The sequence below is a fragment of the Mercenaria mercenaria genome, chromosome 4 (genome assembly GCF_021730395.1).
Source record: "Mercenaria mercenaria strain notata chromosome 4, MADL_Memer_1, whole genome shotgun sequence".
In the NCBI taxonomy this organism is placed as follows: domain Eukaryota; kingdom Metazoa; phylum Mollusca; class Bivalvia; order Venerida; family Veneridae; genus Mercenaria; species Mercenaria mercenaria.
In genome coordinates this window covers 96,631,782-96,920,139 of record NC_069364.1, presented here as the reverse complement: position 1 = coordinate 96,920,139, position 288,358 = coordinate 96,631,782, and the positions used below count along the sequence as shown (strand labels likewise).

Here is a 288,358-nt window from a genome sequence, read left to right as displayed (position 1 = left end):
TGTAAAGATGAAAAAATGATATTTTTACATATACATGTATTACATATAGATAATGTTGATATGCCGGAAAGTAAATCAGTTAATCGAAGTTGATTGATCTATTGATTTGTCAGTCAGTCTGTCAGGCATACAGTCATCCAGTCAATATATAAACTTACTGCGTGTGTAGAGGTGAAGCCACAATTTAATGTCATGTAGTAAAAGCCAATGGAAAGAAAAGTCTAGCTTGTGAAGTGGCGGGGAAATTACATATTAATGACCCCAGAGTTCCATTAGAAGGTTTCTAAGTACATATACATCAATTAAGTAACTATTCCGGTAAACACTGATTCTTGATGATGTCGTGTCTTTTCGAGACACTGGCAATAATTAATTATGTAAAAAAAAATGGACAGTTGACAATGGTACCACAGTGTTAACAAAATTATTTAAATCTAGTTAGCGGCTGAAACTGAATTGTAGTTCTAACCTTTTATCGGATTATGTACTAGTTATTTCTTAAAAACGAATGTATGCACCTTACATGTCAAGTTTTGTATTAGTTCTACTTAGATTAGCACTACTGGCCCTGGTAAGGAAACAAGCACAAGAGTAAGACAATATTATCTGCGTATTGTCTGAACACACTGAATTGATATTTAGCTTGAGTGCCTCCAAGAAATGCCAAACATGTATCCTAGAATAGCAAACAAGAACACCGTGGTTTAGGTAGCTTAAGGCTATCAATAAAATGATAAAGGTTTAATCAAATATTGTCTTTTACGCATTTGCGTTTTGTCTTGTGGAAATTTCATCAAGAATAACGTAATATTCTTGATGAAATATTTACTGTCGTGAAGTAATTTCAATAAAGTATCAACGGAGTGATTACATACTGGTAGTAGATAAAACTTGTGAATGGTTATAGACACTGAGATAAGTTCATTTTCCTACAGAATATCAGAATCTATTGAATACGTTTTTATTGACGTATGAACATTTGAGGTAATGCATGGAGTAATTGTGACCGTGTCTATAGCTTATAAGAATTGAAAAATCAGCACTGCACTTTATTGATAGATTTATGCTAGATGCTCGATTTTGAAAATATCTTCAAATCTGGTTGCCTTTGATCCCCTTGTCGGTTGCTTTAGATCCCATTGTACTTCTTAACTTCTAAAGAGACTATATAAACGTAGGTAAAACTAGCTCCAAATTGTTCTATCAAATGTCAATACATTCAAAGTAATGTTTACAAACATCTGTATTTCGTAAGATTATATAGAAGTATACAAAATTATGGGCCTAGTGGCTAAGATCGCTGCAATTAATCAATTGCCTCTCGCCGATGTGGTTCGAGCCTCGTTCGGGGCGTTGAATCCTTCGTGTGAAGAAGCCATCCAGCTAGCTTACGGAAGGTTCGTGGTTCTACCTAGGTGCCAGCCCGTGATGAAATAATGCATGATGGGGCACCTGTGGTCTTTCACCATCAAAAGCTTGAAAGTTACCATATGGCCTATAATTGTGTTGGTGTGACGTTTTACTAACATAAGGTATACAAAATCAATGAACATTTTAGGTACGCGTATACAACGGACGAAAATGCCGTTCTGTTTAAATGCCGAAGGTCAAAATGTCAACATTTGAGAAAAGATAAGATTATTTACGTTAAGATATACTAGCAAACTGCTAAATATACAATCTTCCAATGTATAGAGTATTTATGTAGATTTTGTAATTCATTCGGCTAGACTGTTGTGTTTTGTTTTGCGAGAGCTGTGAAGATATGCATATTTGTGATGGACTATTTCCCAAGAGAAAATTACACAAACAAGTTCCCAAACGTTTAACAGCATCAATTTGTAAACGCTGATGCTATTGACTTTTGTTCCTTAAATTATGATCATGTTTCCATATACATAAGTACAAGTTATTCTAGTGTCAAATCTTAGTTAGAATGGAAGCTACGCGTTAAAAACGGACAACAACGATAACAACATCGCATTGACTCGGAAATCAAGGCCTGAGGATGTTCATTGTTGTTGATGTCGTTAGTGTTATAGAAATATACATGTTTGTTGCATGATTGACAGAACATTAAATAATTGCAGAATCTATCAACTAGACATAATCTATTGTCGGGTGTATTCTTCTCTGATGAAATTATGCATAATGGTGAAGTAATTCCAAGAAGAAAATTACACAAAGTACTTTCCCGAATGGTTTATAGCTTATACTTAATGAACACTAATTGTTGTGTAGGCTCTAGTTTGTTAAAATGCTTATTTCGTAGAGCAATTATAATCTAGTCCAAGAAATTCAAACACGAGTGTCGAGTTGTTTATGCTTTGTCTAGAAAGCTTTAATTCTGCAAATGCACAGCGATTTTAACAATATAAACTGATCAGTATTAAAGTAGATTTTAAATTGAAAACAATAAATGCAAAACATATTTTTACATTCGAACACGAAAAAATAATTCAAGCTCTTTCTTTTGTTACATAAGAAGTAGATTGTTTCATGTAAGAATTTAATTTGACATTGATCCCTGTTTTAAAGTGTCATATATAAGTATAATCCTTCGCATTGTTATGAGATAGTTTAAAAATAACCATGAACATCTGTTAGAATGTAAGATTATTGTTAGAATGTTAGAATGTAAGATTATTTCTTGAATACATGTATAAGACTTATTATATTAGCATAGGAAAAGGTAGGCAATCGATAACATGATTTCAAACGGCTATTTTTCTTCTTAGTGATATTGTAAACTGCTTTACATATTCTTTAGGTGTGCACCCCGGTAAAGTTAAGACCTGTCCCTCTCTCTTACATGATCGATAATTTAGGCATTCAACACTAAAAGGGTCAATAAAAAATTTATACAAATACCTCCTTTCTTGGTTTTCTAGACCTAGATAATTGCTTACAATCGTCTATAATCGGCACTGTTTGCTATTTATTATTTTCGCGAAAGAAAATTGTCTGTATACACAATTTCCTTCCACTCCGACCAACAATTTGCAAATGTTTTGTTACAATCACTTTAGTTTTAGTTGAATTCCTAGGATGTGATAGTATTTCTTGAGTTTTAGTTGAATTCCTATAAGTTAAGTTGGCGTATACTACTTTACGAGGATTTCTTGATAACTGTCATCAATTTTTATTTTTTATCCTGTTTACTTTCTAGTATTTATGAACCTGATATCAAAATTTCTAAAGATTTTGTGTTACTCAAAATGGTTTGCATTAAAACAAAAAAGATTTATTTTAAAAAAAGTTATGACCCGACTTTTTCAGACATTACAGCCTTTTTACTGTTAGACATTATGTGTTCCTTTGTATCGAACGGAACAGGTGAAAGCCTCCATATGACCTTTTGTTCGTGAAAGTCTCCATATGACCTGTTGTTGTGTCGGTGTGGCGTCAAACCAAACAAAAACAATCCAACATAAAAACAAACAAAACCACGACATGTTTAAGCGTTTATCCTACCATTGATAACTTTGCCCTGTAACTTTAGAACATGATAGGGTAAAGAGTAATGGTATGTGGTAAATTAACCGGTTCACACTCCTCAATGATCTTCTGTCGTTGATTGTTCAAAGACGACGACCGCTGTATTCTATTATGTGTTCCTTTCGTCCTTGCTGTCATTTCGTTTGAATTTGTCTTTGTGTCACAAGGTTAATTGGTTTATTTGTGTTCTATGCATGAGAATGGCACTGGAAAAAAAAAATATCTTCATATATATATATATATATATATATATATATATATATATATATATATATATATTGAATGGCAATATATGTTTATTTCTGATACAATAACAATGGCGGCTGATGACATAACAAAGGCTTCATCACATGTATATGTCATCAGATGTGCTTTGAAACAACAGATCAGTTAAAAACCTCACATTCATGTAATTAACAATATATACTAGCAATTCAGAACATACCTGTAAATATATATGATAATATATTGAATGGCAATGTATGTTTATTGTTGATACAATAATAATCATGATATATGACATGGGTCAATGGAGATAATTAATATAACTCTTGATTAGTGTGTAAATGATACGAACTACAATACAGGACAGTAATGTTACGGCTTACAAACTGCTGACCACTAACTATGTGACAACAAATAGGTCTAAATACAATATGTTCCTGAAAGTATCAAATAGGCAATTAATAGCATAATAGACTCGTGTCGTGTTAATGATATTACTTGCGTCCTATGGCATTTAGGTTGTTATTAACATTTCTATCGTCCATTGTCACACCGCTGTAGAGCATTGTATTAATAGAGGAACGTGTCAATTTCTACTGGATTTTTGTTTTTGTTGATTGTCTTTTCATTTCTTTCCATGTTACCTTTTCTGATACTTTATTGACCATCTTTCATTTAAAAGATAATAGGTAAGGGTAGATTTCTCGGAAGCACAGAAGATCAAAAACACAGCCCCAGAGCCACGTATTTGCATAGTAGGACATCAACAAAAAGAAGCTGTAATTGAAAAATATTAGACAGGTTGCTTCAAACATCCAACAAGTACATATTAATTCATGCTAAATATTGATGGAGGGGAATGAAGTGGTAAAGGGCGAAATGGGGTGGGGGGGAGGGGTGAAGGAGCCCGAAGGGGAAAGTTGAACAAGGACGAATATACAAGGGAATGCCATGTTCTTTAAAAACAGTCGCACTACAAAGTAAACCACAATAGCGCAGACACTCATGTACCAAAGATAAACAAACAACTACGATCAACTGAATAACATAGAAAAACGAACAAGCAACACATAAGGAAACAGCAGGGCACCGTTACACACAAGCATACAAACGCACCCACACAAGTAGGAAAAAACAATCAAGTACCGTCTTAGGATTCGGCTGAAAAAACAAAGGGGAGCCACGAAAACGTACTAAAAGTAAAGGGGGAGGGGATGCAAAAAGTAGCGTAAATGCAAGGGAAAGGAGCGGGCAATAAGGGGAGTGAGGTGGAGGAAAAAACGCTTACAACAAACAAGAAAACATACGCAACAGACAATACAAGACAGACAAAACAACCAGTTGAAAATAGGGGCACCGCCTTGGAACGGTCAGTAACCTATATAAAGGAAACTGGGGGGTTTAAAGTCACACGTATCGGAATCGTAAGCCCGTCTACTGATTAGATTGATTGGAATTTGATTAGAATTTCATTCAGAAACTTTTTTATATGGCAAGTAAAAGATACGATGAAGATCAAGTTAAAACTGAGTTAAATATAAAAGAACTGAAAAAGCAGTTTGGTCGGCTGAGACGTTACAGACAAAATACATTTCAACGAAAGCCAGGTTGAAACAAGTAACGATACATGCGCTGGACATAGAATTTAAATAAATCAAACAAAGTCTGTTATTACCTCCATTGTCCCTGTTCAATACTCCCGAAGGACTTTACAATTTCTATTTATTTAATTTTGCGAACGGACAAAAGAAATTAGCGCCAAATGAACACTCTATTAAACAGTATTTTTAAACAAACTGTCAGACAATAGACTGATTATACATAATTTTGTATGGGTAGCATTTTTCTTTCTCCACAAAGAATCAGAGAATGAGACAAATAGTTCGTAGATAATTAGTAACTACAGTCAAAACATTATTAAATGTCAGAAAAGACTTTAGTATTTAAATAAAGGCTCACTCTTTTATACTGGAGATGTGCTCCAAATTCCGATTATTAAAATTAATGTTGAATATACAACTATAAATTTGGCAAAAACAAGACCAACGTGTTTATAAGCATTTGCCAACTCAAAATTTCTTTAATCAGGTACTACATAAATCAAAGTGCTCAAAGCGCTGATGGTGGCTGCTAATCAATGTTCAAAATATTACAAAGAAAGCGACAACTGAGGAATTGTTAATATAAACCATATGAACATTTTTTGCATTTTTTTAATATTCGGCTTTGGTTTCAAAATTCATCCTTTTTCACTGCCGGTCATTGTTTACATACACACTGATTCAGTCTTTAACGAACAGTTTTGATCCTGACGAAAACTACAACATAAATTGCATCGAAGATGTTTTACTATGAATAAATAATACAAGCTTTTTCTCCAAATCATTCAGCTTTTAAGATTTCTTTTTAAAGCTTTTGGGCAGTCTCTGTCATGAATTATTATACACACTGATTTAGTCCATATCAGATAGCTGTGGTTTTCATGAGACTTTTGTGAAAGAAAACAACACAAATATGCACCACAAATGCATCTCAGAACGTCAAGTCTGCAGCCAGTGTATTTTAGAGGTGCCTTAATTATCACTCCATCTGTTATACTCAAAAGTTCGCTAGACATAACAGGAGGCTTCGCAAAAATGCTAGACATTAAGTCAGACAAGGTTACAACATTAGTCAGACCGAGAAAAACGTCGAAAAATATGTAACGCGAAACGAATCCACGCAGTCTGGTCAGAATCCATGCTGTTAGCTTTCAAAGCCTATTGCAACTAGAGAAACCGTTAGCGAACAGCAAGGATCCTGGCCAGAGTGTTTGATCTGGGTACATGCTGGTCACAAATGCACTATGTTGTTTTTCCCATGGTGCGACTCGAATGAAATTCGCTGAAGTTAGCAGAATCTGTCTTGAAACAATTCAATTTTTAAGTTGGTCAGATCTGTTATCCGACGACTTGCTACAGTCTGACAGATTGCCGTTTCAAAAAGGCGAGTATTAGTATCATCGCTGCGCCCACTTTCACTTTAATGAAAACGTGATACAGTAGCACCACTTAGTCAAAGCGAGCTTGCAACATTTGTCAGCTTGGGCGACCTGTGGGTTTCCACGTTGATTATTCGTGTTTTGTCAGACGAAATTCTACCGAATACATGTGTATGTATGCATACATATAGTATTTTATATTGTACATTTGCTGAAGGAAGATTATCCGTGAGCTGGGAATATTATTTAGAAAACATACATGTCTTTGATTCTCACGGCATTTCACATTGCATACAATATCGAATGAATTTTATCTGAATGTTCTTTTATTTTTGTTCGATCTCGTATTGCTAAGCATGTTTTAGTATATTATTTTGTTCTTGATATAACGATGAACTGTACATGTTCAAGTTATATCCATATATTACTGTCCTGTTCATAAATCATATCACTAAATTTGCGGTAATTAGTTTTAATTGGCAGTATCAACGCCTGAAGAAATCCATATCACTGCTGATTATCGATTTTCTATAAATAGCCTAATTAACATGTGGTCATATTTTTGCGGGCTTGAAACGAAAACGAGACAATGCAGTCGAAAATTCAGTAACATTCTTAGATCACTAGGGTAGCATTAATATAACATCTTACAACTTGATAGCTATGACGAACATTTAAGTTTGTTCTGACATATTTGAAAAGTGTTACAATTTGCTGGAAAAGCTGTCTATGAACCGGAAATGTTTGGAAACTTTTCCGTTGAAATTCCGTTTCTATTTTTAGCCGCGGATTATTGCTGGCAGAAGTCATTGTTCTTTATCAAATAAAGCCTTAAATTTCGGGAGATATACATGTGACACTACGGTTAGGAAACATTTTTGAATTGTCAGTCTGGATTCCTAGGCTAGGTTTCTATATATATAAGCTACCTTTTCTACGTTATAAGCTACGTGACCTCTGGGGCAGTACTATGCAATAGCTAATCAATATCATCGCTCCAGTTCAGGTGATATGAGGTCATCGTTTATTCACGTGACCATAAATTTGCATATTTGTATTCATACACGTGGTTGTTTTAATTAAAACGTTGACTTCAGTTTATATTGATTTTAGTCTCCGAATTTACATTAAAAATGGTATTAACGCATATATTGTAGCTTTGCATATTCAGCACGTTGTGTAGATAGTTGTTTACCTGGAAAGCTTGGAACTATTTTTGGTTGTGTTGTTAGGATGGTCTTAAGAACTGACAAGATTTCTCAAACTGAGTATTCTTTTCAACACTGGTGGCAGCAGCCACCAAAAACTGTTATCGAAGTTGTATAGCACGGTTAGGTTTCATAAATACTATGATCACTGGACAAGCGTCCATTGATGACGCTAGCCGGAGCTGTTTTCCGATACTGCTTGCATTTCAGAAGCAACGATGTTAGTACACCGTATAGGATTAAAGGAAACGAAAACATGCTATGGCATCTTACCGTCATTTATATACGTATAATATGGAATACTTTTAATACAGCGATTGTACGGATGTAAAAGGCAAACAAATGTGATAGTTAAATGGTAAATATATTTCATAATTGTATATATCATTATTCGGGCAAAGGAGTTTAAACTTAGTCATATTTGATATATATTGATTTTATTCATGTAAATATGAATTTTGTCAGTCACTGTACTGTCTTAAGCGTGTTATCTTTCTTTTCTTTCTTTTCCAGAGTCATTAAAGAAAGACTTACAATCAGCTGTGTGCCTGTCTAAACAGACATCCTGACATAAGAATCTCGAAAGACTTTAGCTAATCTTTTAGACGTTATTCAAGCTTTTGAAAACACAGGATGAAACTCCAATTATGCTTGCCAAAACATGTTCAAAAGAAAAGATGTCATTCGGACATTATATCTGTTGGCAGTAATTCTAGTTATAATGGTAACACTATCACAGATTTTGGTAGTTCATCGCCGGAATCACAACAGCAACAGATATCGAGATACACACAAAGCCCATGAAATGTTGGCGATGCTGCAACATTTAGAAAAGGGTATTGAGACAATGATGAAGAAAGAATACTTGCCAACAAGAACGCACAAGGAGCAATTACTGGCGTTAATTTATGTTGAGAGAATAAAACAGTACATTTTAAAGCTTAACATTGTTGACCAAATATCCAAAGAACAAAGGCATAGAAGATTTGGTGATAATACTTATACTGCATTCCATGAAAGAAAACTAAGATTTTTAGAAGTAACAGAAAACGAATTGACGCCAACATCAAGTATTGAAAATGAAGTGAATAAAAAGGAAGTGTTTATGCATGAAATAAATTACAAAACAAATGAAAATATAGAAACTAGTATCAAATTAAATGATGATGCTGGTACTGTGCTGAATTCAAAATACTCTGTAAATATAAAGGAAAATAAAAGTATCAATAATGAAAAGCTGATGCAGAACTTTAAACCTGTTCAAAAGAGGATGATACTGAATAAATATGTATATGATCAAAATTATAGCATTAGCCACGCTCACAATCAAACAAATACAGGAACCAGTAAATATCATACACAAACTATGGGTGTATTAAAAGACAACCCCGCTGAAAAGTGTCCTGATATTCCAAGTAACTTGGGTAAGAAAAGAAATCTATTTAAACTAAAATGATAACAATATTTCTTAAAAATAATGAAACAATACTATATACACATTATTACAATGGCACTGTTGTTATGATATTCTAATATGCTTGTCTCTGTTAAAACACTCTTACGCTAGAATGACGTCACGTTAGCGTGCGGTGACGTCAAAGTTTTTGTTGCGACCAAAACAGAGCGCTTTTATATTTTATCTAATGTTTTAGATTAAGGACTTACTAGAATCGAAATGATTTATAGCACAAGCGTGTTTTAGTACTTATTATACCCTCGTGTGGTAATACGTCATTCAAATAATTTATTCAAGTTATCTTTAGTTGTTTCCATTTAAGAAATAATTTATAGCAAAAGAGTGTTTTAACACTATTTATGCACGATGGGCGGTTATAAGTCGGTCGTAATAATTTCACGAGGACGTATTATCGCCCGAGTGTATAAATAGTGTTAAAACACGGTGACGTCATTCTAGCGTAAGAGTGGATTACCAGAGCCACGCATATTAGAATAATAGATAAATATGTGTGTGCCTGTATAAAAATTAGCAAATGTAAATTTCGAAAACTATTGCAGAATCATATACATTTATACCATACTGCTTGATGTCCTCATAGTGCCCGGCCACAGAGCCTCAAAATATTTTGTAGCAAATTGTTTTCATGCAATTAGTGAAACATTAACGGAAGTTTTGTAAACATTTTCAGAAGAAAAAAGACAGCATGCATCTTTTGTCTTAATTTATATGCAAGCAAATTGCTTGAAGGAATCTTCAAGAATCAAGTTTCTCATAAACTTTTGTGGTGTTCCTTATAGAAATTACTAGGACGAAACTCTTAAATAATTACAAATTAAGGAAGACTTTTCATACTTTTTTTATACTTTTCGATTTACCATCATGATATAAATACTCGAGGTTTGTCCATAAAAGTTCTCTATCTAAGAGAATAGATGATATGTTTTAAATTATTTTAGAAGGAAAAACTGTTATTTCGTCAAGGGTCCCAGACCATCTTTCAGATGAATTGAGATTTTCTGACATTCAACTGGGCGGGTTTTGGAAACCCATCACATGCGTTGCGAGACAACGGACAGCAATTATTATTCCCTACCGGAACAGAGAGACACACCTGCACACGTTACTACATTACCTGATTCCAGTATTGAAGAGACAGCTTCTCGAATTTAGGATATTTGTTTTTGAACAGGTAATTAAACGAAGAATTAGTATTCCTTGTTTATATGTTCTGATAGTCAACACTTTCTCTCTACTTTTGAACTTTATTCAACTGTAGCAAGGACTCAGTTGCTCTGAAGAAATAGAAATGTAGTTATTTTTCATAATTCTATCCAAATCCGGTATTTATGTATTGAAAAATGGGATGTGACAGTATCTTAAACCTAAATATTGAAATTCCATTAATACTGGCAGATGTCTAGAAACTAATGGTCAGTTTTTATCTGTAGAATGTGTTGTTATTCAGTCTGCACAATTTAACAAATGATTAAGATTTCCATTTATATCAACCAAAAAGGAGTTAAACACATAACAGTGGTATTTAGAACAGAACAAAATGTGACATATTTTGATAAACATAAAGAATTCTTTGTGTTTGGTTATTTACACCCAGTATGCTATATTTGTAGGTAAGAGTCCGAAAGGAAACTAGAGTGAAATTTTTGACGGTCAAAACAAGTGCCTTCAGACCACATTTTTTATGCAAATGGACAACGACTGCACATTTTATAACTACACTTTTTATTGCAATGCGCGACCTATCGTATCTTTAACATGAATTTACCAGCTTACGACTTGAATTCACAAAGCCACAATGCGGAATACTACTTACATTTCCAAAAGCTGATGATTTGAGTTGTACATGTATAAATGTTTAATATCTTAGTACACCATATATCATCGTGTAACCTTACATACTTTAGTAACTAACTTTAATGTGATTGTTTTCCTTTTCTTCAGTTTGGAAATATGACCTTCAATAAAGGTCGAGTGATGAACGCCGGATTTATGGAGGCCTGGAAGCTTTGGACATTCGACTGTGTTATATTTCACGATGTGGATTTACTGCCGGAAAATGATAAAAATATGTACACGTGTGGTCAGTTTCCACGTCATATGTCAATTTCTGTCGACAAATTTAGTTATAGGTAAGTTACTTTAAGTAGTATGAATATAATGTATAGTTAAAGGTGGCGCATGGGCCACCATAACACAACAGACAGGATCAAAATGCTACACTTTATACACGATTGATTCATATGTATGACTTTTTGATTTTAGGCCAGGAAGAACGTGAACGCATATCATTTTTATCTTAAACGCTCTACCAGCAAAAGGTTACTATGCTTGCACATAGTGAATAATCAAATACTTATTTTCAGTCTTGAAGTTATAACTTTCTCATTAACCAGTACTTCGCAAAACTAAAGCCTTCATGAAATTTGGTGCTGTATAAATCAGTTCATAAACATGAGCTATGTCTTAATCAAAAATACAACAATATCATATTTAGATTAATGCCAAAAATACATTCATTTTCAAATTTATATAGATGATCATCAAACGTTTTATTGATATCTGTACAACATAGAAACTGTATGTATTTGTGGTACATATTATATATACGGAAAAAAATGGCGACGTAATATTTGAATATTGAACATATGAATATTTGTAAGTGTGTTTTAGTGTACTTGAAATTTTACTCGGACGGCAGGTAAATACATCACTGTGTACGAGTTTAAAATGTTCCAGTAAAATCACTTTCATTTCAGATGTTACCTCCTTGTTTATTTAGTTTAGAGTCTATTCGGCTAAGTCACGCTATATGCTTCACAATAGCAATAAATATTTCTATAAATGAGAAACTGTCAGCTTCATTGATGTAATATATCCCAGGGGCACTTAAGAAAAATGTGAGAATACTAATTAAGTTCTCAAGATAAATTTCTGAGTATGTTTTCAAAATTTATATCCAGAGCAATTCATCTTCTAAACACCTTTTAAATTTCTAATTTCTAAAACAACCGCCCTTGCATGTTATAATTTTAAATTTGAAAATAACCACCTTTGTAGTTAGATTTCTAGATCAGTAAAACTTGGCTTGTTTGGGATGCTTTTTGATATCCTTGGGACGACGGGAACATTTTTACACACTCTCGCAAGACATTCTTTGTTTTTGAGACACAAAATAAACGACGCCAGGCGAACTTCAGTTATGAAAACGGAAGTCGCATTTTTATTGGTCAACGTCCAGGGTTCACGAGCAGCGGCCATTCTTTCTAAAATCATGAACCCGAATTTCCTTCACTTTTTGCTAATGAAGTGTCCATTTTTAACCCTGTCTTACGATTTTAAAATATCTGAGGTTGAGCATGACATTTCAGCTTTTTATCTAATATGTAAAAATATTAACCGGTGGAAAAGACACATATTTCATAAGGCTTTGGTGTTTCTTCATTTTAGAGTTTCTGACATGTCAACTCACTGTTACTAAATTAGTAAAGCAGTGTCTTTTCGCCATAGATGGCACCAACATGTTTAAAATTTAAGAAATGACTCCAACTGACATCTCGAGTTGGATAGGCCTTAATTACAAAGTATGATCATTAATCAATAGATTCAAATACTAAAAAATAGTCGCCGTGTTATACTGCTGCAAATGTTAGGAGGACAATTGATTCCTATCAGAGTCACTGCTGAAATAAACATATATGAGATTAAGAAAATTACCCGTCAACACAGATGACGTTTTATCAATAAGATAATATTCCCAAACCGCCTCTTGCAAATAAGAACTAATAATATCTGAATAGGGTGTCCGACAGGGCGGAAAGTGATGAAGTTTATAACTGATAGCGGATGTTGAAGGAAAACTTGCGGAAAACCCGTGCTGATTAATGATCATTAGAGTTAGTATGACAAATGATGATTATTTTACAAATAAAATATATTTTACACAGGAAATGGTAACTACAGTTTTACTGCCAAGTAGAAATTTATTCCATTGATATATACATAAAAATTAAAATCAAAGACATAAAACACGCAAATAACGAAGTGGGTATACTTGTCCTTTAGTCGAAACATAAACATTTCCTACATGTTTTTCAATGAATGGTTGAAATATAACAATGAAAAAAAATCAGATATATTAGTCGCAGGTAGAGTAAAACTTGGTTACAATCTTTGAAAATAATTGAATGAAAATATAATATGTTTGTTTCCTATGTAAAATCAAAATATCTTACACTCGTGAACACCATATCCTTCGTTTTCTACACAAGCTACTCCAGTCGAGTAAACTTTTGCATCAGAGGTTCACTTGGCGGAAGATATTGCACGGAAGCAAACATTATAATTATCTTCTACATATTCAACGAAAATAAGCATGTACCTACACTATAAAGACAGATTTAGAATAGTTGACAGCAATGTGTGTAATATAATAAATGATAAAATGCAACGCCCATTTTCACTCTACTGTTTTTAACAAGAAGTTAAATTAGTAATTTTTCAAAGTTAGCTTATTGTAATACACGTGTTTATCTCAATGATGATATGATACGGACGGCAAATCATTATAAGATCAGTTAGCATACACAACCACTTGATTTTCAAGTGTCAGCCGACTGAAATTATTATAAACCAATTTTAAGATATCTGCACATTGTCTTTTCAGACTGCCTTACTGGACGTTAGTAGGTGGTGTTTTTAGCATAAAACGTGAGCAGTTTCTAAGAGTTAACGGATACTCTAATTTGTATTGGGGATGGGGAGCCGAAGATGACGACATGGCTCAAAGGTATATAGATACTTTAATTTGTATTGGGGGTGGGGAGCCGAAGATGACGACATGGCTCAAAGGTATATAGATACTCTAATTTGTACTGGGGATGGGGAGCCGAATATGACGACATGGCTCAAAGGTATATAGATACTCTAATTTGTATTGGGGATGGGGAGCCGAAGATGACGACATGACTCAAAGGTATATAGAGTGAAGCTGTAACTAAACTACTGTAGATTATGCAATGTTCGCGGTGGTTTTATTTTCGCTAATATTCGCAATTAATGCCACTCGAGAATTCAAATTACTCGTTAATATTAGTAAGAATAATTTCTTTAGCACAGACACACACGTTCCATGAACTCCTTAACACCACGGAAGAGGCTACCAACAATAAAATTTCTACATAAAGCTAACGTGAAAATTACCTAATCAACAGTATGTTGGACTGCATTAGTCTGCATCCTTCTAGTATGATCATTCTAATCTATTTCATTATGTTGTCGCACAATTGCAAACTAATCAGATCTAGTATAATATCCTTTCGAAACATTAAACGCAACCACGCAAAATATAACAGACCTGTTCCATTGAGTCTGTTGATGAGAGGTAACAGCACCATCATGCCTCGCCTCGTCAAGGGTGTAAACTTGAATATTGTTTTAATCTAAGGTCATCAAAAAACAAAAACAAAATAGACAGATGTAGACTGAAATGTATTTAACAACTTGGCTCATTCCAAAAAGGAAAACTTGAATATTCGTTTAATCTAAGGTCATCGAAAACAAACATATTTGACTGACCTTCATGTCATGATAACATTCGTTGCAGTATGTCACTTCATATTTAACATTTACGTTTCTTCTTTGCAAAGTTATCGCTCTTTGAACGTATCAGTGGTACATCGAAGTGTATTAAAACGTTAACGCAGAAATTCCAGTCTTAACATCAACCAAAGGTGCATAATGTAATTGCCACGTGAAGGTCGCGAAACACCGCCGCGCTATTGATCTCAGTGTTGTTATTTCTTTATTTGTTTAACGAGCATTTTATACTTATAACTTCAGCTTCAACCGGTGTAAGGGACACTCGGGAGTGTTGCATTTTTCATTATCTCTCATTTACAGACTCAATCAAACGGAGCCTGCCATCATTCTGCTTGGATGCGTCTTATGTTTCACAAAAGGTCTTCTTATAGATTTGTATAAAGACAACATGTAATTGTCATTGTAAAAACATATTTAAAACAATAAATAATGACAAATATCCATCAGGAATAGCTCCAGATGTTTAAAAAGTATCAATCATTTTTAGCAAAAACAGATTATCCGAATTATAGATTTTCATCCATAATGTTGATTTGTTAAATGCAATAATAACGTCTGCCACTGGAGAAAGGCTCAATGTATTTCCTTTCAAAATAATGCAAGGATAAACCTGCGATAAGCGGTGTACTAGTTTTTAGTTGAAATGCACTCCACGACCTAACAACGAGAGCTTTTACAAACTTCGTCAAAAGTCAACATAGTATTATGTTTAACAATGCTAACTGTAAAAATGTTAAACAATGCTAATTGTAAAAAGAAGCTATTTAGATTATCTCATTTAAGAAATAATATACTTTTTGGTCAATTATGACTTTTTTTCTTCAAGACTGAAGTCCTCACACTTGAAGATTGAAAGACCACCGGCTAATATAGGGAGATACAAAATGATCAAACATGAGAACAGAGAGACCTCTCCCATGAAAATAAGGTAACATTATTTCAACTGAAGTACTATTTATGTGTTATTGTTTCCTTTGTGTTCTACAACGTATTTTTATATCTAAAACTAAAACATAAAACTGTCGAAAAATCTACAAAGGTGTACGCATTTATCATATCATAATATGGAACGAACCGTTTCCAGTATGAAAGCAGACAGATTAATTTTGTGCCAAAGTTGTTAATAGATATCTGCGAAAATTGCTTGTATACAAGAATTCGTAAAATGTTCGTAATAGTATACAATACTACTGTTTGCAGACAATAATTTATTTGATCAGCATTATGACAAGCAATAACTTATCCCTTCTTATTTCAGGGCATATTTATTGAAAACTGTAAAAAATCGATACCGGCGAGATGGGCTTAACACGCTGGACTATAGCCTTGTGTTTGTTTACAATACTAAACTTTATACTCATGTTATGGTTGATATAGGACAACCACCAGTGGAAGCAACAGACATAGCGAAACTGTTAATCTAATGTATAAATGCCGACTTCTAATTTATTTGCCATGTTGTTTACATTTTGCTTGGTGTTATAAAGTAAATTACAACTTTTTTCATACATGCGACAAGCAACAACAAAATGGTTCCAAATGAGATTTTTATGGAAATGAATTTTTCGATGAATCTTCAACATAGTTTGTATAACGATAACATTTGCTAATCAAAGTCTATAATAAGTCAATTTGTTTTACTTAATGATGTTAAACTAAAATAAACTAAGATATTATATATTGTTTATATTTGGAGAGCCACCTAGTTATTACTTTTCTATTTCTTTTTCGAAACGAACTTTTATTCACGTTACTATGACAATTTGCAAGAAATGCTAAACTTTCAAAGGATACAGAATGGGAAAAATGAAAAGGTGTCAGAGGCCTCTATTCAAATTGTGCATGAATATGCGCTTTCTTAATGTAGTTGCCAGATAGCTCTAACACATTTTTTGTATACAGTGCCCGAGTACGGTCTGGGCCGGTCTACGGGGCGATAGCCTAAATCCGGATTCCCTTGGAGCGTGCAGCGCGGAAAGAGCGAGAGAATATTTGGCTATGGTCTAAATCTACATCATGAAAAGATAATGTATTTGATTTCACAGGAATGTGTAATTTCAAGTTAATAGGACGGACCGTGTGAATTTCTTAACACCTAGGATGAAGGTAAATGACTAAAACAACTGTTTCACCCAAACACGACGGTTCAGACAGTTGACACCTTCACACTGTTACGTATTTCTGTTGGTTTTTTGTCACTTTTATCAGTAAATAATTCGATTTAAAACTCCTCTTATGAAATATCAATTTTATTGGACTACAATACCCGTATGTTATTAGCGCAGACTAAGTTACCTTGCGCGATTAACAAATGTAAGTAAGGTTGCGCTTATAGCAAACTGGTTATGTGTGCACAACAGAAATCCATGTAGCTGGCGCTGTAGTTTCCCTTGGTCGAAGTTTATGGATCCTAAGGGTATTTGTTTTAAATATTAAAGAAATTATTATTATCTGACTTTGGTGTTGTTATTCTTTTTATTTTCATCAAAGATGAGGTAAGTGTTCCTAATAACTTTACTTACTACCTTTGATCAGCTGGGAACTTGACCCTTGTCCGTGTTATGCCGTTGAAAGTTAAGGTCAATTTGATTTTACCCAGAATAAATTATGACCACGTCGCGATAGTGATGATGAGACTGAGCCCAGTTCTTTGTCACATGTTAAGGCCGGAGATACCCAGGGTGACTCGCCAGTCATGTTAACCCCTAGACCCAGTATACGTGCTGTGTCTTCTGGTATGCACAAGCCAGTCTTAAAAACTTTTGCTGAATTTCTGCCAACAACGCCATTTGGCAAGAGTAAAGTATCGTTGCCAAGAACGAAATTAAGGTTCGACCTTGAGGATACTTGCACTCCTTATGACGATGATGATATGGCCACTGCAAGTAGGTCTTCATCCTGTGAAAGAGTGGAGCCGATACAGTCAGCTGGCAAGGAGATCGTTGAGTTTGATGGCAGGGGTAGCTTGGAAGCTTCTGATTTAATATTTACCAAGATATGCCGAGGCCTACTTATTGTCCGATGCTAAAACGTTTTATGACTTGTGCTGGTCTCTTACCAGCAAAGCTATGGACTATTATCTATTTCGTGATAGTGGTGAGGTGAACTCCTACAATAGTTTACATGGTAAGCTTGAGGCGCGCTTTGGCGAACACGAGCAGCGACCCAAGCGTAATTTCAATAGGCTTGCCGAGGGTGGGTGAGTCGTTGGATGATTTTGCAGACGGGCTTTTGACACTTGCGAGAAGAGCATTCAGAGGCCAGCCAGAGTCGTTTATGACTAATCAAGTAATAAGTCGTTTCTGCCAGGGCTTGTTGGATAAGGATGCTGGACACCATGTGTTTATGTATGGCCGTTCAAATATCCAACAGGCTAAGCTAAAGAGAGTCAGTGGGGCAGTGGTTAGCAGGTTGGACTACAACGCCAGCGGTCCGTGCTCGATTCCCGGTCGCGGCTGATATCCCGACAAGTGTTCAGTGCTGGGTGATTTACTTAAATCCGATACTGTTTCCAGCAGTATCGGCCTAGACTGGATGCTGGGGAGGTAAATATGAAGCCTGCCATGGGCTCGGCTGGAAATAAGTTGTTTCATCCATTCCAGGTGAGGATTTTCGTCGACTACCCACGTTAAACAAGAAACTTTACCTTTACTTTAAGCAGGTAGTGCGTAAATATCCCCATGTGCAAAAGGTCAAGTATGGAAAACAAAAGCGCGAAACGGAGCGACGCGAAAAGTAAACACTAAATGCTGTTCGGATCTGAGATTCTTTGTTATAAAAGTCAAACGATTTTAGACATGGTTAGGGGTATAATGATCTTTGACGGTATGCACATATCTCTTGATGTTGATAGCATAAATGGTTTTCAACCAGTCTCTAGAGTTACAGTGGCTAAAGGCAGGATTATTCCGACCTAAACTGTGACCCGTGTAGAGTGTAAGATGAATACAGAGTGGACAGCCATTGCACCATTTCCCTAGTCTAAGGTATGGAAGCAAAGGGTGGTCAGGGAAGGGTTCACTGATCTAGTTGCATGTGTCGTTAATTCCACATACCAGTATAAATTGATTTCTAAAGGATCTGGGATAGTGAGAGCTTATCCGGTGTCCCAATGTAGGGGAGGAGGACGAGGAGTATAGCATTTAGCAGGAGAGGAGGATGAGGGGTATAGCATTCAGCAGGGGAGGAGGATGAGAAGTATAGCATTCAGCAGGGAAGGAGGATGAGGAGTATAGCATGCAGCAGGGGAGGAGGATGAAGAGTATAGCATTCAGCAGGGGAGGAGGATGAGGAGTATAGCATTCAGCAGGGGAGGAGTATGAGGAGTATAGCATACAGTAGGGGAGGAGGATGAGGAGTATAGCATTCAGCAGGGGAGGAGGATGAGGAGTATAGCATTCAGCAGGGAAAGAGGATGAGGAGTATAGCACTCAGCAGGGAAGGAGGATGAGGAGTATAGCATACAGCAGGGGAGGAGGATGAGGAGTATAGCATGCAGCAGGGGAGGAGGATGAAGAGTATAGCATTCAGCAGGGGAGGAGGATGAGGAGTATAGCATTCAGCAGGGGAGGAGGATGAGGAGTATAGCATTCAGCAGGGGAGGAGGATGAGGAGTATAGCATTCAGCAGGGGAGGAGGATGAGGAGTATAGCATTCAGCAGGGGAGGAGGATGAGGAGTATAGCATTCAGCAGGGGAGGAGCATGAGGAGTATAGCATTCAGCAGGAGAGGAGGATGAGGAAAATAGCAGTCAGCAGGGGAGGAGGATGAGGAGTATAGCAGTCAGCAGGGGAGAAGGATGTGGGGTATAGCATTCAGCAGGGGAGGAGGATGAGGAGTATAACAGTCAGCAGGGGAGGAGGACGAGGAGTATAGCATTCAGCAGGGGAGGAGGAGGAGTAAAGCATTCAGCAGGGGAGGAGGATGAGGAGTATAGCATTCAGCAGGGGAGGAGCATGAGGAGTATAGCATTCAGCAGGGGAGGAGGAAGAGGAGTATAGCATTCAGAAGGGGAGGAGGATGAGGAGTATAGCATTCAGCAGGGGAGGAGGATGAGGAGTATAGCATTCAGCATGGAAGGAGGATGAGGAGTATAGCATGCAGCAGGGGAGGAGGATGAAGAGTATGGCATTCAGCAGGGGAGGAGGATGAGGAGTATAGCATTCAGCAGGGGAGGAGCATGAGGAGTATAGCATTCAGCAAGGGAGGAGGATAAGGAGTATAGCATTCAACAGGGGAGGAGGATGCGGAGTATAGCATTCAGCAGGGGAGGAGGATGAGGAATATAGCAGTCAGCAGGGGAGGAGGATGAGGAGTATAGCAGTCAGCAGGGGAGGAGGATGAGGAGTATAGCATGCAGCAGGGGAGGAGAATGAGGAGTGTAGCAGTCAGCAGGGGAGAAGAATGAGGAGCATAGCATTCAACAGGGGAGGAGAATGAGGAGTATAGCATTCAGCAGGGGAGGAGGATGAGGAATATAGCAGTCAGCAGGGGAGGAGGATGAGGAGTATAGCAGTCAGCAGGGGAGGAGAATGAGGAGTATAGCATGCAGCAGGGGAGGAGGATGAAGAGTATAGCATTCAGTAGGGGAAGAGGATGAGGAGTATAGCATTCAGCAGGAGAGGAGGCTGAGGAGTAAAGCATTCAGCAGGGGAGGAGGATGAGGAGTATAGCATTCAGCTGGGGAGGAGGATGAGGAGTATAGCATTCAGCAGGGGAGGAGAATGAGGAGAAAAGCATTCAGCAAGGGAGGAGGATGAGGAGTATAGCATTCAGCAGGGGAGGAGCATGAAGAGTATAGCATTCAGCAGGGGAAGAGCATGAGGAGTATAGCAGTCAGCAGGGGAGAAGAATGAGGAGTATATCATTCAGCAGGGGAGGAGAATGAGGAGTATAGCAGTCACCAGGGGAGAAGAATGAGGAGTATAGCATTCAGCAGGGGAGGAGAATAAGGAGAATGAGAAGTATATCATTCAGCAGGGGAGGAGAATGAGGAGTATAGCATTCAGCAGGGAAGGAGGATGAGGAGTATAGCATTCAGAAGGGGAGGAGGATGAGGAGTATATCATTCAGCAGGGGAGGATGATGAGGAGTATAGCATTCAGCAGGGGAGGAGGATGAGGAGTATAGCATTCAGCAGGGGAGGAGGATGAGGAGTATAGCAGTCAACAGGGGAGGAGGATGAGGAGTATATCATTCAGCAGTTGAGGAGGATGAGGAGTATATCATTCAGCAGGGGAGGAGGATGAGGAGTATAGCATTCAGCAGTTGAGGAGGATGAGGAGTATATCATTCATCAGGGGAGGAGAATGAGGAGTATAGCATTCAGCAGGGGAGGAGAATGAGGAGGATAGCAGTCAGCTGGGGAGGAGGATGAGTAGTATATCATTCAGCAGGGGAGGAGAATGAGGAGTATAGCATTCAGCAGGGGAGTAGGAGGAGTAGGATAGCATTCAGCAGGGGAGGAGGATGACGAAGATAGCAGTCAGCAGGTGAGGAGGATGAGGGGTATATCATTCAGCAGGGGAGGAGGATGAGGAATATAGCAGTCAGCAGGGGAGGAGGAAGAGGAGAGGAGAATGAGGAGTATAGCATTCAGCAGGGGAAGAGGACGAGGAGTATAGCATTCAGCAGGGGAGGAGGACGAGAAGTATAGCATTCAGCAGGGGAGGAGCATGAGGAGTATATCATTCAGCAGGAGAGGAGGATGAGGAGTATAGCATTCTGCAGGGGAGGAGGATGAGGAGTATAGCATTCAGCAGGGGAGAAGGATGAGGAGTATAGCATTCAACAGGGGAGGAGAATGAGGAGTATATCATTCAGCAGGGGAGGAGGATGAGGAGTTTAGCATTCAGCAGGGGAGGAGGATGAGGAGTATAGCATTCAGCAGGGGAGGACCATGAGGGTTATAGCATTCAACAGGGGAGGAGCATGAGGAGTATAGCATTCAGCAGGGGAGGAGGATGAGGAGTATAGCATGCAGCACGGGAGGAGCATGAGGAGTATAGCATTCAGCAGGGGAGGAGCATGAGGAGTATAGCATTCAGCAGGGGAGGAGCATGAGGAGTATAGCATTCAGCAGTGAAGGAGGATGAGAAGTATAGCATTCAGCAGGGGAGGAGGATGAGGAGTATAGCAGTCAGCAGGGGAGGACGATGAGGGGTATAGCAGTCAGCAGGTGAGGAGGATGAGGGGTATATCATTCAGCAGGGGAGGAGGATGAGGAGTATAGCATTCAGCAGGGGAGTAGAATGAGGAGGATAGCAGTCAGCTGGGGAGGAGGATGAGTAGTATATCATTCAGCAGGGGAAGAGAATGAGGAGTACAGCATTCAGCAGGGGAGTAGGAGGAGTAGGATAGCATTCAGCAGGGGAGGAGGATGAGGGGTATATCATTCAGCAGGAAAGGAGGATGAGGAGTATAGCATTCTGCAGGGGAGGAGGATGAGGAGTATAGCATTCAGCAGGGGAGGAGGATGAGGAGTATAGCATTCAACAGGGGAGAAGAATGAGGAGTATATCATTCAGCAGGGGAGGAGGATGAGGAGTTTAGCATTCAGCAGGGGAGGAGGATGAGGAGTATAGCATTTAGCAGGGGAGGACCATGAGGGTTATAGCGTTCAACAGGGGAGGAGCATGAGGAGTATAGCATTCAGCAGGGGAGGAGGATGAGGAGTTTAGCATTCAGCAGGGGAGGAGGATGAGGAGTATAGCATTTAGCAGGGGAGGACCATGAGGGTTATAGCGTTCAACAGGGGAGGAGCATGAGGAGTATAGCATTCAGCAGGGGAGGAGGATGAGGAGTATAGCATGCAGCAGGGGAGGAGCATGAGGAGTATAGCATTCAGCAGGGGAGGAGCATGAGGAGTATAGCATTCAGCAGGGGAGGAGCATGAGGAGTATAGCATTCAGCAGTGAAGGAGGATGAGGAGTATAGCATTCAGCAGGGGAGGAGGATGAGGAGTATAGCAGTCAGCAGGGGAGGACGATGAGGGGTATAGCAGTCAGCAGGTGAGGAGGATGAGGGGTATATCATTCAGCAGGGGAGGAGGATGAGGAATATAGCTGTCAGCAGGGGAGGAGGAAGAGGAGAGGAGAATGAGGAGTATAGCATTCAGCAGGGGAAGAGGACGAGGAGTATAGCATTCAGCAGGGGAGGAGGACGAGAAGTATAGCATTCAGCAGGGGAGGAGCATGAGGAGTATAGCAGTCAGCAGGGGAGGAGAATGAGGGGTATAGCAGTCAGCAGGGGAGAAGGATGAGGGGTATATCATTCAGCAGGGGAGGAGGATGAGGAGTATAGCATTCAGCAGGGGAGGAGGATGAGGAATATAGCAGTCAGCAGGGGAGGAGGTAAAGGAGAGGAGAATGAGGAGTATAGCATTCAGCAGGGGAAGAGGACGAGGAGTATAGCATTCAGCAGGGGAGGAGGACGAGAAGTATAGCATTCAGCAGGGGAGGAGGATTAGGAATATAGCAGTCAGCAGGGGAGAAGAATGAGGAGTAAAGCATCAGGGGAGAAGAATGAGGAGTATAGCATTCAGCAGGGGAGGAGGAGGAGTAGGATAGCATTCAGCAGGGGAGGAGGATGAGTAGTTAGCTTTCAACAGGGGAGGCAGATTAGGAGTATAGCATTCAGCAGGGGAGGAGAATGAGGAGTATTGCATTCAGCAGGGGAGGAGGAGGAGGGGGAGTAAAGCATTCAGCAGGGGAGGAGGATATAGCATTCAGCCAATTTCTGACCAAGGGTGGCAAGAAGACACTGTTCCTACGTCGGAGGGTGATAATGCTCTCCCGCCCTACTTTCAACAATTTTACTCAAAGTATTGTAAACATCTTAATTAATGAGGAGCAACATTTGCAATTCGCTCAGGTGCTGAATGAATATCAAGATGTATTTGTTCAGGATGAGTTTGATCTCGGCAATATCACATTGTTTGAGCATGTTTTTGACACGGGTAGTGCCATGTCATGGTAGCTCCTCTAACCATCTCACATTCTGGCAGACTTTAAGCAACTTTCATAACCTAGATGATTGAAAATTTATATTCTTTACAATTGCCATCAGTATTTTTATATACGGATGTACTGTACTTTCCGTAACAACCATCATAGACAAGCTGTAGATTTCCAGCTAGACATAAACACTAGTATGTGAAATATTTTCCTTTATCTAGAATTTCTGCGTGAAGAACAGACTTAATGAATAGTACAAAAAAGCCTTTAATTCATTTTGACGTAGTTTGCATGCCAGAGGATAATAACGCTTTCCAGTGAAAATCTCAGAAGTACACAGAACTCATAATAACACTAATTACAAGGAAATCAAACGGTGCTTACTCGGAAGCAGTATCTTGGAGATAATTCAATATATCCATCATCAGAATCTCGCTTGACAGCCGCCGACAATTACCGGTATACAATTCCCCTTAATGTCAAGACATTCAACTTGCAATGCTTTATACAAACAGTAATTGGGTCTCACCATATCAAGCAGTGCAAATCATAGCAGGAATCAGAAGATACCGTTCATTCACTAACTGTAAAATAAAATGTAGTAATAAATTCAAATTTTCTTAGTTTTTATTTGATATCGTCGATGTTACAAACGATTGATTTTATGTTCATTCCACTTACATTTTACTAAGATATTTTGTTTCATTATTTGTCAATAGCAAGTCAATCAAACGTTTTTCTTGAAATACGGTTCTATACGATGATGACGATGCAATTCGTTTTCTTCGTTAACAACATGGAGCTGGGTATTGTACTGGCAGAACATGTCTCTTTGTCTGACGAATATTTTTTTACGAATAGCCATTAAATCTATTGATGATCCTATTTTAATGAAAGGAGCTCACCAATGTTTCGAGTTGGCTTACTTCAGCTAATATAAATGTTATATAAAATACAGAAATTGTTTTGCTCATATTTAAATTAAATGTTCTTGATAATACAACCATTTAAAATGATATTTCTTTTTTAAACCACGAGATCTTACAATTGATGATAACCGTATGCTTGACATATTTTATAAATATCAATAGGTGTTCACATGGCCGCAATGGAAGTATTACAACTAGGTTTTGTTCTGCTCAACACGTAACTGAGTGGTTTACAATAAAATTGCATTAGAGGTAAACCAATTTATAAAAAAAAAGAAAATCCTTTTTTGCAGCAAAGAACGTGAACGAGTAAAATAATAATAGACTGAGTTCGATTAATTCTGTTCATGAGAGGTAATTAAAGTTGCAACCTAACATGGGCTTAATCAAAAGACTAGTATGCTAAAACATTGCACAGACTCAAGAATTCCGAAGGTCCAGCAAACTTTTAAACAGCTTAAGTACATGGTGGCAATGTACGACAGTCCAACAGTACACAAGAACTGTAACTGCTTTTTTGTGATAGTTTTCACTGGATAGAGAGCCGATATAATATATATGTTGAAATACACAAGAAGCACACACTTATAAAACTCATGATTTTTGCAGCTTTGTGTATATCATGAAAGAAAGATTAACCAAACGTCCTCGATGTTCTTATACATATTCAGACAATGTAATGTGTGACAAAAACTAAAAACATTTTTTTATCTTACTGCATTTTTTCATTGATTTTTTTTTCTTCCTTTTATCAAAACTAATGTGAATAAAGTTTTTGATAAGAAAATATGAAACTATGCCGTTCTTCTTATTAGAAAACGTTAGGGGTTGATCCGCCGGAAGAACAGAGCACCGTAAACACATATTGTGCTATACATCGCCAAATGGAACCGTAGTGGATTGATATCATAGACGGTTAACTTAAAAATCCATCAACAAAATATATATGAAAAATATATGATTTTCTTGTCTGGTTTATATTTGATGAATTGTAATTGTAAAATATTAGATGAAATATTAAAACTGAAATAAATATTATCTGTTTGGAGAAGAAAGAAAAAAAATATTACAGGTAGAAAACAAATGGGGAAAGCTTGTTTGCGCGTGATATACCATGGAAAATTGTATGGGGTCAAACTTCAGGTTGTTTTTTTTTCTTCAAAAGTAGCAAAACAGTTTCAATGGAATTTTTTACACAACGCTATATTCACAGAGCATATATTAAGTCTTATGAAATTATCAATGTCTTTTTGCCCAAAATTTGGACTATTTTAAATACGAACTTGAACGACTCGTTTAAATATGTCAACGTCTGTGATTATGCCTTTAAATTTGCTTTTTGTTCCGGATATCATGATGACAGGCAAGTGAACAAACTGATTGATACGATTATATATGAAACAAAATGGGAAATTTATAAATATAGAAATAACTGTAAGTTCAATAACAACTATCAGTCATTAAGAAGCTTTTATAAACGAAAGACTAGTATGCTGAAACATTGCACAGACTCAAGAATTCCAAAGGTCCAGCAAAAATTTAAACAGCTAAAGTACAAGGCGGCTATGTACGACAGTCACACAGTACACAAGAACTGTTACTGCTTTTGTGATAGTTTTCACTTGATTGAAAGCCGATATAATCTAAATGTTGAAGGACACATGAAGCGGACAATTATAAAGGTGGTGTATTTTGAAGCTTTGTGTATATCATAAAAGTAAGATAAACCAAACGGCCTCAATATTTTCATACATTATGCATTTAGACAATGTAATGTGTGACACGCTTTATAGTATAGTACTTATTTTGTTGGTTTCTGAAATAATCGTCACAATGTACAAAAACCTCGCACGAGGATCGAACACACGACCTCGCCAGCCGTAGATCTGCGCTCTCCCTTCTGAGCGAAGCGGGCGGGATTCAAAATATAAGGAGAGTAAATTTTAGAATTTGAACATTTCAAAGGACATTATCTTCGTAATAATATATGAGCCATGTCATGAGAAAACCAACATAGGCGCATCCGCGCAGTCTGGTCAGGATCCATGCTGTTCGCTTTCAAAGCCTATTGGAATTAGAGAAACTGTTCCCGAATAGCATGGATCCTGACCAGACTTCGCAGGCTGGTCTGGATCCATGCTGGTCGCAAAGCCACTATGTTGTTTTTTTTTCATTGCGCGGCTCATATACTCATTAAAACTAAATGTTTGTTCTACCTGAATAATCATGTCTAGTATTTCACAGATATTGCTTTTTTCTGAATGTTTGAGATTATGACTGGACTATAAATGATAAAACCCTTTTTCTTTGAAATTCTCAAAATTTATAATAATAAAACAAAAATATTTTATTATTGTCATTTAAAGCATACGCTTTCATATTTTGCATTGTATATACAACTTCTGTTATATTGTCTATATTACATAAATGCTTAAAATAGAAAGAAATAATTTAATTTTTCTTTTTATTTACGTGCAATTATGAACAAGAGCACCGCCGTGCGGGCGCAGATGCTCATCTGATTTTGATTGTCTCTTTTTAACAGAAATATTGTCCTACCCATAATTTTCTATGTCAAAAAGGGGCCATAATTCTTGCAAAAAGCCATGTAGAGACACGGTAACTTGATGTGCAGAGTCAGCTACTGCTCCATGTTTTAAAGCAATATTTTTGAGCGTTTAGGAGAAAAGTTGACCTAAACGCAAAACTTAGCCAAGAAATCTGATATTTTCTAAGACCAAAAGGGGCCATAATTCTTGCAAAAAGCAGGATGAAGTTATATATCTAGCTGTACAGGGTCAGCTTTTGATGGTGAACAAGTGCTGCAAGTTTAAAGCAATAGCTTTGATTGTTTAGGAGAAAGCTGATCTAAACACAAAACTTAACCAAGAAATCTGATATTCTAAGTCCAAATGGGGCCATAATTCTTGCAAAAATCAGGATGGAGATATGTTTCTTGCTGCATAGAGTCAGCTATTGATTGTGAAGACGTGTTGCGAATTTGAAGCAATAGCATTAATAGTTTAGGTGAAAAACTGATCTAAACACAAAACTCAACCAAGAAATTTGATGTTTTTTAAGTTCAAAACGGGCCATAATTCTTGCATAAACCAGGATTGGGTTATGTTTCTTGCCGTACAGAATCAGTTATTGATGGTGAATAAGTGTTGCAAGTTTTAAGGCAATAGCATTGATAGTTCAGGAGAAAAACTGACCTAAAGATGTTATTTGACCAGGCAACGCCAACGCCGATCAAGTGATGACAATAGCTCATTATCGAAAAATCTGATTAGGTAAAAACAACTAAGAATTGAAGGAAACAAGAGGGTATATTTAATGTTTCTAATATATAGTAAATTTAATATAAAGCTTTTACAGTTTAATAATTCTGAATACTTTGAATATAAACAAATTGTAAGGGTAGATAATAACATGTGATTCATTTTATTTAATAACAAATTCATCGCAAACCATAACAAAGAAGATACAGAAAATTAATTATTGTATTAAGCTTTATCTTAAAAAGGACAATTAAACAGTTTGCCACATTTCAAAGCATATAAAGCACAGTACACATATACACATATACATAGAGTCTGCAAGACTTGTCTTGATAACATTCAAACAGCAGTTTTATAATTATCCTGATTTAATATTTTATCTAAATGTAATATAAAAAAACAGACTTAAAAGAAATAAGACTGAAATATTCAGATAAGGCACATTAGAAGAATAAATTACTCGATCAATTTACAGAATGCTGTAAACGGAAATCGACATTTATGTAACCAGTATTACTATTCATTACATGAAAAGATCTCCGAAGGTTATGAGCAGTGAAAAGACATTTCATTTTGCGATATAATATTAGGCCTGGGATATAACTCTCTAAAACGCACTTAATTAAATAAGCTAACTGTAAGGTAACAAAACAGTTTCGAAGATATTTTGTGGTATTGCTTGATGTGACCTAGTGTTCGCAATAAAACGTTCCATCAGCATCGATAGTCACACGCAACGGTCGAACTTGTCACAATACCCCAGTCACACATAGGGCACGGATAGCTACTTCCAGCCATGGATAGAAACGAAGTAATCCGTGACGATCCGTACCTGAATCGTACCTCAAGATAGTGATCCGTATCAATCTGTACCAATCCGTACAACTGAGGTACGGATCGATACGGATTACAACGTTTCTATCAGTGGCTAGACGTAGCTATCCGCGTCCTATGTGTGACTGGGGTATAAAGTCATGCTCAAATGGCTACGGATCGCTCAAACTTTTGGGATTGTGCAAAAGTTTGAGAAACTTGCAAGTCTGGAATAAGTCATGAATACGTTTTGACCAGGTATTGGTACGGATTGATACGGTTTACAATTTTGAGGTACGGCTCAGGTACGGATCGATACGGATTACTACGTTTCTATCCGTGGCTAGACGTAGCTATCTGCGCCGTATATGTGTCTGGGGTATATCCGTTCAGACACGACTGCTCCGTTCAATGCGTTTTGCAGTACAATCGATCATCCTTCATAAATCGGACACTACCGCTTTGCATTACAATAGAACCTTCGGATTAACACAACCGCTATCAGAAAATTTGATCAGAATTGGTCACATTGACTACAATATTTACTGAACTGCTTTTTCACTAACATATTCAATGGACACCGCTCGTACCTGCAGGAAGTGTACACTCAAGAACGAGTGCTTTAAGGAGCACAATTTAATCAGATTTTCAGATTAATGCAAAGGCAATCTTCTTTCTTTAAGATGTTTTTTGGCAAAATTGCTGCGACAAAATAGGCAGACTTACCTTTCATATATGGATAATAAAAGAATAATGAAATACACAAAAGCCATTATACTTTTTCTACCTGATTAAGCAGAACTTATAATAAACAAGAGCACTGCCTACGAGTGCAATCGCTCGTCTGCAAGTGCTGGACAATATGTAAGAAAATAGTTAGTTAAGACATTTTAGTACAAGAAGGGCCATAATTTTGACATAATGCATAGCAGAGATATGGTTTTGACACATAAATTCAACTAATAATTATGAATAAGTGTGTAAAGTTTCAAAGCTGTACCTCTTATAGCTGTTGATAAAAGGTGACATAAGAAACAAAAATATAGCAAAAAAAACCCTCAAAGTTTTTAAGTACCAAAAGGGCCATAATTCTAACAAAATTCATATCAGAAATATTGTCCTTGGCCTGCACAATTAACTAATGATGATAAACAAGTGTACAAAGTTTCTAAGCCGTACCTTTTACAGCTTTTAAGAAAAGGTAGACCTAGACAAAAAATTTATCGAAGGAACTGCAATTTTCTAAATTAAAAAAAAGTGCCATAATTCTGACAAAATGCTTAACAAAGTTATGATTCTTAATTTACACAGTGAACTAATAATGATAAATGAATGTACAAAGTTTCAAAGTTGCAGCTCTTACAGTTTTTGAGAAAAGGGGGACCTAAACAAAACATTTATCTGAGACTCCAATTTTCAAAGTAAAAAAGGGCCATAATTCTACAAAAATGAATATCAGAGTTATTATTCTTGGCCTACACAGTCTACTAATGATGATTAATGAGTGTACAAAGTTTCAAAGCTGTAACTTTTACAGCCTTTAAGAAAAGGTGGACCTAAACGAAATTTTACCCAAGAAACTCCAATTTTATATATACAAAAGGGTCCATTATTCTGACCAAATGTATACCAGAGTTATGGTTCTTAGCCTACACAGTCAACTGATAATGATTAACATGTGTGCAAAGTATCAAAGCTTCAGCTCTTGTAATTTTGGGGAAAAGGTGGATCTTAACAAAAAATTTAGCCGATGCCGACGATTAAGTTACGACAGTACCTCGTAGATATTTTTCAAAATTCAGACGAGCTAATATCAAAAAGTAAGGGTAGATCTTGAAAGTAGAAAGTAAGAGAACACCTCAAACACAGCCAGAGAGCCATGCATTGCAATAAAAAGAAATTATGTTGGAAAACCATAGCAGACGGGTTGCTTCAAAAATCCAAAAACAAGTACATTTTAATTATATACAAAATACGAAGTAAGGTAAGGATTAGATAAAAGGGTGGGGTGTTGGGAAAGTTTAAAACATCAAGGATGAGTAATCAACAGGGAAAATCACACTCAAAACCACAAAATTGTCTCTTCACCGCAAAAGACACCAGCGCAAACACCCACGTGCACAAGACAAACACATGCACATACATGCACGCGCATACATGCGCACGCACGCAGACAAGCACACACACAGACAAACGAAAAAGCAACATAGTGAAAATACATTAAAGAAAAATATACTATTGTAGACCTGAAGGTTGTTGGAGGTTGTTGTAGGTATGAAAGATTGCTTATTTCTCAAAGAGAACACGTAGGTATCCCGATATGTGTCTCATAGACTATCTGTTTATTAATGGTTATCTAGAGAAACCGATCATCATGAAAATGAAAAATATTGACAGAAAACATAATGTAAGTCTAGACAATCTGAGATTGTGTTGTACAATCATATACGTGTATTCACAGTAATAGGTAATTTAAGATAAACAATAGTAGAGAAGTATTACTGAACATGCATGAATTGAATGTTAATCTTCCGTGCAAATGATATTGCTTTATATCTATAGTTAACATAAATTTTCATGAAAGCAATTATAATGAACTTGTGAAATATTCGAGACTAACATTATGTTTGAAGCTTTTTGGTATAATGTGTTGGGGTTTTTTTGCCTGAGGATTCTGCAAGCATTTCTTGTAAAGTGTGATAGAAGAAGTAAAACGCCTGAGACTTTGGAAGTCATTAGCAAAGATAGCAATCAACATAATGTTTATAACCTTTACCCTGTTACATTATTGAAATGGATTGGGCCATCATTCAATTTGGGCAGTACCACTAATTTTTCAAAGGGGTTTTCACTGAAAATTGACAGACTGAAAAGCGAACAGTGCAGACAATGACTTAAGTCTGCACTGATTGCAAAGACAAAATAACGTGCTGCAGCAGGCTAAAGATTACATAATTTAATGCCAGTTTACGCTTTTCAAGCTTTTTTACAGGAATTTCAATTAAAACTCTGTGTTGAAATAATTTATTCATGTCTAACTAATTGCGAGTGAACACTCCTAATTGTTTAGTTTTTTTATCTGATTCTAGCCATTATTAAACACTGTACAAAATTTAGATTTTTTAATGATTGTGTTTGTGTCAAGTTTTTGGGTTAACTATAATGGTGACAATATCTGAGGTATCTTCCAAGCAGTATACACGATGAAGGTTTCCTAGATATACTTGACTTGCTGTCCCCCTAGACTTGCTTCGCTTCTTAGACTTGCTTCGCTTCTTAGACGTGCTTCACTTCCTGGACTTGCTTCACGTCTTAGATTTGCTTCGCTTCTTAGACTTGCTTCGCTTCTTAGACTTGCTCCTCTGATTTAAATTGCTCCTCTCACTAGACTTGCTGCGCAACCTGGACTTGCTGCACTTGGAAGACTTACTCCTCCGAATTAGACTTGCTCCTTTTACTGGACTTGCTGCGCAACCTGGACTTGCTGCAGTTGGAAGACTTACTCCTCCGAATTGGACTTGCTCCTGTTACTGGACTAGCTGCACAACCTGGACTTGCTGCACTTGGAAGACTTACTCTTCCAAATTGGACTTGCTCCTTTTACTGGACTTGCTGCGCAACCTGGACTTGCTGCACTTGGAAGACTTACTCTTCCGAATTGGACTTGCTCCTCTTACTGGACTTGTTGCGCAACCTGGACTTGCTGCACTTGGAAGACTTACTCTTCCGAATTAGACTTACTCCTCTTACTGGACTTGCTGCGCAATCTGGACTTGATGCTCTTGGAATACTTACTCTTCCGAATTGGACTTGCATCGCAACCTGGACTTGCTGCACTTGGAAGACTAACTCTTCCGAATTGGACTTACACCTTTTACTGGACTTGCTGGGCAACCTGGACTTGCTGCACTTGGAAGACTTACTCTTCCGAATTGGACTTGCTGCGCAACTTGGACTTGCTGCCCCTTTGGAGCCCTTTACCCCCTCTAACTAAAAAACTCTTAATTTTCGTTAGTGAAATACTGGAGGTTTCTTTCAAAACCTTATTTTTTTTTTTTTTCTTTTTTTTTTTTAATTTCTATTCCTTTTTCAAGTATAAATACAAAAGCGCGAACCGGTGGGGGGAAAACGCCATTGTGAGGGAAACGCGAACAAAAATGCATACCAAAAGGGACGGAAAAATTGTGTTTTTTTTTTTACAAATTTTAAAATTTTGATATTTTTGACAACACCCCCCTTTTAAGAAATTTTCCATATTTCAAAATCAGGGCCCAAAATATTTTTGTTTTATTCTTTTTTGAATTCCTCTGTTGAAAATTGTAATGTGGGGACTGTCTTCTTTTTTCATCTTGTTGCTCAGATAATCTCCCAAAGTGTTGTTTTGATCCTTTTATTGCCCCCAACCCCGGGGTTTTATATGACTGCAAAAATAATGCCCATCTAAACTAATTTTTCCATTATCGGGTTTGTGGATTTCTGGATATTTTGTTTAAAAATTTGTGGTTGTTTGTTTTGCCCTTTCCCCTTCCCAAAAGTTTATTAGGGAAATTTTTTTTTTTTCCGAATACTATGGCAAGGGGCACTCTCTTTTTTAAAAACTGAGTTTCTTCTCACGATCGGCGCTTCTTGTGGAAAAGGGCAACTGGAAAAAAAAACCTTTCAAAACTGCTGCGAAAACGCCGCTCCGACCCCGGGCCCCCTTGCCCCCCTCACACTTTTAAAAATAAATTTGTTTAAAAAAAATTGGTGTCGAAAAAATGGCCGTTGGTGATTTGATCCTTAAGGGTTTTTTTAAAGCACTATTTGCCTTCCCTTCCCATTTGACAAAATTTCGGCTGCCCCCTTTTTCGTCAGTCTTTTAAGGGGTTTGGGCTATTTGGGCCCAAATGAATTTATGAATTTTCTGAAAATTCCCCCGTTTAATCCTAAAATCCCCTAACTTGTTTTTGGTTTTTGGAACTGTGTTCCGTATGCGATTAAGTTTCCCCTCTTCATTGAAACTATTCCTTTTCCAAACCCATATGTCCTGTAAAACCCAAATATTCCCCAACCCAAAAAAAACTTTTTGAGGGTTTAACTGTAAGACATGCTTTTTTTAAGTCTTTGGAAGAGGTCTCGTAGCATAACAAGATGTTCACCCCCAAGTTGGGTTTGTCCTATCATATCGTCGATATAATAATCAACCTTGTTACACCCTGCTAGCAGCTTTCTTTCATAGGGTTTTGAAGGTCGCCCCAGAGTTGACCATTCCAAATGGCATTTTCAAAAAATGGTAACCCCTTGTCTGTAAAAAAATGCTGTTCATTCTTCGGAACTTTCGGGCAACGGGAAAATCTCCCCAGAAACCCCCTTTTCCCAAAAGGGTCGATCTTTTTTTAAAAAAATTTAATCTTTTCATTTCTTGCCAAAATATCATCCACACTAGCCATAGGTTCGGTATCAAATTGGTCAAAATTTTAAGGCGTCAAAAAAGTCAATGCAGAATCTATTGCTTCCGTCTTTTTCTTTAAAAGGGGGGGGGGGTCCCCCCCCCCCGGATAGGGCATTGTACTCGGATACAGATTTTTTCTATAACATCAGCTTCCAGATCTTTTTAAATTTTTCCTTACATTTGACGCTTGGGCTTTTATGGTATTGGGTATGTTTCACCCCGGATAGGTTTCTGGTCAATCATTTTGGGACGTGGTGCTGTATGAGAGGATTTGTTCCGGTTGTCCGGGGAACACCCCCACTAAATTTTGAAGAAGATCTAAGATTGCTTTCTCTTTTTTCCAAAGGGTAAGTCTTTCGAAGATTTGCCCTAAAAAAATTGTTTCCCACTTGTGTTTCCGGGAAAACTCTAGAAAAAACTTTCATCATTACCGCTCCCCCCTTGAATATGGTTTTTATCTTCTTTTAATTCCCACTTGTTTGCAATCGAAACTTTGCGTTCTTTTTTCTTTAGCAAATTGATGTGTTTATGTTCTCGTTCTTCCCCAACATTTTTTTTAGTCAACCCCGGGTTGTTAACCCCCAACAAATTCATTGGTCCTTTCCATTTTTCCCCTCTTCTTATTCTTTCTGTGGGAAAGCAGGGTAGTACTTTGTCCCCAAGTTTTAATACTTTTTGCGAGTTTCTTATCGTAATGATTGTTTGTTGTCTTCTGAGCTCTATTTGGGACTTTCTCTTGCAAATCTTGCACTTTTCCCTTCCAACCGCTGTTTTAAAAATTCAAATAATATTGTTTATGTTTTTGTGGTCTCGGGTTTTTTCCCGCGGTCCAAAATTTTCTTTCAACATTGCATTGGTCCCCGCCCCTTTTCCCTTCCTATAAAAGTTCAAAGGGGGGGAAAACCCTGTATTTGGGTTTTTGGTTTAATTCTTATGGGAAAAATTTTAATACTGCAAAAAGGTATCTATCCCAACTTTGGGTCTTCGGGGGAAAATCTTTTTTAAACATGTTTTTTTGGTTTTCCATTCTTGCTAAAAAATTCCATTGCACTTCGGGTTTTAGGGGTTTTGTGGGAAGAGTTGCTTCATGATTTTAAGGGACGACTTACTTCTTTAAATCAGGTCAGAAGTAAATTGGCTCCCTCTGTCATTTAAACTTCCTTGGGGGGCCCTTTCTCGAAAAGATGTCAAAAAGTCCCTTCGCTTCCCCTTTCTGTGTAAATTTCGGGGTTTAATGTTTTCCGCTTCTGGATATCGCGTGGAATAAAACCACTTTTAATTTATATATCTGTTTCCACTTTTGGGACCGGGTGCAATAGGTCCTTTTAAAAATTCTTTTGGCTATTTTTGTGGAAGGGTTCTTTCAATCCGGGCAGGTCTCCAAAAGGGAAACCCTTCTTAACTGGGCCCTTTTCGGAAGGGTTTCTTTTGGCTTTGTCAAAGGTGGGGAAAAATTCGCCCCAACTTCACTTGATCCCGGGCCTTTTAAAATTTTTGGACGGGGCCCTTTTCCTCAGTTTTCTTTGCTGAAAGATGTCCTGGGCGATCGTTCGGGAGAAAGTTCCATCACTCCCCTTTTCGTTTTCTCCCCTGGGACGACAATCTGTTTTTGGGCTCGTAGTCATATGCCCCCTTTTTTTTGAGATAAACTTAAAACGCCCCTCCCTTTCTTATTGCAAATTTTTTATTTTGCAAAACACTTGCGTTTCGAGCATGTTTCTGTTTTTTGCCCAAATCCCAAAAGCTTTTGCAAAGCTTTATCTTCCTTCTGTGATGCCTTTAAGGGCTCCACATTAAACCCTTTTTTTTTCACAAAGGGAAAGGGGTTTTGGCCCCATTTAGTGGGGTTTTTGTTGGTTTGCTCTGTTTTTACTCTGTGATCTTTTTTAACCCCAAACTACGATGTACAGCAATTTCTTTTTTCCCTTCGGATCAGGGCTTTTTTAAATACACCGGGGAAAATTCCCCAAAGATAAGTCACCCAAAACAAAGACCTTTGGGACCATTGCCAATTTTTCCCAAAGTTTAAAACGGGTTTTTCAAACCCCTTTCTTCCCATAGGTTTCAACTTTGGCCCTCCCCCTCTATTTTGTCATCACTATTTCTTTGGGCCCAGAAAATTTTCTTCTTTGACCCAAAATCTCCTTTTTAAAAGAGCGGATTCGCCTTTCCCGGGCCCTTTTCCCCTTTCACTTCTTCTGTTCCAAAGAATCCTCTCTTTTACCCTTTAAGTTCCCCCCCCTTTTTTAAACTTTTCAATGGTACAAACTTTCCTTTCAAGGGAAATTTGGGGTGACTCCCCCTTGCCAAATTTAATTTTCCGTCTTTTGTATTGTTTTTCAAGGACTGTTTTCTACCCTTTCCCTTTGAACCACATGCTGCTAACTTCTGGTATTCTTTGGTGGAGCTGATCTCATCTGCTTCCCAAATTTTTGGCCCAAAATGTTCCCGCTTTTTTACGATTTAAAACCCCCTCTTTGGGTGTTTTCTCCTGCTGTTTTTCTACCCGTCACGCGCTAAAAAGGACCCTGCATTTAAATTTCATATAAAAGGGGAGGTTTTTTCCCCAACCCTTCTTCCTTCGTCTTTCGATGGACTGCCCCATTTACTGGGGGAGTTTTGCTTCCTTTGAGGCGCAAACATTTTTCCGGGGCAAAATTGGGAAAGGGGTCCCCCTTTTGTGCTTCGAGGTTTTTGCTCTGCAAGAAATGTTATCAGTCCTTTGACTTTTGGGGTTCTTTTTCAGAAAAAACCGGTAAATTTGTCCGAACAACCTTCAATAAACTGCCCCTCTTTTAATTTTTAAAACACATAAGGATTCATACGTCTTTTCTTTTCCCCGCCGTTCGTCCAACGACTGAAGTATCTCCCTTTTTTTTTGGGCCAAAAAATTTTGGGAAAACCGACTCTCCTTGGTTGGGGTTTTCTTTTTTCGAAATTTAGTTTTTTGAAACCCCCTTTTAGTCAACTGATACCTCCTTAGGATCGCTTTCTTGAGGAAACGTAATTACAGGCCCTTCCCTTTTGGGATGCTTGTGTTCACCCCCAGTCCCCCTTCGTTAAAAGTGAGCTAAGAAATTTGGCCCCGGGTCCCTCTTCCCACTTTTGACTTTTTTAGCCTTCTCTCCAAAACCCTTTCCCCCTTGCGTCAATGTTATTTGTGCTCTTCATCAAACTTTGGAATTTTTAGGTCTGGACGCCTTTAAAATAACAGTTTTGTTCTCTTTGGGCCCTTTAAAAGCCTCAATTTAAGTCTCTTTCCTTTTTGCGTTCAAAATTTCCCCCAAACTTTTCTTTCCTTTTTTCATCACGTTTGTTGGGCTTTTTTCTCTTCCCTTGTATAATTCCCCTTTTCCCATCTTTGGGTGGGAAAAAAATTTGTTCCCCGGACCCCCCCCCCCCCCAAGTTTTCTCGCCAAAATTCTCCATTTATTTGTATTTCATCCTGGGTTGTTTTTGATTTGCTGCAATATTTTTATATAAAACCCCGGAAAGAGCCCCCCTTTTTTCAAGTTTTTGGGTTAACTTAAGGGGGACAATAAACTGGTATCTTCCAAGCAGTATCAGGGGTGGGTTTCCTTAAAATTTTAAATTGACTTGCTGTACCCCCCAAAACTTGTTTTGCTTTTTAGATTGCTTCGCTTCTTGAAAGTGCTTCCTTCCCGGACTTGCTTCCGGGCTTAGATTTGCTTTTGCTTTTTTAGACTTGCTTCGCCCTTTTTAGGGCTTGTCCCCTGATTTAAATTGCTCCTCTCATAGACTTGGGTGCGCCCTGGACTTGCGCCCCCCTTTGGAAAAAACTTCTCCTTTCCCAAATTTTGACTTGCTCCCTTTTTTGGGGCTTGCTGCGCAAACCCGGGGCTTGTGCAGTTTTGGAAGGGCTTAATCCCCCCAATTGGACTTGGCTCCTGTTACTGGACTAGCTGCACAAATGGACTTGCTGCAATTGGAAGACTACTCTTCCAAAATTTGGGCCCTTTTCCTTTTATGGACTTGCTGGCAACCTGGCTTGCTGCCCCTTTGGGAAAACTTTTCTCTTCCGGGAAAGGGGGCTTGCCCTTTCCCCTTTCCCCTTTCCCGGACTTGTTGCGCACCTGGACTTTCTGCAATTGGAAGGGTTACTCTTCCAAATTAGGGCTTTTCCTCTTACTGGATTGCTGGGGAATCTGGACCCTTTTTGGGTTTTTGGAAAACTTTTTTCCGAATTGGACTTGCCCTCGCAAACCTGGACTTGCTGACCTTTAAGATTTCCTTCCCAATTGGACTTTCCCCTTTTTTTGGACTTTTCTGGGAACCCGGGGTTTCTGCACTTGGAAGAATTTCTCTCCGAATTGGGCTTTCCCGCGCAATTTTGGGCTTGGGTGCGCTTTGGAGCGTTCTCCCCTAATTTAAACTTTTTAAATTTCGGGTTTTTTGGGGCTAAAACTGGGGGTTTTTTCTAAACCTTATTTTTTTTTCTCTCTTTTTTTTTATTTCTTTTTCCTTTTAAGGGTTTTTTACAAAAAGCGCGAACCGGTTTGAGGACGCCATTGTGGGCGTCACCCAACAAAAATAGCATACACAAAAGGCGGGTTTTTTGTTTGTTTTTTTTCAAAAAAATTTTATATTTTTTTACCCCGTTTGAATGGCTTTTTTTAGGCCACTTCTTTTAGTTTTTTAAAACTGCCCCGACTGTTGGGGCCCTTTTCTGATTTTTTTTTTTTTCCTTTGAATTTTAAACCCCTTTCCCTTTTTAAGCGACAATTTTTTTTTAAGTGTCCGTTACATTATAAATTTCCCCGGGGGGTTTTTGTTTGGTGGAAAACCCCCTTAAAAAGCCCCCCCCCCCCGGAATTTCTTTCGTTTTTAGTGAAATTTGGACATGTTTATTTTATTTGGGGATATCTTAGAAATCTGAACCACCCCATTCTTTTGCTGTATAAGCCATGCTTACAATAACAGTTTTACAAAGGAAGTGCTGATAAAAAGTTAATAAAAGGGTCTATTGCAAAAAACTCTAAAATGCGGTTTTTTTTAATGTTGGGCATAAAAATTTTTTTGGCAACTAGGTGAGAAGCTTTAAAACAAAAAGCACAGTAAGATTTATTTTAAATATAGCAGTGGAGTCGATTACATGACGAAAATTTTCTTTTAAAAAAACCCTTTAAACTCGGGAAAGTGGTTGACTTAAAAACCCAATAGGCGAAATTGTTCTTAATTTTATTGTTTTCCTTAAACAAGAAAAAAATTCTTGGGCAGCTTCTTTTGAAGGATAGGTAAGGGATCTTTTATAAATATTGGGGAAAAGTAATTTAAAAAAAAATCTAAGGGGTTTTTTTTCGTGCGCACATAAACTTGTCTTCATGTACATGATACCAATGTTTTTCGGCGAATGCCGTTATAAGAACGAATTGATGACCTTGACCGACCATGCCACGTGGCTTCAGTTTGCAAATCAAACTACTTGATAACGCATTCTAGATAATTTATCAAAATGAAAGATTTATGCAACAATCTGCCTGATTGAACGAGAGTGTCAATTAGTTTCACTCTGCTGATTGTGCTACGCTGAGTGAAATGTAGACAGTTCACAGTTTTAAAGCTAACTTTCGCTCAGTATATGTGACAGGAAAGGCCGTACCGGCGACAGTAACCGTCAGAACAAATTAACACCCTTTACAATATTTACAAATTTATTTACATAAGATGATTATTAACAATGAATAAATGATATGAAAAAAAAATGATTATAAGAAAGAAAAAAAAAAGTTCAGTATCACCAGATACAAAGTTCGTATAGTTTCATTTTAAAGTGACGTGACACAGTTCTTTAAATTAATTGCGAACTTTAAGTAGCACAAACAATATATAAACGTATCTTTAAATCAAGTCCCTTTAAACCGTGAATACGTTGATTCCGTTTTGGCTCCCTATGGTGGTAGGTGATTGCATCCCTGAGCTGACTTCAGAGGATAACAAAAATCAGCGTCTTTGCGGTTTACGGCACAACATGGGACGAAGCTTTGCGCTGGGAATATCATATCCAGGCGAGTGAAGACAAGTGAACCTCGGGCATTGTACTTCCGGGTTATGACATCACCAGGTAAAATCGTCTGGCGGAAGAAGCTAAAATATATAGCATATGGTAAGCACCATAGCCAAAAAAAAAAGTCAGGGCATAAAACTGCTCCTTTGGGTACACCATACCTCCGTAGGCTCCCATAAATAATACGTGCTACTTATACAAAATATATGTGCTACTAAGTTCATACGTCACTTGATTAAAATACGTCACTAATTACTTCCATTATTACAAAAATTACTTACTTAAAAGACTAACATTGTATGAAAAAGATATGAAAAGTTTATGATGAAACATTATAGATACGGAAATGATAAACTGCAGCTATTATTTACAACTGCAAATTAACAAAATTCAATGTAAATCAAACGTTATATCATAGTTGGCATCCATATAGCATTTAATGCCATACAACAAAACGGACATTGTATGTATATGCTATAGACTGGCATATCTCAAATTACAATAATATATTACATACACAGTACTAGACTTGCCATATAGATTTATATATTACAGTGCAATACAATATCGGCGTTTCATAACAACGAAATGTTTGACATAAGTTCTTAAAACAGATTACTTTATAAATATCATGCTACAAATTTCAGTACAAATTTTACATCTTATATAAACGAAACATTTTAGATTCCTCTTTCGAAATAATTTACAAAAGTCTGAAAAATTTAATAAATTATGCTGACATACCGAAACTAGCTAAAATCATATGCCGAAAAGTAAATGTTACAGAATTCTGTAGAATGAACAAAAATTTACCAAATAAAAATCGTAATACAAAAATCATACAAAAATCTAAGAAATAAATTTTTTACCTCGCTCGAGCATAAATTTCTAGCAAGAAAAATTAATCAGACATAGATTCGTCTATAATGTCGGAAGATGGTGTGCGCAAGGCATATCTAGTCTAGTCTATTTAATGTCTAATGTCCCGCCAAATACTAAATTTCATGGGATTCACGGCTAAGCCGTGGACTCCGACTATTTGTATTTCCACGGGATTCACGATATAGCTGGGAAAACTGACTACTTTGGCGCGGATTGAAATTGACAATTTGATGCCTACACTCTTCTCAAATAATCTGCGCCTACATTTTGTCTACCAGGAATTGCTCTAAAACTGATCCTATATGGCTGTAATGCCAATGCCCATCTCATTAGCCTGGAATTGCTAAGTTTCGCCTTATTCAAATAAGTGAGCGGCTGATGATCTGTCTCTAATACAAAGTCCTTACTGAACAAATACCGGTGAAACTTAGCTACTGACCATACTATTGCTTAACACTCCTTCTCTATCACTCAGTACTTTTGCTCCCTAGGTAGCAAATTTCTACTAGCATACGCTACAGGTAATTTCTCTCCATCACTTTCCTGAAGCAATACTGAGCCTAAACCTACATCTGAAGCATCTACTCTCAATATTAAAGTCTTATCTAAATCTGGCAACTTCAAAATAGGCGGACCCATTAAGGCCTAACTAAACTAAAGGAACCAGCGTGGGAGCCATCTGGTCTAGTCGCCGTAATGGCTGCCAGGTATTGAACAACTAATTTTTCACTTGGCATGCAACAGAGGTCTAAATTGAGGTTAGTTTATTGTTTAAATTTCATTGTGGATGTATTGTTGACATTTTGGTAGGAAAAATGGGAGAGCGTTGTATTTGGTGAAGTCAAGCTCAATTTAAGTATGAGTGTAACTTCCAGATCACAAAGCAGTGTGATTTTGATGTCAGTTACAGTAAGTAATGTGACCAGAGAAATCTCTCTTAGAAGATACATGACCCTACTTTTCTCTTCTTTTAAATCAGTTTTATCATAACTCTTTAAAAATGAGGTAAGGATTTGTTTCTGAAAAGGGTCTAGTATGTTTGGTAGCTCTTTGAAAAGGTCAGTTTTATATAGAATAATAAGGGAAAAAACTATTTAGGTTTATTGTTGACCTATAAGAAAATGTGGGCAAAAAAATTGAGATTTGTCCAATATTGATATAAATGAACTAGTTTGTTTAGATTTTGGTATACAATGAGCATTTATATGAAATTTTTGCTGCAAAAAATTGATTTAAAACCCAAAATAAATTCACCAATTTTCACTGTTTTGGGGTATTTTTTTTCTAAAAATGCAAATTTGCACTCTAAATTAAATGCCCATCTAACCTTTCATTGGGGACAATTTGATATATTTCAAAGTGTATAATTTTAATTTGCTTGCAAATAGGGGAAATTTATGAAAAAAGGGCAAAATCAGCTCTGGCTAGAAGAATGGTTAAAAATTATTCGCGACATCAGTTCGAAGGAAAATTGCGAAAGGACCCGCGTTACTGAAATGCCATAAACCTGGAAAACGATTAAAATCAAGCTGAAACTGGATTTTTCAATGCAGATGTGTTACGGGAAATAAACAAATGAAATTGAGACTATTACAGAAAACATTTTTCTTATGGGCCCTAACTAAACAAAAGGGAACCAGCGTGGGAGCCTTCTGGTCTATCGCGTAAGGGCTGCCAGGTATTTAACACTAATTTTTCACTTGGCATGGCAACAGAGGTCTAAATTGAGGTTAGTTTTTGTTAAATTTCATTGTGATGTATTGTTGACATTTTGGTGGGAAAAAATGGGAGAGCAGGTTGTATTTGGTGAAGTAGTCAATTTAAGTATGAGTAGTACTTCCAATCACAGCAGTGTGTTTTTGGAGTCAGTTTACAGTAAGTAAATGTGCCCAAAGAGAAATCTCTCTTAGAAGATACATGACCCCTACTTTTCTCTTCATTTTATATCAGTTTTATCATACTCTTTAAAATGAGGTAAGGATTTGTTCTCTGAAAAGGGTTACTATGTTTGGTACTCTTTGAAAAAGGTCATTTTTTATATAGAATATATAGGAAAACTATTTGGTTATTGTGACCTATAAGAAAATGGGGGCAAAAATTGAGATTTGCCAGATTTTTGATATAAATGAACTAGTTTGGTCAGATTTTGGTAAACAATGAGCATTTTATTGAAATTTTGCTGCAAAAATTGATTAAAAACCCAAAAAATCACATTTTCACTGTTTTGGGGGTATTTTTTCTAAAAAATGCAAATTTGCACTCTAAATTATGCCCATCTATACCTTTCAGTGGGGACATTTGATATATTTCAAAGTGTTAATGTGTAATTTGCTTGCAAATTATGGTGAAAATTTATGAAATAGGGCAAAAATCAGCTCTGGCTAGAAGAACTGGTTAAAAATTATGTCGCGACATCAGTTTCGAAGGAAAATTGGCGCAAGGACCCGCGTTACTGAAAATGCCATAAAACCTGGAAAACCGATTTAATCAAGCTGAAACTTGGTATTTTTCATGCAGATGTGTTACTGGTACTAAACAAATGAAATTGAGACTATTACAGAAAAACAGTTTTTCTTATAGGCCTAACTAAACTAAAGGAACCAGCGTGGGAGCCTTCTGGTCTAGTCGCGTAATGGCTGCCAGGTATTTGAACACTAATTTTTCACTTGGCATGGCAACAGAGGTCTAAATTGAGGTTAGTTTTTGTTTAAATTTCATTGTGGATGTATTGTTGACATTTTGGTAGGAAAAATGGGAGAGCAGGTTGTATTTGGTGAAGTCAAGCTCAATTTAAGTATGAGTAGTACTTCCAGATCACAGCAGTGTGATTTTGATGTCAGTTTACAGTAAGTAAATGTGACCAGAGAAATCTCTCTTAGAAGATACATGACCCCTACTTTTCTCTTCATTTTATATCAGTTTTATCATAACTCTTTAAAATGAGGTAAGGATTTGTTCTCTGAAAAGGGTCTAGCTATGTTTGGTAGCTCTTTGAAAAAGGTCAGTTTTATATAGAATATATAGGAAAAACTATTTAGGCTATTGTGACCTTAAGCTAGCCTTCAAAGTCTGGAAAGCCTTTTCTTGACTTTCACCCCACTCTACAAGATTTGGCTGACCCTTTTTCGTCAAATCTGTGAGTGGAACTGCAATGGCGGCAAAATTTGGGATATACTTTCTGTAAAATCCGATTACACCTAAGAATGAACGTATTGCCTTCTTGGATTTCGGTCTCTCAGCATTCTGTATGGCCTGTATCTTATTGGGAACTGGTTCAAGGGTCTGGACATCTCCTATCATGTGCCCTAAACATTCTAACTTCTGAAACCCTATAAAACACTTAGTGTTCTGGCCATGTGATTGTATACACCAGGATATCATCAATGATATCATCAATGAAGCTATCCGAGTGCCCAAGGTCCTTCAAAACCTTCGACATCAGTCTACAAAACGTTGCAGGTGCGTTAACTAATGCAAAGGGCATCTTACGGAATTGAAACAAACCTTTCGGGGTTTCAAAAGCAGTCATGGGTTTAGCCTTTTCAGACAAAGGAACCTGCCAGTAGCCTTTGCTCAAGTCTAGTTTAGAAAAAAATCTATACCTAGATAGCTTTGAAAACACCTCCTCCATGTTTGGCATAGGTTCAGCATCGAAAACCGTCAGTTTGTTAACCTGGCGAAAATCTATACAGAACCTAATACTGTTATCTTTTTTCCTTATGAGGACAATAGGGGAGGAAAATGGAGCATTTGATGGTTCGATTACTCCCGACTCCAACATTTTATCTACATCCTCTTTCACTACTGGTTGCGATTGAAAAGGAATAGGATAACCCTTTACTCTTATCGGATCTGTAGTTGACAACTGAATATCATGTTCAACTAAGTTAGTATTCCAAGGAATATCTGTCAGTACATCTGAGAAATTTTCTAACAAATCTACTACTTCCTGTTTACATGCTACTGGTAACTCTGGATTTACCTCTACATCTTTGTACGTTTCTGTACCCTGCTTTATAGGACACAAAACTATATCCTTTTCTACTCTACTGGAAAACTCATCACTACTTTCATTCGGATCTAATCTATCATAATCTCTGATCCTCCTCTACAACAGCTACTCCAACCTTACTTAAAATACCCTTATCTGGTATAGACTTACTATCATCCTTCCTTTCACAGTACTGTTTCAGCATGTTTGCATGAAAAGTTTTCAACTTTCCGTCTACATTTATCCTGTAATCTAGTCTATTTACTACCTCTACTACTACGTAAGAACCCTTCCAATGTAACAACAACTTATTATGTTTCGTAGGTAACAATACAAGTACTTTACTACCTGCCTGAAACCTCCCATCTCTAGCCTTCCTATTGTAATACTTCTTGTATCTAGCACTACTTTTTGCTAACTGTTGCTGAGCTATCTTACACGTATCCTCCAACTTTTCTTGCAAATCCATAACATACTGGTAAGTGGTTTTAACCTCATCATTCTCCGTCTTACCAGCCCATAACTCTCTTAGCACAGTTTATCGGTCCACGGATTGTTCTACCATAAAGTAACTCAAAGGGAGAAAATCCCAAACTTTCTTGCGGAACTTCACGGTAAGCAAACAACATAGCATTCAAATACCTATCCCGATCTCTAGGTCTCTCACTACACATACGCTTCAACATTTGCTTCAAACTACCTTTAAACTTCTCTACTAAACCATTACACATAGGGTGATACGGTGTTGTAGTTAACTGCCTTAATGACAATAACCTACTAACTTCTGCCATAAGTTCTGACGTAAACTGCGATCCACAATCGGTTAGCATTTCCTCTGGCACTCCTAATCTACTATACATATCTACTAATGCCTCTGCTACTCTCTCAGTTTCAATACTAGGTAGTGCTATGGCTTCCGGATATCTAGTAGCATAATCTACCATAGTCAAAATTTATCTGTTTTTCCTATCAGTCATAGGTTTGATCGGACCAACAATGTCGACGGCAACTCTCTTAAACGGAGTATCAATCAAAGGCATTTTTCCTAACGGAACTTTACTTACTCTACCCTTAGCTATAGTGCGTTGACAAATACTACACGACTGACAGTACCTCCTAACCTCTGCCATTACTCCTGGCCAGTAAAATTCGCCTAATACCCTATCACTAGTTATCCTTACACCTAAATGGCCTGACAGTAACGAATCATGTGCAACTTTCATCACAGTTTCTCTAATACATTTAGGAACAATCAACTGTCTACTTTTGTCTAAATTCTGGGCGGTATACTCTCTATATAACAATCTATTCCTAATCTCAAACCTAATTGAACCTTTACCTCTACACTGCTTAATCGTACCTTCCTCAGCCTTCTTTCTACACAAATCTAAAGTGCTATCTTTCTGTTGCTTTTCTAAGAAGTCCTCTCTAGAAACATCTAAAATCTGAGACGGAACTTTAAGCTTTACTTGCTTCTTAACTTTAGTTTGCGCCCTAGTTTCTACTGCTGACGCTAAACTACTAAACTGAGGTTCTACAGCTCCTTCTACATTACCAATTATAACATCATTGGTAGGATTATCTACAACCAACGCCTCTACTGTACCTTTGAAATACGGACAATCAATATCTATTCTAGCTACATCTAGCCTATGCTCACTCCCATCTATGTACTTACATCTACGTGTTTTCTCTGAAAACTGACTTGCTTCTACTAAGTCCCGTTTCACTATCACACATGTACAACCTGTATCACGCATAGCGATTACATCTCTACCATTACAATTACCGGGTTTTGTAGGACATGTACTAACACTAAGCATACCTAACTCCTCAACATCACTGAGTTCTATAATACTATTTCCACTCTCTGACCTACTTGACTTACTCCTATCTCTATCTCTATTTCTTCCTCTACCTCTACTCCTAGATCGGTCACGGCCTCTACCTCTATTTCTATTTTCCTTACTATTTCTATTCTCCCCTTTACTACTTTCCTGTTCTACCTCTACCTCTGCTGCTGCATTAGCACTGTTACCGTACCTTCCGCTCCTACAGTAATATGAACTATGCCCTATACGACCACAATTCGTACACTTCAGTACACCAAAGGGTTGATAACCTCTACCTCTATTAGCAGCATTTCTACTACCTCTATTACTAGTGCCTACATTACGACTACTAGGATACTGTCTCTGAGGTATTTCATATGGTTTATGGCTCCGGTCCTTATTGGTTCGATTCACGACATACTTGGGCCCTCCACGAGTCTTTGCAAACAAATCTGCATCTTCTGCTAAATCCCTAGCTTTAACTAACCTCTTACTACTCAAATTCTGGTATAGTTCTCTATTACATACATCTAAAAATTGGTCCCTAAGTATAAAATCTAATAATCCTTCGTACGTTTTCTCTACCTTACTCAGTCTAAGCCAACCATCTAAATATCCACTTATTCTGTCTAGAAACATCACAAAGGTCTCATTATCACGAGACCTTTCAGTTCTAAACTTTTTCTTATAGCCATCGTCAGTGAGTTCGAACTGACGTAGCAAAGCGGCTTTCAGTTTATCATAATCCTTCCTGTCTTCCAACGGAAGCCTATCAAAAACCTCTCTTGCCGTACCCTTTAGAAGAAACGGTAAGTTTAGTGACCATATCTCTTTATCCCAATCCTGCGCAACAGCGTACGTTTCGTACACATTTAAGTACGCATCCATGGAATCAATTTTCTCATCAAAGGGAGACATCTTAACCTTACCTTTTTTTACTCATCTTTTCTAAGTCTGTCTTAAACTTATGCTCTGTTCTAATTCCTACTTTCTGCTTCCTCCTTCTCTGTTTCAACTTCCTAGCTAACTTACTTCTCCTTTTCCATTTCTAACTTATCCTGTTCTAACTTACGTCCGTATTCTAGCTTATCTAATTCTAACTTATGTTCATACTCTATCTTTTCCTTCTGCAATCTAGCCTCTAACTCTAACCTTACTTTCTCTGCTTCTAATCTTTCCTTCTCTGCTTCTAAACTACTTTGTTTTTCATGTTCTATCTTTTCCTTCTGTAACCTAGCTTCTAATCTTTCCTTCTCTGCTTCTAACCTATCTTTCTCTGCCTCTGCTCTTAATTTCTCTGCCTCTAACCTATCTTTCTCTGCCTCTAATCTACTATGTCTTTCCTCAAGTTCCCTAGCCTGCTCTTCCTTAACAAAGTTACGTAACTCCTTTCCTTCGTTAACTCTACTACACTAGTCATGTTTGATTACACAACGTTAACACTATATAACTCTACAGTACAACAGCAACTATAACAACCTGAGACACTAGTTAACAAATCGTGAGGGAATACTAGACTACACTAGTTTACACTAAAGCTCTACAGTTACCACTGAAGCCAAAACAAAATACTATACTCTACGTATCCTCACTAAAATAATAATACACTAAGTTGCGCAACAGTACTATGTGTCAATCAAGGTTGCATAGGCAACAATCAACAATGTACAGTGACAGTAGGCTGTAATAATACCCTAGCCTTATTAAATAACAATCAACCGTAACTGGTGTTAACACTTTAGTGTAACAAATAAAACAAAAATAAACCAAAGTGCTTTATCCTAAGATAAAGTACAGGTATAACACAACCGTGTAGCACTAAAACATAAGAGTAGGTTAAACGTATATGCAAGTAAACAAGCTTGCTAACACACACAAATTAAAATAATACTGTATCTAGTAAGTATACAGTACACTAATACATAATAGGATCACTGGGAGAAGTAGGGCAACGCAACGTAAGAGTGAGTGGATAACTCTCCTTGTCAAGGGCGGTCACTCTCCGCCAGTATTTGTGACTTAATCACGAGTGACACAAATAAACTAAAAAGAAAAATAAAGGAACGAACTCACCCCAGATCCAAGTTTTGTTTGCAACTGTCTATCAGTCTGTGACCACTAAAGCTGGTTAGCTGAGCTATGGATAGTCTTGTCTTGTCTGAGGTAAACGCACTCTGAAAAATGAATAAAACTATTATATGTGTAACAATAGAACAAAACAAGGAAATCTTTACAAATTATGGCTGCAGTTAAATGGGTTGTTAATATGTTCGAATAGCTACTGTGTCTGTCGACTAATCCCACTTCTGACACCATTGTGACAGGAAGGCCGTACCGGCGCAGTAAACATCAGAACAATCAACACCCTTTACAATATTTACAAATTTATTTACATAAGATGATTATTAACAATGAATAGATGATATGAAAAAAAAATGATTATAAGAAAGAAAAAAAAAGAAAAGTTCAGTATCACCAGATACAAAGTTCGTATTATAATAGTTCCATTTTAAAGTGACGTGACACAGTTCTTTAATTTAATTGCGAACTTAAGTAGCACAAACAATATATAAACGTATCTTTAAATCAAGTCCCTTTAAACCGTGAATTTGTTGATTCCGTTTTGGCTCCGTATGGTGGTAGGTGATTGTATCCCTGAGCTGACTTCAGAGGATAACAAAAATCAGCGTCTTTGCGGTTTACGGTACAACCATGGGACGAAAGCTCTGCGCTGGGAATATCACATCCAGGCGAGTAAAGACAAGTGAACCTCGGGCATTGTACTTCCGGGTTATGACATCACCAGGTAAAATCGTCTGGCGGAAGAAGCTAAAATATATAACATATGGTAAGCACCATAGCAAAACAAAAAAGTCAGGGCATCAAACTGCTCCTTTGGGTACACCATACCTCCGAAGGCTCCCATAAATAATACGTGCTACTTATACAATATATGTGCTACTAAGTTCATACGTCACTTGATTAAAATACGTCACTAATTACTTCCATTATTACGAAAATTACTTACTTAAAAGACTAACATTGTATGAAAAAGCATTAAATGCCATACAACAAAACGGACATTGTATGTATATGCTATAGACTGGCATAATATCTCAAATTACAATAATATATTACATACACAGTACTAGACTTGCCGTATAGATTTATACATTACAGTGCAATACAATATCGGCGTTCCATAACAACGAAATGTTTGACATAAGTTCTTAAAACAGAGTACTTTATAAATATCATGTTATAAATTTCAGTACAAATTTTACATCTTATATAAACGAAACATTTGAGATTCCTCTTTCGAAATAATTTACAAAAGTCTGAAAAATTTAATAAATTATCCTGACATACCGAAACTAGCTAAAATCTATGCCGAAAAGTAAATGTTACAGATTCGTAGAATGAACAAAAATTTACCAAATAAAAATCGTAATACAAAAAATCATACAAAAATCTAACAATAAATTTTTTACCTCGATCGAGCATAAATTTCTAGCAAGAAAAATTAATCAGACATAGATTCGTCTATAATGTCGGAAGGTGGCGTGCGCAAGGCATATCTAGTCCAGTCTATTTAATGTCTAATGTCCCGCCAAATAGGCATTTCTAACCTATCCCGATGCTGATTTGTATGTCGCATGCTGATTAGATATTGGGGGTTTTCTCAAATGCACGGGTATAGATTACAGGGCTGTAGCTAGCGGTACTTTATTTCCAATAAGCATTAACCATTGATTAAGAAAATAAATCAAATATATTATGTTACTATAACTTATTGAAAATATAGCATTTTTTTACTTCTTTTCATCGTTCGTATCTGCAAACAATTAAGAGACATACGTACGCTCACTGTTTGTAGGGTGCCTCAACGTATGTTTAAAGTTCGGTGCTTTCCATTACTTTTGCACATATATTGTTTGCATTTATATGTATAATAGAACAAATGTATGTTTAAATGACTTCAGCTGTTGTTGCTATTTTCAAAATTTTAGGATTTATATATTAATAATTCGAAAAAACGTGAAATGAAATATGGTGGCTGATTTGTGATATTTCGTTATTTCGATCTACCGCAGAGATACAACGATAAACAATTGTTATGGCGACCTGACGAACGTCGTCACGCATAATGTCGCCCTGCCGAAAGTCGTTATGGGGCCCCGCCGAACGTCGCCCTGCAAAATGACGCCCCTCCGAACGCCGTTACGGTACCCTGCCAAACGTCGCCCCACTGAATGTCTCTACAAATGTTAATCCCGCCAAAGGTCAGCCCGTCAAATGTCGTCCAGTCAAACGTCGTTTCCGCCTACCGAATGTCATGAAAGTAATCAATTTAATTCGAGATAAAAGATTGTAAGATTTTAATTTTGGTGAATATCTGAATATCTGTATATCATTTATGAAGTGTTATCAGAGATATTGCACAATCTCACGACCATTCCCTCCCAACTTTCCCACCCCACGATCTTAAATTACACGTGCGCGCGTTTGTCTGTCGACCGTCTATCTTTGTCCTGATTTAAAACTTGTCTAACATTGGATGAGCACCTTATGCTTACCTCAGCGAGATGAAGTTTCGTGCGAGCACTAGATCCCTTTTCGAAATATCAATGTTTCACTTGAGTGAGTGGGTTTGGCAAAGATTATGGAAAGCGTTATGCGAGTTTAACACTCGTAGAGAATTTTTTTACGACTAGTGCTATGCAAAACACAGTCCCTGAAGTCAGGCGGGGCGACGTTTAGTGAGACATTCGGCGGGGTGACAGTAACTGTTGACGAGGCGATAAAACGACGTTAGGCAGGGCGACGTTTGGTGGGGAAACATTCAGCGGAGCACATTTTGCGGGACGAGATGTTTGGAGAGGCGACATTTCATTAAGGGCCATAACGGTGGTGGACGGCATTTTGCATGGCGACATAAATACGTTTGTTGTTATGTCTCTGTGACAGAGTAACTACCATACAAAAAGAATGGCAGAAAATACAGTGATATATAGTGATTTCGCTTTCTTATTTGCGAATCCGAAAATGATAGTACGATCGGGGCATGATACGAAAAATTTAACATGGGTTGGAGCTATATAACTAGCGTAGGCCCGCCAAGTTCTTAAAAAGAAAGTACAGAAAGTCTGGTGATCAGCCATATGGGAAGTTTTCAAATACAAACTATGACCAAAGTATCGGACGGTCACCATATAGCTACAAAATAAGTGGCATTTTGCGCGGAAAGAGCGAATCTAGAGATGGAAGTTGCATGGTCTGTTATCGCAATCCAGTTATTGTTTAGATGAAATCTCGAGATACTAAGTTGAAATTTTTAGTACTTGATATTAGAAAATCCAATATTCATGTTATTTAATTCAAAATGCCGAAGCAGTGAGATGAAATTTCGAGTAAGGTATATCAAACTTTTCAAAATATAGAGTTAGAAAGGTACGTAACTCGAAATTAATTAAGAATAACATACTTTATTAAATAACACGTAACTGGCATCAATGCTTTTCGTGTAATGTAGCCAAAATTTATTTATTCTAGTACGTTTATCCATCATTTTACATTTATTTTTTATTTTTCTACCTTTACTTTTGTTGAAAGTATAGATACAAAAGTCTAAAATCAAAACGATCTCCTGTTGAAATTTGGTATTACTAAAATGCTCGGGAAATCATATACGTGTGCAACTTCACTCTAAAACGTTCAAAAACTTAGCGATGACATATCTAGAATAAAATATTACCCACTAGATTGGTAAGAAATAAATGAATAAAGTCGTGGCATTATTGATGCTACTTTTACACTACGTTATATCACCTGAATATTTTGAGATGTCCCCTTACACAGGTAAACAGGTAAATACGTCCGTAATCCGGTATACAACTCATCATCGGGATAGACTAAAAATGCCTAATACTAAATTTCATGGGATTCACGGCTAAGCCGTGGTCTCCGACTATTTGTATTTCCACGGGATTCACGATATAGCCGGGAAAACTGACTACTTTGGCGCGGATTGAAATTGACAATTTGAGGCCCATTTAGTGGTTTGGGGATAAAAACATAAATTACTGAAGTTTATAAATCAACTTTCTTATTTCTGAACCGAATTTAATAAAATTTACATGGAAATTTAAGGTTATGAAATACAGAAAACATGAGAGGTATTTTTATGCGTGAAATCTGACATTTACCTCAATAACTCCAAAATTTACAAAAAGATGATGCAATACCTGCATTTACACTACAGATGAAATAAGGCCCGTATGTCAATTTGTGGCAGTATATTTAGCAAGAATATTGATATACGTCAAAATGATAAGCAAGTTTAATAAATATGATAAAAACCTGTTCAAATACCAACATATATCAAATTAAAGAAAGTGCTGAATACGGTCTGCGTATCACATGAATATAGGTTTGATAACAGTCTTCTATGTAGAGAAGTGCTTTTTCAAAGATTTTCCTTGTTACAATTGTCGTCTGTATATGAAAAGGTTCCTTACTTTTGTGACTTATTCAGATTGCATATTAAAACAAGAGCACCGCCTTGCGGGTGCTGACGCTCATCTGATTTTTTTTGTGTAATAGAAATATTGTCCTACCCATGATTTTCTAAATCTAAAAAGGGTCATCATTCTTGCAAAAAGCAGGATAGAGTTATGTTTCTTGATGTACAGTGTCCACTTATGATGGTGAACAAGTGTTGCAAGTTTTAAAGCAATAGCTTTGATAGTTTAGGATAAAAGCTGACCTAAAAATAAAACTTAACCAAGAAAACTGATTTTCTAAGTCCAAAAGGGGCAATAATTCTTGCAAAAAGCAAGATGGAGTTATGTTTCTTGATGTACAGGGTCTGCTTATGATGGTGAACAAGTATTCCAAGTTTCAAAGCAATAGCTTTAATAGTTTAGGAGAAAAGTTGATCTAAACATAAAACTTAACCAAGAAATCTGATATTTTCTAAGTACAAAAGGGGCCATAAATCTTGCAAAAAGCAAGATGGAGTTATGTTTCTTGCTATACAGGGTCAGCTTATGATGATGAACAAGTATTCCAAGTTTCAAAGCAATAGCTTTGATAGTTTAGGAGAAAAGCTGACCTAAACATAAAACTTAACCAGGCAACGCCGACGCCGACGCCGACAACCGCTCAAGTGATGACAATAACTGATCATTTTTTTTCAAAAAATCAGATGAGCTAATGAGTACTTGTTTGCTTTGGTATATTTGTTATAAATTAATTAACTGATTTATTATATATGAATATTTTCTTCAGTATGGTATTCAAATATTAAACTCAGATGAAATCTGTTTTATTATGTATATGCTATATAATGACTGAATCTCATTACATGGAAATAAAGGTACGCTGCATACAGTTTATCTACGTGATATGACTACGGTCAAACTTTGCATATGAAACAGAAATATATAAATAATTACAGTTGTATGCATCCCTTGACCTTCATATTTTTATAGATGTGACGTCATTGTCCAAAGATTCATGAATAGCGAGTATGCATTTGTTAAAGCGGGATCAGTTGGCCTATTTTAGGGGCCGCTAAAGCTAAAAATAAAAAATCCTTTAATTGATTTTTTCTCATGTATTCTCATCAAACTTGATTTGTAGCATCTTTATTAGGCCCGCAGCCAACTTTGTTCAGTTGGGACATTTGACCCCTTTTAGGGGCTGCTAGAGCTAAAACTAGAAATGCCTTTAGACAGCGTCTCATGAACAGCTTGATGGATCTTTGTCATACTTGGTCTGGAGCATCATTATAAGGTCCTCTTCCAAATTTATTTATATAGGAACTTTGGTCCCTAATAGGGACCACTATAGCTAAAAGTAGATATGCCTTTCTTCGCATTAACCACTAAAATGTAATGGATTTTTATCAAATTTGGTGTGTGACAATATCGTAAGGTCTCCTGCTATTTTGTTACAAATGGGGATAGGGAGCAATTTAGCTAAAAATATAAACACTTTTAATGACCTCTTCTCATGAACCACTTGATAAACGAAACAAAATTGCAACCCTACGAAACCTTTGTGAAAAATTAAAAGAGAACCATTTAAATTGTTAAAGTGCGGTGTTTAGTTTTGCAGTTTGAAAAATGTTAGATGAAAGATGAATGTTAGATGAAAATTTCATAAACTTCTTTCCTTATTACAATTCGCCGACCATCTTTTCTAAAGATATTTCTTGTTGTTACTAAAATTGTAATATGTTCGGTATTGAAGCGAAATGATACCTTTAAAATGTTATTGCTTTATCGAGAAATTTAGCTACATAATTATTTATGTAAGAAAATAGACATCTTTAACTTCAGCGACGTTTTTTTCCGTTTTATTTCCCAGTTACCATGGTTTTGAAAGTCGAAATCACAATGATGAAAACTCAAAACTACGATGATGAAAGTTGATCTTACGAAACCAACACATGTTTTCGCTTTTTCGACATGGTGGCTTACTGTTTTCATTGATTTTGGTTTTAATTTTGATCTTCGTACAACTGTAATTTTGACTTTTGACTTTCACTATCATAGTTTTGTGTTTTAAATTTCTTCATTGTACTTTCGACATTCACAATCACGGCTTCGACTTTTGTTTTCCGGCTGTGCACGATCTAACATGTTTTATCAAATATATTTTGGTAGTTAAATATGGATGCCAAAATTGCAAGTTAAGCTGAAATGTTGTCGTAAGCCTGTTTTCTTCTTTGAAATTAAATATTGATTTAAGCTGGCATTTTATGTGGATAATGCCTGTGAAAATTAAAATGAATAAACATTGAAATTATATGTGTAAATGATGAATGATGTTGCTTCGTATGTTTATGCACGCGTGCTAGAAAATGTAGCCATCCGCAAGTATTTCGTATGGCACTTGCAGGCAGCGTAATTATTGACTGAAATCTTACTCATTTACTTTCTGTTACAGGTCACTTTACAGTTATGCGGGCGGAACATATTGATTTCACGCTATCGTGATTTTGACTTACATCATTCTTGTGTCGCACAGTATGGTTTTGGAGGTGAATTCCGAAGATCTAATGGAACATGATACATTATACACACCTACATTATGTTAATTTATCCTATCAAAAAGACTTGTTTCTATTCTGTGAATCGCACCCACCCATGACGTTCCTCCCCGCCTCTTTCTCTTCCACTCCCCCCCCCCCTCCCCTCCCCTCTTCAACTTGAGGAAGTATTTTGCTTTGACGTAAACCTTTTTTATGAACCCAGCAATACAAGTAATGTTAGCTGAATGGAGCGGAATTCATATAAGTTTTAAGTAGCTTGTTTTCCAATCCTTTCGATTAAACATTTCTTTGTTTGTTTGTACTATTTGGATTGATATATGTCTTTTTATCAAACTTTGTTAATTTAAATATAGTACTCATGTTTGTATATACAATTTGTGGAAATAAATACAATTTAAACCAATGTTAGCTGACCGCCGTAAATGCCTAATGACTTTAACTACGAATTTTAATCAGCTAATAGAACCAGTCAGTTGTAAGCTGATTAATTAAAAACAAAAGCGAAATAACATTTTATCTTTTATTTGTTTTCAAGTATTTTTCATAATGTATGTATGATACATGCAGGTGTAACATATACATCATTAATGCATTGGTTCAAATAATCGCAGCGACGTCTCAGTTAACTCTAAAACGAACAGAAGTCCGTTCCACCATATGTGTTTATAGTACAGCTTCCTGTGCATAAGACTTTTGGCCAGCAGTAGGTTATTTGTCCTGGGATAATGCTGAAATATACATCATAGAACATGTTTAGTTGCATGTATGTTTTATTTTAAGTATGTTAACGAAGTTAATATAGATGTCACAGTCCCGTCACGTCAAAGTTTATTGTGCGTATTTATGTATGGAAACCACCAATGCAGTTTGTTGGGAACGATTTTGGTACATGTACATATGAATGTCTTTGTAAAGATAACAGGTCTTATAATGAATTTATGTTGACATTAAAGCATAACATTTCTCGCTGATATTTATGAACGTATGTTTTGTGTTTTGCTTCTGTCATTTCAGTGTCATCGGCTGACACCGGTGTCGAGGTAAAAATATCCTCGCACTTTTTCACATCATATTTTCAAAGATTTTAGTCTCTAATTTAAAATTATGAGTTACATTTAACCCATTTGACGTTTCTTTATGTATATTTATTTGTAATCGATTGGAGTTTGACCAGTATTTTATGATTATTTTGGATTTGTAATGGTTTTTATTTTTCGGCATGAAGATCACAAACCAGTATCATAAAGGGGTAATATTTCAAAATGGAAATGTGGAAAATCTAATTCGGTGACCACCCTTTTTCTTTTTTATATTTTAAAAGTAAACATTATATTCTGCTATACTTACAAGTTTAATCAAATTCCTTTATGTAGATTTTGAAATATTAATTGATGAAAGAAATATACAATATTTCATAATTATGATGCTTTTTGACTTGGAAAACAACAACAACACACAAGTGTGATGCAATTATTTTTTTAATTGCATTAAAATTTCTTTTTGTTTTGAAGGGAAAAAATCATGTCTTATGAGATTTGACTATCAGTTATACTTAATGAATCATTTATTTGATTCCTTCCTATATGCTATGGCAGACACGCTCTATATTTCAGGTTATACTTGTACCCTGGTCATGCATTATGATCTGAAATAAAATGAAAACGAAGTCGGTGACCCCCATATTTCTTTTTTATTTTTAAGTTACTTATAGAATGAACTAACAATATATAAAATATTAACAAAATCTGTTTTTGGAAAAAATGGTGAAATTCTAGCCTACGCAATCTGTTCCCTTAGACCAAGACTCAAATATTTAAAATTTCGCACATTTGTTTTAATTCATCCAAACATATTTTTTTATAATATTTGCATTAATTTGAATTTGGATTCTTAAAACAATAATCTCCTATGAAATAAAGAGTTTTTTTTCGCAAAAACATGAAATAGATCTTTCATTCACAAACTTCTCTTCCCAGCATATTGAAAACTCGAAGCGTTTGAGAGCAATACTTACAGTTTACAGTAACCCGTCCCACAGTTAAAACATCCCACAGTGAAGTAACAAACAGAATCGAGGCATCCAGTTTCACAGGCTGTAAAACAAAATGATATAAATTACTACTTAAAAATATATGAAATGTGCAGCAATGTTGTATGATATTTAAGTATCTGGATATAAGGAGTAAAAACAATTATGCTTTAAACATGCTTAGTGATGTTAGAAATCAACTTACTGATGCTTTAAAGGCATAACCCCCCTTGTTCATATTCATTTTATGACACAAAATAATTTCTGAAAGTCTCCGTTAATAAAAAAAAAATCGAAAAAGAAAATCCGACCTACTTTCCCTAATTTTTTTGAAACAAAGATTATTTTAGACAATTTTATGGTTAAAATAAGCTCCCAATTGAAATTTTCTGTTGAAGCGATCTTGTGCTATGGAAGGAATGCTTTTGAAACTGTGTCACCAGTTACTTTGTACGCGAAGCGAAATACGAAACAATCTAGAAATACTTCGTCAAAAGAAGACCGGGATATCTATATTTTCTAACAAGTTTTATCTAAGATAGGGATGCAAGACGTCGGTATTTAAGATTTTCAATTACATGTTAAATATCTAAATACGAAGGGAGTGATTGTAACTGAGAGATGATTTAGATACCATCCTTTCGTAACCTTTAGCTTGCTGGTGGCAAGTGGTTTTGCCTTTGCGACCAGTGAAGACCAAGATCCGCTTGCCGGACGTTTGAATAATTCTGATAGGTCATCACAATTGTAAAATTTAGTGGACATTAAACAGTTTTGAAACTGAAAAAGAAAAATAAACGTCTTCTGTAAAAATTATTGAAAATATCTTCAAATGTCATGAATCCCTAATGCAACACCTGAAGTTCTGTAGAGAAGAAGTCTAACAGTTGTTTCCTGTAAGAGTTAAATAGAATAAAATAAATAAAACTCTCTGATATAATGAAATTCATATACTCACTGCGTGTGAGAGATGCCATTGTTTCAATCACAGATAAGCCGACAATAACTAAAATAAGTTTGCGGAACATTTTTCTAACAAATGATTTCTAAACCAGCCTTAAAACGTTTTAAAATTTCATCTTCGGGTATTCATCCTTTTACATAGCCTGTCAATGTCACGTATGTCACGTCAAGGTGACTTTGAAGTCACGTTCACGGTAAAATGATTTTGTCAAAATTATTTTGGAAAAAAAATCCTTTGAAATATGGATGTAAAATGATAGTTTACCTTAGATAGTTGAATTTTGTAATTTAAATATGTGTATATAACTTTAAGTGCAACACAATTTAGAAATGGGGGTTTCAATATCTTAATAACCACTTTTCTATTGCAAAAAATAAGTGGAAACCATATATGTTTGAAATCGCAAGTTTGACAAAATATGATGTTGGATTTTAGAAAATGTTATTTTAGTTAACATACAGTTGTATTATGGCTTTCTTACATCTTGAAAAAAAAAATGATAACATTAAACACGATTCAAGCATAAATCTGCTGTTCTTGTCACTTTTCAGGAGTATTTGAACAGAAGAGAAAGATTCTCGCGCTCACGTGCTGTTAAACGCCTTTTTATATAACGCATGTTCCGTCGCAAATTGTGCAAGCATTACGGCCCTCAAAAGGATATGACTTTTAAGAAAAAAGAAAGAAAGAACAAGAGCTGTCACAGGAGACAATGCGCTCGACTATTTCGATGCTGGATAGGGAAACTGTTCACATCTGAGTGAACTGGGGTCACTGGAGTGTTTAATGACTCTAATGGTGTATGAAGATATTGCACAATAGCTTGAGTCTGTGTCAAAACTATTAAGTAATAAGAGAGGTAAAGATAAAGTGTATCAAAATACCATGTAAGTATAATTGTAAAGGGGCATAATTCATATAGTATTTGTGCAAGAGCTATGCACCTTGTGTCATATAATGTGGGTGATGATGTGGAACAACTACTTCAAGTCTGAACATTAGTCTAAATTAAATCCATTTCCTAATAACTGAGATATGGTGACAATGCATCAAAATTGATATAAGATTCTAAGTAAAAAGGGAGCATAATCAATGAAAAATTGGTCCAGAGTTATGCACCTTGTGTCATATGATGTGGGTGGTAAGGTAGAACAACTATTTTAAGTTTGAACAAAATCCATTTAGTAATAAATAAATTTAGTAATAAGTTAGATATTTAGTGAAAGTGCGCCAAATTAACCTGAAATTATAAGTATAAAGGGGGGGAGGTAATTCATGAAATATTGGTGCCAGAGTTGTGACCCTTGTGCAATATGATGCGGGTGATTTTAAGTTTGAAGCAAATCCATCAAGTAATAACAGAGATAAAGTGGAAGAGCACCAACACTTAACCTGAAATTTTAAGTACAAAAGCGCGGGGGTGTGTTGAGGGGGGAGGGGGTGTAAATCATAAAATACAGGTGTCACAGTTATGCCCCTTGTGTCAAATGATGCAGGTGGTGATGATGAACAATTATTTTGTTTGAATCAAATCCCTTGTGAAATAACACATATACAATGAAAATGCATCAAAAGTAACATAAAATTCTAGGTAACAAGGGGACATAATTCATGAAAAATTGGTGCCAGAGTTATGCACCTTGTGTCATAGGATGTGGGTGATGATGTGGAACAAGTATTTAAAGTTTGTATCAAATCCATTAAGTAATAACTGAGATAAAGTTAAAGTGCACCAAAACTTTAACCTGAAATTCTAAGTAAAAAGGGGGGATAATTCATGAAAAATTGGTGCAAGAGTTTTGCACCTTGTGTCATATGATGTGGGTGATGAAGTGGAACAGATATTTTCTAAGTTTGAATCAAATCCATTAAGTAATAAATGAGATAAAGTGAAGGTACACCAAAACTTTAACCTGAAATTCTGAGTAAAAGGGGGGATAATTCATTGACCCTTGTGCCATATGATGTGGGTGATGATAAGGAACAACTATTTCAAGTTTGAAGCAAATCCATCAAGTTATAACAAAGATAATGAGAAAGTGCATCAAAACTTTAACCAAAGTGCGGACGCGAAAGGACGCCGACACCGACGCCGACACCGGGTCGAGTAGGATAGCTGTCCGTACTTCATATAGTCGAGCTAAAAAAGAACGCAAACATTCCTCCGCGCATTTCGTGGAAATCTGGGGCCAGTGGTCATCTCCTGGCCATCACTGTGTAATTATACTTGATTTTTTCTAGATAAGGCATGAAGAGCATCTTCATGTGACGCTTTAATTAAAAAATTATTTATGACAAAAGATTTATACACAATGGGCGGTTATACGTCGGGCGTAATAATTTCGCGAGGGCACAGCCCGAGAGAAATTATTTGTACGACGTATTACTGGCCGAGTGTATAAATAGTGTTAACACACGGTTTTGCTAGACATTGTTTCAATTCTAATATGCCTTTAATCTAAGACAGTAGATAAAATATAGTAGCGCTCTTTCTTGGTCGCAACAAACTTTGACGGCTGCGCAATCTTCTTTTCTTAACATTGCAACTACATGCCCTTTATTTTGATATATAAACATATTAATTATAGTTCCAAGGTCAAGGTCAAATTCAAGGTAAAACATAATTTTGGGGAAAATATGCGATTGTGATCTTTATGCGAAAACTACCATGCTAAATGGGAGAAAATTTACACTGAAATGTAGTCTAAGGTATACAGTTTTTATCAAGATATCCTAGATGGCGGACTTCATGTCTGTAGCGAAAAATAACCACATATTATACCAATTGTTTAGAAGGAAGCCCTTGAGTAAAACCATCTTAGTATTTATTATAAATTTTATGTTTTCATTTTGTAAGAAATAAAAGATTTTTTATACAGTGACAGCTAATCGAAAACCGAAAAGTGCGTTTGTTAAAAAAAGAAAGCCTTGATTGGTTTAAGTTGAATTTGAGGACCTTAGCCCAGATGAAGACTAGGTATATATGGCCGGAACGAAGAAAAAATGTATAATCAGAGACCTAATTAGGTAACTCAGGACCTTATAAGTTGTTTTTACTAGAATGGATACTAATATTTTATGTGTTGGTAATATATACTTGTTCACAGTTTCATGACACTTTTATGTAATCGGCTACTGTTAACTGGTGATAATGCGGCAGTCACGTAACGAAATATTCACTTATTTACCTGTTTAATAGTAAAATTTGGGTAATAAAACAGTCTGTATATCCACTGTATTGCATATTCATGTCATACAATGTATATCCAGCATGTTCTTTTACCTAAATCTAGCATTAAAATTTTGTCAAAATGAGAATTTAATGAATGACGTAACTGTCACATTATCTTCAATGAAATGTACTATTTTTACTGGGCATAAGAACTTGTAAGTTTATGATCAAGTTCAAGGCTGCCTCATATGTGGTGTAAGAGTAGGCCAAATTGTTCGGCCAGTAACGATAATAACTTTAGAGTTGGTAAATTATTCCGCGGATATATATGAAATAGTTGCGAGACAGTCCATTTCTGATTAAATTCTGCGCGGTTACATAGAGAATGTGATTTTGATAAAACTACAGAAAGTTTGTATTGATATGTAAATTGTCTATTAAAAATATGATCATTAAATGTTTTCAGGTCAGTTACAATTACCTTTTTTCACCATTGTTTGTTCTTACAAAATACTGTCGCTAATGTTCAGTCTAACGTCTTAAAATACACTTTATGAAATTAATCTGGAAATCAATGTTTTAGATATGTATACATCAATGTATGTAACAAATGATATGCACAATATTTCTGAGTAACTAACACATGAAAAGAACAATGGTAATTAAATGAGTTCTTAGTTAATTTGCTAACTAAAATAGTCACATGTAAAGCGCCATTTATCATCATGTACCCTTAATACAAATTTAGTGGTGTGTAACCTTCTAGCTAATAATTAAAATCTTAAAGATATGTTTTATGCTTGTATTTCGAATAATTATTAATAAGTATACAACCTCGGCATATTTCAGTTTTGTAGGTGTATTAGCTGTTGTTTGTGGCAGTGACATAAAGTAAACGTATCTAATTAACGTACATGTTGTTTTTCGTGACCTCGCAGGTTGGTGGATACCACTTCGAATTTACCGTATCTGTATCCTCCTACCAGCATTGGACAGCCTTATTGATGTTTAACATTGATATAAAATATTTTTTCAATCAAAAGCTTTTATAGGGTGAAAAATCGAATAAAGAGGATATAATTGAAGATATTACACGCTTTTAATAATATTTTTGACATAAAGGTGACCTTTGACCTTGAAATTGACATTGACCTTGAATATTTTTGTTATGTATGGATATGATACTCAAGTGATTTTGGTAAAGTTTTGTATGTAAAGATATTGGTTCTCCAGAGCTATTACGTGGATTTTGATATCACTGTTATGTTAAATTTAGACCTATATCTAGTGTTGTACATTATTTCGATTTTTGGTTTTCCAAACATTACATAATGACCTTTTCATAAACAGAAGACTGAAACAAAAATTTCGTTTTTGGTATTTATTTTAACATTCGTAAACGTGCAAATAAACTTAACAGATATTCATTCAGTGCGGACCGAAGTTTCTCACGTGATGAGATAAATAAATAAAAGCTCATTGGTTAAGCTTGTTTACATTAACAATCGGGGGAAATTTTATGATCATGTGTGATTAAGACTTTTGCAATGATATTTTAAGAGATTACGACAAGCGACAAAAAACGGCTTATATGTTTATAGCTCTAGGGTGACAACTTGACATTTGTTTGCTCAACTAAGTGACTAGTACTCATACAGGAAAGTTATCCCGTAGTTTACCAGTCTCAACCCAATAATGAATATAATAATGATCAGAATTGCCTAACAGCTGTCAGGAATTTATAAAGACTTTCTAAGTTAATTTAGGTAACAAATTGTCCTATTATATCTATAATTGTATGACAAAATTACGAGGTAAATTACGAGGCATCCGCGCAGTCTAGTCAGGATCCATGCTGTTCGCTAACGGTTAAGCTTTGAAAGCGAACAGAATGGCTCCAGACCAGACTGCGCGGATGGTCGCAAACGCACCATGCTGGTTTTCTCATGGTGCGGCTCATTTTGTAATTAGACATGTTAATAACATAGTTACTGACTTCTATGGTTTTGTGTACTTAACCCGCATTTGCTGCTTAATGCGTCATGGCAGTTGTGGTCTTTTATATGAAATAAAGGGAGATAAACCAGTATCATGAACTCTCGGCCTCGGTCTGAAACCCCTGCTCTTCTTCCCACCAAGTCAGTTCATAACTGGGTAATCCGTGAATACTCCGATCATAGATCCGGAAGATATCAAGGTGGTTAAGGGAAATAATTTAAGTTTAATATGTCTTCACTTGTTATGGATTTCTGTAGTCTAATATATATTATACGAATGGTTGTGCCTGAAATGCAAACATAAATCAAGGAATTAAAGGTCTTGAAACAAAAACTTTATATGACTCTTATATCTAAATATATACAGTTGAATTATTCTTGATCCGTATTGAAGAGAATTATACTTGCGATAAGATGTTTTTCTGCATGGTTTCACAATATCATTATTTAGAGATAATATCAAAGACAAAATCCTATTTATTGAATTTACGTACGAACGAAACCACCCCAATCATATCAAATATGTTGTAATGTATTAGAGATGTGTGTTATAGAGTATTCAAAAACAGTTACAATCAAACGTTACGAAATAGTAAGAAAAATACAAGAGGAGCGAAGCTAAAACCCTCACAAAATTAAGTAAATCGCAACCACGTAAATTTTGGAAAAAAAATTAAAAAGCAGTAAGCTAAAAATCCCGTAAAAGCTAATGAATTAAATAATTCTGAGTTATTTACCCATTTTAAAAACTTATATAGCTCTGAAACGAATGACAGGGAACAAATAACTAACCAACCTTTGATTACAGATGACGATTTAGATGGAGCTATAATTATCGCAGAAATTAAAGATGCAGTTTTCTCACAAAACAATAATAAAAGCGCAGGTATCGATACTATTACTTCGGAAATATATAAGCATTCTTTTGACGTTATTTCGCCCTTTTTATTGGCAATTTATAATAGAATTTTTGAAAAGGGGGATTATCCAAAGAAATGGGGAGAAGGTATTATTGTCCCAATTTTTAAAGGAGGAAACGTTGAAGAGTCTAAGAACTATAAAGGAATTACTTTGATAAACGTTATTGCAAAAATTTATTCCCAAATATTGCTTAACCGTCTGACCAAATGGTATGTTAAGCATAGCAAAATTATTGACAATCAGTTTGGCTTTCAGAAAAGAAAATCTACGATAGACTGCATATTTTTGCTACACTCAATAATCGCTAAGTCACTGTCACAGGGTCAGATGGTTTACTGCTGTTTTCTAGATTTCGAGAAATGTTTCGACAAACTAGATCGGTCTTTTATTTTTCAAAAGTTGTCTACAGAAAACGTCAGCTCAAAATTTATAATAGCGCTACAAAGCATGTATGCATCACTTAAAGTGGCATTATGCGCATCTTACTGCACGTAGTGTGTTTTTGGTGAATGTTTTATAAAAGCAATTTTCGGTTGCTGTGCATTTAAATGTGTTAGATTAACGATAATGCCACATAAGTATTTGAAGTTGATGCTTTAGAAATTAAGAAATCGGACTAATAAAATAATTGTTCTTTTCTTCAGTCTTCTACGCAGTGATTTCCCTTACCTATAGGTTGATTTCTGAAGATGAAGGGAAGCAACTCCTGCATGCTGTTTTACCTATCTTAAAATGACTGCCCTAGTCAAAATAAGATAAGTCGTATTTGTAAGGTTATTATTTCATACTGGTAACAGGAAGAGTTTGGTATATTGGGTTAAAAGCTATAATTTCCTCCATCCTTTTTACAGACACATCTATTTCAGCTGGAATTTCACTTGAAAAATGCGCATAATTCCACTTTAAAGCAGCTGTAAGATATAACAACACAGTTTCGCCGTTCTTTGATTCAAATATTGGGGCAAAACAAGGCGACCCCAGCTCCACTTTACTATTTTATTCTTTGTAAATGACATATTACAAAATATAAATTCCAATATAGACTGTCTTTTTACAATTGATGACGTCAAAATATTTATTTTGCTATTCGCTGATGACGCAGTTTTATTTGCGCATACGCCTACAACACTTGAGTCTATGTTAAATGATTTACACGCATATTGCCAAAGATGGGGACTTAAAGTAAATACCAATAAAACAAAAATTATGATTTTTGAAAACGGCCGACATACTCAACACAATTTTATATATAATGATATAGGGTTGGAAAATGTGAAAATATTTAAATATCTTGGTCAGTGGTACCGAACACAAAAGAAATTAGCTCAACATTCCCTGTTTTCATTACACAATTTATTTACAGTATTTAACCAGTTAGAATTATCTATAACTGACAAATTTAAACTTTTTGATAGCATTGTTGGTTCAGTTTTAAACTACGGTGCTGAAATGTTTGGTTATCATGAAGGGAAAAATATAGAAATGATACATTGTAAATTTCTTAGAAAAATCTTATGCGTAAAAAAGACAACAAATCTTGATGGACATATGGTGAAACGGGGAGACATCCCATGCGAATACAACGAAAATTAATTATGATAAAATATTGGTTGAAAATACTCTCTTTAGGCAATGCCTGCTTGCTGAAACGAATGTATAACGTCTTAAAACTTGATGCAGAAAATGGTCTTTCTTATGGTGGAAATAATTGGGCATTTCAAATAAAACAAAATTTAAATGAAATTGGAATGATAAATCTGTGGATTAATCAAGAACATTTAACAGTAAATTTTCTGCAAATAAAAAGTAGAATACTCGACATTTATAAGCAAGAATGGTACGGTAGCGTTAATAATTCTAGTAGATTATCAACATACAGTCTTTATAAACATTCTTTTGAAATAGAAGAATATCTTTAAAAAGTTAACATTAACAAATTTCGAATTTCAGTTACAAAATTTAGATTATCGTCACATAATTTAGCAATAGAAACCGGACGATACGAGAATGTTACACATGAAAACAGACTTTGTATAAAATGCAATTTAAATGTAGTAGAAAATGAATTCCACTTTTTGTTAGTTTGCCCAAAGTATTACAATCTACGTCGCAAATATTTGAAACCATATTACTGTCGTTGGCCAACAGTACAAAAGTTTCAAAATTTAATGTCTGCATCAAATACTCAGATATTGAACAATTTGTCTAAATTTTTGTATTTTGCATTTAAAGAACGAAACAATGATTAAAAGCATTTTTACGCTCATCATCTACATTACTTTACGTAATTATTTTATCAGTAGAACATTATTACTTTGTAAACTGTGAATACGTAAATACTTTCTCTGTAAAACACTATCACTTAGTAAGCTGTGAGTCATATGTTCTTACATTACATGATTGTTGTAATTGTATTGGCTATAAATGTGTATTTGTCATTTTATGCCAAATAAAGTATATGTTATGTTATGTTATGTTATGTTATGTTATGTTATGTTATGTTATCATCGTAGCATTGTAATATGCTGTGTTGGTCAGTCGTCGCAATACTTCAAACATGTCGAAAAAGTTGATATTAGCGACCCAATCTGAAAAAGTCTAAAATTGTTGTCAATGGATTCCAGTGATTGTTATACTATAAGCTATGCTGTTACTAGAATATTTAACGTAATTAATGCTAGATACCACAACACGCGCAACATAATCGTGTGTACACGGCTTACAAAGATTTTGACCGAGAGGTTTTGAGACTCGAGATATACACTGAGATGACAGTTATAATACTGCCGTTCTGAAGGTTTGATTCATAGATTCTGGTGCTTATAATGCACCTTTAGATGAAAATATTTTGAAAAAAATATCTGTTAATAGCCTCCTTTAGATGGAATATATTTGTAATAACCTGCGTGTAGCTACTTTATTTGAAAAACATAAAACAATCTGCACATTTGAGCAACCTGCAGTTAATGAACGATTCATTACTTATGTACTTTTGTTTTTCCTTGTACAACTGGTAAATCAGATAGCGTTATTTATAATTTGACATTTAAAGTATGTACAGTGTACATAGATACACAAACAAAACCGGGTTTACTGCAAAAATACTGAACAATATATGACGGTATATAATAGTGTGGGTTTTTTTTCACTACAGTAAAACATATATAAGTATTTTCCTTTACAAGAATGAGATAAAGAAAACTAAACTAATGGTAGATTTCCCGAAAGCACAGAGCCTGAGATCTAAACGATGGCAAATCAATATGGCTATTGGCCGGAATCCTGAAGTGGATACTTCAAAATGAACGTCAGTGGGCGGTGCATTTTCAGCTGTATTTGTAACATGGCAGAATTCACTTGCAGTTGCCGTTAAGACAGCTAACAATATCAGAGCATCAACAACATTTCTCCAGGACTTCCCTTTTGTCAAGTCATGATGTTTTCGCTTTTTTGACTGACTTATTGATGGTTCTGCTAGGGTTTTCTTACGCTTCCTGATTTTGTTAACCAAGAATACCTCTCTATCACTTAGAATTTGTACCTCAAATTTAGTACACCTGAAACTTTTTGTAAATGTAAATGAATGCAAGTCTAACTGTATATCATCAGAATATAGTCATAAAGATAATGACAAGCTTCGAAAGACAGTACACAACTCAAATAGAGTAGGAACAAGCTCTCGAACACACTTTCCATCAGGTCAGCTCATGCCTTGTCTATTACGAGATAGAATTGAACACCATCATAACTAACACCTATTGAAACACCATTACCACTATAATGACATTGTTTTAACAGCACATGCTTTTAAAAAAGCACCTTCAAGGGTATGATAAGTCTGCCCATCTGCAAGTAGATTTTCTTTAAATACAAGAGCTGTCGACGGACAGCAACGCTCGACTATTCAACAGCTTTGCCAGATGAATGAAAATAAAAGTTGAAAAAGGGGAATAATTTTGTAAAATTGCAAAACAGGGTATGGAACCTGTAAAATGCATATCAGTTCATGACAATGGATAATTGTGTGAAGTTTCAATCCATTCCAATTAGTGGGTACTGAGATACCAGCTTACATACAAAAACTTAACCAAAAATTGCTAAGTCGAAAAAGAGGCATAAGTTTGTAAAAATGCAAAGTAGAGTTATGGAACATGTGCATTGCATGTCAGATCATGAAAGTGAACAAGTGTGTGAAGTTTCAATACATTCCCATCAGTGGGTACTGAGATACCAGCTTACATACAACAACTTGACTTAAAACTGCTAAGTCCTTAAAGCGGCATAATTTTGTAAAAGAGCGAAATAGAGTTATGGAACCTTTGTGAATCAGTGTGTGAAGTTTCAATTCATTCACATGAGTGGTTACTGAGATACAAGCTCACATACAAAAACTTAATCAAATCGGGACGCCGACGCAGACGCAGACGCCGGCGCATGAGTGAGTCCAAAAGCTCTACCTATTCTTTGAATAGTCGAGTGAAAAAACAACAGAATATTATTCTTTGTGCCTAATAAACACTCTTGTATCTTCGTCACAGTGTATAGACTCTCTGTATGCTCAAATGGAAGCCGCCAAATCTAGGCGTTCACTTTCGTTGGCTAATAAAAATAAAACGCGAATACGGGAAATTCGTAAAAAAAATGTTTTCCTAACATTTCTGATAAATTTAATGTGAATTCGGCTGAAATCCTTCTCGTTGAAATAAGATGATATCGCTGGATACATTTTTTTTTTTCGATAATGAGTAATCCCTTAAGATTAAGACTTAAGATTAAGACTACAAGAGTGCTCACTGGTAACACGTGCAGATTGGCTATCCAAGGCATTGCCACTTTACCATGGGATATTCCAGTCCACACCATTTGTCTTGCTTATATCTATTCAAAACATTAATGGAAGAAAATATTATAAAACGCTTTCTTTAAGCATTGTTTTCTGAAGAAGGGAATGAATTCAAGCATTCATTAGTAAGACTTTCTGGCCCGTCCGCATTGCTCAGTCGTGACAGAGCAGATTTATGGATCACGGGACAGGTTAATAGTGCTCACTAGACATATTAATTGCGCACGTTTACATAACTGCAATACCGCTGAACCCAAAACAAACGAGAAACAAATACATTCGTTTCGATTAAAGACAGCAAGTAATTTTGTGAACGAATTTATTTCAAAGAAAGGAATTGATAAAAAAAATCTCTTATTAATGATAAAAAACTTTTTGATTCAAATGTATGTTTCATGTGTTAAAAGTTTAAAGCATGTAATTAATAAGCGCTATTGTCCGGATATTTGTGTCCAGTGGCACTTTCTTTAACTCACAGGCACACATATGTTGAACAAACCAGCATCTTTGATCTCACAACCATTTCCACAAAATATTTCTGGCATGCAAGACACCATCGATCCATCTTTTGGAAAGCTGAAATACAAATGTAGGTTTAATTTTAAACACGAGTGTATTAGCAATAATAATGGATGTCTTCATAAAAACACCCATAACCTATTTTGTACGTCATGCACCCCTAAAACTAATGGACTTAGGTCGGGCAAATATGAAGGGCGCGGCAATTGCTTAAATGCTGCTCCTGTAAATATTACCTTGATATTGCTCTTGTGTGCCGGTGCATTATCAGAAATATGGCAGATGCCCCGTAAACCAAACTAGTTTGTGGCCGACGTTTAACGTAATGTTTTCTTAATGATTTTAGAACCTTGTCTCTGCAAAACTTTCCAGTAATAGATCTGCCGGGAGCACTGGATATCTGCACAACAGGATCTTTGGAATTGAAGAAAATTGTGGACACTCGATTTTGCCTTATCAAATGTCCTTTCCTATCTACAAACAGTGGCTTCGGATGGGGCAGAAACACAAATTCTGCTTTGCTGATATATTCAGTAAAAATATCTTTATGGACCTAATTACCTTCCTACCCGGAGCCTCCACGATTGTGATAAAATAAGACTAGTGTATAAGAGTGTGATGTGTTAAAACTTTAGAAACTCAGCTATAATTCGACCAACTGTGTTGAAAATGCCGCTGTACATGGCTAAAGAAACCTCCTAGAAGGCCACGAAAATAAGTCGTGTTTATATCTGTGTTAGTTTCTATAGAGGCGCGTTGTTCTCAAAATGTTCTAAATTCCCCTCGTTTTATAAGCTATTCTACACTGTTCTGATAAAAAGGCTCAAATGTCATTTGAAAGAAATACTTACTATAAACAGTAACCAGGTTCGCATTCAGCACATTGTATACCGAAAAAACACTTGAAAGCACGACATCCAAGTTCGCAGGCTGCAAATTTGTAAATGGAATACATTTAAACTTGAAATATAATTGAAAGCAGTTGATGTTTATGTTGAACTAAGAAAAATATTTTCAAATAAATCTTTCTTTTTCGAAAAATAAATACACGTTGTATGAATGTTATACAACATTATTAAAATAATTAACTTTATCAAATGTACAGTTTAGGCAATGCATTTTGTATAATTACACTGACAGAGATAGATCTGAGCCTGATGCTCATTCAAACACGATCCGATTATTTTTATCGAACAATAACAGAGAAGACTAACACTGACGTTACTGTAAGGATAACGTATGCTTATTTCGTGTTCTAATATGCTTGCCTCTGTTAAAACACTCTTACGCTATAATGACGCCACATTAACGTGCAGTGACGTCAAAGTTTTCGTTGAGACCAAGAAAGAGTGCTTCTATATTTTATCTACTGTTTTAGATTAAGGGCATATTAGAATCGAAATAATTTATAGCACAAGCGTGTTTTAACACTATTTATACACTCGGGTGGTGATACGTCGTTCAATTCGCCCTCTTGAAATTATTACGCCCGATGTATTACCACCCATCGTGCATAAATAGTGTTAAAGCACTCTTTTGCTATTAATTATTTCTTAATTATAACATCTGTATGAATCCAAGGGATTGGTTGGTACTCGAGTCCGGTAAAGCGAGGGAGTTGGTAGTTGTTATAATGAACATGCGTTAACGCTTTCTTGCAAAAAACGCGTTAAGATATGATAAACGAATAAATCGTCCATCAAGGTCATTAAATTTCCATAAAACGAGCGGGAATATCACGTTTTTTTATTGGTTTTTTTGTTGTTGTTGTTCTCTGTTGTTGTTTTACCTTTTTCACGTTGACGTCATTTCCTTTTAAATTATCCGTGTTTGGCCGTAATGCGTTTACGCTTTGTCATAGAACGCGCATATATTAAAAAGGTGTTTAAACAGCACGTGAGCGCGAGAATCTCCCTGTTAAAATAGAAAAGTGCTAACTTCACATGTCGCTCAACATCACAAAAACGAAAATGTTGCAGACTCGGTTTGATTGAGCCTGTTCATGGTAGGCTTTCTTCTTTCATACCAAAATACTTCAGAAAAGTGACAAGAACTGCAGTTTTATGCTAGAATATGCCAAAGTAAATCACTGGTTAAACGTCACAATTATTACGTCACAGCGTCAAACGTAATGTTGGCGGATTGGAAAAGAAGACTGTGACTGAAATAACAATCAATTCATTTGTATTGAATAAAACCACCGTTGGTCGTCCTATACATCTCAGCTCTGAGCATTGATTTTATTCAACGATTATATCACTGTTTTGTATATTGTATCTTTCTTTCAATATAACAATTTGAAACAGAAGGTATTGTCTATAAAATATCAATATTTATAACTTATTAGTCTGTCAAACAGATCACAAAACTGATTGTATTAACAGATACATCTTGGTACTCTGCTGCCAGTTCTTATATATACATATAATGATAAACTAAAAAAATTCAACGTAACTCACTTTTTATTTTCTAGGAAGTATATATTAAAACAAAACGAATTAAAAATGACAAAATTCACCAGTTTTTAAATGCACTGGCCTCCAGATCGTTCGAGAACAAAAAAAGATTTTTGTTAAATGTATGGAAGTGTTCACAAGCTATTCCTTTGATTTGACCGGGTGACCTAGTTTTTGACCCCATATGGCCTGGATTCGAAATCGACCTAGAGGTCATCAAGACAAACATTCTGACCACGTTTCATTAGGACTGAGTCACAACTGTGGCCTCTAGAGTGTTCACAAGCTTTTCCTTTTATTTAACCGGGTGACCTAGTTTTTGACTCCACATAACCCAGATTCAAACTTGACCTTGAAATCATCAGGAGAAACATTCTGACCAAGTCATTAACTGTGGACTCTAAGTGTTCACAAGCTTTTCCTATGATCTGGCCTACTGACCTAGTTTTTTGGTCCTGCATAAATCAGTTTCAAACTTGGCCTAGAGATTATCAAGACAAACATTCCGACCAAGTTTTATAACGATTGGGTCACAACTGTGGTCTCTAGAGTGTTCACAAGGCAAATGTTGAAGCACGACGGACGACGGACGCCGACGGAAGCTAGACAACAACAGGTCACAATACCTCACCTTGAGCTAAAAAAAATCTATTCTCGAAAATATTATCAAAATTGTGTTTTTCCCATATAATAGACCCTCGTTATGAAAACTTGTGTTAGGTCAAACGTAGCAAATAATGAAAAACACGGCCCTATCTCGTGTATTTGTCAAATTTTCTGAGCATAATCTGAAGTTTTGACAAATCAGAGTTTAATAGAATTCTACATTGTAGAAAAAGTTGATCCGACCATGCAGAACTACCTTAACAGTTGTAAACAGATTTTTTATATGATATATAATAAAAGGTTGATAATGTCATATTACAAATTTTTGTCAACACTTCTTAAAGCCCTGTATTATTCACTGTTCTCTTTAAGTTTGTACTAAATGTTTTTCTTACTGGTGACAAATGACAGCATCTCTTTTAACCATTGTAAATAAATAAATGTCAGAAAAAGCACTCACGGCGTTCTAAAATCCACGTCGTTTCCACCAGGCATACGATGGCAATAAGAAAAATAAGTTTACGAAACATTTTGTCTTTCGCTGTTTTGTTCTTCGGCTTTTTACATCTATTGAATTTCTTTCTCCGGTAATTGTACATTTATACACTTACTCCAAGGCTAGATGAAACGATATTGTCAGTAAAATATGTGATGAAAAGGTAAACAATATGTTTGCGAGATGGTCGTACTCAGTCATACCTAAGCAAAGAAGCTAGTCATAGTCAAAGGGGCTGTTTAACGCGGAACTTCTTTCCATTTTCCTTCATTCTTTTGTAAAATTTGTAAAATGTTGTGATTTTGGTAGTATTTTACGTCTGAAAGAGGTATCTCACCATTATTTAATCTCGCATTCACTACAGTATTTATAACATGCCTATGCTCTTTGGAAACGAAAACTAAAATGATCATCAGGACATTGGTACACAAAGTCCGTTATAAATTGCCGGTGATGTTTTCCTCCGAAGCGGGACATATTCTCCGCATGTTCTGTATCCAGAAGTCACGTTGGCTGGCCACGCTGTAATAGTAAGCATTTGGTACGAGAGATTTTCATGAATACGATGTGTAGGTGTTTATGGACATCAATCAACTGGATATTTATGATTGTTTTCATTGGGTTTCGACTATACTCAAATATATATACGCTAGCCAATAGTTGATGGAATTAATATATCTTTTGAGCAATTCTGGTGGCCATAATATAGAAGCAAGGGTACAAACTAGACGGCATTTATATAGTCAAACTTGACAAAAACGACAGGTCATTTGAAATTTTGTCCCAAAAATTCAACTTCTAGCAAATGCAATGACGTATCACGAAAAAAAGGGCATCTTTTTTGTTTTGTTGTTGTTGTCGTTGTTGTTTTCTTTTCAGTACGACAAAAACACTTAAAGCAGTTAATGCTTATGAACATTGATTGTCGATAGAACAATGAAACAGTAGGCTAGTACATTAAAAGGCAGATCCAAGGGGCGGTGGCGCAGCAGGCCGTCGCCCCAACCCCCGAATATCCGGGTAGTATTTTTAGTAGTCTAAAGTAGAAATACAAGCTATATCTATCAAAATTTTCGTTTTGCTTCGCTCACAGAAGTTTATATCAGTAATAATTATTATTGCTGAAGATACTGGAATGAAGTAAGACAAGTTCAAATCCAATACACTTTTCGAAATTACTTCTCTGAAAATTTAGAGACTTGAGTGAAATATTCATACTCAAACTATATCAAATGTACGTTAGATTGCACCAATATATCATAAATTATACTTGGCATACATGCAGTCCTTCCTCACACCCCGTCTAAAATAACCCTCCCCCCCCCCCCCCCCCCCCCCCCCCCACACACACACACACAAAACGAAGAAACAATTCTTGATCCACCCCTTTCCCAAATACGAATATCCAAGTTAAAATGTAGAACTATTTACCTTGTCTATTTTGTTTCTAAAGTCACAGTTACAACAAAATAAGGAAAATAATATTTTCTATCTATTGCGTTTTGTTATATAATCTGTTACGGTAAAACATTGATGAAAGAATTTCTATAGCAATGACTTTCAGAGTGAGATCGTTGTTCGTAAAAGAAGAGGCAAGTATCTCAGGTAATTTCTTAAATGTGGGTATGAGTAATTATTATTTCATTATCTTATTGCGTGTCTCTTTTTCAGCGTTGAAAATTTTATTAACTTTACATGCAGACTTGCAAATTCAGTTGTAGTTTATGCATTTACGAAAAAGAAATTTTCGACTAACATTGCAAGAAAGCATTGTCTTAAAAACAAAGAAAAATATCAAACAGGGAGTGCCACGCACCAAAAGCGCAGCCTCCTCGAAACGAACTCTCCAGCACGCAAACGCGTGCACCACACACACACTCAAAGCTTACACATCAGGACAAAACGAACAACACACACCCACACACACACACACACACACACACACACACACTCAAAGCCAACACATAAGGACAAGACGAACAATAAGCATACACACACGCGCGCACACAAAGTCAACACACAAGGACAAAACGAACAAACAAAGGAACACAGTGGGGCACCGCCTTGGAACGGTCAGTGGCAAAAACACCACTGGGGAGCTTAAACCGGTTTATGGTGCGCACCCAACCTCACTCTTATCCCCACCATGTTCCAAAGACATGGGACAGTGTAAATAAAAGTAATCCCCTCCAGGTGAATCTCTAACACACGTAATGGAAACAAAAAGGCATGGCATGTAAAACACAAAAATGCTCGTGTATAAATATATAAAAAGCAAACCTTAAGAACCAAAAACGTATGTACTCAATGCCTTTTCAGAAGACAGAGCAACAAGAGAAACACCCTTAAGGGCCCGACGAAACAGGCCAGAAGACAAATATCAAAACAGTTCAGTCCTGGTAGGATTTAAAAACTGCTCATCATAGAGTCCTCCCCCTCTTCCGTCAGACGCAATCAAAGAGGGAAGCGTAGTGTTCAACTGTAAACGGGTTGAACACTAAACATGCGGTATGTCTCAAACAGTTGGGTCGTAACCTCTTTTAATTAAACGTTTGATAATCTTTTCAAATACATTTGGAAAATTACCATGACCCAAGATCTTACGAAGTTTGTAAACCACATCCCCATAAAAAACGGGTTTAAGCTCCCCAGTGGTGTTTTTGCCACTGACCGTTCCAAGGCGGTGCCCCACTGTGTTCCTTTGTTTGTTCGTTTTGTCTTTGTGTGTTGACTTTGTGTGCGCGCGTGTGTGTATGCTTATTGTTCGTCTTGTCCTTATGTGTTGGCTTTGAGTGTGTGTGTGTGTTGTTCGTTTTGTCCTGATGTGTAAGCTTTGAGTGTGTGTGTGGTGCACGCGTTTGCGTGCTAGGGGGTTCGTTTTTGAGGAGGCTGTGCTTTTGGTGCGTGGCACTCCCTGTTTGATATTTGTCTTTGTTTTTTTTTTTTAGAAATACCTTCTCGCAGAAGTGTCTTTAAATTACTATTGAATTTTAAAACTAAATCAGAATTACGATAATAAAATTTAGTAAAATATTTACGCAATTTGTAATAACGGTAGCCTTGCTGAAGAAGTTTACTTGTAATATATTGATAACGTTCATTGAAATGCTTGACTGACTACACGCTCTGGCAAACCGAATTAATTGAGAAATATATACCCCATAAGATGTAGCCTGAGGTACATCCCCATCCAAACGGGGAAAATTTACAATACTAAAATTAAAATCATCCCTCGTCATAAATTTTGGTATGTATAATATTGTCATAAATAGAGAGATGTAAATCTAAAAATGAAGCATCAGTATCCGAATTGTTAGTTTTAATTAACTGAAGCTCCCTAGGATAAATAGTACCCACCAAATGACCAAAAAACGGATTATCCATATTAAGAATATCATCCAGATAGCGTGATGTATTATTAAATGCAGTTATAATATCTGCTTGCGTATCTGGAGAAAGGCTCAGCATAAAGTCTCTTTCATAACAATATAAAAACAAATCTGCGACAAGGGGTGCACAATTTGTTCCCATGGGAATACCAACAACTTGTCTAAAAACTGCATTCCCAAACCTGATGTAAATGTTGTTCAATTAAGGCGTACCGTCGTAAAAAGTCTTACTGCACTTTGGTTCAGTTTCTGCGTTATGCGCAGTTGTGGTCTTTTATATGAAATGAATCAGTATCATGTACTCCCAGCCTCGTTCTGAAACCCCTACTCTTCGTCCGTAACAGGGTAATCCGTAAATATTCCGATCATAGATCCGGAAGATATCAAGGTGGTGAAGGGAAATACTTTAAGTTTAATATGTCTTCATTTGTCACGGATTTCTATAGTCTGATATATAATACGAATGGTTGTGTTTACAAATCAAAGATAAATCAAGGAAAGATCTTGACACAAAACTTTATATGACTCTGACATCTAAATATATACAGTTGAATTATTCTTGATCCGTATTGAAAAAAACTATACTTTGTAATAACAGTTGTAGTGTTTTTCTGCATAGTTTCACAATGTCACAATTTATTTAGAGATAATATCAAAGACATAATCCTATTTATTGAATTTATCTGCGAGTAGATGATTTATATAAAGAAAAATATTTTAAAACTATTTGCACATTGGAGCAACCTGCAGTATACAAAATATGTCTTTAGCCACTACTTATGTACTTTTGTTTTCCTTGTACAACTGGTAAATCAGATAGCATTATTTATAATTTGACATTTAAAGTATGTACAATGTACATAGACGGGTTAACTGCAAAACATGTTATGAAATATTGACGAAATATAATACAAATGTAGTTATTATTTTTCGTTGCAGTACAACATATAAAAGTATTATCAGGTAAAAATCGTATCTTTGAACACTGACTTTGTTACCTTTACAAGAAATAAAATCATCTGAATAATGAGATAAAAAAACTAATGTAATGGTAGAGTTCCTGAAAGCACAGACGCAGGCAAATGGTTATAGCTATCAGCCAGAATTTCGTTAAAAAAGGGTAATTTAAGAGCAGTTTATAGTATTAAGCATACACCTATATCTATATTTGAACCGCGCCCTGAGAAAACCTACATAGTGCGTTTGCGACCAGCATGGGTCCAGACAAGTCTGCGCATCCACGCAGTCTGGTCAGGATTCATGTTGTTCGCTTTTAAAGCCTATTGTAATAAAAGAAACTTAGCGAACAACATGGATCCTGACCAGACTGCGCGGATGCGCAGGCCGGTCTGGCTGTATACTGGTCGCAAATGCACTATTTTGGTTTTCTCATGGCGCGGCTCATTTATGAGTAAATAAACGAAACTGGTTGGTAAATATTAAATAACCAATGTAATATTTTATTTTTTCTTTATAACTTACCTGCTCCGGCACAGACAGTCGTTTCTCCGCAGCGAAGAGAGAACCCATTTGACTTCTTAATAGCTTATATAAAATTACTTATTACCTAAAATCCGTGAAACAGTAAACTATTATTTAAAAAAAACAACTGTTGCAAACATTATTTTTTAAATGTTTTGCCATTTTTGCTCAAGGAGAATGTCGTTACAACGTTCGTACAATTATGCTGTTAAAACACCACCGTAGCGTTTATTTTACAATAAATTGTCAACACGAAGTTTGGATTTTTTCCTAATGACGTCCAGCTTCATTGTTAATGGGATCCCCGTTTCCTTTAAAAAGGTAATTTTATTTATCTTTCACTTTAAAAATCCGTTTGGTAGCAGTGAAAACAAAAACAGCGTTGTATACAATATGGAACACGACTATTTTATTTGATATTTTTTCATAAACACAAATAAAGAGCTACAACACTATTGGAAAAACATGATATTCGCATATGTTAATGGTATTGCACATATGAAACAAATACATTTCAACAACACAATAATCTGTTGAAATTAAGTGGGTGAGGTAAGGTATATTTTGATTATGTCACATCATTTAATTGTTTTTCTTCTTCAATATTGTTACTACGTTGGCAAAAATATTCTAGAATAAAAAAATGAGATAATGATTTTAGATTGTACTATGTAACTTAACTTAATTTTACGATACGCAAAGTTGGCCTCCATTTTGATGATGTCATAGCTTGATCCATTCGCAGAATTCGGACTGGCGGCATGTTTTTTTTTGTTTTTTTTTGTGATCTTCAGACATTGTCTACAAGTTTGGTATATGTCGCTATTAATCTTTTTTTTAACTCGGTATTTTCAACCAGGTGTACTTAGAAAGAAATTGGATCCGAATGAAGGTTCATGCTTTTCTCGCAACGAAAACTTCTGGTTTATGACAAATAAAGTTCTGATAGGGTATAAAATCATCCATTTGGAGAAGAAAAGTATTGCGTAGTAATTCTGTATGCTGCAGTTAATTAGTTATACATGTACGCTTGCAAAATTTGGTGTAAACAATGTAATTTATGGCTAACGAATAGAAAACGCGAATATGGGAATTTCGTAAAAACATTTGTTTTCCTAACATTTCGAGTAAATTTCAAATTAATTTGGCTGAAATCCGTCTCGTTAAAATGAGATGATATCGCTTGATACATATGTTAACGATAATAGAATTTAAGGATCAAAATAGGAGATACTGAGTAAGCACTCAAGATTAAGACTATAAGGATTTTCACTGGTTACACGTGCAGATCGGAATTCAAGGCATTGCCACGTTACCATATAAACAGTTACTGGAATACCTTAACCTTATTCCTTGCTTATATTTATTCTAAATAATAATCGAAAAATTATAAACAAAAACACTTTCTTTAAGCATTGAGTTCTAAAGAAGTGAATGAATTCAAGCATTTATTAGTAAGAATTTCTAGCCCGTCCGCATAGCTCGGTAGTGACAGAGCAGATTTATGGATCACGGGTTGTGAGCTCGAGCCCCATGCGAAGCATATGTCTAAAACCATTCTCTACCTCTGATCCATGTGGAAAAGCTCACACTTACTGGTGGAGAACAGGTTAATAATGATCACTGGACATATAATGTTAATTGCCCACCTTTACATAACTACAATACCGATGAAAAACGGCACTAGACCCAAAACAAACGAGAAAAAATACATTCATTTCGATTAAAGACAGCAAGTAAGGTTGTGAACGAATTTATTTCAAAGAAAGGAATTGATAAAACAAGAGCTGTCTCCATAGGATGACACATGCCCCCAATGGCACTCTGAATGAATAGTTATGGCCGATGTTAGAGTTTAGGACCTTTGACCTACGGACCTGGGTCTTGAGCGCGACACGTCGTCTTACTGTGGTACACATTCATGCCCAATAATTTTAAAATCCATGCATGAATGACAAAGGTATGGACCGGACACGCCCATCAATGCACTATCATGAAGTATGACCTTTAACGTCTAAGTGTGACCTTGACCTTTGAGCTACGGACCTGGGTCTTGTGCGCGACACGTCGTCTTACTGTGGTACACATTCATGCCAAGTTATTTGAAAATCCATCCATGGATGACAAAGATATGGACCGGACACGAATGCACTATCATGAAAAATGACCTTAAACGTCTAAGTGTGACCTTGACCTTTGAGCTACGGACCTGGGTCTTGCGCGCGACACGTCGTCTTACTGTGGTACACATTCATGCCAAGTTATTTGAAACTCCATCCATGGATGACAAAGATATTGACCGGACACGAATGCACTATCATGAAAAATGACCTTTAACGTCTAAGTGTGACCTTGACCTTTGAGCTACGGACCTGGGTCTTGCACACGACACGTCGTCTTACTGTGGTACACATTCATGCCAAGTTATTTGAAAATCCATCTATCGATGACAAATATATGGACCGGACACGAAAATTGCGGACAGACAGACTGACAGACTGACAGACTGACAGACGGTTCAAAAACTATATGCCTCCCTTCGGGGGCATAAAAAAATCTCATATTAGTGATATAAAGCATTTTGATGTTTCATGTGTTAAAAGTTTAAAGCATGTAATTAATAAGCGCTATTGTCCGAATTGTTGTTTCCAGTAGCACATTCTTTAACTCGCAGGCACACATATGTTTTAATTTTAAACACGATGTTATTAGTAATAACAATTGATATCTTCATAAAAACACCTCATAACGTATTTTGTACGTCATGCACCCCTAAAACAAATGGACTTAGGTCGGGTGAATATTGAGGGTGCGGCAGTTGCTTGAAATGCTACTCCTGTAAATAATGCCTTACAATATTGTGCATTGTCATGAATAAGGCAGATGCCCCAAACCAGTTTGTGGGCGACGTTTAACGATGTTTTCTTGATGATTTTAGAACCACCGGGAGCACTAGATATCTGCGCAACAGGGTCTTTGGAATTAAAGAAAATTGTGTAAAGAACTGGTTTACAACTTTGCGCTGTTGCGATTATGCTGATCGTCCCTGCCCTTTCCGAAGCCACTGTTTGCTGTTTGTCCGCCTTTGAGGTTTGAAATAATTTACCCATGTCCCATCCCCTGTGAGAAGTTCATTAAACCTCCTTTCGTTTGCATTTTTATAGATTTTTAGAAGTTTTTTGTTTGCAATACTGTACACTTCGGTGTATTGCTATTTGGTCAAAGATGGGGTATCAACCTTCCACACACCTTTAATCATTTTAAGTGACTAGTCAGAATTTCTTGGATACTTTCCGATGAATGCCCAGTGATGCAGCTATTTCGGAAACTGTTTATCTCGAGTCTTCTGCTACGAGCTACAGTGCTCTGAGAGGAAGCTGACGTTTAAGGGCGCCCTATCCGAAGTAAATCTTGGACACTCGATTCTGCCTTATCAAATGCCCTTTCCTATCTACAAACAGTGGCTTCGGATGGGGCAGAAACACCGCACATCAGTTACAAATTCTGCTATGCTGATATATTCAGTAAATAATATCTTTATAGACCTAATTTCCTTCCTACCCGGAGCCTCCACGATTGTGATAAAATAAGACTATAAGAGTGTGAGGTGTTAAAACTTTAGACGTTATAATTTGACCAATTGTGTTGAAAATGCTACTGTACATGGCTAATGGCAAATGAAACCCCCTAGAAAGCCATGGAAAAAAATCGTGCTTGTATCTGTGATAGCTTCTATGGAAGCGCGCTAGTCTCAAAATGTTCTGAATTCCCCTCGTTTTGTAAGCTATTCTGCACTGTTCTGATAAAAAGTCTCAAGTATCATTTGAAAGAAATACTTACTATAAACAGTAACCAGGTTCGCATTCCAAACATGGCACATTGTAATAACACTTGGAAGCACGACACCCAGGTTCGCAACCTGCAAATTTGTAAATGGAATGCATTTAAACTTGAAATGTAATTGAAAGCAGTTGATGTTTATGGGAGTCTGAAGATGTTATAACAGGAAATGAACATGCGCTAACGCTATTGTAGCATAAAACGCGTACAAATATGATAAATGAATAAATATTCCACCAACGTCGTTAAATTTCCATGAAACGCGCGGGAAGGTCTGCGTTTTTTTTTTCATGTTGACGTTATTTCCTTTTAAAATTATCCGTTTTTTCGGCCGTAATGCGTTTACGCTTTGCTACAGAACGCGCATATATTAAAAGGTGTTTTAACAGCACGTAAGCTCGAGTGTCTCCCTGTTAACACACGTTTTCTTTCATGTCAAAACACTCCTGAAAAGTGACAAGAACAGCAGTTTTATGCTAGAATATACCAAAAAAATCACTTGTCCAGTAAACGTCACAATTATTACGTCACAGCGTCAAACGTAGTGTTGGCGGATTGGAAAAGAAGACTATGACTGAAATAATACATTTCTATTAAATAAAATCACTGTTGGTCGTCGTTCAGATTCGTAATTCCGTTCATCTCAGCTCTGAACTTTTATTTATTCAACGGTAATATCACTGTTTTGAATATTTTTTTCTTTCTTTCAAAATATCAAACAATTTGAAACAGAAGGTATTGTCTATAAAATATCAAAATTTATAACTGATTAGTCTGACGGCTTTTCTACAGACAGATCACGAAACTGATTGTATTAACAGATACAGCTTGGTACTTTGCTGCTAGTTCTTATATATATATATATAATCAACATTGCACTTTGTATTATCTAGGAAGTATAAATAAAAACAAAACGAATTAAAAATGCCAAAATTCACCAGTTTTTAAAGTTTTATTCTAAATATATATCTTTGATGCACAATGGCCAATTTTCTTTTCATTTCCATTTTGAATCATTCTTGTGTGTCATTAAAATGGCAAAATATTGTTGAAATCTTAACAGCAGATTTTTTTATATTTAAATACGTTTTTCCATTGAAAAAAAGTGGGTGGGGTAATTATGTCAACGTGTAAAAATGAAAGAAATTTATTAGTAACATTTATGCTTATAATATACTGATATAACCATGTATCCATAGTCACCTGTATTATCTTAAATCCCTGTAACATTAAGTGGAATATTATATGTTTTATAAAGTACCCCGATTTTTTCAATTTTACTTAATTCTTAAAGAATGGATGAAGAAAACGCCCTGTAAAATAAAGACGAGTGCGGTGACCTGTGCTTTTTAGCTCTTATTTGTCTTAGAAACTATTGTTCTACGAGCTCACAAAGTATGAAAAAATTCTTGTCTGTATAAAAACTTTGATCCTACATCCCGTTTGATAACCGGAAGTACTGGAATCAGTGTGCGGAAATGAAAGCCACTTTATGAAATAATGGCAACCGGGGAGTTAATTTATTACGTTCCTATCTTTTCTAAATTAAAATATAATATTAAAATATCTGACATGTTAAATAGTTCTAAAAATGTCTTGAATTCAGGTTGATACGCGAGGATATCTTTAATAAAAAAAAACCCAGATGATTCTATACAATTTATTTCACCATATTGTTATAAGCCATATGTTTATTTACGACTGTGAAAAGTCTCATTCAAAGCTACAGCGTAAAAAAATCTATTCTCGAAAATATTATCATAATTGTACTTTTCCCATATAATAGACCCTCTTTATGAAAACTTATGTTAAGTCAAACGTAGCAAACAATCGAGCACACGACCCTATTTCTTTTATTTGTCGAATTTTCTGAGTATTATCTGAAGTTCTGACAAATCAGAGTTTAATAGAATTCAAGTATAATAAATTGACTCGACCGTGCAGAATTAGTTTAAAAGTTGTAAACAGATTTTAAAACTGTTTTATGTGATATATAATGAAAGGTTGATATTAATATCATATTACAAAATTTTGTTTAACTTCTTTAAGCCCTGTATTACCCAATGTTCTCTTTTAGTTTGTAATAAATGTTTCTGTCACTGATGACAAATGGCAGCGTCTATTAACCATTGTAAATAAATTAATGTCAGAAATAAGCACTCAATGCGTTCTAAACTCCACGTCGTTTCCACCAGGCATACGACAGCAATAAGTAAAATAAGTTTACGAAACATTTTGTCTTTTGCTGTTTTGTTCTTCGGTTTTTAACATCTATTGAATTACTTTCTCCGGTAACTGTACATTTATACACTTACATCAAGGCTAGATGAAACGATATTGTCAGTAAAACATGTGATGAAAAAGTAAACAATATGTTTACGAGTTGGTCGTACTCAATCAAACCTAAGTAAAGTAGAAAAGCTAGTTAAAGTCAAAGGGGCTGTTTAACACGGATTTTAATTTTTCCAACTTCTTTCCATTTTCCTTCATTCTTTTATAAAATGTTGTAATTTGGTAATATTTTAAGTCTGAAGGAGGCACCTCACCACTTTTTAGTCTCGCATTCACTACAGTATTTAAACATGCATATTTACGTTTTCTGTGCTCTTTGGAAACGAAAACTAAAATGATCTCAAATCACTGTTCATCGGGACATTGGTGCACAAAGTCCATTATAAATTGCCGGTGTTTTTTTTTCCTCAATACACTTACACATCTGTTAATACTGGGTGGCCAAACCAGGTGACGTTTGGACACCGTACACACGGAGAAGACGTCTCGATTCAGGTAACATTTTGTCTGTATTTTCCTATAAAATGAAGAGCGTCGAAGACAACAAACTGAGTGCGTTCCTCTGCACAAAGCGTCCGCCGTCAGTTCTTTGTGCTTTTCTCAAACACTTCGCCCGGCTGCTTTTCGTTGACTGTTTAGATAACGTACACACTTTCCAAGTAGGGCGAAATGTTTCAGAAAATTACTGAAAACTGATTGCAGAAGTTTTGTGCGAAGGAAAGCACTAGTTTTGCTGTCTTCGACGCTTTTTATCCTATGAAAATCCGTCAAGTAATAAGAAAAATATAGGCAAAATGTCACTCACCTGAAGCGGGACATTTTCTCCGTGTGCACAGTATCCAAAAGTCCCCTGTAATATTGAGCTATTCATGAATAAAATGTGTAGATGTTTATGGACATCAATCAATTGGCTATTTATGATTGTTTTCATTCGGTTTCAGCGATTACTCAGTCATATACGCTAGCCAATGGTTAATGGAATTAGTCTGTACTGAGCAAATCTGGTGGCCATAATATAGAAGCAGTGGTACAACCTAGAGTGCATTTATATAGCCAAACTTGACAAAAACGTCATGCCATTTGAAATTTTGTCACAAAAATTCAACTTCTAGCACATGTAATGACGTTTCACGAAAAAGAGCATGTTTTTTGTTTTTTGTTGTTGTTTTTTTTTTTTTTGTTTTTTTGTTTTTTTTTGGGGGGGGGGGGGGGGGGGGAAGTGGGGGGGGGGGGGGTTGTTTTTTATCAAACGTTTCGTCTTGCTTCGCTCACAGAACTTCATATCAGTAATAACTATTATTGCTGAAGAGATTGGAAGGAGGTCAGACAAATTAAAAGCCAACGAACTGTTAGAGATTACTTCATTTTTGAAAATTTAGAGACTTGCGTGAAATATTCACACTCAAACTACAATTAAATTAATGTACGTCAGATTGCACCAATATATTATAAATTATACTTGGTATACATGCAGACCCTCCCCACTCCCCATCTAGAAACCCCTACCCCTCCCCCCACACCCACACACACACACCCAAACAAAGAAACAATTTTTGATACACCCCTGACATCTGCGTGTTTTCCCAAATAAGAATATCCAAGTTAAAATGTGGAACTATTTACTTTGTTTATTTCGTTTCTAAAGTCACGGTTACAACAAAATAAAGAAAATAATATTTTCTATCTTCATGATCATGATCATGAAGATAGAAAATATTATTTTCCTTATTTTGTTGTAACCGAACCCGACATGATCTCTCTATTCAACTATAATGTTTACGTAAATACAACACACTTAACTAGAACAGTTTCTTTTTTATACTCAAAACTATTGCAAGCAGTAACGGTGAAATATTGAAGAAAGACTTTCTACAGCAATGACTTTCACGGTGAGATCTTTGTTCGTAAAAGAAGAGGAACAATCTTTTTCATCTCAGATAATTTCTTAAATGTTGGGTATCAGTAATTATTTCATTATCTTATTGCGTGTCTCTTTTCCAGCGTTGAAAATTTTATTAACTTAACCTGCAGACTTACAAATTCAGTTATAGTTTATTCGATTAAAAAAAAAAATATTTTTACTAAATTGCAAGTCAGCATTGTCTTAAGGCGTACCGGACGTAAAAAGAATTATACTTTGCGATAGGAGTTGTAACGTTTTCTGCATAGTTTCATAATGTCATTATTTAGAGATAATATCAAAGACAAACTCCTATTTATTGAATTTATCTGCGAGTTGCTGATTTATTTATATAAAACAAGAGGATCATAATGACCCTGAATCGCTCACCTGAGTAATATGAGCCACATGTTTAAAATGCCAAACTGATGCTAAAATATTAGAAAGTAGGTCAGTAGGTCACATTCATGGTCACTGAAAGTCAGTTTTAAGATTGGTGTGCAAAACTGTACATGTCATCCAACTTTCAAGGCTGTATCTTAAAAAACAAGAAAGTAGGTCAGTAGGTCAAGGTCACGGTCAATGAAAGTCTCCCAGGGGCTGGGCCTCTTTTCACCACAGGGGCATAATTTGAAAAATTTTGGTAGAAGACCACAAGGTAATGCTACATACCAAATATCAAAGGCCTAGGTCTTGTGGTTTTAGACAAGAAGATTTTTAAAGATTTTTCCTGTATAAGTCTATGTAAAACTTGTGACCCCCGGGGAGGGGCCTCTTTTCAACCCAGGTGCATAATCTGAACAATCTTCATAGAGAACCATAAGATAATGTCACATGCCAAATATCAAGGCTCTATGCTTTGCGGTTTTGGACAAGACTTTTAAAGTGTTTCCTTTTGGTTGCCATGGCAACCAGAGTTGTGCATTGAATTCAATTTTTTGAACAATTTTGAAAGGGGGCCACCCAAGGATCATTCCTTTGAAGTTTGGTGTAATTCTGCTCAGTGGTTTTCAAGAAGAAGATTTTTTAGAAATTGTTGACGGACGCATGCCGCACGACGCACAACACACGACCCACGACGGACGACGGACATTGAGCGGTCACAAAAGCTCACCTTTGGCTCAGGTGAGCTAAAATATTTTTTTAAACTGCACATTGGAGCAACCTGCAGTTGACAAAATTTGTCTTTAGCCAGTACTTATGTACTTTTGTTTTCCTTGTACAACTGGTAAATCAGACAGCATTATTTATTTAATTTAAAGTATAAAACTGCAAAACATGTTTTAATATGAAATAGTGACGAAATATAATACAAATGTAGTTATTATTTTTTGCTGCAGTAAAACATATGTAAGTTTTATCACTGGTTTTCCGGTACTAAAATCGTACCTTTGAACACTGACTGTTATCTTTACAAGAAATAAAATCATCTGAATAATGAAATAAAAAGCTAATGTAAGGGTAGAGTTCCCGAAAGCACAGACGCAAGCAAATAATTAGGCTATCGGCCAGAATTTCGTTTAAAAAAAGTACTTTAAGGGCAGTCTACGGTATTAAGTATACACCTATATATATTTGAACCGCGCCATGAGAAAACCTACATAGTGTGTTTGCGACCAGCATGTCTGGTCAGGATCCATGCTGTTCGCTTTTAAAGCCTATTGCAATAAGAGAATATGTTAGCGAACAGCATGGATCCTGACCAGACTGCGCATGCGCGGGCGCAGTCTGGTCTGGATTTATGCTCGTCGCAAATGCACTATTTTGGTTTTCTTATGACGCGGCTCATTTATGAGTAAATAAACGAAACCGGTTGGCAAATATTAAGTAACCCATGTAATGTTATTTATTTTTTCTTTATAATTTACTTGCTCCGGCACAGACAGTCGTTTCTCCGTAGCGAAGAGAAAACGCCATTTGATTGCTTAATAGCTTATATAAAATTACTTATTACCTTAAAATCCGTGAAACAGTAAAGTATTATTATTAAAAACAAAAAACTGTTGCAAACATTGTTTTTTAAATGTTTTGCCATTTTTGCTCAAGGAGAATGTCGTTACAACGTTCGTACAATTATGCTGTTAAAACACTACCGTACCGTTTATTTTGCAATAAATGCTCAACACGAAGTCTGCTTTTTTCCTAATGACGTCTAGCTTCATTGTTAATGGGATCCCCGTTTCCTTTAAATAGGGTAATTTTAGTTATTTTTTCTTCTTCAATATTTTTATTACATTGGCAAAAATATTCTAGAATAAAAATTTCTACCCCTTCCTCATAGCTAAGTAGTGACAGAACAGATTTATGGATCACGGGTTGTGAGTTCGAGCCCCATGCGAAGCATATGTCTAAAATCATTCGTTCTCTACCCCTGATCAATGTGGAAAAGCTCACAGTTACTGGTGGAGGACAGGTCACTAATGCTCACTGGATATATAAAAGTGGGCAATTAATATGTCAAAACTGTTAAAATACATACCGTTGGTGTTGTTCTTACCCTATAGACGCATTGAAAATACTGACATAAAATAAAGATTAATGGCGACATGTACCAAACTTGTAGACAATGTCTGAAGATCACAGAAAAGCATGTCGCCAGTCCGAATTCTGCGAATGGATCAAGCTATGACATCATCAAAATGGAGGCCGACATAGTACAATCTAAAAATATCATTATCTCTGTTTTTTTATTCTAGAATATTTTTGCGAATGTAATAACAATATTGAAGAAGAAAAACAATTAAATGATGTGACATAATCAAAATATACCTTACCTCACCCACTTAATTTCAACAGAAATTTTTGTGTTGTTGAATATATTTGTTTCATTATGAGCAATACCATTAACATTTGCGAATATCATGTTTTTCCAATAGTGTTGTAGCTCTTTATTTGTGTTTATGAAAAATTATATCCGTAACCCAGATATCAAATAAAATAGCTGTGTTCCATATTGTATACAACGCTGTTTTTGTTTTCACTGCTACCAAACGGATTTTTTAAGTGAAAAATAGATAAAATTACCCTTTTTAAAGGAAACGGGGATCCCATTTACAATGAAACTTGACGTCATTAGGAAAAAACACAGACTTCGTGTTGACAATTTAATCAGTTTATAATAGATCTGATCTGTTATGATAATCGATTTTTTAAATCCATTGTTTTTTTTCTAGATACACATTAGTGATGTTTTGCTTTTCAGATTTTTAGAATCAGTGTTCTGTTTGATGGCATGTTTAGGTCATCAAAAGCCAAGATTAATGCCAGCTTCTCGGTTTTAATATAACATGTGATTCTGTTTCAATCTCCTTACAAAAAGGGCGTGTAAGGTTCTACACAGAACTGACTTTTAAAGGTACAGTAGGTTCTTAACTTATTCCTACCAACACCTGAACTACCAACCTGGCTATTGATACACTGTTGCCATTCTAGTATATAATTTTCCATTAACAGTTTAACAACAGCATCAACAAGAAAGTTCTTAGGTACATGCAAAGATATATAATTGTATTGTGACAAATCACAATTATCCAATTTACATTTAACTTGGAAGAACTAATTTCTGCAATTATGGATAGCTTTCTGAGCAGCCCACACAGAAATGCGTTTATTTTGACGACATGCACAGTCTGGCCCATAATAACAAGACTGACTTCCATTGTCTAATAAACAATGGTTGCCAAGCCATTTCACCCGACAAAGCTGCTACAGGAGTATATTTACCGACACCTAAGTAAAAGCGCATGGCCCGATTTTACACTGCATTAGTACATGAAAATGATTTATAGCACCAAATAGAGACACCATAACTAATAACTGGCCTTGCAATATCTAGTCATATAATTTTGTATACAAATCATATGTGACACCACCTACTGTTTTACATTTTGCAATAACAAGACCAAGTGCACGGCTTGCACTTTGCGCGACAACTTTAGTTATGTTAAAATCTGTTATGGATAGTGAAAGGGTAAACCTTTGACCTTGATCTATGGCATTGATCTTGAACTGACATGGCTGACGCATAAATTCTGCACATCATCTTGATGAGGTGATCATTTGACCCAAGTTTCATAAAAATCCTTCAAGGGGTTAGGAGATACAGAGCTCAAACCTTTGACCTTGAGTTGTGACCTTGACCTTTAACATGGCTGACTCATGAGTTCTATGAGGTGATCATTTGACCTAAGTTTGAAGAAAATCCTTCAAGGGGTTCCAGTGATACAGAGTTGACACAAAATGGAAGGCTCAAACTTTTGACCCTAAGTTTTGACCTTGACTCACATGTTCTGCACATTGTCTTGATGAGATGATCATTTGACCCAAGTTTTTTAAAATTCCTTCAAGGGTTTTAGGAGATATAGAGCGGACACAAAATGGAAGGCTAAAACCTTTGATCTTGAGTTGTTACCTTGACCTTGAGCCAGCATGGCTGACTCATGAGTTCTGCACATCGTCTTGGATAGGTGATTGTTTGACTCATATTTCATATGAATCCTTCAAGGGGTTTAGGAGATAAAGATCGGACACAAAATGGAAGGCTCAAACCTTTGACCCTGAGTATACTTCAGAAGAGACTTGACCATTAGGTAAAACAATTTCAAACGGAATTTTCTAACTCTGAGAAACCAACTCCAATCTTAACAATAGATTTCCAAAAAGCATTATTGTCAACATTACATTCTTTTAATAACTTATCTTGTAGAGAATACCAGTAAAAACGCTTTGCTCTTCGCACTTCTCTACCAAAAATTTTCCTACTGTCAACATAAACTGACTTTAAACGATTTTTTCGTTTCTGTTCAAGTATTTAAGCCACGTTCTTTATTACACATAATAGACCATAGCTTGGTAAGCCTTTCTGACCACCAAGCTTTACCAGCTCGATGTTTCTTTGGATTTGAAACATTATTAACAATTTTAAAAGGCAAGTTATTATGTATTTTTTTGTTTAACAATGTCACACCAGCTATTGTACCTGCAATCAATATCTTGCTGATTACGTAAACCATTCTCTAAGCTTCTAATTAAATCATTTTCAGCAGAAATAGTATCATGGTCACACAAAAACGAAGTTGGTACATTTGATACATGAAACTTTGTGTAACTAGATGTATTATAGTCAATAACATTAGTACTTTTATTATATGAAATATCCAATGACAAAATGGAATTTGTTTGTTTGATTTGGGTTTAACGCCGTTTTTCAACAGTATTTCAGTCATGTAACGGCAGGCAGTTAACCAGTGTTCCTGGATTCTGTACCAGTACAAACCTGTTTCCGCAAGTAACTGCCCACATGAATTATCAGAGGTGGAGGACTAATGATTTCAGACACAATGCCTTTTATCAAATCGTCACGGAGAACATACGCCCCGCTTCGGGATCGAACTCGCAACCACGCGATCCGTAGACTAACGCTCTCCCTACTGAGCTAAGCGGGCGGGCTGACAAAATGGAATGGTCAGGGATACCAGTTGGGATAATACGCCCAACATTACCAACTTTGTTAATGGCATCTGAAGTACGTGTAACCGAAAAAAAAAAATACAAAATTATCTAAAGCATCATGTTGCACAATACAGTAATATACTTCTGCGCACCCTTTATTAGATATTGAAGTAAAATCATTATTTTGGTTACTTCCATTGCGACCATTTAAGAAACACATGTTTGAATTAATAAGAAAATCCATAAAAAATTCTCTGTATGCATTACACTCTGGAAAATTGATTGCCCACTTTTACATAACTACAATACCCATGACAAACGGCGCTAGACCCAAACAAACGAGAAAAAATACATTCATTTCTATTACAGACAGCAAGTAAGCTTGTGAACCAATTTATTTGAAAGAAAGAAATTATTAACATTTTTTCTCTTATTAGTGATACAAAGCATGTTGATTGAAATGTCTGTTTCATGTATTAAAAGTTTAAAGCATGTAATTAGTAAGCGCTATTGTCCAAATTGTTGTTTCCAGTGGCACTTCTCTTTCTTTAACTCGAAGGCTCACATATGTCCAACCGGCCAACAGATTCGCTTTCACAACCACTTCCACAAGACACCTTGGACATGCAAGTCGCCATCGATTTATCACTTGGAAAGCTCAAATACAAGTGTAGGTCTAATTTTAAACACGATGGTATTAGTAATAACAATGGGTATCTTCATAAAACACCTCAAAACGTATTTTGTACGTCATGCACCCTTAAAAGAAATGGACTTAGGTTGGGTAAATGCAGAGGGTGCGGCAATTGCTTGAAATACTGCTCCTTTAAATAATATTGTACAATATTGCTCTTATGTGCAGGTGCATTATCATGAATAAGGCAGATGCCCCGTAAACCATTTCATGTGCGACGTTTAACGTAACGTTTTCTAAATGATTTCAGAACCTTGTCTCTGTAAAAATTTCCAATAATAGATCTGCCGGGAAGACTGGATATCTGCACAGCAGGGTCATTAGAATTGAAGAAAATTTTGTAAAGAACCAGTTTGCAACTTTGCACTGTTGCGATTATGCTGACCGTTCCTGTCCTTTCCTAAGCCAGATTATTAGAAGTTTTTGCAATACTGCACCTTTCGGTGTTTGCTGTTTTAAGGATTGGTTACTAACCTTGTACACTCCTTCTATAATTTGAAATGACTAGTCAGAATCCCGATGAATGCCCAGTGATGCAGCTATTTCGCAAACTGTTCATCTCGAGTCTTCTGCTAGGATGGCTGCTACAGCTACAATGTTCTGAGAGATAGCTGACGTTTTCGGGCGCCCTACCCGAAGTAAGTCTGGGACACTAGATTCTCCCTTATCAAAATGAACGTTCCTCTACAAACCTTGGCTTCGGATGGGGCAGAAACACCATACATCGGATATATAATCTGCTTTGCTGATATATTCAGTAAAAAAATCTTTAAGGACCTATTGGAGCCTCCATGATTGTGATAAATAAGACTTGTGCGTATTCGAGTGTGGGATGTTAAAACTGTCGAAACTCAGCTATAATTCGGCCAATTGTGTTGAAAATGTCACTGTACATGGCTAATGGCAAATGAAACCCCCTAGAAAGCCATGAAAAAAATCGTGTTTGTATTTATGATAGCTTCTATGGAAGCGCGTTGGTCTCAAAATGTTCTAAATTCCCCTCGTTTTGTAAGCTATTCTGCACTGTTCTGATAAAAAGGCTCAAGTATCATTCGAAAGAAATACTATAAACAGTAACCAGGTTCGCATTCCAAACATGGCCAACCGTAATAACACTTGGAAGCACGACACCCAGGTTCGCAGCCTGCAAATTTGTAAATGGAATGCATTTAAACTTGAAATGTAATTGAAAGCAGTTGATGTTTCTGTTGAACTAAGAAAATTATTTTTCAAATACATCTTTCTTTTTCGAAAAAAATACACGTTGTATGAATGTTATACAACATTATTCAAATCAAAAACTTAATCAAATGTACAGTGTAGGCAGTGCATTTTGTATAATTGCACTGACAGGGATTGATCTGATTACAAAAGGGTCGTGGCCCTAGATGCTCATTCAAACATGATCCGATTTGTTTTCTTATCGAACAAAAACAAAGAAGACTAAAACTCTGACGTTATTGTAGGGATAACGCATGTTTATTTCATGTTATAACATCTGCACAAATCCAAGGGATTGATTGGTGCCCGAGTACGGTAGGGCAAAGGTATCATCGCATTTCCTCGACGTCGACATATAGGTAGTGGATGTTGTCGAGTACTCCCGTTGAAGTTGAGGTTGAAGTATCCCGAGGGAGTCTGTTATAACACGAAATGAACATGCACTAACGCTTTTCTAGCATAAAACGGGTAAAAGTATGATAAACGAATAAATCATACACCAATGTCATTAAATTTCCATGAAATGCGCGGAAATGTCTACTTTGTTGTTGTTGTTGTTGTTTTTCACGTTGAGGCTTGTTATGTTCATGATGAGGATTGAGGACGAATTTCAAGAATAACTGAATATGCAATGTTTTTGATGTATTTATTTCGGACGTTATATTCTTACTATGACAACCGGTACATGTTTTTATGCGGATCATATAAAAGGTTAAGGTACACTAAAAGATAGGTACTACATCTCTCCCTAAATTGGATAGATTTTTCAAAGGATTAAAACAAAACTTTTAAAGAGTACCTTGAATGTTTCAACAATAAAAATAACAGATCAACCTTAAAATGACTCAACAATAAAAATAACAGATCAATCTTAAAATGACTCAACAATATAATGAAACTTATGAAACACTATATAAACACAAAGACTAGATTTTAGAATGACTAGAGTTTTAAACAACCTTCTTGAAATAATACTGATTACTATTTGCAATTGGCACTGTGCGGATACATTCGTTCAACATAACTTTCTATTAATCCTATGTTTTACTAATAACTGAGATGGAAGTACAATAAATGTTTATCAAAAGTTAACATTAGCACAATGTTTCATAATCAATGTTTTCATCAAAGTTAACATTATCACAATGTTTTCATCTTCATTTTTATATAATACAGCAACAGTTCTGTCAAATATTTCTTCGTCTTAGATTTACAAGTTTTAATGCTGTAATTAACATTCCTTCAAATATGTTTGAATTTCTCTTCCGGTTCTCACACTTATATTTTCTTATATTTTGGGGATTATTATGCCCCATCACTGAAATTAGAACACTGAAGTATTATTATTATCATTTTTTTTTTAAATATATATTGCAATTTGTGGCAAGTTGCTTATATGGGATTATTATGCCCAACACATTTTATTAATTAATGTTTTACGAAATCTTTCAGATATTTTGGTTCGCGTCTCATTCTCACAGGTCTTCGCGTTCCGCAGAATAATTTCTCTGTGGCGATTTTTGAATTTCAACAAGTGTTTCGGATTTTTCAGTTGGATTTTTGGTGATCGGTTTTTTCAGTAGGATTTTCATTGATCAGTTCATCTTCAGTTTTCATTGTCATTTTCAAACTGTAATTTAGTCCAGATCTGACCTTTTTAAACCGTGAACTATTCGTGTGACTTCATGGTTTTCATTTTCTGCTGTTATCATGTTTCCTTTTTTCCTTTAACCACATATGGAGATGGTATATACTTTGGTGATGTTTTTGTTTTGTTCTCATTTTCTAGAAGTACCTTATCTCCAACATTAAGATTGTATTTTACAGCGTTGTGTCTTCTGTCGCTGTAAGATTTGCTCTCTGACTTGGACTGTTCATCGCGTTGTCTTACAACTTCGTCAACTTTAGGCTCTGTATCCTTTCGAATATTTTAGGCAACTTTGTGTTCGGTTCTCGTTGGAACATTAGTCGATATGGTGTGAAACCAGAAACGGTGTGCGGAGTTGCCCTATATTGTCTAAGAAATTTGAACAGTTCTTGTTTCCAATTCTTGCCTTCCACATGTACTGCCCTAATGATTTTCATGAGTGGCTTATTGAATGCTTCAGCTTGCGAATTAGCTTTTGGCCACCGCGGAGTTATGCGTCGATGTGTGAATCCGCTGTATGCAGCAAACTGTCTGAATGAATCGGAATTGAACGGACTTCCATTGTCAGTTTTGATGGTCTTGACCATACCGAATTCGGATAATGTTTTGTCCAATATAGGTATGACACGGCTGGATGATACCGACTTCACTACTTCCACAATGGGGTACCTTGAGTATTCATCTGTTATCACAAATAGATATTCCCCGCTTGGTAATGATCTTAGAAATGCTTTTGTTCTGGTTGTTCCTTGATGACCTTCATGTGCGATGTGTATGGCTCTTTCACGGAGGGACTTTGGTAAAACAATTCTACTGTCACGTAAGAGGACTGTTTCAACCGTGCACAGTCAGCTCGTCTTTGATGCTTCTGAGCGAAGTAAGTTCTTCCCACTTATTTTGGGTCTTCTATTGCTTTCATATTGTGCCACTTGCCATACTTTGCATAGTCAATGGCTTGCATGAGTGTTTTGTCTTGGACTGTAGCTAACTTCACTTCATCAAGAGTCATAGCATTTAGCACTGAGCTTTCAGCTATAAAGTTAACATATTTCTCAGCAATGTTCAGCTTTTGTTTTCCGTTTTCAGAGTTTACCGGGTGTCGCGACATGTAGTCCGAAGGATTATCTTTTCCTGGTTTGTATTTTACTGACATTTTATACGGTTGTAAGCGCAAACCCCACCTTTCTATACGTAATGGAGGTTTTGGTTTCTGCCATATTTTCTCTAGCGGTTTTGTGGTCACTAAAAACTGTAAAATTGGAGCACCACGTAGATATATTTCGAAGTGTTCACATGCCCATACCACAGCTAACGCTTCTCGTTCTGTCTGGCTATAGCGACTTCCGTATCGGTTAAGCGCGGCTTGCGTATGCGACTATTTTGTCGTTTTGTGTCATAATAGCGGACAATCCAACAGGACTTGCATCCGTCATTATTTGAGTTTCTTCACTTGGATTGTAGTAACACATAACGGTTTCACTAGATAGTTCATTCTGGAGCATTTCAAAGGCACTTTGCTCACTTTTGTCCCATTGCCACTCTACATCTTTCTTTGTTAGTTTTCTAAGCGGTTCTGTAATACTGGCATAATCGCATATGAATCGCGAACAGTAACTGGTCATCCCAAGGAAGCTTTTCAGTTCAGTGACATTTTGCGGCGGTGTCATTTCCTGTATCGCTTTTACTTTCTTGGGATCGGCAGATTATACCTTCGCCACTAAAAACACACCGAAAAATGTGATTGATTTTCTGTTGTATTCACATTTCTTCTCGTTCAGTGTTAGGCCGTTTTCATGTATTCGCTGAATACCTTTTTCGAGCGCTTGGTCATGTTCAGTTTGAGTTTTGCCATATACTATGATGTCATCAGATATATTCTTCGCTCCATGTATGCCTTGTATGACGTTGCGGATTGTATCTTGGAAAATTTCAGACGCAGAACATATGCCAAAATTTAGACGTTTATATCTAAAAACTCCGACATGAGTGTTGAAGGCGGTTATGTATCTTGATCGGGGCAAGGACAAGCTGATGGTATCCGGCACGTAAATCAATTTTTACTGTAGACTGTCGAACCATTCAAATCGTTGATCAGCTCATCGATGTTGGAAGGAGATGGCGCTCACGTTCAAATGGCTTTGTTCGCTTCACGCATATCAATGCATAGTCTAATCTCATCTGTGTTTTTCTTTGGTGGTGTTACAATTGGAGAAATCCAAGGTGTTGGCTCTCCTTCAACTTTTTCGATAATGTCTTCTTTCAACAATTTATCTAACTCTTGCTCTACTTTAGCACGCAGATGAAATGGTGTTCTCCTTTGTCGTTGTGCGACAGGTTTCACAGATTTATCAATGTGTAGTTTTACCTCGCGATTCTTGAGTTTGCCTATTCCTGTAAATAGACCAGGATATTTGTTTTCTCTGTCTTTGACTGTGTTTACAACATGTATCACACCAAGTTTCTTTGCTGTGTCGAAACCTAATAAGGCACCATGATTCCCTTTTACATGTAAATGTGTCTAAAACAAAATTTGTCGCTCTTTTCAATTAACAGTTCGCATTTACCTTTCACTGGCAAGGGTTTACTACCACCGTACGGCATGAGATTTGGTAGATTTTTCTTTGATAATTTGACTTGACCCACTAACTTATGTGTATTTTCATCCAAAATATTTACAGAGGCACCTGTATCTACCATCATGGTTATTTTCTTCTTGTTTATTGTGACACTAGTTCTGGACTTTTATTTCCAACCTGGCCAATTATGCCATAACAATATTCTTCTTCATCAGAATCTGACTGTCCCCAACTGCCCCTTCATGAATTTCATTTACATTTTGGATTACGACACTTTTTCATGCACACTTTCATGAAATGATTTGGTTTCTTGCAATAGTTACATAGTTTTCCTTTTGCTGGACAGCTGTTTCTATGAGGATATTCACCTCCACAGTTGCGACACTTCTGACTTGATCTGTTAGTGTGCCATGAATGATTACTTTCACTGACGCTTTTCTGGGGTCTTTGTTTACCTTTTCCCGACTGGCTTGCTTCGTCCTCGATTAATAGCATTGACAGACTCCATCTCCTTCTCCATCACCTGGGCTTGTTCCTCGGACAATTCAAGTGAACGACCAAGAGCGAGTATTTCTGCTAGAGTTTTATCTGGTTCACGCAGTGCCCTTCTTCTTAGTCTATTAGATTTACAGTGCTGTATTAACTGCTGTAAAATTTCAGCATCACAATCTGTAAACTCACAGTTCTTTGCCAAAGTTCTGAGTTCTGTCACGTACTCATCTAATGTCTGACTGTTCGTTTGTTTATATGAACGAAATTTATAGATTTCCATCTGTACATTTTTCTTTGGTGCAAAGTAGTTCGTAAGCACCGTTTTTGTTGCTTCCATCGTTGGTGATTGCCATGCCAACTAGGAGGTTCTCCAGACGACCGACCCATTTTTCCCAGCGGGGCCCGGCATTTGATTTGTCTGCATCGTAGTCAAACGACGGAAATAACGGCAGACTCATGGTGAGAATTGACGATAATTCAGTGGAGAATGCTTATTTGTCTACCTCGTCGCCAAATGTTATGTTCATGATGAGGATTGAGGACGATATTTCAAGAATAACTGAATATGCAATGTTGTTGATGTATTTATTTCGGACGTTATATTCTTACTATGACACCGGTACATGTTTATTATGCGGATCATATAAAAGGTTAAGGTACACTAAAAGATAGGTCACTACAAGGCTGATCACTACCAAATAGCAGTCCAAATATAAATAGTACTAATCTTTTTTCCTTTCCTAGTGCCTTTTCTCAACAGCAACTTGTTTACTTTTACCCTATCGCGTTTCAGTATGTATCACTTTGCATTCTATCGAAATCGGCATGTTCCTACCGCATTCTATGTAAAAATGGCGGCGTAAGAATGTAATGTTTTGAAAAGAGAAATTGAAAGAAGCGAAAAGCAGTAAATTTAGCGGGTTGTATTTAGCGAACTGTAGTTTTCTTATATAAAAGTTAACACCCCCTTTTCTTTTGTTTTTCTAAAGCAGCAATATAGTTCTTTATGTGAATATAAGTCTCTGAAAATCTGATATGCTAGAAAATGTCGAAAGCCCGTTTTAAAGTGAGTGAATTTTATATAAAATAAAGAACAGCCGGATTTAGTGGTGTTCAGCCTTGATATCATTTCCTTTTAAATTATCCGCTTTCGGGCCGTAATGCGTATACGCTTTTGCCACAGAACGTGCATATATAAAAAGGTGTTTTAACAGCACGTGAGCGCGAGAATCCCTCTGTTAACACAGGCATGGCCGTAGCGATTACTGAGGCAACCGAGGCACTTGCCTCGGTCATTTTTTCTGCCTCAATTGCCTCGGTCGATAGTTTCTTTTTACTTCGGACATTATTTTTAGCCTCCGTCTTTCAGTTTGTCCCAGCTGTTTGACTTACCAGGCTTTACGGTAATGTATAAACTATGTAATAGACAACAGCGTAAATACATACAAGTATATACGACGTTACAACTGTGTGATGTTTGTGAGATATATTTCAGTATCATATATATTTCATACTTCAGTTGGTGCGCGCATTTCAAGTGGTCTCATATTATAGAGTTAGTACCTAAAATTTTAAATATGTAAAGCAATTAAGAAAATCATATTTGTTGCTTACATATAACATTTAAGACCAAATATAATACTTTAGTCTTGAACTGATCATTTTAAGCATTTTGTTTTTAAGATTTTTTATTTTCCATGTAGCCGCTCCTTCAGATAGTCCTACCTATCAAGCTACTGATAAATAATTAATCCCAATTATAACCTGATTATTGTGGGAAGATCTTATCTCAATGCAGGAAAATTGTAAGATACATGCATATTGTATGACATCAGAAAATGCTTTAAGTCTAATGAAATAAATTCAGATCCACTATTTAATCTGTTTAGATAAAATGTTATTTGTACCATATCATATATCATATATAGAAACAAGAAAAAACTATTCAGTATTTACCATGAAAATTAACACTACATTGAAATGACTTATCCACTATTCGGAGGATAGGGGTGCTTTTCTGCTCGCCCCGGCATCGGCGCTGGCGTGGTCTTTCTTGGTTAAGTTTTTTCGGCAACCTTTGTTTTTCTATCATATCTTTGTTACTTTTGCTTATATCTTACTGTAACTATAAATAAACATTGTCCAGCATACAAACAAAGTATGTGCATGGACTGGGCCCATTATACCCAAGGTCAAGGTCACCAAGGTGTTATACTTAGATTACTTTTAAGGTTGAAGTTTTGCGGCAACATTTGTTTTTATGTCATAGAGATACATTTGTTCATCCAATTTCCACTCACTTTGGATATAATTATACTTTTTAACTCTACTATTCGGAGAATAGGAGTGCTTTTCTGCACGCCCCGGCATCAGCGCCAGTGTGGGCTTTCTAGGTTAAGTTTTTTCGGCAACCTTTGTTTTTCTGTCATATATTTGTTACTTTTACTTATATCTTACTGTAACTTAATAAAAACATTGTCCAGCATACAAACAAAGTATGTACAGGGGCTGATAGGCACTTGATAACTCCGTTCGAATAAAAGAAACAGACAGAGCCTCATACTGTAAATGAAATGATTTAACGGAAGATGTAAAATGCAAAAGATTGCCGGAAGACAGGATCTTCTAGAAACGGGAAACACATTTAGCTTCTTTTATACATTTGTACCACGAAGAGAAGCGAAACGATTTTCCAATCAAAATTCTTCGATGAAAATTATAGACTTAAAATACTCAAATTTAAAACTCTTTCGATCAGAGATGTTGAGTCTAATTACACGCTTACACTTACCATTGCTACATTACATTATGTATTGTTCAAGATTGTAAGACTATTTTATACGAATACAAATTTGTAAATTTATTATTCTTGAAAAGTATATAGTGTATTGCACTTTTAGTTTTCATAGCTTTTAGTTTTCATAGCTTTATATATATCCATACTATTTGTGTCAAACAAATTAAGTAGTTCATTGTAGGTACAAAATTCAAACTTTGATCTTCCCAATTCATTTTCAAATAAGCTCCCCCATAGAAGTATCAATCAGAGCCAATGATGATAATTATTTAGATTGCATCTAGTTCAGTCTCCTAATTATGAGGACATGTTTGAAGAAATATCAGATCTCGACGTTTCAGTTGTTCAGTTAAGACGTTCCACTTTTTAATGTAATTTATTAGCTAGTTCAGTGATTGATAAAACATTTCTGTTGCATATGCATATCTGACACTCTGGGATACGGTCAAAATAAATGTACTTGAATATAGATTTTGAATTTGCCTAATGCAGATGTTGGTACACCTAGTCCTACAGTTTAGTAAATATTTTAGTTGCTTGGATCTCATTACTTGGTAATATGGGCATAAGTTGTAGTGTCATTGCATTTGTAAAACAAAATGAAAATAATATAAACATACAGAAACCATAATACTGTAAATGTAAGGCAATTCAAAAGATTGCAGGAAAAAAACAATGTCATATGCCAATGGGAGAGGCATTTTGCTACTTTTAATTCAAGAAGAGTGGCAGAATAAAGTTCCCGTCAAATTTAGAATTTGAACTAACAATAGCAAAGCTTTTTCAGTCAGATCTCTTGAACCTGATGATAACTTCTTGTTACACGTTTACATTACCATTGCTTCAAAATTGTACGAGTATTTTAAGACGACAATGTATATACACTTTTTAAAAAGATTGTATTGCGATTGAAGTATTTTCATTTTCTACGTTCTATTCCTTATTCGACTTTTGAAAAAGGAATAGGGAACCTTATTCCTTATTCGGTTTTTCAATCTAACTTACTCGTGTTATGGTCTAACGTGTTTATGTTATGCTGTGGAACGTTTTCAAGCGCGAGTACGGAAAATCGTCTCACTGCATGTACCATGTCTTCTCCGAATAGTCCAGTTCCTTATTCGAACTTTGTACCTCTATTTTGAGTCTTACTCTCTCATATCCGTGGAAAATACCACTTATATCCTTAAAACATTTTATGACGACAATGTATATACACTTTTTAAAAAAAGATTTTACTGAGATTAAAGTATTTTCTTTTTCTATGTTCTATTCCTTATTCGATTTTTGAAAAAGGAATAGGAAACCAGTTCCTTATTCCTTGTTCTTTTTTTCAATCTTACTCACTACTGTTTTGATCTAACGTGTTTATGTTATGCTGTGGAGCGTTTTTAACCGCGAGTATTGATTATTTTCTCACTCTACCATGTCGTCTTCGAAAAGACCAATTCCTTATTTGACTTTTCAAAAAGGAATTGGGAACCACATCCTTATTCCTTATTCGGTTTCTCGATCTTAATCACTCGTGCCATGATCTAGCGTGTTCATTTTATGCTGCTGAACCGAGTAAGGATTATTTTCTCACTGCTTTTACCTAGTGTTCTCCGAATAAGGAATAAGGGACTAGTTCCTTATTTTTTATTTGGAAAAGGAATAAGGAATAAGGAACCAGCCTACTCGTCATTAAAAACTCCAACAAGTTAGAACATTTATAGTGTAGAGCACTGAAAATTGTATTTGAGATTAAAACTCATCTTATGAATCTGCTAAGTAAAACAAATATGCAAACTACAAAGAAACAGACTGATGCAAAATCAGCGTTAGAAGTTTTCAAATGTTTACAAAAACATTACACATGTATGTGCAGAAACTGATAATTGTTAACTCTCCAAATTGCTCTTTCTGGAATGTGAATACATAAGAAGTCCCAATAGTTAGAACTTAAACATACCATAAGAAAAGCTTTCGGGTTGAAGTCACTCAGGTCTGGAATACAGGACAACAAGTGATTTCGGTGAATTCAGGTGACATACACAAACCAGCAAAGAAGCTTCAAATGCAAATGTTTCATGTGCCTTTAGTACTTTTTATTTGCCTTTGTATACTTTGCAGTTATTTCAGTTCTAGCATCCTTTATTTGCATGTTTATTTTACTTTCGTTAATTTTTCAGATATTTTCCCTGTTATTGCTACAGCATGTGTCTTTTGTTTTCTTTGTTTGCTTAACAGCTGTTGATAGTTTTGCCAATTTTTATTGTTACATTTGCTATATTTCTTATGTTAGCATCAGTATAGCGCATTCCTCACTGTATAAGTTACAGTATATAGGGTTTTTGTTATTATATTACTTGATATGATGGACCAGCTCAAGGTACTCAATGAAGTCATCATGATTAAATATTTATAATCTTTATCAACCTCTCCTTATGTCTATCTGAAGAAACATTGCTCATCAATTCACAACTACTATTAACCAGACACATTAACCAGCACACAGTTTTGTCTTTTGTTTTAATTACTTTTAACTATTGGTCGTGCTCATCTCTTAGCAAGTATTGTAAATAAGTATAACTTTTAAGTGCTCAGCTTAAAATTTCATCCTTTATGCATCTTATTATCCAGCATACTAGTATGTTGCTTGGATGATTGTGGCACGATAATCATGCTTAGTCGGAGTATAACTTGTATTATGCTAATGTTTTTTTAACTGACATTAAATAAAGAGTAACATATCCTGTATGTATTAATTGTTAAGCTTTTTCAATAAATATTTTGTATTGTTATTAGAGATTTTCTCTACATCAGCTATAGTTTTAGAAGAATTGCACAAAATGGTATGTGGTTTTATGTTTGGCGAAAATAATACAAATGATAAAATGGCATTATTAATATAGTATTTATATTAACTATACCGTATGATGACAATTCCACATTTTACTAGATTTTTGGATTTTTGAAATTTTGTTATTTTTGAACAAACAATTTTTAAATATTTCTAATATATTTGCAAAATAGCAAACGACGGGTTAGTCGTTTTCTTCAGTATATATGTTATGCATATATACGTTGTGATACTGTTGGCGTGCGTTGTAAAAGTATATATTGTGAGTCTTTGTTTGATACCGTACACATATTTTAGCCGGATGATTAAGATGATATTGGTGCGTCAACACTTATGCTTTTATCAGACTTTCAAATAACACTTTGACTGCCAAGAAATCATGAAATTTGACTATTCTCTACTGGCAGATAATATACATATGATATTCCTACTTCCGGCTTGACTTTTTTCTCGTTTGTTTAGCTTTATATATACAAAAGGAATAAATGTACGTCTTGTTTGTTCATCAGAAAGTTCACAGTTTCACGCAATCAAAGACAGCAAAAATCAATTAAACACCATCAGGTAAATTCCGAATCTATTCCGCGAATCATATCTGCCGCTTTTTCAGCCAGCATTACAGCCGGAGTATTCGTATTTCCAACAGTTACTTTAGGAAATGCCGATGCATCAACAACGCGTAAACCTTTTATTCCCTTCACACGCAATGTTGGATCTAAAACTGCGGTCGAATCATCATGAGCGCCCATTTTGCAAGTACACGATAGATGATACCCAGTTATGGCTAGATGGCGCAACATACATTCCCAGTATGCATCAGAACGCAACTTATGTTGTAAGCAAAATGATTTCTTCATATGAGATACTTCAGTCCCAAGTGCTTTCATTGTCGGTGTTTCAATATATTTTTCCCATATTCTAATAGCAGCAACAAAGTCGTCAACATCCTGTTGTTCCTGAAAATAACGGGGATTTAAAACAGAATAATCAAACGGGTCTTTGGATAGCAGTCTTAGTGTACCGCGGCTTTTTAGATGTGTATTTATAAGAGCAAGCGTAAAGCCATCGACGTTTTCGTTCCCATCTTCGTATTCTTTTTTAATTTCATTTTTGAAGTTAAGATGATCTAATGAAATCAATAAACTAACGAAAGCCATCTGAAAATCTGGATAAGTTTTACCACGTTTTTTGTCATCAATATAAACAAAAGCTGAGCCGTCAGTTCCAGCGATAGAAAGTGGTCCTGATCCAAATATTTTGTGCTGTATGGTAGTCCAAAGGCTACTCTTCACGTTTGGTGTTATACTTACTGGTTTGTTGATTCTAGAGAACAACAAAATAGCCTCATGATCTTGCAAATTGTTTCCAACTGGAAGATCGGCCACTACGGGTATACTCATTTCGTCTAGGTGATGCCGTGGTCCTATTCCAGAAAGCAACAATATCTTTGGTGTATTCATCGCTCCTGCCGACATAATAATTTCTTTTCTTGCCCGAACAAAATGTCTTCTGTTGTTCAAAATATAATATACACCAGTCGCAGTTGTTTCCGTAAAACCTTTTTTAGTTACAAAGGTGTTGACTGCAATATCAAGGTTTATCTTTTTACCTGCACGTCCCAGATAAGCAACGGCTGAAGACTCTCTGACTCCTTTTCGGGCGTTAACCTGTACTTTATTAAAACCCTCTTGCTCCTCGCTCCATTGTAGTCTGTAATGTTATATCCAAGTTCTCTTCTAGCTTTTAGATATATTTCTGCAAGCGAGTCACCTCACCTCCAGAAACAGCCATCGGTCCGCCAACATTATGATACTTGGAAGACTTGAATTCTTCGATCTGGATGTCCTCTGCCTTAAGGAAGTAAGGAAGAACGTCCTTGTAACTCCAACCTTTACATCCATTAGCTGCCCATTCGTCATAGTCATAACGGCTTCCACGCGTATATTGTGCTAAATTTATCATACCTGAGCCCCCAAGAACTCGACAACGGGGCCAATACTATCTAGCTTCTTTCATTCCAAAACACGAATATTTTTGTGGCTCTGTATAATACTCCCAGTCATATTGTGTTTTTTGAAGTTCTGGCCAAAGTGTCAGGGAATGAAGCTTCCAGTTCTCGTCATAAAATCCGCCTTCTTCAAGCAAAAGAACGTTGTTATCCTTATCTTCTGACAGTCTTGCCGCTACAACTGATCCTGCTGTACCGCCGCCGACAATGACAAATTCATATTCGTCATCTATGACGTCAGAGACTATCCTCCTATGGTCAGAAAACGTATTGTTGTCCAAGAACACTCTGAAGTATATGATAGCTGTGGCAAGGGTGATCAATGCTGTAGCTGTGTACCCCATTGTACCTGAAACAAAATGTAGAAAAAATTTCTGTGTAAAATATCACACATGGAAACGGCATCAAAACATAGCAAACAAAAATATCTTTTATGAGATCTCTTTATAAGAACACTTCAGTTGTCTTTGCTCTTAAACTCAAGTAGTTGGTGTTATTCGAACGTTCTTTACCCTTTGTATTTGAGGTAGAACAAATTTCTTCAAGGGTCGCGTGCTAGGGAAAACTGAATTGAACACAGTCTTGTTGACTGGTTTGTTTTTACCAGCCTTTTGTTCAATATAATCTGGAAAGTAGATCTCTCGGAAGAACTGAGAACAATGCAAACAGTGAAAATTGCAGACTCGGTTTGATTGAGTCTGTTCATGAGCAGTAATGGAAAATGCAACACTGCCCACGCCCCCTAGCACCGGCTTAAGCAGTATTCAATTTTCAAATCCAAATGAGTTGAAATCAATGCCTTTGATTGTCCGATAAAACTGACAGAATTCCGATGACAGCAAATCTACTTTGATATTCCGATGAAAGACAATTTAATTGGTTCCAGTCAAAAAGCAGTGTTAGGGTTAGTGTAATTTAAGCCATTCGCTACCTAACTTGAACATGGCATAGATTAATAGATCCAATTTCCAAAGTAGAAAAAGATTTTTAGTCGTGAAATATCGAGGGATAGTATTCAAGTCTTACCTTCAGTCTTATTTGTTAGGCTGATATGATAGACACATAAATAATGATAACCTATGGCCTATTTACATTATCAAGGACAAATAGAGTTTGTCTGTTTGTTTGCAGACCTATATAAATATACAAGTTCAATATGCAAGTTCAAAGACCGTGTACAAACCGTGCCATTCACCTACAGTAGGTTTTATATCACGAAGTTTAATGAACGAAGCATTGTTTCTTTTTTTTAATTAATTTTTTATTTCTCTATGTTCATAAAACAACTATTTCTTGCATACCAGACGAGGATTACCGGTATTTTTACCGGTGCTGGAAACCTCCATCTTACACCCCGGGGTGTAAGATGACTCTCGTGCTGTAAATGACGTATTACGAACTACATATATGTAGAAGATTTATGTAGTAATTTATATCTTATTTTAAAAAACGGAATAAAAATGCAATACCTTGAGAATTCCTATTAGTTCCTGACAGTATATTTCCCGATTCAATTCACGTTATTTTATCAAAAATTCATAACGTTACGCTGCAACTGATAAAACAAAACCGGAACTAAACATTATTGTTTGTTTTGAAACGTCATGACGTCCTTCCTGTTTACGGACGTTGTTTTCCCACGCTTTGTTTAAATACACTGCTATAAGAAATAGTTCTAAAAAGAAAGCCGTTCGGTTGATTTTATTTTTATTATTATTTCTTGAAATCGGTATGCAAGAAAAAGATTCTGTCACTGGTTATAGGTGCAGATGGAAATATCCGGCTCTCGGGTAACTGTTTAGGCGGTAACTCGGCAGGGAGCCTCGTTACCGCCTAAACAGTTACCCTCGAGGCCGGATACTCCCATCTGCACCTACAACCAGTGAAAGAATCTTATAGTTTACAAAGAAATATTGGTTCACGAGACTGCCATTTAGATAGGATGTATTTATATTTAGTTTAAAATCCGTATATGGTAATTTCAAATTAGATTCTGGTAATGAAGGCATATCTTTGCTGCAGCATCAGCATCCTCGTTTCCATCAGTACCAACATGACTTGGAATCCAACAAAATATCACTGACTTTTTGAAAGATAGTGCATGAACCCTGAGAAGAAAATTTTGAATGAAATGAGTTACGAAGTAAGTGAGTCGGAAAATATAACAAACTTTTCTTTACTATATTTTGATACGAAATCTAGACCTTAATCAATAGCTTTTGCCTCGGCTGAAAGTATTGTTGCGTTATGTGGTAAACGTAATTTTGATCCATGAAGGTCAGTGAGTGCAGCACATCCAACCTTTAAATCATCTTTCGAACCGTCTGTGTAAATCGGGAAATAATCCTTGTAAGTTGACTTAATTTCATTATATGAGTCACCAGATATTTAATGTTGATGAAACCGGCATAACAATCGTACAAAAGCAGGGTAATATAATTGCTGCAAAAGGTACCAAGCAGGTAAGTGCAATGACATGCGGTGAGATTGGGAATCTTGAAACGACCTGCCTATCGGTCAGGACAACTGGAAATATGGTTCCACCAAAGCTCATTTTTCCAGGTTTTTTTTTTTAAACCAGAGGCCAGTGAGCAAATCGGAACAGAAAATACATTGTATTTCTATGAAATTATGCAAATGGACTATTAATATTTTGATAAGACGTTGCATCTGCTTCAAATATATAAATTCATTTTAAATACTGAGTGAAAAGTTAACAAAATGTGTTAGCTCAAGGTATCAAACCGCGATGTTCCAATATGCCCCGTGGAGTTAATTGTCCAGAATAACACGAAACTACTTTAGATAAGTTCTGCATTGTACATAAATATGCTACTAACAGTACATGTATATATTTACATGCAAGGTGAATATGGATGATATACAATAGTCAAAACTAATTGATTGTGGAGACGGACGATTAAACGGACGGAAATGTGTAATACTTAAATGCCGTTTACCATTCGTCGAATGTTTGGGCATTAATACCGCATGTGTACATCAGATTAGCATCAAACTGGTATGGAAATGAAGGCATGCATTCAATACAATTGTCAGGAATTGATACGAAACAGAAAACCTTCATAACGATTTTAGTAACATCGAACAGACATTGTTAAAAAACACAAATAAATAAAAACAACAACACAAAAAAAAACGAAAACCAGAAAAAAACACAAGAAGTCGAATATTTTCAATACTAATTAAACGTTACAGAGTTCAACTGATTCATTTAGCACATTGTCAAGTGATATATCTTGTATGAAACTATGGAAGTGTTTAGTGGTTTTTAGTCTCCAGTGGACGTATTAAATCGGTATTGTCAGAGTAACAGTTTTAACATACAAACTTTGGACTCGAGTTGGCGCATTTTACCTATAACCACTTAGTAAACAATACACTGAATCCAACGTTATCCAGACCTACTGTTTGAGTATGGTTCCAAAGAAACTAAACAATAGCATTCCTCCTTTGTCATGTCAGAATCACTGTTAGGTGGTTTTTGCCTGTGGTTTTACAGTTGAAGAAAGTGGTCCGACTTTCCTTTTTTCCCGCAAATGGTGACCTTTCGTGACCTTTTAGTGCACAAGTTCAAACCGCATCTTTTCCGGTGTATTGCAGAGATTCATTTAGGTTTTCCATTTGTTTGCTTTCTTTCCCCGGCTCTAGGAAATATTTAGTAGTCTCACAGACATGGTGCAGATACCTTTTTCATTTGTACTTTTATGATGTCCTCTTCAGTATCGTTGGGATTCAGACCTTTCGTCAAAGTTTCAGAAGTTTTGTCATTTTGTACTATGGTTCTCCGTTGTCTCTGCTCGTTTTCATCATTATCATCATATTGCGTGTTTCGACCTTTTTCAACATTGTCTGTATTTTCGTTATATTCGGTTGTCTTCTGAATGTCCGATATATCCACCGCAGCTTCATAATGTTCTCCATGGTAGGCTAGCAGCAACTTTACACACCACATCCTACTTCAATGCTTATAACTCTATTTCCGTCAACCTGAACAACAGTTGTTTTCTGTTCTAGGGAACTGTTCATTGTTGACAGTACTAATTCTCCAGTATTGTTGCTGTATTCCTTATACATGTGTTATAGACCTTTGCAATGCCGTTTCAATACTTTGTCCATCAACTGCAAACTTGTTCTTAAACTGAGAACAGGTTTTGAATTCTTGTGCAAGTTTGTCACTTATTTCTTCAATGGGCAAGTTCCCAAAGTTTCTCTGCTTCATACTAGCCTGCACTGCATAAGTAACACAATGCCCATGTCAAGGGACGTCCTCTAGTTCAAATTTTTCCTTCTTCTCAAGGTGTTGTCTAATAAGATCCCATTCTGCCATTACTATATCAGTTATGCTGGTTCTGTTTGTATCAGGATAATTTTTTAGCCATGCATTTCTGTGTTGTTCACTCAGGGTGTCTTTGTATGGGGTTGCTGAGTTGTCTGTGACCACCTAATTCTCTGTACACTTCTTGTTTATTTTTGAAATGAGTCAGTTTCAAGACGATCTGTCAGATACGATGGTCCAAAGTCCACGTCTGTGAAATTATCTGAATCGAAGGGATAATGTTCAACGGTGTTGCATCCTTTGGTAGTGTTGTGCGCACGATACTAGGTATGTCATAAATTGTCCTTAGTTTTCCAAGGTTAAAATCCTCCATTTGCCTTATTCAGTTTGAGACTTTGATTTAATCAAGAGTAAAGTAGACTACCATATCATCCGCAAATAGTCGGACTTGTAAGCTGATAGAGGAAGCTCGTTTATTTAAACAAGAGGGCCATGAAGGCCCTGTATCGCTCACCTATCCTATTGACCTAAAGATCATCAAGATTAAAATTCTGACCAAGTTTCATTAAGATATGGTCATAAATGTGGCCCCTAGAGTGTTAACTAGTTTTTCATTTAATTTGATCTAGTTTTTGACCCCACATGACCAAGATTCGAACTTGACCTAAAGATCATAAAGATTAACACTCTGACCAAGTTTCACGAAGATACTGTCATTAATGTGGCTTCTAGATTGTTAACAAGCTTTACTTTTGTTTTGACCTGGTGACCTAGTTTTTGATCCCACCAGACCTAGATTGGAACTTAACCTTAAGATCATTAAGATTAACATTCTGACCAAGTTTCATAAAGATATGGTCCTAAATGTGGTAATTGGAGTGTTCACTAGCTTTTCCTTTGATTTTACCTGGTGACCTAGTTTTTGACCCCACATGATCCAGATTCAAACCTGACCTAGAGGTCATCAAGACAAACATTCTGATCAATTCCCATGAGTTTCAAACTTAAAATTAGGTCTCTAGAGTGTTAACAAGCTTTACCTTTGATTTGACCTGGTGACCTAGTTTTTGACCCCACCTGACCCAGATTGAAACTTAACCTTAAGATCTTCAAAATTAACATTCTTACCAAGTTTCATTAAGATATGGTCATAAATGTGGCCTCTAGAGTGTTAACTAGCTTTTCCTTTGATTTGACCTGGTGACCTAGTTTTTGACTCCACGTGACCCAGATTCGAACCTGACCTAAAGATCATCAAAGTTCACATTCTGACCCAGTTTCTTGAAGATATATCATAAATGTGGCCTCTATAGTGTTAACAAGCTTTTCTTTAGATTTGACCTGGTGACCTAGTTTTTGATCCAAGATGACCCAATATCGAACTCGTCCAAGATTTTATTGAGAATAACATTCTGACCGAGTTTCATTAAGATTGGACCAAAATTGTGACCTCTAGAGTGTTAACAAGCTTTTCCTCTGATTTGATCTGGTGACCTAGTTTTTGACCCGAGATGACCCAATATCGAGCTCAACCAAGATTTTATCGAGGGTAACATTCTGACCAAGTTTCATTAAGATTGGGCTAAGACTGTGACCTCTAGTGTTAACGTAATTGTTGACGACGGACGGATGGACGAAGACAGGCACAGGGCGATCACAAAAGCTCACCTTGAGCACTTTGTGCTCAATTGAGCTAATAAGAAAATATTGAATATGGACGACAGAGCCTTGTGTAACGCCAGATATTACAGGTACCTCTATGGAGATTAGAAATGCCTCAGACCATCTGAGGACCTGTGGACTTGTGTGCAAATTCCATACTCTTGAACTTTAAGAAGTTTGTGGCGATTTATTTGTTAAAAGCTTCACTGTTGTAAAGCAGAATTAAATATGTCTGTGACGAACTGGTGTTGATCATCTATTAATTCAATCAATTTTTGGTCTCACAAGATCTTTTGTCAGGAAAGCCATGTTGAAGGTCATAAAGAACTACATGTATATGTTCCAGGAGTTTGCTTAATATGCAGATTAAACATATAGGCCGATAACTTGCCAAGTTACTAGTTATTGTCTTCTTTTAAGAACAGTGCAGTCCCTATTGCTTACACAAGGTTTTTGTTTGACCTGACCTAGCGACCTAGTTTTTGACTCCGGATTATCCATATTCGAACTTGACCTAGATTTCATCAAGGCTGATTCTGATTAAATTTCATGAAGATCCTGTATAAAACAGACATGGGGTAATCGATTAAAGTAATCATAATGATTAACAAAGTCTGAAAGACAGCTAAATCCCCCGCCACTGCTATGGATAGTGAAAGGGTAAACCTTTGATTTTAGCTGTGACCTTGACCTTGAACTGACATGGTTGACTCATGAATTCTGCACAACGTCTTGATGAGGTGATCATTTGACCCAAGTTTCATGAAAATCCTTCAAGGGGTTTAGGAGATACAGAGCTAAAACCTTTGACCTTCGGTTGTGACCTTGACCTTCAGTTGACATGGCTGACTCATGAGTTCTTGATGAGGTGATCATTTGACCCAAGTTTGATGAAAATCCTTCAAGGGGTTTAGGAGATACAGAGTGGACACAAAATGGAAGGCTCAAACCTTCGACCCTTAGTTGTGACCTTGACTCATAATTTCTGCACATCGTTTTGATGAGGTAATCATTTTACCCAAGTTTTATAAAATTCCTTCAAGGGGTTTAGGAGATATATCGCGGACACGAAATGGAAGGCTCAAACCTTTGACCTTCAGTTGTGACCTTGACCTTGAGCCGACATGGCTGACTCATAAGTTCTGCACATCGCCTTGATGAGGTGATCGTTTGACCCAAGTTTGATGAAAATCCTTCAAGGAGTTTAGAAGATATAGAGGACACAAAATGGAAGGCTCAAAACCTTTGACCCTAAGTTGTGACCTTGACCTTGAGCTGGCATGGCTGACTCATGGGTTCTGCATATCGTCTTGATGAGGTGATCATTTGAACCAAGTTTTATAAAATTCGTTCAAGGGGTTTATAAGATATAGAGCGGACACAAAATGGCAGGCTCAAACCTTTAACCTCGAGTTGTGAATTTGATCTTGAACCGACAAGGCTGACTCATGGGTTCTGCACATCGTCTTGATGAGGTGATCATTTGACCCAAGTTTCATGAAAGTCCTTCAAGGGGTTTAGGAGATATGGACCGGACACGATTTTGTTACGGACGGAAGGGCGGATGGACGGAAGGACGGATGGACGCAGACCATTCCTATAATCCCTCCGCCATGGCGGGGGATTAATAATCGATTAATATTTTTCATTAATCATCATTTATCACTAATCATACTTTTTTCTGATTAATGATTAATAATTTAATCGATTAATGAAAAAATTAGGCTGTAATCATGATTATTTTACGATTAATATATGATTACTTGTTTATATACGAGGCTGATCATTACCTTATAATGTACAGCATTGTGGTCATACATGTCAAAAATGTGTGGCAATTAACAAGTATGCTTAGCAGATTACACTTTCAGGATATTGATTGACAATTATCGCCTAATTTAGGTGTACCCAATTTCATACAATCATCTTCCTGGACTTTGCCTCAGGGCGCAGTTTTAAATCACCATACAATAATTTGTATGGAGATTCAAAAGTTAGAAAAGTTAATATGGGGAAAAAGATATTTATTCAAGAAATATAAAAAGACTGAATTTCATAATGGCTCTAAGCTTATGACCATGATTTGGTAAGTTTAGTTAACACTATTCAAGGTACATTCTTGTATACTAATCTTCCTCAGATGTCAACATTGTTTAGGCCTTTGTTATTCTTTTGCCTGAAAATATATTTGTGCCATTTATAAAATAATTTGCACTCAGAGTAGTTCAGACTTGTTAGTATGGCTGCTAGGAAGCATTTCCAATTTCCGGATAATATACCTGCCGCAGGAACTGTAAAAGCAGAGTGCAAGCACTGTAAATCATTCATATCTAATGTTAGAATGTGTTGACATTGACCCGCTCAAATACTGGAAGGACAATGCTGACAAATATCCAACACTTGTATGTCTAGCCAGAAAATTCCTTGTTGTACCTGCCACCTCTGCCCCTGTTGAAAAGCTGTTCAGTATTGCTGGAAAGTTTTTTCGACCTGAACGCTGCAGGCTGAGTGATAAGACATTTCAACGCCTCATGATGATCAAATGCAACAAACGCATTAAATTTTGAACTATATATGCGTGAAGAACCATTTAACTCTAGCTGACTGCTTTGATGAATATACTTTGTCACTGTTATTTATATATATATATGTTTAGAGCTACCATATGTGATTTATGTTTCATTCTGTGCTTTTCAAAAATAATCATTAATCATGATTACTTTAGGTTATTGATGAATAATTTAATGGATTAATAGAAATTGGTCTGTTAATCAATTAATACTCGATTATTAAACAAGAGGACCATGATGGTCCTGAGTCGCTCACCTGTCCCCACACGACCCAGTTTTAAACCGAGTATGATGTCGTTTTTTTCTATTATTTGACCTTGTGACCTAGTTTTTGAGCCCATGTGACCCAGTGTTGAATCTGACCTAGATATCATCAAGATAAAAATTCTAACCAATTTTCATGAAGATCCATTGAAAAATATGGCCTCTAGAGAGGTCACAAGGTTTTTCTATTTTTAGACCTACTGACCTAGTTTTTGACTGCAGTTGACCCAGTTTCAAATTTGACCTAGATATCATCAAGTTGAACATTCAGACCAACTTTCATACAGATCCCATGAAAAATACGGCCTCTAGAGAGGTCACAAGGTTTTTATATTATTTGACCTACTGACCTAGTTATTGAAAACATGTGACCAAGTTTCGAACATGAACTAGATATCATCAAGGTGAACATTCTGACTTACTTTCATGCCGATCCATTGAAAAGTATGGCCTCTAGAGAGGTCAAAAGGTTTTTCTATTTTTAGACCTACTGACCTACTTTTTGACCGCAGTTGATCCAGTTTCGAACTTGACCTAGATATCATCAAGATAAAAATTCTGACCATTTTTCATACAGATCCCATGAAAAATATGGCCTCTAGAGAGGTCACAAGGTTTTTTTGTTATTTGACCTACTGACCTAGTTATTGATGGCATGTAACCCAGTTTCGAACCTGACCTGGATATCATCAAGGTGAACATTCTGAACAATTTTCATGAAGATCCATTCATAAGTATGGCCTCTTGAGAGGTCACAAGGTTTTTCTATTTTTAGACCTACTGACCTAGTTTTTGACCGCACGTGACCCAGTTTCAAACTTGGCCTAGATATCATCAAGATGAACATTCAGACCAACTTTCATACAGATTCCATGAAACATATGGCCTTTAGAGAGATCACAAGGTTTTTCTATTATTTGACCTACTGACCTAGTTTTTGATGGCACGTGACCCAGTTTCGAACTTGACCTAGATATAATCAAGGTGAACGTTCTGACCAATTTTCATGAAGATCTTATGAAATATATGGCCTCTAGAGAGGTCACAAGGTTTTTCTATTTTTAGACCTACTGACCTAGTTTTTGACGGCACGTGACCCAGTTTCAAACCTGACCTAGATATCATCAAGGTGAACATTCTGACCAATTTTCATGAAGATCTTGTGAAATATATGGCCTCTAGAGAGGTCACAAGGTTTTTCTATTTTTAGACATACTGACCTAGTTTTTGTGGGCACATGACCCAGTTTCGAACTTGACCTAGATATCATCAAGGTGAACATTCTGACCAACTTTCATAAAGATTCCATGAAAAATGTGACCTCTAGAGTGGTCACAAGCAAAAGTTTACGGACTGACGCACGCACGCACGGACAGACGGATGGACGACGAACACCGCGCGATCACAAAAGCTCACCATGTCACTTTGTGACAGGTGAGCTAAAAAACAGTTACTGAAATGTAAAAAAAATCTGCATTAAAACTAATATATATATTATTTAATACATTAAAATGAAGTCTTTAACAGAGTAACAAAGACTTTTTTTCAAAACAGACAATAACCAGCTTTCAGCCAGAATTATTTTCATTTTATCTGCTTACCCCTATCACTAGGTAGCCAATTTGCCTGTGACAATTACCTTGATGTGTGTACACAGAATATGTTAAACTGTTAATTTACTGTAAACAATTAGCCTCCTTTTTAAAAGAATATAGAAAAAATATTATCAATGGAGAATGTAGCGAAAAATTCAAAAACATAATGCCTATGTCAGGTCATTTAGTGGATTGATTAACACAGTAATATGTAAACTGCCAAATAATATAATGTTGACTGGACAGTTTTTGCTTAACTTTTATTCACAATTTTATTGACATTGAACATTTAGCACTGCTAAGACATTAAGCATGTAGGTGGTTGTACTTCTCACAGCCTTTTTATTCACCAATATAGGGAATTGGTTTGCAGTTTTATTGGTGAAAGTCAGCAAAATAAAATACTTACAAATATTACCCAGTCAACATTAACTATGTTGTCTTATTGCACTAGTCCCACTCTCATATATACAAGTCGCCATGGAATTATCGTTTACATTCAACCTTACCTTATTATATTATTTCAACCTTAAATATATCTTTTCAAGTATAGTTATTGCTTTATCAATAATCAATCAGACTTAGCACTAGTGTTTCAAAGAAGTGCCTACAAAATCAAAATGTCAAAGTTCATCAAAATAATTACAAATGGCAAAAGATTTTCTTTTCTCATAATCAACATGTTCTCCTTTCTTGGTTATTTTGTTATCCACTAGATGGACACTTCTTTCAATATGTAATTTGTTGCTATTTTTAGACTGATGGCTGTCAATCAAAATCATCACTGTCATCAGACTGGTTGTTACTGCTGTCACTGAAGTCATCATCATCATCATCATTGGCTCCGCTAGCTGGGGCAGGGGCATCTGGTGTACTGCAATGCAAATACAGGAACTTCTTTCATACAGAAAATTAACCACTGCAGCTTCTTACACTGAATACAATTTCAATACTATTAAACATTCTAACATGAAAAATTCATTTTAATCAATACTGCCCTAATGTCTGTCATGATATGAATACACTTAACTCCACCTACTTACTGCCACTCTTAATTATGCTATGTATATAAAACAATGTTCTCTCTGATACTACAGTTAGCCCACAAAATGTAGTTAAACACAGACATGTTTCTTGTTTACTGCCCACGACATCACAACGTGGAAATTTTACTTGTTGCCATACAGCCTTCAGGAAATAGGTCTACCACATTTGATCTACTGTCTTTTAAAAAAGCTGCTTCAGAATTGAAATGATACCATAGAAGAGTGTTACACTTAATTCACACATACTGTATGCAGAATAACTCACCTAAGTTATTCCACAGGAAGAGTTACTTTCCCTACTTGAATCCTGTTACAGAATAACTGATAAACCTTCCATCATAAAAGAGATACAGTTCAATACCTGACATAACAGCGCTATGCAAAATTAGACCTGGTATTAACCCTTTGAACAAAATTTAGTTGGAATTCAAATTCGATTTTACTGGGAATAAGTCTAGACAAAATTTTATGGCAGAAGGACACTACAGGTAAGAAAACTCCCTAGCCAGCTTCAAGACCTACATAAAGTTCGTACATACTCTTCTCCAAACATTGAGTAGAATTATGATAATGCACTTACTCCAGTAAGTCAGGGTTCAATCCTTCTGCTGACATCTTCATTTTCACTGCATGCTCAGGAACACCCTGATAGAAAGCAAATCAGATAAAGTTCACATTTATCATTTCATTTTTCATTTTACATGTTTCACTCACTTCTAAGAACTGATCAAATAAACCAATGCTTCAGTTAAAAAAGAATTTTCTTCCTTTTCTGAGTGTCTGATACCAGCTGACAGCTGAACAAACGGGTTACTGGTATTTCCTAAAATCACCTTAACAATAAAAGAATTATATACTGTTAAATTGTAAAACATTTCAAACAACTAAAAAGCCCAACAAGTGTTTTCTTTGTAATCTACAGGTGAGCCGTGCCATGAGAAAACCAACATAGTGGCTTTGCGACCAGCATGGATCCAGACCAGCCTGCGCATCCGTGCAGTCTGGTCAGGATCCATGCTGTTCGCTAACATTTTCTCCTATTCCAGTAGGCTTTAAAAGCAAACAGCATGGATCCAGACCAGACTGCACGGATGCGCAGGCTGGTCTGGATCCATGCTGGTCGCAAAGCCACTGTGTTGGTTTTCTCATGGCACGGCTCAGGTAAAACTCGGCATCTCGATTTCCAAGGGTTCAAGCAATTTACTTCCAGATATCTGAAATTAGACTTAACAACTACATTTTGGAGAAAATATGTTTGTGTCTTTCAATTTTGACAAAGCACTTCAAAAGGTATTGTTTGCAATTGTATATATGATTTCATGAGTTCTAAAGCAGTATTCATGCATAAAGTATACTTTTTGTAGTCTATTAAATTTGTAGAAAGTCATGTAAAGACATCAAATTAAACAGAAGAAACTTAAGCATATTCTATGTCATATTTACAGAATATCAACCTAACTAAAAGTGATTTGTTTATATGTTAAAGATGCTTTTATTTCAAAAAAAAAGTTTGATTTTATGACATATATCTGGAAGTGTGCACCTTTGAAACCCACATGTACTAGACTGTCAGTAATTTTCCTTATATTAATCTGCAAAATGTTTGTTACTGCATTTATTTAAACATTACTATTTTAATGGAAAAAAAATTCAACATACCACTTGCACCATTTTGAAATACTTCATATATCTGGGATCTTTTGATACTGGATTACTAGGTTTGGGTTCCTCAGCTGGAGGGGGTGGAGCCGCACTGTCTGCTGTTGGCTGAAAAGTGAATACAATCTCACATTAAGAGAATTTCTTTTTGTGTCTTGCCTCCCAATAATTTGACAAAAGATGGCAGCTTTGTTTGATTTTATGCCACAATAACACATGTTATATGGCAACTTTCCAGCGAATATGGAGGCCATTCAGACATTATCTGACACACTGGTAGGCTGAAACTGTAGGGCATCTACAGCAAGTGAGTAATGTACCTGCCAAGTTTGAGGATTTTAGGTCAAGCTGTTCTCAAGATATTTAGTGAAAATGTAACATCTGTACTTACAGTTACTCTGTGCAGAACTTTTGGCACTATGACATCAAAATCAAAAGGAATCGTTCAATGTCAATGGGTAATGCCTAATATGTCTGAGAAATACAGGTCTACAAATTTTCAAGATACTGAGTGGAAACTACTTTTAGTGTAACAGTCACTTTGACCTTGATTTTTGACCATGTTGACCTTTGATCTAAAAATCAAAAGGTGTCCTTCCTGCTCTAACAGTCACTTTGACATCCATCTTTAACTCACTGATGTCAAAGTCAATAGGAGTCATTCATTGTCCATGAGCAATGCGTCTGCTAAGTACATCAAGGCATTCTCAAAGTCCTGTACTGAAAGAGTTTTTGTATGATCAGTCCAGGAGTGGTTCACTGTCCATGACCATCTTAGGATTGTAAGTCATGGTATTCCTAAGATGCTGAGCAGTAACTAAACAGACAGATGGACAGACAGACAACCATGATCATCCAATAATATGTCCTTTCAAAGAGTGATATTTTACTAAAAAACTACACTTTGCTTTCAGGTGTTAACAGATGAGATTATGTATGAATCCCTATAAAATCGCCAGTCCACAGATTGTGCTATGCATGACCAGTTGATTTTTAACACGTTTTACTTAAAAGTCAAAACTTGGAAAAAAATCTGTGATTTTTTTTCTCATTTTATGGCTTACTGGTCAATACAGTTGTGTATACAGCTGGACAGATGATAATAATTAAGAAACAACTTCAAGACTTCTCCAGCTAACGCAGCTCCAAAATTTCAAAATTGAAAATTTGTATCATATATAAATGTCTGATCAATCAAGCATAAATTTCTGCATAAAAACAAGTGACTGGGAAACCCTTACCTGTTCTGCGGGTGCTTCTGTAGTAGGTGGGGCAGCTGGGGCAGCAGGTGGGGCAGGAGCTCCGCCTGCGTCAGAGGTAGATGTTTGAGGTGCACTGGTAGCCCCGCTGGCTGCTGTCACATTCTCTAACCCAGGTATAGATGAAATCTAGAAATATACCATATCAAAACAATAACATTCACAGCACTACTGTAATCTGCACTGTACAAGTATCTGTACAAGCAAGTAATCTATAAAGAATGTCAGATAGACTGGATGCATGTTATCTCAGTCTTAGGAAGAACTGAAAACTATATTAAAATTCCTTCATCAATAAATATTAAAGAAAACTAGACGCAACATTATCACACAAAATAATGATCTTTTTTTTATCATAGTCGACAAGTCTGCATTCATCAATACTAGGATCAATACTCATCCAGATTTTTTTCAGAACAAACAGTGCCTTTTTAACCTTTATGAAATGGGGCTGGTATCAGTCAGACTGGGAATATCTGAGTCACAAAAAATGTAAGGTTGGATAAAACAGTCACAATAACATACAAGCTGGGACTAGGGTGAATAACAGATCCTTAAAAAAGAAAAAAATCTAACAATATTCATAATCATTATCAATCAGTGAAGTGAAGTGAATATATTTTCAATAGCAAATTCTAAAGTAGCCTAGTTTAAAACAAAACATCTCAACTGAAAATGGTAAACATTACTGACACTGACTTCAGTTCTAACAAGATCTTAGTGAATTTAAACACGTATGATATGTTTTCTTGATATTTGTTTAAAAAATAACAACAAGGATAGAACTACCTTTATCCCTTAGCAGCCAAAAAATATAAGTAATTATATTATAATGTACCTTGGCTTCTAAAAGATTCATCGTGATTTCCAGCTGCTGCATTCTATGTGACAGCTGCTCAAGTTTTTCTTCACAGACACATGAGAACCTGTTGAGAAATCCTGCTGTGTGACTCACAAAATGGTTCAGAAATGCTACCAATCTCTTTTGGCTGATAGATTCAACCTGTAGAGTAGAAAGAAATGAGCATTCAACATAAAAACATACAATTATATACTGTTCTTAAAGACAGCTGCACATAAATTGTAAGTCTAAACAAGAACTGTCTCCATAGGATGACACATGCCCCCGATGGCACTTTGAATGAATAGTTATGGCCGATGTTAGAGTTTAGGACCTTTGACCTACGGAGCTGGGTCTTGCGCGCGACACGTCGTCTTACTGTGTCACACATTCATGCGTAGTTATTTTAAAATCCATGCATGAATGACAAAGATATGGACCGGACACGCCCATCAATGCACTATCATGAAAAATGACCTTTAACGTCTAAGTGTGACCTTGACCTTTGAGCTACGGACCTGGGTCTTGCGCACGACATGTCGTCTTACTGCGGTACACATTCATGCCAAGTTATTTGAAAATCCATCCATGGATGACAAAGATATGGACCGGACACGCCCATCAATGCACTATCCTTTAAAGTCTAAGTGTGACCTTGACCTTTGAGCTACGGACCTGGGTCTTGCGCGCGACACGTCGTCTTACTGTGGTACACATTCATGCCAAGTTATTTGAAAATCTATCCATCGATGACAAAGATATGGACCGGACACGCCCATCAATGCACTATCCTTTAATGTCTAAGTGTGACCTTGACCTTTGAGCTACGGACCTGGGTCTTGCGCGCTACACGTCGTCTTACTGTGGTACACATTCAGGCCAAGTTATTTGAAAATCCATCCATCGATGACAAAGATATGGACCGGACACGCCCATCAATGCACTATCCTTTAAAGTCTAAGTGTGAACTTGACCTTTGAGCTACGGACCTGGGTCTTGCGCGCGACACGTCGTCTTACTGTGGTACACATTCATGCCAAGTTATTTGAAAATCCATCCATCAATGACAAAGATATGGACCGGACACGAAAATTGCGGACAGACTGACAGACCGACAGACGGTTCAAAAACTATATGCCTCCCTTCGGGGGCATAAAAAACATTTAAAGTCTCAAGTATGCAGCCCCATTTTTTGAATTCTTCAGATATTTAATGGACATCATTTTTGTGTTTCCTACTGTTTGATCCAAGGGTTTCTCTTGAACATTGGTATCAGTGAATATTTGTGAACCTATTAAATTCAAATGGATCTGTACCCCTTGACACTTCCAAAAACATTCAGGGTGTTTTTCAGGCCAATTTGGGGCTGGAATTTGACCCCAATCCTGAAGGCAAACAGTATGCTTTTTTCTCAATTTCAAAGCTAAAATTCCCACACTTACCTTTTTGCAGCCAAGACAGTATCTATGAAACCATAAACATTTTGAAACACATGGCAACATGCTATATTAATGCATTTATGACCAATTATTTCTTAAATGTAACATTTTGATTTTTTTTTTTTTAACAATTCCCTATTTAGACTTTTATGACTTTTATGACTCATTTTCCCAAAGGTAAAGGCCCCCGCCCCATTCCCAAATCAGTGAGTAACTTTATAATGGAGCTGGACTGCAAGCAACCCTCACCTGAGGATGTTCAAGGATTTGCTATCTATAACTGTCTGAGGGAGAGTGGTCAACAAGCTGGTGTACTATACAGAAACCATTAGGGATGGTGGTCTGAGATGAGGTGGATACACAAACATTCATTCCATATTGAGGATGATGGCATGATTCAGTGTTCCCACAACATTTTTTCTCAGAGTGTTTTTGCACCCCCTGTGACTGACCAATTTCACATTCTGGTGGTTTTCTATGAAAACTGGGGGTTAAAGCATAAAATATGCTTGGACTCACAGAGTTTTCGTTTGGCTTCCTAGCATGTAAGGATATGTACATGTAGCACAGTGTGTCTAAATATCTACTTTTCAACTTCATTCCTTTACTATTTAACACAAAAAGGGGCCTCTGTGGCCGTGTGGTTAAGGTCGCTGACTTCAAATCACTTGCCCCTCATCGATGTGGGTTCGAGCCTCTCTCGGGGTGTTGAATTCTTCATGCAAGGAAGCCATCCAGCTGGCTTACGGATGGTCGGTGGTTCTACCCATGTGCCCGCTCGTGATGAAATAATGCACGGAGGGGCACCTGGGGTCTTCCTCCACCATTAAAAGCTGGAAAGTCGCCATATGACCTATCATGTGTCGGTGCGACGTTAAATCCAAAAAAAAAAAAAAAATTTAACACAAAAGCAAATAAAGAAAAAATAAATTGTCATTAATTAGTCTTAAAATGTGAACGAAACTCGTGAAAAACAGCGCAGAACAATATTACAAACAAGCCAGAGATAATGATCTGTTGTGATAATTCATTCAAAAGATCAATTAACACTGATTAATTATGAAGGAAATAACGTACAGATTCTTTGTCGCGGGCCAACGTCAATCATTCTTCACTGCATACTTTCAGTCTGCCCAATTTCATTGAAAGGCGAACACTGATTGGTAAAGTGGTTGGAAATATTTTTTCAGCCTACTGCAATTTAGACGTACGAGAGCAGGAGGTGACAAATCATTAACCATGATGATTGTTTATTGGTATATGTCGGCCACAGTGCATGTATGTAAGAGTAAGCGTACACTGAAAAAGCATGCATACCCCGGCCTCATTGATCGGCATTTGAAATTAAACACACATAAATTACGTCATTACTGGTTTATTTTTGTAGAAAGCTGATTGACCCGCTCGACTTTTTGTCAAGGTACCTAAAAAATAATGCAGTACATGCAAAATTCTGCGTGGGTGCAAAAACACTTACTTTTGTCAAAGAGCTATAAATATAAATAGATTCGCAACTTGAAAGGCATATAGAGCAAATCTCGCCAGCAGACATCCCAACTTTTTCTGAATGCCAAGTGGGAGTTTTTGCTTTCCAAAGTGGGAGATTGAGGTGTTCAAGTGGGAGATTTTATACCGCAGTAATTATGTTCATGATAACGAAGCTTTTAACAAATCTAATGATAATATAAACTTATTTGCCCTTATAAAATCACTAGTCTTAAAAAAAATTCACTTTTCTATATCTTATTATTCATGCATTTTTAATGTTTTGGAACAATAATACATGAAGCAAAATTAAATAGTTATGGCACTGTAAGCACTATGTCTAAATTCAAAACTCCACTGAGAATTAAACCTGCACTTTTATTTCTTTTGCTGGAAAGAAGACTCCCCAGGTGAATTTTACATGACAAACAGTGCAGCTGTTAGAACTGTAAAAACAAAATGTATATAGCTAAAAGTTCAAGCAATAGAAAATTTACTGTTTGATTCTCATCCTTGTCAACCAGTATTTAAAACCCCTAGCTCAAATACTTTTATTGATCAAAATCCTGTTATCCAAAATTGAATGTCCGGGTACTGTTACACTTTCGTAGACATTTGCCTAAATCTCCAGTTAAAAGGTTGTGTTTGACAAATTGTCATGATGCAAAGACAGTTTAACAGCATTTGATAGTAAGTGATATTAAAATTTACCATGACACTTCCTCTTATCAAAATGATTTTAAGAGAAATGTTTTTTAAAACCCAGCAGGTTGACTCGGCGACCATCTACTTTCGATTTCAAAAAGTTACAGAAAAAGGTAAAACCGGTATAATTTCTAATCTAAATTTGATTGAATTTAATTAGATATCTAATGTCTGGATTTTAATTTCAATTGTGACACATTAATCAACACCTGGCTTTGTTAAATCGTGTAATAAATAATAATCAGCAAGGGTAGAATAAGGTGCGAAAATATCTGAAAGCTGTTGTTTACAGACTCGTCAGTAGTGATACAGTATCAGATAGGCGCAAAGAAGAGGATTATTTCATTATTTTTTTTGTTTTTGTTGTTTTGTTGTTGTTGTTTTTTAATCGGGAGACTGAGACTTCTGATCGGGGTGATCGGATTTTACAACCAGAATCGGGAGAATCCTGATCGGATCGGGAGAGTTGGGATGTCTGCGCCAGCATCACATGGAAACTGAATGAGATCTCGTTTTACCTGTGTATGAAACAGACAGCAGAAGGATAAAAATTTGTGTCGTGAAAAACTTTCTATCACTAGTATCAGATTGTTTGTTTATTATGATAATGGCATTTTTTTTTAATGTTGCTAGTATTTTCTACACGAGAAAGGAATGAATTCATGACTGGAAGTCTGGGAAATCAAAAGTGGTCGTTTGAAAATTGGACCCGATTCAGTTTATTATGTAAAGGCCGTATCGCCAGTTAATACTTTAATAAGCGCCTGTTGATTTGATCACGCTTCAATAACATAACGCCGGTTAACGCGATGATACGTGCCTATTCGAGTTTATCTCCAGCTGCGATTCTGTGTATTTATACTTCTTTGGTTTTGTAGCCTGTACAATATGTTTTTTCTGTGTTTTGTGTGTTCCTGGTAGGTATGCCATCATAAATCATGTCATCATATGTAATTAAAAAAAACAATTTCTTTGTGCTTATATATTCTAGTTCTCAATATAACCAAAAAAAAAGCTATTTTTGTAAAGTCGGGTCGACATGAAACGAGAACGAATTTTCTCTGAACATAAAAAAAAAATGGGCGTGATAAAATCGGGAGATGGGTGAAAATACCTTCGTGTAGTCTACACCTGGACCAACAAGTGGCAGTCCATCAGCATCCATTTTAATTTAAAGATAGGGCCTACTACCCAATTTCTGTACAGAAAAGGGGTATTTTTCTCTCTGTTTCCTCAATTTGTGTTGTCTACTTTCTTTTTGTCGCAGGTCAAGGTCAGTCTCGCAATAAACGTTATTTAGCGAGTTTTGGCCACGTCCCTGGAAGGATCATCACCGAAATAGAAGGATTTTACGAATTTTATAGTGTCATCTATATCTGATTGGTAATTGTAGATTCCATTGTTTTTTCTCTTATACTAAAACACTGCTAAAACTTACTATTAGATACAAAATCTGTCCCATGTCACGAAAATTAACAAACCGGTGACATGTCAAAGTATTCGTCCTAAAAATATTCGTACCTCACCTATCTCGGAAGTGCTTATCGACACGACGGTCATGCAGATTATTATCCGCATCCACACGACGGGTGTATCAATAGCTTCTTCTTCTTCTTCCTTCTCTAGCGTTTCTGTTTGTAGCATAAGACCATGTTGTTAACGATTAATTTATTGGGAAGTCTCTGTCAGCATGACTGTTGGTCGTCCAGATTATTTCTAATGCAGACTGTCTTGTGCCAAGTTGTGGATTGGTAGATAGTAGATTTATAGGCCACTTCCAACAGTCATGCTGTTGGATTAACCCTTTAGCGACGTGGTTAGAGTGTCCGCCTACAGATCGCAAGGACAGGGGTTCGAGCCCCAGTGGAGACCTTGGTATTTTCTCTCTCAAGACTTGGGGTTTACTTTAGTATCCATATCCACATGAGGGATGTTTCAGTAGCATGCCTATTTAGGCTGTATGTGGCATAAAGTATATTGCAGCCATCATGTTTGTTTAGATATTAACAGATCTAGTATATTCCCCGATTGGTGCATCATGCACCGATCGGTGTATCATGCACCAATTGGTGTATTCAACAATACACCGATCAGTGTATTGGCTAAGAAAATTTATCAACTGACTGTTATTTCACATGTATTTGATATTTCCGCATCATGGGAAAAACTAAAGAACAACCTTCCGAGGTGAAGTTTTCAAATTATTTCATTATTTTTGAATTGTATTAGGTAACGTAATGATAAAACACATTCACATGTACTACTTACATATTATTTATTGTCGTACACAACAATTTCTAATGTTAAAAAGCATTTTTGTTTAAGATTTCTCAATGCCACTGCAGCATGTGTTCCGCCTTGCTGATATCCAGGTAATTTTGAGTGATTTCCCCTTGATTCGGCGCCTGAACGCTCGAAAAATCAGCATCTGTCAGAAAATTAGACTAAAGTATGGTGTCCAAAAAATGACATAAACCAAAATATAAAATTACCGCAAATAATGAATTTTTTTTTTTTTAAATATCTAAGCAAGTGTTGTATAAGCTACAAAATGAAATAATAAATGCACTCATGCCATTGTGATAATACATATTTTAACAGATTGTAAACTAGGGAAAGCAAGACAGAAAATGACACATGTCTTATGTCACTAAATCCATGCTAATCATCACAGGGGAGATAATATTGAAATTAAAGAAATTAAAGCTTTAGATAATTATTAACCAAACTCCTTGATCCACTCTTGATTTATATAACATAATGGCTTATATCATTAATAAACCAACATGTTACTAACTTTGATATCACTTCTTACTGATAATACAACTGTTAAATTAAGTTTGAACATTACGAGGTTTCAAAACTGACACTGTGAAAATTTATTTCATATTTTATTATGTCGCTACAGGTACACCATATATATTCAAGGTAATACACATGTCATTCAAATTTTGGGATGCTGGGAAAATTGTGTAGCTTTATAAGCGTAGATCCAAATCTAACATGGCTGCGATTGTTTAAGGCAAAGGTTATTGAAGGAAATTTGGGTAAAAATCACATTTGTTGGGGTATTTAAATGGTGTTTGTTTACCTGTCAATGAATTATAATTATGTGATAGTGCATTCAATGTAAAAAACGCTGGAAACGCAGCAGTCTGTCAGAAAAAGTGTTGTGGCGTCAGAAAATGGCCGATCTTATCAACAACATGTGAAGGTATCGGAATGCGTTTTTTTCCGGTTCTCGAAAAATCGGTTCTCGAAATAGCATCCTATGTGTTTATACACCGATCGGTGCATGATGCATCAATCGGGGAATATACTAGACCTGATTAAATCAATAGACATTAATTAGATTTTAAAACAACTCCGCAACGAATGATAATTATAAATATAACATAGCATTTTTAATTAATCAATTGTAGAACAGTTAAATCAAAAGAATGTGCAGAAAATTTACATCTGCATACCTTAATATTAGTTAATTATTATACCTTAGTGTCAAATTTCTATATTGTTTTTGATTCAGTAAATAGTACATAATGATGATAGGTATTGTAATGGTATGCTGTCACGGGTTGTTAACTTTACTTATTAAAAGATGCATGCTAAAAATTGTCAGAACTATGGGAATCTTATATGCAGGAAAAAACTTGTTTAGTTATATCGATAACAAAAATAATCAGAATAACCTTCCAAGCATGATTGTCTTAAAAATAATGAAAATTATCAACACAACAGTTGTGCGAATAAAGAAAATAATTGGTATGACCATGGTGTGGATGAAGAAAATTATCCACACGACCATTGTGCCAATAGTCTCGGCTGTTTTACTGGAAAGGTACAGATCAATTATAATTTAGATACAGTACAACAGGATTACAAATTTCCATCAGCAGTAGGTCAAGTATGACAAGGAAACAGTGAATTGTGACATCATTAAAAAATAACTTGGCCTTGTACACCAGATTAAAAAACTCTGACTTGATAAATTTCAATAATTGGCACATTTCTCCCATTTCTTCAACAAATAGAATCCAGTATTTTGCAGACAGTTCAAAGGTGCAGATGTTGCTGTTCTTACACAAGTTAACAGATCTATATAGTATTATGTTAATTTTTCACATGGAATGAATTTTATTACCGGTACTTACCATTTTAGAAGATAAGAAAATGGTATGTATGATTTAGTGATTGTGAATCTGGATACATGCCTAGAGTTCCTGTAGGAAATAAGCTTGCTCTGCTTTTATAAAAAACTTTCATCGATAATACATGGTGGAAAGATATATGAAAATTGGAAGTATAACCTGATTCACAGTTGCTATCCTGTTAGTGTAATATAAACATTTAATACATTCCGTTTTGTTTTTATATTATGTTTTATTTTCACATGTAACTTGGTCTGGGTCTGGAACAAGCAGTTATATCATATGAAACTGAGAACAATATTCAGATGAGATGTCATATTTATATAAAAAAAAAAGGACCTAGACCATATCATTTGAATTTGAAATTCCAAATTTTACAGGATCTGAAACTACTACATAATGTCACATTTATATCTGATGGAGGGTACATGTCTGGCAACTAGATGCTTATAGCCAATGTTTGATCTTTATATGGTATAACTTCAGTAAACACAGTTCAGCCTGCTTTAACTCCACCTGTATTAAGCATCCACTTGCCTTAAGCAGTCAGTCAACCCACTTCCCGAGTTGACTTTTTGTTTTAATTTTAACTTGTCTTAAGCAGCTACCTAGGTTAAGCAGCCAGATTGTGCTGCTCCCTTGGCTGACTGTTTAATACAGGTTTGGCAGTACTCCCAACTTGTAGCATCAGTTTTGGACAAAAATGTTTTGCAGGATGGTCCTTACAGGGGTTTTTATTACGACTGGGGGAAGAGGCCCCAGCCTGTCACTGGGGGAAGAAAATAGCGCGCGACGAGCAGTTTTGGGGAATTTTTTCACTCAGGGGGGAATTTACAATTATGCATAATAAACACTTTAAACTATGTTTTTATTACATATTCTTGCAACTTTTAGCAACTATACACACTGTCACTTAGCAATAGATGGACTTGCACTAATGTTCACTTATCATTGTAACAAGGTGGGTGGGGAGAGTTGAAATGCTCAAATCATTGAATATTTAAAGGTCACATGCTTTTATTCACAAAAAATGCTTTAAAATAAGAGTTGCTTTTGCAAGAGTCATCATATTATTATTAAATGCATACTTTTGTTGGCTTTTTATTTCAATTGTACTAGAAAATCTTGTAAGAAAGGATAAAAAAGTCCGAAAATCACGATCGCGAAAACGTGTGACAAATATGAAAAAACGAAAGCAAACATTAAAAATTCTTGATAAAATACCCGTTTTAAATTTCATCTTTTCACCAGAACTATTCCATACTTATAATATCTGATTACTTAAAACATTTATATTTTATTTTCCTCGGCAAAGATAATAAATTTGCGTAACGGCCGACCGGCTTATTTAATCGAATCAAGCACATAAAATAATTACTTTAAATTAACAACACATATTACACAATACAGCATAAGCTGTTACCGCTAATTAACAAGAGGTACAAACACAATAATCTGACGCTGCATTGTTTATCAATCATCTATATTACATACTGATGATAACCACGTGTCAGTCGGCGCGTGGCGTGATTGACATCTGTCAGTAGCTAATTAACATACGACGCTCCGCCTACTGTCATACTTACGCTGGTGTCGACAAACAGTATGAAATTCACTGGGATTTTGATTGACAAGGGGCAGAGCTTTCGAACTCGTTACGCATCAAAGAGTATTACCGCGAGACAAGCAGACGCCAACGGCATATTATGTGCGGGTCAGATACGAGTTTTTATCGATTTTCGCTGGTCAAAACCGGAACCTCGGGTCCACTGAACGCTCTTCAAACATTTTTCTACTATTTCTAAAGGTTTCCACACCCATTGAAAATTGTGAAAGACCGTCTGCAATTGTGAACGGGTCCGATATTCGGTCGGGAAAATCGCTGGGAGTAATCTCCATTGCTTTGTTTACGATTTTGGAGGGGGGAATTTCGGACATAGGGGAATTTCGACTGCGGTAGGGGAAATCCTTGGCTGTGGGGGAAATCCTCGGCTGGGGGACGAGGCCGATATTCGGCCTCTGCTATAGAATAAAAAAAAACCCTGTCCTTTTAAATGTGACACCACATAATTATATAAAGTTATTAAAAATGTATTATGAGGTGTAAGATTGTCTCAAATTTTGTAAAAAGTAGTTGCCTATATAGAAGCTGTTCATCACACTGTCAGAATTCTGTGATCATGTAATTTCCTCCATATTAAGGTTATTTCTTCTGTTCATTTGTTTTGATCCGCAGTATACATCAATGGTCAGGGTCTGGTTCATTTGGAATGGTACTTGTTATCGTTGATATGTCCACCTATAATCTGTTGTATTTTCTTTCCACATTACTCGTTCAGTTCTACCATTGCTTTTAAATGATCTTAATGTTCTCTTGTTGTTTTAACCTTTACCCTGCTAATTTCTAATATGGACTGGTCTTTCATTTAATTTGGACAGTACCGTTTATTACTCGAAGGGGTATTCATTGAAAATTTTAATACTGATTGAATAGCACTTAATCTGCACTGGTCTCAAAGGCAAAACCACTTGCCGCCAGCAGGCTAAAGGTTAAAGTCTAAACAGAGTTGCCATTTCTTTTCAGCAGTAATTTAGGTTTTATGTTTGAAAATATTATAGTAAAGTTTTAATCACTGGTAATTATGGTAAAATGATGTTGAAGTATAGAAACTGAAAGCTTTTTTCTGTAGCATTGTGCAGTGAGAAGGTTTTTTGCAAATTAATAGTTTAATACACCTTACTTGCTTAAATGCTTTTTTTATGCTGATGTGTTATCTATAAAAAAGTTGTTACAAGAAATGTAATGTGTTATTAATTCTAACATTAAATGTATTTTAGGAAAAGAAAGGAGACAAGATGTCGACGCTGGCAGAGCAGCCATGTTACACGTTGATAAACATTCCAACAGATGCGGAACCACCCACGGAGATGCAGCTCCGTACAGACTTAGGTTAGAAAATTTGAATTACTGAGCAGTTATTATAAGTACTGGGCCTGTGTCCTGTGGTTCTTGATTTTGCTTTTAAGCTAGTAAAACATTTCGATATTATTTAGAAAATATGTTATAATTTCTACAAAAAGTTTCCAGTTAAACTAAAACCCTGATGTTAATTCATGTCAGTACTGCTAAATTGTTTCAAGCGGTTGTTTAAATGAAAAGCTTAAGGATCTCTCTGTCAAATAGAAATTGGATAAATTATCATTGAGTTTTCAAAGTTCTTGTATATATTTTAGTGACAGTCAGGTTAAACAAAATGAGAAAATCTTAAGAAAAAATTGTTGTAAAAGTAATATTCTGCTATTTTATTTCCAAAAGTTTCTATATAAAATTAATCTGATGAAATGCATTCATTTTAAACTTTGTAGAGAAAGGAGATGTCAAGTCTAAAACTGAAGCCTTGAAGAAAACAATACAGATGATTCTGAATGGGGAGAAAATGCCATCTTTACTCATGACAATTATACGCTTCGTTATGCCAATGCAGGATCACATGATCAAGAAATTGCTACTGATATTCTGGGAGGTTGTGCCAAAATACACGCCTGACGGGAAAATGTTACATGAGTTCATCCTTGTCTGTGATGCTTACAGAAAGGTAAAAAACTGTGCAATGACTGAAGTAGTTTTTGTAGGATTTTGTGACATGGATCTGTTTTGTAATGTTATACTGTGCAACCACAAAAGAGAAACACCCCTTGGATGACTGAAACCTGCTTGTTGCACATGAGTTGTTCCTCATATTTTGTGATTTGATAAACAACAGACTTATTTCCATTGTGAAGAATTAATGCTTAATAATAGTTATGTTTACTTTGTCTGATATTTAGTAGATTATGTTTGTTTACTTTCAGGACTTGCAACATCCTAATGAGTTTATCCAGGGATCAACTCTAAGATTCCTATGTAAACTGAAGGAACCAGAACTGCTGGAACCGCTGATGCCAGCCATCAGACAGGGTTTGAAACACAGACATTCATATGTACGCAGGAATGCTGTATTGGCCATCTATACCATATACAGGTAGGTGTGACATAGAGTTTAATATTTCTTGCCCATTATCTGCATTAGCAAGCACTGGAATAATAGGATTAATATAAAATTTACATAATGCTATATTTTTTTTCAACAATCTTTCATGTCTATAGTGTTCTAAATCCATAATCAAGATATTCTTCTTTGATTTATTACTGATCATCAATGCAGCTTAAGCAATTACTTGTGTATTTTTCAGATTATTTATTTTTGACACTGGCAAGTGATTCTACCTTTGCGACCAGTGTAGATCATGATCAGCCTGCACATCCATGCAGTCTGATCATGATCTGCACTGTTCACTATTCAGCCAGTATCTTTTTGGTAAACACCCCTTTTAACAGTTAATGGACTGGTACTGGCCAAATTGAAAGATGGACAAGTTCATTATAGAAATTTAGCAGGGTAAAGATTAATAATTATTGTGATTTCAGGAACTTTGACTTCCTTATCCCTGATGCTCCTGAACTGATTGCTGAGTATTTAGAGGGGGAGCAGGACATGTCATGTAAAAGAAATGCTTTCATGATGCTTATACATGCTGATCAGGTATAGTACTCTCTCGTGTTCTGTCAGGTTGTTAGAGGTCCAGTAGCCCTTAGGTGTACATCTTTAGATGTATTCCAGGTATGTTTTGTATCACACTCCCCATTCGTTATCCAGTAGAAGCAGTTTAGTCAGTCACAGAATGATGATCACAGTGGCGGTATGTAAATATGCATAGAAAATGGAAGGTTTAGAAAAGGGCATGGTTTCTGTTGCAAACTGATAGTACTAGACTGATAGAATAGTTCTGTTAGCTGCAACTGGCAAAACCCGCAACCACCATACCCTTGTTACAAAAGTTTGTAGTTGTTATCAGAATTTTATAGTATCTTATAATAATTCTAATGAGATACTAGGGGGTATTATCAAAATATTGATGTGTGTATGGTGGGGGAGTGGGATAATTTGTACATAAGAGATATATGAGAGATAACCCTGAAATATGCCACAGTGACAATGGATAATGCATTGTTACTGCCAGGAAGGGTTTATAGTAACCTGGGTTAGGAAACAAGATGGCTGTATGTGCTTCTCTTGTGCTGACATCCCCAGAACATACTTAGCTTTCATCTTCATACTCTTGAGACTGACACTGGCCTTGGCAGGGCCTCCACTGGCCTCAGAAAGTTGTAACCACTCTTTAAGAGAAACTGCCAAATTCAAGCTGAATTGCTGAAATTTGGCCACATTTTTCAACAATCTGTAGCCAGTTCTTTGAATTTGTAGCATTTGGTTACATTGGGGAATGGCAGAGGAGGCCCTGCTTGGAATGTAACTTATCCAGTTCTCGGTTTGTCAGATGCAATAATTTCAAATTATTGTAATAATTATTTTGATTGAATGTATATAAATTGAAATTGCTTTCTTTATTTTCCAGGAGAGAGCTTTGAACTACTTGAGTAGTTGTATAGATCAAGTGACATCATTTGGAGATATCCTTCAACTGGTTATTGTTGAACTCATTTACAAGGTAATTATATGTTATATGTCTGTGTCTTACCTTGCATCACATACATACATCCTGAAAATTGTGTATGTCAGACTTTCTTATACATTTTAGGAAGGATTTGGGTCAAACTTACACAAATATTTATATGTGATATATATGGATGTACATAAAGAAAGGAATTTTTTGAAGGGTAATAATTCTGGTTGTTATGGTACTCTGTTATGAAAATGGATATTTTATGGACAGACATTAGAGAGCAAATGTGACCAAATTTATTTTTAGTGAATAACTACAGTGAACACTCAAAAAATTCAACTGTCAGTTTCTTTATGTTTGCAATGTTTTATTTCTCTCTGTTTGCTAGGTTTGCCATGCCAATCCGTCAGAGCGTGCACGGTTTATTCGATGTATCTACAACTTGCTGAACTCCTCCAGTCCAGCCGTGAGATACGAGGCTGCTGGTACGCTTGTCACACTATCAAGTGCACCCACAGCCATTAAGGTACGTAATTATTTAGTGACTACAGAGTTGGCCATATTTCTTATTCAAGTAACTGTGTGAAGTGTAAATTGGTGGTGTAAATTGGTGGTGTGTAGTAGGGAAAAAAGTGCAGTATATAGTCTTAAGAATATATCAGCAGAAAAATGAAAGAACTTTGTATGGATTTTATATAGAAGAGCAAGTTTCCAAAGGTCAAAGGTGTTTACCTATTCATTATTGTGAAGGTTCATAACTCAAGTTCTATAGTCAGATATTTGTTTATAAATAGCTGTACTCTCGTATGTTAGGAAGTAAGTAGATTGTAAAAGAATAAAATTGACAACAAAAATATTTACATTGCTGTTGATTGTATTACAGGCTGCTGCTAGTTGTTACATCGAGTTGGTGGTGAAGGAGAGTGATAACAATGTAAAACTGATTGTCCTCGATAGACTGGTTGCCTTGAAGGAGGTCCCAGCACATGAGAAAGTCATGCAGGTATGTGTAATTATTGTGGCGTTTTTAGAAGTGTTGCTAAGTTCACTTCAGAGTTCATGCACTTCACTAATATCAATATGTTTCATTGAGAGGAAACTATTTAATGACTTGTTGAATGTCATTGGGTCTACTACAGTTACCTGCCCAGAAAGAATATCTGTGTAGGACCTCTTTGGCCTCCCTTAAGCAGTCAAGTTGAAATGATCTCTTATGACCACCAATGTCGTACATGTGAATTTGAATGGAACAGTCAGAACAAGTTATTACTGTACTATCTGTGGTAGCTTTTTAACCAGGTTTTCGTAGAAAACCAGTTATTAGATTGGTGTATGTCGTCCGGCGGGCGGGCGGGCGTCAAACTTGGTTTCCGCACAATAACTTTAGATTGGAACAAGCTATAGACACCAAAGAGACATAATGTTTTTGTCTTGGTGAACAAATGCTTTTTAGCTCATCTGATTTTTTGAAAAAAAATGATGAGTTATTGTCATCACTTGAGCGGTTGTCGGCGTCGGCGTCTGCGTCGGCGTTGCCTGGTTAAGTTCTATGTTTAGGTCAGCTTTTCTCCTAAACTATCAAAGCTATTGCTTTGAAACTTGGAATACTTGTTCACCATCATAAGCTGACCCTGTATAGCAAGAAACATAACTCCATCTTGCTTTTTGCAAGATTTATGGCCCCTTTTGTACTTAGAAAATATCAGATTTCTTGGTTAAGTTTTATGTTTAGGTCAACTTTTCTCCTAAACTATCAAAGCTATTGCTTTGAAACTTGGAATACTTGTTCACCATCATAAGCAGACCCTGTACATCAAGAAATATAACTCCATCTTGCTTTTTGCAAGATTTATTGCCCCTTTTGGACTTAGAAAATCAGTTTTCTTGGTTAAGTTTTATGTTTAGGTCAGCTTTTATCCTAAACTATCAAAGCTATTGCTTTAAAACTTGCAACACTTGTTCACCATCATAAGTTGACCCTGTATAGCAAGAAACATAACTCCGTCCTGCTTTTTGCAAGATTTATGGCCCCTTTTGGACTTAGAAAATATCAGATTTCTTGGTTAAGTTTTATGTTTAGGTCAACTTTTTCTCTTAAACTATCAAAGCTATTGCTTTGAAACTTGCAACACTTGTTCACCATCATAAGCTGACCCTGTACAGCAAGCAACATAACTCCATCCTGCTTTTTTCAATAATTATTGCCCCTTTTGGACTTAGAAAATCATTTTCTTGGTTGAGTTTCTTGGTTGAGTATTATGTTTAAGTCAACTTTTCTCATAAACTATCAAAGCTATTGCTTTAAAACTTGCAACAGTTTGTCACCATCATAAGTGGACACTGTACATCAAGAAACATAACTCTATCCTGCTTTTTGCAAGAATGATGGCCCTTTTTAGACTTAGAAAATCATGGGTAGGACAATATTTCTATTACACAAAAAAAAATCAGATGAGCGTCAGCACCCGCAAGGCGGTGCTCTTGTTTTACATCTAATAAATGTGATGATAATTCACTTGTCATTTTACAGGAACTTGTGATGGACATTCTCCGAGTTTTGAACTCTCCAGATCAGGAAGTTAGAAAGAAGACATTGAACTTGGCACTTGATCTTGTCACATCTAGAAGTGTAGAAGAGGTAAAACAGTATTCCTTTCACATATATTCTGTTTGTAAATAATTTTACTGTATTTTAAGCTCGACTGTTCAAATAATAAGCAGAACTACTGCACTCACCCATTCGTCGGCGTCCCAAATTGGTTAAAATTTTATATGCAGGGATCACTTTTGGCAGATACTACTATGAGATTAATTCCCATTTGCCTTGAATCAATGAGATTTTTGACAAAATGAATGGGATTTTTTCTTTTTATAATGGGATTTTACATCGGCAGACAGCTTTTATTACACTGAAAACAAACATCTGTTTATTTGTAAGAACAATTATCTTGTAAATGAACAAAACATATCCTTTCAGAGACACCTTTTACAACTCTAAAATTCAGTGCCAGGAATTGCTGAATAGGTTGATGAAAGTTGTAACCAAGTCTTGGGTCCACATGCATTTTTCCCCTAATGCTTTTACTTCAAAGCTGCTTTGTCAAAGTTGAAGTTCAGTTATGTTTTAATCTTTCTGGACTTGATACACTTCCATTAGGTCAAAACAACTTTAAAGTCAAACTTATTTATGACCCTACCCTCAACCATTTCGTTTGGAAATTCGGGCGTTCAGCGTTTTTTATGAAGGGACTTCACCGGAGGTTTCTCCACCATCTTGTTATTCTCATCGCTATTCATCCGCGCGAATGGAGACAGAAAGCTAAGCCTTCCAAATGCTTAAATTTCTGTTTCAATGGTATTTTGAAACATCGCGAAAACAGATTATTTTTTCTGGTAGTCATAATCATCGGACGCTCTATGGAGATAAAAGGGAAATTCAAGCGCCTAAATGAACGTCATACAAAAATTAAGTAACGGCAAGACCGCATTTCAGCGAAAAGTTGCAATTTCGGCAAAAGATCTACGGCCACGCGGATGCCATTTTTAAGCGCATTTGAGCAAAATTTATGCGATTTTCACCAAAATAATGCGAGAATATCGCGAAATCGCGGCCAAAAGTGATCCCTGTATATGTTAGCTGGTATCTCGATACCAACTAATGAGAATGGATTGAAACTTCACACTCTTGTCCACGGTGATGAGCTTACATGCATTTTACAGGTTTCATAACTCTATTTTGTATGTTTACAAAATTATACCCCTTTTTTGATTCCTTTTATTATTGATAAACCGTTGAATAGTCAAGCATTGCTATCCTCCCAACATCTCTTGTTCATTATCCCAACCGGCAACAGTTATTTCGTGATACTGTCTATCCAGAATTCCACTTTTACTGGACTGAGGCAGTAGGTACATTGTATTTAATATCAAGCCCACATCTTTTCTGAAAAACCAGGAAGTCTGGACCATCCCCAATAAGAATACTTTCTGGTTTATATCTGAATTGTGTTTAAAATAAAGTACTGATGCTGTTGATGGTCTGAAGCAAAAGTTTTCCAACCATTGACCTCTCCACTGTATAACAATGTTTTGAAATTGTTCTCTGTATTTGTATCTGTTCTGATTACAGATGGTGTTAGTATTGAAGAAAGAAGTTGTGAAGACGAACAATGTAGAGCATGAAGATACAGGAAAGTACAGGCAGTTACTGGTCAGAACTCTACATCAGCTGTCCATCAAGTTCCCAGACATTGCTACAACTATTATACCAGTGGTAATACTTTCATTTAATATTATACCTTTTAATAAAACCTGCACAGGTAAGTTAAGAAATAATATGAGCCGCACCATGAGAAAATCAACATAGTGCGTTTGCTACCAGCATGGATCCAGACAAGCCTGCGCATCCGCGCAGTCTGGCCAGGATCCATCCTATTTGCTAACAGTTTCTCTAATTGCAGTAGGCTTTGAAAGCGAACAGCATGGATCCTGACCAGACTGTGTGGATGCTCAGGCCATGCTGGTCGCAAAGCCACTATGTTGGTTTTCTCATGGCGCGGCTCATATATCCCAAATAGTGATTTGTTATTGCATAAAATCATTGTTAGGAGTTCAGATGTGATGGAATTATATTAGGAGGAGGCTGCCCAAGTGACAAAATAATATGCATCTAAATGACGAGTTTATTGAAGGGCAAATCACTGTTTGAGGTAAATTGTTTCAATCACAGCACAATAGCAAGGATTATTATGTCCATCCTTGATGACATCCACAAAATGTTTGTGTGGTTTTCTTTTCCTTTGAGTGGCTATGATTTGAATACTGTGATTTTATTGCGTAATAATGCACAGCTTCTTCCAAATTCTTTGTAAAATAGGTCTAGAAAATTGGGTGTTGTTAGAAAAATTTATGAACTGAAACTTTGTTGCAATGTGTATTTGATGTGAAAAAGTGTATATTCGTATGTGTTATGACTAGTTTGTCCATATTTCAGTTGATAGAATTCCTGGGTGACAGTAACGAGGCGGCCGCTGCTGACGTTCTGGTGTTTGTTCGTGAGGCCATCCATAGGTTCGAGCCCTTGAGGAACCTTATCATCAGCAAACTGTTGGATGTGTTCTCTACAATAAAAGCTATGAAGTAAGTCATAGTTCCTGAGAAGTTATACTGTACTTCAGGAAGTAATGAAGATATGCATTTATAAATATGTCACTAGAAGAATTTATACAAAATTGGCAGCTGTTTACATAGAATATTCATCATGGTGGCACAACCTGATCTTCCCCTGGTCAAAAAATGTATATACATACTAAATATTTATAATTAAATAAACATATTAAAACATAGCAAGGAAAATGCTCAACCTTAATGATTTTTCGTATTTCATTAGGTACTTAAATGTAGTTGTTGCATGAAGTTTCATTAAATGATATGCAGACTGAAAATATAGATGAATTATAACAGCGTTTCTTTACTTCGAAAGTGAAACTAAAATGTTTTTGCCAGTTTAGGAAGGAATGACTCCAATAAAGTAAAAGTCGTATATGGATAATGTTTTAAAACCCATTAAAATATTTTATTAAACACTGGTTTCAGAAATACTGCAAAATTAATTAATTTCGTGGAATGAAATTTTGGTATAAATGGATGTTGGGACATGAGTTCCTGGATTTTAAAGATGCACTCAATATATGGGATTCTTACTTGTTCTTTGGGATTAAATTTCCTGGACAGACATGAACACAAAATCCACAAGAATTTGTCCCCTTTAATATTACTGATTTCACAGTATTGTGAAGATAGAATGTAGACCATGTATCACAGATTTATTGTTGATTTTGCAGGATTCAGCGAGCTGCCCTGTGGATTCTGGGAGAATACTGTACTACCTCGGAGGATATACAGGGTGTTATGACCCTAGTTAGACAATCTCTAGGAGAGGTACGTGTTTAAATCAATCAGTTAAATAACTTGCTCAGTTGTCTTGAATTTCACAGAAAATTATGGATTTGGTTTTCATCATTATATTAGTACTTGATAGCTTAAACCCTAAAATATATTTCTTAAGCAAATCAGTCTCTTACCAAACACAAGACACTTTATGGTCATGTTGACTTTTCTCCATTTTTAGATTCCTATTGTTGATGATGAACTGAAGAAAGCTGCTGGAGAAGTATCAGAAGATGGTAGGATTTTACTTTCCATTTTTACCTCAGTATGACCATGTATATGTATTGATCACAGATTAGCTTCAAAATCCCCTAAATTGAAAATTTCCTTTGAAAGCAAAAAATGCTTGTCTCCTCAAGTTTCTCTTTAAATTATATGCATTGCTTATGGTTTCTGGCAGAGAACTGACTGTATCTTTTATTAGCTGACCTGAGCACAAAGTGCTCAAAGGTGAGCTTTAGTGATCACCCTGTGTCCGGCGGCATCCGTCGTCCGTCCGTCGTCAACAATTTGACTGTTAACACTCTAGAGGTCACATTTTTGGCCCAATCTTAATGAAACTTAGTCAGAATGTTACCCTCGATAAAATCTTGGATGAATTCGATATTGGGTCATCTGGGGTCAAAAACTAGGTCACCAGGTCAAATCAAAGGAAAAGCTTGTTAACACTCTAGAAGTCACAATTTTGGCCCAATCTTAATGAAACTTGGTCAGAATGTTACCCTCAATAAAATCTTGGACGAGTTTGATATTGGGTCATCTGGGGTCAAAATCTAGGTCACCGGGTCAAATCAAAGAAAAAGCTTGTTAACACTCTAGAGGTCACAATTTTGGCCCAATCTTAATGAAACTTGGTCAGAGTGTTATCCTTAATAAAGTCTTGGACGAGTTTGATATTGGGTCATCTGGGGTTAAAAACTAGGTCACTAGGTCAAATCAAAGGAAAAGCTTTTTAACACTGTAGAGGCCGCATTTATGACTATATCTTCATGAAACATAGTCAGAATGTTAATATTGATGATCCTAAGGTCAAGTTTGAATCTGGGTCATGTAGGGTCAAAAACTAGGTCACCCTGTCAAATCAAAGGAAAAGCTAATTAACACTGTAGAGGCCACATTTATGACCTTACCTTAATGAAACTTGGTCAGAATGTTTATCTTGGTGATCTTTAGGTCAAGTTTAAATCTGGGTCAGCTGGGGTCAAAAACTAGGTCACTAGATCAAATCAAAGGAAAAGCTTGTTAACACTCTAGAGGCCACATTTATGACTGTATCTTCATGAAGCTTAGTCAGAATGTTAAACTTGATGATCTTTAGGTCAAGTTCGAATCTGGGTCATGTTGGATCAAAAACTAGGTCACTAGGTCAAATCAAAGGAAAAGCTAATTAACACTGTAGAGGCCACATTTATGACCATATCTTAATGAAACTTGGTCAGAATGTTTATCTTGGTGATCTTTAGTTCAAGTTTAAATCTGGGTCAGCTAGGGTCTGAAACTAGGTCACTAGGTCAAATCAAAGGAAAAGCTTGTTAACACTCTAGAGGCCACATTTATGACTGTATCTTCATGAAACTTAGTCAGGATGTTAAACTTGATGATCTTTAGGTCAAATTCGAATCTGGGTCATGTTGGGTCAAAAACTAGGTCACGGGGTCAAATCAAAGGAAAAGCTTGTTACTCTCTAGAGGCCACATTTATGACTGTATCTTCATGAAACTTAATCAGAATGTTAGAATTGATGATCTTTAGGTCAAGTTCGAATCTGGGTCATGTTGGATCAAAAACTAGGTCACAGGGTCAAATCAAAGGAAAAGCTTGTTAACACTCTAGAGGCCACATTTATGACTGTATCTTCATGAAACTTAATCAGAATGTTAAACTTGATGATCTTTAGGTCAAGTTCGAATCTGGGTCATGTTGGGTCAAAAACTAGGTCACGGGGTCAAATCAAAGGAAAAGCTTGTTAACTCTCTAGAGGCCACATTTATGACTGTATCTTCATGAAACTTAGTCAGAATGTTAAACTTGATGATCTTTAGGTCAAGTTCGAATCTGGGTCATGTTGGGTCAAAAACTAGGTCACGGGGTCAAATCAAAGGAAAAGCTAGTTAACACTTATTTATGACCATATCTTAATGAAACTTGGTCAGAATGTTAATCTTTATGATCTTTAGGTCAATAGGTCAGGTGAGCGATACAGGGCCTTCATGGCCCTCTTGTTGGTTGAAATGAGGACCATAATTAGATTTGTAGAGCACTGTCAAGTTGATCACTTTTTCAAAATCTGTTCTGTACAAAATGAGATGAGAAGATGCAGGAACAAGACAAATTAATTTAATCTTTTGCCAAAGTATTCCAGATTCATGGAAAGGATTTTGCTGCCAGTACTTAAAAGATACTCGCAGAAGTATCTCACATTGTCCAGATTTAAGTCTCTACACACAAATTTTTGTTTCCTATACATGTAAAGATGAATCTGATTTAAAGTTGTCACTCTTATTGCTGCATTTTGTATTATTTTAGTTTATACTTGTGTTGTCTGAAATTATAGATACAATGTCTGGAGGCAACATACAGAGGCTTGTTACAGCAGACGGCACATACGCTACCCAGAGTGCATTCAGTACAGTCTCCACGGCAAAGAAAGAGGAAAAGTAAGTAGAAAGTTTTCTCTTGAAAGAAAACATACAAGTTGCTACATCAAACATCACCAAAAATCCATAAAATGTTCATAAATTTCAACAAAATGTAAAGATGAAATATGCAAGAAGTTGATTATTGCAATCAAGTTGACAGTATTTTATCAAATAATATTTTGAAATTTTTCCAAGGTTCTTTTTAACACAATTTTTCCATTTTGTGCTATAAAAGCATCGCAGTGGTGAGCAGAGCAAGCATGGACACAAGTCAGTCTTGAAAACCTTTGAGATAGATCAGAAATTTTGGACTTCCTATATATATTGAACAATGTGCTTTAACTTATTTCAGATAGGATTATTCTAGTGGTTCTTTTTCTTATGTTTCAGTCCTCCAATGCGGCAATTCTTATTGGATGGTGAATTCTTTGTAGGCGCTGCCCTGGCAACGTCCCTCACCAAACTGGCCCTGAGATACATGACTCTTCACACTGATCCCAAAAGGCAAAATGTAACTGTTTATTCACATTTTGTTTTGAAACTGCTGACTTATATGATGTTTTTTACTTCAAATAATAAGTATGTTATTGAAAATTGTTAAGCAGCTTTGCATTAAGTAATAATGATGTTAGAATATCCTCGTTTTGAAACATTGATAGGGGCTTTCATACATTTTAAACTACATTGTGTTCTAAATATTTTTGTCAAGAACACATGTTGATAGATGTGTTATAAAGAATTGCTGGTGTTATACAGCATGGTCTATAAAGAACTGCTGGTGTTGCCAATTAATGTTCTCCAATATTTTATACAGCATGATATATAAAGAATATTTTATAAGAATGTTACTGTGCATCATTTCAGGCCTTTCTGGCAGAGTCTATGTTCATTATGGCAACAGTCTTACATCTGGGCAAATCTGGAATACCAACCAAGGTTTGTCAATTTATGTTAATACATATTGTATGGACAACAATATGAATAACATTCTAATACAAACTGTTTGAAGGTTAGCTGTGTCAGTAGTGTATTATGTTCTGTTTGCAGGTGTTAATTTGTGGTCCCTTTCTAACTTTAACCATATCATAAGTCTTTTGCATTGAACAAGTACCTAACTGATAAAAAAAAGTATTTACAAATGTACTTTCATATTAAGCTCTGAAATTCTGGTATGCAAATTGAATTTCAGTTCTGGATCATATTTAGGTATTATATTACCTCACTAGTTCGAATGCAAACCGTATTAGCATATTATTTTGTCTTTAAAACTTTGCTGAGTGTTTCTTGTGGTTTTTTGTTTGAATCAGTTTGTAAAGGATGTGTTTGTACTCACTGTTGATCTTATTTCAGCCAATAACAGATGACGATGTAGATCGTATTGCCACATGTTTACGTGTGTTATCTGAGCAGAGTCCATTAATGACAGAGATATTTAACACAGCTTCTCGTAACTCTCTCTCCCTTATGTTGCAAGCAAAAATGGCTGAAGAAAAGGAGGCACAGCAGGTTTGTAGATAGGGTTATATTGATATTTTGGTGAAATACCTAGCTCAGTGTTATTATATAATTTCTGATGTAGTTAAACTTCATTTTGGGGACCTAGTCAGGTAACTTGTCTATATCCTTTTGACATAATACAAATATGTGCATGCCATGTGATTTTCTCTACTGCATACAGGAGAAAACAAACAGTTTTCAGTTCTTTACAAGTAAGATACTGACAAAAAAAATTAAGTTTAAAAACGAAACCATTTAAAAGAAATCTGTATGAAATATTAAGTTCAAAATAGTCTGCATTATAAAGAACTATTATTTTCATAAAGAATCTTTCTTAGAAAGATTTTGATATACCTTGCTTTATTTCTTAAATTCGTAGAATTTGTAGTTTTAATTTTGTATATGACCTTGACCTTGTATGTTACAGGCAGCAGCGAAGAAGGTGGTTAAAGTACAAGCGGATGACCCTATAGCATTTGCACAGCTAATCAACAAGAATGAGCTTGGAGCTACCGAGGTAGGAATCAAAATAACACAAGGAATAGGAAAGGAAAAAAAACATTTGCGTTATAAAATTTAGAGAAATGTTACTAATACCTTTTGGTATTACATAACTTATCAATTTTCCCATTCATAACTACCTATAATTACAAATTTTTTATCACAATAATTTTACAAGCATTAGCACTGACTTTGTAGTAAAAATGGTTAAGCCAAACTATCACTGAAAGTGGCACAGGTATGAGCAATTTGCTCATGTTGTCCAGGGTTTCCAGCATTCCAAACATAGGAAATATAAAGGAAACAACCAAGAACCAGAGTTATTCTCAAGTCAGCCCTGATACTGGAGTCATCGATGTTCGAGGGACCGGTGTTACACTGTATCTTATTAAACATTATGTTTTATCTTTGGTTTCAGAATATGTTTGAACTGACACTGTCCCAGGCTTTAGGAATGACAAACAAAAAAGAGAACGATCCTATGGGTGCCTCAAAGCTAAATAAGGTATGTTAATTGCTTTATAACTGCATGCATTGTAGATGTTAGGATAGGAAATTTTTTTGTTCATTTCTTGTTAAATTTTATTGTAACAGTACTTCTTATGATATTCACAAGTCAACAGTTTTTGCTACATTGCTTACATGAAGCTGCAAGCCATTCTGTAAGGGCATACTTCTGTGGAATCATTTGATTTTGTTGACATGAAATTTCATGGTTCTTACCAAAATGGCTGTTTCTTGGGGATGTAAATTTTCGGATTTCAAGTTTTGAAGATAAAATGAAAGAAAATTTTACATGTTCATTGGAATTTAATTTCATGGATGGATGCAAGTACTAAATCCGCAAAAAATTAGTCCTTCGCGAATACTAATGATTTCACAGTATGTAACATGAAACATCTTGTTTCTGTATTTAGATTAAAGCCTTCTGACTTTAAATGTAAATGTTGTTAAACACAATTTCAAACATTTTAGTTAATTCAAAGCCTTCTTTAATAAAGATGCTTAGATTGTTAGGGGGTGGGGGAGGTTACTGCAGGAATTCTGCAATTATTAGACCCTTTGAAAAGTTTTTGTTTATTTATATTTATTTCAGTGTGTATTTTCTACTGCTTGACATAATATCTTTAATTTTTCAAACATTTGTGATGAAGTCAAGCCAGGGCAAATGATTTATCCTCGTTTTATGATCATTAAACTGTACATGTTTGTGTTATAAATGTAGAATTTGAGAAAACCTATTACAAGCGCTCTAACTGTCTCAATGAAATATTTTACAGGTGACCCAGTTGACAGGTTTCTCTGACCCAGTGTATGCAGAGGCGTATGTTAATGTTAACCAGTTTGATATAGTACTGGATGTTCTAGTTGTTAACCAAACTTCTGATACCCTGCAGAATCTTACACTGGAACTTGCAACTCTTGGTAAATATTTCTATACTGTTGTGTTCAGATTTGTGGAAACAAAAGACCTTAACCCATCTTACAGAGACGTTTCTTGTAAAAACCACTCTTTATGTTTGTATCATTTTTCATGTTAAATAATTGATGACAAAACATTTTTGTAAATTGTTTTATTGCTCTCCCAATAAGTACTCCTGTTAAATCTGTGTCATTCATTGAACTTGTATATTAAGTTAGCTTTAAGCATAATTATATAATACTTTTTAGACTGCATAAACTATCGTTTTGTATTGTATTATTGTACATAAAGTTGAATACAGCAGTTTTAAAATATTAATTTCTACTTGTAACCGCCAGGTACAGGTTAAGTGTTATTGGGTGGGGTCTGTTAAATCGTAATATTAACAATTAAATTTAATACATACCGTTGATGTGACAACTGAATGTGAAATAGAACAGATTTGAACGAAGTGGAGCAATTCTATTGGCAGAGCAACTTGGGCAAACTGTAAATTTAGTTGAAAGATAAATCAAGACATGTTAATTCTGATATTTGATTGAAAAGTTTAAGAGATGCAAGTTTTAAGTGAGTATTTTTTGTGCTGCTTAAGAACATTGAAGGGTCAAAGGTCAAGGCACTCATAATGTGGCTTATAAATGATAACTTAGAATAGAAACCAATATAGTAGGTAACAAAATTGAAAGCACTTCTGAGTTATGTAGTATATGAAGTGATTATTGTTGTCAATATTACAGGTGATCTAAAGCTGGTTGAGAAGCCCCAGCCTCTAACAATGGCACCACATGATTTCTGTAACATCAAGGCCAATGTCAAGGTTGCATCTACAGAAAATGGAATTATTTTTGGAAATATTGGTAAGTGCTAGGTTTTATACTTGCCTTTAATTAATTTTATTCGTTTTAGTTTGTATTAATGTCATGTTTAAGAGATTTGTGTGTGAAGATTATAATTATTTGCAGAATATTATCATGCATTACATTATTTCCAAACTGATCATGATCTTGGTTTGTTTTCCAAAAGATTTTTTTCTTTTTAAATTTGAATTTAAGTAATCTTTCGTTGGAACTTTGAAGAAATTTTTGTGTGTGCTAAAATATTCACTATCCTTAAAGATAGACTCATATTTGTAAATATAAAGAAAGTAGAACATTTCGTATCATTTAACTTGCGTCAAATAAATTGATCTATTGCATGGATCACAGTGTAGGTTTTCTGTATATCTTCTTATCTATGGAGGAGTTGTTGTTAACTTGGTTGCTCAGTTAAGGTCATATTGTTCTTATCCTGCAGCAATTGGTACACAGTATGAGGCTGTGACTGAATCATTTTATCACACCTTCACATGGTGCAGGATATTGAACTTTTATTATTTGTCTCAGATTGTATTTAGTGTGGGTTTGAAACCTCACTCTTCATGTGAGGAAGCTAATCCGGTGGCTGAAAGAAGGTCAGTTGTACTCCGTAGCCTGATGCCTTTCAGAGGTGTTCGTCCAGTCAGAAAGCTTGAAAAGTTGCCATATGACATAAATTGTGTCAATGTGATTCTAAACCCAACCAAACAAAGAAATGACTAAAAATATCAACTATGTTTTTCAGTGTATGATGTTACTGGAGCTGCCAGTGATAGAAATGTAGTTGTTCTTAACGACATTCATATTGACATCATGGACTATATTGTACCTGCGTCCTGTAACGACTCAGAGTTCAGACAGATGTGGGCAGAATTTGAGTGGGAGAACAAGGTGGCAGTGAACACAAATATTCACGATCTACGAAAGTTCCTTGAACACGTTATCAAGTGTACAAATATGAAATGTCTTACTCCAGAAAAGGTGGGCTTGTTTTCATAGCATATTAACATACATGTACCATTTGTTAAATTATATTTTCACCGTTTTTTGGAGGATTTTTTTTAATACTTTGTTGAAAATTGAATATTTCATTTAACTAAAGTATGAATGAAAATAGACTAGTGTTGTTTGAATGACAGTATAAGCAAATATTGTCTTCTCAGAACTTATTGGAACCAGGTTTGGTGCAATAGAATTAACACATGTATAGGCATATGTCATTCTATTAAATATAAGTCTCTAGTGACATTAAAGTCTGTTAAAAAGAGTCAGCAAAGTATTGTTGTACGTAGATGAAGCATTTTCTAAGTTTGGGGCTTTCTTTAACGTATTACATGCACATTCTTTATGTTACAGGCTCTACAGGGAGATTGTGGGTTCATGGCTGCTAACCTTTATGCCAAGTCTATATTTGGAGAAGATGTGTTAGCCAATCTGAGCATAGAAAAACCTGCCCATCTGGCTGCAGATACACCTGTACAAGGTCACATCAGGATTAGAGCCAAAAGCCAGGTAAAGCACATTCAAGATTTATGGTGTTCTAACAAACTGTATGTAACTCGCAATTTAATTGGCTGTTGAGATAATATTTGCGACAGTATAATTATTAATACATGTGATTCAGTCGCTGTTAAAATAATCTGCAATCGTTAAATAATCACTCGATAAACTGTCAGAAACTCCAAACTTACAGTAAACATAACCCTATATTGTGGGCCTGAATGTGTGGCTTTCAACACATTGAATTGACATGGTCAATCCATTACCAGGTGACATACAAATGCATGGTTTTGCGAAGTAAAATTTTTAAAGGAAAGTTTTAAAAACACAGCTACAAAAAGCAGTTAAATTTCTAGTAGTTTATACTGTTAACTTTGTTTCCAGGGTATGGCATTGAGTATGGGAGACAAGATCAACCTGTCACAGAAAGCCAACAAAGCTGCACAGCCTGAACAATAAACAATTGGAATCTATATATAGACATTACATGTATATAGAAACAGGGAACGTATATACCTGTTGTCCAGACACTGCTTCACTTTCAGAACAATCAAGAAATACAAGAAAAACACCAGAATGAGAAAAAAATGTCAAATCATAAATTTATATTTGATTTTAATGAAGTAGTATTTGTCGGGTTATGTTTAAAAATTCTAATTTTATGCATATAACAGTTTTCTGGTATTAATGCATGCGTCTTAGTTGAATTCATGTAGGTTATTGTCACAGACTTTTGATACTTTGTTACTTCATTATTACATGATGTACTACTTGAAAAAAATACATTATTTATCATGTTAAATTAAATTTTAGAAGTGTGCAATTACATTGCTTATTTGTTGGGCTATTGTCAAAACTGCGATTGCTTTTTCTGGCGTACATTGGGAAATAAAATAATTTAGAAAAAGAATTTTTTTTATTATTTACAGCTCACCTGAGCATGAAATGCTTATGTTGAGCTATTGTAATCATGCAGGGTCCATTGTACAGCTGTACGTTAACAATTTCCTTTAACAACATATCTCCAAACCCACTGAATGGATTTTGATGAAACTTGTCCTGGATGTTCCTTTTGTGGTCCTCTACCAAAGTTGTTCAAACGCTTCCGCTTGGTTGCACATAGAAGCTAGAGCTAAAAATAAAAATAGAAAAATCTTCAACTTCAACTCCTAAATCGCATATCCGATTTTGAAACAATTTCACACAAATGGTTCTTAGGTAACCATCTACCAAAATTGTTCAAATTATTTCAATTTGTCAAAAAACATATCTGCCAGGGGCATGGTCACTTTTCACTGTAAGTGTATTATGGAAACTTTAAAAATCATCTTGTGTGAAACTGCTGGCCCGATTTTAAAATAATTTTACACAAATGATCCTTGTGTGACTCTACCAAGATTTTTCAAATTATTCTGATTCATTTAAAAACATGGCCGCTTCCCCTATTTGTATATAGAGGAAACTTTAAATTTTGTTTGAAATTTTAAAATAATTTCACACAAATTGCCCTTTTGTGACCTTCTACCAAGATTGTTCAAATTATTTTGATCCAACAAAAAACCTGGCCACATTTTTTACTGTATGCATGTTGTAGAAAATCTTGTAAAATTGTATCACACGAATTGTCCTTCTGTGACCTGCAAAGACTGTTCAAATTATTCTGATTTGTTTAAAAAACATGGCCACCAGAGGGCGTGGTCACTTTTCTCTATATGTATATAGTGGAAACTTAAAAAAAAATTCTTGTATAAAACTGCTGCATCAAATCACGCAAATAGTCCTTGTTTAACCTTCTTCCAAATTATTTTGATTTGTCATAAAACATGGTCACCTAAATGTATATATTGGAAACTTTGAAAAGGTTCTTGTCAGAAACAGCAGGCCCACTTTTAAATCAATTTCACACAAATGTTTCCTTGATATTTGGTGTGTGATATCGCGGTTTGACTGCTGTCTTCCGTTACTGTTCAAAGGTTAAAAAATTGCCATGCCCATGTTAGTGTCGTGTATTTAATATATGGTAAAACAAACTTGCTTATGATATGCACAACTAGGTTTGGCAATGACTTCTTTTGTGAAGTTTGGTGTAATTCCTCCTGGAGGTATTGGAGCAGTTGCTGGGACAAGGTAAAATACGACAAATCAAGGACCAAAAATCATCAAACTGGAACATTCCTGTGCGGTTTGGTGCAAATCCATCCAATATTATAAGGGAAATAGCCAAAACATTATAAAACTTGATGAATCATGGGCTATAACTTCGCTGAAAATTATCAAACTGGAGAACGCCGATGATTTACACAACTATGTTTGGCAGTTATCACTCCTGTGAAGTTTGGTGTAAAACTGCCTAGTGGTGTCGAAGAAGTTGCATGAACAGACTTTGTTATAGACGCATGGACAGACAGACGGACAGCACTAAATCATTGTCTCCCAAATGCAGTTTAATTATCTCATTTACCAGCTAGTTGAAGCCTAAAGGCCAATTCATTTTTGTTAAATAAAAACAAAAAGTGTTGTAATTGATAAATAAATACATTCTGCATTATCCATGTGAATTAAAATATCACACAGTATAATTGTATAGTTCTTGATAACATAACTATCTGTACTGTCGTGTATGCTAAGATTTGAATTGTGTTTTTGCTAATAGTGTGCTGACGGAACAGGACAATGAATATAGATCTAGGAGCCTTCTTTTCGCAACCTCGTCTTTCACAACTGCAGAACTGAAAATAAACAGTGAAAAAGTCACTGACACATAATTTTTGACATTGCACATAACAATCCTAGTACTTCTTCAAATGAAACCATTACTGTCTTGAATGATTGAGGTCAAAGAAATATGATATCAATTTTTACATGACTTGTATAAACTTTGCCAGTAACACTATAATCTTATAATATCTTCTGTCTGTTCTCTACCCTTTGTTTACCACAAGAGTTATCAGAATCACTTCATCAATATGAGGTCATTTCCATTTAGTGAATGTAATCATTTCAATATGGGCTTACAAAGAATATGGTTATGTACAGACAGAGGAGGATTGTGTACTTCACAGTCATAGAATATGGTTATGTACAGACAGAGTAGGATTGTGTACTTCACAGTCATAGAACATGGTTGTGTACAGACAGAGTAGGATCGTGTACTTCACAGTCATAGAATATGAATATGGTTGTGTACAGACAGAGGAGGATCGTGTACTTCACAGTCATAGAATATGGTTGTGTACAGACAGAAGAGGATTGTGTACTTCACAGTCATAGGATATGGTTATGTATAGACAGAGTAGGATCGTGTACTTCACAGTCAAAGAATATGGTTATGTACAGACAGAGGAGGATTGTGTACTTCACAGTCATAGGATATGGTTGTGTACAGACAGAGGAGGATCGTGTACTTCACAGTCATAGGATATGGTTGTGTACAGACAGAGTAGGATCGTGTACTTCACAGTCATAGAATATGGTTGTGTACAGACAGAGGAGGATCGTGTACTTCACTCATAGAATATGGTTATGTACAGACAGAGGAGGATCGTGTACTTCACAGTCATAGGATATGGTTGTGTACAGACAGAGGAGGATCGTGTACTTCACAGTCATAGAATATGGTTGTGTACAGACAGAGGAGGATCGTGTACTTCACAGTCATAGGATATGGTTGTGTACAGACAGAGGAATAATGTGTACTTCACAGTCTTAGGATATGGTTGTGTACAGACAGAGGAATAATGTGTACTTCACAGTCTTAGGATATGGTTGTGTACAGACAGAGTAGGATCGTGTACTTCACAGTCATAGGATATGCTTGTGTACAGACAGAGTAGGATCGTGTACTTCACAGTCATAGAATATGGTTGTGTACAGACTGAGTAGGATCGTGTACTTCACAGTCATAGAATATGGTTATGTACAGACAGAGGAGGATCGTGTACTTCACAGTCATAGAATATGGTTATGTACAGACAGAGGAGGATCGTGTACTTCACAGTCATAGAATATGGTTATGTACAGACAGAGGAGGATTGTGTACTTCACAGTCCCAGGATATGCTTGTGTACAGACAGAGGAGGATTGTGTACTTCACAGTCGTAGGATATGCTTGTGTACAGACAGAGGAGGATTGTGTACTTCACAGTCAAAGGATATGCTTGTGTACAGACAGAGTAATAATGTGTACTTCACAGTCTTAGGATATGGTTGAGTACAGATATAGCATGTGTATATTTACACTGAACTGTTTAATTACCTTAATCCTACTTATTTAACAACACACTGCTTAAAATACAATATTTCCTTGAAAGAGGTAGTTTAGATTTTCATTGTCAAAAGTCCCCCAAGTTTCAGAAATTTCAAAAGTTACTTCCAACAAGTAAACTTAGTTCCTTTCATTATATTGAAGTATAATGTAATAAATACTGTCACATAAAGCAAACATTTATATTAGTTACAGTTACCTCAGTGAATTCCAAATATTGTTACCTTATAGAGATTTTTGCTGTTTTGTGTATAAAAGCAAAAAATCTGCTTTATCTGCAAAATTTGTTTTGAGAACCGTAAGTCAAATGTTTTTCTGTCAGCCATAGGCTGAAAATCAGTCTTTTTAAAAACGAAAGAAGTTTTTATGATAGATGGTTCCTTTTAAATGACATTAAAGATGGAAGTCCAATTTTTGTGGAGGAGTGGCAAGTTTCACACAAAATGGCGAAAATGTCTATACTTGTGCTAGTTGAAAAACAGTTTGTGCAATTTTCATGCTTTTGTATGTGATATTTTTCATTACACAAGACAAAAGCAAGTCATTTTATCATTTTATATGTCATTAGCTAAGCTGGGGTCCATTTTTTTTACATAAATCCCACACATCCTTCATTTTGAAAAAGCAGAATACATATGAATGGACTGAAAACATGATTGTATAAATGTATAAATGTACCTGTTTGGTGTAGGGGTTGCAGAAATACCGACTGGTATGTAATAGTCTGTATCTAATATCGAAGTAAAATGCATTCCTGAAATCAATAGCCAAGACATTTTAGCATTTGTGAAATTACAAAACATGTATGTATAAATGGAAAAAATACTTGTTCAAACACCTATCTAATCATTATCAATTACTGGATGCTATACAGGTATTGTCACTTTTTGAAGGCATTCAAGCATCACTACACAACTGATCTATTGTTCTCTGCGGGTTAATAACCAAAATGAATACCTACATACCATACCTGCGCACGTGCACAAGTATCATACCATACCTGCGCTCGTGCACAGGTATCATACCATATCTGAGCACGTGAAAAGAATGTTAGATGAGTTCAAACTGTAATATTTATTTAATGCCATGTTATTGTTCCTAAGTATTGACCTGGCACTCGAGAATATTCCGTATATTTTCCGTAAATTAATTCTCGGTGTCTGAAGTTAAATAGCGATATAAATATTGCGTATATATTTCTTTATAATTTTCACAATGTCACATGTACAAATAGCTGTGCCGACAAAACGTTTAGCTGCTGAACTGCATTTTTGGTTCAACTCCAGCGTACTGACCATTTTCCCCCAAATTTTATCGGTAGAAATATTGCCATATTTATCTGATCAAACCTTATGGTCTATAAATGTTATGGAAAATGTTGAATAATACATATTTAAAAGTATCTTAGATAAAAAGACAAAGTATTTCTCACCAGCGTTTCCTGAAAATAAATACTAGATCTACAAGAGAACCCTTACAGAAGAAAAAGGCCTGCTACGTACTCTTGCTGTGTACATACAGCGTATATGATGCGTACATGATGTGTACTGAAATCAAGGGCTTTAAATAGTACGCAGGATATACACCGCACATACACCGATAGTACGTTTGTAGTACACTTTTGACATGCAAATGAGCTCTGCCGCGTACTACTTGCTGCGTACATGCTGTGGACTACATAGTACACAGGATGTACGCTGGAGGAATTTAGTATGCGGGAAATAGTACACAGCATGTACGCGGCACATACACTTTTCACATGCAAATGAGCCTGCGGTGTACTACCCCTGCGGCGTACATGCTGTGTACTCCTGCGGCGTACATGCTGTGTACTCCTGGCCCGAGTCCTGCGGTGTACATGCTGTGTACTCCTGCTGCATACATGCTGTGTACTCTTGTGGCGAAACTGCTGTGATAATGTAAATTCCTTACCCCACCAACTTTCATATGCAAATGCTGATCATTTGGACAGAAAAAAACAGAAAAAAGATAAGTGACATGCATCAATAAGTATTTACCCTTACCAAAATAATGTAGATTGATGTTATCAAATAAATTAGTATGCTTTTCTTCATCCACTTTTCAATGAAATAAATCAATTTTTGTAGCATGTAATTTGGTAAACATTTGAAGAAAATGGCGTAACTGCATCAAGGGGAAACAACTTTAATGCAACTAAATATAAGTGTTATGATTTATTATAGACGATGTGTGCGTAGTATGTATTTATTTTGATTAAAATCCATCTGAGAACAATCTAGGACTGGAATTATATAAGCATTTATACACTTTTACGTCCGTAAAAAGTAGCGCACCAAAAAATTTTGGATTGATTTTTTCCAATGGGGCAAGCGCAATTAGCCAAAAACGTTCTGAAAATATATGAGCGGCAAATCCGATGAACAACTTTTTAATTTGGTGAGGCCTTAATGAGTTAACATAATGAGCATTAAAGCCTTTATAAAACATGATAGAATGGTGTTTTGCTTAAGATCAGTATTCAAATAACAGTGAGAGCTATTAATTCTTTTCATTCGGGCGCTGTTGAGGCATTATCTTGGTAATTATTTCATGTATTACAAAATGTAATGCAACGAAGTTCAAATAAGGCTTTTCAATTATCCAAGTTAGAAAGCTCCAGGATTAATTCAAAGTGAAAAAGAATATATTTTTACACTGCATGCAAGGTGCAGCTCAGAAATCACTAAGATGTAAGCTTCACAAATGAACATTGCAAATAGTTTGGCAAATTTTCATTGTTCAGAATACCGGTAATCTGAACTATTCTATGCTATTAAGATAAAAGTTACTCGGAAATCCAGTTCTTGCTTCCAAAAAAAAAAAAAAAAATGTACAAATCCTTCCTGCATGAAGTGTACTTCAGACTTTTACCTAAAAAAATTCAAAGTATAAACACCAAAAGAAAATGAACAAGTCCCTCCCGCGTATATGAAGTTTACTTCAGACTTTAACTTATAAAAAAAAAACTAAGTATAAATGCCAAAAGAAATTGTACAAGTCTTTCCCGCGTATATGAAGTGTACTGCACAAATTTCAAAGTATCTGCGGTGTACATGCAGTGTACTATTTTCTTGTACAAGTCCCTCCTGCGTACATGCAGTGTACTCCTTAAATTTTCAGAGTCTGTGCTGCGTACTTGAAGTGTACTAGTGACCTCCTGCGTACATGCTGTGTACTCGTCGAAATAGTACGCGGCATGTACGCGGCATGCGGTGTATGTAAAATGTACTCCTCTGGCGTACTACTGTGTTCGCGGCATATACACAGCAAATACGCAGCATGTACGCCACAGAGGCTTGCTTCTGTAAGGGAAAACAATCAGATTTCGTGAAATATGTTACACAGATATTGTAAGAGTTTGTTTGTTTTGGGTTTAATGCCGTTTTTCAACAGTATTTCAGTCATGTAACGGCGGGCAGTTAACCTAACCAGTGTTCCTGGATTCTGTACCAGTACAAACCTGTTCTCCGCAAGTAACTGCCAACTTCTCCACATGAATCAGAGGTGGAGGACTAATGATTTCAGACACAATGTCGTTTATCAAATAGTCACGGAGAACATACGCCCCGCCCGAGGATCGAACTCGCGACCCCGCGATCAACGCTCTTTCCTACTGAGCTAAGCGGGCGGGCATATTGTAAGAGTAAAAGTAACATCAATAACAGCATTACATTGAATTAAAGAAATGGTCTGAGGTGATTTTGAACTCGTGGTATCGTGCCTGGCAATCAGACAGCTACCACTATGCCACCGTGCCATTGGTTATTTATATTGGTTATTTCAGGATACAAATATTTCGTAAAATAATGGAAACCCCCGAAAATACTGGTGAAGAAAAATGAGTGCCAGGTCAATACTTACGGAAAATAGACAATACCTGCGTCAAGTAGAATTTACACATGTATACTTCTTTTTTAAATATTGTATTTGAATGCATGTACTTTGAATTACGATCGTCATGTTTTCATCTACAAGATACATTCACGGCTCAGTACTTAACAGGGAGGAGTAGAAGAAGATAATCATCTTAATTATTGTTGTTAGATGATGATGATGATGATGATAACGACCACGACAAAACTGTAAATGCAATCAGAAACTAAGTTTATCATGAAATAAAAATGTTTTATAAACATGCAACCGAAGTGTGAATTTGTGCATTAAAAGATAAAAAAAAAACTCCCAACAAACAATAAATGCATTTACATTGGCGAATTAGCAGAACTTTCATCAACTTTTTTAATATCATTTTACGTATTTCAATTTACCTGCTGAAGTTAAAGTAATTCCCAAAATAATTTATTTTCTGACTTGGAGAAGGAAAGACTTATAAATAAATAAATAAATAAAAACTAACAAATTAAAATGACGTTGTGTAAGTCGGTTACTTACCTCTTAGATCGGTGTTCATGAAATGAAAATACCCGCGCTCGTGCGCGCTCGAGGTGTTACCGCACGAGCGCGGGTATTTTCATTTCATGAACACCTCCTACTCGGTTAGTAACCTACACATACTATTTTGGCCCTGCTTAGTTTATGCAGAGAGTAAGCCATTTTAATCAGAACAATTGTACACATTGGCACATTTTGTTGCAATTTATCTTTCATTGCATCTTTGTTTCCAAATAGGATACCAGGATAGTATTATTCAGATTCACACTATTTACCATAGACTGTATGAATGCATACACACAGTTTGGATGTATTTTCGTTAGCCTATTGTTCTGTGACACTATATTGGGAGTATGAAACACAACTAAAAACTCTGATATGTTTTTTCGTAACAGGACCCAGTTGTACAGGTGTAAACAGTAAATATGTTAACAAGGAATGATTTGAATCTCACCTATTTTACTGGTAGAATTTGGTATGGTGGTTGTTTTCTCTGTATCTTCTGACAGAAGCTCTTCTGTGTAACTTTTCTGTAAAACCCAGAGAAATACATATGTATACTGTTAGATTTCTCTTGTCATGCACATATATGTACAGTATTCAGGGTAATGTTACAAAAGTTACTGTGTTCTGTTTTAAGTTAACTACTTAAGTATGGCTGCTGTTTCAGTATGTTACCTATCAGGCACTTCATTCTCTAACTGCTGTATCTGCAAGTAACCTATGAGAAGTTTCGCTCTCTGACTGCAATATTGGTGAGTAGAGACGTTTTGCTCTCAGACTGATATATTGGCGAGTAACCTATGAGAAGTTTTGCTCTCTGACTGCTATATGGGTGAGTAACCTATGAGAAATTTTGCTCTCAGACTTATATATTGGGGAGTAACCTATGAGAAGTTTTGCTCTCTGACTGCTATATGGGTGAGCAAGCTCTTCAGTAATACATTTGAAAAACTTTGAGAAAACTAGGAATTTTTCATGCAGAAAACTAGGAAAAAACTAGGAAAATATAATCTAGGAATACTGAGACAAAAACTAGGAGGTATTGTCAGATAAAGTGTTACCCTGCTGCTGTTTTTCTATCCAATTACCATACACACAAGTGTTCAGCTGACTGTAAATTTGCTTCTGCAGTTCCTGTTTGGCATCACCTAAGCATAGTTCAACCTTAAATCACCATGGGTGAAGGCCAAACTATGTATCAGCAACACCAAACCACCACCGCCAGCAGCATAGGCAAGTCAGCTGAACATCTCTACATTGTTTTCTGCAAGAAAATCTTCAAATCACATTTAAAACACAAAATTGAAACCTGCAATGATTGCAAATGAAAAACTAGGAATACTAGGAGCATTTTAGAAAAACTAGGCACTTTTCAAAAACTAGGAACGGCTGGAGAGCCTGGGGTGAGTAACCTTTCTGACTGCTATATGGGTGAGTAACCTTGAGAAGTTTTGCTCTCTGACTGCTATATGGGTTAGTAACCTATGAGAAGTTCTGCTCTCATACTGTTATTTCAGTATGTTACATATTAGGAGCTGTCTCCTCTAACTGCTGTATCTGCAAATTACCTGTGAGGAGCTTTGCTCTCTGACTGCTATAACGGTGAGTTACCTGTGAGACGCTTTGCTGTTTGACCGCTATAACACGGAGTTACCTGTGAGACGCTTTGCTCTCTGACCACTATAACGGGGAGTAACCTGTGTGGAGCTTTGCTCTCTGACCGCTATAACGGGGAGTTACCTGTGAGGAGCTTTGCTCTTTGACCGCTATAACGGTGAGTTACCTGTGAGGAGCTGTGCTCTCTGACCGCTATAACGGGGAGTTACCTGTGATGCGCTTTGCTCTCTGACCACTATAACGGTGAGTTACCTGTGAGGAGCTGTGCTCTCTGATCGCTATAACGGGGAGTTACCTGTGAGGAGCTTTGCTCTCTGACCGCTATAACGGAGAGTTACCTGTGAGGAGCTTTGCTCCCTGACCACTACAACGGGGAGTTACCTGTGAGGAGCTTTGCTCTTTGACTGCTATAACGGAGAGTTACCTGTGAGGAGCTTTGCTCCCTGACCACTACAACGGGGAGTTATCTGTGAGGAGCTTTGCTCCCAGACCACTGTAACGGAGAGTTACCTGTGAGGAGCTTTGCTCTCTGATTGCTATAACGGAGAGTTACCTGTGAGGAGCTTTGCTCCCTGACCACTACAACGGGGAGTTACCTGTGAGGAGCTTTGCTCCCTGACCACTACAACGGGGAGTTACCTGTGCTCCCTGACCACTACAACGGGGAGTTACGTGTGAGGGGCTTTGCTCCCTGACCACTACAACGGAGAGTTACCTGTGAGGAGCTTTGCTCCCTGACCACTATAACGGAGAGTTACCTGTGAGGAGCTTTGCTCCCTGACCACTACAACGGAGAGTTACCTGTGAGGAGCTTTACTCCCTGACCACTACAACGGAGAATTACCTGTGAGGAGCTTTGCACCCTGACCACTACAACGGAGAGTTACCTGTGAGGAGCTTTGCTCCCTGACCACTTCAACGGAGAGTTACCTGTGAGGAGCTTTGCTCCCTGACCACTATAACGGAGAGTTACCTGTGAGGAGCTTTGCTCCCTGACCACTACAACGGAGAGTTACCTGTGAGGAGCTTTGCTCTCTGATTGCTGTATGGACAATCTGCCTCACATGGTTCTGTTGTTCTTGTATTATACCATATACTGCTTCCTGGTAACGATGGAATTCACTCTCAAAACGATTCTGGAAGAAATTTTCTGAAACAAACGTTATTTCAAAGGCTTTGAAAACACAGATTTAAAGGATTTCAGTATCCATGTATAGTGATCTAAAATAAAGTATATTCAGGTCTATGTAAAATTAAAAGTTAATCATTTACTGTACAATTTATCAAAAGAGTTGTATTTCTAGAATTAAGCCTTATTTGTTGAACTTTGTGCATGAAAAATATATCTGAATAAAATTATCTATTTTTCCACTAGAAAATACATTTTTTATAAATTGTTTTCAGGAGGATATGCAATATTAAACTGGCAATGTATTTTCATATTTTACTCTTTCATTTTGTATTCTTTAGTATCAGATATGTTTGAGGAAAAAAGCACATTAAACTTACGAAAGTGATAAAGCAGGTCTTCTAACTCATTTTCCCCATGCAAATAGTTATCATCTCCAGACTTACTGCCTGCTGACCATCCTTTTTCTTCTATACAAAGGTCCAGCTGTGACCCCTCTTCCATGACTGACCCCTCCCTTTGACTGTCCTGCCCCTGGTTACTGCTCCCAGTGCTATGACTGCTGTATCCTTGGTCAAATGAAGGGTCAGGCTGTGTTCCCTGATTATATCCTTTGGTGCCGTGTTGTGCATGCCAGGAAGAATGGACAGAAGACAATGCAAGTTGCTGGCTACACTGAGAAGTTGAACAGAGTTCCTTAGGTAACAAATAAGCTGAATCATTGGTTTGCCTTTCACTGCGGCAGTCTGTCCGGGAAATCAAGCTGGTGCATGTTGATTTGTTGTCAGATAGTAACATACAGACTGAACTTCCGTGACACTGGCTATCAAAAGTGGGTGTATTCCTGACTGCATAATAAGAAGTGACAGGAGTTTGACAAGCCAAGACTGAATTAACATTCTGACCACTTGCCAAGCTGCTGCTTTCAATCCCCGAATCAGGATATTGTGAAGGTTGACAATAACTCTCTAGGTCTACAGAATAATTCTCCACATTTGAGTCAAGAACATAGCCAGTAGCAGTAATTTCATCCAAAGATGTACTAACAGTACTTGTAACTTCCATTTTAGGTAGTTTATTTGGGGTATGTTCTGGCATGTTTTTGTCATTATGCCAAGCATTTCTGGATGTCCATATATTTGGTGAGGAATAAAGACTCTGATTTCCAGTTTCTGTCCATTTTACTGCTTCTATGAAGTCACAACCTTCAGGATCCTAAATAAGGGGGAAAAAACAACTAGTTATTAACAAAATGAATTTCAGAGGAAGCGGTATTTCTGTTTGCTAACATTACACCTTGGGAGATTAAGAACTTTAGCAATTGAAACTTTTAAATGTCTTTATAAATTATCTCCATCATATTTACATGACTTAGTTACTTTTAAAAACTCAAAATATTCTTGTAGGTATACCAATACAGTGGAAGTCCCGAACGTAAGAACCACCAGCTACGGTAAGAGAGATCCTTTCGGTTTGAGGCAACACGGGTCTGGAACAGCCTACCAAACAATATATGACAAGCAGAAAACTATAAGGAGTTTATTAGGCTGATACGGACATGGGTCGGCCCAAGCTGTAAATGTTCAATGTGCCACTAGCTTCTGATCCCCTTATCCCCCTTAGTTACAATATGTTAGATGCATGCTCCAATATTGTTTGCTTTTTAGTTCATTTTTATTTGAATTCTTATTTTTTCTGCTTCAGCTTTTGTTTGTCAGTTTTTGTTCAACAGTTTAGGCTTGTCAGCATTTGAGCTTATATTTTTTATTTTTTAGTTTGCAGCTTTATATTTTTTGTCAGCTTTTTGATTGTCAGATACAGCTATTCAGCATGCTTGCTAGTCTCTTCTTATTTCTTTTATACCTTTGCCATAAATGTGTTAACATATGTCATAATTACATCCTGCTTATTGCCAGTCATGTTTGTTTTAACCATGTCTTAAATGTCTTAATGTATAATTTTATCTTAATATGTTTTAGTTACAGGTTGTTTGTTTTTTAATTGCTTTATTGTCTTTTGTTTTATAGTCGGAAAATTGCATAATGCTAATGTTATATGTTTATAACACCGACTCAAAATAAAGTTTCTTGTATTTGCGATTATACCTAAAATTTTGCGATCATAGCAACAGAACCATGTTTGTACACTTACTAGATTTACTGCAAATGAAATTGTGTTTGATTATTTATAGGTTCTCTGTACAGGATTCTGTCCTGCACATCATACCAATAAGGACACCCCAAGAATTAATTATTTTTTCATCCATTATGGAATTTTGAATCTGGGTCATTTTCTTGAGAAAAAAAAAAACACAGACAAAAATTATGTTTAATTTGAGTACTAAGTTGTAAAAACATAACCAAGGTTGCAAGGGGTTGAGTAAAATGCTCCAGTTATCCTGGACTTTGCAATTCAAAGACAGGTAATATAAGCAAAACTGCATATGACCACAATCATATATATTTCTTTCAGTATGCCCCAAATGTCTATGCTTTAAATGCTCAAGCAAGTGGGTTACTACAATTACATTTAATCAGAAAATGCTTTTTTGTCTCAAAATGGCTAATAAAGAATGATAAAATGGCTGTTATGAAAGCCAGGCTTATAAATTAGAAAGAAGATAGCTTTAAGTAAGTTAGTACCTGGATATTTGGTTGTCCAGTTTTACAACTAATATCAGGCAGATTTGCTGCCATAAGTCATGATAAAACACTCCTCATCACTAAGAATCTTCACAAGTTACTGCAAAAGAATAGACATGAAAAATATGACAAGTTTTGAACTAATTTACTACTTTATTTAAATTAGAAGGTTGAATGTGTATAAATTCTACTTACAGTAATCACTCCTGACAATTTAAGCCATTCATGTCACAAGATTATGGGACAAGTGAAGCCAGTTTCCATTCAATGACTACCACCACCATAATGAATTGCAATGTCTCCTCATTAGCATTGTATATAGATCGTTTTACAATAATTTTGGGAAAGTAAAAAATAACTTGTTTTGATTTCCATTTTTCAAGAAAACATGACTGTAAACTTCTGAACTGTTTATTTTTTATTTTTTTGTTCTTGTAATTTTTATGAATCCTAGTAAATCTATTCTCACCTTAAATAAACAGGACATGAATACGGAAGCTGTCTGTTTGACTGGATACAATGCTGTCTCGGGCAGGTAAAGTTTAAATGTAATTAAACATGCGATCAATGGAACTGTGTACAGTACTTACCTTGAGAATTCAACAATTCAAGATTTTGACTTTTGGCGCTCTGAAAACTGTTCGGATTTTTTTGCTTTTATCGGCGAACATATATTATAGACTGGTAGTTCATTTTCCATTTTGGCCCTGTTGGTTCGTCGCATTTTATTTAATTTGTTTTAGATATATCGTTATTTTTTTCAATCAAAACATCTCTTTTGTTTGATAACACATTTTTAAGAAACAATAAAATGTAATTTTGATGATTATCGCTCGATAAAATGGTAGATATCCAAACTGCAAAGTAAGTACGATAAGTAAAAGTAGTAAACTAAACCAGTCTATCGAAAAATCCGGAAGTGAGATTGTCAACAACAAACAGTCAGAGTCCTGTGACTATTTCTAAATAAAAAGCACTCATTAATGGTTACCAGTCGTAATTCAGATAACGTTATTCGTTTGAAGTGAAGAGGCAAGATGTTCAGCAGCGGGCCAAATTACAATAAATTAAAAACAAACCTTCGATTAACAATAAATCGCCTGAAACTTTTGGAAAAGAAGAAGACAGAAATTGGACAAAAAGCAAGAAAAGAAATTGCAGACTATATTACAGGTGGGAAAGATGACAGAGCAAGAATCAGGGTTGAGCATATCGTCAGAGAGGACTACCTTGTTGAGGCAATGGAACTGTTAGAAATGTACTGTGACCTACTGCTGGCTAGGTTCGGACTTATTCAAACACAAAAGTGAGTAAAACAATATTTTAATAACTAAAAATGGGGTGACTTATTTTACGAGCTGTTATTTTATTGTAAGATAATGCCAACGTGCCTATGTGAGATTATCTCCAGTTGGGATTCTGTGTATTTATACTTCTTTGTTTTTACTGTTAGGATTTTATTTTTAATAGGAAAATAAAGATGTTAAAAAATCCACCAAAGACATAAAATTAAAATACTCGGGTCAGACTTACTTGCTTAAATAAATTATATATTAATATTCATGTAGAAGCTTTAAATGTGTTGAATATATCTCATGATTTTAAAAAAAGAGACTTAAATCTTGGGAAATATGTGCAAACAGGTGTGAGGAGATATCTGCCCTGACACCGGTTTCAATACACTGCCGATGATACTAAATTGCAGAAACAAATCATAAAATACACATTCAAAAAATGTCAGTGGGTACATTCAGCATAAATTCATTCAGAGATGTAATCCTTTCAAATACATTGTACATATACCAGAAAACATGAAACTACCTGCTGCCTTTTTTTTATGCCCCTGCCATAAAATGGGGGGACATATAGTGTTGCCCCTGTCCGTGTGTGTGTGTGTGTTTGGGAAGGGTTGGTGTTCGTGTCTGGGCCATAACTTTGACATGCATGGTCTGATTTCAGAATAATTTGACACAAATGTAAGCATGGATAGACAATGTGTCATGCGCAAAACCATTTCACTAGCTTAAAGGTCAAGGTCACAGTCCTTGGTTGAACTTAGCCAATTTTCACTACATAAGTGATTTTTGTGTCCAGGCCATAACTTTGACATTCATGGTCCGATTTCGGAATAATTTGTCACAAAGGATAAGCATGGATAGACGATATGTCATGCGCAATAACCATTTCACTAGCTCAAAGGTCAAGGTCACATTTCTTGGTTGAACTTAGCCAATTTTCACTACATATATACTGATAATGTGGTCTTCGTGTCCGTTCCATAACTTTGACATGCATGGTCCGATTTCAAAATAATTTGACACAAATGATATGCATGGATAGACGATGTGTCGTGCGCAACACCATTTCACTAGCTCAAAGGTCAAGGTCACAGTCCTTGGTTGAACTTAGCAAATTTTCACTACATATACAGATTACTAAATTTTCTGGTTTTGCTACAATATTTTTTTTTGTAAATAAATAGGGCCAAGGGTCCTTCTTTTAGTTTGTGAGCAGTACCATGCCTGTATGACCTTTCTCATGTTGCGGAGGCAACCGTGTCTGTTACACATTTCTAGTTGAATTTATATTTTGTGTTTTGTTTCTGTCCGCTGCTTATTTAAAATTATGCATTTTATTCTGTTATTCCCCCCCCCCACCCCACACACACACACACACACGAGTGGTGGGGGCATATAGATTTGCTCGCGTCTGTCCGTGCGTCTGTCCGAAGTTCGTGACACGCCTAGCTCAAAAAGTATTTGATATAAATTAATGAAACCTTGCATGAGCCTTTATCATGATATGAACTTGTGCACCTTCAATTTTTTGTCTGGCACTGCCCCCTAATTTTAGAGTTATGGCCCCTGAAATAGTCAAAAATGCACATTTTCACCTTGTGACACGCCTAGCTCAAAAAGTATTTGATATACATTGATGAAACCTTGCATGAGTCTTTATCATGGTATGAACTTGCGCACCTCCTATTTTTTGTCTAACTCCGCCCCCTATTTTTAGAGTTATGGCCCCTGAAGTAGTCAAAAATGCACATTTTCACCTTGTGGCACGCCTAGCTCAAAAAGTATTTGATATACATTGATGAAACCTTGCATGAGTCTTTATCATGGTATGAACTTGCGCACCTCCTATTTTTTGTCTGGCTCCGGCCCATATTTTTAGAGTTATGGCCCCTGAAATAGTCAGAAATGCACATTTTCACCTTGTGACATGCCTAGCTCAAAAAGTATTTGATATAGATTCATGAAACCTTGCATGAGTCTTAATCATGATATGAACTTGCGCACCTCCTATTTTTCATCTGGGTCCGCCCCCTATTTCTAGAGTTATGGCCCCTGAAATAGTCAGAAATGCACATTTCCACCTTGTAACACGCCTAGCTCAAAAAGTATTTGATATAAATTGATGAAACCTTGCATGAATCTTTATCATGATATGAACTTGCGCACCTCCTATTTTTCATCTGGGTCCGCCCCCACCCCCCCCCCCCTATTTCCAGAGTTATAGCCCCTGAAATAGTCAAAAAAATGCACATTTTCACTTAATTATGTGCCTCACTCAAAAAGTATTTAATGTAAATTTATGAAACCTTGCTTGAGTCTTTATCATAATGTGACCTTACACACTTGGCATTCTTCTTGAGAATTTTAGCGTTTATTACAGAGTTATGGCCCTTGAAATAGCCGAAATAGTGGATATTTTGTTTGTGATGCTCATAGCTCAAAAAGTATATGGTATAGAATAATGAATCCATTTCATATTTTTTTTTTTGAGGCTATACCCCATTAAGACTGCAAACATTTGAATGATTTCCCCTTATTTGTGACAAATGTACCAGTGGGGGGCACACCCTGTGTCCTACAGACACATTCTAGTTTTTAATGTCTTTGTTTTTCTAACAGACAGATACGGGTATTAAAGGCTTAGAGGAATGATGTCTATAAAATATCAGATTATAAAATAAGCCATCGTGGCAAGCCAAATGAGCAAGGCTAAACAAGGCTATGTTGTAAGAAATCCTAAAAGATTATTTTAGGGCCTTTCTCAGCCATTAAAGTTGAACAGTTTACACAAGGTAGAAATTGGTCAAGCTGGCTATACCTACTTTAAGGATAACATGGTGTAATAGCCATATTTCATATCTTGTAACTGGATGGTAATATTTAAATGAAATTTGGTCACTTTAAAGACATTGATTCAAAATTAAAAACGTTTCACCGAGAGATTTTTAGAATTTTATCATTTTTTGGGGAGATAATCGGTATTGAAGTTAACATTGATGCCTATGGGAAATATATAATTTCTTTGACTATGAGAATCTGAGCTTGAGTTTCGAGAAAATTTTGCGGTAGAAAGCTGCATTATATGATTCTGATACAAATATCAAAAAGAAATCTAAAATTCCCCTTGGGAAAAGGAGAAAATTATTTTTTTCTAGTTTTCAGGGGAGATAATGTAAACTCATGAAAAACCAAAATTATCAGGGGAGGTAATGTAAAGGAAATTTTTGAGAACTTCTGTCACTATATAACTTGTCAATATGCACCTTATTTCTATCGTTTGACATTTTCAAAGCTTACATTATCAAGTTGTATGTAGCTTTTGGAGAAATTGAGGCCTGTTACGGGTAGTCATCCTTAATATTTATCATTCATTGCCCGTTATGTATGCTAGTTTCAGAATATAAGCTAATTATTTTATGTAGGATATTGCAGGTTATATTTTGTTTATTATTTAGTACTGGTTAAAAGCATATTATAATATATTTGTTCATAGAGTGTAATACAGTCAGTGGGATTTTTAATTAGTCTTAAGTAGTATTTTAACTCAATGCCTCAACACCTAGCACTGAAGTAACAACTATTGTACAACTGGGCCACTGCCACAATGTTAAAAAACTTCACTCAAATGAATCTGATTATATCAATTATAAATGTTGCACAATCATTTTCCTTATCTTTTATGACAGGGAGTTAGATCCTGGGCTGGAGGAGGCAATTGCAAGTATGATTTGGGCTGCCCCAAGACTGCAAACAGATTGTGCAGAACTTAAAGTGATTGCAGATGAGTTTTCAAGAAAATATGGTAAAGAATTTGGACAAGCATGTCGCACAAATGCCTTGAACAATGTTAGTGAAAAAGTCATGCATAAACTTGGTGTTCAAGCTCCACCAAAAATTCTTATTGAGAGGTACATGATTGAAATTGCAAGGTCATATAATGTTCCATTTGAGCCTGATCCATCCGTAATGGCACAAGATGAAATATTCTCTGCAGAGAATTTGTTGATTGATTTAGACGAGAACAGGAAAGGCGGCGGTGGCGGATACAGCGGCGGTGGCGGATACAGCGGTGGTGGCGGATACAGCGGTGGTGGTGGCGGTGGATTTCTAGAACCTCAGCAGTATCCACCACAACCTCAGGTATAGTTTGAAGCCCTTGCCTATGTTATAATAATGATCACATAGGCAATATTATAATCATATTTGTACCCCCTGAACAAAGAAGTTGTAAGGGGGTGTATACTGGTTTCAGGTTGTCTGTCCGCCAGTCTGTCAGTAGACACAATCTTGTGCACACCAACTCTCCTCATCCCCGTAATACAGTTTAATGAAACTTGACACAAGTCATCAGTAAGAACAGTAGTTGTGCATGGTGCATGTTAGGTTCTTTAAGAAAAAAAAATTGCAGAGTTATGGGACCTTTTTTGTTACTATACTATATACATAGAGACTATATACATACAGTCCACATAATTATGCAATGTGTGCATCAAATTGCAATGTACTGTGTCAGTGTGTGTGTGGGTACATTAATCACCTTCAGTGATAGCTCTAGTTAGTTTTCAGTTGATTTACAAACATAAATTATTTCATTTCATTATGTTTCATAATTTAGATTCAAGAACACCTAAAAATGTTGGATATATTAGATTATAACATATCCAAAAACTTGAAAAGATTAAAGAAATAAATTTTGTAAGACTTCCTTTTACCAGTACTTGTTCATTTATTATCATTGTTTTGATTTTTAAAGTAATTTGATTAATATTTTTTTCTACACAGCCTCCAGGACCACCCAGTCAAGGGGCTATGTATTATCCCCCTCCCCAGCCACAAAAGGTTTGTTTCCATGTATATCTTTTAAAAGTCTTAACAGTAACTGACTGCCTGATTTACATATTTATTTGAGAATTTGAGAACATGTTAGTATGTAAAAAGTGACAACAATGTTATTCATTGAACTTTAGGCTGCATCAGTTGCAACAAACAACACTGGTATAGCAAACATAAAATTTGTAGAACTAGAAAAGCTTTTTACAATCATTCTGGTTCATATTGAAAATGTAATTTATTTAAAGAAAACAGGGTCATTATTATTAGAAATGTAGAATTAAAGTTAGATTAATTAGATAGCATTATAGTTGGATTAATTAGATAATTAAAGGGCATTGCAAAAAAAGTGTAAAATCTGCTAAAATGATTAGATATAATTATGAAGACTATTTGGAACATTATTATGAAAATATTAATATGCAAGGCAAAGCTTTAAAATCTAACTCTGTTACAGCCTCAGTCAGACTACAAGATGCCGCCTCCAGTGCCGAGTGTTCCGGCAGCCGGCAGTCCAGGTTACCCACCACCTGGACCAGGTATATCTGCATCAGCACCTCCAAACGAACATTCTCCACCCCCTGCTTACAGTACACACCCTCCATCTCCTAGTAAGTTATTGTGAAAGGCCACCTCATTGGGAATTTATTTTATGTTTGTATTGATAAAGTTGGAAATTGAATAGTTTCACAGTGAGGTGACAATTTTTTTTAAGGAAGTCCAAATCATTCAAAAGTTCTTTTTTACATTTGGAGGGTTTGCAGGTATATTGACTGTAAGTTAGGCATTTCATTCTTCATTTTATATAAACTCTCACAGTGCATGTAAGTTTTTGATATGGTTGTTGTAACTAGCATGCAGGTATATCAAGTCAAAATGTTTTTTGTGTTGTTTCACAATAAATGGTCAAACAGAGCATGCAGGTACTTTTGCTTGCTAAATATAAATATATTGTATACATTGTTGTACAGATTTTCTGTATTAGTTAATATAGACTTTTCAAACGGCTCCATGTGTCGTGATCACTGTGGTACTATTTCTTCCTAATACACCCATGGTTGCATTTTATTTATTTTTAGTTTTGTTGCCAAGATTTTACCTTATCATTTATTATGGATTGGTCATTTTAGTATTTTAGCATCTCACTTATGCTGAAGATGTAAATTTATGTATACTTTTATTGTACAATTCAATATTGGAAGCAAGTTTTGAATGTGTTTCTTCTAAGTAACTTTAATTTATAATAAAACAGTTGGGTATACCGTATACTAGATATTTCAAGGTTAACACAGATTTCTTTGTACATGGTAGAAAGGGATGTACATGTTACCCACTGGGTTAGTTTACAAGAGTACAAGGCTGTCAATGAAGTGTTCAGCTGCAGGTAAGGTGAAGACAGTATGTCTAACGTCTTTTATCCTCCAGCTCTTATTCATGTGGGGAAGTTGTAAATTCCCTAATAGGAAACTAGTCAGTACTGGAACTCAGGAAAACTGGCTCTCATCTTACCATTGTTACAAAATTGAAATGCTGTTGAACAATGATGTTTCCCACAGAAAGGGATTGATTGAAACTGAAAATGTTGTATATATTTTTTCCCTAGAACAAGTACAAAAACCTATGGATAGTTTCCCCGATCTACCGGCTGTGCCCAACAACACTTTACCTGATCCACCAGGATCAACATCAGCGGGAGGTGATGACGTAGACTTTGACGACCTGTCACGGAGATTTGAAGAGTTGAAGAAGAAAAAGTGAACAAGTGCACCAAAATGACACAGTGTTAATTTCAGAATAATTAATTACACAAGACTCTTATATAATTTATTTTGTAAATCTTTGAAATTGATAGTACAAGTATCATTTATAGTCATTACTGTGCATCAGTTTCTTCAGTAGTGACTATTTAATGGAAGTATGGATAAACATTATAAAAAAAACTGAATCAATTTTTTGTACAATATCATAATATATGTTTTAGAGTTTTTAAGAGAATTTATTTCAATCAATGTACTCTGTAGACACTTGCAACTATTCCTGTGTGTAGACACTTGCAACTATTCCTGTGGTTGGTCTGTTGGCAACCATGGAAAACAATAGTTTCAGGCTTTCAGCATCAGTTATTTATGAGAAATGAAACTGAAATAGGACAGCAGCAGAACTAAATATTAGAGTTTAGTGTGATCCTTCAAAGTCTTCTGACCATTTAGGGGTCATTTCCTAATTTTAAGTTATGATAAGAACAAAATATTACACTATAATATTTTACATATCTGAATACAAAATCAAGTGAAGTACTGATATATATTATTCCTGTATACAGCTGGATTATTTTATAGGTTGAGAAGAATTTACTGAAACTTCTTGGATTGACAAGGGTGAGGCAAACCGAGGACTAGATGCAGTGTTTTATCTATTTAAAGTACACAACTTTTCACTGTGGTTACTTTAGGGTCAATCCAAATTTTTGAAACTACCGGTATTCATCAAGTTTTGTTCTATCGTTTTTTACGTGTATTAGGTGCATTTTACCTTATTTTTCTTTGTGTATTTCATTTATATATATGTCTTTGTTATGAGTAATTAAAGTAATTAACTATACCTACATTTTTAGGCTATGTTGTCACTGATATGAATAAAGAAAACGGCTTTAGTTTAACTAACTTCTGTTATTCCTCCTTAGTTTGACAGTATGAGGAAGTGTAAAGTTCAGTTATGGTAATTCTGTCTTGAATACTTAACAAATTCCGTTTTAGTTCACCAGGGCACTATGTGACCATTCAGCATTGTGCCAGGGTTGTTCAAAAATAATGTAGACTTTAGGGGAGACATTGTTTTTGCCCTCTCCGTCCGTCTGTCCATATGTCACACTTCATTTCCGATCAATAACTTGAGAACAACTTGACCCAGAATGTTGAAACTTCATAGATTGATTGGTAATGCAGAGTAGATGACCCCTATTGATTTTGGGGTCACTCTGTTAAAGGTCAAGGTCACAGGGGCCTGAACATGGAAAATCGTTTCCGATCAATAACTTGAGAACCACTTGACCCAGAATGTTGAAACTTCATAGGATGAGTGGTCATGCAGAATAAATGACCTCTATTGTTTTTGGGGTCACTCCGTTAAAGGTCAAGGTCACAGGGGTCTGAACATTGAAAACCATTTCCGATCAATAACTTGAAAACAACTTGATCCAGAATGTTGCAACTTCAAAGGATGATTGGTCATGCAGAGTAGATGACCCCATGATTTTGGGGTCACTCAGTTAAAGGTCAAGGCCACAGGGGCCTGAACATGGAAAACCATTTCCGATCAATAACTTGAGAACCACTTGACCTAGAATGTTGAAACTTCGTAGGATGATTGGACATGCAGAGTAGATGACCCCCATTTATTTTGGGGTCACTTGATCAAAGGTCAAGGTCACAGGAGCCAGAACAGTAACTTAACCACTAGGCTAAGAATATTGAAACTTAGTATGACTGGACATGATCCCTATTGCAGCCAACCATCAGTGTCTCTGACTTTCGCTCCTGACCCCTATTGACTTCTTGCCAATATGACTTTGCATTGGGGGAGACATGCTCTTTTTTACAAAAGTGTCTTCTAGTTGTTTTCTCTCTCCAACTTGGGTGTGTTTTAGCAGTTCTGGGCTACTTGTGAATCGTTTATACCATTTGAGGATCAAGACACAGATGACCGAACATTGTTATGGCGTCTACTTCATGTTTGCCAAAGTATTACATAACTAAACATGTGTCTTACTATCTATTATGGGTGACGACTTTACGTGCATTATCAACAGCAATACTCATTTGTTGTTTATTTCCACTTCCCACCTGCAACTTTCGGTCACCTTGAAGTCGTGCTGCACTCTGGCTTATTTTTAGGTAAACAAGTGGACTAGCAGTGCGAACATTTTCTATCAAATTCCAATCACGAGATGAAAAAGCGACTGCGCCAGTTATACATAGCTATGGTAATTAAAAAGTTTTACGTGCTTCACGTTAATAAAAATGCAACAAAATATATATGACCTATTTACACAAAAATTGCAAATTACGATCATATATCGCACATTGCACTATAATACAAGAGGGTCATGATGACCCTGAATCGCTCACCTGAGTAATATGAGCCACATGTTTAAAATGGCACACTGATGCTAATTTGTAAAAAGGTAGGTCACTGAAAGTCCGTTTTAAGATTAATGTGCAAAACTTTACATGTCATCCAAATTTCAAGGCAGTATCTTAAACAAGAGAGCCATGATGGCCCTTTATCGCTCACCAGAGCTGATCTGGCCTACTGACCAAGCTTTTGTCACAAATGTGGCCTCTGGAGTGTTAACAAGCTTTTCCTTTGATTTGACAGGGTGACCTAGTTCTTGAGCCCACATGATCCAGATTCGAACTTGACCTAGAGATCATCAAGACAAACATTCTGACCAAGTTTCCAATCTGACTAAAGTACATCTCCTATTACGCTACGCATAGGATCTGAAAACGACCTATTCATTGCCTCGTTCTGACGGCTCTTTCGCTAGCCAATCAGAGCCTAGCTTACAACATCTTGCAAATCTACATGTAGCATTGACTTTTGATATTTACAATTCTTATGTCGTAATGTATCAGATAGCCGGTTAGCTCAGTCGGTAGGCCACTTGCTTTGTAAGCGAGGGGTCCCGGGTTCGAGTCCTGGAATAACCGCATATTTTTCTTATCCTTTGACAATCGAACAAGTCGTCTGATTGGATAACATAAAAATAGCAATAATGGAAATCCAAAATATACAGAAGACGAATGTGAATAGGTCGTTCTCAGATCTTCGTTTAGAAGATCAAGTACTTTAGTCAGATTGACCAAGTTTCATAAAGATTGGCCCACAAATGTGGCCTCTAGGGTGTTAACAAGCTTTTCCTTTGATTTGAAGGTGACCTAGTTTTTGACATCACATGACCCAGATTCGAACTTGACCTAGAGATCATCAAGACAAACATTCTGACCAAGTTTCATAAAGATTTGGTCACAAATGTGGCCTCTGGAGTGTTAACAAGCTTTTCCTTTGATTTGACCGGGTGACCTACTTTTTTACCCACACTTTTCAAACTTAAACTGTGGACTCTTAGAGTGTTAATAAGATTTTCCTTTGATCTGGCCTAGTGACCTAGTTTTTGATCCAACATGACTCAGTTTCGAACTTGACCTAGAGATCATCAAGACAAACATTCTGACCAAGTTTCATAAAGATTAGGTCACAAATGTGGTCTCTAGAGTGTTAACAAGCTTTCCCTTTGATTTGACCGAGTGACCTAGTTTTTGACCACATGACCCAGATTCAAACTTGACCTAAAGGTCATCAAGACAAACGTTCTGACCAATTCTCATCAGTTTCAAACTTAAACTGTGGACTCTAAAGAGTGTTAACAAGATTTTCCTTTGATCTGGCCTAGTGACCATATTTTTGAACCCACGACCCAATTTCGAACTTGACCTAGGATTCATCGAGACAAACATTCTGACCAAGTTTCATAAAGATTGGGTCACAAATGTGGCTTCTAGAGTGTTAACAAGGCAAATGTTGAAGCACACCGCACGCTGACGAACGCCGGACAATGACTGGTCACCTTGAGCACCTAGTGCTCTGGTGAGCTAAAAACAAGAAAGTAGGTCGATAGGTCAAGGTCACAGTCAAGTGACCCCTAATCGCTTGTGGTCATCAGGTAATTATAATTAAACTGTCTAGGAAATATGATCTGATAATTTTTAAGGATTTATTCCTAATAACTCATATAACAAGTGACCCCCAGGCCAGGGCCTCTTTTCACCCTAATGGATTAATTTGAACAATCTTGTTAGAGATCCACTAGGCAGCACTACATATCAAATATCAAAGGCCTAGGCCTTGAACTTTCAGACTAGATTTTTTTCCCTATATAAGTCTATGTTAAATTTGGGACCCCCAGGGCAGGGCTTCTTTTCACCCCAGGAGCATAATTTGAACAATTCTGGTAGAGGACCACAAGGCAATGCAACATAACAAATAACAAAAGCATAGGCCTTGCAGTATCAGACAAGAAGATTTTTAAAGTTTTTTTCCTATATAAGTCTATGTAAAACTGGAGACCCCCAAGGCAGGGCCTCTTTTTACCCCAGGCTTATAATTTGAACAATTTTGGTAGAGGACCTCAAGGCAATGCTACAAACCAAATATCAAAGGCCTTGGTCTTGTGGTTTTAGACAAGAAGTTTTCTAAAACAAATTTCCTATATGTCTATATAAAACTGGTGAGCCTCTTTTCACCCCAGGGGCATAATTTGGACAATCTTCATAGAGGACCATTAGATGATGTCACATGCCACATATTGAGGCTCTATGCCTTGCAGTTTTGGACAAGAAGATTTTTTAAGTTTTTCCTTTCGGTTGCCATGGCATCCAGAGTTGTGTGGAATTCAATTCTTGAAAAATTTTGAAATGGGACCACCCAAGAATCATTCCTGTGAAGTTTGGTGTAATTCAGCCCAGTGGTTTTGAAGAAATTTTTTTTGACGGACTGACGACGCGCGACGGACATTGAGCGGTCACAAAAAAAGCTCAGGTTAGCTAAATATCAGATGAGCTAAAAATGATTTCACTGGAGAATGCTTGAGTTTTGGCCATTAAACTTTATAGTACTGTTGATTAATATAAGTAGCTGACCACTCTTGACTTCACAGCATACCTGAGATTGGAAGGATCACAAGAGTGAATACAACAACACAGAGCTGACAACATAATCAGCATGTCCCACTCTTCAGGTGAAATTTCATTCTTCTGGGTAAGAGTTGGTAGTATCAGGGCTTTAAAAATGACACAGTAAGAACCACAGAATCTTCTGGAATGTTCTTTATTTTGCACCCATTCAGAAACTAAACTCAGTGATATTCTTTTTCAGTGGTCAATGCAGATTATAAAGATTATAAAGAAACTTGGATACAAATACACAGGATCAAAGATATGTCTGCAACTATTTTACATGGCTAGAAGTCCGGCTACAAGTTACATGAAAATGAAAAAGTCAAATAACTACTTATCATTCATGTATTTATTATCAGGATTGTAACAATATTTCAGCAGCTATTTAACATTTATTGATACTTGTATAAAACTATTGTAATTGTTCAGTTTTGGCACAGTGTGTCTTGAGTACTTTTATTCTTCTTTCAGTGTTCAGTAAATAGTTTCTACATTGCATTATATAACGCTGAATGATGTGATAGATAATTATAATTCATTATTTCTGTATCTTATAAGACCTTGGAATACCACTGTCACTGTAATCAAATAACAGAAAAAAAAACAGAAAGAAAACAAACAACCTGCAGAAAATTAAGTATGCAGCTATGTAGTGGATACAATTTAAAGCTATATTACAATGCTGTACGAGAATTCCCCTATATACCTGTGTTATATATCTATTTCTAATATGTTTGTTTCTGTTTGAACACGCTTACGCTAAAATGATGTCACGTTAACGTGCAATGATGTCAATGTTTTTGTTGCGACCAAGAAAGAGCGCTACTATATTTTATCTACTGTAACACAGTTTTAGATTATAGTCATATTAGAACCGAAATAATGAATAGCAAAAACGTGTTTTACCTAAATTAATACACTTTAGTATATGCCCTCGTGAAATTATTCCACAGACATATAACCTCTTTCCGTGTATTAATAACATTAAAACACGGTTTTCTATACATTATTTCTTAAATAGGATTTACTAAGGATAAATACAGGATTTGAAAAATGCCTCATGTTTATAATGAATATATTTCTTTCTCACAAACTTTAGCAAATAGATCTATTAACATTAACCCAGACCTCAACATTTAAGTATCCACGTATTTCTTGCCTACTAGCGTGAAAGACAGGTATTCAGGTAGGAGATCAGATCACCTTGTCTTTTCCCTACAGAAAACACAAGCTTCATGTGCGCATAGATGTCACTGTATGATGTTACAAGTATGAGTGATTTTTAGTTTTAAATATCTTTGAAAATACTACTGTAACATCACTGGTTGGCAAGAAAAATGATCTAACATGACTGCTTGTGTAAGGCAGGTGTTTTCCCAACACTTGGGACAACCTGGAATAAAAAAAGCCTTGCTAGCACTGAGTTTTCCAATCCCTGCTGCCCCCTCGGGTTTGGGAAAACCCTGTCTTACACAGTCAGTCATAAGATCCTTATAGTTCATAATATGCCTGTTGATGGTTAGGGTAATACTAATGCTAATAATGCATATTTAATTTACTTTTTTCTCAAGTTACGCTAAGTAATGATTAATGACACAATGTTAGCAATAAAATAATGCTGATTTAATGCAAATGTTACTACCGGTAAGTAGCACTACAGCCTCTAAAAATCTCTATTTATGATATGACTGACTGTAGCAACTTAAAAATTTCATAAAAATCTTTTGTCAATTGCTTCTAAATCTGGATCACTTGCTCATACATGGACAAACGTACCACTCGTCATTTAGCATAAAATTAAGTACAATATGTAAACGTTCTTGAAAATACATTAATTAAGATATTACAGTACAATATGAAGGAAAGAAATATACCCTACATATGCATCAGGCAATTTTTGTCCTCAAGTATACATGTAACAATCAATGGTACAATTGTTCAGCAGGAATAATCAGCTTTTAGGAAATATCTTTACCAATGTTTTCAACTACTGTCAAATCATTTACGTGGACAAGACGTTTCATGATTTAGGGCAAAACTGCTTTTCATGGTGATACGAATTTGTGTATTTCAACACAAAAGTTTTTTCAAATTGTGTAGGCCATAATTTAATGTTTAAGCGAACATTGTCCTTAGGACATATGTCTGAAAATACCTGCTGGTACCTGCAGACTAATTCACACAATAAAACTTAAAATATTATTAAAATTAATATCATTACATACACTTCAGAACACTGTGAAATCATTCAATTTCATGAGTACAAAATTTCATGAATTTGCCCAAAACATCTATTTTGTTGGAATATGAATTTGTATATTCCTACTTGTCAAGATAAAAGAAATGTACATTTCTTCATTGTTGGGATTTTGTACTGCTGCAGCTGCAAATTCCACAAAAAATAGTCCCCCATGTATAGAAGTGATTTTACAGTATTTGTAAAATCAACATATACTGGTTGAGGACCACCAAATCCGGACGACCACCAAACCGGACAGTTTCGTAGCTGCTAAATTTTGCTGTATTTTTAGCAATCTTTTATAAGTCAAACAGACATTTGATTTTTTAACAATGATGTGGAATTATATCTGACAAAAATAACTTATTGGGGAGGAAATTTCATTTTTTGATTTCGTCATTCATACTGAAGCATGAAACTATCATGGGGGATTTGGAAATCCGCACTGCATTTCTTACTATCATATAGCAGTTTTCCACACACAAAAATCTGAATAAAATTTATATCTTTCAGGCCAATAATGAATACTTTGACTCATTTTCACATTACATATCAAAATGTCATCAGTACAGAGGTTCCTATAACAGCTGTTAAAAAACTGTCCAGATATATGGTACTGCCAAGCAGTGAAAGTAAGTAGTTTAGTTGACCCTACATTCGGCCCTGGAAAGGGCATTAATTATTCATTAGGGGTAAACAAATTAAGTCTTCTTCTTGAGGGTGCACCTAACTATGTTCATGTGAAATTTCACAGTTGTAATGAAGGAAATGAAAGAGAAAATGGCGAAAAACCTCTAAAAGCGTCTGGTTGGTGGCCCCTGACCAGTACAGAAATATCTAATTCTGGTACAAACTATCAAATTTACAAATAACAAAAACTTTAAACAAGAAGTAACATATACAAAATATTGTGTGACAAATGTCGCTTGATTTACAACAGAAATAGAATCTCTAAACACCATTAACAATTAGTATTATTACAATAAATAGACCCAAAATACAATCATTCCAAGCCATGAGTTATGATACCAACATGCATATAATCTGACTGGTTTATAATTTAATGGGGCAATACAAGATTCATTCCTAAATTGGGATGGACTAATACTGTCCTTGAATTCTCTTGGTGCATACTTTTTTAATTTTTTGTCAGGGTTTAATGTCACACAGACACAATTATAGATCATATGGCAACTTCCAGCTTTGATGGTGGAGGAAGACCCTAGGTGCTCCTCTATGCCTTATTTCATCACGAACTGGCACCTAGGTAGAACCATCGACCTTCCGTAAGCTGGCTGGATGGCTCCCTCACATGTAGAATTCAGTGCCCTGAGAGAGGCTCAAACCCTCTATGGTGAGGGGTCAGTGACCTTAACCACTCAGCCACGGAGGCCCCCTATATATTTTACAGTTCTACAAAAATGTAAAATGACCATTTAGACATTTAAAGATCTTATATCTGCTGAACTTTCTCTCGGCTTGCTGCTCTTACAAATTATCTTAAAACTAAAATATAGTCACTATAAAAACATGACTATTAAGATTTATATATTTTTTTTTTTAACAAAATAATTAAAAATTACTTTCTCTTTTTTATGCCCAACAAGATAGTCAAACAGTATTTCCCGCAACACAGTGAAAGTGTCTAATAAATAAATATCATTACTGTCTATAATCCTAGATAGCCAACAACTAATAAACTATTATATAGTAACAAATATCGGTAACTCATTATTACACATTTAACTTCAACAATCAACAACTACATTTTTATTTTTATCCGTTACAATACATCTGATAAAACATTTAATACCAAAATCTGAAAAACTACAAACAATTCTAGGAATTTATCATACAAAGGATTTATAAATGTTATAGATCTACATAAACAAATAACACTTCAAAGTTCTTACATCTTGTTTATACCTTAATGTTAAAAGAAAAATTTGTGGTTTCAGTCAATAGCATTATTTCTTGGGGTCACGATTTACAGATTTCCAATTTCAAAAAATAAAACACAGGTGACTTTTATTTGTTATGATTTAATTCCATAGTTTTAAATTACAAACTATAAAAAAAAAAGGTCAATTAGCCGCTGATGCATGAACACAAATTCATAGTTCTTGTAAGGCGGGGTTGCGGGGTTGGGGGGTGGGGGGGGTGTTATTTGCTAACTATCAACTCCTGACATTTTTGTATTTCTTAAAATTTTTTGAAGTTATGCAATGTTAAAATATTTTAACATGCAAAGACTAGTAAAATATTAGTGTGATAGTCAAAGGTGATTTAGGTACTAACATGATTAAAATGATCATAATTAATATTGCAACAAAATGTTTATTGCCCTATAGCAGCTTGATCTGTATCTGAAAATTATAAAATTTTGAGATCAAATTTGCTTAAGTAATGTTAAAGTAACAAATACCTGTGTTTAATTAAGATAAGCATGTATGTTGTTCTAATAACTGAAACAGAATGAGCGTGTTTAAGTTACAGTCAAACTTTGTTTGCTTGAACTAGACCGGACTGGAAAAATTTGAAATTGTTTGAGTTATTGGCAGTTAAAGACATCAAGCAAAATAAATTTACCAGGACCGGACAACAAGTTCTACCAAAGGGTGGTTGTTCGAATTATCCAAGTTCCAGCGAACAAAGTTTGACTGTTTTATATATAAAGTGTGTGTTGAGGTAATGGATGTGAAATTACATCAAATGAGTATGATTAAATTGAACACAGAATGATATGTATTTTAATAATTCATGTTTATAACAATTGTGTTGAAAGTGTGCATATTATGACTGTGCATATCACATAGGAGAGTGCTGATAAATCATAGTGTAGACAAATCATGAATAAATGATTCAAGTGCTGTATGTTATCACTGTAACAGTAACATTACACTGAACGAGTAAATATAGATTATGGTACTTTTTTTAGTTTACTATATAAAAAAATATTAAAAACAGTTAAGAAAATGGCACAGTGGAAAGTAAAGGATAAAACTATTTACAGATGTAAGCTATATAAAAACAAATAGGGTTATTTTGAAAGTCAATGCTATAGTAATGTAGCTGACAATATAGTTTAAACAAATTTGTACCTAAAAATACCTTCTTATATAAAACTAACTTTTTCAACTGCTCAGCAGTTTTGACACAATATATCTATTCCATTGTAAAAATAAGGCAGTAGCTAGTAGTTCAGTCAAGTAGGCCTACAACTAGACAACCATATTTTCAAAACAATTATTGATATGCATCAGATCATTCACCAACTTGCATTTTTAAAAATAGTTTATTACTTGTTATTTAATATTCTAAGTTTTCTAATTTCTGTGACCAAATCAGCAGCAACAGTTTTTTCTAACAGACTGAGATCAGGCATACATTTAGCAGGGGATAATAATTCATCAACTTTGCCAGATCTATACATAGATCTCTGAATTCAGCTACCCCTATCAGGCCTCAGTCAAACAGCAGCATGTCAATACATGTGATCAACTTTTTAGATGAGAGTAGAGGCTATGACTACAAATTTGGTTGTTATATTTTTTTAAGTTTTCAACAAAATGTTCGGAAAAGTAAAAATACATAATCAACAGTCTGACAATAACCTTCATTTTCTAAATAAAAAGCAAGATGAATTATTTCCAAATTTTTTTATGTTTTATTCAGTGCATATATAGAGGATATTTATTTGTTTCTGCGTAAGATTGAAATATCCTTCACAAGAGAACACAAGATGCAATATGCTTCAGGACTGATGAAGTGCTCACGAGTGAGAGATATTTGATCTGACATGTAAAACAAACAAATTCTTTTATCTTATGTCTTCACTAAATTTACCTATTTTATATTTTTTTACCAGTGAAATTAGATATTTTTCACTGTGGAAATACCAGATATATTTCACTCTAATATTTCAATAATACACTGAATAACATGTTATAATAGAAATAACCTTTTCAGTCTTATTTTTTGAATATGTGCTTTACACAGTTCTATACATTTTTTTCTTCTTTCAATGCAAGACTTAAATATCACAACACCAGGTGCATTATTTACATGGAGGTCATAAAAAGGCAATTATGCGAATGATCTAATATATTTATATATACATGTATATATTTATTTTTCAAAACTCACATGCAATTACTGGTAGCCTGTCTAGTGGTATGTGACTCACTAAAGAGAAGTATTTTAGGCTAGTCTTACTCCACCAAACTGCGAGCCACTGCCTAAAAACCAGAGATTTCCAATCCATATCACATTACATACGTAACAACCCATATCACATTATATACATAACAATTCATATCACATAACAAGTTCTTTCTCATCTAACTCTCAAGGACTGTATGTAACGTAGCACACTTTCCAGACTTCCCCTATCTTCCATTTTTTCCTGAAATCATACAAACAAATTTAATCAATGTATTAAGAATGTTAAGAGGATCTGTACAGCACATTTCAAAATCACACCCCCCCCCCCACCTCTCCCCTCCATGATCATCCATATATAGATGCTTTTCATATTGCACATTTAATCTGCCTTGGTGGCCATAAACTCTACTACAATTGAGACAAAAATTTCTCACAATGCTGTGAATTTCTGATTACTGGCAAAAAAATTTTTTCCATGGCTGCCAAATAACCTTCACATGTGTGAAGGAATATAACAAGTCCTTACGTATTTACTCATGTTCTGCTGATTTTATAAACTATCCCTATTACCATACACATCTAGAATTTTGACCTCAAAAATGGCTTCCAGTTCTGTCAAGGGGATAAATACTGCGAAAAATTGGGAACGCACGGACCGACACACACATGCACACACATACACCGACAGCCATTTGGACGACATCTTAGCTTCCGCAAGCGGGCTTGACAAAAAGCAAGTTTTATAAATCATTTGATTTTATAAAAGGTTTAAGTGTCCCATATTATAATCTACAAAATTATATTGACTCTGAATGTAAATCCATTTTCCTAAAATTTCTTTATCATACTGTTTAAATTGAAAAATCATGATAAAGTTCAATTACCTGCCAGCAAAAATATAAAATATTTCTCTTTTCTTTACTCCAAGATGAAATGTCTGGCAGGGAACCATCTCGTATCTGTTTATGTACTGTTTCCCTGTCTTCATGTCTAAGCTCATGCAAGAAAGGGGTACCAGCTACCATTTCATAAAACAGACAACCAGCTCCCCAAATATCTGATCTAAAGTCAGCCTTGTAGTTCCACTGTAAAAGCTGTAATTATAAAAGATGAAGTATACACATTTTCTATCACATAAAGCAGAATATCTACGAGTTGTGCCATTGTATTCTGAATTGTTGAAGCATTTTCTAGGAGTAAGTAATTATAAGTAACAAAGGGGGCTATGACTGCTACAGCTCAAGCATACTGATCCAAGAAATATTTCTGTCAATGAACTTTAGAAGTACCTGCAGTTCTGAAGGACATTTCAAAGTTATGAATATGACTCTGTGCAGACACCTGGAACATGGGTGGTGCACACTGAAGAAAATGATCATTCAGTCCCCTACAAGACTAAGAGTAGACACAGCTGACAATTCTCGTTGTTCAATTATACACTTAACTCTAGAGGACAAATATAGCATGGGAGACATTCTTTGATAACCCTTGTCTCACAGAGAAAATTAACAGGGTAAAAGAAGTCTATCACACTGCTAACTGACAAGGAACACTAACTTCTACTACACAGATATTGCATGGGAGTCATACTTTGAAAACTGACAACAATGTACATTTACCTCTGGATAGTAAACATCACATTGGAGGCATTGTTTGACAGCTGTGTTCAAGTAAGCTAAAAACAATTACCGTATGGGAGGCATACTTAAACCACTGACAATTCCCAGTGTTAATTTACCCCTACAGAACAGACACTGTATGGGAAGCAATCTTTTAAAGCTGACAATTTACAAGATACACTTACCTCTGGAGGACAAATATTGTATGGAAGACAATCTTTGACAGTCCCTATATCACAGTGACAGTTCACAGGACATGACAAACTGAAGTTGCCCACTTGTATTGTGTGACGTCTATCATCTGGATACAACATGTTTCCACCTATACAAGTAGAGCAATAAGTACTTAATCATGGAACTAGAAATGTGTCTATAGGACATGGATGCCCACAAGATAACATTAGGGCACACAAGTGATTTTCTGATGAGTTATGACACTTTGGCGACAAATTATAAAGACTGAACCCCCAACATGTGACCTTGATCTCATAGCAATGGTTCTAAGTCTTGTAGAGACATGTTGCCTTGTTATGGTGAATGTTTATGTAAAACTATTTGAATATCCATTCATTCATAAAGACAATACAGATGGGACAAGAATAATATTAATTTAATTATTTCACCTTTAAGTGTGACCATGACCTTGTGGTCTGAATCTTACATGTGACACATTGTCTTATAATGGGTGAATATTTTGCCAAGTTATTTGAATATCAATTCATGCATACAAAAATATAAAACACAGACAAAACTATGACCATGACCTCTGAGTTCACTAGACAGTGTTTCTTTCCACTGATCTGGGCATGGGCCTTTACAATTTGGATAAATGAGTCGTAAAATGCCTAAATTGGGAATAGTTAAGTGTTCAAATGTTTAAAGTTTCATAAGTACAGTCTTGGCTGAATTGCTTGTCTTTTCTTTCTTTTTACTTTGGATATTTTTGCTTTGAAGTTGGGGAAAAAAACATACAATTTGCCTTTGGGATTGGGGCCCAATTTCCACCCCAAATGGGCCTAAAAAACACTGCTAGATATATCGTCTTGTTATGGTGTATGAATATGCCAAATTATCTGAATACCCATCCAAGTATAGAAAGTTCCAGACCAAACCAGATAAAGAAAGATGTCTGACCACTAACTGTGACCTTGATCTTTCGAGCTTGGGGTCTGTGCCTTGCAAGCAGTACATTGGTGAAAGTTTAAGCCAAGTTATTTGAATATCCATCAATGCATACAAAAGTTAAAGAGCAGAAAACAAGAGCTGTCTCCATAGGATGACATATGCCCCCGATGGCACTTTGAATGAATAGTTATGGCCGATGTTAGAGTTTAGGACCTTTGACCTACGGAGCTGGGTCTTGCGCGCGACACGTCGTCTTACTGTGTCACACATTCATGCGTAGTTATTTTAAAATCCATGCATGAATGACAAAGATATGGACCGGACACGCCCATCAATGCACTATCATGAAAAATGACCTTTAACGTCTAAGTGTGACCTTGACCTTTGAGCTACGGACCTGGGTCTTGCCCGCGACACGTCGTCTTACTGTGGTACACATTCATGCCAAGTTATTTGAAAATCCATCCATGGTTGACAAAGATATGGACCGGACACGCCCATCAATGCACTATCCTTTAAAGTCTAAGTGTGACCTTGACCTTTGAGCTACCGACCTGGGTCTTGCGCACGACACGTCACCTTACTGTGGTACACATTCATGCCAAGTTATTTGAAAATCTATCCATCGATGACAAAGATATGGACCGGACACACCCATCAATGCACTATCCTTTAATGTCTAAGTGTGACCTTGACCTTTGAGCTACGGACCTGGGTCTTGCGCGCGACACGTCGTCTTACTGTGGTACACATTCACGCCAAGTTATTTGAAAATCCATCCATCGATGACAAAGATATGGACCGGACACGAAAATTGCGGACAGACTGACAGACCGACAGACTGACAGACGGACAGACGGTTCAAAAACTATATGCCTCCCTTCGGGGGCATAAAAATTAACAAATTCTAGTATGATCTCCAAGTGTGAGCTTGACCTTTGAGCTAGAGTGACACGTCTATTATGACATTAAATCTTTGACCTCTTGAATCGGACAAATCATCTTGCTATGGTGGTCATTTGTGTAAAGCATGACAAAGGACTAGGCTTGACACAATTCACATGGATACACACATATACACAGACAGGTGAAACATTATCTACCCCTACCCACCCACCCTTCCCCAATATGCATTTTCCATTGCAAGTGACATGAACATATGCAAATATGGGTATTTTTAATCATCATGCTGCCAATTTGGAAGAAATCATCCAAAAATTATGAAATATACTGACTTTTTATGTTGAAGAATGAAAATACCTCAGAATGTTATTGGGATTCAATCTTAAGTAAAACTGATGTATGGAGCTGAATGCTAGTATGAGGAGAATCTGTCAGGTTAGATGGACCATCAACTTATATTAATAGCTCAAGCTAAACGTTTGATTCAGGCGAGCTAAAAACCTACACACATGCAACATCATACAAACAGTCTACTGCAATACTCACTATTCCAGTTAAGATAAACAACACCAAGGGAATTGAGATGAGTTACAGCTGACAGTATCTGCTTCATATACAGAACTACCCTCGGCCAAGGTAATTTTCCAACATGACTTAGGTATTCCTCAAGGCTTCCACCTACAAAAAAAACTCCAGATATCTAATTAACTATTTCTTCCTTTAATTGCCACAGAATCTTCTCATTGTTTAATCTTTAATTGCATTAACTTCACTTAGTAAGAAAGCCTGACATTACAGTGTAACTTGAGGTAGCAAGAGGTTAAGCAAAATACTTGAGTTACCCAGGCATTTGAGTGATCTTAATATGCGAAATGATTATCAGAAAATGGCCAGCAACCAAGTGAATTGCTTCTGCAAGCCAAGGTTCTCAAGCCATTGATGCTCGAGTTGAGAGAGCCCAAATCTATGGATCGCGGGGTTTGTGGTGAGGCATACGATGAATTGTGACGTCTTTAGTTCAATATCTTTAGATATGGTTGTGATCCAAGAACTTTACAACTTTCAGTACACTTCCTGGTTTTTGGCCAAAATGGCAATTTCATCAAGATAAACATTTGCAGATTTCAACAACTGTACAATGAAATTTAATTAAATGGATAAATGCAACAATGAAATATACACAAAATGTTATCCCCAATAAATGTGATATTCCACAAAATCTTTTGTATTGAGAATTTATTCTAAACACCAGAACAGTCATTATCTAATGTTAAGCATTCAATACCTTGAGCAAAGAGTGAGCACACTTGTATCTTTTCTTCATATGCCAACATCCACAACTGTGTTACAATATTTGGGTGATTAAGATCTTTAAGTCTTGTATAAAGTGATAACTGTTGATCACACTCCATCAGTGGATACTGAAATAGTACATGAATTTTCATATAATACTAGTACATCTTATATCTCTGTTCGGTTTAACATCACACCACACATTTATAGGTCATCATAATTTTTTTTATCTGTATGTTGAAGTTGCTAGCTTTTCTGTTTAGAAAACCGAGAATACAAACAATTATAACTAAAACTCACTAATCAATGGAAACATTAAACAAGAGGGCCAAGATGGCTCTAGGCCGTTCACCTGTGACACAAACCATAAGTGTAAACATGTCTGACCTAGTAATTTCATGGAAACAAATATTCAGACCAATTTTCATTAAGATTGGACCAAAAATGTGGTCTCTTAAGTGTAAACAAGTATTTTCTTCAATTTGACCTAGTGACCTAGTTTTGAGCCAAGATGACCTACATTCGAACATGACCTAGATTTAATTTCATCAACCTCAACTGAAAAATACAGTCTATCACATACAAAAAGTTTCTCTTTGAATTGTCCTAGCGACCTAGTTTTAGACCCCAGATTACCCATATTCAAACTTGACTTTGATTTCATCAAGGCTATCATTCTGACCAAATTTCATGAAGATCAATTGAAAAACACAGTCTCTATTGCTTACAAAAGGATTTTCTTTGATTTGACCTAGTGAACTAGTTTTTGACCACAGATGACCTAAATTCTAACCTGACCTAGATTTCATCAAGGCAATCACTCTGACTAAATTTTATGTATATCAAGTGTAAAATGCAGCCCCTATTGCTTACACAGTGTTTTTCTTCAATTTGACCGGGTGACCTAGTTTTTTTTTTATCCTAGATGACCCAAATTTAAGCTCCACCTAGATTTCATCCAGACATTCTGATCAAATTTCATGAAGATCCAGTGTAAAATGCATACACAATGTTTTTCTTTGATTTGATCTAGTGACCTAGTCTTTGACCCCAGATGACCCATATTAGAACTTGGCCTATATTTCTTCAAGGTAATCATTCTGAACAAATTTCATGAAGATCAGTTGAAAAATACAGCCTCTATCACATACACAAGGTTTTTCTTTGATTTGACCTAGTGACCTAGTTTTTGAACCCAGATGACCCATTTTCGAAATTGGCCTAGATTTCATCAAAGCAATCATTCTGAACAAATTTCATGAAGATCAGTTGAAAAATACAGCCTCTATCACATACACAAGGTTTTTCTTTGATTTGACCTAGTGACCTAGTTTTTGAACCCAGATGACCCATTTTCGAAATTGGCCTAGATTTCATCAAAGCAATCATTCTGACCAAAATTCATGAAGATCAATTGAAAAATACAGCCTTTATCGCATACACAAGGTTTTTCTTTGATTTGACCTAGTGACCTAGTTTTAATCCCAGATGACCCATTTTCGAATGTGGCCTAGATTTTATCAAGGTCATCATTCTGACCAAATTTCACGAAGATCAGTTGAAAAATACAGCCTCTATCGCATACACAAGCTAAATGTTGACAGACAACTGACGACAGATGACAGACGCCGGACATCCAGTGATCACAATAACTGACCTGAGCATTGCTCAGTGAGCCAACAACAATATGAAACATACCAAAACAGAAGTATGGTAATAACTTAAACATGAATAATTTGAAACAGGCTAATATATATCCACAAGATAAACCCATCCACTCCACCCTAAAAAAAATTCACTAACCATCATTTTTACCCTGAGCAAAAACTTAAAGTATAAAGCAGGTTCATTTTTGTTATAAATTGGAACATCAAAAATTTGCAATATTTGAAGGAAAGAACTTTGGAATTTGATTGGGCCATTTTCTGAGATTAAATATTCCAAAAACAAAATGTATCAACTGGTTTTGAGTATGAAAGGGAAAAGAAATCTTCCCAAGAAAATCTTCCTATGCAAAGGTGGGTTTCCAAGCAAATTTTGACCCAAGTCCACAGAGACCTCCAATTCAGTAGAGTACAAGGAACTTACTGGGAATAAGGTAATCACATTTGTGGGAATAAGGTAATATTAAGTAAATTCTGATAGGTTAGTAATGTAAACAAATCCAAGTGATTTCTGAACTCTTTTACTGTGTTTACCACATTCTATTATACACTTTGACAATATTTGCTACATCTGATTACATACTGAAATAACTTTCATGAATATGACATGTCACGCCAATGATGTAAACTGGGGGACAAAATATTTATGCAAGAATTACTCAGATAAAGTATTACTATCCATATATTTTCAGCCGTAATATGTTTCAGTTTATGGAAGGCTGTACAAGCCATAATGTTATCATGGAATTCTTATTGATGGTCTCTAGCCCCCAGAGTAATTTTTTGTTAAACATCAGAGGAGTCAAATTAACAAGTATACTCACCATCTTCAAAACAACTAATTTTTGTAACATATTATCCATACAAACATGGGCTGCTGTGAACTTCCCCAGTGGAAACATTGGAGTGTGGGTTTCAAACTCTTTCACTTCCATTTTTGGTGGTATATAACTCTGAAGCTAAAACAATAACAGGCAGTTAAAGAAAATTCCAAATCAGTTATAAATTTAGTCAGGCAGTGAAAATCTAGCTCTGCGGTTTATAAAAAAATAATTTGCCAGTCAAAAAAAACTCTCTAACCAGTAAAGAAATATCCCAGACTTGAATCAGTTTAGCAAACTTTAAATATAACAATCAAGAAAAAAATCTCTAACCAGCAAAGAAATGCAGCTTATCAAAATGTCAAAATGTAGTAAAGAACAAATCCCTAATGGTTAACCAGATGTGCTTTATCAAAGTTTAAAATATGAAAGTCAACAAAAGAATCTCTTACCAGTAAAGAAATGTGGTTTATCACAGTTTAATCTGGTAGTCTGGAGAAAATTCCTACCCAAAAGTACTTTATCAAAATTTAAATATGACAAGAAAAACTCTAACCAGCCAAAGTTTATGAGGTTTGTTGCTATAATTCTAAATTGTCTATACTGAAACTACATAAATTGAAATTATCCAAAATACTTAAAACATAAAATGTTCTAAAAAAAAAAAAGAAAAAAAGACCTAGTGATAGTTTTAAATTGTATGCTCACTTTTCAACAAGAGTTACACATACCTTATGGAACTTGTTACTGGTCTGAAGGAATAGCTTCATGGTGGGATTTCTGCAGTATTTCTGGAATTCTCTCACAAAGTGCTTGACTGGGTCTTCAGACTGATCTATTTCCCTATTGAACAATATAAAAACTTTCCTCTCAGGCATGCACCTTCCTATACCGACAGTTAACAAGAGCTGTCGGAGGACAGCAACGCTCGACTATTCAACAGCCTTGTCGATTGAATGAATACGAGTCGAAAAAGGAACATAATTTAGTAAAAAAGCAAAATAGGGTTATGGAACCTGCATAGTGCTTATCAGCTCATGACAGTGGACAAGTGTGTGAAGTTTCAATCCATTCCCATTAGTGGGTACTGAGATACCAGCTTACATATAGGAATTTAACCAAAAACTCCTAAGTTGAAAAAGGGGCATAATTTTGTAAAATGCGAAGTTGAGTTATTCACCCTTTTTATTGCGTCATATCATGACTGTGAACAAGTGTGTGAAATTTCAATCCTTTCCTATTTCTGGATACTGAGATATCAGCTTACATACAAAAACTTAACCAAAAATTTCTATGTTGAAAAAGGGGCATAATTTTTTAAAAAAGCAAAATAAAGTTATGGGACCTGCTTTGTGCATGTCAGATCATGACAGTGAACAAGTGTGTGAAGTTTCAATCCATTCCAATCAGTGAGTACTGAGATACCAGCTTACATACAAAACCTTAACCAAAAAATTCTTAGTCGAAAAAGGGGCATAATTTTGTAAAAAAGCAAAATAGAGTTATGGAACCTGTGCAATGTAAATCAGTTTATCACAGTAAATAAGTGTGTGAAGTTTCAATCCATTCCCACAAGTAGTTACTGAGATACCAGCTTACATACAAAACCTTAACCAAAAATTTCTAAGTCGAAAAAGGGGCATAATTTTGTAAAAAAGCAAAATAGAGTTATGGAACCTGTGCAATGTAGGTCAGTTTATCACAGTGAATAAGTGTGTGAAGTTTCAATCCATTCCCACAAGTGGTTGCTGAGATACCAGCTTACATACAAAAACTTAACCAAATCGGGACGTGGACGCCGACGCATGGGCGAGTCCAATAGCTCTACTATTCTATGAATAGTCGAGCTAAAAATTACCATTACAACTCATTTAAACATATAAATGTTACATCAGTTGTACTATAACAGAGGATTTTCATACTTCTTCGCATCTACAGTGCTTGCTGAGAGTAATTCTTGTTTTTGTGCCTGTATAAGACAATAGAGTTTAAACAGCACATTTTAACAACTCCTGATTTATGGAAAGTTTTCCAAACTATGAAAGCACATTTATGAAATTTTACAGAATGAACTTGTATTTTCAGTTTATTTTCTGGAAAATATTTCCAGTTAAAAAAAAACAACACTTCTATTACAATTTTCACTAGAAAGAACAAATGCCTTACCAGTCAAGAAACTCTGAACAAAATACGACGGAGCATTTTGTTTCTTCACAGCCATTTTCACAATGCTGAGTTAGTGAACCGTAGTAACTCTTCACCAACTTGTAGGAAGGGTCAAGGTCAGGTATATCTAATGTTAGCACTCTTAAAACCTCACGCATCTGCCAAAATTGAATTAAAAAAATTATTTTATAATGCTAAGTCAATTATGCTAATGTGGAAGCACCCAAAATTTCTCATTACCAAATAAAGGCAAATATGCTGTGAACAAATCAACCCTGACTGTATCTCCATTCACAATAAAACACATTTTTCTCAAATTCTATTTAGATATAGTAGTCGCAACTTGACCGCGATGGTTGACCTTAGGCTGATTATTCATATCAATTATTTCATTGTAGAAATCAAGGGTGCTTAGGGTAGCCGTGTATATTTATATGGAATTAGTTTGTATACTATACAGTATCAAAGTATACATACTTACATTTGATCAGTTAAATATTTCCAGTACACTAATTTATATTTACACAAATTTATATTTCCTTTTTCTCGTGCAGCTCGTGTTTTACGTACACTCCTTTTCAATAATAGGTTGTGCCTCATTATGTATTGTAATGCATAGGTCAACCATCGGGGTCAAGTTGCGTCTACTATACCACAAAAGAATTTGCTAATGTTTATATCTATCAGTTTTTGTTTTGTTTTTTGTTTTCGGACTTTCTCCCCAGAATCTGGAAATGTTGGTTCCCTTGCACCAACCACTCTCTCGGGATTCTGCAGATGTTATAACATGAAACATGGGTTATCCCTACATAAAGCATTCTCAAAAAGCTGCCAAAGAGGGCTAAAAATTTTGGTTTCTCATCTTAATCACATCAAGATGAAAATAAGAGGTCTGGAATCAAGTTTTTTACCTGCCTGCTAGAATCACCAAGATACAGCAATTCCAAGTGTTCAGACCCTATCAGTCACCTCTTACTATCATGCAAGGGTAAGACAATGGTTCAAATTCTTTTCATAAACAAGTTGTCCCATATTCGCTAATAATCTAAAGAAAATATTATACCTTTAAACAGCAGGTGTCACTGCATGCTGTGAAGTTACATCTCGATGCCCTTTCAAGGTCATCTAAAGTAACATCCTGTAAAATAAGCAATTGTTTCAAGGTCATCTGAAGTTAAATTCTGTAAATAAGTAATTATTTCATGTCATCTATTTCCAATATACAATTACAAACAATTAATTCTGTGTTAAAGATAAACTGTGAACAAAGAGCACCAGGTTCTAAAGATTACTAGTTCCAAATTGAATAATTTCAGTCAATTTTACCCAGTGAATAAAGACCTACTGTACATTGAGACTACTTTTTTTGGCTTTCCATAGCAGAGTTTTTATACAAAAGTTTGAATTAAGTGTGAAGCATTTTTAACTTATAATATAAATAGGACATAACATGTACAGGTAAGAAGTATATATTACCTTGAAGTTCTGGCTTCCTGATCCTTCAATCTTTTCTTTATCTGTAATAAGAATTTTACAGATTTAGTCACTTCAAATACAATTACTTTTCATCAAATAGAGCATGGATAAGAACTCATGTACATGCAAGGATTGTATTTTTTGGGGGGTACTCAGGTGCAAATTCAGAGCCTGGTACTAAAGCAATGCCACAATTAAATATTTATTGTAATACATCAAAGATGGGTGAGTTGTATTTATTAGTACTGAAACAACTAGAGTTGTCACAGGAGTGACAAATTATACCCCCACAATATGGCCTTGTCACAGAACTAAGCCAATGTCAAAGCTGAACTTACTTGACCTTTGACCTACTTATCTCAAAATCAATAGAGGTCATCTGCTGGTCATGATCAACCTCCCTATGAAGTTTCAAGATCCTCGGCCCAAGCGTTCTCAAGTTATTGTCTGAACAGTCAGGGGTGTAACTGTTTCAAGTTATCACAGTTTATAACCCATTTGAGTTACTGCTTATACTTTCATAACTTGTTTCAGTTATCATTAAATATTACAAAGCCCTCCTGTGCCAATTCCTCATTTTGAATGAGAATAATGCAATTATTTCCTGAATCCTTGAACCTTTATCTTTCCAGCTATGCAGTAAAAATTTTTACGCAAGGCTGATAAAGCTTTACCCGAAAGATTTAAAGCTATAAAACTCTTTAACATCCCATTAAGCTTATCAGGTCATGATCAGACTAAAAGAGAATTTGATTACCAAAGATTGCTACTAATTTCACTATAAAGGTCACTTTGTGAGAACAGCAAAAAGACTTTTTTTTAATAACTTACCCGAGTTAACTATATTTTATAACAAATACAGGTTATACAAGAGATCACAGAGTGATCTTGGCGCCCACCAATGTGCCATTTTTGAGTGTTCCAAATTTCAAGACTTATTGACTAGCTCAAGGTCAAATTTCATTTCCGTACACAACACAAATCTATGCATGTGGTCCAAATTTGAAGCCTGTACCTTCAAAAATGTGAAAGTAGGTCACTAGGTCAATGTCAAGGTCAAAGTTTGTTTCGGTACACGAAACTATGCATGTGGTCCTAAATTTGAAGCCTGTAGCTACAGAAATGTGAAAGTAGGTCACTAGGTCAATCTTAAGGTCAAAGTTCATTTCGGTACACAAAACTAAGCAAGTGGTCCAAATTTGAAGGCTGTAGCTTGAGAAATGTAAAAGTAGGTCACTAGGTCAAAATCCAGGTCAAATTTTACTTCGGAATACAAAACTATGCATGTGGTCCAAATTTGAAGCCTGTACCTTCAAAAATGTGAAAGTAGGTCACTAGCTAAGGTCAAGTGTAAATGGTCATTACATGAGTTTGGTTTATCGGTATCAACAAAACTATGCATGTGGTCCAAATTTGAAGCCTGTACCTTAAAAATGTGAAAGTAGGTCACTAGGTCAATGTAAAGGTCAAAGGTCATTTCAGTACACATAACTATGCAAGTGGTCCAAATTTGAAGGCTGTAGCTTGAGAAATGTAAAAGTAGGTCACTAGGTCAAAATCAAGGTCAAATTTTATTTCAGAATACAAAACTATGCATGTGGTCCAAATTTGAAGCCTGTACCTTCAAAAATGTGAAAGTAGGTCACTAGGTCAATGTCAAGGTCAAAGTTCTTTTTGGTACACAAAACTATGCATGTAGTCCAAATTTGAAGGCTGTAGCTTGAGAAATGTGAAAGTAGGTCACTAGGTCAAAATCAATGTCAAATTTCATTTTGAAACATGAAACTATGCATATGGTCCAAATTTGATGCCTGTACCTTCAAAAATGTGAAAGTAGGTCACTAGGTCAAAATAAAGGTCAAAGTTTTTTCCAGTGCACAAAATTATGCACGTGGTCCAAATTTGAAGGCTGTAGCTACAGAAATGTGAAAGTAGGTCACTAGGTCAAAATCAAGGTCAACTCATGTCAAGGTTCATCTTGCCACTCAAAAGTATACATGTGGTCCAAGTTTGAATGTTGTAGTTACTGACAAGAACATTTTAAAAGCTTTTCCCTATATAAGTCTATATGAACCATGTGACCCCCGGGGCGGGGCCATATTTAACCCTAGGAGGATAATTTGAACAAACTTGGTAGAGAACCACTAGATGATGCTACATTACAAGTATCAAAGCCCTAGGCTTTGTGGTTTGGACAAGAAGATTTTCGAAGTTTTTCCCTATATAAGTCTATGTAAACCATATGACCCCCAGGGCGGGGCCATATTTGACCCTAGGGGTATAATTTGAAAAATCTTAGTTGAAGACCACTAGATGATGTCACATACAAAATATCAAAGCCCTAGGCCCTGTGGTTTTGGACAAGAGGTTATTCAAAGTTTTTCCCTATATAAGTCTATATAAACCATGTGACCCCCAGGGCGAGGCCATATTTGACCCCAGAGAAATAATTTGAATCATCTTGGTAGAGGACCACTAGATGATGCTTCATACCAAATATCAAAGCCCTAGGCTCTGTGGTTTTGGACAAGAAGGTTTTCAAAGTTTTTCCCTATATAAATCTATATAAATTATAGAAATAAACAAAGGGCCATAACTCACTCATAAATTGTTGAACCAGTCTGATTTTCAGGGGGACACAACTAGGGTACCAATACATCATTCTGACAAAGTTTGGTCAAAATCCCCCCAGTAGTTTCTGAGGAGATGCGATAACGAGAAATTGTTAACGGACGGACGGACGGACGGACGGAATGACGGACGGACGGACCACGGACGCAGAGTGATTTTAATAGCCCACCATCTGATGATGGTGGGCTAAAAATGCTTGAAAAAGTAACTGAGGACAGTTACACCCCAAACTGCTGAAAAAGGTTTAAATGTTCCAGGTCACTCTGACCTTTGACCTTTGGAACTCAAAATCATTAAAGGTCATCTGCTGGTCATGACCAACCTCCCTATTAAGTTTCGTGCTTCTAGTCCCAAGCGTTCTGAAGTTATTGTCCGGAAACCAACCTCCCTATCAATTTTCATGATCCTAGGCCCAAGCATTCTCAAGTTATCATCCGGAAACTGTTTAACTGTTTTGTATTATTGTGACCTTGACCTTTGACCTACAAGCCTCAAAGTCTAATGTGACTTGCATTCAATCATGTTACACCTGAGTACAAAACTTTTTGATCCTAGACCCAAGCATTCTCAAGTTATCATCCGGAAACCATTTAACTGTTCCGAGTCACTGTGACCTTGACCTTTGACCTACTGACCTCAAAGTAGAACTTGACCTGTATTTCATAATGCTACACCTGTGTACTAAAATTTATGATCCTAGGCCCAAGCGTTCTCAAGTTATCATCCGGAAACCTTTAACTGCTCCGAGTCACTGTGACCTTGACCTTTGACCTACAGACCTCAAAGTCAAACTTGATCTGTATTTCATAATGTTACACCTGTGTACTAAAATTTATGATCCTAGGCCCAAGCGTTCTCAAGTTATCATCCAGAAACCATTTAACTGTTCCGAGTCACTGTGACCTTGACCTTTGACCTACAGACCTCAAAGTCAAACTTAACCTGTATTTTATGATGTTACACCTGTGTACCAAAAATTACTTAAATCGGTCAAGTCTTTCATGAGTTATCATCCAGAAACCGTTTTACTGTTCAGGGACACTGTGACCTTGACCTGTGACCTACTGGTCCCAAATTCGAACTTGACCTGTAGTTTTTGATGTTGCACCTGTGTACCAAAAATTATTTAAATTGGTCAAGCCTTTCAAAGGTTATCATCTGGAAACCATGAAAACCAAAGGACCGACCGACCAACCAACCGACCGCCAAGCTCACTCCTATATACCCCCCACCTCCACCAAACTTGTGGGGGTATAAAAATAGACAATGTTGTCCTGCCTTAGCTGCTCAGCTCGTATGTTTCAACAGATAACATGGAGATGTGTTAAGAAGGAGGATCTTATGCTTTGGGTACCGAGTGGTTACAGACAGGTATCTAATGTACAGGAATCACGCTGTGCAAAAAGAAAGGCTTTTATAATAATCAGACCGAGAAACACCATAGGGTTATTATAACAGTAGCTTGATCTGGGATGCAGCATTCGGCTCGAGTGGATTTTGCCAGATTGGATCTCACGAGGCGCGCAAGCGCCGAGTGTGATCCAACCTTGCAAAATCCACGAGAGCGGAATACAAAGTCCCAGATCTAGCTACTGTTATAATGACCCTTTTATGATTCATGTTTTGTTCTTGAACGAAGTCTTCAATATTTATCGATATTAAATGGAACTTAGTGAAGTTTTTATGTGCGCTATTTATAGAAATGTGTCGGGTCATGCATATTAATGAAAATAGTCCGGTAGCATACAATACGGAAGGTACAATACGGAATTTAAAAGGTACAATACGGAATTTTTGTCTGTTTATTCATATTTAGTTGTGAAATACAAGCCGATTTTTTACAGAATTTATATAGGTATATAATAAAAGTAAATTCCTGCTGATTCCCATAATGCAAGGTCATTACAGATACATAAATATTGTGCATGTTGGTATACAATGTTATGCACAGTTTAGAATGGACATAACAGGGTTTATTTAATGTAATCATATAAATTTTGGTGGAATTGTTTTAAAGAATTATTACCATCATATTTAGTCATATTCAACCTAAGCATGTATGAATAAGTTCATTAACTGATACTTACCAAGGTTTGAATGAGGGCTAAGGCTGTCTGGACCTCGAATATCTTGAAGGATCTTATCTAGAAAACTTGGACTTAAAGTATCGAGACCCAATCTCATCATCATTTCCTCCCATCTCTTTACTGATTCTGGTGGACTCTGTAAGAAAACATTCAAACTGTAGTGTAATATGACATATCATGTTCACCTAGATTAATAAATGTGTCAAGTTTTATTTTGTGGAAATGAAGCCCAAATGCATGCATATCTCCCAATTCATATTTTCAACAACATAATCATGCTAAAGGCGACGTCATGTCAACCTATCAATGATAGATGATACCATATTTTATTTTATCGCATGTTTGACATCAAGGGAGTGTAGTAAAGCCATTACATAATAAGAGCTATCAGTTGACAGAGCGCTCGACTATTCTCAGTGCTTGATAGTATAATATAAGCTATGAGTAAAACTTAAACATTACAATAAGCATATTCTAAGTCGAAAATGGGCCATAATTCAGTCAAAATGCTAGATAGAGTTGCTTCCTCCTTTTTACAGACTGGGGTCATGATGGTAAACAAGTATGCAAAATATGAATGCAATATCTCAATTGACTTTGAAAATATTTGGGGTGGTACGCAAACTTTAACATTACAATAAGCATATTCTCAGTCGAAAAGAGGCCATTATTCAGTCAAAATGCTTAATAGAGTTGCCTCCTCCTTTTTACAGACTGGGGTCATGATGGTAAACAAGTATGCAAAATATCAAAGCAATATCTCAATGGACTTTGAAAATATTTGGGGTGGTACGCAAACTTTAACATTACAGTAAGCATATTCTAAGTTGAAAAGGGGCCATAATTCAGTCAAAATGCTTGATAGAGTTGCCTTCTTCTTTTTACAGACTGGGGTCATGATGGTAAACAAGTATGTAAAATATGAAAGCAATATCTCAAAGGGCTTTGAAAATATTTGGGGTGGTACGCAAACTTTAACATTTATTCTAAGTCGAAAGGGGGCCATAATTCAGTCAAAATGCTTGAAAGAGTTGCCTCCTCCTTTTTACAGACTGGGGTCATGATGGTTAATAAGTATGCAAAATATCAAGGCAATATCTCAATGGACTTTGAAAATATTTGGGGTTGTACGCAAACTTTAACATTTGTGTGACGCTCGCGCTCACGCCGGGGGGAGTAGGATAGCTCCCCTATTCTTCGAATAGTCGAGCTAAAAATCATAATCAAGATCAATCAAAAGAATTAACTGAAAATATAGTTGAAATTTTCTTAAAGTTACTTCAAATAAAATTATTTTCAAATAGGGCCAGTAGTTTCATATAATATTTGGGGTGGTACGTAAACTTTAACATTTGTGTGACGCTCACGCTAACACCGACGCTGGGACGAGTAGGATAGCTCCCCTACTTTTCGAATAGTCGAGCTAAAAATGATAATACACTAGTGTAATAAAGCTTTGACATCGATGTTGTTTACAATATAGGAGACGTTGGTCAAATTGACTTGTTTATAATTGTTAAAGAAAGCAGAATTTTTTCATGTTTCGAAAGAAAAGCTAACATGTGATAAAAAAAATATTACATTAAAATTTTGTGTTTTTCCACATTAAATTTATTAAACTTGTTAAATAAAATTGACGCATTTTAGTATTTTATTAGACTCGCTTAATAAACTCATATGAAAACACACTCATGTAATATCCTCTATTATTATATACCTATATAAATTCTGTAAAAATCAGCGTGTATTTCACAATTAAATATGAACAGACAGACAAAAATTCCGTATTGTACCTTTTAAATTCCGTATTGTACCTTCCGTATTTTATGCTCCCGGACTATTTTCATAAATATGCATGACCCGACACATTTCTATAAATAGCGCACATAAAAACTTCACTAAGTTCCATTTAATATCGATAAACATTGAAGATTTCGTTCAAGAACAAAACAAGAATCAAAATGGTAAAGGTATATAATAAAAGGGTCATTATAACAGTAGCTAGATCTGGGACTTTGTATTCCGCTCTCGTGGATTTTGCAAGGTCGGATCACACTCGTGAGATCTGGTCTGGCAAAATCCACTCGAGCCGAATACTGCTTCCCAGATCAATCTAGTGTTATAATAACCCTATTTTACTGATATAAGATTTGTATATGAATTAAATTAATTTTTATCTGAAACCATCAGGCTACACTCTTGTGAAATTATTCCATGTGACATAATTATAATCTCTTTGTCATGTTCAACTTTATCAAAATATACTTCTCAAAATCATTCTTCAATACTGAAAGTTAATAAGTATGAAAGTATAACAACTTTGATTTGCTGGTAAGAGCTATAACTGCTAACACATTGCTGTAAACATTAGCAAAAACAATGAGGAAGTTAAACTGACAAAAATTGATGTTAACTGAAGTGACCTGTAATACAATGAATCTGTATACATAGCATAAATACTTAAGACACTTAAAACTACCTTCTTCAATGAGGTGATGGTATCTTGAAAAATATTATTTTCATATTCAGCAACTTGAACAAGAATGACGATGCCAACAATGAATGTCATATGCCCCCTCCCCCCACCCTCCCCACCTTAACCTTTAGCCTGCTTGTGGCAAGTGATTTTGCCTTTGCGGAAAGTGCAGACCAAGATCAGCTTGCACGTGCAGCACTGTTCGCTATACTGTCAGTAAATTTTTGGTGAACACCGCTCTAAGTAAGAAGTGGTACCTCCCAAATTAAATAATGGATCAGTCCATTTTAAAAATTTAGCAGGCTAAAGCTTAAAAGAATGAAACTATGAAGGCAAAGAAAGAGGCTAACCACAGACTTAAATAAATGAAACAACATATACATTATCCTCAAATATCCACTGCTCTTTTAGTTACCACCAGTCAAAAAGAGACAAGTTCTCTAGACAGGATTTTTTCTAAGAGATAATCAGGTGCTCACATAAGGCGCTCACATTAAGGGGAAAAAACATCATGTAAAGAGATTGTCAATCAGCTTGATCCAGTTCAATTCATTCTTGTAAAACACAGTTCTATTTATGTTGTGATATAAAGATGGATCAAATTATTACACCTACCGGATTGCTGCTGCTTGATCCTCTACTAGAAGGAGATATACTGCTAGGCCAGACTGATCCTGCACCAAAACTACCATCCTCTCCTTCACAGTACTTATTCTTAACTGCCCTGTGATTCTTGTCATCTTCCTCGTGTACTTTTTGCAAAGACGACTTGTTTAAACTGAAGCTGTCTTGAAGTGTTGAAAAATTTGGCAAATTTCCATGACTTTGCGGTTCAAATGAATCTGGTGGTTTCAATTCACTTGCAGGTGGAACTTTACTCCTGGCTCCATTTTTCTCAATACTTTCATCTTTTGATCGTAAACGAGCAAATGTCCCAGATGAACTTCCTGGACCGCTGCTAGTGCACATTATGCTTAAATTTGGCAATTCTCCAGAGCTACTACCAGTATTGACAGTTGTCTCTCCTTGCAACTGCGTTTCCATGCCATTTGGCGAATTGGAGATTTTCATTCTTATGGCCTCATGTGTTCCTGCATCCAGAATCGTATTCACACTACTCTCTGTACTGTTCGATTCATTACCACCTGAGGCAAAAGATACAGGCGAAACACTGTGTTTCTCAGTACTACCACTGCTATGTGTTGATAAGAAATGTGTTTCTGTGGGTTGCATATCCTTCGATTGTGAAATGTTAACAAGTGCTCTATATTTTGCCTCCTCAGCAGTTTCTGCGTTTTCAACCATTTCACTCTCTTGTGATGTCCAAACACCAGAAGAACTTTGTGACAACTGGGATGTCTGTCTGCTGGTACCCATTTCAGATTTATCTTGGCTCCCAGCTTCACTGCTACCAGTCACATACCCACTGCTTCGTCTTCTCTGTTCTGTTTCTGCAGATTGTGTCTTTGGGCTTCTTTCATTTCCAGATTTGTCATTGTAATCAGTTGGTATATATTCTGGTTCCTCTTTTATACTAACAGTTCTCTTTATCTTGTGTCTCCCTTTGGTTGTTGGCATTGAACTTGATCCCTCTAATATCTTTTTAGTCTCATACTGTTTTTCCAAATTCTCTGCCACACCCGGTTTTGGACTTGGGTTGCTATGGTAACGTGGAGGAGAAAATGGTGATTGGTTTGAACTTACAACAAGATCAGGTAAACTGTTACTTTTCCTCACATGCTTCCCAATACAGTACTCCTCTTCAACTGACTCAATTTCATGGTCAAAAACCTCGCCACCACCACTACTATTTCTGAACTTCTTTCTCCGGTCATCAGCAGATATACTTCTTCCATCCAAATATCTCATTTTGAAATCACTATCTTGGCCATCTGAAAATTCCAAATGCCTCTCTTCTTCAATATCTTGTTTATTTTGCACTTCCATATGCTTGAATGATTTTGGAGAGTTTGTTGGAGAGTCAGACCCAGAACTTGATGATAATCCAAGCATTCCAAAATTTGGAATACCATCTGCATCTTTTTCTTCAATTTTTTTGTTATCAAAGTTAAACTTGTTAACCTTGTTAGTATCAACTGCATCAAGTTGATCTGTGTTCTCTTCAATGCATTCCTTAGTTAGATTCCCAAGATTTGGATGTGCTTGATTTTCGCCTTGCTTCCTTTGACCATCTCCAAACAAATCCTCATCATTCACAGAGGGTTGTCTGTCAAAAAATATTCCTTTCCCAGAAGGTAAAGTTATATTTCTTCCAGAATCCATGCCAACCTTAAGCCTTGAGTTATCTGTACAAAACTTGCAAGTACCTGCTGAAGAACTAAAATTAGAGGTTGAAGAATCCAGGCAATCTGTCGGGTATGAGGTAGATGACTTTGAGCCAGTGATGGAATTTTGATAATCAGAGGAAGACTTTGTGTACGTTGTTGAATATGTTTGATAATTTGTAGGTCTGGTACAGTCTGTAGACTTAGTGGAATCTGTAGAAGATTTGGGAAAATCTGTAGAAGACTTAGGGTGAAATATATGTTTCTGAAGCCTCTGGAGATTATCGGTTGCTTCTTCGAGATCTATTGACCTATTTGATATTGCTTGTTCATCTATGGAGAGAAAGTTACTATTGTCTCCCATAATACATGTACATTCAACCTAGACAGGTGTGTGTGTTTACACTTTTCACCTATAATCAACCCATTCTAACCAAAATCACTTGCAAATTCAACGGGATACAATGAACTTGTATTTAAAATTCAAAGTTTAACACTGACATACTAAAATCAAAATATAGCTAAATTCCCTTATGTTACATGTATTAGTTAGACTGCATAAACAGTTGTTTTCATATGGTCCTTGTAGTATAGGTAACTGTTTGGCAATATCTGTGTAAATTCCTCTTCATAACCTTTTTCTGAAAATTAAATGAAAATCATTGTTGAATATATGTTGTACATTCCAGGGAAAGAGAAATAACATATCAATCACTGCATAAAAAGTAAATCCTAACAAATTGCTCTATAAACAAAAAGGTCATCATGAACCTAAGTCGCTCACCTGACCTTGAACATTTGACCTTGAATATATAGAGGATATTTGTTTGTTTGCAGTGAGATATCGAAATATATCATCACCGATAAGGGAGACAACTGAATATTTTCACGAAGGCGGAGCCTGAGTGAAAATATCAGAATTGTCTCCCTTATCGGTGATGATATATTTCGATATCTCACTGCAAACAAACAAATTTTCTTTTTATTTTATGCTAGTTTGTGAAGGTAAACGAATTTTCTGTTTATTACGTGCATAAATGTTCATATAAATCCAATATTTCATGACGAAATTCGGATTTATTTAAGCTACCGTGTTACATATGATACATCCGCTAAATTACCATGGACACTTAGGCACATTAATATCGAATATTGGTGATTAGGTTCATTAAATCAACACGACGCCATTTTGTTTTTAAAAACAAAAACTGCATTTAAATATTTTTTGTAAAAAATACACAGTCCGCGGCTAATACAGGCATTGACAAATGCCGGTAGTTAAGTAGAAGCATATTTAAAACTTTTCGGGTCAATCCGTCAGTTCGTTGAATAACCGGAAGCTTGCTTTGTTTACCAAAACACACGCTGAAGGTCAGACTAAAAAAACAACACGAAAAATATAAAAAAAACTGTGGAATATACGTAAGTCCTTGGAAAATCAAGCTGCAGAATTAAATATCATCATGGATTCAATAGAAATAGCTAGGAAATATTGATCTAGGAGCTGCATAGCATAACAAAATGGATGGAAGTTGGAACACAACTGGCTGGACTCGGAGTTGGAGTGGGAAAGTACTTCGACGAAAATGCTGGCATATTACGTAAGGTTGAGTTGATGTCTTGTGATAATTAACTAAGACAACAACCAACTAAATGTGCTGTCGCCAGTAAAATCTACCATATGATAGTGAACCAATGGAAAAAAAGTAGAGGAAACACGCAGTAGCTACATGAATGGCAAGGCCTAGCAACCAAGCTGACAAAGGTAACATTATTTCTTTTGCAAATTTAATTATAGCTAGCCTGTTCTATCTAGGATTGTCTAGCAGTTCATGACTCGTGTATGGCTTGAGTATTAGTATAATCAAGTAATTTTAAAGGCAGCAAAGGGAGGTAATTAAAGAATATATTTCTACAAGGGAGATAATTTATCTGGAAAAAAAAGAAGTTCGGCACTGTGAGTGATATCGATTTATATCTCACTGCTATTTTTCAGTATTTCACCAATAAGCATAAAATAAAATATAACAACACACTGTATCATGAATGATAACAGTCACTGTTGTATTTAGTATGAAACTTGGCTGATAAGGAAAGTTTCATGAAGATCTAGTAAAAACTGTGATTTCTAGGTACAAGATGGACGCTATAAAATGAAATGTTTATCATGCAGGAATCAAATTTGCCTACTAATATTTTATTTCTGATGGAAGATTTCACTTCCTATCCTCTGACTGTGTGTTTACCCAACATTTTCAACCGACCATATGCAAGACATTTTCTAGAGTTTGGACCCGGTCAAAATTTCTGTTTGTACATTAATCATTACAAAAACAAGAGCTGTCACTGGACAGCACGCTCGACTATTCTCAGTGCTTGATAGTATAATATAAGCTATGAGTAAAACTTTAACATTACAATAAGCATATTCTAAGTCGAAAAGGGGTCATAATTCAGTCAAAATGCTCGATAGAGTTGCCTCCTCCTTTATTCAGACTGGGGTCATGATGGTAAACAAGTATGCAAAATATTAAAGCAATATCTCAATGGACTTGGAAAATATCTAGGATGGTACGCAAACTTTAACATTTATTCTAAGTCGAAAAGGGGCCATAATTCAGTCAAAATGCTTGATAGAGTTGCCTCCTCCTTTTTAAAGAATGGGGTCATGATGGTAAACAAGTATGCAAAATATCAAAGCAATATCTCAATGGACTTTGAAAATATTTGGGGTGGTACGCAAACTTTAACATTTGTGTGACGCTCACGCTAACGCTAACGCCGACACCGGGGCAAGTCGCAGTAGCAATTTTACTAGATTTAGATTATTTTGGGTGCAATATATGGACATCAAAATAAATCAACAATGAAAAATTTTGCTGAGTCTAACAATCTCCTCCTGGACAAGTAATTCACAACATTGCCATGATTAATCAACACATCACAAGCATATTCAATTTTTTCAATACTTATTCATAATTTTAACATGACCAAAACATTGCGGAATGATACTAATTTCACTTGGGTAATGATTACATTTTACTCTGACTTTATCATAGACTCCCTGTGTAAAATCTCAAATTCAAACTAAAACAAGAGGGCCATGATGGCCCTATATCGCTCACCTGTTATCAATGCACTTGAGGACAAGAAGGTCCTCAGAAAAAATATCTAAGTCCAAAGGACAGGAACAACAAAGGAAAGAAATTTAACTAAAAAGAAAAAAAAATTCTTACAAGGTACAGATATGTCAAAATACACCTAAAAATTGGAGGTACCATCCATGTTGTACCACAGAAAAGTGGTCTCGGTTTTTCCCTACAGCCAATAATAAAAAAGTTACTAAAAATAAGCTATTTATATTAACGTAAAAGGGAAGTAATTCAAAAGAAAATTATTGTAAGTGAACAAAAGATGGATCTGCCAAATAAATCTGTTAGCATAAATGAAATTTCAGATCAGTATCTTCATTAGTTACGGAGATATACCCATTTTAATTAGAAATAAAGGGAGGTAATTTGACATAAAATCAGTCCATAGTTATCTACCCTGATTGACTCAGTCCAACTAATGATAATAATGAAATTTCAAATAAGTCCTATAAGTACTTACTGATATAAATCCATTTTGACTACAATCAGGGAAGGTAATCAGATATAAAATAACTCTGGAACCTACGATTGGATCTGATTTGTCATGGAATCCAAGATTTATTGTTGTGGAAGATATTTTGGAAGTTTGTATCAAATAAAACCATAAATGAAGTCTCTATATGGCTGCAAAAGCCAAAATAGCCAATTTTGGACCTTCAAGGGGCCATAACTCTGGAACCCATGATGGAATCTGGCCAGTTCAAGAAAGGAACCAAGATCTTGTGGTGATACAAGTTGTGTGCAAGTTTGGTTAAAATCAAATCATAAATGAAGTTGCTATTGTGCAGACAAGGTCAAAATAGCTAATTTTGGCCCTTTCAGGGGCCGTAACTCTGGAACCCATTATGGGATCTGGCCGGTTCAACAAAGGAACTGAGATCTTATGGCAACACAAGTTTTGTGCAAGTTTGATTAAATTCAAATCATAAATGAAGCTGCTATTGTGCAGACAAGGTCAAAATAGCTAATTCTGGCCCTTTCAGGGGCCATAACTCTGGAACCCATAATGGAATCTAGCCAGTTCAAGAAAGGAACCAAGATCTTAAAGTGATACAAGTTGTGTGCAAGTTTGGTTAAAATCAAATCATAAATGAAGCTGTTATTGTGCAGACAAGGTCAAAATAGCTGATTTTGGCCCTTTCAGGGGCCATAACTCTGGAACCCATAATGGAATCTGGCCAGTTCAAGAAAGGAACCGAGATCTTATGGTGATACAAGTTGTGTGCAAGTTTGGTTAAAATAAAATCATAAATGAAACCACAATCGTGCAGACAAGAAATTGTTGACGGACGGACGAAGGGTGATCACAAAAGCTCACCTTGTCACTATGTGACAGGTGAGCTAATAAAGGTATTAATTCCATATAATATTTAAATGAAACTTTGAAGTTTTGTTGTTTGTAGCATCATCTAGGGCATGTGCAGTGAAAAATCTTAATTAGATTTCTAAAATAGTGTGATATTTATTTCTAAAGTCACTATATGTTCATTGAAAATATACTTTGTTATACCCAAGTAGAAACTGGCAGGCAGGTACTCGAAAATGCAGCTCTCTGATTGGTCAGTTAGAACCCCTAATGTACTGTGATTTAGATTACGGGCATATTAAAATCAAAATAATTTATAGCAAAGCCGTGTTTTAACACTATTTAACACTCGCACAGTAATATGTCATATAAATAATTTAATAATAATAATAATAATAATAAAGTCTTTATTTAACGAGGCAACACAGTTGGGTGTACCCAGTCTTCCCTGTGAGCCTCAAATGTACATATATACAGTAAACACAAATTAACAAATTAAAGTAAACAAAGTCATGAAGGGATTATAATGCAAAATAGCATATATAAGAGGATTACATGAAATTTACATAAGGAAGGTAATAGAATAAACAACATGGTTTTATGTAAAGTTACACTGAAAGCAAAAGTAATGAAACAAACAATATACAATTATTTGTTAATTATTTATAGTTTTAAATAAGTACTCTGATACCAAAAAATATCATAGTTCTCATGCGGTTGATAGATGTTGTTGCCCACTAGAGAACCACCATTTTAAATAATTGCTTTTGAATGTGTTCAGGTTTGTTGATGTTCTTATATGATAAGGAAGTGAGTTCCATAATTTTGCACCAGAGTATGCCAGTGATTTTCTATAGAATTCAAGTCGAGGTTTTGGAACTAAAAGTAGTCTTTGATCATATGATCTCAATGACCTATTTTCAGTATACGTAAATAGTTGCTTCATGTAACTAGGGAGAAGGTTGTTAAGAGATTTGTATACTAATATGGCTTTTTTATAATTAACTCTATCTTGAAATTTCATCCAGTTAAGTTGAATAAATAAATCGTCTGTTGGTGTGTCAATGTCTTTATCTAAAATAACACGAGCTGCACGTTTTTGGAATTTGTACATGTCATTCAAAAGCTCAGTGTTACAGTTTCCCCAAATAGTGCAACAGTAATCTAGATGAGGAAGAATGTATGCATTGAAGAACATTTTTCTAGTATGGAGATTTAAAAATTGTTTAATTCTCATAAGCAAATATAATAAGGAGTTGCATTTATTCAGTGTCATTTGAACATGCATTTTCCAGTTAAGGGTATGATCAATATGAACTCCTAGGAGTTTTTCTGTGGTTGAAGTTTGTATAGTTTTATCTTTGAGAGAAATATTTGAGTCTTTGATAGTATTATATGTGTGGTTTGAAGGTGAAATGAACATTGCTTTAGTTTTTTCAGCATTTGTAATCATTGAATTTCGTTCACACCAGTTTTGTACAGAATCAAGATCAGATTGAAGATTGTTACTAACTGAGATGATAGTATTTCCGTAAGATGATAAAGTGGTATCATCTGCAAATATATCTGATGTTGAATTTGATAAGTGTAAAGGCATATCATTTATGTAAACAATGAAAAGAAGAGGTCCTAAAACTGAGCCTTGTGGCACACCAGACAGTATATCTTGAGCACTGGAATATTTTCCAGACACATGAACTTGCTGTGAGCGATTTGTGAGATATGACCAGAACCAAGTAATTGCATTTTCATCAACATTATATAATTTCAGTTTTTCAATGAGTAACTTGTGATTGATAAGATCAAATGCTTTAGTAAGATCTAAAAAAATAGTTCCAACAAGATTTTCTTCATTTATTGCTTTTATCCAGTTGTCAATAATAGTAGTTAGAGCAGTTTCGCACGAGTAGCTTGTTCGAAACCCTGACTGATTTGGGTGAAGAAGAGAATTATTTTCCAGAAATGATTTGAAAGTGTTACTGACATGTCTTTCTAACACTTTTGATAGAATTGGTAAGATTGATATTGGTCTATAGTTTGTTTTGTCACATTTAGACCCTTTTTTATACATAGGTGTAACCTTTGCCCTCTTAAATATTGCTGGAAATATACCCTTTGATATACTTAGATTAAATATCTTTTCTAGAGGTTTAGATATGATCTGAGCACTTATTTTAAGAAATTTTGGGCCTATGCCATCAAGTCCAGTTGATTTACTCAGATCAAGTTTTTGCAGCTCTTTTTCTATGAATGTGCTTGTGACTTTTGGTATTGAAAATGGAGAATCTAGTTTAGTATGGATTGCAATAAACTCCTGTAATTTTATTTTATCACTTTCTGATAAGGAGGAACAATTTTGAGGGGCTGATTTGAAAATGTCAATGAAATAATTGTTAAATACTTCTGCTGTTTTAATTGGATCTGAGATCTGAGTCCCCTCCTCATCCTGAATGTAGTTGGTTTGGTGATTGGTGACTTTACCTGATAATTGTTTCAGATTTTTCCACAATTCTTTGGCATGTTTTTTATTGTCATTTATAGTTTCAGAATAGTATCTTTTTTTAGAATTGTATATGAGGCTTTTAACTTTGTTTCGCCAAAATTTATATTGTGCCCTGTCATTGAGCTTTTTTGCCTTGTCTCTTTCTTTGGTAGCTTGCAAAATCTCTGGATTGTACCAGTCTGGTAAATGTACATGTTTTACACGTTTTTGTTTGAATGGAGCATGTCTGTTTAATACATCATTGAACAATGAATTAAAGGTATCTAAAGCATCATTTGGGTCCTCATATATGTCTAAAATTGACCATGGCTGTTGTTCTAGTGATTCTAGAAAAACTGATTCATCAAAATGCTTCATGTTACGATACTGAATCATATGATGTAAAGGGCCTTTAGGAACTGTACTGGAGACCTTTCTTGTGAAACACACTGGAAAATGGTCACTAATTGATATGGCTGGAACATTAATTTCAGAGATATTTTGAGAAAAATTTGTATATAGATGATCTATTATTGTTTTAGTTGTGCAGGTTACTCTAGTGGGCATGTCAACAAGTTGTTTTAAATTGAAACTGTTAGTAATATTATCCCAAGAATTGTTGTTAGTAGCTTTAGTAATAGGATCATAGTTATAGTTAAAATCTCCAGTCAAAATAATTTCTTTGTTTTCATTAAATATTTTCTCAATAGTGTATTCTAATTCACAGTTCCATTCCACATTTGAAGATGGAGGTCTATAGATGTAACCAAATACGAATGGCTTTTGTTTGTTTTTCTGTACTTCAAGCCAGATCGCCTCAGTTTTATCAGATTCTAAATCAAACCTACGTACACATTTAAAGTTTTGATTCACAAAGACAATAATCCCACCACCATTTGTTTTTCTGTCTTTACGAAACATCTGGTATCCACTTATTTGAAATTCACTGTCACAGAAGCTGTCGTTCAAAAATGTTTCACATAGTCCAATGATATCGAAATATGTATGATTATGAAGTAGAATTTTTAATTCATCAAATTTTGGATATAAGTAGTGGATGTTCAGATGAAAAAATTTAAATCCTTGTTTGTGTAGGAAGTTATTTTGTTCAAAGTTTTCTGCACTTTTTTCACTATATATGTACACATCCTCATTTTTATTTTTGTCTGACATGTTATTTGTTACCAATGTGGTATTATCCAGGGATTTCTGGGCCAAACATTCTGAATGGTCTTCCTCCTGTGGTAGCCTATTGATCTCCATGGGTATTGCTGATGTTGATGCTGGTTCATTCTTTGTGGGTGATAAGCCTTCTGAAAATTTACAGCTGGCTGGTTTGTAGCACTATTTTGTAAACCAAGCACTTCACGAATAGCTGAATTTAATTTCACTCGGGCTGTGCCCTCGTAAATTATTACACCCGACTCATAACTGCCCATCGTGCATAAATAGTGTTAAAACACTCTTTTGCTATAAATTATTTCTTAAGTGTACATTTAAACAATATCTGTGAAGATATTTATTAAAAGGTCCAAGATGACAGAGTTTCAAACTTTATCTAGACTATGTAGGCATTTTCACCAGGTTTCATGTAGATCAGCTAAAAATATGGCCTCTAGAATGTTATCAATATTTTCCTATGATTAGACCTAGTGGCCTAGTTTCTGACCAAAGACAACTCGGTATCAAAATTGACATTCATTTTGTTACATGACAAAACATTCTTAGTTTCATGTTGATCATATAAAACATGAAGCCTACTGTGTGTTACTAATTGTCCTTCCATGATCTGACCTATTTTTTTATCTAAGGTGACCAAGTTGCCAACTAGACCTAAATTTCATAGACAAATTTTCTGACAAAGTTTTAAGAAGATCAAGCAACAAGAGATCACAGAGTGATCTTGGCGCCCACCAATGTGCCATTTTTGAGTGTTCCAAATTTCAAGACTTATTGACTAGCTCAAGGTCAAATTTCATTTCCGTACAAAACACTGTGCATGTGGTCCAAATTCGAAAGCTGTAGCTTGAGAAATGTGAAAGTAGGTCACTAGATCAATTTCAAGGACAAAATTCTTTGTACACAAAACTATGCATGTGCATCAAGTTTGAAGGCTGTAGTTTGAGAAATTTGAAAGTAGGTCTCTAGGTCAATCTTAATGTCAAAGTTTATTTCAGCACACAAAACTATGCAAGTGGTCCAAATTTGAAGGCTGTAGCTTGAGAAATGTGAAAGTAGGTCACTAGGTCAAAATCAAGGTCAAATTACACTTCAGAACACTAATCTATGCATGTGGTCCAAATTTAAAACCTGTACCTTCAGAAATGTGAAAGTAGGTCACTAGGTCAATGTCAAGGTCAAAGTTTGTTTCGGTACACAATCCTATGCATGTGGTCTAAATTTGAGGCCTGTAGCTACAGAAATGTGAAAGTAGGTCACTAGGTCAATCTTAAGGTCAAAGTTCATTTCGGTACACAAAACTATGCAAGTGATCCAAATTTGAAGGCTGTAGCTCGAGAAATGTGAAAGTAGGTCACTAGGTCAAAATCAAGGTCAAAGTTTATTTTGGAACACAGAACTATGCATGTGGTCCAAATTTGAAGCCTGTACCTTCAAAAATGTGAAAGTAGGTCACTAGGTCAATGTAAAGGTCAAAGTTTGTTTCGGTACACAAAACTATGCATGTGGTCCAAATTTGAAGGCTGTAGCTTGAGAAATGTGAAAGTAGGTCACTAGGTCAAAATCAAAGTCAAATTTCATTTCGGAAAACGAAACTATGCATGTGGTCCAAATTTGAAGCCTGTACCTTCAAAAATGTGAAAGTAGGTCACTAGGTCAATGTCAAGGTCAAAGTTTTTTTCAGTGCACAAAACTATGCATGTGGTCCAAATTTGAAGGCTGTAGCTACAGAAATGTGAAAGTAGGTCACTAGGTCAAAATTAAGGTCAACTCATGTCAAGGTTCATCTTGCCACTCAAAACCATACATGTGGTCCAAATTTGAATGTTGTAGGTTATTGACAAGAAGATTTTAAAAGCTTTTCCCTATATAAGTCTATATGAACAATGTGACCCCCAGGGCGGGGCCATATTTGACCCTAGGGGGATAATTTGAACAAACTTGGTAGAGAACCACTAGATGACGCTACATTACAAATTCCAAAGCCCTAGGCTTTGTGGTTTGGACAAGAAGATTTTCAAAGTTTTTCCCTATATAAGTCTATGTAAACCATGTGACCCCCGGGGCGGGGCCATATTTGACCCTAGGGGGATAATTTGAACAGTCTTAAGTAGAAGACCACTAGATGATGTCACATACAAAATATCAAAGCCCTAGGCCCTGTGGTTTTGAACAGGAGGTTTTTCGAATTTTTTCCCTATATAAGTCTATATTGTTAGGCCGTCCAACTGATCTAAACACGATTAGTAACATTAGACTTGTACATGTATATTTTTGATCACATAGAACCAGAAGTTACATCAACGATTTCGACGCACGTATATTATGTCAGACCTAAAACACGTTATTAATCGATAGCCCTACCTGTTCTTGATCAATCTATATCAGTGATCCGTTTGGAATACTGTTATTTAGAAAGATATGCGAGAAATACTTCGCTTATATCGGTCTTTCGCTCCGCGACATTTGTTTACTTCCTGTTGCTCCGGTGTCTCCGTACGTTTTATGTAACGTCGTTTTCGATTGGACAGTAGCTATTTCCACGTACGTCACGTACCGTTCACGTACCAGTGTCGTATGCGGAGCTGTGCTAAAACTATAAAAGGCCCGTTTTTCGGCTCCTCATTTGTCAATCTTTCCTCCACCCTGAAGACAGTAACCCCTATGTTAAATGCATAAAAATCGGCTCCACAGATATTAATTTATCCGGACATAAGCATACTGTATAAGAATCATAGAACAGTAACTTCTGGAGATATGTGGAATTTATGAATACTTTGTAAACTACTGAATATTTTATACTGGAACTGCTAGAACTTTGTATCTGAATAAAAGATGTGTGACTGAACACTGATTTTGCCTCTTTGCTAGAGATATAGGTACAATATCATCACTCTTTGTCCGAACCCAACTCAACAACTGTTCCCGGTCCTAGGCAGGAGTGCCGGCGGAACAATATAAACTATGTGACCCCCCGGGGCGGGGCCATATTAGACCCCAGGGAAATAATTTGAATCATCTTGGTAGAGGACCACTAGATGATGCTTCATACCAAATATCAAAGTCCTAGGCTCTGTGGTTTTAGACAAGAAGATTTTCGAAGTTTTTCCCTATATAAATCTATGTAAATTATAGAAATAAACAAAGGGCCATAACTTACTAAACAATTGTTGAACCAGTCTGATTTTCAGGGGGACACAACTAGGGTACCAATACATCATTCTGACAAAGTTTGGTCAAAATCCCCCTAGTAGTTTCTTGTTGTATAATGACTTTAAGAATTCATTATACTTATTAGATAAGCATTATTCATTTTGTTTTTGGTCAGTTATATGTCACACACAAAAGAATTTCGGAATGCTACTTAAAATAATTTCAGCACTTGGTCATATGAGAAAGTGACAGGTTAAGATAACTCGTCCAGGTTAATTACCCTCTGGCCACGTTATTCGCTGCGTCATGATTGTTGTTTTGTTTCTAACTAATTGTTATGACAGATCACTAATGAAATAATGACATGTTTTTATTATTATGGTCAAAATGCGTGCCCTTTTGGAGAAAAACAATTTAGTCATCCCTACGAAGTTTTCCTTAAATACCGCTAAATTCTAGATAGAACTTCAGTATCAATCTGCCCGTGCTAATGTTAGTAACGTATGCCGATACTCCATACGATTTAAGATAGTTTAGAGCCGGGGCAATTAGCAATGAATTATTATTGTTAGAGTTAGACATTAATGAAATAATAGAGATTATGTTAGGAAATTGTGAAGAAAGACATTGTTGTATATATTAACTCAGAACATAGTACTATATTAAACAGTAGTTATCATACAGAACAGAGTTGTTGTTGTTGTAGTTAGAATAGTGAACTTTAGACCCTGTTACACCACACGGGACTTATTTGGTGCCGTGACCAGGATTTAAACGAATCTTCAAAACGTCGCGGACACAACACGAAAGAAGTACTACCAGCTACCACGAGGCCACTATGACAAATAAAATCGACCGTTGATGAAACAAGAAGTTTCTTATTTTATGAGTCTTAGGGGAATTATGTCACTAGGAAAGCGACCATGTATTGATATGGAACATGAAGTTTATTATTGAGTCTTTGAGAATAATGTCGCTAGACATGCGACCCTGGCAATCAGACCTAGAGATTGCTTCTTATGTATGAGTCTGAGTAGTTGCGGTTATGTTTCAATATGAATTAGTAATACTTGTTAATTAGCTGGAAATTCATTAGTAAAATATTTCATTGCATTACTGCTATTTAAGGCGGAATTCCGTAAAGAGAGAGAATAAAACATGTTTTTATGAGTCTAAGTGTAAGATTTAAGGACAAATTTGTGCATGATAAATACATAGTTTTTCAGCGTAGAGATAACTGTTATTAGAATTATTTTTGAACATTTATGAAGAAACTAACATTTTGCATTTTAATTTATCCCGAATAGTTATTAGAGGTTTACGGTGTTTTTAACAGTCCTGACTTAAGACGACGACGCTTTGTTACTAAAATGAAATAAAAACTATAAAAGATTGAAAAACAGAAAACAGAAAATCAGATTGGCATACAAAAGACAAATTTATAAACATTTTATTTAGAGATTCTAAGAAGGCATCCTTATGTAACGTTCATATATAGACAAACAAATCTTTTGTCAATGTTAAATGATTGCTTGTATCTTCATTAAACCGAGGGAATGCTCAACAACAAGACTTCCTGGAGCTACACTTCAAACCTTCTATCAAAAGGACCTTCCTGAAGATGGGCAAACTATTACTCAACAAATAAGGCTATAATAATGTGAGGCGACATACGAACATATTTCATGGCTTTTTGGAGAAAACTGACAAGTTGATGGGTCACCACTCTTACAAATACGACTATAGCAACTGCGGTGTAGAGATGTCAACCATGGAACGGGAATGAATGATGTCACTTTACACGTAAAAACAAGTATCGTTCCGATTCTTAAATATGATTCTAGAACATTGTTTCATTTTTAGTATATACTTAGTTGTAGATTTTTATGATTTCATTATGATATAAAACAGGTTACGGGATTTTTCTTATTAATATTACTTTTGCGTATTTAATCGTATTTTCTAGAGATTTGTGACCTTATATGTTTCTTTATTATCAGTAATTAACATTTTACGCATGTCTAAATATTACTTGAAGTGCAATGTATTTCCTGATGATATTATTCCTTTTGACAGGTATATTTCTGACAGTTATTTGTGTACAAACAATTATTATTTTTTATTTCAGTTACAATCTTGAAGGCAAAACCCCTCTGGGCAAGGGAGGAAAAAGCGCACAAGTGCATTCTAGCTCTAGAAATTTGTAAAGTATTGTGAAAAATATTGTGAAAATTGTGTTTCGCTAGTAATGCAGTGTTTTATTTAAATAAAATGGGGTTTTGACTTCAAAACGCAAGGAAAACAATCTAGGACAGAAACAAAAATGAAAATAAATTGATTATTCTAAGACTGAAAAAAATCCGTGAAATCGTGAAAATTGTGAAAAATCAAATCTACGTATGCCATGTGATTTCCTATTCATTGATTATGTATATTATGTCATGTGTTGAAACTATATATTCTTGATTTTGTATGCAGTTGTATTCTATTCTTCTTAAAGACATTAATTCTTCAGATGTACGGCTAAAAACATTTAAATTAAAATTTACGTATTAATTATAACAAGAGGGCCAAGATGGCCCTAGGTCGCTCACCTAAGAAACACTCCATAACAGTGTAAAACATGTTTGACCTAGTGATTTCATGGAAACAAATATTCTGACCAATTTTCATTAAGATTCGACCAAAAAATTGGTCTCTTGCAATAAAAAAACCATTTTCTTAGATATGACCTAGTTTTTGACCCTAGATGACCCATGTTCAAACTCGACCTAGATTTTATCAAGGCAATCATTCTGACCAAAATTCATGAAGATCAACTGAAAAATACAGCCTCTATCACATACAGAAGTTTTTTCTTTGATTTGACCAAGTGACCTAGTTTTTGACCTCAGATGACCCATATTCAAATTCGACCTAGATTTCATTAAGGCAATCAACCTGACCAAATTTCATAAATATCAACTGAAAAAAACAGTCTCTATCGCATACACAAGATTTTTCTTTAATTTGACCTAGTGACCTAGCTTTTGACCTCAGATAATCCATATTCAAAACCGACCTAGTTTTCATCAAGGCAATCACTCTGACCAAATTTCATGAAGATCAATTGAAAAATACATCCTCTATTGCATACACAATGTTTTTCTTCGATTTGACCTAGTGACCTAGTTTTTGACCCCAGATGACCCATTTTCGAAATCAGCCTAGATTTTAACAAGGTAATCATTCTGGCTAAATTTCATGAAGATCAGTTGAAAAATACAGCCTCTATTGCATACACAAGGTTTTTCTTTGATTTGACCTAGTGACCTAGTTTTTGAACCCAGATGACCCATTTTCCAACTTGGTCTAAATTTCATCAAGGCAATCATTCTGACCAAAATTCATGAAGATCAATTGAAAAATACAGCCTCTATCGCATACACAAGGTTTTTACGTGATATGACCTAGTGACCTAGTTTTTGACCCCAGATGACCCATTTTCGAACTCGGCCTAAATTTCATCAAGGCAATCATTCTGACCAAAATTCATGAAGATCAATTGAAAAATACCGCCTCTATCGCATACACAAGGTTTTTCTTTGATTTGACCTAGTGACCTAGTTTTTGACCAGAGATGACCCATTTTCGAACTCGGCCTAGATTTCATCAAGGCAATCATTCTGACCAAAATTCATGAAGATCAATTGAAAAATACAGCCTCTATCGTATACACAAGGTTTTTCTTTGATTTGACCTAGTGACCTAGTTTTTGACCCGAGATGACCCATTTTCGAACTCGGCCTAGATTTCATCAAGGCAATCATTCTGACCAAAATTCATGAAGATCAATTGAAAAATACAGCCTCTATCGCATACACAAGGTTTTTCTTTGATTTGACCTAGTGACCTAGTTTTTGACCAGAGATGACCCATTTTCGAACTCGGCCTAGATTTCATCAAGGTTATCATTCTGACCAATATTCATGAAGAAGAATTGAAAAATACAGCCTCTATCGCATACACAAGGTTTTTCTTTGATTTGACCTAGTGACCTAGTTTTTGACCCGAGATGACCCATTTTCGAACTCGGCTTAGATTTCATCAAGGTTATCATTCTGACCAATATTCATGAAGATTAATTGAAAAATACCACCTCTATCGCATACACAAGGTTTTTCTTTGATTTGACCTAGTGACCTAGTTTTTGACCCGAGATGACCCATTTTCGAACTCGGCCTAGATTTCATCAAGGTTTTCATTCTGACCAATATTCATGAAGAAGAATTGAAAAATACAGCCTCTATTGCATACACAAGGTTTTTCTTTGATTTGACCTAGTGACCTAGTTTTTGACCCGAGATGACCCATTTTCGAACTCGGCTTAGATTTCATCAAGGTTATCATTCTGACCAACATTTATGAAGATTAATTGAAAAATACCACCTCTATCGCATACACAAGGTTTTTCTTTGATTTGACCTAGTGACCTAGTTTTTGACCCGACATGACCCATTTTCAAACTCGGCCTAGATTTCATCAAAGTTATCATTCTGACCAATATTCATGAAGATTAAATGAAAAATACAGCCTCTATCGCATACACAAGGTTTTTCTTTGATTTGACCTAGTGACCTAGTTTTTGACCCGAGATGACCCATTTTCGAACTCGGCCTAGATTTCATCAAGGTTATCATTCTGACCAATATTCATGAAGATTAATTGAAAAATACAGCCTCTATCGCATACACAAGCTAAATGTTGACAGACGACGGACGACAGACGACAGACGACAGACGACGGACGACGGACGCCGGACATCGAGCGATCAGAAAAACTCACCTGAGCATTGCTCAGGTGAGCTAAAAATCAGCCGGTTTTATGCATTGCCTTAATATGTTAAATTGTTAATTGCCTCACATGAATTTTTGTTTTTATTTTTATTCTGTTATAGATAATTAAAAAGAAAACTCACAAGGAAGAGGCGAGTGTTGTATAATGACTTTAAGAATTCATTATACTTATTAGATAAGCATTATTCATTTTGTTTTTGGTCAGATATGTCACACACAAAAGAATTTCGGAATGCTACTTAAAATAATTTCAGCACTTGGTCATATGAGAAAGTGACAGGTTAAGATATCTCGTCCAGGTTAATTACCCTCTGGCCACGTTATTCGCTGCGTCATGATTGTTGTTTTGTTTCTAACTAATTGTTATGACAGATCACTAATGAAATAATGACATGTTTTTATTATTATGGTCAAAATGCGTGCCCTTTTGGAGAAAAACAATTTAGTCATCCCTACGAAGTTTTCCTTAAATACCGCTAAATTCTAGATAGAACTTCAGTATCAATCTGCCCGTGCTAATGTTAGTAACGTATGCCGATACTCCATACGATTTAAGATAGTTTAGAGCCGGGGCAATTAGCAATGAATTATTATTGTTAGAGTTAGACATTAATGAAATAATAGAGATTATGTTAGGAAATTGTGAAGAAAGACATTGTTGTATATATTAACTCAGAACATAGTACTATATTAAACAGTAGTTATCATACAGAACAGAGTTGTTGTTGTTGTAATTAGAATAGTGAACTTTAGACCCTGTTACACCACATTCTGAGGAGATGCGATAACGAGAAATTGTTAACGGACGGAAGGACGGACGGACGGACGGAAGGACGACGGACCACGGACGCAGAGTGATTTGAATAGCCCACCATCTGATGATGGTGGGCTAAAAAATATAGACTTTAGAGTATTAAAAAGTTTTCTATGATATGACATACTGACCTACTTTTGACCCAATGTTGGTTCAATTGTAAACAATGAACACACAGTGTTCACAACAGCTCACCTTAAGCACTTTGTGCTCAGGTAGGATGAGAAAGAAAGAACAGTGACATTTTAATAAATATAAATGAGACTCTGGGGCTCTTAGTTTATAAAATCTTGTTCATTTTGTGTGTAAGTGGGGAGGGGGCTGCAGATATTCATCCACTTCATATGTTTAATACAAAAAGGACACATGTATGATATGATCCTGTGACATTCTTATTAAAATCAAAGCTACAAACAGGATGGCCAACCTACATAACTTTTCAGTATCGCACACACAGGGAAAATCGCTCGATTCAGGTAACATTTGCTAATAATTTCCTTAATATTTGACAGATAGATAAAAAGTGTCATAGACAGGAAAATCTGTGCTATTCTCGTCTTAAGGTACTTCCGCCATCTTGAATTTAGAGTGACCTTCATTTGCGGTGTGAAAATATAGTGAACCAAAGCTTTCAAATGCAGCTGTTCCATAGCACAAAAACAGCTCATTTTGCAAGACATGAACTAAAAGTAGCTGTATAAAAAGTAATACTGAAATTTGGAAATAAGCAAAGCAGATATTTTACCTGTATTTTTCCAAATTTTTGGTTACATTTATAAATCCTTTCCAAATACTTAAAAATTCATGAATGGAAAAAGTTAGTTCGAAGTTTCAATTAATGTATATGAGAATTGTCTTACTGAATAGAACTAAACTCAATTACAAAATCTGTTTTCAAATCTGACCACTTCACATATTAAAACGAAAATACATTTGTACATGTTGCTATTTTCAGCATATATAAAAGTAGTGCAATGTGCGGACAAGGTTTTTTCTACGTATGGTGTACCGAACTGCCTAAAATAGCGCTGTCTCGTATGTAAGGATCTGTGACGTCACCGACAATGTCTGCTATCTAAAAATAGCACAGGTCTCACTGTGCGGACAAACAGTCGGTGCTTTTCCTGTACATTAGCATCAGTAAATCACAGATTTTGCATTTATTTCCGTTTGTATTTTCAAGCTGATGCATATCAAACGAATGTGTTTCTCAAAGCTTTCAATTTCTATATACTAGGCCTAAATACTGAACAGTTCTTCCAATGCAAAGGAATATATTTTGCCAAATTCTTAAAAATGTTGACAGCACAGTTTGGAATTTTTTAAATCCATGTCAGTAATAACACATCGAATTGTCATCAGTATATGAATGGATGTCCTAGTAATCCTATTGAAATTTCGAAATGTCATTAACAATATGTATAACTGAAAATCAGCAATATTTCATAACCTAGATCTAGTTCTTCATTTAAACAATTAACTTCTCTGTGAAATGCATCTGTAATGATATGTTACAAATGACACCTTTAATAGTGTGACATGTAGATATTTGACTTTTAGCAATGATATTAAGATGTGATCTGATAAAACATGGTGCTAATTTAATGCAACACCATACAGTTCTATATCTAAGTCCTGTCACATTTTTTTTCAATTAGGAAGTATTTAATGGACCACGATCACACAGCTGACATTTCAAGCACCTCATTGAGGCTCAGCGCGGTGTCGTGAACCAAATGTATGAAAAGAAATATATGTATTAATGATTGTGCTGATATATGCTTTGAAAATCATGAATCAAAATTATAATCTTGCACTTACTTTTTCGACCGCCGTTGTTTCGAATCCAAAAATATTGTATATTTGTGATAAAGACTTGAAGCCAGTCCTTCTGATGCTATACTTCATTGACGTAATTTGCAGAATATTGAGTAATTTGTATGCAATGTACTATACTTTTTAAATGATTTTTTATTTGAACACATCTTTTGAATGGCCCCGGTCTAACGAAACGCTCAAATAATATGTCTATATATTTCCTACGTTCATTTCAATATATATGGTTATTGTTGGTTTTTCAATGAATTTTAAGCAGGCAAAGTGAAATTTTCCGTATTTTACCTTTTTAATTCTCTTCGAAGTTTACTGAAAGGTTAATGTAAAAATTTAGTATACATGCGTTATATATAAACAACTCTTCCTTGTCCGCGCGTTGCATTATGGTATATCTGCGGTGTGTTCTATTTATAGAATACGAGAGAGCGCTATTGTAAGACAAGTCTCAAGTGAACAAAATTTGGCAACGATCCAAAATTCGTTTAAATGACTGAGCAAGTTTAAGAAAGGTTTAATTTATTATACTGGAATTTATGTACTTACACGCTGCTTATCTCTGAAAATTTTGTGGAAATAGATTTTTCGGCACTTTCTGCGGTAACTACCGAAATTATTTAACGTCACTTTCTCACACATACGTAATTGTATATTTATAAATTATATAAACAATTGAAATATTTGCTTTATCACAATATATGCAAATATTTTTTGACAATCTTGAAACATAGGGCCATAGTATTTCCGCATACTGGTCCGGGATAAGTTAGATGTGTATAGTGAGTCCTTATTAGATGTTCCATGCGTCGTAAACTAACCAATTTTTATCTATCGATGTTTTATCCAATATGAGAATTTATGCAGGATGTTTTTAAAAAAACACAGTGAGAATAAATCACAGAAAAAATGTACAGCCAAATATGTGAGGAGGTAATACAATTTGTATACAATTGTAGATAACTACGAAACAATCAAAATGCAATCGGTTGAACTTTTCATGCGAAAACCTGATGATTAAAATCAGAAATATCTCAAAAGTAACTTTTTTCTTTTTTTTTTGTATCTTTATGTTTAAGAATGATATTTTTTCACATTTTCATAGATTTAAACTGATAATAAATGTGTATTGCAATTCCGCATAGTAATGACACTGACTCTACATTACTGCGGTGTTGACAGCGGAAGCAGCAGTCCAGTACTAAGACTGTCTACAAAATCAAGGATCACGAGTTCGGTCTTCTGAAAATTACAAACATTGGGATCAGTGTCCAGTATAGACACCTGAAAATAATAGACTTGCTATTTGCTGAGTGCACACTTGTTTTCTATTGTTGTTAATATAAAGTAGACTTTGAAATATTCGTACACATGCATAATCTCATAAACACTTCTTTAATGTATGTTCTCTGAAACTTACAAATAACTGGCACAACTGAGACACCATACTTTAAAGTAAATTCAGTTTATTCACCACGAGGTTCAAAATGCACGGCAGTCTCGTGATAGTACATGCCTTTAATTTCACATGGTTGAAGTGTAAACAAATAGTTAAAATTGTTTTGTTTTATTTCTCACGGAAAAGATAGGACGTTTTTTAATATTGGAATAATTATAGAACATAATTATATTCATTTAAAGTTGAGAGTTGATTGTTTTCTACAGGACGTAAAACTGAAACAAGTAAGCACTTTTAATTTTTCAGCAATTTCCCTCGGGTGAACTTTGACACTGTTTACAAAGAGAAATCAGTTTTGTGTCATCTTGAAATGCGTTGTTCGGCTGAAACGTATAGTTCCCAGATAAGTTCTAAAATGGTTTATTTTTGGGATTTTTGTTTTTATTTTTAAATTCAACACAATGTGCAATATTTCCAGTTTTTGAAAATGATTGAAATTTAACTTTATTTTAGAAAAAGTTCCGATCTTTCATTAATATTTTGCCAGCGGATGCGTACAAATTTTAAGTGAAACAGCTTTCTTGTCCAAAAGAGGTGTGTAAAGTGAAAAACTATCATTACACATTGTGTTTATTCTTTAAATGTAAAGGATCGGTAACAGATTAAGGAGATCGGACAGTGCAAAACTATACTAAATGGATATCTCTAACCATGAATAAGGAGACATGTATGTTTCAGTCAGGAAATCTGAGGTAAAAGAATAATCATATATTTAATTCCTTGAAATAAACATGGCGGCGAAATATTTTAGAAAAACTGCACGTGTTTAGCGCATTAGAATGTTTAACGACATTTTCTTGAAAAAGTAGCACTCGTATGCACTATTTTGGCATTTCTTTGATTTGAAAATAAATATTTTATAGCATTTTAGGTTGCATACGATACCAAAATTTTGCACCAAAAATGTTCACTCATTTTCTTCCAAAGCACGTACTGTGGAGATAGGGTTCAGCATAGCTTTCATGCTCGCAAGTTTACCTACAGATACATCTAATCAACTTTTATCATATATCTTTTATGTACTTGCATTTTGAAAGCTGTTTTGAGGATTCTGATTTTTCACATGAATTTCTAATTTCAATTTGTGGAAGTACCTTAAAGCATCTGCTAGACTGATACTTTTCTCAAAGACATCGCCATAATGTTTTCTGTGCAGACCAAATGTGTAGGTAACATACACGCTGGAATTTGGACAAAGTATTTAAGATGAGGTGCATGCAGACCAAATGTGTAGGTAACATACATGCTGGAATTTGGACAAAGTATTTAAGATGAGGTGCTGTTAAAGATAAGCAAATTTTGAAAAATTGGCTAGCAATGTACAGGTATTCACAAGATTGCCAAATTCTGTTGCTTTTTCAAACAGCCCCATGTTTACAATACATAAAATGAACATGCACACGACTGGAATATGTTTCCTTGTCTTTAGAAATGGTGTCTGCATACACAGGTGGCAGTAACGTACCTAGGATACAGTATGGATCCATGAGCCATATGCAATTAAATTTACTACAATTATAATGTTTTCTTAGGGAAAAAATGACAAAAAGCCATTTTTAATAAAAATTTGCTCCTGTGACAATGAGCCATGAGAAAGGTAGATATGAACAGTTTGACATGTGCATTGCTTCCAGATCCGTATTTTTTTTTGAAAACAAAATTTCCTTATCAATGGTTGGCCGCCTTTTCGGCAAAAGATTAATCTTTCAGAAAAACCTTACTTCAAAACCCAGTTCCAAACCGTTTACGCATCACGAGCGAGCAACGGCATACGAAACGATAGTGATTTCTCCACCCGAATAAATCCCACACATTTTTCGCATTGAAGTCTCCCCCCTAAAACACATCAAGCTCACAGTGCGAGTTTAAAATAACGTTATAACCGTTCATAACAGACTAAACGCAAACTAAGAACACCGAAAACTAGGTTCAATCCTACTTTGTTACTTACAAATTCGCTATTTAACATTTTCGCTTTCGGAAATTATCTTCGCCTGCCATGATTACCGTTGACAAGACGGTGGTTGTAAAGAACGTTTTCATTGGCGGAGACAGTTTACGTATTTCAAACGTAGCGATAAAATCCAAAGAGTACCCGAATATAAACAAGCAGCGATGGCTCACGAGGATTATTTACCAAATTCAAATAAATAACAACTGGTAAGTAATTAAGTAGAATTGAACCTTATTTTTAGTCTTGTTAATTTACATTTAGCCTATTCTGACTGCTTGCCCTGCTATTTTTAACTGACATGGTGTACTTGATTTGTTTTACAGGGGAGACTTCGGTGCGAAAAATGTGTGGGATTTATTCGGGTGGAGAAATCACTATCGTTTCGTATGCCGTTGCTCGCTCGTGATGCGTAAACGGTTTGGAACTGGGTTTTGAAGTAAGGTTTTTCTGAAAGATTAATCTTTTGCCGAAAAGGCGGCCAACATTGATAAGAAAATATTGTTTTTAAAAAAAAATACGGACCTGGAAGCAATGCACATGTCAAACTTTTCTTGATCACCTTTCTCATGGCTCATTGTCACAGGAGCAAAATTTTTTTCAAAATGGCTTTTTGTCATTGTTTTCCTAAGAAAACATAATTGTAGTAAATTTAAGGGAATATGGCTCATGGACCCATACTGTATCCTAGGTACGTTACTGCCACCTGTGTCTGCATATATTTCAAAATATCATGGTTCGGCTAAAGAGAAAGTAACAAGGCAAAATATGTATTGGCAACTAAATATTTTGCAAGATTTTCACGTTTCCAAATATAGATCTAGTTGAACATATTTTAATTTTCAACTATAAACGATGGTTAGTAATAAATTTCCTCAAAAACATTGACTCACCGATTAGGATCAATCACGTTACAACAAAATGCACGATCTATTTTTAGCAATGACCCGTTTTCCCATGACTGAACAGGTAACTTACCTGATCAATTTCATGCAAATTTTCAAAGGCATTTCTTCTTTTCCATGCACCTTGTGAATAACAATGACTCACAGGCTCGATCCAGTTGTTTACGTTTCCTGGAAAGTTGAAGTTCTTTCGCGGAAAAAATAACTTTCGGAATATCTTGGTCCCGTATTTTCGCCCTATATTTTTTCGTACCAGTCGCCCTACGTCCTACATTTTTCGTACCTGCACATTTTTTTCTAAACCGAACGAACAACGGCTCTTTCTCGCGTGCTTTCCTTCAGAAACTTGAGAAAAAAAGGTTTTAAACATTGACTGACCTTAAAGTTCAATCTATGTTTTGAACAGAGCAGTATCTGTCTGTTTTATATTGGTACATTACCATTAAATTAGGCCTAAAAAAATCTTTGTCTCCAGTAACATGCTCAAAAAAAAATAATTTTTTGGGGAATTTTTTTTTATTAAGGGAGACTTTTCAGAAAATATTTGTGTGTCAAAAAATGAATACAAACAAGGCGGTTATGCCTTTAGAGCATCAGTAAGTCGATTTTTAACATCACTGAGCATGTTTAAAGCAAAATTTTTGCAGTTTTGCATTTTTTTGTTAAAAAGCTGAAAAAAATATTCTCAAAGGCCATAAAAACATTTAGGGTCGGGCCAAAAATTTAGGGTAGGTCAGGATACCGGAAACAATTTTTTTTTTACGCCTTAAGGTAGTTCTGCATGTTTGGATCGAAATTTTTTCTACAATGTAGAATTTGATTAAACTTTGATTTTCAGAACTTCAACATAGCCTAGAAAAATCAACAAATAAAAAAGAGCGGGTCGTGTGCTTGTTTTTTTTTTGCTAGACTGATTTGAAAAATTTGGACCTTATAATATGCAATATTTCATAATGGGAGTCTATGTAAAAATCATAAATTTCATAACATTTTCGCGAATAGAATTTTTTCTACAATGTAGATTTTGATGAAACTTATCACAGTTGTTGATAAACATATGGACTATAATTTGGTGAAATAAAATGTATAGGTCCGTGTGCTTATTTTAGAGATATTTGACCATGATTAAAGTGAACCGGACATTTCACGCTAATTTTAACACATTATTTTGAATTTCTTAACATGCCGTGGGTTTTAATATCATATTTTAACTTTAGAAATATAGCAACAGTGCCATGGTAATAAATTTACTCATAGGTTTCGATTAGTTCATAAATTGATTTTCATTTCCGTACGCCGAATCCAGGCTTTATTCTACGTTTTCCGGATAAATAACGTTACGCCATCACTTCCGATTTTTCAAACGTGCAGAACTACCTTAATACCTTCAGTTTTGCATCAGTTTTCTTCTGTGTGGCAACCACATTAACCCAGTAAATAGTTATTCTTACATTTTGTAAAATTTCAAAGGTCAATAACTGTAAATGTTTTAGTTGGTTTTGGTGTCACAAGAGCTTTTGCTGAACTTGTTTGTTATCTTGTTAACTTTAAATCTTATCTTATTCTTTCCTAGAGACCCTTAGAAACTGTAGTTGTCTGCACACTGCACAATTTCAAAGGGCCGTAACTATTGGTCATATTATACTTACTTATTACTTACTTCTTCTGTAAGATGAATTCTTCATCTTGTCCACTCCACCCACCATGTATATATATATGTTTGGAATAGTTGCTAATATAGTTGCTATTTGGAAATTTAATGTTTGTCTGTGATAATTATATGTTAGTAATTTTTTAAAATATAGTATTATCATTAACTTTAAATTAATAATTGCTATTTTAATTCGTTTTAATTAATCTTATTTAAAATATTTTATATTAATATTTTATTTCAACTTGTATTGTAAAACGCCATTGAATATGTTTTAAATGTAGAAATAGGCGTTTAAGCAAATAAACCAGTTTCAGTTTCAGTTTCATATGTTTATATCCGGTTTCTGTTATTATGTTTTTAAATGCATTTTGTTTTTCCTTAATTCTTTGTTGCTTAGGCGGTAAAAATGTTTGTTTACGGTATCTTGACCTACCCTAAATTTTTTTATGGCCTTGGAGAATATTTTTTTTACCTTTTTAACAAAACGTTGCAAAACTGCACTTTTTATGCTTTAAACATGGTCAGTGATGTTAGAAATCAACTTGCTGATGCTCCAAAGGCATAACCCCTCTATTTGTATTCATTTTTTGACACAAAAATAAATTTAAAATTCCGAAGTCTCTTTATAAAAAAAAATTAAAAAAAAAAAAATTCTGACCTACCTACCCTAATTTTTTTTAGCATGTTACTGGAAAAAAAAAAAGATTTTTTTTAGGCCTTAAAGTTAATTCTGACTGCTTGACCTCTATATGTTAAAATACAGTGAAAGAATTTTCAAAATCAGCATACACCAGTTTTTACAGCAACATAAAACAAAATTCCTGAATTCTGTCATTTTCATTTTCAACCTTTTCTATGGAGGTATATATTTACATCCTTGCTTTTCCAACTAGTTCAGAAGAAGTCATCATACATGCCTCTCTCAAGACACTAAAAATTAATCTATTTCAATGGTATAGGATATCATAAAGACACAAAACTGGCTGCCTCCATGATTATAGCCATTATAAAATTCCCAATCTGATTATATAGTAATTCTTGGAGTGTAAGGAATAGTTGGATCATTGCTTTCATATAAAATCAACTCATGGTTAGGTATTCCTTCCCCTTTAATGACATCTTTAAATCATTTTTTTTATTTGTAACTTGAAATATTCAAGTATCACTGCTGCAGTGTACTATTAGCAATTTGTGCAAACATTTTTCTCTCAAAAATCAATAAAATATAGGTACTGTGAAAGTGATCAGTAGTGCAAACATATTGACACATGGATTTGGCAAGATATCCTAATTAGCAACCAAACACACAGCATGTAGATTACATAATAAGAAAATAAATCGAGTAAATGCCATATTAGGGGAGGGCAAAAACTGAAAAAAGGTCACTAACACTATGGCAAACAAAATCTGTCTGAAAATCCTTCAATGGGGTAAAAAGGTACACAGTGGACATGACTTTATGACAGACTGGCAGCTCCCCCATCCACCCCCATTTTTTGAAGGAGTGGGGAGGGGGGCACATAATGAACATTTTTATTATATAAGAAAACAAAGGCTAACAAAGAAACTTCTTTGATCATTACACATTTTTTATTTCACATAAACTCATAGAAGTCAAGTTAACATACAAAATATGAATATAACAGTTCTGATATCTATCAGTATAGATAAGCATGAAACCAAGTACACGTACTTTCAACATTTACGTTATTCTTACTGTAAGTCTGTTAACTTCGAACATTTTTATATCGTCATTAAAAAACTTATTTCCAGAATGAAGAAATTACAATTAAGATTAATACTGGTAAAACATGCAAAAATAACTCGCCCCTCCTAATAAAGAAATACTGGTCAAATTTCAAAACAAAGAAGTAAATCAATTCCTGAACCAACAACATTACTTCAATTGAACAAAAATTATACCAACAAGATTTCTTTTTACAACAAGGTTAAGGAACCAATGACTCCTATATAATCATTTATTTTTCTGTACAGATGAATTAGCTTAAATGGGAAATTCATAATAACCTTCAAGGCAAATTACATGATTGATTTATCCCAAAGACCAGAATATGACCTACATAAGATCATTGCGGATCTGACAAGGTGTATAAAGTGTTAACTATTTTGTATGTTGGAATACATTCATGAATTGACATAGCCTTGAAATCCTTAAAAATTAAGACCCAAGAAAAGTAATGATTTTACACTACTTAAAAATCTGAAAATCATAGAAGTAAACATTTCTGCTGGTGAAGGTATAAATGTCCCAGGCACAGCAAACAGCTTGAAAGTGTTTGCAGCAAACACTGTGCTTACAGCAAACATTGTGCTTACAGACAATTTGTTTCTGTTTGGTTCATATGGCAACTTTCTAGTCTCATGGTGGAAGGAGACCCCAACAGTGTCCCTCCGGGCCTTATTTTTGACACTGGCTGGCACTTTGGTTTAATAGACAACCTTTTGCAAGGCTTCCTCACATGAAAACTTACACAGGCTAATATGTAGAACACTAGATAAATAGAATATCAAAACACTAGACAAAATTTGATGAAATTTCAACACATATTAGTAAAACTAGAATGTGTCTGTAGGGCACATATTGTGCCCCCCCACCTCCCCCACACACACCCCTATAAGTACATTTGTCACAAATAAGGGGCAATAATTCAAATGTTTGCAGTGTTAATGGGGTTTAGCCTAAATATTTTATGCAAAGGATTCATTATTCTAGGCCATATATTTTTAGCTATGAGCATCACAAACTAAAAAATCCACTATTTTGGCTATTTCAAGGACCATAACTCTGTAATAAGCATAAAAATTCTCAATAAGAATGCCAAGTGTGAAAGGTCACACCATGATAAAGACTCTAGCAAGATTTCATGAATTTACATTAAATACTTTTTGAGCTATGCACATAATTAGGTGAAAATGTGCATTTTTTACTATTTCAGGGGCCAGAACTTTAAAAATAGGGGGTGGAGCCAGCCAAAAAATAAGAGGTGTGCAAGTTTATATCATGATAAAGACTTACGCAAGTTTTCAACCATTTATATTAAATACTTTTTGAGCTAGGTGCGTCAAAAGGTGAAAATGTGCATTTTGGACTTTTTTAGAGGCCATAACATAATAAAAATAGGGGGCGGAGCCAGACAAAAAATAGGAGGTGCACAGGTTCATATCATGACAAAGATTCATACAAGGTTTAATCAATTTATATGAAATACTTTTTGAGCTAGGCATGTCACAAGGTGAAAATGTGCATTTTTGACTATTTTAGGGGCCATAACTCTAACAATAGGGGGCGGAGCCAGACAAAAAAAAGTAGGTGCACAAGTTCATATTATGATAAAGACTCATACAAAGTTTAATCAATTTATATTCAAAAACTCTTTGAGCCAGGCATGTCACAAGGTGAAAATGTGCATTTTTGACTATTTCAGGGGCTATAACTCTGAAAATAGGGGCGAAGCCAGACAAAAAATAGGAGGCGCACAAGTTCATATCATGATAAAGATACATACAAGGTTTAATCAATTTATATGAAATACTTTTTGAGTCAGGCGCGTCACAAGGTGAAAATGGGCATTTTTGCCTATTTCAGGCGCCATTACTCTAAAATGCATCGCGTCGCGTTTAAAAGTTCTTAAACGACGATAATTACAGTTGTACTCGGGCTTAAGAATAACCTATATCATTTATGTAATAATTTCAAGTATAAAAGTGTATGTAATAAAAAGATTATTAGATTTGCATCAAGAAATACGCACTCTTTTCTTTTGCGGAATAATATTGCGCTCCTAAAGTCGCGCAATATTTCAGCTGCAGAACTTTTGCATATTTCTCGATACAAATCTAATAACCTATAATTACCAGCTAGAGGACAGCAAGAGTGAGAAAAGAATGAAAAGAAATGGAAGAAAACAGAAAGAAAGCAGCAGTAGAAATTTAAAGTGTGATAGGACATGCATTATATTTGATGGACACAAAAACCTCTGTCTATTCAAATATATACAATATTTACATTTCCTCTTTTTTGTTTCAAAAATGTGACTATCAGATCTTTACAGTAATGTTTGAAGCTTGCTATTCTATAACACCTTTATAACACTTGTTATATCATCCCAGAAAGTAGGGAAAGTAAAACAGGCATCAAAAGTCCAACATATAGACATATAATATGAACAGTGATTTATGTAAAATGAGCCACGCCATGAGAAAACCAACATAGTGCATTTGCGACCAGCATGGATCCAGACCAGCCTGAGCATCTGCGCAGTCTGGTCAGGATCCATGCTGTTCGCTTTCAAAGCCGACTGCAATTAGAGAAACCATTAGCGAACAACATGGATCCTGACCGGACTGCACGGATGCGCAGGCTGGTCTGGATCCATGCTGGTCTCAAACACACTATGTTGGTTTTCTCATGGTGCAACTCAAATGTAGTGCAATGATGTATTACAAATTCAGGTCACAAATTTTAACCTTTTAACTCTACCTAAACAACAATATCATGTTGGAAAGACTCGTTACCTCTAACATGTGAACTTTCTCCCCTGCTTTTATATGACCAGAAACTTACAGTAACATGTTTGATTTGGCTGTATCCTTAATGGACATTTGCATTACAGTTTTCTTTCAGAGACATATACCTGAATTCAGCATTTTAGACAGCAAATAACCGTTTGTCTATCTTCCTTCCATCACTTGTGAAATATCAAATATATCTTGAGATCTATCGAATGTTTCAGATCTTTTCTGTAAAACAAGTAAAGTGCTTTAAACCGACTTTTATCGACAGTGATGGGGAACAATATTTCTTGCAACTATAAGACCTATAGGCTAAGGACTAAACTAGCAAGTTGAAAGGCACATGCCTTTCTGTATATAGTTCTGAATGTAAAAGAACAGAATAGTACAAGCTGACATAAAACATAAAAGCTGACAATCCCAACATAAAACTCGTCCTTCAGTTTCCTCAAAGTTGCTTTTCTGTCTGTATAGTTCACAGCAGACATTACTACGTTTTTTTCATAAAAATCTGCAGACAGTCGTATCTAATGCAGATCATTATTTCAATATATCAAAATCACTTTTTCTATTGCACAATTCCCCCTGTCAGGTTCCAGACAGTTTCTTCTGTCTGCTGGCAGCATCCTGACTGGACGACGGAAAGTCATTGAGATTTAAACTTGTTAAAGGAGTCCGTATGTGTTTCACTTGAGCATCTTGTCGTTGTGCAAGTGGGCGTGGCTTTATTGGATTTACAGGTTTATTAACAGTTGGAACTTGTCCGTCCTGTAAACAGAAAGAAACAGTGTCTTACAACAAACCAATGATTTTATCTCTTGATGTAGACTTAAGTACCCAAATTACTGTGAAATCATTAATATTCAAAAGGGACTCATTTCTTATGGATTTAATTGTAAAATAAAGTCCCAACAAAAATTAATCAGGCAATTTTCTAGTGGACTATTTTTAGCTCACCTGAGCCAAAGGCTCATGGTGAGCTATTGTGACCGCTCAATGTCCGGCGTCCGGCCGTCAACATTTCCTAAAAAAATCTTCTTCTTGAAAACCACTGGGCAGAATTATACCAAACTTCACAGGAATGATCCTTGGGTGGCCCCCTTTCAAAATTGTTCAAAGAATTGAATTCCATGCAGAACTCTGGTTGCCATGGAAAAACTTTAAAAATCTTCTTGTCCAAAACCACAGGGCCTAGGGCTTTGATATCTGGTGTGTAGCAGCATCTAGTGGTCCTCTACCAAAATTGTTCAAATTATCCCCCTAGGGTCAATTATGGCCCCACCCCAGGGGTCACATGGTTTATATAGACTTATATAGGGAAAACTTTGAAAATCTTCTTGTACAAAACCACTCGGCCTAGGGCTTTGATATTTGGTATGTAGCATCATCTAGTGGTCCTCTACCAAGATTGTTCAAATTATTCCCCTAGGATTAAATATGGCCCCGCCCCCGGGGTCGCAAGTTTTACATAGACTTATATAGGAAAAAAAGTTTAAAAATCTTTTTGTCTGAAACCACAACTTTTAGACCTTTGATATTTGGTTTGTAGCATTGTCTTATGGTCCTCAATCAAAATTGTTCAAATTGTACCCCTTGGGTGAAAAGAGGCCCTGCCCTGGGGGTCCCAAGTTTTATACAGACTTATACAGGAAAAAGCTTTAAAAATCTTCTTGTCAGAAACCATATGACCTAGGCTTTTGATATTTGGTATGATGCATTTTCTAGTAGTCCTCTACCAAAATTATTCAAATTATGCCCATGGGGTTAAGAGGCCCCGCCCTGGGGTCACTTAGTTATATCGTAAAACTGAATTTCATTGACCATGAATGTGACCTACTGACTTTCTTAATATTTTATCATCAGTTTGACATTTGAAATATGTAGCTCATATTACTAAGGTGAGCGATCCAGGGTCATCATGACCCTCTTGTTGTAAATATTGAATTCTGACATGGCTCAATTTGATTGCCAGGTGAACAAAGACCAAGGTCAAGCTGCAATAAACAACAGTTAATAGACAAAACTTAACCAAGAAATCTGATTTCCAAGTCGGAATGGGGCCATAATTCTTGCAAAAAGCAAGATGGAGTTATGTTTCTTGCTGTAAAGAGTCAGCTTTTGATGGTGAACAAGTGTTGCAAGTTTCAAAGCAATAGATTTGATAGTTTAGGAGAAAAGTTGACCTAAACATAAAACTTAACCAAGAAATCTGATTTCCTAAGTCCAAAAGGGGCAGTAATTCTTGCAAAAAGCAGGATGGAGTTATGTTTCTTAATGTACGGGTCAGCTTATGATGGTGAACAAGTGGTGTAAGTTTCAAAGCAATAGCTTTGATAGTTTAGGAGGAAAGTTGACCTTAACAAAACTTAACCAATAAATTTGATATTTTCTAAGTCCAAAAGAGGCCATAATTCTTGCAAAAAGCAGGATTGTTTCTTCCTGTACAGAGTCAGCTATTGATGGTGAATAGGTGTTGCAAGTTTCAAAGCAATAACTTTGATAGTTTAGGAGAAAAGCTGACCTAAACATAAACCTTAACCAGGCAATGCTGACACCTATCAAGTGATGACAATAACTCATTTTTTTTTTCAAAAAATCAGATGAGCTAAAAATGATAAAGACTTCTTACACTGCCTGAATGCATCTTTTGCACTGGTATACTCTCTGGTGTTTTCTGTAAAAGAAATTACCAGTAATAACTGCCATGGTAAATGTGTAAGAAAAATCAATTCACAGACTGTACGACTTGTTACATTTAAACATGTATATTACACAGAAGAATTGTTTTCATACTCCTAGACCCATAGTTTTCATTAGTGTAGCAGACTCGATTTCAGGACTGTTATTTTTGTGTATATCTGATAAGCAGATGGTCGACCATCCCATAAGATTTATAGAATAAGTTCTTTGAAACCAACATGTATTAATTAAGACTTATTCTGAAATTTCTCCAGGTATAAATTGATTTGACAATAACAATATAATTGCAGTGCAAGCTTTAAAGAGCAAACAATGCTGAAACTGATGTTTGTTTTGTGTATAGCTGAAATTTTGACAAGGTTAATTCATAAAGAAACTAGTTCCAAGGTTATAAAGCGAAAACCAGTGTCATAACGGAACCTTGCCATTGGACAATTTGAGGATGGAGTTTAGAAACAACCAATCAGAAGCTAGGGATTTTAAACCGGTCTCCAAAATCAGTTTTACAACCTTAGACCCTGGTCTAGTTGGGAAGAAAATATCTGCTTTTGAATCGAGATGTTTCTTTATCGGCTGTTGTACTTTATCGGCTGTTGTACTTTATCGGCTTGTTGTACTTTATCGGCTGTTGTACTTTATCGGCTGTTGTTTACAGCAGTAAGACCATAATACCCTTTAACAATTTCAAAACATTTATATGAAACTGTAACAGTACCCTTCCATACCTGGTTTGAGTCTATAGTTTTGTGGATGAGGTTCCTTATACCACCAGGAGACAGGGCATACTGGTCTGCCAGGGTGTTGATTAGTGCCTCCATTTTCTTGTTGTTCAGTTTCTCTGCAGGTGGTGGGGTGGTCTCTTCTTTACCTTTAAAACGGAATCATTGTTACTGTAGTATGAAAAAATTTCACTTAATGACTTAATACATTCAACAGTTCAAGAAAATCTAAGTAAAATTAGACAACTGATCAACTTAGTTTTTTGTCACATACTAAGCATTGTAAGCAATTTACATTGTATATTCAATCTTACACACAGCTTACATGTGACTATGTGACTATTAACAACAACAATTTTGTATGATTGAAAACCAATTTTAATGGATAAGGACGCCTTTTCATGCTTCTTAAAGTAGTCACAAATATGGTCATATTCATATCTAAATACATCACTTTACTTATCCCCGGGCTGGGCGTATGTTCTCCATGATGATTTGATAAAAGACATTGTTTCTGACATCATTCGTCCTCCACCTGTGGTAATTCATGTGGGGAAGTTGGCAGTTACTTGCGGAGAACAGGTCTGTACTTGTACAGAATCCAGGAACACTGGTTAGGTTAACTGCCCGCCGCTACATGTCTGGAATACTGTTGAAAAACAGCGTTAAACCCAAAACAAACAAACAAACAAACATCACTTTACCAATATATTCTAATTAATTAGAACATAAATAGGCACCCACCTTGTTTGTTAGCTTTTAGATAGGGATGTAACAGCAACTCATCTATAGACGGTCTCGACTTGGGATCTCTATTTAAACACCTCTGAAATATTAAATCATAACTTAAATTAGTCAATACAGGCACATATGCAATGTTTTAATGCCAAACAAACTGGTTCTAAGAGAGGTCTTCATTCCACATCAGTACAGACAAACTAGAGCTATCACTGAAAGTGAAAGTGATTAATACCCCTAGCATACAACTTTGTCTACACTTGAAGGTGATCTTGTGTAATAAGTTTCATTGCAATTTTAAGAGGAAGTTTGTCCTTCAGTTTTTTACAAATGCACTGATCACATAACCATAATTATTCCTACATTAATATACCACCCTTCAAATTCTGTTTGTTCGGGGTATAAAAACTGTATTCTATTTGCTTTTTAAGCTACTTGAAAAGTATTGTCTGAAACTAAAAGCTCTAAACTACCGGTATGAGTATTGGAGAGAAATTTGATTTTCTCTTGTGGAAAATGCTATCAATTAAGCTCCTACATTCCAAATCATCTGTCCTCAACTATTTCATATGGGGAAGTTGTCATTTACTAATACCGAAGAGAGGGAGATATTCCTGAGGGTTTTATTTTCAATATATACTACAAACACAGCACACACGAATTCAAAATATGTGTGAATAGTAAACAGGCATATCTCTTAAATAGGCTTAAGTATAAGTTTGCACAAATTCTCAACAACACTATGACTGCTGTTTATCAAAATGAGAAATCAAAGAGACATGAAAAATTCTCAAACTACAGCAGAAAAAGCTAGAAGTTAGAGAAATGTTACGTTCTTGAAATCGTACAAACAACAACAGACCTAACATCTTGACTGTAATCCATTTGCTGTACTTAGCTTCACAATTACAAAAAGATAATTGTACATCGCTTCACAATTATGAACAGCTTCACAATTACGAAAAATTTATTGTACATAGCTTCACAATTACGAAAAGATAATTGTACATAGCTTCACAATTACAGAAAGATAACTGTACATAGCTTCACAATTACAGAAAGATAATTGTACATAGCTTCACAATTACAGAACAATTATGAATAGCTTCACAATTACGAAAAATTTATTGTACATGACTTCACAATTACAAAAAGATAATTGTACACAGCTTCACAATTACAGAAAGATAATTGTACATAGCTTCACAATTACAGAAAGATAATTGTACATAGCTTCACAATTACAGAAAGATAATTGTACATAGCTTCACAGTTATGAAAAGATAATTGAACATCATTTTCATTGAAAAACAAGTACACAAACCTTCATAACATCTATAAGATGTTTGTTAGGAATGTCTGGAAATTCTATGGGGAAGTCTGGGTTAATGATGGCCTGTAACTTGAATAAGTCATGTTTCAGATGTTGGAACGGAGTTCTACCATACACCATGTTATACAGAATACATCCTAGGGACCAGACATCACTCTTCACACCAATCTAAAATTGTCAAGAAACAACGAAATAAGTAGTAAATTGGCATATCACAATGAAACAAGAGCACCGCCTTGCGGGTGCTGACGGAGTTATGTTTCTTGCTGTACAGGGTCAGCTTATGATGGTGAACAAGTGTTGCAAGTTTCAAAGCAATAGCTTTGATAGCTTAAGAGAAAAAGTTGACCTAAACATAAAACTTAACCAAGAAATCTGATATTTTCTAAGTCCAAAAGGGGCCATAATTCTTGCAAAAAGCAGGATGGAGTTATGTTTCTTGCTGTACAGGGTCAGCTTATGATGGTGAACAAGTGTTGCAAGTTTTAAAGCAATAGCTTTGATAGTTTAGGAGAAAAGTTGACCTTAACATAAAACTTAACCAAGAAAACTGATTTTCTAAGTCCAAAAGGGGCAATAATTCTTGCAAAAAGCAGGATAGAGTAATGTTTCTTGCTGTACAGGGTCAGCTTATGATGGTGAACAAGTGTTGCAAGTTTCAAAGCAATAGCTTTGATAGTTTAGGAGAAAAGCTGACCTAAACATAAAACTTACCCAGGCAACACCGACGCCGATCATGTGATGACAATAACTCATTTTTTTTCCAAAAAATCAGATGAGCTAAAAATGAAGAATCTTGAAATATATCTATAAAGGGAGCTAACTGCACAAATAGCTGAACTTCTGCAAAGACGAAAAGTTTGAGTAGCTTCTGTGTTGCCACAATATATCATGTCTGCCACAGTAAGCTTGAGAGAAATGTGCTTGACTTCTAAGAAAAGTAAATTAGAGTATAGTCTCTCAAAATGACACTTCATATTAAAAATGAAACAACTTTACAAAATAAGAACTTTTTTCTCTAAGTAAATTTATCTCTTCAGAGCAGCACTTTGTGTACAACAAAAAGCATTATAAAATGCATGCTACAAAATTTGTTGTATCATAGCTCGGTGTTTTTTCTTAACAAATTTGGTGCAGGTAATTCGTATACACGGAGTACAGGGTGCGGTAACTAAAAGTGTGCAGGTATTTAATACCCGCACGCTAGTTATCGCACTGTTGGATAGGAAAGTATGCCAGCATGTCTGGAACAGTAGACAGCGAAGTGTATTTTATTGATTTTCTGCTCTAGCATTGGTTTATTTTACCTGGGCTTTACACATTTGTAAAGCAAGGATTTTAAGTACTCACTGAACTGCTGTATATGGCAGTGTGGAACGCCTACAACTACCATATATGGATGGCTATGATACAAAACAGAAAGAACATTAAAACTCTCGGGTAAACGATTATACTCGGGGGCTATGCCCCCTCGTACAAATCGTTTACCCTCTAGTTTCAATGTTCTTTCTATTACTTAAAGCATTTTGCTTTCTTCTGCCTTGATAATTTACCTATAAATATAAAATGATACAATATACCTTAAATTTTGGTTTCCCTTGGCCCTGTGACTCCCCACAGCTGTCCATAATGGCTTCAGGGCTCATGTAATTCAGGGTACCAATCTGTGTTTCAAGGATCACACTCGTCTTATCCTGCTGGAGTGCCTTTGCTATACCAAAATCTATCAACTTCAAGTTGCCACCAACCAGGAGGAAATTAGCTGGCTTCAGATCAGAATGTATAATGCCTGAAGAATGGATATTTTAAGTTGGTAATATCTTATTTTGTTATGTATTAGTTTTTATGTTTGGTTTAAGTCACACTAACACAATCATAGGTAATATGGTGACTTTCCTTATTTTGTTTCCGAAGGAAGACCCCAGGAACCCTCCAGGCATTCTTTCAGGCAGGGCAGCCATCTTGGTAGAATCATTGACCTTCTGTCAGCTGGAAGACTTTCTCATATGAGGTTCCAACCAACAATACGAGTGGCGAATTTCAAAGCCAGCAACCTTAACCACTCAGCCATAGAGCCCCATTGGGTATTAAGGCATACTGACACAATGCATAGTAACTTTCAAGCTTTTCATGGTGGAGGAAGACCCCAGGTGCCACTCCGGGCATTATTCAAGAATTGGCACCTAGATCAACAAGCAAATTCGATGAAAAAAAAATGGGGGGGGGGGGGGGGGGGGGGGGGGGATGGGTGATGCATGACTGGGGTGGTGGGCATGACTGGGTGGATGAGTGAGGTGGGGGAACGGAAAACTTTGCATGTTGATAATTATTCATGAAAGGTTTGAAAATAAAAATAATAAAAAGAAATGAAAAATTATTATAATCTTATGTACATTTTTTTTTTGGGGGGGGGGGGGGGGGGGGGGGGGTGTGACCAAGGCAAGATGGTGACCAGGTGTGGGTTCACAGCTTCACATGTTTATAATAAATGTTCATGGAAAAGAATGAAAGAAGTTTAATGAAATTCTACCAATTGGCTGGTTTGTTATGTACAAATCTGTAGATTTTTAAACAATTAAAGGGCAATAACTCTAAAGTAAATTGACCAATTAAAAAAAAGAATGACAGGCATCATAGAAGTATGTTGGTTCATGTTTATTTGAAGTTTCAAGAAATTCTACCAGCTAATTACTAAGAAATGGCTGTGGACGGACATTTTTGGGCATTTTTCATTAAATAAGGGCAATAACTCTAAGGAAAATTGGCCAATCAAAAAAAAACTTGACGGGCATCATCGCAGTATGTTGGTTCATGTTTATTTCAAGTTTCATGAAATTCTACCTGCTAGTTACTAAGAAATGGATGCACGAACGGACGTGACGGACGGACAACGTCATTTCAATACCCCACTCCCGATTTCATCGGCAGGGGATAACCACAAGCGAACTGGACAGCCTGAAAACCACAGAGGTTTGGATGTGATATAAACTCACTAGTCTTAACCACTCATACCACTGAGGCCCAATTGTTATAATCTGGTAAGAACTAAAGACTGATGATTCCTTAGTTTTATCTCACATTTCAATATCTTTCTTTTTCTGTGTGTAGTGGGGTTGGTGAGAGGGCTGTTGGATGGACATTGCTTAGAGAAAATTCTCTTTCAAAAGCATCTGTTTTACCTGTATTTACCTGCATATTTCATACCCTTATTGCTTTTCAAACAAAAGAAATATTTGAATATCATAAAGCATTTGTTGATACAAGCTCCCTTTCAAGAATGAGAATATACGTATGCTGAAATTTACTCATTCAAATTTTACCCACTACAGTATGTAAATATGTAGATTCTACTGTGGAGTATAATGAATATTTATAAGGTACAATACTGTTCACCAAAAGAGATTTCTTTTTCTGACATTAAGCATAATTTAAAACAACCAGACTTGTTCTGCAAACAAAGTCCTATAAATATAGCTTTCAGAAAGGTCACAGTTGCTTGATGTAACAGTACAGTATTAAAGGAACTGCCTATTTTCTATGTATTTTAAAAGACAATGTTTTTTGAGTTCTTGCAGAATACAGGTCGTACATATGACTGGACATACCTTCTTTGTGTAGTGCCTGAACTGCCTCCAACATAACCTCCCAGTAGAAACATATCAGATTATCTGACAGCTGTCGTCGATTTTTTGTTCGACTTCGAAAAAATGATGCCAAGTCCTCATTCCCACATTCCATCAGTACATATAACTGATTCTCATCTTGTTTATATTCACTGAAATTGTAATACACTACTGTAAATCCTTTAATGAGGATTATTTTTTGTGGATTTATTGGTTATGCTAGTCCACAAAATTGAAACCTGATCAACAAATGGACAACTTTTTTGCCAAAACAGCAAAATTCATGAACACAAAATTAAAATGACTTTAAGAATGAAGAAGACATTGGATTTCATAAAAAGAACTTTAAGCAATGCAACACTGGGGTGATTTTAATAGCACTCTTTATTCTTAGAATAACCAAGCTAAAAATAAGTATAACCTACTGCTGCAGTCATAAACTTACTACAGTTAATACAAAGTAAGTGAAAGCTAACACAGGATACATGTTCGCACCAACAACCTAATTTTCTTGTACTGTTACTCCCAAAAGATCAAACTGAAATACGATCCAAGTTTACTGGGCCAATATTAACACAGGATACATGTTCGCACCAACAACCTAATTTTCTTGTACTGTTACTCCCAAAAGATCAAACTGAAATACGATCCAAGTTTACTGGGCCAATATTCAAATATGAAAATTACACTCAAATGTAAAATAAGGTAATTATAAATATTCAGTTTACCTGTTGTGATTAAAATGACTTGAAATTATTAAAATCATAACACTAAAATCCAGCAAGGCTTTTGTGGCTTAGAATGCAAATCTGTATCAAAATCTGTACAATGCTTACCAAAATAAAGGAAACAGAAAATCTGTCATTTGCATCTCTGAATGTTGATGAATAAAAGCTCAGGTCACTTCTTGACACCTACTGTAAAACCACTAATATTCAAGGCATACTAATATTTGTGGATTTTGTGGTCGAGTCAATCCACAAAAATTAGTTCCAACAAATTGGTTAAATCCCGTTTCAAGGCAGAAATCCTTATAAATAGCCATTTTCTTGACAAAAAGAAATGTTGTGCCCAATTCACAGTATCACGTCTTCTCAAGACAAGGAACTAAAATAAAGTGAATATATGTACTACTATGTTTACCTATCATACATTTTGATGACTTGATCACAGTACTGTAACCTCTTCAACAGCTTGATTTCATTTTTGTAACCTTCCACAATAATGTCATTAGCATTGTTCAAGTCCACACACTTGATTGCCTTTATTTTATGGTTGTTATCAAATACTTGGTAAACCTGAAATATATTTGAGACAGTTGCAATGATAAATATATCAGTTCAGTTTGCTGTTAAAGATGCACACTGTATGGAAAATCCTGTAAATTAATCTTCACTGTGATGCAAATTGTGCTGCTTATTCCCCTATACCATTTCAATGGTTGATATTGAATAAACAAGTGTTCAAACTCAATTATCCAAGTTTATGTCTTCAGCCAAGGATATATAAATACCACTGAGAAACAGAAAATACTGTAGTAAAAATTGGCTTGAATTGAGATATAATTTATAGTAAAACTAACATGTTTTAACACTATTGATACACAATGGGCGGTTATACATCGGGTGTAATAATTTCACTCGACGTATAACTGCCAGTGTGTATAAATAGTGATTAAATATGGTTTTTCTACAAAAAATTTTGATTCTAATATGTCTTTTATTGTAAAATTTAGATCAAATATGATAAAACTGAGGTAAAACTTTTCACGCTCCTTTGTTTATACATGCCAGGACCAGAAATGATAATACATCTTGCGGAGTAATTCCATTAGGACCCAAATGATCATGAATTATTTTGCACAGCGGATAACCAACTCAGTGTGTGTGAAAATTAATCAAGATAGTTGTGCCATGTGACATTTCTTTTTAAACATGTTTTGAAGTAAAATATTTGATCAAATTTGAAAGCACTATTTCTCGATACATACATGGCGCTAAATATCATGTCAATGCGACATCAACATAACACTATTGTGATGATTTAAGCATTGCTAGTATTATTAGAATGTTAAATCCAGTAAGAAAGGTGCCTGTTGGGAATGAGTGCTTGATCAAAATGATTTCACTGTATGCAATAAATATAAATAATTACAATAAAGGGCCATCATTTGAGAAATACAGCTCAGATATATGTTATATTGGTCACCAATGTTACCATTAATTCTGCTTGATAATAAATAAAATCTTCAGAAAAGTGAATGGAGACACATGGAAAAATCTGTATGACCCCATTTTCACAAATATTGGCATGAACAGCTCTACATTTTTCAAAAAACAATATTTCTTTGTTTTTCCCTATCCAATGACATAAATGCAACTTTGTTTGATGAAATTTTGACGAAACAAATGTAGAGGACATCTCACCTTACTAGATCCACCTTTACCCATCACACCAAGAACTGCATATTGTACATCATTCACTGTGATCATCTTCATGTTCGGCTGTAAAACAATGACAAGTTTTAGTGATAAATAGTAATAATACACAGAACCAAAAATGACATTCATACCTATACAGATCTGGTCATTTTTAATAAATCATGACTTTTATATGACTTTTAACTGGATATGTTATAACCAGAGTTTATGAGAGAAAGAAACATGCAAAGGTGCTTTACATACAATGGCTGCAGCAACTCAGGATGCCACATTCATCCTCTAACTGTATAGACACAGAGAGACAGAGCGAGACAAAGCTCCAAGAACACAGAGGAATCATTTAGATACAGGCATGTCCAGCCAACAAAGCCTAGATCTTTGGGAATAGACAGCATAATTCTGTAAAGTGCCTAGTATATAGTTGTGCAGAGTTCTGCTGAGGACGCGTTTTTGCGCGAAAAAAATATGAATGGCACACAAAAAATCAGCTAGGTGGGCCTTTGACGTGCCAGTAAAATCTAAAAATCAAACCCGATAACAATCACTAGTGTGCCGGTATTTTACGGAATTTAGATATCTCCAAGGGAGATCACTGCGACGAATCTATTAAAACTAGAAAATGCTTTTGTAAAAAAGCGCATGTCTCCCCCAATGCAAAGTCCTATAGGCAAGAAGTCAATAGGGGTCAGGAGCAAAAATCAAAGAGACACTGATGGTTGGCTGCAATAGGGATCATCTACTTGGCATGTCAAGTCATCCCGCTAAATTTCAACACTCTTGGCCTAGTGGTTCTCAAGTCACTGTTCAGGCTCCTGTGACCTTGACCTTTGATCAAGTGACCTCAAAATAAATAGGGGTCATCTACTCTGCATGTCCAATCATCCTATTAAGTTTCAACATTGTAGGTCAAGTGGTTCTCAAGTTATTTCCAAAAAATGATTTTACATGAACAGGCCACTGTGACCTTGACCTTTAACAGACTGACCCCAAAATCAATAGGGGTCATCTACTCTGCATGTTCAATCATCCTATGAAGTTTCAACATTCTGGGTCAAGTGGTTCTCAAGTTGTTGATCGGAAATGGTTATCAATGTTCAGGCCCCTGTGACCTTGGCCTTTAACGGAGTGGCCCCAAAAACAATAGGGGTCATTTACTCTGCATGAACAATCATCCTATGAAGTTTCAACATTCTGGGTCAAGTGATTCTCAAGTTATTGACCGGAAATGGTTTTCAATGTTCAGGCCCCTGTGACCTTGACCTTTAACGGAGTGACCCCAAAATCGATAGGGGTCATCTACTTTGCATGTACAATCATCCTATGAAGTTTCAACATTCTGGGTCAAGTGGTTCTCTAGTTATTGATCAGAAATGGTTTTCCATGTTCAGGCCCCTGTGACCTTGACCTTTGACGGAGTGACCCCAAAATCAATAGGGGTCATCTACTCTTCATGGCCAATCATCCTATGAAGTTTCAACATTCTGGGTCAAGTGGTTCTCTAGTTATAGATCGGAAATGGTTTTCAATGTTCAGGCCCCTGTGACCTTGACCTTTGACGGAGTGACCCCAAAAACAATAGGGGTCGTCTACTCCAGCAGCCCTACAACCCTATGAAGTTTGAAGGTTCTAGGTCAAATGGTTCTCCAGTTATTGCTCGGAAATGAAGTGTGACGTACGGACGGACGGAAGGACGGACGGACAGACGGACGGACAGGGCAAAAACAATATGTCTCCTGGGGGAGACATAATAATGCGTTGTGATAATTGCACCGTCGAAATGGCAACCGCACCGAAGCAAAAAGCCACTTTGCTTGATTTTTTCGGTTCTCCTGCCCATAAGAAAACTTCAGTTATGGCGGAGAAAGATAAAAACAATAATAATAAATCAAACGAAAGTGACACTTCAGCGAAAGATACTGCTGATCAATCAACACTGACCTCAGAATTAACGAATGATCCAACCCCCACCCAATCTAGTAGTACTAGTAGTAATTTGAGTAAATCGAGTTCTGAGCCCGAAAACAGTGGTGAAAAATTAAATAAAACGTCAGAAAAACGGAGCTTTCACAAAAACTGGTTGATTGACTATACATGGCTCAGTTACAATGAAAAAGATAATGCTATGGCATGTACATTGTGTGTAAAGCATAAGAAAAGTAATGTTCTCACCACAGGTAAAATAAATGTAACAATTTTAAAACTTCAACATTGTCTAGGCATGCAGAGAGTAGTGACCATAAAGCAGCAGCCACTGCTAAATCAATGACTGGTACTCTGGAAAAATCAGTTGAAAAGGTTTATGATGAGAAGGAAAAGGCTGTAGTGAAAGCACTGAAAATAGCATTTTGGATGGCTAAAGAAGATATATCTATCACAAAGTCTGAAAGCTTTCTGTATTTACTGGAAACCCTAGAATGCCCTGATATTAATAAGTTGAAAACCGGACAGAGTGTTACTTATAAGTCTGACAAATCAGCCAATGAATTTATTCAGTCAATCTCTTCAGCAATCCGGAAGAGTGTATTAGAAAGTATCGGTAGATCTCCATTTGTAAGCATCCTCTGTGATGAAAGTACAGACGTTGGAGTGAAGAAAAAATTAAGTATATATGCTAGAGTTGTTAATCCAGAAACATTTCAGGCAGCTACACTCTACATCTGTAACAAAGAGATAGACAGTGGGACAGGTAAGGGTATATATGATGCCCTGAACAATGCTGAGGAGGTAAAGGGTATACCAAGAGAAAAGATTATGGGTCTTGGATCAGATGGGGTCAAGGTGATGACAGGGATGGGCCAGGGACTTACAGGATATATGACAAGGGACAATCCCATGATGCTTAACTATCACTGCATAGCACATCGTCTTTCATTGGTAACATCTCAGGCAGCTGATGAAGTTCAGTTTTTAGTGGATTATCAGAGGATTCTTACAGGAATATTTTACTTCTTTAAGTCTTCTGCCAAAAGAACACATGAGTTAAATGAAATACAAAATGTACTGAGTCAAACCAATTTGAAAGTTAAAGAAGTACATGAAGTGAGATGGATGTCTGTTTTTACTGCAGTTGAAACAGTGTACAAGATCCTTGACTCACTGATAACATTTTTTGCCCAAGACAAAGATGCAAAATCTAAAGGATATGCTAAGAAAATGGTTCAGTATGACTTCATAGCAACAACATATATGCTCATGGATGTGTTGCCTATAGTTACAGAGCTGTGTCTACTCTTTCAGAAAGCTGATCTTGATGTGAGTCTTGTGAAAATTAGTGTAGACACATGCAAGAAGGAACTTTCTCACATTTAAAATGGTACACAATGTAAATCCCCACACCTTCAGAAATTAGTCAATGAGGATTTGAAAACTGACAAGGGTAAAGTGGTTTTCAAAGCAAATCACATAGTTCAGGGCAAACAGAACATTGATTCAATCAAAGTAAAGTTCATTGACTCTATTCTTAGCAAGTTAGATCAGAGATTTCCTGAGAATGATAGCAACATCATGTATGCTTTTGCTGTGCTGTCCATGAGACCAATTAGCTTCTGTTCAAAGGAAGATCTTGAAACATGGGGAAATGAAAAACTTGAGATACTCATCAAACAGTATAGAGAGAAAAAGGAATCAAAACCCACTGAGTACCAGCCCATGGTTACAGTAGAGCCTATTATTGTTCCAGATGAAACCATGAAAGAATGGGGCCAATTAAAACCACTTGTACTACAAGAGGGATATCCTAGAGATAAAATGTCCACTCTTTGGCACTTGATCCAAGAGAACTATAAAGACAGATTTCCAAATCTTATCAAGTTAGCAGCCCTGGCCCTCACAGCTCCAATCCATACCTCTGATTGTGAAAGAGGATTTAGTTCACAGAATCAGGTGGACATCATCGAGAAACAGAATTGGTTCTGAAACAGTTGACAATTTACTGATGATCAAAATCCAAGGAGGAAAGTTAGAGGAGTTTGATTTTAGTGTGCCACTGAAACTTAGTATGGAGAGAGAAACAGAAGGAGCTGTTTAGTACTAAGTAGTTACAGAAGGGAATAATTGACTGAGATATACTGACATGTAAATAAAATGTTTTACAGTTAAAACAGTTGTGTGATTTCAGTTCCTATCAAGTAGAGACCGTACCATAGCTCTTCGCATACTTTGATTTTTCAAACTAAAGTGATTTTTACAAGTGCACCGGTTACGATAAAAATGTAAACAACGGACTCTGTCTATGAAACTTTGAAATGAATGGATGACAGTCGATCTTAGTCATAATACTGATTGACAGTGAATGCTAATGACTCCATGTGTTGCAGAAAGGTATTTAGTTTGTAACTGTAATTTCCCATTAATTGAAATTCTCTCAAAACTGGTAAAATAATTACTTATATTTGGACAAATCTTATCGTCTTTGCTGTTCGGCAGCTGCAAAAAGGGCAAATATAAAATATTCAGTGTAAGTAATATTTCACTGGTACTGCCAGTTAGTAAGTTCATACTCTGAACAACACGTCAGAGAAATTTGGGCAGATTTGACCAATTATGACGTTGGCAGCATTAGATTATATTTTTTCTTTACACAAAAAATGCCGTTAGGAAACAAAGCGAATACGCCGATAATCCGGAGTTCACCGATTATTGTTCCAGGTCACGCAATGTAATCCAGCAATTAAACTGCATAGCTATTAGCTACTGCTGTTATAGGGAAGTGGTAGAGTGTCTGCCTTAGGTGTGAGAGGTCCTGGGTTCGAGTCCCAGTTAGAGCTTAACTATTTAGATTCTGCTAAAGCATAGTTTTTCTGTTAATAGACTGTTCCAGATGTTCTAAATTTTTAGCACACAGTATCATGGATCAGTATTTAGCAATCCAGATCAAAGTTGAATGTTAAATCAAATGCACCCAATTAGAAAATATTGACTATATTATGTCCCTTTGATGTTTATGCTCTCCATGTTCAAGAAGAGTTACATGTCCTTGATCACAAAATTTTCGTTATTATGAAAATATTAAGTGCTCATAACTCCGCACTGCTGGTTAAAATATTGTCTATATTTCTGTTTTTGAGAAATATATGGACATTTGTCTTCATTTCAAAGCTTTTTAACTTCAAACCTATGATTTGAAAAACTTAGGTACTATCTCTATATCAAGTTTATTTTGCACCAATCAGGTTTGTTTTGCAAGTCATAACCTGTATTTGAGGCATTCAGCTGATGGCAGTGAGACAATTTAGCGATTATATGTGAGTTTTTAAACACAAAATTTGTATGGCCCAAAATATTTCAGAATGGCCCCATGTTTTCAGCATAGATGGGCCATGGGCCCATTGTGCTGAAAACCTCGGCAGAACTCTGGTTGTGATACATGCAAAACTCTCTTTGCTAGGAAGAAACAGTACTGGCCTCTGGGTAAACAGAATGTCTGTTTATCTTTGATTATATTTCTAAAAGTAATAATCTACAAATCATTATTTTCAAAGCTATTATCAAATATAAAAGCATTTGCTACCATAGGTGTGGAGACTGGTGGTGGGCCTTTATTGTTAGGTGTTTCCTGTACTTCAGTTCTAGGTGCCAGAGTTGGTTTAGGTATAGTATCTTTAGGCAGTTCAATAACACTCTTCTCCTCTGACACTTCTATCTTCTGTAATATTAAAGAAAGCATCTTACAGACATGTATTAGAACTAGAGCTATTACTGAGAATGATCAAATACCCCACATCACGGGCCAGACATTTTGTCTATATTCAAGGTCAAATCAGTCAGATATGCCTCAAATGACCCTAAAACAATGTCAAGTGTATCTACATTTCATGGTAATCAGTGCTGCAGCTAGCTATTTACAGCAGGGCGCATCGCCCGTTCCGAAATTCGTTCCGCCCTGTTGCCCCGCCAGGCACCCTGCCCGTTTTACAACCATTCATTTCTTTTTTAGCCAAACTTCCCTTTTTTGCTTCAGTGATTATAATAAACTGCTTTATTGCCCCCTTTTTATCGAGTGATACACGCCGGGGGGCATTGACATAATTAGCAAACAATTAAACAATTACCTGCTGTAATTGTGCCCGAGGCAGACCATGATATTTTAGACTGCTCCACTAGCATTAAAATCACTGAACCTTAGTGTTAAAACAGTTTGCAAACCAGTCTGAATTTAGTGAAATCATTATCATTTCGCACCACCTGTCAAAGTGTACTTTCGTTTTCGGTAATATAGTCGTAAATACCCCTTTATACACAACTGAAACTTAGGTCCAGACAACAGACATTTAAATCTAATTAATAAAAATCGATCACAATCAAATTTATAAATAGGAAAATATTTTGATTTTATCAAAGAGCTATAAAAAATGTGTACTTTATACTTCTTTGATTTTATCGTTTTACAAGTTTTTGAAATCGAAAGTTGGTTGTCGTCTGCTTTGTGAAATTGCCGATTTTTCATGAAGATTTCTTTGAAATTAGTTTACTAAGATGTAATGACAGGGTACACTTTAATGTCAGATACTGTAAAATGCTGTTAAACTGTCTTTGCATCATAATACTTTTTCAAAAATATTGTTTAAACTGGACATTCGACGACTTTTAGAAAAAAGTGTAACCATATCCGGATATAAAATTTTGGATACCCGGAATATGTCTATTACAAGTGCTAAACTTGCTTTTAGACTGTTGTAAGTTAAAAACTTTGCCTGATTTCATTTATTTAAGTGGAAGTTTAAACTTTTTTCTGTATATAATATGTTGCACGTATAAATTTATAAATATCAAGTAGCCTACATGGAGAAGATGTGTACTGAAATTGTAACAAGTAAAATAGGCCTAAACACATAGATATTGTTATTCAGTATGCAATTACAAAGAAATGTTACAAGTTGAAAATCAATGCCAAGTAAAATACAAACAGCAGAATTTTTAGTTAATAAATAGGTGTATTAGAGATGACAGACATAACCTATTAAAAGACCATACCTAAAGTGTGCCAAATTCCATGCCTAAAGTATGTTAAAATGCACTGTATGCATGGACCAGTTATATTTTTTCCCGAGGGAGCAGGGTCCCGGACCGACCACCACCCCAGAAGTGCCCTTTTCAGTGCCAGCACCCTGCCCTTTTTTAATCCTAACTGGAGCACTGGTAATCAAAACAAAACTGGTTTGTTAACCAAAATAGAGGCAAACTGAAATGGGTTTTTATTTTGTTTTGGTTGGGTTTTACATCAATGTCAACTTTTTTGCTTTTGACAGTGAAGAAATGAATACACCAGGTGACCCTCTTGGCATTCTTTCAGGCATGAGCAGGCACCTTGATAAACACGAACCAGCTGAATGGCTTCCTCACATGAAATCATTCTACACCCAAAGCAAGGTTTTGAACCCACAGCTGAGAGCTAAGTGATTTTAAGTCAACAGCCTTTACCACCCTGTCAGAAGCCCCTTCACTGACATGCAAAAATATTTTATTACTTACTGACTGATGCAACCATGCAAAACAACATCCACACAACTAAATTTTGAACAATGGGAATATGGCAATCAAGTTACTGATCAATACAATATATGCTACTAATGTATAGTTATACAGTATACTTACAGGAATCTCTGGAGGTTTTGTGTCCATTGGTATAGTGGAGTCAGCTGTCATTGACAAGTAGCCTGAGGTATGTGCATGAGAACTGAAAGACACTGAAACAGAACAGTTTGTTTATATTACAAACAAGAATGCCAGACTGTCACAAAATACGCCCATCATCATACTTGGCCTAATTGAAGGGCCATAATCCAAGACTGCCGGGACGATTTGGGTGGTTATTGAACCTGGCCGAGATATTTTGACCACAAAAATTGTCAGCAAGTTTGGTGAAGATCGGATGAAAACTGTTAGACTTAGAGAGTGGACAAGGCTAAATTTCAGTTTTTCGCATAATTAATAAAGGGCTATAATCCAAGAGTGCCTGGGGCAATTTGGCTGGTTATCAAACTTGGCCCAGATATTATGCCCACAAACATTGTCAGCAAGTTTGGTGAAGATCGGATGAAAACTGTTCGACTTTAGAGAGCAGACATGCTTTGGACGCCGCCCGCCCACCACGGGTGTTCACATAATACACCCCGCTCTTTCAGAGACGGGCATATAAAAAGATTAAATGCTTCTGTGATAAACAAACAGTTCAGGAAAATAATGCATCTTATTTTGAATACTATGTTCCACTGAATTTCTAGGTAAAACGATATCCAATGACCATCTTTTCTTAAATTTTGTATCTTTACATATTTACCTCAGATGAAGAATATCCCAATATGTATTAAACTATACTAAATATATATAATATTATATGTACTGATTTTGTATGCAGAGCCACATTCATAATTTAATGTAATGCAGTAACATTTGATGGTTAAAAACCTTTTTAAGCTGTTGTACACAATTTTAAGCATAAATGTTAATTTTATGTTTATATAATCTATATGTTGTAACTGTTCAGGTAAAATGACTCAAATCATTTGTAAGGTGGTCAAGATGAAGAGTTTAAATGTGACTTATTTTACCTCCTTTAGTATTGTCCAGTGGTTTAAAGCTATCCATTGTGTTCATTTCCTCCTCTTCATCCATCATTGGTTCAAACGGCAAGTTGATCTTTTTAACACGTGCTGGTAGACCAATGTTTACGTTTCGTCTGAAAATAAGAAAGCAAATATATATTCATATTTCAACGAAAACTAAGATGTAGATATTTTTAACATGACTTCTTACAATTTTGTTAGTTTTGTTTGGGTTTAAGTAATACTGATGGCAAGTCACTGGGTGAAGACTAAGGCTTATGAATTGAAACAGGCAATTTGGATAAAACATCAACATTTCACAAGCCAACTGGGTGGATGGCTTCCTCGCAAGCTGACTCAAGTCCACACTTGTGAAGGACAAGAAATTGAGAAGGACTTCACTATTACAGGACACAATGACTTGGCCTGAATTACTTACCATAAAGTAACTACTACATGTATTTGTAGGGGATTAATTATGTGGTTGAATAAATCCACAAAATTTAATCCTAACAAACTCAGAAGTTGAAATCCACAAATTCATAACCCCAAGAAATTGGCATTTTGGCCCAAACTGCAAAATATTGAGCCCAAATATAAACAGTTTCAGTTTTACTTTTTTCAGTGGACTGATTTGTTACCAGAAAGTATTACAAAATATCCACATATTAGGAAGACTTTGTATCTTTCTCTACTTGAATATACTGGATGAAGTAATATACTTAGTAAAACATACTGCTATTGAATAATTTATTTCTAACCATTTGTTATATTACTACTGTAATGTCTGTACACTATGTTAGTGTGCCTTTAATACACAGTACACTTTTAATTCTTAAGTTCAGGGGGTTTTTTTCGGCCGTTTTTATAGCCGTTATTCGGCTATATTCCCAATGCCAAAAAGTAAGTATTTTTCCCAAAATGACTACAAAAATTCCCAATCTACATTCTGAAAAATATTTCATCAAAATTGCACAAATATTGACCAAATTATGGACAATTTTGTAATGGCAGTATGTTATTAAAGAGGTTGCACAATGTGTAACAAGTGTATGAGAAAGTGCTTAAACACATCCTTACTATATCCTATGGGACTAAATATTTCCAAATTTGGAACATTTACACATCAAAATTCCCAATATTGGGGGTATAGGCTATGTTCCCAAAACAGAAAGAAAAAACCCTGAAGTTCTTTGTCCACTATTCCATTTGTCTGAGTCTAAAGGTGAACAAGTTAGATGACAAATAAGAAATGCTTGAAAATGATGGAAAAGAGTTTTTTCCAGACTTTCAATACACTATTACTAGATAAGGGTCTTAAATTAGCTCAGATAGATGATGCCATTGCATGTTTTTGGTCTTACTAGCTTTACTTTTTAACCTTTAGTCTACTGGTGGCAAGTGATTTTACCTTTGCGACCAGCGCAGACCAAGATCAGCCTTCATGGTCTGCACTGTTCACTATTCAGCCAGTATATTTTAAGTGAACGCCTCTTTGTATAATAAGTGGTACTGCCTAAAGTGAATGCTGGGCCAGTCCATTTTAGAAATATAGCAGGGTAAAGGTTAAATGCATTTATGTAAGAAAAGACTGTTCCTTTTATATAAAGTATCCCAACACCTACCTTTTTTCACTATTAAGAACTGGTGTACTCCGGGAATATCTTGTTAAACCTTTCTTCACAGAACTTTCTACTTTAACTACTGGTGTTTGCTCTGGTTCTGCTTTAGGCAGTGTATGGCACTTTGCAGGAATACTGAGAAATAACACGAATTATAATTTTCTGACATTTTAATCTTAAAACACAGGCGGACATTTTGTAAAATTATTACTTTTCACTAAGAGATAATTTTTCATTGGTTTGATGGTTATTCAAATCCAAAGGAATAAAGTACATTTTGTATTTCTTTTTAACTTTGAAATATGAAATCCTTGAATTCATATCCCTAGATGAAATAACAGTTATCACCAAAACCACAACATTTCATGCCAATAAAATAAGCTGATTTCAAAGTATTTGCCAATGTTCGCATCTCATAATTTACAGAATTTATTGTCATTATGACAATTACTTCAAAATCAATACTGTTATTAACAATATACATTTCATAAAACATTTGTGTGTTGTTTGTTATAACTAACCTGAATGTTGAGTTAGCAGTTAGGTTAGCAGAAATGTTATCAGTTAGCTGTGACATGGGACGTAACTCTTCCGATGACTCGCTTCCGGAGGAACCTTTTCTGACTAGTTTGTCTGTAAAAAAAGAAACAAAACTTTTATCCTTCATACTGACTTTCTATCATCTTAATTAAGGACTACTTTATTCATAAAAATCATAGCTGCATGGGTAGGACAAGACAAAATTTTCTATATTGCTAAGATATAGAAAATAGTAAAACTCTTTCCCACCCAAAACAAATAGTCAGAATTTGATATGAATGATTTCATAGAAATGGTCCCTAGCTGACAGACTTCCAAATTTTTTACTTTAGCCAAGCAAGTGTTGAATTATATACCAGTCATTAGTAAAACTACCAACTGGCCATTTATATCAGGAGTCATGTAATAACAAAAAAATAGTACATCTTTAGGTCAAGTTACACCTAATTCCGTCTGGTCCCTTTTCCTTCAAAGTGATAGATAACTAGAAATTTGTTTTTGTAAAAAAGCACATGTCTCCCCCAATGCAAAGTCCTATAGGCAAGAAGTCAATAGGGGCCAGGAGCGAAAGTCAAAGAGACACTGATGGTTGGCTGCAATAGGGATCATCTACTTGGCATGTCCAGTCATCCCGCTAAATTTCAACACTATTGGCCTAGTGGTTCTCAAGTCACTGTTCAGGCTCCTGTGACCTTGACCTTTGATCAAGTGACCTAAAAATAAATAGAGGTCATCTACTCTGCATGTCCAATCATCCTATTAAGTTTCAACATTCTAGGTCAAGTGGTTCTCAAGTTATTTTCGAGAAATGATTTTACATGACCAGGCCCCTGTGACCTTGACCTTTAATAGACTGACCCCAAAATCAATAGGGGTCATCTACTCTGCATGTTCAATCATCCTATGAAGTTTCAACATTCTGGGTCAAGTGGTTCTCAAGTTATTGATCAGAAATTGTTTTCCATGTTCAGGCTCCTGTGACCTTGACCTTTAACAGAGTGACCCCAAAATCGATAGGGGTCATCTACTCTGCATGTTCAATCATCCTATGAAATTTCAACATTCTGGATCAAGAGGTTCTGAAGTTGTTGATCAGAAATGGTTATCAATGTTCAGGCCCCGGTGACCTTGGCCTTTAACGGAGTGACCCCAAAAACAATAGGGGTTATTTATTCTGCATGAACAATCATCCTATGAAGTTTCAACATTCTGGGTCGAGTGGTTCTCAAGTTACTGACAGGAAATGGTTTTCAATGTTCAGGCCCCTGTGACCTTGACCTTTAACGGAGTGACTCCAAAATCAATAGGGGTCATCTACTTTGCATGTACAATCATCCTATGAAGTTTCAACATTCTGGGTCAAGTAGTTATTGATCGGAAATGGTTTTCAATGTTCAGGCCCCTGTGACCTTGACCTTTGACGGAGTGACCCCAAAAACAATAGAAGTCATCTACTCTACATCACCAATCATCCTATGAAGTTTCAACATTCTGGGTCAAGTGGTTCTCTAGATATTGATCGGAAATGGTTTTCAATATTCAGGCCTCTGTGACATTGACCTTTGACGGAGTGACCAAAAAAAAAATGGGGGTCATCTACTCTTCATGACCAATCATCCTATGAAATTCCAACATTCTGGGTCAAGTGGTTCTCTAGTTATTGATCGGAAATGGTTTTCAATGTTCAGGCCCCTGTGACCTCGACCTTTGACAGAGTGACCCCAAAAACAATAGGGGTCGTCTACTGCAGCAGCCCTACAACTCTATGAAGTTTGAAGGTTCTAGGTCAAATGGTTCTCCAGTTATTGCTCGGAAACGGTGTGACGTACGGACGGACGGACAGGGCAAAAACAATATGTCTCCCCCAGAGTGGGGGAGACATAATTCCCCTACCAGAGGGCCCTTGACCTCATCCTCTTACATGGACTTGTAACCCTGTATAGGGCAATCTGTCCAACTTCCTTTCAATAACTATTGGTGTTTCTTAAACACCTAAAAATATTTCATCTTTTGTTCAATGAAATTTAAGTCCAATTGAATGTCACTATCAACACTGTAATATCCATGTTGTCAAACCCCTTCTTGTATACAAGATGGCCAAAATCACACTTAGACATTACAGCAGAATTATGACAAATTCTATATGAGCCCTGAATCCCATCCTTAATTTCAGTTCAGTTTTGTCTTGTTGAGTAAAAAGTCTCAGCAAACAGTACAGGTCATATAGCTACTTTCTAGCTTTAATGGTGCAGGAAGATCCAAGGTACATCCACCCTAAGCCCCTAACATTATTTCCGGCACAAAAGCGCACCTGGGTAGAACCGCCAATATTCGCAAGCCAATTGGATGGCTCCCTTGCAATCACCTGAACAGGTGAGGGCCAGTGACTCTAAGTCATTGACTTTAACCAGTCACATAGGTCTCTAATTTTATGGCAAATTATGTTGTTGAACTAAGGCAGATATTATCATTTTCATTTTGAAATAACTGCATACCAGATTTATCTTGACACTTAGGTTACACAACATAACTGCAATTTGTAGTCACATTTGTGTGCTAATTTTAGACTAGCGTATATTGTATACTAGTGGTTTCTTCTCATTCTTACCTCCATCATCATGTTTCCTGGCGGGTGGGGAATGATAGATTTCTTTCTCGCCTTGTTTCAATTTCTTCAGAGCAGCTTCAATGTCCTCTTTAGGTTTACTCTCAAATAATAATGCCTTCTCTAAAATCTTCTTTGCCTTGCTTGGATTGTCTGTAAAGCACAAAGCTCTCCGTAATAGAGTATTTAGGGAACTTCACTATATGCAGAACCATTTTCTACGTCCATTTGGTCCAAATATAACGTACCGGTACTTCCACACATTTAATGTAGATTGGGTATTTTTTGTGTGGGCTTTATTTAGCAAGTCTCATTTGTGGTGTGAAGAATTCCCAAAATGTGAGCGCTGGTGTTTTAAAAATGATGCAGATTAATATTTATGAATATTTTTAATTGGCAAGTGGCATTATTCTCAAATATTAGTGATAATAAGACAATTGCAAATAACACCTGATCTACAGTAGAATGAAAATAACCATACCGGTAACTGTCTAGACCTTTGAATTATTAAGTGGCTACAAAAGCTGGACAGGGCAGACTGCAATTATTTGAATAATGAATGAATTAATTACAAGGTGTGAATGTTGTCATACCACACTGCCTACTTCTTGTGGTACCTGTTTAGGCTGATTTAGCCTAATGAAAGGCACTTTTTAAATTAGAGAATGTAGAAAATAAAACTGCAAACATTTATCAAACTTCACATCTTCAAATTTTATAAACTCAACAGAGCCTGACAACTTCAAAATATATTTCATCAGAAGTTTGTGTTAAAATATTCCTAAGAACTAAAAACGAATCAGGAAAAGTTACTCACCCCTCTCCAATTCAAACTGTGCTGATGCTATATGAACCATGGCAAACTTTCGAACAATGGCTCTAGCTTGGTTAAATAACATAATGGCATCTTCTGGCACATAGTTACTGCAAATATAGATATTACAATTGTATTTTATGTTCAAATGATACAGTAACAGTTACTGTCAATTAAACTACACATTGCCTCTGGATCCCACAGAATAATTAACTCTTCAAGTAACTGACAACAACTCCACACAAAACATTTGAAGGAACAACTTCCTGTCAAATTTTTCTCCTCAGGAGACTAAACATAGAGTTGGGAATCTGTTATAATTTTCAAGCTGAAATATTTCAGACGACGTATAACCGCCCGAGTGTATAAATAGTGATAAAGCACTGTTTTGCTATAAATTATTTTGATTCTAATATGTTCTTTATTGTAATATTTATATCAAATATGATGGAACTGTTTCTCCGCGCAAACATGGTGCCAATAGTTGGTATTTGTTAAAACACACCAGGACCGGAAACAGTAATACGTCTTGCGGCAGAATTCAGTTCGAGCGAAAATTATTGCGAATTATTCAGCAAAGCGAATAACTAATTCAGTATGTGTATAAATTAATCAAAACATTTGTGCAATGTGACATTTCGTTAAAAACATATTATTAAGTAAAATAGTTCATAAAATTTGAAAGCGCTATTTCTTGATGCGTACATGGCGCTAAATATCACGCTGACGTGACATTGTTGTGATGATTAAAGCATTGTTAGCCATATTAGAATTAAGAAATAATATATCTCATCCAGTGATTTGTCGTTGAATTAATCATTGTTTGGAGTTCAGATGCAAAGGAATTATATCACGAGGGCGCAGCAGGAGTGATATAATAATCAGGGGTCACGCTGTCGATCACCACTTGAGCCATTTGCGACAAAAAATTAAATGTGGCTCCGAAATTTTCTAATTGGCGAAAATGGCCCGAAGCTATGTCTGTATGCAAAACTACAAATATTGTCAGTTTTACGAACCAAATGGTGTAAAAAATCAATAATCTGTGCAGACAAACAACATCCATTATTGAAAGGGAGGGAGCCAATTTGCAAATTTTTTATTTGATCAGGCAGTTAATTGGCGATAATTAGATTATTGAATAACAAACTGGATAATTATAATCATCATTTTGTGCGCTTCCTACGATTTTATGAGCAATCAGCCGTTAGACGATCTATACAGTAGCAAATTTTCAATGATTGCCGAGGGTTAGTTTGGGCAAAAACAAATCAAAAATGCTTTAGATAAGCAGAAATTGTAAGTATTGATTATAACTATGATGATAGAAAAGCAATAAAACATAGGTATTTTATCAAGTATTTAATTCTAACTTACCTTTTCCGTATTTGTCACCCGTTTACGGACCGTGATTTTCGGATATTTCTGTCATTTCTGACGAGATTTTTTAGTGCAATCTTAATAAAAAGCCAATAAAAAGTCTACATTTAAGAGAAATATGACAACTGTTGCAAAAGGAGCTCTTATTTTGAAGTATTTTTCGAGAATAAAACATGCGAAAACATGCGAAGGCATTGAACCCACCCACTTATAGGCAATGTGCAAAATAAGACACTGCATAAACAAAATTTCTTCTTTTCTGACATCTTTATTTTAAATGTGATTTTCAGAATTTTTTTATTAAATGGCAGATGTTTATAAAAATGATAATTTTAGAAGTTAACAAAAATTGATTTTCTAAATAGCTTTCTAAAGGGTTACTAAGAAATATGTAATAACTACATTAATTTCTTGAGTGGTATGAGTATTTTGGTACATATAATGTAGTCCTACATGAACGTCAGTGCTATGCGCTTCGCCGTTTTGGCCTCATAATTTTATCTTCGGAAAAAGCAGTGGCTCAGAGAAAAAAATTCCCAGTGTGAACCCTGATAATACGCATCTGAACGACAAACAATGATTTATTCAAGAGCAAATCACTAAATGAGATATATTATTCCGATTCTAACATTTACCAATGATTTTTAAGTACATTCTTGACGACATTCATTAACAACAGCTGTCACATGAGACAGCGCGCTCTACTATTTCGATGCTGGATACTGAAACTGGGCACATCTGAGGAAACTCGAGTTGTCACTGGAGTGTTTAATGACTCCAATTGCGGATGAAGATATTGCACAATAGCCTGAGTCTATGTCAAAAATATCAATTTAAAGTAATGAGGTGTAAAGATAAAATGTATCAAAACACTATATAAGTATATCCTAAGCAAAAAGGGGCATAATTCATTAAATATTGGTGCCAGAGTTATGCACCTTGTGTCATATGGTGTGGGTGATGATGTTAAACAACTATTTTAAGTTTGAATCAAATCCATTCAGTAATAACAGAGACAGAGTGAAAGTACATCAAAACTTTAACCTAAAATTCTAAGTAAAAAGGGGGAATGATTAATGAAAAATTAGTGCCAGAGTTATGCACCTTGCATCATATGGTGTGGGTAATGATGTTGAACAACTATTTTAAGTTTCAATCAAATCCATTCAGTAATAACAGAGACAGAGTGAAAGTGCATCAAAACTTTAACCTAAAATTCTGAGTAAAAAGGGGGAATGATTAATGAAAAATTAGTGCCAGAGTTATGCACCTTGTGTCATATGGTGTGGGTAATGATGTTGAACAACTATTTTGAGTTTCAATCAAATCCATTCAGTAATAACAGAGACAGAGTGAAAGTGCATCAAAACTTTAACCTAAAATTCTAAGTAAAAAGGGGGAATGATTAATGAAAAATTAGTGCCAGAGTTATGCACCTTGCATCATATGGTGTGGGTAATGATGTTGAACAACTATTTTAAGTTTCAATCAAATCCATTCAGTAATAACAGAGACAGAGTGAAAGTGCATCAAAACTTTAACCTAAAATTCTGAGTAAAAAGGGGAAATAATTCATAAAAAATTGGTCCCAGAGTTATGCACCTTGTGTCAGATGATAAAGGTAATAATGTTGAACAATTGTTTAAGTTTGAATCAGATCCATTCAGTAATAACAGAGATCGAGTGAAAGTGCATAAATCTTTAACCTGAAATTCTAAGTAAAAAGGGGAATAATTCATGAAAAACTGTGCCAGAGTTATGCATCTTGTGTCATATGATGTGGGTGATGATGCTGAACAACTACCGGTATTTTAAGTTTGAATCAAATCCATTCAGCAATAACAGAGGTGGAGTGAAAGTGCACCAAAACTTTAACCTGAAATTCTAAGTAAAAAGGGAGAATAATTCATGAAAAAATGGTGCCAGAGTTATGCTTCTTGTGTCATATGATGTGGGTGATGATGTTGAACAACTATTTTAAGTTTGAATCAAATCCATTCAGTAATAACAGAGATAGAGTGAAAGTGCATCAAAACTTTAACCTGAAAATCTAAGTGAAAAGGGGGGATAATTCATGAAATATTGGTGCCAGAGTTATGGCCCTTATGTCAGATGATGTGGATGATGATGAGGAATAAGTATTTCAAGTTTGAATCAAATCCATCAAGTAATTACAGAGATAAAGTGAAACAAGAGGGCCATGATGGCCCTATATCGCTCACCTGTTATCATTGCACTTGAGGACAAGAAGGTCCTCAGAAAAAATATAGATCTAAGTCCAAAGGACAGGAACAACAAAGGAAAGATATTTAACAAAAAATAAAATAAAAATTCTAACAAGGTACAGATATGTCAAAATACACCTAAAAATTGGAGGTACCATCCATGTTGTACCACAGAAAAGTGGTCTTGGTTTTTCCCTACGGCCAATAATAAAAGTTACTAAAAATAAGCTATTTATATTAACGTAAAAGGGAAGTAATTAAAAAGAAAATTATTGTAAGTGAACAAAAGAAGGATCTGCCAAATAAATCTGTTGACATAAATGAAATTTCAGATCAGCATCTTCATTAGTTACGGAGATATACCCATTTTAATTTGAAATAAAGGGAGGTAATTTGACATAAAATCAGTCCATAGTTATCTACCCTGATTGGCTCAGTCCAACTAATGACAATAATGAAATTTCAAATAAGTCCTATAAGTACTTACTGATATAAATCCATTTTGACTACAATCAGGGGAGGTAATCAGATATAAAATAACTCTGGAACCTACAATTGGATCTGCTTTCTCATGGAATCCAACATTTATTGTTGTTGAAGATATTTTGGAAGTTTGTATCAAATAAAACCATAAATGAAGTCTCTATATGGCTGCAAAAGCCAAAATAGCCAATTTTGGACCTTTAAGGGGCCATAACTCATGATGGAATCTGGCCAGTTCAAGAAAGGAACCAAGATCTTGTGGTGATACAAGTTGTGTGCAAGTTTGGTAACAAGAGCTGTCCGTAAGACAGCCAAGCTCGACTATTCGAAATATTGTCCCAGAGGCAGGAAAATATTACCCAAAAAGGTTAAATATCAAAAGAGTTTTGAGTTTAAAAGGGGGAATAATTTGACCAAAATGCATATCAGTTATGGGACTTGCTGCTATCAACTAGTTTTATAACCCCTAAGGCACATGTGAAGTTTCAATTCAATATCTGCATTAGTTTTGGAAGTAGAAACTTGCATGTAAAACTTTAACCAGAATTTTCAAAGTCCAAAAGGGGGCATAATTTGCCCAAAATACATGCCAGAGTTATGGAACTTGATCCAGTGAGGTAGTTATTGATCTAGAAAAAGAAAAAATAAGTTTCAAATCTATACCGGTATGCCTTTTAGTAATAGCTGTATGTACTTGCACGCAAAACTTTAACCAGAATTTGCTAAGTCCAAAAGGGGGCATAATTTGGCCAAAATGAAGGTCAGAGTTATGGGATTTGCTGCTATCAACTAGTTTTATAACCCCGAAGACACATGTGAAGTTTCAAATCAATATCTGCATTAGTTTTGGAGATAATAATTTGCATGTAAAACTTTAACCAAAATTTTCTAAGTCTAAAAGGGGGCATAACTTGCTTAGAAAACATGTCAGAGTTCTGGAACTTGACCCAGTGAGGTTGGTTATTGATCTAGAAAAAGAAAAAATAAGTTTCAAATCTATATGCCTTTTAGAAATAGCTGTATGTACTTGCATGCAAAACCTTAACCAGAATTTTCTAAGTCCAAAAGGGGGCATAATTTGGCCAAAATGAAAGTCAGAGTTATAGGACTTGCTGCTATCAACTAGTTTTATAACCCCGAAGACACATGTGAAGTTTCAAATCAATATCTGCATCAGTTTTGGAGATAGTAACTTGCATGTAAAACTTGAACCAAAATTTTCTAAGTCCAAAAGGGGGCATAATTTGCTCAAAATACATGTCAGAGTTATGGGACTTGACCCAGAGAGGTTGGTTATTGACCTAGAAAAAGAAAAAATAAGTTTCAAAGCTATATGCCTTTAATTGATGGCTGTATGTACTTGCATGCAAAAACTTAACCAAGGTGTGACGCCGACGCTGACGCCAGGGTGAGTAGAATAGTCGAGCTAAAAATCAAATCATAAATAAAGCTGCTATTGTGCAGACAAGGTCAAAATAGCTGATTTTGGCTCTTTCAGGGGCTTTTAACTCTGGAACCCATTATGGGATCTGGCCGGTTCAACAAAGGAACTGAGATCTTATGGCAACATAAGTTTTGTGCAAGTTTGATTCAATTCAAATCATAAATGAAGCTGCTGTTGTGCAGACAAGGTCAAAATAGCTAATCCTGGCCCTTTCAGGGGCCATAACTCTGGAACCCATAATGATATCTAGCCAGTTCAAGAAAGGAACCAAGATCTTATAGTAATACAAGTTGTGTGCAAGTTTGGTTAAAATCAAGTCATAAAGGAAGCTGCTATTGTGCAGACAAGATCAAAATAGCTAATTTTGGCCTTTTCAGGGGCCATAACTCTGGAACACATAATGGGATCTGGCCAGTTCAAGAAAGGAACCAAGATCTTATGGTGATACAAGTTGTGTGCCAGTTTGGTAAAAATCAAATCATAAATAAAGCTGCTATTGTGCAGAGAAGGTCAAAATAGCTGATTTTGGCCCTTTCAGGGACCATAACTCTATAACCCATAATGGGATCTTGCCAGTTCAAGAAAGGAACCGAGATCTTATGGTGATACAAGTTTGGTTAAAATAAAATCATAAATGAAACCACTATCGTGCAGACAAGAAATTGTTGACGGACGGACGCACTGACGACGGACGAAGGGTGACCACAAAAGCTCACCTTGTCACTATGTGACAGGTGAGCTAAAAAGAGAAAGTGTAAAAAAACTTGAACCAAGGTGGGGATGCGGAAAGACGCCGACGCCGGGTCGAGTAGTATAGCTCTCCTTATACTTTGTATAGTCGAGCTAAAAATTCGCACATTTTCAATCGGTTTCTTTTCCAGTGCGCCGCTATGCTGTTTGACGCCATGACGTAATAACTGTGACGTCAGAACAGTGATTTGTTGTATAATAATTCACTGTTTTCTTCCTTCAAAGTTCTTTGTTTAATAGGAAAATGAATCCGATCATGTTAGAATGAATAATATTTAATCAATGAACAAATTTATCAGCACTGTGGTTTATCAGCACATCAATTATTGAGCTCACTACTCCTAGCTTGATGGTCCCTTGCCCTCCGTACTGTGCCAAACCATAGAGGCCTCTGAAAAACTGAAACATTTGTGTCCACAGAAAATGACAGCTAACAGAAAGCTTACCTTTTCAGTCTTGCATAACTGACAAAGAGTTGGGCATACGCCTCATTGTTTTTATGATTAGATGAATTCAGCTCCTGGAAATGAAGAAATCAATATAAATTGGTTCTGGCAAAAAAGATACTACATTTGTGTACTTCTGTATTAAATTAAGAAAAACCAGAGGACCAAGATGGTCCTGAATCGCTCACCTCTTCCCACATGACCCAGTTTTGAGTATGACGTCATTTTTTCTATTATCTGACATAGTGACCCAGTTTTTGAGCTCATGTGACCCAGTTTTGAACTTGACCTAGATATTATCAAGATAAAAATTCTGACCAATTTTCATGAAGATCCATTGAAAAATATGGTCTCTAGAGAGGTCACAAGGTTTTTCTATTATTTGACCTATTGACCTAGTTTTCGAAGGAACGTGACCCTGATTTGAACTTGACCTAGATATCATCAAGGTGAACATTCTCACTAATTTTCATGAAGATCTCATGAAAAATATGGCCTCTAGAGAGGTCACAAGGTTTTCCTATTTTTATACCTACTGGCCTAGTTTTTGACCGCACGTGACCCAGTTTCGAAACTGACCTAAATATCATCAAGGTGAACATTCAGATCAATTTTCATGAAGATCCATTGAAAAAAATGGCCTCTAGAGAGGTCAAAAGATTTAAATAATTTTAGACATACTGACCTAGTTTTTGACCGCAGTTGACCCAGTTTCAAACTTGTAATATTATTTGACCTACTGACCTAGTTTTTTATGGCACGTGACCCAGTTTCAAACTTGACCTAGATATCATCAAGGTGAACATTCTGACCAATTTTTGTGGAGATCCATACACAAGTATGGCCTCTAGAGAGGTCACAAAGTTTTTCTATTTTTAGACCTACTGACCTAGTTTAGGACTGCACATGACCCTGTTTCGAACTTGACCTAGATATCATCAAGATGAACATTCAGACCAATTTTCATACAGATCCCATGAAAAATATGGCCTTTAGAGAGGTCACAAGGTTTCTCTATTATCTGACCTACTGACCTAGTTTTTAAGGGCACATGACCCACTTTCGAACTTGACCTAGATATCATCAAGATGAACATTCACACCAACTTTCATACAGATCCCATGAAAAATATGGCCTCTAGAGAGGTCACAAGGTTTTTTTATTATTTGACCTACTGACCTAGATTTTGAAGGCATGCAACCCACTTACGAACCTGACCTAGATATCATCAAGGTGAACGCTCTGACCAATTTTCATGAAGATCTCATGAAATATATGGCCTCTAGAGAGGTCACAAGGTTTTTCTATTTTTAGACCTACTGACCTAGTTTTTGACCGCACGTGACCCAGTTTCGAAGCTGACCTAGATATCATCAAGATGAACATTCAGACCAACTTTCATACAGATCCCATGAAAAATATGGCCTCTAGAGAGGTCACAAGGTTTTTATATTTTTAGACCTACTGACCTAGTTTTTCACCCCATGTGACCCAGTTTCGAACTTGACCTAGATATCACCAAGATGAACATTCAGACCAACTTTCATACAGATCCAATGAAAAATATGGCCTTTAGAGAGGTCACAAGGTTTTTCTATTATTTGACCTACTGACCTAGTTTTTGAGGGCACGTGACCCAGTTTCGATCTTGACCTACATATTATCAAGGTGAACTTTCTGACCAATTTTCATGAAGATCTTTTGAAATATATGGCCTCTAGAGAGGTCACAAGGTTTTTCTATTTTTAGACCTACTGACCTAGTTTTTGATGGCACGTGACCCAGTTTTGAACTTGACCTAGATATCATCAAGGTGAACATTCTGACCAATTTCCATGAAGATCTTGTGAAAAATATGGCCTCTAGAGAGGTCACAAGGTTTTTCTATTTTTAGACCTACTGACCTAGTTTTTGAAGGCACATGACCCAGTTTCGAACTTGACCTAGAATTTACCAAGATGAACATTCTGACCAACTTTCATAAAGATCCCATGAAAACTGTGACCTCTAGAGATGTCACAAGGAAAAGTTTACGCACGGACGACGGACGCGGGACGCTGCGCGATCACAAAAGCTCACCTTGTCACTTTGTGACTGGTGAGCTAACAAGTTAATTTCCTATTTGATTTCTTTTTTAAATGTATTCTGATTTCAAAGCATAAGTTGTTTAGTATTAATTGTTTGATAGGTCTCAAGATTTGTATTATTTTCAAACTCTAAAAAAGCTTTCTTTAGTTATATGTAGAAATTGAAATAGAAAGAAAATTTAAATGTATTCATACTAAGCAATTTAAAAACTTTTTATCTACATTCACATTATTTTAGCAATAAAATACATAGAAAAGTCCCCCTTACAGAAATTTAAGCCAAAATATAAGGAATTTAGCTGTAATTTGTATCATGCACATAAATAAAACACTGCTTGATCATTATCAGCATCTAATTTAATACCAATTACGACCTGTTTATATATCAAACTTTTTTCTTTTCCATGCATGTTACACCAAACTCGCATATTTATTCTTACAGTAAAAAAAGAGCACAGCCTTTCGGGTGCAACGCTCATCTGATTTTTTTTATAATAGAAACTAGAGATGCTTTTGAGAAAAGCGCATGTCTCCCACAACTGCCCCTATGAAAAATGTTAGTTTCTCTAGATGTTTTAGACGAATGGATCCAATTAGATGGTCTGGATGAGTGGATCCAATCAGTAATTCAAGGGCCATAAATCAAAAGTGCCTGGGCGGATTTGGCTAGTTATCAAACCTGGGTAAGGTCTTATGGCCAAACACATTTTGTTCAAGTTTGGAGAAGATCGGATGAGAAATGTTCGACTTAGAGAGCGGACAAGAGTAAAAAGGCCGATTTTTCGATAATTCAAGGGCCGTAACTCTAAAATGCCTGGACCGATTTGGCTAGTTATCGAACTTGGCCGAGGTCTCATGGTCAAACACATCTTGTTCAAGTTTGTAGAAGATCGGATGAGAAATGTTTGACTAAGAGTGCGGACATGAGTAAGAAGGCCGATTTTTCGATAATTCAAGGGCCGTAACTCCAAAATGCCTGGACCGATTTGGCTAGTTATCGAACTTGGCCGAGGTCTCATGGTCAAACACATTTTGTTTAAGTTTGGTGAAGATTGGATATTAAATATTCGAATTAGAGTGCAGACAAGAGTAAAAAGACCAATTTTTGGTAATTCAAGGGCCATAACTCTAAGACGCCTGGACCGATTTGACTAGTTATCGAACTTGGCCGAGGTCTTATGGTCAAACATATTTTGTTTAAGTTTGGTGAAAATCGGATGAGAAATGTTTGACTTAGAGTGCGGACAAGCTTTGTGACAGACACAGACTGGAGTAAATCAATATGTCTCCCACACCACTGTGTGGTGGGAGACATAATACCGTCCTACCAATGATTTTCTAAGTCTAAAAAGGGCCATCATTCTTGCAAAAAGCAGGATAGAGTTATGTTTCTTGATGTACAGCATCCGTTTATGATGGTGAAAAATTGTTGCAAGTTTTAAAGCAATAGCTTTGATAGTTTATGAGAAAAGCTGACTTAAAAATAATACTCAACCAAGAAAACTGATTTTCTAAGTCCAAAAGGGGCAATAATTAATGCAAAAAGCAGGATGGAGTTATGTTTCTTGCTGTACATGGTCAGCTTATGATGGTGGAACAAGTGTTGCAAGTTTCAAAGCAATAGCTTTGATAGTTTAAGAAAAAAAAGTTGACCTAAATATAGAACTTAACCAAGAACAAAAGGGGCCATAAATCTTGCAAAAAAGCAGGATGGAGTTATGTTTCTTGCTGTACAGGGTCAGCTTAAGATGGTGAACAAGTGTTCCAAGTTTCAAAGCAACAGCTTTGATAGTTTAGGAGAAAAGCTGACCTAAACATAAAACTTAACCAGGCAACGCTGAAGCCGACACCAACGCAGACGCCGAGCAAGGGATGACAATAACTCATCATTTTTTTCCCAAAAAATCAGATGAGCTAAAAATGAATTATTATTTACAAGCTTTCTGCGAAGGCAGAATCACTTGCCGGCAGCAGGTAAAAAGTTAAACCAATTACAACTTATCATAACAAATCAAACTTTGACGTTGATCTGAAGACTTGCTTCAGTAATGCTCAATTTTCATATGATCAAGTCTGGAGAAAAATATTATACCTGAAAGGCTTTGTCAAAGAGGTCTGAGAGGACCTTGTGTTGAGTGAGATCATTAGGAAAGCCGACATTATCTTTCACATGTTGAATGTACTCTAACCACTCCTCCGGATGCTTAAGATTCTTGCATTCTGAAAATCATCAGGATGGTCTTATATGTTTATTTCATAGTACTTTTAAATGTTAATATTTTATATAGGAAAGCAATGCTAGACTATTAAAAAGCCTTGTCATTGAAAGAAGTTCAAATTTTTATGAACACCATTTTCACATGTTGAGAAAACAATATTATCACCAAAGTCCATAAACAAAAGGGCCAAGATGGCCCTAGGTCGCTCAGCTGAGAAACACATCATAACACACCATAACAGTGTAAATATGTTTGTCCTAGTGATTTCATGGAAAAAAATATTCTGACCAATTATCATTAAAATTGGAGCAAATATCTTGAGTATAAATAAGTATTTCTTTTATTTGACCTAGTGACCTAGTTTTTGACCCCCAGATGACCCATATTCGAACTTGACCTAGATTTCATCAAGGCTATCATTCTGACCAAATTTCATGAAGATCAATTGAAAAATACAGCCTCTATCGCATACACAAGGCTTTTCTTTGATTTGACCTAGTGACCTAGTTTTTGACCCCAGATGACCCATTTTCAAACCTGACCTTGATTTCATCAAGACACCATTCTGACAAAATTTCATGAACATCAGTTGAAAAAATTTAGCCTCTATCACATACACAAGGTTTTTCTTTGACTTGACCTAGTGACCTACTTCTTGACCCAGATGACCCATCTTCGAACTTGACCTAGATTTCATCAAGGCAATCATTCTGACCAAATTTCATGAAGATCAATTGAAAAATACAGCCTCATTGTATACAAAAGGGTTTTCTTTGATTTGACCTAGTGGCCTACTTTTTGATCCTAGATGACCCATATTCAAACCTAGGGCTGTCATTGATTGGGTCTTAGGCATATCGACGATACCGATATATCAGAAGACAAATATCGATGATACATCGATATATCAATTATTAAGTTTGATTAACAACCTATTTGTTCATATTCATACTATATACCTTCCTGTAAATGCTATTTTTAGTTTTATTGCCTACTTTTCGTATTACTGTTTGATTGTGTTGTATTTGTATTTATGAAAATAAAAGAAACAAATAAAAATTAATAAAATCTTTCATTTTTATTTTGCCTTCACTTCTCTTTCGCATTTATCTAGATTTACAACTTTGTAAGCTTAATTGCTTTTAAGGGTCTGAGTATTTATCTGGATAGTTTTTTCTCTCTGTAAAATATCGATTTTTGAAAATTGCAATCGATAATCAATCGACAAAAAAATATCGTTGATATATCGATATCGTTTCTATCGATGACAGCCCTATTCAAACCTGACCTAGATTTCATCAAGGCAATCATTCTGACTTAATTTCAGGAAGATCAATTGGAAAATATAGCCTCTATTGCATACACAATGTTTTTCTTTGATTTGACCTAGTGACCTAATTTTTTACCTCAGATGACCCATTTCCAAAATCGACCTAGATTTCATTAAGGTTATCATTTTGACTTAATTTCAGGAAGATCAATTGAAAAATACAGCCTCTATCGCATATACAAGCTTTTCCTTTGATTTGACCTAGTGACTTACTTTTTGACCCCAGATGACCCATATTTGAACTTGACCTAGATTTTATCAAGGCAATCACTCTGACCAAAATTCATGAAAATTAATTGAAAAATACAGCCTCTATCGCATACACAAGGTTTTTCTTTGATTTAACCTAGTGACCTAGTTTTTGACCCCAGATGACCCGTTTTCAAACTTTGCCTAGATTTCATCAAGGTAATCATTCTGACCAAAATTCATGACGATTAATTGAAAAATACAGCCTCTACCACATACACAAGGGTTTTCTTTGATTTGACCTAGTTTTTGACCCCAGATGACCCATTTTTAAACTCGGTCTAGATTTCATCAAGATAATCATTCTGACCAAAATTCATAAACATTAATTGAAAAATACAGCCTCTATCGCATACACAAGGTTTTTCTTTGATTTGACCTAGTGACCTAGTTTTTGACCCAAGATGACCCATTTTTGAAATCGGCCTAGATTTCATCAAGGTAATCATTCTGACCAAAATTCATGAAGATTAATTGAAAAATACAGCCTCTATCGCATACACAAGGTTTTACAGATGACAGAAGCCGGACATCAAACAATCAGAAAAACTCATCTGAGCATTGCTAAGATGAGCTAAAAATAAAGTCAACAAATTGATATCTGTTGATCATATTTTGACACTTAAGTTAAAAATAAGCATATTCCTGTTTAAAGAAAAATCAAAATAATTCAACTGCATAAAGCAGATGCTTTAAAATTGACCTTACCTGTAATGTCAAATGTGAAGGTGTCTTCTGAGCGTTTCCTTGAAATCTGGCTCAGTCTCTCCTTCAGGTGTGCTAGACTCATGATTTATATTTCTCACATTATCTAAAATGAGTAAAATAATAGCAAGTGATTGCAAGGAAGCTACATCATCTGCTTTAACTCTCAATAACTGTGCTCTTTGCTCCCCCCAAAAAACTTTAAATCCTAATTATAGTGGCATCGCTTTATAGAGTCAATGCTACTAGCCTCGACACTTCAATAACAAGAGCTGTCCGTAAGACAGCCAAGCTCGACTATTCGAAATATTGTCCCAGAAGCAGGAAAATATTACCCAAAAAGGTTAAATATCAAAAGAGTTTTAAGTTCAAAACGGGAAATAATTTGACCAAAATGCATATCAGTTATGGGATTTGCTGCTATCAACTAGTTTTATAACCCCGAAGGCACATGTGAAGTTTCAATTCAATATCTGCATTAGTTTTGGAGATAGAAACTTGCATGTAAAACTTTAACCAGAATTTTCAAAGTCCAAAAGGGGGCATAATTTGCCCAAAATACATGCCAGACATATGGGACTTGACCCAGTGAGGTTGGTAATTGATCTAGAAAAAGAAAAAATAAGTTTCAAATCTATATGCCTTTTAGTAATAGCTGTATGTACTTGCACGCAAAACTTTAACCAGAATTTGCTAAGTCCAAAAGGGGACATAATTTAATCAAAAAACATGTCAGAGTTATGGGACTTGACCCAGTGAGGTTGGTAATTGATCTAGAAAAAGAAAAAATAAGTTTCAAATATATATGCCTTTTAGAAATAGCTGTATGTACTTGCACGCAAAACTTTAACCAGAATTTTCTAAGTCCAAAAGGGGGCATAATTTGGCCAAAATGAAGGTCAGAGTTATAGGACTTGCTGCTATCAACTTGATTTATAACCCCGAAGACACATGTGAAGTTTCAAATCAATATCTGCATTAGTTTTAGAGATAGTAACTTGCATGTAAAACTTTAACCAAAATTTTCTAAGTCTAAAAGGGGGCATAATTTGCTCAAAATACATGTCAGAGTTATGGGTCTTGATCCAGTAAGGTTGGTAATTGATCTAGAAAAAGAAAAAATAAGTTTCAAATCTATATGCCTTTTAGAAATAGCTGTATGTACTTGCACGCAAAACTTTAACCAGAATTTTCTAAGTCCAAAAGGGGGTATAATTTGGCCAAAATGAAAGTCAGAGTTATAGGACTTGCTGCAATCAACTAGTTTTATAACCCCGAAGACACATGTGAAGTTTCAAATCAATATCTGCATCAGTTTTGGAGATAGTAACTTGCATGTAAAACTTTAACCAAAATTTTCTAAGTCCAAAAGGGGGCATAATTTGCTCAAAATACATGTCAGAGTTATGGGACTTGACCCAGAGAGGTTGGTAATTGACCTAGAAAAAGAAAAAATAAGTTTCAAAGCTATATGCCTTTAATTGATGGCTGTATGTACTTGCATGTAAAAACTTAACCAAGGTGTGACGCCGACGCCAGGGTGAGTAGAATAGCTAGACTATTCTTTGAATAGTCGGGCTAAAAATTAGCCTTACTCATTTGCCTTATTGATCGGGATGACTTATTTTATGATCTGATATGTTATAGTTGTCATCCCTCTAAGCCTTAATACCTGTATCTGCATTTTACTATTAGGAAATCAAAGACATTAAAAAATCCAAAAAGTCATAGTACTGGTCAGACTTACTTGCTTTAATAAATTAAACATTGATATTCATGTAGAAACTTCAAATGGGTTGAATAAAACTCATAATTTTAAATAAGAGACTTAAAGCTTCGGAAATATGATACAACATGTGCGAGGAGATATCAACCCTGACACCGGTTTCAATACAAAGCAGACTGCCAATGACATTAAACTGAAGAAACAAAACACAAAATATACATTCATAAAATGTCAGCGAGGCAATTTTATGCTTTTATGTCAACATAAATAAAATTCATTATCAGAGATGTAATCATTACATAATTATACTTTGTACAAGTACTAGAAAACTTTCCCAAATGATTCCATTGGGGATTTCCTAACAGCAAATTTGAAATATGCAGAATAAGTTTGGAAGTGGCTAGGGGTCCGGTAACCAGACCTCTAGACAACCTGTACTGGGAGATCTAGAGTTCTGGTAATTGATAAACATGTACTATTAGGAACTGTAATACCAGTGTATAAGGTAATAGCTGGTTAAAGTTATGATTAGTTGACATAAAGTTGCCTTTATTTCATCTATTATTCCTTCTCTTGAGAAGGAATATTATAGCTCAGTAAGTCACACTTGACTGAGCTACTGATACCGAAAGCTGTTGTCATTACAAGCTGTCCAATAAAACTCCGTGACCTTAGAAATAACCTCTGACGTTAGACTATTCTTTCCTAACTGAGGCGACTGTCTAACTGAACGCGTTCCGTGGATTACATATTGCTAAACCCGAGGATGTTATTTCCTCCATTCTTGAGGAACATAACATACATTCAGTCGACCAGATCATAGACATATATCAGCAAATTTAAATGTAAACAACTAAATATTATCGTTACCTTGAAATGCATAGTTAAGGTAGTTCTGCACGTTTGATAAACCGGAAGTGATGGCGTAACGTCATTTATCCGGAAAACGTAGGATAAAGCCTGGATTCGGGGTGCGGATATGAAAATCATTTTAGGAATTAATAGCAACCTGTGAGTAAATTTATTACAATGACACTGTTATGGTCTTTCAAAAGTTAAAATATGATATTTAAACATCTGACACGTTAAAATATTCAAAATAATGTTTTAAAATTAGTGTGAAAAGTGCGGTTCACTTCAGTCATGGTCAGATATCTCAAAAATAAGCACACGGACCTGTACATTTCATTTCACCACATTATAGGTCATATGTTTATTTACAGCTTTGAGTAGTTTCATTAAATTCTACATTGTAGAAAACTTTCTGTTCGCGAAAATGTTATGAAAGTTATGATTTTCCCATAGACTTCCATTATGAAAAATAGCGTGAGGTCCAAATTTTTCAAATCAGTCTAGCAAAAAATAAAGCACACGACCCTATCTTTTTTATTTGCTAAATTTTCTAGGAATATTCTGAAGTTTTGAAAAATCAGAATTTAATCGAATTCTACATCGTAGAAAATATTTCGACCCAAACGTGCAGAACTACCTTAATATATGAAAACAAACCCCATTGCGATCCTCTAATTATGCGCAACAAATTCGCGCATTGAATCGTAATTGATTAACCGGGTCAATGTCTTATTGCCGTATTTACTCTACTGAAAGTGGTAACAGATTTAATTTGTTGTTGGATTTGTGACAGGGTGATGTTTATGATGTAAATTTTTATATTATATATAATGTTTAAAATAAATATTCAAGATACATTTAACATTTAGACAATGAGATTTATGTAAAGGTAATTAGTTATAAAGCATTAGCTTCAGGCTGATAGTAATTGATAAGTCTTTGAATGTGGGTTCCATACAGGTGTTACAAATTGATGCATATAATCTATGTCTACAATACTGGACCAACTATTGAGGATAGTTATGCCTGATTAAGGTTCAAAGAAAGTAACACCTACTTATCAAGTTCTTTGAGTCTGGGAGTTCTAGTAGCAGAAACCATATTGGGATGAGAATAAGTAATTATGATTGATATGGGAAGCTACATGTCTATTGGCTAATATTTGTAAAAGGGTGTGTTAATACATAAAAATCTTAGGGGCTGAGGAATGAATGAAAGAAGGGAGTTGAAGTCAGAGGAAAGAGGTAGTGATAGAAGGAGGTACATTGTAGTGTTAGAAGTTTGACGGAAGAATATTAGTAAATAAATGCAAAGTTACAAGTGATGGACATGGATATTGGAATTAAATATTGAAAATAAATATAGTAGAACACAGAAAGCGAGTTGTATGTGTTAATTCCCCAAAATGAGCAGGGCCTATGCTGCCGATCGCCAATGTCGCCATTTGCGATAATTTTAAGAATTTGGCGCTAAATTTTGCGAACTGGCGAAAATATGTGGCGCATAGTTTTTTTCCTCGGCATTTGTTTTTTCCGTAGGGATATAAGCGGCCCAAGAATTGGTTCCCGATACACGTGTTTACCTAGACGCTGGTAGTGAATAAAATCGATAACCAGTCTAGGCGGTGTATTTGACAATTCGACTATTGAAGTTGGTTGACACTTTGAGAAGATAATTGCGTAATAATGTGTGAATTGAAGATTAATCAGTAATCAAAACATCTGCCAGCTTGTTTGTTTGACCTCTGCCGAGAATTCACCAAAATTAACGCCGATTACGGTGTACTTTATGTGTTGCGATTTTTTACAAAAAAAAAAAAGATTGTCATGTTTGTGGCATGCAGTTGTATGACTGACGAATTTTAAATAAGTACGAAAGATACATTTAATTTGTTACTTTTTTGCAAGATAATTTTTGATTCCTTAAAATTAAAACACATCGGCCTCAATTTGCATCCTGGACCTGGTTAATTTCTTTGAAATTGAAATGTTCAGAAACTGGAAGGTATCACTTGCTACTGGCTTCTTAAAAATCATTAGAAGAGTGTTCAACTCGACCTTTTAGAATAGACAAAAATCCGAATTTTCCTTTCCGACAATAAATGAGTCCTGAAATATTGGTAATTCTGACATGGATAGATATGATTCTTAAATTAGAGAATGATTTGTGTCATTTTTTATCCAACTACAAATTGAATTTACTTCTACAATAAACTAATACACCTTCAAAAGTTGTTATTATTCCTAATGAAATTATTTACAATATTTTATTTCTCTATGCACACTATGACAGCCAACTTAAAGAAATAAAAGTGGCTCAGAACTTTGGCTCAAAAATGGCTCTAAAGTGGCTCCAACTTTTTCAAATTGGCGAAAAGGTTGGCGACAAGTATGAAAAACCCAGAGGAGGCCCTGAATGAGTAAGAACAGTCATAATACTAAAGACACGAATCTGAGCCGGTTACAGATTTAACAATTTATGTTAAATAACTATAGCGTAAATACTTACTTGAAATTTTTTGGCAGTATAAAACAGACATTGCAACCAAAATTTATGATCATTTTATATTTATATAGATATGCCCTAGAAGGAACTTTTGCTATGCCTTAACTTGTTTTTATGAATAATAATCAAATATTTTATGTATAAAACTAGCTCTCACTTGGGTTCAATGCATATTGAATATAGAATTTTAACAGAGAGTTTCGGTAGTCAACGTTATTTATTTACTCAAGCAGTAAAACCAATCCAATAATTCATGAGCAAAGACTAAATCCATGTCTTAGATACTGAAGAAAACATTATTATTTTTATTCATCAGTCCCAAGAAAAACAAGATAGACAATAACAGCTTCCGATTATGGCATACAAATTGCTATTAATTATTTGTCAAACTTGCAATAGTGTTTTCCCGGGATTAAAGAATTAAAAACACTTCTGTTTCCTGTGACTAACCATGTACCTAAAACACAAAGAAAAGTACTAGGAGCTGCGTTCAATAAATGCTTGATGACCCCGGTGGCATCCTTGTTGATAGATCTTCCAAAACGAGGTCAAGGTCAAACTGAGGTCAGGTGATGTTTGAAGATGAGGAATGGTCACAGGTTACATCTGTATTAGTATCAATTCATTCTTGTAAGCGGTATTGATGCTAGACGAAATGGTCCCATTTGGTTAACCAAGAGATGGTCAATAAGAAGCAACCTAAGTCCAAAACGAGGTCAAGGTCAAACTGAGGTCAGGGGATGTTTGAAGATGAGGAATGGTCACAGGTTACATCTGTATTAGTATCAATTCATTCTTGTAAGGTTAACCTCCTACGGACGGACGAACGGACAGAACAATCACTATATGCCTCCCGCATCAGTAGATGCAGGGGGCATAAAAACAAACTTTTGAAATGATCTCCCGTTTAAAGATAAAATATAGTCTGCTCTTTGTATACAATTCTCAGAATTTATAATGATTACCGGACCTCTAGCCTGCACTGTACTGGTTGTCTAGTAGTCTGGTACGGTAACCGGACCTCTAGCCTCTGGGTCTAGATGGACCTCCTAGCCACTGCCAAATTATAAGTTTGGTCATGATTAGGACAGCGACAGTCAAAAGTTATCAGGCCATCCTGAAACGTCCTATTATTTGGACTACAATAAACAGGCTGGTAACATTGCTGATCAGGGGTCACACATTAAACCGGAATCCACCTAAAAACCGAAATACACCGGAATACACTTTCTATAACCGGAATACACCTGTATTTTTTTAATTAAAGGTATTTTTGAAGGTTTTTTGATATAATTCAATCATATATATATATCATAAATAATCAACATACCAAAGGAGAATACAATACGTTCACGCAAAACGATTTTATAAGAGATTGAAATTCAGCGACCGCGCGGGAAATTACCATGACCGAAATACACGCGTATTTCTTCAACAAATGCCATTTTTGAAGTGGTTTATGACTGAATTCAAAAATATATATCATAAATAATTAATTTTCAAAATGAAATTAAAATACTTTTGCGCATTACGTTTTGTACATGATTGAAAATCGGCGAAGGCACTGGAAATTTGCGTATTCGTAAATGAATTTCCATGCCCTAAAATTCTCTAATGTACACCCGTATTTCTTAAATAAATCGTATTTTTAGGGTTTATGATAGAAATCAATCATATCTAAAATAAATAATTAATTTACAGAAATATACATGTACAAAGATGCATTTAAATCCGCAACGACATCGTATTGCTTTATTTAAAACCACATTTCTATTTACGTTCACGAGGTCACGTACACTAACAGAAATCTGTTTGCCAAAAATCGTTTTACTCCATTTATTTAAATTGCTGCCGCTTTTTTATTATTTAAGTTTTTTTTATTCTGTTCTTTGTACTTCCTGGTCAAAAGTCTGAATTTTATGGCCATAGTATGTATCATTTATTTACTTTTAGAAAGAAATAAGTAATTAAGATCGCGCTGTTTGAAGTTTTACAAATAATTATGTGAACATTCGACCGTTTTTATAGAATTTTCCCTACATTACTGTCGATATCTTATTAAAATCGTTATAGAATTCAAACTGTATTACTTCTTAAGCGGTGTTGAAAACTTGAAGCGATAATATTAAAAAATGAATACACTACGCGCGTTTTTTTTGTACGTGTTGATTAACAAAAGTAACGTCGAGCGATGTAAATTAGATATTACGATAGGTCGCACGTGCTCGTGGAATAGTAAATTACCGGCATGATGTTTTGTATCTTTACGATCTCGGGTAAATTCCAGTCAATCCGAATAATAAGTTTGTTGACGTTTTTCACGATGTAATTTCTGAATTTTGGTAAAGTTACGACGTAAAAACACTTTTCCTAAATTTCCAGAGTGGACTGGAATTAATAAAACTGATTTTAACAAAATAAGGAATTCTGTAAATGAAACACTGAAAAAGTATTTAAATGAAGACTATGTTGATACAGGAAAACGACTACGATACCCGAGACATTATGATCGAGACTTAGGAAGGAGGAATCAAAATGTTTAAATCTACAATATATCGCTGTTTTAGCAAAACATTGAATTAGTATTGATACGTTAAAGTACATGAAAAATAAAAAATTATACTGAATGTACCTGTTTTTCTTCAATTTTTCAATTTGCAATTATAACGACAAGTATGAAATTAAACAAAAGCTTATCATATTTAATTGCACTTACCTTGTCAGACATTATTTGTCACATGTCGCATATGTGTGCTTACAAATATACTGATTAATTGATATAATCAATAGGTGTGATAATCCAATCAAACTCGGGACTAATCAGAGGCACGTGTTTGTTACGCTGCATATATTCAAAGGATCTTAATTGTGCTTTGGAAATAAGCGCAGTAAACGTTTTTATATTTAAAAAAGTTATAATCTCGTATACAGAATTAACTTTCAATAAACTTCTCTCAAATATTCATTCATATTTAATCTGATTGAACATGGTTCTACAACTTACAAAAAAATGATAAAAAGTGTTTAAGAGAATACTATCTATTTTTTAAAAAAGGACGAGTGCATTTATGTTATGGAAATTTCCGTGCGCTCGCCAAATCCAAATCTCGTATAAAATCGTTTTGCGTTAAAGTATTTTATTTTCCTTTTGTAAACTTATTATTTATATTATACTCGAATGATTTCTGCAATAAACCCTACAAAAATACCATTTATTAATAAAATACGGGTGTATTTCGGTTATGGAAATTTCCCGCGCGGTCGCTGAACTTCATTCTCGTATAAAATCATTGTGCGTAAACGTATTTTATTTTCCTTTCGTATGTTAATTATTCATGATATTTATGATTGAATTATATCAAAAACCCTTCAAAAATACCTTTAACTTAAAAAATACAGGTGTATTCCAGTTATAGAAAGTGTATTCCGGTTTTTAGGTGGATTCCGGTTTAAAGTGTGACCGCTGATCAGGCTTTCGACATAAAAACTAATATTTCTTGAAAAATAATGAAGATATTTCTTTCAAACTTGGCCCATTCATTATGCATAACATATGATGCATATTAAGACAGAAATAATTCTGTTGCCTTCAGTTTTGATAGATTAGATTTACTTCCCTTTTTCAGATTTTTATGATGCATAATTTTTGAAGTCCAAAACAATTATGTTTTAATGCAATGTTTAAAACAGAAAAGGGTTCAATGACTTTCTATTGCTCCAAACTTGTGCGCCAATACCTTTATACTATATATTTAGGATTAATACTTCCAGTTCAGATGTATGAACAATTTTTTTTACAACTAACATTTTTCTATATCGGGTGGGCAAACGCCGAGCGTCCATGTTTTTTGTAAACATTGTTTTTCTAACGGCTTAAACTTTGTTAAAACACAAACGATATCAATAATTTTTTATCAATGGAAAGGATATAAAACAAGCAATTTATTGATTACTATTAATTATAATTTCGAAATAAAATGGTTTTATTATGAACGCTCAACTTAGAGTGGTTTTTTCTACAAGTTTGGAGCATTGCTACGCCGCTATTAAAATCATATGTCATTTAAAATGGTTATTCATTTTAAAAAGATATTTAAATGAGAAAATATGAAAATCGTAAGCAATTCAAAAAGTTTTGAATTTTTAAAATCCATAAACAGCGAAAAGTTATTAAAAATTCCAATCCCATACACAAACATGTAAAAACATTTGTTTTGCCAACCACCAGATAAACAGGTGTTAATGCGTGATGTCACGGCGATCTCTCCTTAGACCTATAAAATGTACATTCATGTACTAGCACAATAATTTAGAGCATTAAAAAGCCACTTAACCCTTTTTTGTTTTAAACTTAGCATTAGAACAATTTTTTTCGGTCTTCAAAAATTATGCGTCATAAAAATCTGAAAAGGGTAAGTAATTCTACCAAACTGGAGGTAACCCAAGTTATTTTTATTTTAATAAAAGTTGTATCATATGTAATGCTTAATAAATGGACAAATTCTGAAAGAAATATCTTCATTAACTTTCAAGTAATATTAGTTTTTATGTCGAAAGCCCGATCTGGCAATGTTACCAGCCTGATAAAAATATACTCAATGTGTCAGTTTATGGGCTAGAATGCACTTTACTGGTACGCACTTCCTGCTAGGATAGTAGACAAGCTTACTGTCGCTGAGTGGCTGCTTTTTAATTTCTGACTTTTGCAGCCACCGTCACAATATAAAACAAACTGTATAATTCGGATTAGTTCGACTAGCTAGGATAGTAACAAGAGCTGTCACAGGAGACAGCGTGCTCGACTATTTCGATGCTGGATAATGAAACTGGGCATATCTGAGGAAACTAGAGCAATCACTGGAGTGTTTAATGACTCCAATTGTGGATGAAGATATTGCACAATAGCCTGAGTCTATGTCAAAAATATCAACTTAAAGTAATAAGAGAGGTAAAGATAAAATGTATCAAAACACTATATAAGTATATCCTAAGCAAAAAGGGGCATAATTCATTAATTATTGGTGCCAGAGTTATGCAGCTTGTGTCATTTAGTGTGGGTGGTGATGTTGAACAAATATTTTAAGTTTGAATCAAATCCATTCAGTTATAACAAAGACAGAGTGAAAGTGCATCAAAACTTTAACCTAAAATTCTAAGTAAAAAGGGGGAATAATTAATAAAAGATTGGTGCCAGAGTTATGCACCTTGCATCATATGATAAGGGTAATGATGTTGAACAATTGTTTAAGTTTGAATCAGATCCATTCAGTAATAACAGAGATAGAGTGAAAGTGCACCAAAACTTTAACCTGAAATTCTAAGTAAAAAGGGGAATAATTCATGAAAAATTGTGCCAGAGTTATGCATCTTGTGTCATATGATGTGGGTGATGATGTTGAACAACTATTTTAAGTTTGAATCAAATCCATTCAGTAATAACAGAGGTAGAGTGAAAGTGCACCAAGACTTTAACCTGAAATTCTAAGTAAAAAGGGGGAATAATTCATGAAAAAATGGTGCCAGAGTTATGCACCTTGTGTCATATGATGTGGGTGATGATGCTGAACAACTATTTTAAGTTTGAATCAAATCCATTCAGTAATAACAGAGGTAGAGTGAAAGTGCACCAAAACTTTAACCTGAAATTCTAAGTAAAAAGGGGGAATAATTCATGAAAAAATGGTGCCAGAGTTATGCACCTTGTGTCATATGATGTGGGTGATGATGCTGAACAACTATTTTAAGTTTGAATCAAATCCATTCAGTAATAACAGAGGTAGAGTGAAAGTGCACCAAGACTTTAACCTGAAATTCTAAGTAAAAAGGGGGAATAATTCATGAAAAAATGGTGCCAGAGTTATGCACCTTGTGTCATATGATGTGGGTGATGATGTTGAACAACTATTTTAAGTTTGAATCAAATCCATTCAGTAATAACAGAGATAGAGTGAAAGTGCATCAAAACTTTAACCTGAAAATCTAAGTGAAAAGGGGGGATAATTCATGAAATATTGGTGCCAGAGTTATGGCCCTTATGTCAGATGATGTGGATGATGATGAGGAATAAGTATTTCAAGTTTGAATCAAATCCATCAAGTAATTACAGAGATAAGTTGAAAAAAGAGAAAGTGCACCAAAACTTTAACCAAGGTGGGGACGGGGAAAGACGCCAACGCCGGGGCGAGTAGGATAGTTCTCCTTATACTTCGTATAGTCGAGCTAAAAAAGGTAGGATGTGCCATGTTACAATCATTAAAATAAAAAATGTAACAATAATTATTCATTAAAGAAAAACGAAAAACGGGGGTGTGGGGGCAGTAGCCCCAATAAGAATAAATGGGAAGTATTTATTTAATGTGCGTACCGGTAAAGTGCAGGTGTCCCAGTTTATGTATTGAAAAACATGTTCAATGAAACTTGAAAGGGACATACGGTACTGTAACGAAAATTATACGACATCGCTGTGAACGCAGTGGTCAAGAGGACTTAGACACTTTCCTACTGAGGTGAAGGCCCCTGGTTCGAATCCTGGCTACTCCCATAATTTGCGGTGTTTTCTTGGGCAAGGCACTTTATCAGGATTGCCTGTTGACCCAGCTGTAAATGGGTACCAGCAAATTGCTGGGGGTAAGGTTTAATTGGTTTTAACTCTTCTTAAAATAGGGTCGCTCAAAAGCTCTACAGAGCTTATGTTAATTGTTTCACAAAGAGACGGTAAATAAAATTTATACCTTTATCAGCACATGTTTTCGCGACATTTTTTTTTCAGTGGATTATCAAAGATAGATACACATGGTCATATAGGATACGCTCTAATACAATAGCTAGATTAAAGAAATAACTCAAAACATATAATGTAAATAATAAACAGGGTTTAAGCATACTTACAAAAAAAATTTTAACATTGCTTTTCAAAACAAGCGCTGCTTCATTTCATTGGTCGCTGAGACGGTGCATAAATTTTATTATTTATAACGATAAAAATTTTCCGGGTTAGAGAAAACTAAATAAGTTCAACAAAAAAAAAAAAAAAAAAAAAAAAAAAAAAAAAAAACGTTTCTGGTTATGAGCCTTTTCTAACTTTAAAACTTTTGTTGCCACCTATTGAGGATGAAATAACTTTTCAAAACCTGATTTAGATTTTTAAAAAATCTGATAACTTCGGAAAAAATGTTCCACAAAAAAATAAAGAGCTACTGTAAATCACATTGCTAATTTGCCTCATATACCCTGGTACATTCAGAACATACAGGAGTCTGATAAATGTGCGTAGATACAAGATATAAGATACAATTTTAAAGTCGGTGTTACATATACAGACAACATTAGCTATGTATAGCTATTGACCCACATAAATAACAAAAGTATATTTAATAACATCATAAAGGGGTACCTATTAAATAGAGTTACAACATTGCATTAGCAAATCACAGTTATAATAAATAGTACACGAGTTATACATACAAATTGGTTAAACCTGAAATACATCTGTTAATCTTGGCCTAGGCCTAAAAGCTAGTTAAAGGGCCGACTTGGCTATAAATTAGCTTCCAGAGTCTTGTGGTTTTCCCTGACATTAATGCCCATTTTATCATAATGTTTATCGCATTTCAATGATCAGCTATTACCAGGTACACACTAAGGCAATAATGCTGGACATGGTTGCTCACTGACCATCTGGGTTCCTCTCAGAGAATATGTTCATGCTTCAGTGTGGAATTGCACTTGTGATACAGAAAAAATATTCATTCAAATGTCATGTGCAATGATATATATACCAGTAATTCAATAATTTACAGTTCAATCACTGTGAATCATTTGTAGTACAATCACTGGGTCTGGGAACTAAAACCCCCATTACTTAGTACTTGAGTTTCTGTTTTTCTGAAATATATCTTTTATCGTTTTCATCATTGGGGTTAGTTTTTTATGAAACACATACTAAGATCTATTGTATTTCAAAGTACATTTGTAATTAAATGTGATATTAGTAATTTATTTACATAAATATGAGAAAATTATGGATTTACAGTCAACTCGTCCCCTAGTCAACTCGTCTCCCAGTCAACTCGTCTCCTTTTTGGTCATGTCGCCCCCCCCCCCCCCCCCCCCCCCCCCCGCCTCGGTGATTTCAAATTGGGTCATTTCGTCACCCTTTTGAGGTTACACCGTACATTACTATCTATGTGCATGACTGAGATGAATGTGATGAAAGTAATTTATTTAAATAAATATAAGACAACTAGGGGAGAGCGTTGGTCTACGGATCACGGGGCCGACAGTTCAGTCCCCGGGCAGGGCGTATGGGCTCCGTGACGATTTGATAAAAGGCATTGTGTCTGAAATCATTCGTCCTCCACCTCTGATAATTCATGTGGAGAAGTTGGGAGAACAGGTTTGTACCGGTACAGAATCCAGGAACACTTGTTAGGTTAACTGCCCGCCGTTACATGATTGAAATACTGTTGAAAAATGGCATTAGACCCAAAACAAACAAACAAACAAACAAACAAAATAACATAATTATGAATGTGATAATAGTCAGGGCTTTTCCCCGTATAAATCTACTCCCCACTCCCCCGGTAAAAGGAGGTACTCCCAAAGCATAAAAAACAACTGTCTTTATTCCAGATTCCAAAATGAATATTACCTTTTTTTGGCTGTTTTAAAATAGTTTTGATAAATTTTATGTATATTTTGGCTACCAAAGGAACAACTATGCTGTTTAACAATTACTGAAATACTTTATTATGCAATCTATTAATATTTTACACGAAAAAAATATTTTTACATAGATTTTGAAATTTGAAAATATTCCCACAAGAGCATTTTCCCAATTCCACTGGTTTTGGTGGCATTCCCAAAATGATGAAGAAAAGGCCAGATAGTAATTTATTTACATAACTATAAATGCCTGCGCATATATATATAAACAGATGAAGAAAGAATAATATACAGTAAATTTATGTATACATATATGTAACAATAAATGTATCTACAATAAATTACATATCAAATATTCCCAATAATATGGATTTACTTCCTGGAAAGATAATATCAATATACATGTATAATGAATAATAATATACTCTAGAAATATAATAAGCCTAATCAAATAGGACCAGTGGCTGGATAACGACATGGAAACAGTAATTCAAGATTTTTTAGTGTGACACAAATACCATAACGTCATAAAAAGTTAGTGCTGAATAGTTAAGTTTGTGTATTTTTATCTTTTTTTTTGTGAATATTTTTTTGAGATTCAGAGTTCAACTTTTGTTTTCTCTCAGAGATATTTATACAGCATACATGCTTGGTGTGAAATTTCAACATGTAACAACACACACATGATTCCCAAAACTGACCGAAATGAGCACTCTCTTGCAATTCATGCTGGGCGTAATGGCCATTAAATTTCCATTTTATAGCTGTAAGCAGATAACTGATAAAAGTTGCCTGGAGAACCAAGTCGGCCCTTTAAAAGGAAATAGAGGTTAAACACTGAACTGAAAGAGAACACTAATGCGTTTTTAGAAAATGGTTTAAGACATCTACCACATCAAATCTAAAAGTTACTTTATAAACTACAAGAGTGCGGCGTTAACAAACAGGTTATCACATGGATAAGGTCCTTCCTGATTGGCAGAACGCAGTCAGTACTCGTGGACGGAATGAAATCCGATGAAGTACCTGTCACATCAGGTGTCCCTCAAGGCTCAGTCCTTGGCCCTCTCTTATTCCTATTATAAATAAATGATCTACCTCAGTCCTTACAATCACAAGTCAGGTTATTTGCAGATGACACGGCAGTTTACCTCACAATCTCTAAAGAACAAGACTGCGTCACACTACAGCAGGACCTCCAGAAACTAGAAACTTGGGAGCACGTCTGGGAGATGGAGTTCAATCCCAGCAAATGTCAGGTCATGAACATAACAAAAAACAGAAAGAAATTTACACATAACTACATTTTACACGGTCAAATCCTGGAAGTGGTCTCCAGTGCAAAGTATCTAGGGGTAGATATAGCAAATGATCTCTCCTGGAACACACATGTAGATAGAATCACAAACAATGCAAACAAATCACTGGGTTTTCTACGCAGAAACCTCCCGGTCAAAAACCAAAATATTAAAGAAACCTCCTACAAGACTCTAGTTAGGCCACAACTAGAGTATGCCTCTACGGTATGGTCACCACACACACAAAGAAACATACATAAAATAGAAATGGTGCAAAGAAGAGCTGCCAGGTGGGTAAAGGGTCAATATTCATATTATGATAGTGTAACAAACATGTTAAATGATCTCAGTTGGCAGACACTCGAGGACAGACGGACAATTGCTAGACTTTTCATGTTTTACAAAATCGTTCATGGTTACGTAGCTATTCCAGTCCCTCCGTATCTAGTACAGCCATTGAGACGAACACGTCATATGCACGAACACTCCCTTAGGCAGATCCATACAAACATTAATGTTTTTAAGTTCTCTTTCTTTCCATACACCGTTACCCTATGGAATCAGCTGCCACCCCTGATCGTTAATCAGCCTGATCCTGAACATTTCAGACATGCTGTTAACGCATCCCACTACTATTAAGTGACTACACCCTGTTTTATCCTGATTTTACTCTTGTTAATTCAGTTTTATCTTGCACTATCTTCCTTTTGACATCTTACTGTCATTCTTTTAACTTTATTCTGGCACAGACGCGCACCTGCTAGTTATACCCGAAAGGGGCGTCAAGCAGTATACATACATACATATAAATCAGATTTGTTATGGACTGATTAACAGTTGTATTTCAGAAGTCAATAAAAGAAAATTACTACTTCTGGGCTGACAAATCATGCTACAAACTAAAAATAAAGCAAATCAATGAGCTACTAAAACATGCATAATACAAGCAATCAGCACATGCATAATACTAAGCACACTAAAAATACAATGGTTGACAGAGGGCAGAAAAAGCAAGAACTGAACATAACAAAAATAATATAATGAGAGCAACAAGAGCAAGCAATCAGCACAGGCATAATACTAAGCACACTAAAAATACATTGGTTGACAGAGGGCGGAAAAAGCAAGAACTGAAAATAACAAAAATAATTTAACTAGAGCAAAAAGAGCATCTGCAATTCTGCCCGTCCCACGAGCTAATCAGAACTGATTCAGCCCCGTAACATCCCTGAAATGCTGGGGTAATGAGTTCCAGGGAGCCGCGGAACGGAAAGATTTGTGTAGCAGTGTCATTATTTTGATATATATTTAATAAGTTGTTTTTAATCTGTATAGTGTCTTTAAACATTCACAGCTGACAAATTAGACATAGGTCTTTAATGTAACTGAAATATTTGTGTTCAGCATTTCCATGCTTTTTTCATGCATAGTTATTTTTAGACTTGCTTACTTGGTTACTCAGCCAATCAAATGTCCTAGGGCCCTGTCTCTTTCTGGCTTACATTAATGACCTACCAGATTCTATTA

General features: G+C 35.7%; 10 protein-coding genes and 1 long non-coding RNA gene across 13 annotated transcripts; 3 read left to right on the top strand and 8 right to left on the bottom strand.

Annotated features, from left to right (window-relative positions):
• The first annotated feature begins 8,089 nt into the window (after positions 1-8,089).
• Positions 8,090-17,359, top strand: LOC123553601 (beta-1,4-N-acetylgalactosaminyltransferase bre-4-like). Its single transcript, XM_045343287.2, has 7 exons — positions 8,090-8,269; positions 8,425-9,335; positions 10,327-10,559; positions 11,330-11,517; positions 14,052-14,174; positions 15,813-15,914; positions 16,245-17,359. The coding sequence occupies exons 2-7, from the start codon at positions 8,573-8,575 to the stop codon at positions 16,408-16,410; spliced, it is 1,575 nt and encodes a 524-aa protein (XP_045199222.2). The 5' UTR covers positions 8,090-8,269; positions 8,425-8,572; the 3' UTR covers positions 16,411-17,359.
• Positions 17,360-80,097: 62,738 nt separating this feature from the next.
• Positions 80,098-85,550, bottom strand: LOC128556542 (uncharacterized). The gene is made up of 2 exons (XR_008370757.1): positions 84,960-85,550; positions 80,098-82,978 (listed from the first exon to the last, which is right to left on the bottom strand). It is a non-coding gene; the product is annotated as an uncharacterized LOC128556542 (long non-coding RNA).
• A 19,087-nt stretch (positions 85,551-104,637) lies between these two features.
• On the bottom strand, positions 104,638-110,790 carry LOC128556712 (uncharacterized). The gene is made up of 3 exons (XM_053542354.1): positions 110,524-110,790; positions 107,844-107,901; positions 104,638-107,166 (listed from the first exon to the last, which is right to left on the bottom strand). The coding sequence occupies exons 1-3, from the start codon at positions 110,788-110,790 to the stop codon at positions 106,808-106,810; spliced, it is 684 nt and encodes a 227-aa protein (XP_053398329.1). The 3' UTR covers positions 104,638-106,807.
• On the bottom strand, positions 105,370-106,284 carry LOC128556713 (oxygen-dependent choline dehydrogenase 1-like). The gene has a single exon (XM_053542355.1). The coding sequence runs from the start codon at positions 106,282-106,284 to the stop codon at positions 105,370-105,372; it is 915 nt and encodes a 304-aa protein (XP_053398330.1).
• A 6,296-nt stretch (positions 110,791-117,086) lies between the features above and the next one.
• LOC123552500 (WASH complex subunit 3-like) lies at positions 117,087-126,911 on the bottom strand. Its single transcript, XM_045342214.2, has 6 exons — positions 126,754-126,911; positions 122,008-122,172; positions 121,152-121,298; positions 119,911-120,018; positions 118,832-118,896; positions 117,087-118,079 (listed from the first exon to the last, which is right to left on the bottom strand). The coding sequence occupies exons 1-6, from the start codon at positions 126,802-126,804 to the stop codon at positions 117,974-117,976; spliced, it is 642 nt and encodes a 213-aa protein (XP_045198149.2). The 5' UTR covers positions 126,805-126,911; the 3' UTR covers positions 117,087-117,973.
• A 4-nt stretch (positions 126,912-126,915) lies between these two features.
• Positions 126,916-150,565, top strand: LOC123552499 (coatomer subunit beta-like). Its single transcript, XM_045342213.2, has 24 exons — positions 126,916-127,022; positions 132,626-132,737; positions 133,154-133,383; positions 133,640-133,809; positions 134,256-134,370; positions 135,245-135,337; positions 135,681-135,818; positions 136,176-136,295; positions 137,823-137,930; positions 139,422-139,565; positions 140,286-140,431; positions 141,136-141,232; positions 141,423-141,477; positions 143,796-143,898; positions 144,271-144,391; positions 144,745-144,816; positions 145,231-145,386; positions 145,805-145,894; positions 146,297-146,383; positions 147,159-147,303; positions 148,039-148,158; positions 148,901-149,136; positions 149,512-149,667; positions 150,040-150,565. The coding sequence occupies exons 2-24, from the start codon at positions 132,644-132,646 to the stop codon at positions 150,112-150,114; spliced, it is 2,871 nt and encodes a 956-aa protein (XP_045198148.1). The 5' UTR covers positions 126,916-127,022; positions 132,626-132,643; the 3' UTR covers positions 150,115-150,565.
• Positions 150,566-152,165: 1,600 nt separating this feature from the next.
• LOC123553098 (uncharacterized) lies at positions 152,166-162,297 on the bottom strand. Its single transcript, XM_053542003.1, has 5 exons — positions 161,462-162,297; positions 160,969-161,102; positions 158,787-158,862; positions 154,598-154,673; positions 152,166-152,384 (listed from the first exon to the last, which is right to left on the bottom strand). Exons 1-5 carry the CDS (start codon positions 162,177-162,179, stop codon positions 152,279-152,281), a joined length of 1,110 nt encoding a protein of 369 aa, XP_053397978.1. The 5' UTR covers positions 162,180-162,297; the 3' UTR covers positions 152,166-152,278.
• A 2,331-nt stretch (positions 162,298-164,628) lies between these two features.
• Positions 164,629-172,510, top strand: LOC123552498 (IST1 homolog). 2 transcript variants are annotated; one of them, XM_045342211.2, is made up of 5 exons: positions 164,629-165,029; positions 168,708-169,161; positions 169,804-169,860; positions 170,309-170,390; positions 171,455-172,510. In XM_045342211.2, exons 1-5 carry the CDS (start codon positions 164,761-164,763, stop codon positions 171,607-171,609), a joined length of 1,017 nt encoding a protein of 338 aa, XP_045198146.2. In that variant the 5' UTR covers positions 164,629-164,760; the 3' UTR covers positions 171,610-172,510. The 2 variants fall into 2 exon arrangements, with proteins under 2 accessions (XP_045198146.2, XP_045198144.2); XM_045342209.2 differs by having other exon boundaries at positions 164,630-165,029; positions 170,309-170,462.
• Positions 172,511-176,720: 4,210 nt separating this feature from the next.
• LOC123552497 (serine-rich adhesin for platelets-like) lies at positions 176,721-226,824 on the bottom strand. Of its 2 annotated transcripts, none has more exons than XM_053542001.1 (13): positions 226,677-226,824; positions 201,868-204,178; positions 198,777-198,912; positions 194,059-194,099; positions 193,646-193,720; positions 192,583-192,740; positions 191,148-191,259; positions 190,420-190,554; positions 187,924-188,059; positions 187,185-187,316; positions 184,796-184,932; positions 183,876-184,085; positions 176,721-183,232 (listed from the first exon to the last, which is right to left on the bottom strand). In XM_053542001.1, exons 2-13 carry the CDS (start codon positions 203,899-203,901, stop codon positions 183,164-183,166), a joined length of 3,375 nt encoding a protein of 1,124 aa, XP_053397976.1. In that variant the 5' UTR covers positions 203,902-204,178; positions 226,677-226,824; the 3' UTR covers positions 176,721-183,163. The 2 variants fall into 2 exon arrangements, with proteins under 2 accessions (XP_053397976.1, XP_053397977.1); XM_053542002.1 differs by lacking the exon at positions 226,677-226,824 and adding an exon at positions 226,592-226,651.
• On the bottom strand, positions 204,087-211,740 carry LOC128556711 (uncharacterized). Its single transcript, XM_053542353.1, has 2 exons — positions 209,649-211,740; positions 204,087-204,178 (listed from the first exon to the last, which is right to left on the bottom strand). The coding sequence occupies exons 1-2, from the start codon at positions 211,738-211,740 to the stop codon at positions 204,087-204,089; spliced, it is 2,184 nt and encodes a 727-aa protein (XP_053398328.1).
• Positions 226,825-229,825: 3,001 nt separating the features above from the next.
• Positions 229,826-283,821, bottom strand: LOC123552493 (dual specificity protein kinase TTK-like). The gene is made up of 20 exons (XM_053542000.1): positions 283,758-283,821; positions 271,790-271,892; positions 269,376-269,503; positions 265,197-265,270; positions 258,472-258,578; positions 257,658-257,807; positions 255,031-255,142; positions 254,513-254,644; positions 252,894-253,021; positions 251,938-252,029; positions 249,854-249,988; positions 244,330-244,407; positions 243,047-243,201; positions 241,886-242,055; positions 239,861-240,069; positions 238,272-238,448; positions 236,954-237,035; positions 236,216-236,358; positions 235,420-235,464; positions 229,826-233,558 (listed from the first exon to the last, which is right to left on the bottom strand). Exons 2-20 carry the CDS (start codon positions 271,869-271,871, stop codon positions 233,379-233,381), a joined length of 2,379 nt encoding a protein of 792 aa, XP_053397975.1. The 5' UTR covers positions 271,872-271,892; positions 283,758-283,821; the 3' UTR covers positions 229,826-233,378.
• Positions 283,822-288,358: the final 4,537 nt, after the last annotated feature.

What these genes read in the sequence shown, in the direction of transcription:
- LOC123553601 (XM_045343287.2), top strand. Translation starts at nt 8,573, where the DNA reads ATGTTCAAAAGAAAAGATGTCATTCGGACATTATATCTGTTGGCAGTA. An exon ending in GGATATTTGTTTTTGAACAG is followed by an intron (nt 10,560 to 11,329) that starts GTAATTAAACGA and finishes CCTTTTCTTCAG; the next exon opens with TTTGGAAATATGACCTTCAA. An exon ending in GTCGACAAATTTAGTTATAG is followed by an intron (nt 11,518 to 14,051) that starts GTAAGTTACTTT and finishes TTGTCTTTTCAG; the next exon opens with ACTGCCTTACTGGACGTTAG.
- LOC128556713 (XM_053542355.1), bottom strand. Translation starts at nt 106,284, where the DNA reads ATGTCGGCAGGAGCGATGAATACACCAAAGATATTGTTGCTTTCTGGA.
- LOC128556712 (XM_053542354.1), bottom strand. Translation starts at nt 110,790, where the DNA reads ATGTGGTGTGTAAAGTTGCTGCTAGCCTACCATGGAGAACATTATGAA. An exon ending in TAAAAGTACAAATGAAAAAG is followed by an intron (nt 107,902 to 110,523) that starts GTATCTGCACCA and finishes TAATGTAAATAG; the next exon opens with GCCATAGGTTATCATTATTT. An exon ending in CCTAACAAATAAGACTGAAG is followed by an intron (nt 107,167 to 107,843) that starts GTAAGACTTGAA and finishes ATTTTGTTTCAG; the next exon opens with GTACAATGGGGTACACAGCT.
- LOC123552500 (XM_045342214.2), bottom strand. Translation starts at nt 126,804, where the DNA reads ATGGATGCTGATGGACTGCCACTTGTTGGTCCAGGTGTAGACTACACG. An exon ending in CAGGTGTAGACTACACGAAG is followed by an intron (nt 122,173 to 126,753) that starts GTATTTTCACCC and finishes TCTACTCTACAG; the next exon opens with GTTGAATCTATCAGCCAAAA. An exon ending in TGAATCTTTTAGAAGCCAAG is followed by an intron (nt 121,299 to 122,007) that starts GTACATTATAAT and finishes GTATATTTCTAG; the next exon opens with ATTTCATCTATACCTGGGTT.
- LOC123552499 (XM_045342213.2), top strand. Translation starts at nt 132,644, where the DNA reads ATGTCGACGCTGGCAGAGCAGCCATGTTACACGTTGATAAACATTCCA. An exon ending in CTACAACTATTATACCAGTG is followed by an intron (nt 139,566 to 140,285) that starts GTAATACTTTCA and finishes TCCATATTTCAG; the next exon opens with TTGATAGAATTCCTGGGTGA. An exon ending in AAGAAAAGGAGGCACAGCAG is followed by an intron (nt 145,387 to 145,804) that starts GTTTGTAGATAG and finishes TGTATGTTACAG; the next exon opens with GCAGCAGCGAAGAAGGTGGT.
- LOC123553098 (XM_053542003.1), bottom strand. Translation starts at nt 162,179, where the DNA reads ATGCCAGAACATACCCCAAATAAACTACCTAAAATGGAAGTTACAAGT. An exon ending in GAGAGCAAAGCTCCTCACAG is followed by an intron (nt 158,863 to 160,968) that starts GTAACTCTCCGT and finishes TGGGTTTTACAG; the next exon opens with AAAAGTTACACAGAAGAGCT. An exon ending in GCAACCCCTACACCAAACAG is followed by an intron (nt 152,385 to 154,597) that starts GTACATTTATAC and finishes GTTTATTTTCAG; the next exon opens with TTCTGCAGTTGTGAAAGACG.
- LOC123552498 (XM_045342209.2), top strand. Translation starts at nt 164,761, where the DNA reads ATGTTCAGCAGCGGGCCAAATTACAATAAATTAAAAACAAACCTTCGA. An exon ending in AGTATCCACCACAACCTCAG is followed by an intron (nt 169,162 to 169,803) that starts GTATAGTTTGAA and finishes TTTTCTACACAG; the next exon opens with CCTCCAGGACCACCCAGTCA. An exon ending in CCCCTCCCCAGCCACAAAAG is followed by an intron (nt 169,861 to 170,308) that starts GTTTGTTTCCAT and finishes ACTCTGTTACAG; the next exon opens with CCTCAGTCAGACTACAAGAT.
- LOC123552497 (XM_053542001.1), bottom strand. Translation starts at nt 203,901, where the DNA reads ATGGGAGACAATAGTAACTTTCTCTCCATAGATGAACAAGCAATATCA. An exon ending in AATTAGTTGTTTTGAAGATG is followed by an intron (nt 188,060 to 190,419) that starts GTGAGTATACTT and finishes GTACTATTTCAG; the next exon opens with TATCCACTGATGGAGTGTGA. An exon ending in ACAATATTTGTCCTCCAGAG is followed by an intron (nt 184,086 to 184,795) that starts GTAAGTGTATCT and finishes TTATAATTACAG; the next exon opens with CTTTTACAGTGGAACTACAA.
- LOC128556711 (XM_053542353.1), bottom strand. Translation starts at nt 211,740, where the DNA reads ATGGAGATCAATAGGCTACCACAGGAGGAAGACCATTCAGAATGTTTG. An exon ending in TGCTCAAGATATACTGTCTG is followed by an intron (nt 204,179 to 209,648) that starts GTGTGCCACAAG and finishes TTTAATTTTCAG; the next exon opens with AAAAAGGTTATGAAGAGGAA.
- LOC123552493 (XM_053542000.1), bottom strand. Translation starts at nt 271,871, where the DNA reads ATGAGTCTAGCACACCTGAAGGAGAGACTGAGCCAGATTTCAAGGAAA. An exon ending in ACAGTTTGAATTGGAGAGGG is followed by an intron (nt 257,808 to 258,471) that starts GTGAGTAACTTT and finishes TGTGCTTTACAG; the next exon opens with ACAATCCAAGCAAGGCAAAG. An exon ending in GTAAAGGTGGATCTAGTAAG is followed by an intron (nt 243,202 to 244,329) that starts GTGAGATGTCCT and finishes AATATATTTCAG; the next exon opens with GTTTACCAAGTATTTGATAA.